The sequence below is a fragment of the Pezoporus wallicus genome, unplaced genomic scaffold (assembly GCF_028554395.1).
Source record: "Pezoporus wallicus isolate ANWC-B61680 ecotype Strahan unplaced genomic scaffold, APGP_CSIRO_Pwel_v1 contig_4131, whole genome shotgun sequence".
Lineage (NCBI taxonomy): Eukaryota > Metazoa > Chordata > Aves > Psittaciformes > Psittacidae > Pezoporus > Pezoporus wallicus.
In genome coordinates this window covers 1,969,432-2,238,500 of record NW_026641950.1, presented here as the reverse complement: position 1 = coordinate 2,238,500, position 269,069 = coordinate 1,969,432, and the positions used below count along the sequence as shown (strand labels likewise).

The following is a 269,069-nucleotide window of genomic DNA, read 5'->3' as shown; positions in this document are numbered from 1 at the left end:
TTGATATGGGCAAAAGGGGAATGTTTTGCATGCAATTTTTCTTTTGTGCATGTGCACACAATTTTACCACCACAACAGATAGACAGATACATCTGTGGACGGCATTAAATAGCTACAAAAAACATACACCTGTTTAGAAAGGTTCATTTACACAGTGGTCTCAGCCTGATTTCTAATTGTGCATATACTGTTATTTCAACATAAAATCCTGTAATTGTTCATGTGGTGGGAGCAGATTAGTGAACTCTGAATAGTCGATCTAAACTGAGAAAGCTGAAAGCTGAAAATATTTAGTATGGTTGTGTTATATTTTGTGTTATGAATGTACCACAAGCCTCTCAGATCATTATGTACTTGCATTACTATTTTAACAGCTGCTGCTACATCTGGGTGGTACATGGGTTCTGCTCCTACCTACCTGCAGCTCCACCAAAGTCGCAGAATGGAAGTCTGATAAGAGGAGATATATTGCTTTGTATGAGAAAAGGTACTTTCTTTGTCTGGCAAACCACTCCTTTTGTATGCACATCAACCAGATGGCCATTTCAGTTTGTCTCCGACTGTGAATCAGACAATATGGCAGAATTAAGGGAAAAGCAAAACCTTCCCCTCCACCCCTCCTCTCTGTACATAAAATTAGAAATCAACAACCTTAGGGAGATTTAATTTTAATACTTCATTCTTTTGGTAATTTAGAGACTTCTGACTTTCTCAGTCAGTTACCATGCATCACCGTCATTAAGGTTTGTGACTAGTTAAATGCTTAAGGACCATGAGACAGAAAAAAGGGGGTAAGAGATTCAATAAAAGAAGGAGGTGTGAAAGGCAGCAGTTATTAAAAAAAAAAAAAGAAAAAGAAAAAAAGAAGGGTACTTTTTGTGCTTTAATTTGGTACAAACTACGTTTTTCATGGTAAGTTTCTTGATGGTATGAGGCTGTGACTGCAGTTCTCTTTCATCTCATACCAAGAAGTCTGGGGTGTTGTTGTAGGAACACAGGAAGGTCTCTGCTGATGGTCTACCCTATTTTATCCTGCTTTGGAGATCCTTCTGCAAATTTTGGACAGCTACATCATTATCCTGCAAAATTTAGAGAGGATTTAGAAAACCAATTTGTTTCTGGACCAGGAGTTGAAGGGCAACTCCCACCCAGGTGGAAAAGGTTGCATACTCTTAATATGTAAATTTGATGGGTTCAACTGGAGAGTAAGAAACAAGGTGAAGAAAGAGGGCCAGCACAAACCTTGGTAAAACTAAACTTTAAAAAAAGACTGAAACCTGCAACAGGACCCCAAAGACCTTGGCTGTTGGACTTAAAGGGCAAAAAGGCCTTATAAGGTTTACAAGAGAACTACTGTACAGACCTACCTCATGTAGAGCCTCCTGATACTGTTCATTTGACTTATTTGACATAACTGTGTGGGATAATAGCTATAAAAAGACCCAAAGCCACTATACTAGAAAAAATAAACAAACAAACAGACAAAACCCCCAAATCCTAGTCCCTGGTAGGAGATGGCAAGTCTATATTAATTCCTGTATTTGACTGAGGTTAATTTTGCACTTTTCCAGATACCATAGAGAAATTTTCAAACATTTAGATACTGATTTCGGCACATGTCTCAACACAAAATGATCTCTCAGTACCAGCAACTTCTGCTATGTAATACAGTGATAGCCGCGTGCAGTTGTGAAAAGACACAGTCTTTGAAGCTTGTAGCCATATTTTAGTAACTGCTAAAATTAAATCCACAGGTTGACCCCTCAGTTTGCTTGCCATTTCCATCTACTAGTAACCAGCGTATCAGGAAATATGAAGGTGTTTCTCTAATATGCAAGTAACATAACATCCTCTTGGCTCATAGAAGATGTTGACGAATGACTGTGAAAGTCTATGTAAAATTAGGTCCTATGAAGTAATGAAACTGGGCCCTTTTAGGGTTCTTCCTACAGCTGGCAAGAATTTCTGTCAAATTCTGTTAAAACAGAGTTTCAACTCCTGTTTTAAACTTTTTGTTAGCAAACACTGTAGCTTCATTCACGTGACACTTCACATCAAGGACAATAAAGAGTACTTTCCAATGCAGCCCTTGTTGGACACTTTGAATTTATGTCACCCGTGACAACAAGCAATTGTCTCTCATGGTTTCCTCCATGTTATATATACCTAGCTTAAGTTCAGCTTTAACAACTCAGTATTCCATTTATACATACAAATTTTACCAGAAAGCATGGGAAGAAAAGAGCAGTAAAAAAATTTTGGAACATATAATTTATTAGTGAGTAACACTTTAAACAGAAATCAGGGTATAGGTTATAAATAATTATGTTTCAAGAGAATTTGGGATGTTCTACACCTTTAATCATTTATCTTAAGGCTTTAGAAATTGGATTTCCTGAGGCTGGCTGATGTTTTAGTAAAAGTAAACATAACAGGCAAAAAAACCCGAGACCTTCTGGAGTTTTGAAATTATTAATTTCAATTCCTGTGCATTAACTTGTGTTAAGAAAATGTGAGAGCCAGCAGACATTTTACTAAAGTTTGGTAGGACATAACCTTTACCCCAAAAGTTTAAGGGTCAACTTGCCAATACAGAGAATGGAGAAGATAGAAGAAGGAATCAATAATCACGATTTCAACCATAAGATATCTGCTTATAAAATCTCATAAGCTTGAAATATTATAGATTTTCTGTTAATGAAGCAAAAACCTAGGAAAAAAATTGCATGAGGGTTAGTTGAGTTATTTTAAAATGAATTTTCTAGGTGGGAAAAGTCAAAAGGTAGAAGAAGCAAATATTCACATAGCTTATGAGTTTTCTCTCTTTGTCTCAAGACTTGTACTCTGAGATATAAACACTCAGGCTAAACAGCCTTGATTTTCAATAGCATTTGATACTCATTTTCAGCTTTACATTAGATATCTTTCACTTTACAAGCTTAAGTTTTATCTCTTCTTTAATGTGCTTAGGTCAAGTAAGATATCCATTACAGTCTGAATGCTGACAGATCCTTGAAAAAACTGTAAAATTAAAACACCTCAGTGCAAATCTATGATCTATGGGAAATAACCAATTCTGATGAGGAGTTTCTTTGAACATCAGTGTTCCTGTCTGCAGAAATGAGATTGTAATATGCAATTCCTTTTCAAAGTACTTTGAGATCTGAAATGTCTGAACATACTATATAATAAGTAGGTTTTGTTATCAGTTACTTGCGCATTGTTTCTACCAGATGTATTAGAGAAAGAAGAGATCGTGTGATGTGCGGTCTGGAATAAACTCCCCAAGGGAAATTCCTTCTTTATCCATGACAATTTTACCTAAATGCAGAGGAAAAAAAGAATGGCATTCTGAAAAGTCTCTGGTCAAATTGCTTTTTTATCCAAGGAGTTGTAGAATTAACATGCTATCTGTTACACAATAACTGAGAGGAAGAATACATTTGCCAGCATATCTGCATTTTGATACTCCTGCCATATAAATCTGATGCACTAGATATCAAATGCAAGCACAAGGATCTGCATACTCATCTTTATCAATATTATAATACAAAGAAAGAAAACTGTTGGTTTGCTTGATGATTAAAAAAAATCCCTAACAGCCAGGAAATTTTTTGTTAAGGAATCTGCAAATCTCAGCACCATTCTTTTACTGGGTGATCTATAATCTTACTCTGAAGTCACTTCAAACCTATGGAGGAAAACCCCAAAGGTCAACAAAACAAGTAATTTTTCGTCTTTGAACGCATGCAATTTCTACATTAAATAAAATTTATACCCCTACATAAACAGACTGATCAAAATTAATGTCTTCCTATGTTTATCCAGTTATCTTCTCATGATTTGAAATAATCAGAAGTCATAACTTATGATATATGAAGACCTGAGTGTTTTATATGCTGTTATCATTCCTGAAGATGGCTTCAACAGATGTATGTATAGCCTGCAGTATGTGTGTATATATCGTCTCTCTCGTAACTACTAAGGCTCTGGAGACAAAGCCACCTCTTGTGCAGTTCTTAAGTACATGAATAACCTTAAGCACATGACTCGTTCTGTTGATTGGAATATCATCTCATGCATTTAAAATTATATACATGCCGAAGTGATTTGATGGATCACGGACAAAACAAGTAGGGACTGTAGCACTGTGGGGCTGATGATGCTCTTGTTGTAAGATTCATTATCCCTGGTTTTGCATGAATTTTAACAAAGCAGAGCATTTGTGATTAGTGGGAATTCTTTAAGGTTTATTTTAATTATTTAAGGTTGATTTTATTCCATTGTGCATGGCCCGTTTTTATGCTTGTGTTTCCAAGGAAACAGTTGTAAAGTGGAATTTGATATGATGTGTTATCAGGTTCCTTGTCAGCAAGTTTCAAGTGATGGTTATGAACTTGACAAATTAAGTTTGAAAAAATTATGATTTGAGTATTAAGATAGTGCTACTAGTATAATGTTTGTTGTCATGTGAATTATGATCTAATGCTGTAATTTGGGGCGGAACAGAGAAATTGTTCTGATCACTATAAGGAGGTCATAGTATTTATAGCACACATCTAATATACAGTGTGCACAACACTGGGAGCAATGTTTGAATGTGCTGCTGGTTTGATATAATCTCATGAGAAAGTACATTGAGTTAAATTAGATGGACTCCATATAAGAAGAACTTCATCTTTAATAGATGGCTAAAAGTGAAAGGAAAGTGAAATCTAACTGGGGGAACCTGTGTCTTATGTACCAAAATACAAGTGGGGGTTGAAAATACAATGTCTATGTGGATGCAGTACTTTGGATGATATTTACAATCTGTTAATTGCTGTGCAAGCAGAAACACAAATGTTTATTCCAAAATATTTGTACAAATGTATGTGTTTAAGAGAGCAACAGACAAACTGAAGTTCTGTTCCTCAGCTCCTCAGCTTCCTTATTATTATCATTGCAACAATGAAGACCCCTTGAGTAAATGCACCAAAAAAAAAGGCATTGTTAAAAAAAAAATCTTCATGAAAAATACTCTCACTCAGAAATGCTCTAGATCCAAGTTTGTGTCTGTGACATTTTTCACTGCTATTGACCTCAGGACAAAGTTGACTAGGAAACTCCAAACTCATACTGAAGACTGTGTTTCACATAATACTGTTTTTCAGTGGTCAGAGGTCTCTATCTTAATTAGAACCTGAGGAACAGGATTTCACAGGAAACTTAGTGCCAAGCAAGGAGTCAAACCTGGTTTTCCTCAGCTGTAGGCTATTGCCTTAATGCCTGAGCTGATCTCCATCCCCCAATTTACAAGTGATGTGAAAATGAAAACGAAAAAATCTAAATGGGGATTATTGAAATGTTTATGTCTTGACATCTTCAGAACACAGAATTTTGTCTTCTTTTTCTTGTTCCAGTTTCATAAATTTAGGGGTTAAGTCTTCCAAATCCTAGCTTTTTTACACATGAGAAAGTTGCTGCCTGCTCCTGATTTGGTGATCCTACATTGAGCCTTTAGCAAGTGCGATCCCAGGGAGGTGAATCTTAACACTTGAAAAGAATAAATGTTTTCCCTGTAGGCTAAAGTGATTGCAGTGGCCCAAAAGTGTGTAATTTTTAATGTTTTTTGGAAAGATTTCTGACCAAAGATAGGTGAGGTGTCATAGGTGAATTACTTTCAAGCATAACCCTGTGTGGAGAAAACACCACTATTTGTATAGTTGATTATGCAAGTGTACAAAATGTACATTTATTGTGGATTTTTTTATTTTTCATATATTAAGAGTAAAACCAGTTTATGGTTTTTTTTTTTGTGTTAACAATTTGAAGTGAGTTAATTTAAAATCAGCATAGCTAGACTTGGTGAGGCAAGGGTGAAGTGTACACTCAGTCACAGAAGTAAGTAATTTCGTTTAAAATATTGCATTATTGTAGTTATATTTGCCTTAGACTTTTCCCTTTAGTAACAGTTTAAAAGAAGGAAAAGGAAAACAATTCATCTTGAAGACAATTGAACCTGACACAAAAGACGGTAAAAGCTTGAAAGATGGTCTAATGTGGAAATACATATTTCAACAATTTGTAAATTGTGCATTGTATACTTAATGAATAATTGTGGTCTGCTTGCCATATATGAATGCAGACAATTGTTAATGTACTATCATGTCAGTCCATACGACAGAGACATTATATTGTTGATACAAAAATGCACATTGAAGAAACAGCACCAAAGAAAGAAATAACTTGCCACTGTTCAAGCATTAATAAAAGAGCTATTTTAATGTTGTTAGAGGTTGGAAGAAGTCTCATTTTGACACAACTGAAACTTTAAAGATCCCCTTCCTTAAATGTATATTACAAGAGTGCAAAATGCATCTACATATGATGTGTTGTTATCTTGTCTGTCTCTTTTTCTAATTCTGTCTTTTGATGTCATTTAAAAATGGCTAGGGGAGTGTTTTGAAGGCTTCTAAGACAAAAAAAAAAAAAAAAGCTGGTCTCATTTCCAAGACAAGTCTTGCTATGAAGTCTCAGGAATCAGTTTGGGTGAGTTACTGCAAATCCTTTAAGAAAATGGAAATACGCAGGCTATAACAGCTCTATTTAAAATAGAAAATCTACTTTGCGTATGTGTGTGAGTGTGTGTGTGTGTGTGTGTGTGTGTGTGCAGGCAAACATGGCATTCAGGAGAGTGAAATGAAATGAGCCAGAAACTTCTCACATTTTCCTGGCATCTGTGGCGTGTCGCCATATGAGAACCATATGACTGCTGGCAGATTGGCATGTCAGCTCAAGCATGTACAACTTGACCTCACGGAGCTCTGTGTTTATCAGTTTATAACAGGAATATTGATACAATTTTAGCTGCAGTCTTTCTGTGCAAGGACACTTCATCCTTTCACAGTCCTAATTCTCCTTTGCTAAAATGACAGCACCTTGTTTTTGAAGTTGCTTTTCCACTCAGAGAAGAAAAAAAGCAAAGGCGGCAGAAGACAGCAGAAAGCTGTTCTGTGTGCCAGAATGATGTTTCATTCATTGTTTTGTTAACTGTGAAGTTCTTAGTGGAGTTTGTCGTGGGATTGCCTGGCTGACTTGTGCTGTCTTTGTGGTTGAAAACTGCAGCAGTATTAAAGACAGAGGTGGAGACAAAAATCTGTATCGTGTTAAAGCTGAACACGAATGCTGAGGTATACCTTCACAGAGAAGATTATTGTCCTGGCCTTTATTCACTCAAAAGGATAAAAGGACAATACATAAAAATGTGGATGGGCAGATTTTCACCTCAAGTTGGCTTTAGTTGTTTTCATATCCAAATGAGTGGAATGCAAGCATATATTAATTGCCACAACTCATATATATGCAGTTAAATATCAGAATGGTGGATGTGGTATAGAATCTGAGACAAATAGCTCTCCATCAAGAATGAGATACTGGAGAGAAGTGTAATCATAAATCTGAGTTTGCCTAAAAAAATCAGATGTCATACAAACTTACCTGGCTGTCTATGGCCAGGTGAGAATTGGTATCAATGAAATGATGTGGATATAGCCTGACCGTGATCTGGATCGCAGACAGAAATAAAAAGTAGAGAGAGCACTTCTGACCATACAATTTCATTTAAACTGCGTTTGTCACCATAATTTCCTTCAAGATATAAAGTTTCTCTTTGATCCTTAAACACTTAAACATACAGTTACACGATGACTTGTTCCACTTAACAGTGTGGAAAGATGATGTAATGAACATGCATTGCTTCACATTAGTGGTTGCAACTATACTTACACTGTCTTTCAGAAATAACATTGTTCATACCTGCTCAAGCTTCCTTGAAGCTTAAGATTTAAACTCTTGTAATTTTTTTTATTTTCTCAGTACTTGCAATTTAATTAAAATTTCATCAGGGTAGATTTTAGGACTGAAGTTAAATCTTTCTCACCCACTGTCTTGACCAGAAACATCATAGAGATGGTGCTATAATGACTAGTTACTATGAAAAGACTGGCATGAAGGGTAGATGGAAAAGTAGTGAATAATACTAGCAGGAAATTTTAATTAGATGACATCCTGAAGACAAAAAAGAAAATTAGAACAATTTTGCTTGTTCTATTAAAAAAAAACCCCAAAACAAACACAACAAACCAAAACAAACCAAACCCAACGAACTAGGAACTGAAAGAGAAAACTCAGTTTCCTCAGAGGCAGGCTACGGGACACTATGGGATACAAAGCAACATCCTGTCACATGCAACTATAGAACTCAATATAACTCAGACGGGGAATCTGAGGTGATCAAAATTACCATTTACAATGTCTTTGAGAGAATATATCAGAAAACCTAAAATATTTTGATGTATTTTCCAGAATCTTATTCAACAGTCTTTTCATACTGATGGATTGGAAGAAAGCAAAAAAAAAAAAAGAAATAAAAAAGGGAGGGAAAATGGCTCTGTTCTGCTAAAAATGGAGAGCTATTTATTTCTAGTTTGTTTTGGCAGGTCATGTTTGGCCAGCAAATCTAATATTGTGGTAAGGCCAAACGTTTTTGAGTTTACCCATCTGTAACCTCTACACAACCTATGAAATTTAAAAAATTCAAATTTTCAGAATCTTTCATGCATGATGAACACTGATTTAGTTTTCATTATCATGCAGTCTGAATCTCTGCTGATAGCTTGAGAAAACTTGCCATATCAAATTACTGCAAAAGATGTCCAATCTCTGGAAAAGAGCAATGAGCAATATCTATTTGACAATTGTCTTTTTTGTTGGACGAGACATACTCTGTCAAAAGCACCACTATGGATTGATGATGACATCTAAAGGGGCAAAGTGCATACTCAGAAAGACCATTGAAAATCAAATATGGATACAAATTCTCATGGATGTGTCAGTTCATAAATTCACACACACATTTGCACTGTTGCACAGTCAGAACTGGGAACAAACTCTCCAAATTGCATATATGGTCTGTGATTTTTTTTTCCTCTACTAAGAAAATAAAAAACCCCAAGAGATTATTTGCAATTACAGTCACATTTTCTTATCACGTTAACTTTATATATAAAGTATTATCTTGAATGGTAGCAAGAATGTGTTGAGAGGTAGTAAGAATTGAAAGTGTACCTGTGGCTCATGGTGGTGGCATGCCTTTTTAAAGAAAGGTAAAGCCACTTCTGAGCTTTGAGTTCATCTCAAGACATGGGCACCAAATAATCAAATTGTAGTCATCTGGGGAGAGTGGCATAAATCTTCATAAAACAATATGAAAGGTCTTATAGTTGTTACAGTATAAACTTGACTGAATGGTAGATTCATACATGAATAAGCAAAGCCTCTCATCATTAAATAGCACTTAGTGTAAATGGACCAGTCAAGCTGTTTGTGCCTTTTTGTTCTTTTCATAGAAGTGTAGTGGGGGGTGCTTAAGAGTAGGATTCAGAAGGGAGGGAAAATCATTTACTGCAGCATGTGGACAGGTTTGAGTGAGAGCAGATTTCCATGCAGGAATGAAATATGAGCCAGGGAAAACACCCCTTTTTGAACACACTCACGAGTCATGACTATATTGCCCACAGCTGGAGTTAATCCAGATTCCTGTTTAATTAAATAGTAGCAGGCATTCTGCTGTACTACATCAAAATACACAGAGATGGAGGTGAAACGCAAAATGTGATACCCACTTCCTCTTCATTGTTACTGAGAAAAGGTAAGATTTATTTAAAATATTTCAATGAAAATCTATTAATTGCAGGGGATAAATTCCAACTGCATAAAGAAATGTACGTGATAAAGTGATGGCTTGGTACTAACAGAACAATGTTATTGAATAAACTGTGTATCAAATAACCTGTACTATAATTTGCTGTGAGAAAATCCATCCCATCCTGAGCCCACATTATCAACTCGTTTCTGAAAAAAAATAGTTCAAACTTTTTTTCTTCATAGCAATAAGAAGAAAAACTTCAGCTGAAGGATCTTTGTATTTAAAAAACACCCAAGGTATACAGTCTCATTTTAAAGCTGGGCACTTATTTATCCCATGGGCAGGACCTATCCTTCAGCATCTATCAAGCTCTACCGAAGTCTTTCACAGGTGGGAGTTGGAAATTTCCTCAGTCTTTGGGATTAGCAACTCATCTACAGTGGAAGTTGAGTGAGATGTGAAAGGCATCCTCCAAGGTTAAAGGGTATGACAGAAGTAACCAGGTGAGAACTTCCTTACAAAAAAATAAAGATGTATGCTCTTCTTCTCCCTAAAAGGAAGATCTTTTCTTTATTACAATTTCCACCATTGGCACAGGTATGCTGATTTCATTGCATGCCAGAGGCTGCCTGACTGAGAAGACATAACATAGATACTTGGGAAAACACAGACCATGAATATTTCCTTTATTTGAAAAAATCAGGTTTTCCAGCATATCTTATCATGCAGGAAACAGTACAGAGAGATATTATGGCATCGTTCATTTTTATAACATTGTATGGCAAACATGGCTAACATCCTTGGAGAAATAACAACCACACCACCACCATCTGGGTTTCATCCTGTCATGAAATATAAGGGTTGAGTTCTCTTTGCTATTTGGCTGAAGTCAACAGCAAAGAAAATTACTGACCATAGACAGTAAAGAGATTCTGGGTCCTTCAAGAGAAAGACTATTGAGTGGGTAAGCAAAAAGTGGATGTGAGAGGAGCAATATTTCCCTCACAACACATGTTGGCCCACTCCCAAAGGAAAATATTTCTTTCTATTCTTTTTGCTAAAAACACAAACTGAGAGGAATAAATGAACCTGAATTGCAGATGGTTTAACAGTGGTCAAAGCTAAATGTTGTCTTTATGTAACTTCTTTTCAACTGGCGTAAACCCTTTCACAGAGATTACTGAGCCAACGATCAGCAGGATTCAGCAAATATACAAAACCTTTCTGTGGTTACTGAGGGCATTCAGTCACATTAAATTGGAATACATTATTTCCCACCAGTATGAGTACTCCTAACTTAGAGTGAAACGTCCTGATTGCCTGCTCATCCTGGCTAAGACATTATTTCCAGTGCAGGCAGATGACTTCGTATGGATTTTTAAACCTTGATGTGACATATCAGAGGCCAATTAGATGGACTATTGGTCTGACCTGACATGGTTATTCTTATATCCCTTTTGATGTAGCTTGTCTTTTCGTCTGTTTTAGCATCATCCTTCTTATCACTTAGGCACACCTTTGAACATTTAACAATATATTATTTACATCACATACCTCAATTGCCCCTTTCCCACTGCCCTCCACTCCATCTCTGGTAGCCTGTGCACTCCGCTTCATCTCTGAACATGTCACCCCTTCCCAGAGTCCCTCTGTATGTTTTTCCTCAATCCTTGACACGTTTCAACTCTGTGGGAACATCCTTTAAAGACTCCCTTAAAGAGTAAAGTAGAATTCATTTCCGCCTTTCTCCACACATTCCTTCCACAGGCTTGCCACTGTAGGAGGCTTGCCAGAGATGGAAAGGATGGCAATAAATGCAATTGAGAAATGCTGACACCTAGAAGAAAGAGCAGTGTTTCAGAAGAAGAAAACATTTGCTCTAAATTTTGCTTAATATATCTGTAAAATCTTTCCAAAATACCTGTCTGGTTTCCAAATCCAGCCTCAATTGTCCCTTTTTCTTTTCTGGGTTTGAGACCCCATGTTTGCCTCCCTTCCCACACACCTGGAAGAGGGTCCTCAGAAGTAAAGCTTTGCTTCAGGTTTCCTCTCCCAGGCTACTCATGGAGGCCAGGGTGCAGCTGGCCTCAGCTCGCACTACCACACTGGTGCTGGCTCCCATTTCACACCCCTGATGTTCCTGGCAGTGGAGCTGCATTAGAAACATGCTTGTGGGCACCGTGCTCTGGGCACTGCCTGCTAGGATACAAACCACATGTAAATCATGTGCTCTACAAAATGAAGTATTTGGATCCAAGAATAGAGTGATATCATCTCCATTTTCTTGCCAGCCACATCGCAGTCTGTGCAATACTTTTACTTTATGACATCTAAAAAGTGCAAAGATTTTCCATCACAGCTGCTTCATCTATATGTGTTATATGTGTGCTCCATGCATATACAGTGTGTCTATGGCCAGCTTGAGACTCCCAAGAAGCCTTATAGGGTTCCCACACTAGTAGCACCTCCCATGAGAGACAGTGGGGTTTCCTGGTGTGCAGACGCAGATCACATTCCTACTGTAGGAAGGCAGGAGCAGGCAGGGATGCCCCAGACTGGTAAGGCTATTATTGCCCTATAGCTCAGTCCTGTCTCCTGGTGCTGCTGGGGGAAGCCTGGAGCACCCTATGTAGGTCATTTTCTCACTGCATAGTCATTGCTTTAGTTCTTTTTTCCTCTCTCTGCTTGTTTTTGCTTCTTCAGCCTATATTTGGTCACCTTGATTTCTTTCTCCATGCATTAGTCCTATTTATTTCCTTTTCTTGTAACAGCCTTATTTTTTCCACCTGTTTGTTTCTTTCTGCATGTCTACACCTCCTTCTCTACCTAAATCAGAGAACTTAATATCTTTAGGGAAAGAAGCCCTAGTTTGAAACCTAGGCTTTTACTTTGGCAGAATGGATTTTCCTCTCCTTATGGCAATTTCCTTCTTTCCCCCAAATACAGTTTTAAAAACAATTGGAAACATAAGCCAGACTGAACTAAAAAGAAACCCAGTTTTAATAAAATGTCAGTCAGGTTTGAATGACAGAGTGAGGCTGTGCATTTGATATACTATAAAAAGCCTTAAACACCAGCATATTATGAGAAAAAGTAACTGCTGTTCTTCATGAAGGTGCCATTTATCAGCATGTGAGGAGGTTATTCAAGTGAATAGATCAACAAACATGAACTAAAGTGTAATGTTTATCAGCTGTCCTGTTTAACTCTAAATAACATCACGGAAGATGGCTCGATGGCTCTTAAAAATGAAATGGCCATCAATCAATACACATTGCCATTTTACACGAGAAGCTATATATAGCCCTATGGAAACAATGCATATATGAGGTGTGCCACCGGGGGTCACTCCACCAGGCAAAGGAGAAAGGCTGAATCACACACCTTGGGAAGGCACAGGCAAACACTCTATCATTTTAATAACACTCTCATTGCAGAAAGTTTCACTAGTTATGGCTGTGATGCTTAATTGCTCTCATTTATCTCCCTAATAAATGATGTCATTGACTTAGAGCTATAGCACAAATACAACTGGCAAGTCTGTAAGTAAACTTGCTATCCACACCTACTGATGAGAGTGGGGGAATAAATGAGAATACGAAATGCAGTAAAGGCCTTAACAATGTAGATAGATGAAATTTAGGACAGCAAAACCAATATTTTTCTGCCTTCTTTCTCTATTTGTCTGAGACCATCTAAATTTATTGAGCAGCGATAAGCTAAAAATACATACAGAGAAACCCCAAATGCTCTGAGTGCAGAAGTAAACCTAGTTTGTAATGCTGGCTGGACGTTTGTCCTTTGGTCCTGCTGTATCTAAACACAGAGAAGCTGAGAGGCAGTGCAGTGGATCCCTCTCTCTGTGCATGGAAAAAAAAGCTTTCAGATCCCTATTTTCCTTTGTAGCGAAGTATTATTCTCTCATGAGGTAGAATAAGGAAAGTAATAAAGTGAAAAAAACAAACGAAGGAACTGAAGCAAAAAAAGCCCCCCAAATGGCTTTACTCAAGCTGAGTGAACAAACAGAAAAATAAAACAAACAACCCAACCAACAAAAAAATACATTTTTATCAATGACACTGCTTTATCTCCATGGGGTACAAATCACTGCCATTTCCAAGTCTTTACCTCCCTTGCGGAGGTTACCACCTGCTGCATTTCCAGCAGGTCTGGATGGCCTTGCTGTGGCCTGGCCAGGGGCCATCAGAACCACTGTGCCCAGGCAGGACTATCTGTGAGCATCCAGGAGATGTGTCCAAGGTGGCTGCATTTGTGTTTGCTTACTCGTTTGTTCTCCTATACTTCTCTTTCACCTATATCTCTAAAAGGAATCTGTTCTGACAGAGCTCAGCTTTCAGAGCCAGTCTGGACTTCTCATCTCAGCTCTGCCCCTTAATGGTGGGAAACATGAGAGGGCTGTTAATGTCCTTCTTCCTAGAAATCCTCCTTTCCCAATCTCAGGGATTAAATGGCTGGAGTTTGACAGTTAAGAAAAGTTGCCTGATCTCCATTGACCTTTGTGCCTACAAGGGCAGAAAGCAGCAGGACTTTAGAAGTCTGAGCACACTAAAAGTGGTCATGCAAGATGATGGGAGTCTTGGGGCATCCTGTGCTGCTTCATGCAGGAAATTATGTGATTATTTGAGATAAACTTCCTGGGAATTGCTAGGTTCCTCAACACAGGATGAAAAAAAACAGAAAGCTCCTTTAAGGAAAGCATAAAGGGAACGAGGGAGACAGAGCATGAACACAGAAAAGCCAAGGGGCTTCTGCAAGGCAGAATTAGGTAATCTACTTGAGCAAATGAGAGGTACAGCAGGGAAGGATCAGTGACCCTGCAGCAAAGCTAGGCTGCTCCTTTCTCAGAAGAGTTCATTTATCGTACCATTATTCTATTGCTTTTCAGGCGAGGGAAGATGATTTTTAAGATGCTCCCTGTTTATGGCATGGCTTTAGATTTATTTTTATTTTTTTTTAAGGTCTTGCACCTCTATCTGGAGCGCTCAAACTGCCGGTGGGCAGATAGCTTGCCACTGCAGCACCGAGAGACTTCCTCAGCAGAGTTCACAACTGTGGCTAACAGTTTGGGTGGTTCTACTAAAAATACATTACACCTGGAGATACTTGATGACTCTTTTCCCAGAGCTGATGAAAATTACTGTTACTTTTTTGAAGGGAATTTTCAGGAAGTGTTAAAAATATCTGTAATAAGAGGAGTTGGCTCTAAATGTAATATTCCCCACAGCTTTGAACTGTTGGCAAATCCAGTGTGCTTCCTACAATATCCCCACATTTCTTTATGGAAATAACTTCACACAGTTGGAATCTGTGAGAAAGAAGGTGATAAAGGTCATGAAATGATACCAGATTTTAATTTCTACTGTATGAAATTCATAGTGTGCAGGATCACAAACAGCAGCTAACAAGTTAGATTGTATTCTTTATATAGACCCTTTTGTGATTAGACCTTGACTTTTTTTTATGTGAAAGCGCAAGAGGTTGATATTGTGTGGGAAGTTCAAGGCACCCAGAATACAGGGTGTAAAAATAAGGAGAAAAAGGATTTCTTTCCCCATTTTAGACACCTTTTAAAATATTAGGAGAAAGTTCCAGGTCATTTCAAAAACAGTGGTTTTGAAATGTTGGTAGAATTTTAAAAATTTATGGAGTTAAACCTTTGTTTTTATAAATGTCTCTCACTGGTGTTAGAGAAAATTGTAAATGAAGAGGAATTAATTATTACTAAACTGCAAATTGAAATTTGCGGTTAAAAATACTGAAGAAAAAGATTTCAGTTTGTTCCACAGTCTCTTTAAAGCCTTTCAATTTTCCTGGGTGAACAACCTAGAAAAACAATGGAACTTTACAAAAAGATTCAGTTTTGTTGACACAGAATTGTAAACATTTCACTCGGGCATCTGTGGCAGCAACAGGCACTTGGTCTGTGAAGGGCTAGGGTTTTCCTAGGAACAGAAGACTGAATAAGTAGGGAATAGGGACAGGAAAGTCAAGAAACTACTGCACAAGTTATAGAGTGGTGGAAAATGGAAACACCAAGAAGAAAGACAGTAATATGAAAGGAGACTCAACAGCTGAGACAAAGCAGCTATTGAGAATATGAACTGTAGATGGAAGCCAATGAGTTGTATTGGCATCATGAGGGAAGCATTAAAAGGTTTTAGGAAAGACATTAACAAGCAAAAGATGCAGAAGAAAAGACCACAGTGGGGCACTGGTGACAGTTCTGAAAGTGGGACCGCTAAAGAAGAGAAATATGATGTAGAGATAGTAGAAAGAGTATGGAATGACAGCTGGAAATATGTGTGCAAGCCACTGTGAACTAGCCATGCATGTTCCACAATAACATATATTCATTTATTCACTCTGGGTGAAATCCTAGCTCAGTGGCAGACCGTGGGAGTTCTGCCATTGACTTCACTAGGGCCAGGATTTGCTGGTTTTGGTTTAGTTCCATGAACAGTGTCTGTCTCATTTTAAGTGCAGAAAGATGTTAAAAAATGAAAAAGTTAAGTTTGCAAATCAAAAAATGTCATTACTCGAAAGGTTGGACCACAACCACAGAAACCCCTTCTTCAGAAACCAGTTGGTGGGCAGCTTCTGCATTAATGGAATGGAATGGAATATTTATTTGGAAGGGACTTAACGTGATAACCCAGTCCAACTGCTTGACCAATTCAGGGCTGACCAAGTTAAAGCATGTTGTTAAGGGCATTGTCCAAATGCCTCTTAAACACTGACAGGCTTGGAGGATCAATCACCTGTCTATGGAGCCTGTTCCAGTGTTTGACCACCCTCTCAGTGAAGAAATGCTTCCTAATGTCAAGTCTAAACTGCCCCTGCTGCAGCTTTGAGCCATTCCCACATGTCCCATCACTAGATCCCAGAGAGACCTATCTGCGCCTCCCTCTCTGCTTCCCCTCCATAGAAAGCTGTGGAGAGCAATGAGGTCATTCACTCAGCCTCCTTCTCTCCAAACTAAGCAAGCCCAACTTCCTCAGCCACTTCTCATAGGACATGCCTTCCACTACTTTCACCAGCTTTTTTGCCCTCCTCTGGATGCATACAAGGACCTTCTTAAATTATGAGGCCCAAAACTGCACACAGTATTCAAGGTTTCTCATATCTCTGCCTAGAAATGGTGATAAATGCACTGGACACCAGCCATTTTTGTTGTGCTTATGTATGGCTGTACAATAGACAAAAGGCCTATTATTTCTTTCTTCTATTTTTGTGTTCTGCAAGCAAATTTCCACTAATGTGAAATTTCAATAAAAGTTGTAAAGAAGTATCAATGTGTAGATAATATACAGTAATAAATGAGTGAATTTTTAATAGCCTGTTACTTGAGTGCAGTTTTGTGATAACTAAAATATCAAGGTGTAATTTAAACTAAAAAAGTTAAATCCTGATCTTTGGGAAAGCAATAAGGATTTTTAGCTGTGTTTCAGTGAAGATGTTTTCGATGCCTAAATAAATATCACATGAGAATATTAGCATAACCAAGCAGGATATTGTTTGATTCAAAATACAGATATATTATATACCAACCGAATCATGCAAATAGAGCTGCTTTGGGTGTTATCAGGGTAATGATGTTGTAAAACATTATTCCTGACTGGTAACCTTATCTTTCACACCCTTTCCAAGATATCTAAAATGCCATATTAAGAGGGTTTTAAAAATAAATAATTTCTTCCACTTCCTGGAATGAAGTGCTTTTCATCAGAGCATACATTCAGTATAAAAAAAAAAAGGAAACCTTTGCAATTTTTCTGCAAAATTAAACACTGCTATCTGAATCACTGACAGAAATTATTTACATATCTCAGGCTAAAGATCTTTTGTAAATGTTTGGTTACCACATTCAAACCTTTCAACACTTCATCCAAAATCACATTATTCTTATGAAGATACAACAAGAAGTCAAAGAATAAAATGTAAAAATCTCCACTTCAATAATATGAAGGTTGTGAAATGAGCTGACAACATCCAGGAAGCTCAAAGTTGTGGCTGACGGTTTGTCCTTAACTCAAGCTGTGTGAAAAAAATTGAATAGCACTAACGCATGTTAGCTGAGCCCAAAATTTGAACCCCTCGGCCCACCCCTCTCTCTCTATTTGAGTTATGGGAGCTGTTGTTTTAAGGTCTCATTTTTGAACTTGGCATCGGTGTTGCTGTTAGGGGGCTTGTGTGGCACTTCCACATAAAATAAATCTTTGCTCCAAAAGCTCTGTTTTGTCCAGGCATGTGCCAGTGCAGCAGCCAGGACACAAGATGTTGGTTACAAACATCAGTGTCTTTCTGTAGGCTTCAGCAAACATGCAACAGCTTGCTGTACACCTATTGAGAAAACTTTTCCTGCTTTCTACCTTTCACCCTTGCTATAGTTTATTGGCCTTTTATGTATTTCTAACCTGTGATACTCACTAAGGCTAACACTTAACAAGCTAAGTACACCATATATGTTTAAAATCTCAGGGGAACTCAGAGATGACCTATAGGTGAAACCTATTCCTTTCTAGGAACAGAAGCCCATGACAGAAAAGTCAGCTCTAATGGTGCTTGGGGAAAATACCTTCATTTCAACACGATACGTAATCAGCTTAAGGGAAGCAGGACAGACTTCCACTTATGCCCTGGGAATTCTGAGTGTAGAAATAAGCTCCCTGAAAGCTGAGTAAAACAGCTTAAGGAATCTCTCTTGCACTTCTTAATATACTACCAAGAACACTGTTTCAGCTAAAAAGAAATACTGTCTCAAACTGTTCAAATCCTGCTATGCCTTTTAAAAATAGAGTTTAGGCTGGGCAGGATGTACAAAAGTCTGTGTCTATCTCGTAGCATTTTTTTTTCCAAACTGTGATTAAATATTCAATACCTGTATTTCAGTATAAGCAAGGTGTCTGCAGGATTTTGATGATTACTTTCTTTGAATCCTCCTTCCTCTAGCTCTGCTTCCCAAGTTACTGTGTACTTGTATTACAGATTAATCTGAGCAATTTCCATAAGAGTGAGCCTTGACAATGTTCACTGGTTCTCGTGGGATAACACTCCCGTGACCCCTATTTGTGAAACCTTCCTGCCCATTCCTGGCAATGTCTTCTTAATAAATCTGAGAGCAAACAACCAGCGGAAGGTGCTGGTAGCAGAATAATACTAATGTTTTGTAAAAAGAACCAACCAACCAACCCCCACACTAGAGAAGGTACTTAAAAAAATTAGAACATCTGAGATAAAAGGTGTAGAGAACATGACAGTCTGTCAGTAGAAGTCTGAGCTGATAAAGCCAGCAGTTTGTTGAAATGTAACGGCCTTCTACTAAAATGCTGGGAGAGTAACAAGGCACTCGTGCAAAAAAAGAGGAAGAAAAAGAGGCTGAATGGACATTTTAATTAACTCATGTGCAATTTTAATTAAAAACATAATGTGTCAGGAAAATGAATAATGCCTTGGGGCAATAAAATAGCTAGATTTTCTGTTCAGTCTTCTGCTTCATATATTTTATGGAAGTAGGATATTATTGTTAAAGGGTAAAAAACACCCCCTCCAACCTCCCACTCCCTCTCCATATACATCCAACTGAGAACACGTAATGTAATAAAAAACAAAGGTGTGAACAAAAGGAACAGGATCAAAACAAGATAACATACAAGATATTCTGTGTTGCCATTGTGTTGGCTGTGCCGCAGCTCTTCTGGATCTTAACACAAAAACTTCGACCTTCAACTTCAAAGTCAGTGTTTTGGTCCTAATATCTAAAAAAAAATGGGTGCCCCCATTTTTTTTTGAGTGAAAACTTGAGATGTCTGAGTATTATCAGGCCTTCATGAAGAAGTGATGGTCTCCATCCTTTACAGATTAAGCCATTCTAAACTGTTGGGATTCTGTATCTGTACCAGAAGTCACATGACTTTTTAAATAAGAAAACTAAAGCTTTCAAATATCAGAAAGCAAAAAAAGTAAAATAAACCAAGGGGAAAAAAAGTTGAGGAAAGTTAACTTTTCCCCAAATGGAAAATGTGGAATGTCTAAACCTATTTATTTCCTTTCTTTGCCCAGATACCACTCAGCCCTTACTGAAAGAGATTTGAAATTCTAGCAGCTATAGCATAGCCTGGGGCAAAGGCAGGGTCACAAGCACCATCATATAACACATTTTAAGGGCTGTCAGAGATGTTTCTTCAGTCTCTGTGTCCTCAGCAGTCCCAAAGTCACTGGCTTGCTGCAGGGACTTGCTACCTGGTCATACCTTTTCTGTGGCTCACATCACTTTGACCGTAAATCACATCTAAACTGTGAGAAGGCTGTTTTCCTTAATGCACTCTGAAAGCATATGAAGCTTTGTGTGCAAACAGTTCTGGGCCACATTCAGTCTGCATCAGTTTTTGCAGAGCTCTAGTTCAATGGGCTTCCATGTGAAGTCCTGACACCCAGGATTTCCTCTGAATGTCCCTATGTATGTTTAAGATCCTAAATTTAAGCTTCTAACTTTAAAAATCTGGTGCCAGTTATGAGCCGTTTCTAGGCTGAATTTTCTTTTTCTCTTCTGAAAGCAAGCAGGAAAAAAAGGTGCAATGCTGTGATGAGCTGGTGCCTATGAGTGTCCACGAGAAAATAGATAGGGCAGCATAGGCAGCAGCAATCCAAAAGCTGTCTGCTCCATGACTTTGAGCAAATTACTGATTTGGAAGTGAAGGTAACAATACTGAGTGTGGGCAAACACTCTGAGTGCAAATGTTGTTCCTCAGCATGAAACATCACTACTAGAAATGAAGTAAAAGTCCCTGTGGGATCTGCACATAACAAGTTGATCTCAGAGCTCTCAACGAGCAGCCCGTTCCTCAGCATTTGCATCAGTATTTGCCTGCACATTAGCAAGCACAGCAGAAGCCCTAATCCAAACCCTACAACTTTTGTTCATGAGTGACAAACCCTTTTATACCATGGCACTCCCAAAAACAGGTAGAGCATCAAGGCACTGATGTGTTGCTTTTGCTGGACGCTGCTGAAAGAGATAATGGTGAACAGTTGTACCACTCTTTCTGAACTTTTTTCACTTGAGTAGGATTTAGGTAGGCAAATTTTAGGCAATAGGAATTGAAATTTTGGATTCCAGGGTGGGATTTTTTGATCTGGTCCTGTAACAGGACCAAATGTGATTAATGGATTTGCTCTGGACTTGGGGAGAAATTTCTGCTAGCTGCAAACTCTCTGAAACCCTTTTCAGTACTTTTGTTCTCTCTGACTACCTCTATGGTGGTGAGCATAGCACTTCCCTAGCTCTGAGACTGCTGTGAGAATACATTGGCTATACAGTCCTCACACCCTAGCATCGTGGAATCACATAGATGCACACACAGGAGAGACCCAAGTGCTGTGGGGCCATACCTGCCAAAGTCCCCAGAAAACATACTTGTAAAATCTTCCTCGTCCATTTAATTTTCTCTTCCTGCTCCATTTAATTTCCTGTAATTCAGTCATCCCTCCAGCTTCCCCATATCAGGTTTGGGGTTTTCCCCAAGGAACTCCCCACATTTGCTGAAGGGTTATGGAACTGCACTGAAGCAACAGCACAGGAATCCCTCTCAGAGTAAATGTTCAAGGATAAACATTTGCAGTATTTCAGGGTTTGCTTCTTCCCCAGGGCAAGCAGTGGTGGAAGGCTCATTGCACAACGTGGTGCCGACCCTGAAGAAGCACCTCTGCCTCTGGAGTTGCAGTGGTGTCAGATGTACCCTCATCACCAGTGTTCACTGCCCAAACTTTAAGAGCCAAGACAAGCTGTGGTTTTTAGTCATCCAGCAAACAGTTGGAGGGCTTGATGCAGAAACATGCAGGGTTTAGACATATAATGAACAAATATGAGGTAAGGATCAGCCTACAAAAGCCTCTCCATCTGAGGTCACTGCATTTAGACTGTGTATATGTCTGCATCCACTTAAAACACTGAAATTCCTGAGAGCAAGGTTGAAAGGTCTGTTTTCCAGAGCCTGAGGGAAAAACCCAAATTGATTTTCACTGTACAGAAAGTTCTTTTGTTAGAAGGGCTTCTTTAATGCTTCCTCAGACCTGTTACTTGTCTTTTCCCCTTTTTGGTTCCCACCAAATTATAGGCTATAGCATGTGTAATAAATAAAAACTACAATTCCAGGTTGCATGCACTGTTGCTGAACAAATGTGTTCTAGCAATATGCCTGCCATTTATGTTTACTTCTCGTAAATGATCTAGCTTTTGGCAAGGCAGGAGTGGCCACAGTAAGAGTTAATTTTATGTAAATTCTGGAGAATATTCGGTTTAATTCTTTTTTCCTTTTTTTTCCCAGTCATTCACTTGATTCTAAGACTGTCATTCACTGAAGGAATAGTAACACACCATTTGATTTAGGAGAGCAATCACTGTTCATGTTTCAAATCCTGAATATTCACAATAAAATAATTGTTACAGAATTATTCATCAAATTGCTTTGAATAACAAATAAATATCGTGGAATTATGGTCTGAATGCAGATGCTTCACAAAGGGGCAAATACAGTAAAATGAACTAAATAAATTCCTAGCTGCTAATTGGGTGTTAGACTTCTACATTCTTCGATTGAGCAGGAATTTCCTTTGTAACCTATCCATTGATTTCAGTGGGATGATCTTCACTGGTATGATTTGCAGTATAAAAATTTTGCCATAGAAATATTGAGCAACAGAAAAGAAAAACAATTTGATACCTTGACCTAGTATCTTTATTTCTGGCCATAGACTAGAAGGATCTGAAAAGATGTATTTATTCGCAAGAGCTGTAAAGCAAATTTATTTGCTTGTGTCTCTGAGTCTATTTATAAATTTACACCAAATGTTAAGGAGTTGAAGCCTGTCCACTGAGTATTCCAGACCTCTCTCATAATTTCTCCCTGGCCAGCCTTAAAGGTTGCAAAAAATAGTGTCCCTAGGTCAGCTGGGATGCCTGATATGCATCTGTGTATGTTAAGGGCCATTCTGCCTCTGATGACAGCAGGGTTGTGTCCTCTAGCTGCATTTGTGCAGCCTGAACTGAGCAGTCAGAGACTGAGCAGAAGGCTAATTCTGGATACTGGCTGACAGTTATTTTCTCTCAATTCCTACTTAAATCACTTAAAAATAATACTGAAACCATTTATTTGTATTTTGCTTAGTAAAGATTTGTCTGCATCAAAGCTGAAGCCAGAATTCAGTTGGTCACATTTGTTTTGGTAGAAGTCCACATGGGGACACTGCTGCAATAAATGTGCCTGCTTTTGAAACAGATCAGGATTGAAGTGAAATAAAAGTACAGCTAGCTGCAAAATCAGAATTTTTCACAGACTTCTTCAAAAGGTACAGGTGTAGCTCCTATTCAAATCAACTAACTTGTTCTCAAGTTCCATATACACATGCTCTATACCACCTTCTAGCCTAAATATAAGTTCTCATTTCTAAAACCATTCCATAAGAAGTTTCCCACCTTTCAGAGTACGAAACAAAATACCTGCTTAAACATCTGCAGAATCACCTATGCTACTGAGGCCTGACATGCGGTTCAGTGGTTGTTAGCAGAGACTTTCCTCTTGTGTAACAGAGCTCTCCCTGGTGAAGCCTCTTTCTATACTGCTTGCCTACAAGTTAGGGATTGAACCGCCAGTGAAACTCAAGTCTGTCTTCTGGTTTAGAGGCCCAGAAATTTTTTTAATCACTCCTGTACCCCAAAAATTATTACAATAAGCTTTTCTCACCTGATCTCCCCCAAAATACTTTCATTACGGCCATGAAATGGGTTGCAGTCATTGTCTAAATATAAGAGCACTTGGGACTTTCAGGTTATGTGTTTATTAATATTTTGCAAAATGTTTCTGAACATGGTGACTGCAAACAGACCTATGCACAGGTGGAGGAGTTCCACATACCCTTTTTAAGGAAGTTTCACAGGTCTAGGAGAATCAAGATCACCTTGACTGTTCTATAGATCCATCAAATATTTTGTATGACAGTTTAAGTTTGTGAGCCCTAAAATTTTACTCATAAAGGAAGTGGACTAGATCATTTACACAGAAATAATTGCATACATCATCTAATTTGTGTATACAGTACAATCAGCACTGGAGGACCATAAATATTTATGTGCTTGTAAGGTAGATACATAAACACTATCTACCATTATTTAGACTAGTAGATGTAAATCAACTTCTTTGCATTGAGGTATTGACTAATCCTTACAGGATTTATCCCTTCTGCTCTGCACTCAACATTTCCATATTGTCCAGGTAAGTTGCATAGGTTGACACCATGGTGTCTCAAAGCTCCTTGGGAGAAGATGTCACACAATTAGTCTGGAACAAAACGAAAAACAGTGGCCTTGCAGGTTCCAGCAGCAAGCTCTGCCCATCCGTCTTCAGTTTCCCTGTATGGCAAATACATATTGTCAGAAAAAAGAGGTTTCGAAAATTCAGAGGAATGAGGTTTGTATCCACCATTAATGTTCTCTGTTGCAGATGCAAAGATAATTAATATAATCTAACACACCTTGAGGTAAACTAATGTGCATACAGATATAAACAACAATTTCAATCTTTTAAAGGGCACAAATCTGGTGCTTATTAGAACGGTTCATAATCACTCCTATTTCAAGTTCTGCATGAGAATATGCTGTAATGAGGAATTTAAAATCTTCTAATTAGACATGATTTTATAAAACAGACAGATAATAAAAATGGTGACAGCTGCACAGAGAAGGATGAGAAAACACTGTAGAATGGAAAGAAAGGAAGAAAAAGGGTATAAATGAAGAAAAAACAAACACGATGAGTTACTGTTGTAACAAATTTATCCTACAAAATTTGAAGCGTACTGCAGTTTTAAATTTCACAGTGTGAAAAGCTACTATTAGATATTTTTTTATAAAGTTGTGTTAGAATAGGTAGACTTATGCTGACTGACAATTTTATTTGATTAAAGGACGCTTACTAAGCATTGGCTTTTATTTACTAAAGTTTTAGCACTGCAGAACAGGAAATAGAGGTATCTAGACAAACTGTTAAAAGTGATCAAAGCACCTATTTAATAGTTCTTAACTATGGAGCCATTGCAAAGCTATTTACCCTGATTCGTATTCAATAAGATATTGGAACAAATAAAAAAAAATTTCTATATATTTTGGAGAAGAATGATGTTCTGCTAAAAGACAGGAAGGGGTAAGAAGTTGACTCTACAGTGAGCAATTCTTCCTCTTCTATCCCAGTGTAAGTACCAGGTGGGATGCTAAAGGCTGTTTATTCCCCAGCAATGCACAGAAAACACTGCAGAACAGTCTGTTTGAGAATGATGGTGACAGGTGACCCTTGTTAGGATAGATTGCACCTCAAGAGGAGGGTTATCATATTGCCTTCTTTTTAAGTTCATTTTGCCCTTGTAGTTTTAACAGAGACATTTTAAAAGGCTTGGAAATGACACTTTAACTGTGAGACTCATTTTGTTTTATGTTGTCACTGAACCAGCTGATTTTCCCCAACGGTTTAAGTTATTTCCAGATTGTCACAGGGGATGCCACACGCTAGCTAGATACTGAGCAAGTGCCTATCCAGAGAGTTGCTGCATTTCCAAATGCTCCATACCAGTGGGAGAAAATCAGGGAAGTACATATGTTGCATCTAGTTTCCACAATATTTTGGGTGTGACTGACTAGATTCATATGTTCCCATATTTCACCAGCAGATATGTATTGGACTCAGAAACAATTCTACACTATCAATATGAAAGTGATGTGCAAAGCCAAGAATGATATTACTTTAGATCTTGCCAACTAGTCTTGATCAATAGATGAAGGTCAACTCACTCAAACACATATATCTATTTCTGATCAACCAGTTATAGCTGCATAGCTGGGAAATTGTTTATCAGTTAAGAGCTAATCTGCATATATTAAAAGAGCAATGTTCCTCTTTACTGTTAAATAAATAGCAGTGTTGCAAACGGTAGTTTATTTTGTGAGGAATTGTTGTCTTGAATAAATCTATAAATGACAGAAAAGAGAAAGCAGTTCAAAACTCTTCCAGAAGTGAACTTGTTGAGTAAAAGTATCTGAGTATGATGTTTTGGTGCAATTGTTCAGCAAGAAATGACCAGTATGTCATAAAAAATAAAGTATGTTTTTCTCCTTCCACTTGCAAATAGAGATTAAAAAATTGCTTTCAGAGAGAAGTCTAAAATTTGACTAAAAAGAAAATAATAGATAAATCAGAACCCTTTGAGAGAAACTAAAATTATACTAGAGAAAGGCTCCTTTCTTTTTTCATACTGTAGCAGATAAAAAGTAGAGACATTTGACCCTGCAATAATTTTACTTTCGACAAGGGTATGGAATTTCGTGAGGCACAATCACTAGCAATCATTCCCTATTTGCAAGCTTGGACTGACTTGCCATTGTCTTTTATTTCTTCTCCTTTTGCCTATACACTGAAACGATGTCTATGGCTCCTGGCACTTTCATCTTAAGCTTCAGCAGGCACTGATGTAAAGGGATTCTTGCTCTGTCTCAGCAGGCTTTGATATGAAGTAACTTAAGGTGTAGCAGGGTGGTCTAACAATGCCATACTTCTCTCATAACAGGTGGGTTCTCGTTTGATTTCGTCACTGAAAAATTCTTTCTGCCTCAAAGTGCAGAACAGACTTGAATATCACGTATATCTACTTCCTCTCATTCTTACCAAGCTTTACCTAGAATGGCCTTTCTAGGAATACAGGCCACAGCTGCAGTGGCTTGCTATTCCAACATACCTTGTTCTAAAAGTAAGAGCCTAAGACAACCCTGAGAGCCATAGTTACCTGCTTTCAACATTAAAATTAAATATAGGTGATCTTAATCCCTAGAACTGAGAGATGCCTCACTTGAACAGAGGCCATCCAGCTTAACTTCTATGCGTATGTGTGCAGGGCTGGTGAATAATTAAATTGTCTCTCTATAGAGAGGCACAAAATATTTCTATGTCCAGTTGCTCAAAATTGATAATTGCCGCTACCTGTGTCTGCTCAGGGGTTTTTGACTTCTGAACCAAGGAAGAAAACTACATGAGATAGCAAATGGGACGTAGAGAACATAATAGATGGGTGATAAACTGCAGTTCACATAATTTTGTGGTTTATTACATTATGTAGTGTGGTTATACATGGTGTGGAGAGCAGAAAAGTATCACCCCTCAGTAAAGCATTGTTCTACAATAATTTACTTGAGAATTTCAGTAATGCTAATGAGCCCCAGTTAAAAACCAAGACACCAACAGCTCATTTGTGGCTTGCGCTGGAATGTTAAAGTAGCAAGAGCTTTTGATGGCTTTATTTTATTAAGCCAAAAGATGAGTGAATTCTTGATTCTTCTCATCCAAAATCCAAGTATTCACAAATCAAGCTTTGTTCAAGGTGTACAATAATTTTAAAAGGTTTAGATGGTTAAAAGGGTGATGTCACAGTCAGGGGTTTGGGTGCCTTGAACACGGGACCTGAGTTTGTAGGCCAGGTCTAGTGGGGGCTGGTGGAGCTGGTCTGATAAAGAAGGGGAAGAGCAGTTCTGGTAGGAGGCTTGCCAGACTGGTCAAGGAGGCTTTAAACTAGATGTGCTGGGGGAGAGGGGCATCATTCCATCCCAACACACCCAGTCAGTTGCCAGCACCTATAATAAATGCTCGGAGCAATGTAGAGATATCCCAGCCGCTCAAGCCAATGAGCCGGTTTCAGCTGGAGCTTGGCTCAGATGCCTCTATACAAATGCCCGTAGCATGGAGAACAAACAAGAGGAATTAGAGATGTGTGCACGTCTACAGGGGTATGATATAATAGGCATCGCAGAAACAGGGTGGGATGGCTCCTATGACTGGAATGTTGGAATGGAAGGTTACAGGCTCTTTAGAAAAGACAGGCCTGGCAGGCGGGGAGGGGGAGTTGCCCTTTATGTTAGAGATAGGCTGGAGAGTATGGAACTCTGTCTGGGGACAGGTGAGCAGTTAACAGAGAGTTTGTGGGTCAGGGTTAAAGGGAATATAGCTATGGGAGACACTACTGGGGGGATCTGTACAGACCGCCTGATCAAGGATAACCTGCAGATGAAGCACTCCATAGATAGATAGGAAAAGCCTCACGCTCGCAGGCCCTTGTTCTCGTGGGTGACTTCAACCACCCTGACATCTGTTGGAAGGACGGTACGGCCCGGCACAAGCAATCCAGGAGGTTCCTCGATTGTGTGGAAGACAACTTCCTTCTGCAAGTAATAGAGGAGCCAACAAGGAGAGGTGCCGTGCTTGACCTCATGCTCACCAACAGGGAAGGGCTCATTGGAAATGTGACACTCCAGGGCAGCCTCGGATGCAGAGATCATGAGATGGTTGAATTTGAGATCCTCAGGACAGTGAGAAGAACGTGCAGCAAGCTCATTGCCCTGGACTTCAAAAGAGCAGACTTTGGCCTCTGCAGGAACCTGCTTAGTAAGGTTCCATGGGATATAGCCCTAGAGGGCAGGGGGGCCCAAGACAGTTGGTTGATATTCAAGGATCACCTGCTATAGGCTCAGGAATGTTGCATCCCAACCAGAAGAAGTGCAGCAGGAGGGCCAGGAGACCTCCTTGGATGGATAAGGAGCTGCTGAGGAAAATTCAAATGAAAAAAGAGGCTTATAATAAGTGGAAGCAAGGACAGGCAGCCTGGGAAGAGTACAGGGATGTTGTCTGGGAAGCTAGGGACCAGGTTAGGAAAGCTAAGGCCCAGTTAGAATTAAAGTTAGCTAGAGGTATTAAAGGTAACAGGAAGGGATTTTACAAGAACATAGCAAATAAAAACCAGCCTAGGGAGAATGTAGGCCCCCTCAGGAAGCTCTCGGGAGAACTGGCTACACAGGATTTGGAGAAGGCTGAGGTTCTTAATGACTTCTTTGCCTCGGTCTTCACTAGCAAAGGCTCTGACTGCACCACCCAAGTCTTGGAAGGCAGATGCAGGGACTGTGAGAATGAAGACCTTGGGCCCACTGTAGGAGAGGAACTGGTTCGAGACCATCTTAAACATCTGAACGTGCACCAGTCCATGGGACCTGATGAGATCCATCTGCGGGTCCTGAAGGAGCTGGTGAATGAAGTTGCTAATCTGCTGGGCATCATATTTGAAAAATCATGGCAGTCAGGTGAAGTTCCCGATGACTGGAAAAAGGGAAATATAACCCCCATTTTCAAGAAGGGGAAAATGGGTGACCCGGGGAATTACAGACCAGTCAGTCTCACCTCTGAGCCTGGCAAAATCTTGGAGCAGATTCTCCTGGAAGGCATGCTAAGGCACATGAAAAACAACAAGGTGCTTGGTGACAGCCAGCATGGCTTCACTAAGGGGAAATCCTGCCTGACCAATTTGGTGGCCTTCTAGGATGGGGCTACAGAACTGATGGACAGGGATAGAGCAGTTGATGTCATCTACCTGGACTTGTGCAAAGTGTTCAACACTGTCCCACACGACATCCTTGTCTCTAAATTGGGGAGACATCAATTTGATAGGTGGACCACTCGGTGGATAAAAAACTGGCTGGATGTCTGCACACAAAGAGTTGCAGTCAATGGCTCAATGTCCAGCTGGAGACCAGTAAAGAGTGGTGTCCCTCAGGGATCGGTGTTGGGACCGGTCTTGTTTAACATCTTTGTCACTGACATGGACAGTGGGATTGAGTGTGCCCTCAGCAAGTTTGCTGATGACACCAAGCTGTGTGGTTCAGTTGATACCCTGGAGGGAAGGAATGCCATCCAGAGGGACCTTGACACACTTGTGAGGTGGGCTGATGCCAGCCTCATGAAGTTTAACTGTGCGAAGTGCAAGGTCCTACACCTGGGTCGGAGCAATCTCAGGCACAGCTACAGGTTGGGCAGAGAAGAGATTCAGAGCAACCCTGCAGAGAAGGACTTGGGGGTGCTGGTTGATGAGAAAATGAACATGGGCCAGCAGTGTATGCTTGCAGCCCAGAAAGCCAGCGTATCCTGGGCTGCATCAAAAGGAGCATGACCAGCAGGTTGAAGGAGGTGACTCTGCTCTTGTGAGACCTCACGTGGAGTGTTGTGTGCAGTTCTGGTGTCCTCAACATAAAAAGGACACGGAACTGTTGGAACAAGTCCAGAGAAGGGTCACGAGGATGATCAGGAGACTGGAGCACCTCCGGTATGAAGACAGGCTGAGAAAGTTGGGGCTGTTCAGCCTGGAGAAGAGAAGGCTGCATGGAGACCTCATAGCAGCCTTCCAGTATCTGAAGGGGGCCTCTAGGGATGCTGGAGAGGGACTCTTCATCAAGGACTGTAGTGATCGCACAAGGGGTAATGGGTTAAAACTTAAACAGGGGAAGTTTAGATTGGATATAAGGAGGAAATTCTTTACTGTTAGGGTGGTGAGGCACTGGAATAGGTTGCCCAGGGAGGTTGTGAATGCTCCATCCCTGGCGGTATTCAAGACCAGGTTGGACGAGGCCTTGGGTGATATGATTTAGCGTAAGCTGTCCCTGCCCATGGCAGGGGGGTTGGAACTAGATGATCTTAAGGTCCTTTCCAACCCTAATTATTCTATGATTCTATGATTCTAAGGATTTTTCTCCTTAATGAACATCTGATCTGTTTCTGGCAAAATGCATTTTTAAGCAGTCTTCCTGCTTTTTCTCAGTAGGTAACTCAAATTGGAGTATGCTGTAAAAGATTTTCACACCACAGGTGGGCTATTGGGAGCTTTAGAAGGTAAGACCTGATTATTGAATAGCCATGGAGAATATGTCAGTTTCATATGGAGAAGAGGAGCAAAATATATAGCAAAAGTCCTCTGATGGAAATAATTCTTAAGTAGAGAGTCTGGCAGGGATTATCCTAGAAAGAAAAATGTTTAGTCTTGGCTATTGAAAGTCAAAATTTCACACCGTAACCACAAAGGACTCTGGTTTTCAGCAGAACTGAGAAGCTGGCTTTCACCACTGCTGTTAAGTCCCCAGTTACAGAGGTGTGAAATGTTTACTTAGGAAGTGCAATTCTTCACAAGTGACAATGCAAAAACATTCATGCCTATGAGAAAATGCCATTTGCATACATGCCTGAATACATCTAAACCCCCCAGATTTTATTGACTGAGTCTCTTGCAGGAGGAAATATTTCTTGGTCTGACCTCTTCCCTTGTGTTTCATTGGAGACTTTGCCCCCAGGGGTAGAATTTTCCCTGTTGCTTCTGCTCCCATTGGGGACTGCACTGAAACCTGGTGACAGGAACTTCTGAGCCTGTGTATCATCACACCACGGCATGGTCCTTCTTCCCCATGCCATTTGCTTTGGGGCCATGCTGACTTTCTCCAGCCTTACTTCAAAGATATTTTAACTGCAGGCAAAGACATTATAAAAGGCAAAGACTGGTTCAAATTTCAGTAAGACCACTGTCCTACTCATCTGTTTGCTTGAGACCTGAGAGCAATGATAACCCAACTGGCCTTGGATTATCCATTCACAGCAACATTTTGGTTCGTAATTGAGTTAAACAACTAGTTATTCCTACAGCCAGAAAACATGAACGGGATGATAAGGGAAGACTGATTTATGGTCACTTGGTATCTGAAAGGTGTAGCATTCTATTTAACAAATAGTATTCCTCTAGATTGGAAAACATCATAAACACATTGGAAAACCTTCAGCCAGGGCCCATAAACCACATGTATTTTTTTAACATTTTAATTTAGCTATCTGTTTTGGATTACATAAATAAAAAAATGAATTTTGTTTTTTTTTTTCTGAAATAAATCAATTCTGCTACATTGGAATTGCCGATTAGATTGAGCATTAGGGAATGTATAAAACTGCATCTTTAACAGACATGACAACATTTCTCAATGAGAATCAAGCAGTCTGCAGTGACCTTCATGTTGATCAGTGGGGGGTCAGTACTGGCATTAAATCATTTTGATTCACAGATGAGATCAACATATTCATATTTGTTTGCCAAATGTGTATTTTAATTTAAGCTTCCTCTGATTGATGCATGTAATTTATGCTGCTTAGAACTAAGGCATCATATTTTTCTTTTTTCCTAACTAACCGGGGGAGACTTTCTTGGAAACAGATAAAGGAAAGAGTCCAGTAATTTGTAGCAATGTGACTACAGCCACACATGTTCTAGAATTAATGTTCTTCATTAGGGTGAGGAGTATCAGCTGTATATATACATCAGGATTTTAATTAACTTGGTCCCCACAACAGGACACATGATTCAAACTGTTTTTCCTTTATTCCTTATTAGATTAAAAAAAAAAAAAGTCCAAATCAACATGATGTAAAGTTAAAACAGAAAAAAAGCCCCCAACAAAACCCAACCCCAGGCACAAGCAACAAGAAACAAAATCCAAGGGTTGCAGTCGAGGTCAAGTATATTTCTATAAGTCAGAATTAATCATTGTTAGTTACTTGGCACTGATTGCTTACAGAGCTGTGCTCAGACTGAGAGGTTAGCAGTTCTACCTACCCTGCATAGCCCAGTCTGACACAAGGGTAGTGACCCATTCATGGGACAGTTTAAATTCTTTTCATGCATTTCGGGGATAGACACTATTGCATTTTCAAGCAACTTGCAATTGTCTACAGAAACTGCAACTACTGAAAAAGAAGAAAGATTTGGATTCTGAAATAAGGGCATATTTTGAGGAAAACATGACTAATCTTTCAAGGCCTGTGAACTTTACCCATCAGCCACCTTCCCCACATCTCCAAAATTTCCACAGGTATTTTGTCATGTAAAAAATGCTTCCAAGAAAAGGAAGCCTTTGTTTTTACAGTAATGTAGGCAAGAGCAGGACAGTGCTTTTCATGTAGTCTCAGGTATGACACACATGAGACCTCAAATCATTTTGTGCATTCAGGCAGAAGCACATGGAGCTGGGTATTGGGTTAGATAAAACTGGTACTGACACCATATAACTCCATGGCTGGAGAACAGAAAAAGGGACTTACACAAGTGGAGCCAAGAATGGTGATAAATAGTATGTACTACATGTCCTCCCTCTGTGCTTCAACATGGTATCTTGTTTAGTTCTAGGCATGTTCTCATGTGTGTGTATTCAAGAGAGAAAATATAATACCATCCAGACCTCCCCACAATACACTTCTTGTTAGTCAGAAGAAGTGCCTTGCTCTCTGAATGCAAGGAGTTGCATTTGATGCTCACTGGTTCTAGACCAGCTTCAGAGAATCCTATAATGGTGTGAGTTGGAAGTAACCTTAAAAGCCATCTAGTTCCAACCCGCTGCCACAGGGGTGGACACATCCCATTGGACCAGGTTGCTTTAAGCCCTGCCCAACCTGGCCTTGAACATAAAGATGGGGGAGCCACAGCTTCTCTGGGCAACCTGTGCCAGCACCTCATACCCCTTGTAGTGAAGAACTTCTTCCTAATCTCTAATCTAAATCTACCCTCCTTCAGTTTAAAAGCCATTCCCCCTTGTCCTATCACTGCATGCCTTTGTAAAAAGTCCCTCTCTGGCTCTCTTGTAGGCTCCATTTAGGTACTGGAAGGTTGTTACAAGGTCTCCCTGGAGAAGGTTCTCCCTTGTCTGTAAAGATGATCTTCACCTTTTCTATAGAAATTATTATTGTGCTAAAAGACTATTTATGCCCACTACTACCTTCGAATTTACCTAAGATACATAATTGTTGGCCGGGAGTCAAAGCAAGCTGAATTGTTGCACCTTATACAATCTGAACAAGAACTCATGTTTGAACAAAAATGTCTGTACTAGTGTGACTGAGATCCTCCCCTTTAGCAAGGAATGCATAGGAACAGTGAGATATAGTTTATTTAATTAAAAAAATTCAGAAGACATGAATAAAACCTGCATGAAGCTAAATCTTCTGGGGTTAGTCTTTGCATAATTTTTGTCTTCTGACACAAATTCAGGCTGGAGTCTGACTTGTTGTTACATACTTCCTACCCTATCTATTTTGAACATCCAAGATGTAATTCAGAGAGATTAATATCTTACATTCTTTATAAAATCAACAGAAGAGGTATACTGATGGAAAGATGCAGATTTGATGCTAAAGTTAGGACAGATTCCTATAGCTTTGAAATAGTGGAAAATAGATATGCTGCAGAGAAACATGAAGGATCCTAACATGCTGACAAAATATCCTGGCAATCTTGGCACAGACCCTTAAACAATATAATCTTGGTAAAATAACACTAGTCTTTGTTGCTTTCCCGTGAGCTTTTATTTGTTTCTAGTATCTTAAACTGTCCTGTTAATCAGAGTAATTGAAAAGATGCCTTTTATCAGTCTGGAGACACTGGAGCCAGCTGATTCCTTAAATTTTTGCATTTCCAATAAAATAAATTGCATATTTAAAGGACAATAAATGACACAAATTTATGTTTCACTGTGTCACAGTGATTTAAAAAAAAAATTGGCTTATAAACTGCTTTTTTTTTTTCAGGAATTAAGAATTTTGCTATCATACCATACATTTTCGGTTGGCAATAAACAACTAAAACCTATTTATTGTAGGCTTAATACAAACATGTTTGAAGCTCATCTAACAACAGGACACTGTCTTCATTTCACTCTAGGGGAATGAGGCTATCAAGTGTTTTGAGGTTAAGAAAAAATTTAGCTGGCTGGTTGTGTCTGTTTGTTATATAATAAATCAAGACTGTACATCTAGAGATCTATGCCTGGAAGTCTGCCTGGCAGTCAAAATCCAGGTTGCACACTCCCTTTGTTTATGAATATCACAGGTCATAAAAAAAAAAATTGCCTATTATCAAAGCTATTAATCAGCTGATTATTTCCATACCATTATGGCTTACACCATTCCAGCCACCAACAATATGGAAATATTGTCAAATATTTCCTAAAAAGAAAAAAATCCCAAAAGCTCACACTTTCTCTGCAGTTGATCGGATAAGCTCTCTGTCATACGTCGGAAAGCTGACTACTTTCCAACAACTTGATTTCACAAATGGAAAAACAGCATCTGTTTTCCTGCAGCTCCACATATGGCTCTCACTGTTGCTGCACGGAGCTGAAGCAGGTAGCCCCTGCGAGCGCAGCCCTCTGGAGCCCCGTGGCCCCCTGGGACCAGCCAGCATTGCCCGGCTGCGAGGTTCACCATCTCCCCAGGCACTTGGAAGCTCATACTTCATCAGCATATGCAAAGTATCCTTCCCAACGTCAACTTGTAGGGAAAAATGCTCAGACGTGTATTTAGGGCTCTTGCGCTTGTCTGTTTGGTGTGGCGATTTCAGTATATCTATTCCAAGGCATGATTGCTCAAGGACTTCAGAAAATGCCTAGCTGTCATCAGCGGAGCGTGAGGGGACCTCAAATAATTTTCAGGCAGAGCGGTGTGTGCATGTGAAGAAAAGAAACAGAGCATCTATGCTAGAATTAAGATAAAATGCATGCATTTTTTCTCCACGGCACATGATTATTTTTGGCTCTGTAATGTGTGCTATGTTATCCAGCAGCTCTTGCTGGTCCATTTGGAGGAGTTTGAAGCTGAAGTCAGATAAAAATATCCAGGTTGGTGGGTTTGGGTTTGTTGTTTTTATTTTTTTTCTTTTCTTATGTTTTGGTAAGCATGTGTGCTTGTGAAGGTCAGGGGACTGGCAGCATCAGAAATTGCATTTCTGAATGCATCCACAGTCCAGGTATATTTCAAACAGATGCTCTTATTCTTGGACTGCCCAGCCAATGACCTTAACCCCGATTTGGAAGGACAACTCAATCTACAATAAAGAGGAAAGGTGATTTAGTCTCCAGCCAGTCTTGAACCTCTCTGAACACAGTTTGTCACTTGTGCTGAAACATCAAATCATTTGGTAATGTGAACTATCTCCCACTAGCAATCAAATTGAGACTAATCATTAATCTTTCCCTTTAAAATCTGGCTCTGAATAATCGCAGTGATAAAATACTTGCTATTTTTCCTCTCCATAACAAAATGTAATGCATAACTCTCTATCTAACCACCCATCTATACAATAGTTTCAGGCTTCTTGAAGACCATACTCAGGAAAAAAAAAAACTATTTCCTGTGACCACTGCTGGAGACTGTTTATAGAAAGTTACTACTTGAAAAAAAAAAACAGATTGGTTCAAAAATACCATTCTTTTCCTCTAAGTTTTTATCCATATCTATAAACTGGGCCCCAAAATCCTAAAAGTTTGGATTAAATCTAACAACACTAACAGTAACTGCACATCCTCTGGTGAGACAGCATCTCAATTCACAACATCAAGAAAGCACCACGATCCAGGAGAAACTCTGGCATGTGGCTGCAGCAAGACATCTTTAACAGGGAATAACACAACCCCAAAAACTGGATGCAGCCTACATCTGGGGCAGGAGGAAGTAAACAAAACTCATGTCTGTATTTGCCACAGAAGAGGCAGCAACACCTCAGAGATTACTTCAGAGAGACAGGGACAGCAGGTGGGTCTGGAGAAAGTGTAGGTAAGAAATGAAGGAAAAGTGGGCATGAAGAGAATGTGGAAAGAAAAGTGAATACAGAAGATGGAAGGAAAAAGAGTGAAGGAATCAGAGGACTTAAAGCAGGTGAGAGGATGTATAAGGGGGGGGAAGAATAGTGCCAAATGTGATATTTAGGAAATCAGATGTCTCCCCTGATCTCTTACATATCAGCTGAAGGAAAACAAAGCTCAATATGATTTTGTTTGATGCAGGGAAAACAAACATCCCGTTACTGAAATCTGTGACAGTGTACAGCATCATTCCACTCACCTATGTCAGAAAGGAGCTGCTAGTGCTTAATCAGCCAGGGCAGGCATCAGACTGTGAGGGAGAGGCAGAAAGAGAAATGCCATCTTGGCAGCTGGTTTGCAGGATGGCAAAAATCTTCAGTTTCAGTAAAACGGGGAGCTGAATTAAACTAGGTATTAGGGCAAAAAGCCAGTCAGACTGCTTTGCTTGGCCTCTCATGGCTTTAGTTTTGCTCTAACTTAGTGAATTGTGTGTTGTGAAGCAAATGATCTCTGCATGCTCTGAAGACCTGGGCAAGATGAAAAGTCCACTGATGCCTGAACCCAGAGGGAGAGGCAGTTTGTGTTTTAGGGGGTTTAACCCTCTCATATTCAGGAGATGACAGAGTGCTCCTATCGCTCTCTAGATGTCTGGGTACCTCATCTGGAAAAATGCTGGGACCTACACTGAAACTGAAAGGCCAGGAGGGAAGCAGAGCTCCACATGCTCTGTGCCTGCCACAGTCAGTACTGTGGCAGCAAGCCTCAGGTGTCTGCTTTTCATGGCTGCTGAATATCTTCTCAATACTGAAAGACTGACACACTGGAAAATGATGTTGGAGTCATTTAATAGTTATCCTTGTCACTTGGAGAGTAAAAGTGTTGTAAGGTCAGTGCAGAAATCCAACACTTTCCAGGAAATTTGCACAATAGCACCAACAACCATTGTGCGGCTGCCCTCTAAGTGTCTCAGTTTCTAATGTATTAGTAAAGGTATGCTTTTATTTGCCTTGTAGTAAACATGGCAAATAGAGATCGTATTTTCTGTCAGGCTCATTTATCCACGGATAAAGTTCCTTGAAAAGAAAATATCTAAGCCCTAATATAACAGGTGCCTAGAGGAAAACTACCAAAAATGTAGTTGATATAAAAACAGGCATTGTGGTATATTAAAAAATTACGATTTCTCCTTTTAATATCAAGGTCTGTGTTTTTATGCTGAATCATGCTTCCATGTAACACTCCATTTCACTCAGTGAAATGCCATGGTTGTATTTGAAATGAAAAGCAAAATTCCTCCTTCACAGAGCAGTAAATTTTCCAAGTGTTTGTGGTTTGTTCTTTTCAGATGGATGAAAAAAGGAGGGAATCCACCTCAGAAATTATTAGAATACTGTCATAGTATCATTCATCTTGGCAAAAGTTGACTGAGCAGATGATGAAGATCCACTTAACTTGGACTCAATCAAAGGTTTCGCTATTTTCATTTCACAGGCCAGATGTAGCTCATCACCAGTTGGAGCCGATTTCAGAAGAGGTGTTGAGTTTGTTGGTCCAAGAGAGGATCTGATCCAGGCATCAAAGGGAGCCACGAGAGAAGCGTGTTCTCCCCCCTGCTCGCAATTGTCTGCAGTACTGGCTGCTCACTTCTGACAAACTGTTATTGTCCCAGAGCAAGGGTTCCTGTACTCCTCAACCCCCCCCTCCCTGTCCAAACCTACTGTCCTGCCAGCAGCCAGATAAGCAGCACAGACCTGGAGCCTGCACAAAAGTGAGGAGGAATTGCTAATAAATGCAAGCCTGTGCATTGGGAAAATTAGGAGCCAGCTTCCTGCTGTGTGTTCATTTGACTCATCCACGCCCATACACCAAGCAAGGAGGTAGCTATCTGTTAACCACTTTTCCTTTGTGATTCTTAAACTTTTTCACTGTTTTGTGGGAAACACATTCCAAGTTATCTGTGCAGCATCTGTTGCCTTCTCTTTCTGACCCATGGAAAAAGCTTTGCTGGTCTAAAATGACTGAAATGGCTTATTGATGATGTCCACAGCATTCAAGGTGCAAAAAGTTCAGCAATACCCCAGCAGGATGCAAAAAGTGTGTGAAAATTTTTCTTACCCTGTCTTATGTCCTTAAATACAAAGTGTGCCTGAAACATTACTGATGCCTATTTTCCCCTGTTTCTGTCATTGATTCTAATCAGAGTTCAGTACACCTCTTGAAAATGAAAGCCCTTGAAAGCAGTGGTAAATAGAAAATATCTATTATTGTTGTATTAATGTAGTACAGGTTTGTTTTGTTAGGGTATGATTCAGCCTTATACAGAGGGTCAGCCTGAAACCTAGGCGTGACATTGGGAGCTTCAGAACCTAACTAGACTTTCTCTGGGTTTCACACTTTTTTCCTGATGCTTCACCCGAGGTGACTTTTTTCTCTCTTGTAGATTTTGTATGAATGGGTCACAGGAATCTCTGATGCATTTACAAAATTTTGTCAGCATTAGTAGAATAAAGCTCTTTCTGATATTATTTCATCTATTTCCAGTCTCTGACTGGATAATCTTCAAATGACTGACCAGCAGAACAGGAAAACTTCATAAAGACGTTGCAATCAAACAAACTAGTGAAATATTAATTTGGCTTTTCCAACACAGATCTATGCTGGGGTCAAAAACTGTAGTCCAGTTACAGACTTTACAAGGTCAGATCTCTGCCTGGTCATAAAAACAGACTGCATGTTATTTGCTTGCAATATTCTGTTCCAACAAAAACTATTCAAATTCACCTTCTCCAAGTGTCTGAAAGGATGAACAAATTAAAATTCCCACAGTAACAATATATTATATTAGAACAGTAAATATATTTATCAATGTTGGAAAAGATGGGCTGTCAGTTTTGTGCTTCTCCTTTCACATTTCTTCATTTTCTTCATTACCATCATGTTAATGACAGCAACCAAAAAAACACTTAAAAAAACCTCAACAAACCCCCTTCCCCCATTGCCCCAGCAACCACCATTTGGAACATTTTCATAAATGTTCTTTTCAAGATGTGCCTTACTCAATGAAATAGATGCCTGAAATCATGCATACTTCAGCGTATTTCCTTTTCACATTCCTTCTGGACTTGTATTTATATGCCAACTCGTCTTCATAAATTTCATACCGGCCTTATAATAGCACAAATTAATGATGCTACTAGAAAAGAACTCAGCTGCTTTCAAAGGAGCAATAATCATGTCAGAGGTGCAGTTGGCATGAAGATGATTGAGTTGCACCTCTTCTCTGAGATATTTTCAGGGATGAATCATCCCTTACATAACATATAGCAATGGACAAATTTTCCATGTTACTCTGATACCTCATGCCATCACATTTAATTGTGTAACAGTCAATCACTCTCGCATAAATTTGCTTCCTCAATGATTTGTTGTAAGACCGTGGTAGATGTGTTTTCGGTAAGCTGATTCCAGACTTCAGAAGACACGTGTCTGACATTACACTGAATTGCAGGAACTGCAAGGTAGCAACACACCTTTCTGGACACAAACTCCCCTTCTGACTCTTTGATGTGAGCTAATTTGAACTCCTCTCTCTAATATTAACTCCTCCTTTGTGAACAATTACAAGTGAAAATGATAGACAATAAGAAGTCACTTTACTGTAAATAAAAGACCTTCTTACACATTTTGCTTAAAAGACTTTTTCATATCCCTGTATATCAAAGATTTGCTTTACTGCTTGTGTCATTTTTCAGGTTATGCCTTGCACCTCTCTTTGAGAGATGGTTAGATTAATCATTCTTCTAATACTGCAAGCTGAATATGCTGACCACAAGGCCTGTGCTCCTCCTATACCACAGCACACAGACAGTATTGCTGACGTGACACAGAGTATTATCACACTTTCAAGCCAGGCTTCTAAAGAATACTTTGGGTTACTGACTATTTTAATAAACCAGAGTTAATTTTAGAATACATTATTGAAGTTTTTCATTGTGGACTGTTTTAAACAATGAAATCACACAGAAGTAATTAAAAACAGTACTTTTGTATTAAATAGTTATTATACTGGTGAGTTCCAAACACAGAAAGTCCAGGAACATTGGCCTTAGAAAAATATTTTCAGTAGAAAACCATAGATCTGGCACAGTGTATCAGGCTGCTATTTCACACAGTGCTTCACAGAGTATGGAATATCTATAAACCACCCACTCTTCAGGACTGATAACATTTCACATCATCTTAGTGCATGACATCTCCGTATGCCAGAGAGTGGTGAAGTGGGTTTATATCTATGTTGACTTTAACCTGGCTGAGGGTGATTCATCTCATTTTACTTTAAACATGTAACTGAAGTGACTTAGTAATCTAGATGCCCTGCAGCTTAGGTTGATTCGATTTTGTGCTGGTGCATTAGGATTCACGCCCCTAACCTGCTTCTCTCCCTCCTTCCACTGAGCCTAGCTTACCTCAGTGAGGTGCCAAAAGATACATGGGATAAATGAAATGAAATTAAAATATTGGATGGAATTCTGAAAAAAAGTAAGACCACAATTATTAAAGGAGAATGTCTGCTAACAATAGAATTATCGGAACTTAGTTCCTCTGATGAGGAGAGTTGATTAGACTTTTATTAACATTGATATTTCAAAATCTTCAACAGGTATCAGATTCTTTTAACCAGAGGAGAGGGATGCACACATACATTACCTAACATATTCCACCCCAATGACACTTGCATGAAAGAGCTCCCAGCAGCCATTTATTCCCTGATGGTAATTTTAACATAAATCTTTACTATATAGTTTTTTCATAGATTTCAAAAGTGGGTTTATCTAAGCCATAGAAATGCTGAAGAAGGGAAAATCAACCTGTGTAACACTGAACACAGTAGACGAAGAGACCATAATTTTGGAAACAATATGTAAAATCTTCTCTCTCTTACACAAAAAAGAATTTTAAATCAGGAAAGGCTTTAAAGTTCACTGAAGACATAATATTGTGAATGGTATTTAAGATCTGAATTCTGCTAGAGTGTATTTTCCCTTCCACTGCAAAGTTTCAAACAGTGCAATAAATTTCCCTCCTCTCCAGTTATACTTTGTATGCACTCAACACAAACCTTAGCTACAACCTATGCGATCTATGCCTCCATACAAAAAGTCATACTTTTCTTAACTGGCTACTGTATATGAAAGACTACCATATACTAAACTTTTCCCTTGCTACATTCCCTTTTCCTGCCAGAAATTTTGTCTGGATAGAGCTTAAGGATTTTGAAAATCTGCCCAGAAATTCCAGATGTTTTCCAGCCTGGCTGGGGTAGCAACACTGCCTGGGACACTCTGGATATTCAGAAAACTTGATTGTGTCTGCAGTGGACATGCACATCAACCCTGAGAGATATGTAGGATATGGCTGGGGTTCTGGGAATGCATCTGTCAACAGTGCAGCTTGTGCTCAGGAGATAAGTTGGACAAACTGCATCCTACCTCAGTCTGCAGGATTGCTCTTGTACTTCACACTTAAGATGACTTGTGCAATAAACCTTGTCTTGCCAACCTTTCCTCAGCTTGGCTATTACATCATTGTTGAGGAGATGTAATTTGATTCCCATCAGTTTGAAGAACTCAGGTTACTCATTGCACAGAATATGTTCAAGGCTGCTGGCTTTTCTGTTTAATATCATCTCAAGTCGCTTTAGATCTAGGCCTTCCAGCAAGGACATCCAGAGCCTGACAGAAGCAAGAGAAAAGTCTTCTAGGAATGATACTGTTAGTGAAAAAAATGTATTTTATGTTCATATTTTCCGCAGTGGTCTTTCTGGGTCAATAAATTGTACCTTTGGACAAAGGGCCTGAAAAAGGTTCTGGCTCCACTTTATGCCTACTGTCAAATGCAGCCCTTATTTGATATCGTGGTGGGCTCATGAAAGTCAAAGTACTTTCTCATGTGTTAGGCAGAGTGAAATCCAGGATGTGGATGTTCATTTCAAGGGACTGTATACATGTTTTGACTGATTCAGTTCATAAGATTTTGGACTCATACAAAACATTTATTCTACCTTCATAAAGATACCAACATACACCTTTACTTGCCTTTTCCAGTGCCACTTTGCAGAACAGAACATCAGGCTTAATCTTGAATTGTTACAAAAGATCTTAGCAAACCTAAGTTGTTCAATGGATGTAGGGCCTTGTGTCAAATCTTTTATATACTTCTCTGAATAAACAGAGAGAAATGGTTTAAAAAAAAAGGCATCTGACAATAACTCGTATTCTGGGAAGTTACATAAAACAGGAAACATGCCAGAAAAGAGTTTCTTCCCTTTTAAGATGTGTCCAAATTAAAGGACAATTTCCTTGGTTGAACAGAGACAGATTTCTTTGGTAGCTTGCCCACAAAAACAATCCAAGAATAATGAGTGCAAGTAGCTGGACAATATTTTTCTAAAAACCATTGCTTGAAAAAACATCATGGTTCTACAAATGACCAACATGACTTTATGTTCTGTGTTTAAATAATCCAGTATTCATTTCCCTGCTTTCCTTCTTTCTGGGTGTCCTTCCATGGCAATCTCCCTGTGGTGGGAAGATCATGTATTTCAGTACCTCTGTGAAAAAAAAAACAAACTTATCTTTCTTTTTTATATAATAAATTAGTCCAGGATTCTTTATTTTCATTGTAGTGTTTTTGGCTCTGTGGTGATGCAGTGAAACTCAGTAACTTTCTATTTTTATGTCTTAGTGGATGTTTCTGCATGCAGAAAACTTCCTAACTTCTAAATATTATGGATTTGCTGGCTTTTAGTGCATTTCTTGACAATGTAATCAGTCTTTCCGCCAGCTTTATCAAGAAATGGCACCTTTTTAAAGGAAAAGAGAAAACAAAACCAAAACAACCTGACTTGAGATCTGGATTCACACACAGTTTCCTTTGCACTAAGGGTGAAGAAAGACATAGAACCTGAGTGACAGGTATGTTATCACTTGTATGAAATGGGCTACGCTTGCTAGACTCTCCCAACACAACTGTTAATAGCCTATAGCACAGGAACAGAACATTTGTATTTAAACAAATCATGGGTTACTTGTTTCATGTATCCTCTCTTGTTGGACACTCTATTCCTTTGCTTTTTATTTGCTTTTCCACTTTATAGTCTGTCATTTTAACCAATATATCTAAAGGAATTTGTAATAACCTCTTTGCATGCATATAAAAAACAAGTATTTTTTTCAGTTATTAAAAACTACTTTATGAAAAGAAAATTCATAATGCTCTTTGGCATTCCATCCTCCTTACATGGCTTGTGAGACATCAAGTATTTCTCTTGCTAGTCTGTGGAAGTCTGCAAAAACTGGGAAGCTGGCAATCAGGATCTGATATAAGGCACCCAGCATTTATAGTTTTAATCAAATTTTAAACAGTCCAAACTGATTTAGGGTCTTAAACCAGAAAGTATTGCTTCGGAAACCTACCAGCTACACTTAAGCAAAAGCATATACAACTTTTTTATTCAGAAACTGAAAAGAATTGTTTCTTTTTCTCTTTCTGAAGAAAATTTCCATTAAATCTCTAATGTGAATATTATTTTAAAAAATGGGTTTATTTCCTCAGAGAAACAAAATTTCCTATGAATATTTGTCACACAGTAGCTATTTTCCCCTCTGAGGTGTACTGACCCTGGCTGGGTGCCAGGTGTCCCCCAAAGACACTCCCCTCCTCAGCTGGATGGGGGGAGAGAAAATAAGATGTCTCATGTGTTGAGATAAGGACAGGGAGATCATTCAGCAATTACTGACATGGGCAAAACAGACTCAACCTAGGGAAATTAATTTAATTTATTACTAATCAAATCAGAGTAAGATTATGACAAAATAAAAGCTAAACCTTAAAACACTTCCATCTACCCCTCCCTTTTTCCCAGGCTTAACTCTACTCCCAAATGCTCTACTTCCTCCCTGCCACCCTGCCACTGGTGCAGGAATAGGAGTGCAGGGTCCTTTTCATAGACCTTTGTGTCTGCAGATTTGTTTCGGTACTCACTCCTCTTTCCTGATGAAGTTGCTGTTCAGTGGGGTTTTTTTTTCCCTTCTTAATTAGAGTTGCTACCACCACCATTAATGGGCTCTGCCTTGGCCAGTAACAAGATCCCTCTTTGGAGCTGGCTGGTGTTAGCCCCATCAGATATAGGGGAAGATTCTAGCAGTTTCTCACAGAAACCACCTCTGTAGCCCCCCACTACCAAAACCATGTCATGCAAACCCAATACCCGAATTCTAAAATAAAACTGCTGTTATTAAAAGCTCACTGAAGTCAAAAAGCATTCAGTTTTTTAGGTTTTTTAATTGAAGACTAGAACTTAGATAGTATGGCATGGAGTTTTTTGATTTAGGTTTTTGCCAAAGATTTGACTCTGACAGCTAAGGGCTGTGTAGTTAACTGCTTTTAATCATATTACTCTCACAACTTGTGTCAGCATTGCCTAGAGCTACAGAAAGCTGCTCAGTATTGTAGAGACTGAGATTCTAGTAAACAAAAATCAGTGTAAAATGTGAACAAAACTACACCAGTATGGATTTAGACAAAAGGAGATGGGCAAAGGTAAACTCTCACCCTCTACCCTCTAATCTGCAAATAAGAGGGGTGAATGGATCTAACACAGGCAACGCTAATGGGCAGCAGTGTGTATGATTTACAGAAGCAAAGGTGAATGGAGGTGGGGGGGATCGTGGTAATGCAGAAAACAAGGAAGCCAGAGCCCAGCTGCTGTGTAACCATGGGCAACTACACGGACTCACAGGGAATTTCAAAGGTGCCAGCACAACTGTCTTTGGGGTCTGCCAAACAGCCAGATGCTGGTGTGGAGTCAATGTTTTAGACCATTTGCCATACTGTTTTCAGAATTCTACCTGATCGTCTTCCCAGCTCCTTTGGAAAACCCAGTGGTGTGTTAATTACAAACTTCATAAAAGGAAGAAAAAGAAGTCCACAGTACGCTTAGTGTATTTACAGAACTTCTGCTGAAATGCAAGACAAACATGTACACTGTTGCAATCAGTATGTTAAAATTCGTGGGCAATGTATAACATTCATGGCCTCTTTGATTAAAAATGAAATTCCTTCTTTCTGTAATATCTAGGGATTTTCATTAAGCAAAATGAAGATCTTAAGGACAGCTACTAAAAGCAGCAGCTGACATTCCTGTTGGTAGAGCTATACAGTGGCCTGTGACTTATTTTTTCCCCACTTCTTATTCCTAGTGAGGCAACCCATATCTGCCCCATATACTCTTCTTCTGAAAACCCTCTGACCACTGGAGAAATATGAGAATACTGTAATAATTCGTGGTTAAGTAGGTCTGATGAGAAGGGTAAGCTGAAGCTATAGATTTCCCATTGGTAGATGCCTGTCTGTTGATTAGATATAACTGTGTTTATATTTCCATCTCTTCCAGATTAGAGGATATAAAAGCAGTCACCTGTCAACCCAATCCAGCAATGAAATTCAGCAGCCTATTGTCCCAATCACTGCTTTCAATCACTCTAAACGGTCTCCAGAGACAATCATTATTATAGGACATGTTCCTAAGAGTAGATAAATGGAGCTCAACCTGCCAGCCTGCATAGGGAAAGATGGACAGTCTTGGCCAAAAATATGAAAGGGCCTGGAGCTTTATTGACATTTACATCAAAAATAGTTAGCAATGAAAGCAGCTGTTGTGGAGAGCTTTCACCACAACGTGTTTGGAATATGCTGTGAATTGAAATACAGACCTCCTGACAAGCAATTTACCTTCTGTCATTCTCCATGTGCTTGCAGCATTACTGGGTACTTGCTGTGATAGCCCACTTAAAGCTGCACATGTGTACAGTTTGGATGAAAGATTAACTGCAATTTGAGGCAGGAAGTAACGAATTGTGGAGTGCCATTCATAATGGCCGACATTGTCATCTGCAGGGTGACACCACAGCAAGAAGGTGCCTCTGTTGTGACGAGCTTATAGATTCAGATGTCATTCATCCTAATGAAGATCTGCCTACAGTTCTAATAAGCAGAGTGTGAGACAGCTCAGGATTACAAGCATTAATCTGCCTTGTTTGTTGACATTAACATGATGACTAAAATGCCATTATGCAAGAAATTCTTTCTAAAGCTATTAAAAAGGGGCACTCTTAATGTGAGTATTACAGCCCAGAACAAAAGACGTGCCAGGAGTTAATTTCTGTGTTTACTCTTGTCATTTTCTACACCGTATTGATTTTTTTATTCCTCAAAATAACTTATGTTGCACAAAAGTTTCTGTTATTTCATGAATATAGTACCACTTATTGCAGCTGAAATACAACCCACATGCTGGCTTCCCCTAGCGCAAAACGTAATCCGTTAACCCCCAGTGCTCATAGCAGGTTGTGTTTAATGCAAATAACAATAGGATAAATATTTAGCTATCATTTTGTGAAAACAGCAAACCTAAATCATGCCAAGCTTACTTAAAAGGAAGACTTATGCTAATATTTAATTTAAATAATTGACCTAATATGTAGGTAGATTGGATTTTCTTTTCAGCCATACAAATAAGCCATTTTCAAGCTGATGCAGTGCTCTTGACTATGGGTGTCAATGGAGAACTGCCAAGGCTGATTTTTCCAAAGACATCAAGTCTCTTACAAGTCATTATCAACGGGAATTGAAATAAATCTGTGCGCAAATCTGTGTTTAAAGAGGGCTAGAAGAAGGATATTAAGGGGTTTGATCTTTATCCCTGCAGAAGTAGATGACATATATAAAAATGGATTTGTGTGCCTGCCTTTACAACTAAGCTTAAGTATCATTTGCTATCTAATTACTGTATTCACTAGCAAAATCCAGGCAGCAATCTAGTATCTCAGATAAGGGCTAAAATATTTTCACTGTAGATACACACCTAAGACACACAGGTTTTAAAGGACAGTGATGCAGACGGGAGATTTCTTTGCACTTGTACATGCTTCAGCATCTTGGTTTGTTTTTTGTTTTGCTGTTTGTTTTGGGGTGTTGGTTTTTTTTTTACACCTAGTTCTTAAAACCAACTTGAAAATTCTTAATTCTTAATTTATGTAAGACACATTTCACCAGAACATAGCTATTGCTATTTTTGCTGTCTGGATGTGGAACAAATTACACTCCGCAGTAAGAAATTTGGGTTGAGGGTAGGTTAGTAAAAGATCTTCTAAAAAAGTTAGTCAAAATCTAGTGGCAGCTGTTATCTTTGTGTCGGTGGAGGACGAGGTGAAAGATTTATCTTGACATATGTTTGCCTATACATCAATGGATAGAGGTGAAGAAATTTAAAACCGGGGAGGACCTAGGAGACATGCTGAGGGACAATTATTCACTGCGCCTTCTAAGTCTTTTATATCTCTGCAAATTGGACAACATTAAGTAGTCATATCTACCACAGTCCAGCAGGAAAAAGAGTGGGAAGAAAATCCATGCTATGTGTGGGACCATTGTAGGCTGCTTCTAATGAGAGCTGGGGAGTGGGATCCTTATTGTAATTCTGTGACTTAGTGACTGAAAACTGCATGCTACAGCAAAGCTAAGCATGGATTTTTGTTTTCCCTTCTACTAAGGAAGTTTTTACTACTAAGCCATGATACCTTTAGAAAGGTCCTTCTGTAACACTAATATAAGGATATCTAGAAGGGAAACTAAAATTGCCAAAGGGTGCATTTATTCCATGGGAGATCCAGGTTCCTCCTGGATCTGGACCTGGAGAATGTGGCACTTCCCTTCTCCCCTGGTCCTGGAGCAGAGTAGAACCTGACACGTGGGGGGCTCAGGTTCACTGCATTTCCTCTGTTTGATGGGGCCCTAATTCCACCCCCAGGCCTCTGTGAGGGGTCAGGATATTTGGTTTGATCTCCAAATCTCCCTGTGGATGAGTGGCTTTTTCTTAGAAGGTGAGAAGATGATTTCAAGTCTTCTTGAAGGGCAGTTGTGCTGAAAGGTTTGAGCTGCCAGGCACAAAGCTCAAGTGTGCTAGGGACTAGCAATAAGGCAATGAAGAAATCCCAAGGGGGTAGATGGAAGCTGGCCTCTGCCTTCCCCTCCTTGTCTAGGTGGGATATGCTCTGAGAGTCTGAAGCACAAGGTTGCACTCACACAGAGGCATCCCATATGGCTTATTGCCTTCTACATCCCTTTCATGGTATGACTCCCTTGGCACCACTGACAGGCAGTCCCTGTTGGCTGTTTCAGCTGGGTGGGACTTCTGGATCAGCTAGCACTGACTCCCTGATGTATTTCTGACTAGAGATATGCTCTGTCCCAAGGGGAATGTATCTCAAAGAGCAGCTCCTCGTCCTACCCCCTGCACCAGCTACACACCTCCGGAGCACCAGATGCATACAGCAGCTTTCACAATGTCTACACAGTGGGTTGGAACAACAGAGTACTGAACCATTTTTCTGCTCAGTTTGAACAAGGCTGCTATTCATTTCTTAAGCCTGCATCAGGTAGATGAGGACAGCAAAAAATTAAAATTTCAAGTCCTTCTGAGACAATTTTCCTCTTGCAAAATACTGTGGTCCTTCATGGTGGTAATCTGGATGTTTGTGGGAAGTGTCCTAAAGGTAAGAGTGAAATGCCACCTGCAAGCATGCTTCTAAAACTTCTAAAAACTATCTATCTCAATTACATAGCCATGAGAGTTATTCCAGGCCACAGAAACCCTGCTGCCATGGTTTAACCCCAGCTGCAACCATGCCACACACAGCCACTTGACCATTTTCCCACAGTCAGTTGGGGGAGAAAATGATAAAGGTAAAAGTGAGGAAACTCATGGGTAGAGATAAAGACAGTTTAACAGGTAAAGCAAAAGCCACACATGCAAGCAAAGCAAAACAAAGAATTAATTCACCACTTCCCACCACAGGAAGGTAGGTGTTTAGCCATTCACAGGAGAGCAAGACTTCACCACATGTAATGGTTACTCGGAAAGACACACACCATCACTTCCAACACCCCCCCTTCCTTCTTCTTCCCCTACCTTTACATGCTGAGTCTGACATCATATGATATGGCAAATCTCTTGGGTTAGATGGGGTCAGCTTTCCAGCTGTGTCACCTCCCAACTCCTTGTGCAGCCCCAGCCTGCTCGCTGGTGGGGTGATGTGAGGATCAGAAAAGGCCTTGACTCTGTGTAAGCACTGCTCAGCAGTAACTAAAACATCCCTCAGTTATCAACACTGTTTTCAGCCCAAATCTAAATGTAGCCCCACACCATCTACTATGAAGAAAATTAACTTTATCCCAGTCAAAACCTGCACATCTGCTTAGGGTTCGTGTAAACTGTGATATATGGATGTATGCCCACAGCAGGGTCCTGGTCCTCTGAACAGGGGAGGTGCTTGGAAGCACACCACGTATTTTGCCAGCCTCTGCACATAGGTAGCCTTCCTGTGGAAAAAAAGAGGATTTGAGATGGTGAGGTAGAGAAGATAAAACCCCTGAATCGCACTCAGACAGAGACAGCTCAGTCCTGGAAACCACCTGCAAGCCACAGGCTGGGCCAGCTCTGAGGGTCTACCTACATCACTCCACTGAATAGCAGGCCCAGCCCACACCCAGCAGATTCACAGGATATTGATTCAGCAGGAATAGTATCTGTAGATGCAAAAGCCACCTCTGTGAATATTTGTTGGAACTTTTTTTTTTTTTTTGTAATGAAAAAGACTTTTGAAGTGGTATATACTTACATTTGCTTGTTTGCTTGTTTCCGAGGAACAAAATGATGAATTCCAATAATCCAGATCCAGCTGAGATTTGGGATGAAATGGTTCTTTGCTGGGAAGTGCTTTTGCTTGTGGCATATATTTATTTTCTGGTAGAATCTAGCCATCCAGAAATGTCCACAAGGTCTAAGAAACGAGTCTGCAAGAACAGGCTTCTTACCACGCTTTTAATTCTGGACTCAGAGCAAAAACGTAGCTGATTTATTAGACATTGCTAGAAATGCAAATGAATTGTTTGAAGTTAACTACAGATTTTGGTGGCATAAGTGTCCCACAGATCCGACTGACTGAAGACGTGTGAACAGGTGAATAGCATCCGAATTACTGACTACTTTCCGTATTTAAAATGAGAGCGGAGTGGAATATTTCTCTAAGGCAAAGGAAAGTGGTAGCTGAAAGCATGAGGAGAATTTGAAGGAGAAATAAATTAAAAAAAAAGAGGGGGAAATTTTTGTTAAGATAAAAGTAGATAGAACCCAAAGTATATGTTGCTGAACAGACCCAAAGTATTTTTAACTAAGAGTTTCATCTGTTTTGAATTAATTCACTGAATAAAAACATTGCCTTTTCTAAGCAAAGTCTGATGCACAGTTTTCACAGAGCTTGGCAAAGCTTCCATCAAATCACTTGTGTCTTTAATTAGACCTTGTGCTGGGAAGAAGCTGACTGTGACTTTAGGGGTCAAGATGGAGCATCTTATTTTTAAGAGGGAATAATAATGGGTCATTGAACCACTAGGTAGAAGTTCAGAAAGCATGAGTATTTGACTGCCTATCAAGTTTCCATTTGGATCTAGGAGAAGATCAGAAAAATTCCCTCAGCCTGCATGAAGAATTGTCAAAACTTGCTGCAAGGCTAAGGGAAGTAAGACAGAGAGGGTCTCCTGGTGATCACACTGATCTGACTGAAAGCAAGGGCTTTTGATCTCTGCTTTGATATTTTCATATCAGAGAAAAATACTGGCCTTAATAATGGAAGGGAAGAAAGCCAAAACTAAAGGTCTGAAAATTGCTGGTTTTCCCACAAGTATTAGGAGAAGCAGTCAAATGAACACACTGGAGGATTATCTTTTCCTCTTTTCAGACTGCATTAACTTTCAGCCAGAGCTATGTAGGCATATTTCTAGCCCAGAAGCTGGACCTACTTTTGCCTCCTCTAACACTGTCATTAAACAGTAACACTATCTGGCAGCAACAAACAGTGCAAAATAAGTCTAAGATTATCCAACAGCACACACAGCTGAGAACATTCAAAACCAGCTGGCAAGTGTTTGGATTTACTCCAGATTCTCATAGTTGTCTTCCTTAATGCAGACAAAGGTAACAAATGTGAAAGAGGGGCCAAAGATTCCTGGTTTGTTCCCATGCTGTGCTTCCACCATCAAACTGATTATCTGGTGCTCTTCGCTAACAAGGACACACTGTGATTTTCCTTCCTTAAATCCGCTGAATTTTGTTGAACCTTGGCAAGTGATAGAGCAAAGAATAAAAAACCAACATCCATGAGGACAGCATGTGACTGAAAGGAAAAAATCTTCTGACATATCTTAGCGAAACCTTGCAAACTGATTATGTTGCATATGACTTTTCTTCATTGTGCTCAAAGGACCACACAAAATCAGCCCTCCAAAAGCTGAAGTCTTGGCTTATCGCCATCAGGAAAACCCAGACTCAGAGAACAAGTCCTTGAGCAAAGGACTTGTCTCTTTCATACAGCTCATGTAGAAGAAGGAAAGACTTCAGACAGGCATTGCCTGACACTAAAACCTGCTTGTCTGCCTGTGGTAAATCTGTGTTTGATACACTGATACAGATGTCCCCGTGCTTGCCTTTCATTTGAGACCTTTCATTGCTTGTAGCTGACATTCAAACCAGCAAATGGAATAAAAGCTTGATTGCCCCGACCACACCAAGCGTGAGCTCCAGTCTCCTTTCTGCAGTACGCCTGTGCTGCTGGCAGCAGTAGGCTCCTCCACATGACACTGGTAAAAGAAAAATTGTGAATGTTGTATTATTATCTACTTCTACTATTTCTATTTAAAAGGCATGCTTTTAACTTCAAGCACAACTGCTTCTCCCCAGTCTCCCCAGCCCCCCCCCCCCCCGTTCCTCTGACAGACTTGGGAGCTACATGAATCACATCCTTTGTGAAACACTGAGGTTATTTGATATCATGAGAAGACACTCCTGCCATTTAGCCAGACAGTATATTTTCTCTGTGAGTAGCTACATGTGAACATAATTTTCTAGCCAAGTTCAGCAATAAGATGTTGTTAGAAAGTGTAGGTGAATTCTTGCAGCTCTTGATCTCAGTGCTTTAAAGAGTAGAAGTTCCCTTGTCAGGGAAGTCTTACTGCTCTATCCTGTTCAGCATACCTGCAGGACCTTTGTGGAGACCATCTGTGCCCTTTCCTGAAGGCAATCTGGACCAAAACTGCCTCATTCCTGGGGGGAAGGGAGTAACACCCAACTACAAATGCTGAGGGAAAAAAAGCATACTTCTTATTGTGATGTGTGCCTTCTCTGGATTCTAGATATGATCTCTGAGAGGAGCTGTGTATCGTAAGACAGAGGAAAAACTAAGCTGATGCTTGATATTTGTAGTACGGCAGGACCCAGGAGCCCAAGTCAGTCTCAGGGCTCCCTTGCGCCAACTTTCCTTCAAACACTTTTTATACTTTATCCTATTTACCTGTTAATAGTGTTTTTCTCTCCTTTTTAGCTTCTTACAACTTTGGGGTTTGTTTTTTTTTCCTTTCTTTCTCAGGGGCTTATTCCCTCTGTCTTGTTTCTGAAAATCAGTAGGGAAAGCAAACAATTTAATTTAATTTAATTTAATGGGCTTCCCAGATTGCATTTGGTGACTAACTGACAAAGACACTCCTCTGCTAGGGAAAATTTCCTTTGAGGTCTTCTGTTCTCGTAATAGGAACAGTTTGAACAGGCAGTACTTGTTTCTTTTAAAAGCATTTTCTGAATAAACAACTTTAGTTGGAGTTCTTTTGCTTGACTTCCTTATGACTTTGGGAGTACTTGTTGCAAAAGTTACCCTCTAAGCTAATTAATAACTTAACTACTCTGTTTCGCAAACATCTTCATTCTCACCTTGCAAGTCAGCCACCCTCATAGACAGGTGAGGGCTGCTTCATAGCTGATATAAATTGCCCCAAATCTGAATGAGGAACTGGAGGAGACAGAAATGGGCAAGAAGAGAGGACTAGTTATAAATCTGGCCAAGACATTGAAGGGGACATCATTTCCAGGCTTTCATTCCACACTGCAGATGAACAGAGAGAAAAACCTGAATGCAGTGGAAGCAGTGAGCTCCACTGTGCTCCAGTCGGTTTGTAGCTATAAATCTACAAGCCCTTAGGAACAAAACTTTTTAAGGTAAGTACTGTTAGAGATGCAGCTAACAGTCTGTGATGTCTGTTAGACATCCATGGCTGTGGAGCTTCAGATCACCCTACTGAGATGGAGGTGAAACTGCAACGCCTTCCTCCAGACCTGTCCCCCTCATGTCCTGGGGTCAGTTTGCTGCTGTTTTATGAGTTGAACAAACAGATTGAGCAGCAGCTCTGGAAGGCAGGGGGCCAGCAGGGCCCAGTCTCTGCAAAAAGTGACCCAGTGTGTGCTGAAGGGATGGGAAAGACCTTGAGACATGTCATGGCCATATTGCTCCGCCTAGCAGTTGGCTTCTTCCCCCTCCGCTGTTTAATCTTGTCCTGTCACTCTGCCCATACATAAGCTCTGCTACCTGTGAACCTTATCCCTCTCCTGCATAGTCAGACAGAAGCATAAATAAATAATGATAGCAAAGGGTGGGGAGGGATCCGAGTTTCAACGTTTGAAGTAAAGCTCTGAGATAAGGGAAGTTGTGGTCGATTGAGCAAACCTTGGACGAGTAAGGAAAGTTCAGGGGAGAACAAATGAATGAATAAATAAACAGATAAAGTGCTTGTGTGACATTTTAAATGAAGAGTCAGCTGCTCCATAAAAACAGGAAGCCTTTAAAATATGAGGAGAAAGAGGCATTTGTTTTCTGTATGCAGAAAACCATAGCCTTGCCGAGGTGGAAGGAGCAGTGGTTAGAGTCTGGGTACTTTCATTTCCACTTACAGTGCATGCAATTATAGAGGCAGGCTTCTGCTCTAACGAGATGGGGAGACAGCGTTTAAGCTTGTAAGTTGAGTGAGTCCCTATGGACAAAGGGTAGAGCTGCATCTGGGCTAAGATGAAGCATGAATCAAGCCTTGTCACTACTGAGATCATTCCAGTTTCCCTTCTTGCTACTTGCTTCTTATTTTTTGTTAGTTAAATTTTCTTGAACTGAAAGGCTTTTTAGTTGCAGGACTGGTTATAAACAGCTCTCAGTGATCAGTCTGAAGGAGTATGAAAAAAGAAAGGTATCTGCATTTACCTAATTCTGCATTTCACTAGCCTGATTCTAGTTCAACATAATTTCCTTGTTTCTCATTCATACAAAAGGAGACTCCTCTCATGAAGATATTTCAAATATCTTGTTGATAAATATTTGATATAGACGTATTGATATGCAATTTCTGACCTAAAATGACATATTTGCTTTCTTATCTGTTCACAAGAAGAGCAAATAAAACTTAAATTGTAAAGTGTATTGCATTAAAAGAATGCAAAGAATCTCTTTAACAACATCCGCAAGTGCTTCCCTGTAAAGAAAAGCTTATGAAACACATTTAAATATTTATGGCATGTTAAAAATGAGGCATTAATTGGCAAATGACTTAATTAAAATTCTTTTTTGAGTAATTAGGAGCAAATACTTTTGTCTCTGTTTTGCATGCCATTTGTCTTGCTCTCTGTTTGATAAAGCCTGCCTGTCAGTCAAACTTTGCTGCAGGTAATTTTTTGTCTCTGTGGGGAAAATCTTCAAAAATTACATCTGAATTTAAAATATTTTGATTATCATTTTTGTCTAACAAATTCTCCTTTTTACTTCATCTTCTATATGTCCCAGTAAAGCAGCATCCTGGGAATTTAGGGCCTGAAGATGAAATTCTGCATCAAGGCATTACTGAGTTTCCAAAACACTCTCCTGAGAACAAACTGAATCAATCTAGAATCAACAAACAGTGCAGTTAATTAATGAGTACACCATAAGGGAGCTTTTTTAAACAATGTTGACTGCTGCTGCCTCAGGACCAATAGCACCAGAAGTTATTGCTGGTTTCAAAGAAGTGATTCTTAGGGCTCCCCCAAGGCACCTTTTGCTTACATTAGCTATTTACTACAACTTTTCCTCTTATTTGCACCCTAGGGAAAGTATACTTATTTGCTAAATTACTTTTTAAGTGATGCTTCTTCATGCCAGTAGCCTGAGGCATATGAAGGAAGATGCTATAGCATAAATAACAGTAGAAATTGAGCTGCTTTATAGCAAAGTGCACGGAAAACCTTCGAGCTGGACATCACTCAAGCAGTGCTTCCAAGCAAAGCTGAACCTGGAGGGCTGGGGAGAGCCTCAGGGGCCAACTGCACACCCAGCCAACTGCGTGCCACAGACCCACACAAGCAGACACAGACCCACACAAGTGCATGGCTCTTGTGTGCATGGCCCTGCAATGACTTCAGAGAATAAGGGCCGGATAATTGAGAAAAAAACCCAAACAAACCAGATGTCCAGCCACTATGAATTGGGGAAACCGTACTGATCTTAGGAGAGTGATGCAGGTTTGCACGAGGTGAGATCCTGGATAGCAGACTCTCTCCAACGAGCTGAATATTCAAACTACAGTCTTTAATGTAAAAAAAAACAACAAATCCAAACAAAATAATAATAAATATGTGACTGCATTTTCTTTAAGATCACAGTGCTACACAATGACAATGCAGTGATTATTTTTCTTGTGTAAGTTTGGAATTTCCCTTTCGGGACACTCTGTAGGAGGAGAAAAAATTATCTAAAGTAGGAGGCTGTGTTTACCAAACACCCTTCAAAAGATAAGCTGGGTAGATCATCATGTTCTTGCAAAATGATGTTTTCTTATTACAGCTATGCAGTAAGAGTTTAAAATTATTGTTAAGTAGGGTCAAGCTATCACTGGCCTGGGGTAAAGTTGTTTTTGTGGGTAACTAAATTCAGATGTTGGATAAACTGCGGAAATTCCTATTTTAAAGACCCTTGCTGGCAATTTTACTTACCTAAGGCATGCTTTGAGCTCTTTTAACTGTAACAGCATCTGTCATTCACCAATTTAAAGTGTCCCATGAAATGGAATTGTAGAAATATTAATCTAAATCTGAATGTCAGCATTATATATTGATAAGTCCAAGGCACTGTACAAGCATTGGAGATAGCAATAACCAGTTGACAGTATTGATTGGATCCTGCTGGAAGGTATTTCCAGTCTTCACATGCTTTAGTAGCATTTACCTACAAGTTACCTCTACCATAAATATTTCAGTGGGGATTTACTGATGAAATGTAATTCCTCAATGTTCCAGTTTGCTCGCGTTATAAAATTCTCTAGCATTTTAACCAGATTTTTGCAGGACCAAGGAAAGAGTGATGATTTGCAGGATGGGGGTGAAGCAAAACCTTTGTGTTTCTGGAGGACTTTTTCTGCAAAGGTTCAGGCAGACTGAAAATGAAAGAATCCTGAAAAATGCTGCCTTTGCTCCCAGAGAAGACAGACAGTGAAATCTGTTGCCAGGAGGGCAAGTGCTGGCTAAACCCAGGAAGTTAAACTCAGTCATTTAATTCTCTTATGCTTATGTCTGGTTTTGTTAATTTACTGTGAATTTGAATGGACTTTGCAGCACAGGCACCATGACAAGTTTTGACCCCAGCAACAACCATCTGCTGGGAGGGAAAGACCTCTTGCCACCAAGGCTTGAGCACACAGTGCATGAGCCTTGTGCAGCTGAGTGGGAGGATGCTGTTTCTTTGGAGCTCCTCCTGGCATTGCAACTATTTATTTATTTTGTGGGATCCAGTTTCCCCAAGTGAATGCTGTTGTGTGCTGCATACCAGAGCAGCTTCACTCAGGCACTGTGACCAGAGTTGGGGTGCTAGGTGGCCCCAGGTTCTAATCTCTGCAGGTCAGTGCTCAGCAGCAGTGCAGGTTTGGCTGCAGAGAAAGGTCCACAGAAGTTGCCATTTCCCTAGTGTTGTTTGGGGTCGATTCCATTTACTTCCGACTGCAGTCACTTTGGTCTTGACATCAAGGAGCATCTTCTAATTGTGCTTTGATGCTAATAAATTATACCTGACTAAAAAGATGAAACAAGGATTGCTTAAATAAAAAAAGAAAAATAGAATAAAAGTGAGGTGGAAAGCTGAAGTGCTTCCATTAAAAAAAGCATCAGATTTGTACTGCTACTAGTGCTGGTTCTGATTTCAGCCAGCTCTCAGAGCACCTTTATGAAGCAGCTTGTACATGCTGTTTTAAATGTCCCAGTAATAAATGTTGCTTCTCCCCTCCAAACCTCAAATAAGGTTCAGTATACTTAAAGGATATGACCAGATTGGAAGTGTTCATATCAAGCATTTCTATAGACAACATTTTTATATCAAATAGAAACAAAAGTAATTTACACTTGGCATTGATACACTGAATACGGCCTCAGTAGGAAAGTAAATGAGTCATCTCTATATCTATTTGTTCCTTAATATCAAGTTAAAATCTACCTTAGAGATATGCATCAGATTGTTGCATGTAAAAGCTGGAGATGTTTGCCTGCTTATCTTATGTAATATTCTAGTAACGCGAACCACCAAAATCCTGGGACAGAATTTCTGCCTTACAAAAATTATTGTCAGTATCTGCTTTTGTGTGTCATTCTTGTATCAGATGGATGTGAGGGAGTCAATTAGTAAATCAAATTACTCAAAATTTTTAGTATGTGAAGGAAACAGTGTGCAACATGCTTTGTGGCATCACCTGCTGTCCTGTCTAGTCTATTTATATCTCAGCAGTACCACCTCAACATCTCCAGTCTTCAACAATGAACTCGATCAACTCATGTTCCCAAATCCTTCCCTTTTCTCCACTGGATGTGGGACCCTTTCACCTCCCTTATAATGGCTATAATAGGTTGATTTGTTCCTAGTGCGGAGTGTTGCGTTTCTATACATCTGCCCAACTGTGTTCTTCGTTCTATGCTAATTGAAAAGCCTTAGGAGAGTATTTATTTTATGCACAACTTGGCCAGCTAATTCAAGTTGTTTTGTAGTGGCTCTTATTCTCAAAATCACCTGTCACTTTACAGGGATGTTTTCTCTCTCTGATGATCTTACCAGCAAACTGTCCATCTACTACCAGTAGACTTGGACTGCACCATCCACTCCAGAAACAAACTGCCTGTTCTCCCCTGTTCACAGTAACTCTGTTGGGCATGCAAGATTCATCTAATGTTTCCTGAGGGTTTGGACTTAGGTACTGCTATTAACCTGCACAGCTACAGGGAGTATAATCTGAAGTTTCTGAATATGCTTCAGTATGAACACTTGGTAGGGCCAAGTGATAGCTCTCTCTGGACTTCTCTACTTCCAAAACATTTAGAAAAGTGTGAAGCTCTCCATATTGTAATGGAGAAGATTCCAGGCAGAAAAGACAAAACTTCTGACTCTGCAGGTCAAGTACCCAAAAGTTAGGTATGATGCTGGATCCAGTGGCAGATCCTGTGTGGATTGACAGTGCTTCACAAATTTTAGAGTGCCTAAGGATTTAGTTCTTGACTGAACCCAAATTGTGGGTCCTCTACAACTTTAGAAATGCTGTACTAGTATGAACACATTCAACCAGTTCAAACTCTCTAAAAATGTTTCTGAGGAGTTGCCTTTGTACAACAGGTTTTAGTTCAAGTATTGTCTACGCATGCAGCTGTAATTGCTTTCTAACTCAGGCATCACCTAGCCTCCCCTTCTGACATGGAGCTTCATAAAAATATATAGACAAAATAAAATCTGTATTCTGACTAATTTCACAGACAATTGTGAATCCACACTTAACCTGGATGAAGCTTATATTAGCGGTTGATTCTATCGTGAATATGGCTGGTATGAAGGACAGCGAAACATAATCTCTGACTTGTTTATGGTGAAGTTTAGAAAACATTTTCACTTTTTCTAATGTCAGATCATCTGAATTAGTGGAAGATAATGTCTAGTTTAAGTTGTGAGCTGAAATAACATACTTTAATTACCAATGTAATAGGTAATAGAAGTGAATATGAATATCGACATACAGATAGTCTCTATTTAGGCCTTAAGAAATTCCCTCAAAAAACTGAGCTACCAAGTATCATGAGTTTTCTGGACCACATATAATCAGCACTGGGATTCTAGAAGGTGGGGTTTATAAAGCTGGGTCAGTTGGGGATAATGTTGCAACAGAGTTTTGGACCCCCAACTTCCATATAGTCCTTTGCTGCAATCGCTTGGCAAAGAGAGTTTGGGTGGTGCTTTTGATGTTTAACCACTTCTGGTTTTTGGGTTTGGGTTTGCTTTTTTTTTCTCCTGTACAACATCAGACTGCTTAAGCATTATAGCTTCAAGAGTTTGAAATGCAGTTTGCAAGTCAAACTGTTTCAAAGTAGCCCTGAGGGGAAGGAAAACAAATATTCCCTTAACCTTCATTCTAATTATAACAGTCATTAAAATACAAGGAACAAAGAACAGTGCTTATTAAAATTACCTTCTGCTGATAGCTCTTCTTTTTAGTGCGGTTCATACCGGCAGATGTTTAGTGGAAACATCTTTGTGGGAGGAAGAGAATGTTTATAAATCGAGATCAGTTAACCAAATATTTTTAAATATTCAGATACTCCCTACCGTATTTTATATTATTTGTAAGGAGATGAGTTATTTTTAAAATGCATTTCCATTATAGTTACCTCTGTGATTGTTCAACTTTGCACAGTCCACTTATATGTACAGTCCTGATGAAATGACAGGGTTTGATAGCTGACTCAGATACAGAACTAGCATTGTATGCTCCTCAGATAAGCAAACAGGAAGAGCAGAAATGGCTGTTTCCCACTGAAGACCTAATTTCCCTTTGCAATGAGAACTCTTGATTCTGTAATCATAAATTAATTAGGTTAATTTTGAGATTATTAGTATAACTGCCACCTACTTCAAACAACAAAGCCATCTGCTTTTATAAGGCATTGGAGAGGTGCAGACTTCTGCTCTAAATCATTTACCTTCTTCATCGGTCTGATTTCCTATGCTGCAATTTTCAGAGTGAGCTTCAGAGCAGGTGCAAATATCCTGAGCTTGTGACGGAGGTAACTATTGCACCGGATTCAAGATACTCACACTGTGCTTTGGAAAGATTGATTTCTGGCTGTCCAGTGATAAATAGAGGCTACCAGAATATGAGGAACACTCTCCTTTTTAGCCATAATTTGCACCTGAGTGGATAAGTCTCTGTAAATTAAGTGGCTTTTCATGATGATGTCTAGAACAGGCTGTTGATCTCTATTTCTCTATTATAGAAGTTAGATCTGGAAACCTCTACTTGATTCAGTTTTCAGTTTTCTTCCTAGCAGATAACTTTGCTATAATAAAGAGTTTTAAAAAATCCTAAAGGATTCCGTACTTAATCTAGAGGTGATCTCTTGTTTCCTTACACTTTTCATAGTCTACAGAAACTTGTAAAGTTTTAGAAAACTACTTCTTAAATATTTTTAAGCAGTACATACGTCTGGAAAAAATGGAAGTTTGGAGTGGTGAACCTACTAGTCTGATACAGACAGTAACAGTTTGTTTTTCTTTCTTGGTGCTCATGCCACAGGGCCTCCAACTGGCTTACAGGATTGTTCTGGCATAAGCAAAATGAAGCAGCCATAGCAATCAGCATGGGACTAAGGGGCTCTAGCTCTCAGACTGGTGCTGTGTTGCATGTCTACCTTTATAGGAAAATACATGCTGCTCTTGATGAACATGACGGTGATAGTATACACTACTGATTTAATCCTCGTAAGTTGGGGAATTGTAGCTTGTAAACCAGGTTAAGAAGGCTTGTATGAAATTCAGGTCACACCTGACACAAGAAAGACAAAGGAGATGACTTCTGGGAAGCTGCATATCCCAGCAGTAAAAGAGAGAGCAGAACAAGCTCTTTAAGTTGAGTTCTCGAAGCTCCATGGCATGCAAGTGTCAGCTGGTATCTTGAACTCTGTCATGTTTTGTGGCTGTGAGTATGAAGACCATTCAGAGTGAAAAGAGCACAACAAGAGCACCAAGCATAGGGCTGATTTTATGAAAACAAACTGCTCAGGGAGCAGGTGGGAAGCAACGGGGGCCAAGCACCTTAACCCCACTTCAAGCACGTCTACAGCTCCAGTAGCAGAAGGCAGCTGTAATTGGCATGGATCCTGAGGCAGCTCAGCTACTGCAGTGACATGTAGATCCCTTATCATTGGAGTCTAAGCTGAAACTGCCAAAGCATTTCTGTAGCATTTAAACATTTGTTTTCATTCAATGGATTATTTCTTCCGTTGTGCCTATGATATCAAAATAGGTAAGGAGTGGGCCTCTACAACAGCAGAAATTCTCCTGAGCTACTTGCTACAGAGGTATATTGAGACAGAAATGACCAGAAACTAGTTTCAGCATGCAACCATCCAGAGTTCTTCAGCAAATTTATCTCATCTCATTTAAGAGAATAGCATTGATTCATTCATTTTTAATTCATCTGTATCTGGTTTTCTTAGCTAAAAGAAAAACAGCATCTGAATATCTATTACAATTTTAAAAAATAAAACTAGCAGATCAGTTAATGTGAGTATTATTGGTATTTGTTGTGTATGCCCAGAGGGCTTGCTTCTGAAGAATCTTTTATTGCCTAGCAAGAGGTAATCCTTGATCCTCCGTGACTAATGCCACCAGGAAAATCTGATGATTTGTAGCAGCCTATTCCATGTTCTGTTGTGTCTTTTTACCTCTAAAATCTGTCCCTTGTCTTTTTCTGTGAAAAGAAAAGCAGAGGAAAAAATGTGGTTCTGACAGATTTTTATTTTACTGACATGCATGGTTATTATATAAGATATGGAATCATATATGTCCTGAAGACAAAATGCTTGAAGTTACCAATGTTACACAACTTGCTTTTAGAAATGAGTTTTCACCACTTGTTGAATCTCAGGTAAAGAATTGTTATTTTAAAAAAATATGTCTTAGATTCTCTTAGCATTGACACAGGCACTGGTACATTCAACTTGAGGTGGAGCAGAATAGCTAGCTTTCCTGTGCACTTAGCAATACAGGCTATAGAGTGACTTGGCCTTTCCAGATGAGGGGCCTAATTCCTTAGAGGTAGATTTCCATAGGGTTCTGGAACATACTTCCTTACTAAAGCCTAAACAGATCCTAAAAATAAAATAAAATAAAAACTAAAGGTGAATTTAAAAAATCTGAATATTTGGTTGCCTTACACAAGTTGTAATCAATGTTTTTTTTTCCCTTAAGGACGTCATGCAAATAAGCGGGGTCCTATTTTATGTGAAACTAAATGCATAACAAAAATCACCAGTTCAGATTCTGTTCTGTCATACTCCAAATACATTTAAATTAAGGATAATGCTTTCTACTTACACTTGTACCAGAAAAAACAACTGAGGGGGTTGCTTATTGCTAGATGTTATGGGAGCAACATGCAGTAAGTCATGTATACATCGCTTTTACTTCTGAAGTATCACAGGCACTATCTATCTGCTTCATTTTGTTTGGAGCCTTATGTTAAAAAAGAAAACAACCCAAAAGAGTTTGGCTTTGAAAAATCACAGCAAAACTCAAATAATCCAATATTATATGTATTTTGAAAAATAAATATGATCTCATTTAACATGTGACTATAGAGGTAAAAGCACCAGTTGCATTTGGTAATTGCTAGCAGTCAGTGTTATTGCACGCAGAAAATTGACTAGTATACCCAAAATAAATTATTGATGCACTCATATTGACTTATTCTGACTTTGATGGATAGAAAATGCGACACTATTGTAATATGCATCTTGTATTAATAACATAACTAATCAAAGATCATTTTTAACAAACTATGACATAAGGCCTTAAATAATTGATGGAGAACAGTTTAGGAATGGTTAGTGCATTAGTTGAATGTGTTCATTTCACTGACCATTTGGTCTGGTCCCATCTGCCACAAGTTAGCTTCCTCATCTCTCTAGTACCCATTCAGGTGCATTTGGAGCAGCTGGAATATTAGTTCTCTATGGAGAAATAAGATCTCACCATGACTCGCCAATGTTCCCTGCAGTTCCACGCTCCCCAGCAGCCTCTTCAACAATAGGACAAGGCCCTTATCAGTTCCAGGTCTAATAATTTAATCTCATAAAACAATGTAACTTAGTCCCTTGGAGAGCCTTGACTTATTAATAAAAAATGCAAGCATACAATTTACATTGTTACAGTGACATTCCTCATATTGCTTTTTTTTCATTCTGTCAAAAGCTTCTGGAAAAAACCTTAATAAAGAGAGACTTATTCAAGAAAACAATGCGGCTGTTTGAGCTAGGTGGCCTACAATTATAGCATGAAAATGAAGAAAAGGTGGAGACAGGGGTGGGAGAGATGTGAGACATGGGGGAGTTATTGCACTAAAGGAGATCTGGTTCTTTAATTCTTTAGTTTGGCAATGTTAAAAAAAAAGTATGGAGTACAAAACAAGAAGTGCTTGCTTTTGACCCATCTTTGCAGTTAAATGCTGTAATAACAAATAGACCATATTTGTTGAAGGACTCTTGTTAATACTAGTAGCACCATTTAGCAATCTGTTGGACAGTGAAGCAGGACAACACATAATGTAGAGCAAAGCACTAAAACAAACGGCTTCCCATGACTTTTATTTAAGTTTTGTGGTACAAATTTGCCATCTGTAGCATGCAGTGTCTGCAGGCTGTGTCTGTTTTCCACAGATGTTTTAAGTTAGAAGTTGTTCTTTGTTCTTAACCCTGAAATAGCATCTCAAGAAGAATGTCGAGGAGAAGCAAAAGGTTGGAAGCTTAAAGAAAACCTTACCTGATGGCAGAAATCTTTAGAAAGAAAATATTTTTCATTGCCAGCCTTCACTGGGGGTGGTGGGAAATGATGCTCATTAACTGACAGCTTAGCAGACCTTCCAGAACTCCCCCTCCACTCTGCTGATTTTCTGCTGGAGGATGACTACAGTCCTCTTTAGGCTGGAAGACTTGCCATACTCCCACATGGTCTCCTAGACTGGATCAGCTTGCCCACCTAAGCAGCACTTTGTATGCTTACACTGAGTCTCTGCCTTACTTAATACTTAGTGTGCTAAATGGGTTTCAGTAATTACCAGAAGCAATCAGAGCATGAGTCAGAGGATGAAGTCAGACTCTGAATGAACAAAAAGATATGTCAAAGAGCTCTTTGGTTAATCTTGCCAAAAAAGTCTTTATTTTTGGATTCCCATAGTCAGAGAGTATATGATTTTACTTGTTCTTCCTTTAGGTAGGCTGCAATTACTGTCCCCACTGAAACAGAATGAGGTCTGAAAAAAGCAGATGTATTTCAGGAAGCATTCACACACCAAGCCACCATTTACTGTAACAACATGGACCCAGGAGCCAATGGTGAAAATGTATCTGGATTTTCCATGTGGCTCCAGAGAATCAAGGCAGTGTTTCTATCTCCATCCTCAGCTTGCTTGCCACCTCACTGTCTAAAAACAAGCTGGAAAAGACTTCTCCCTTGCTAGGTTTTCTGTCCTAGTCACAGGTGAGAGGTATCAAGGGCAACACTGCAGTGTGATCTGTTTTATGTGACTAGCATATAACAAAGGAAGCTCTGGTATCATGCACTGAGGATGTCTGTGGTTCTCCAGCTCAGTCACTCACTGAGGGAATGCTTGGGAACTTCCAAAAGCCCAAGCTGGACTATTTCCCTTTTACTGACAAAACCACCACATTTGGCTTCCCCATCCTTGCCAGACATGACTAACTCTCAGGACTCATAAAAGCAGTTCTGTAGAAGTGTTTTCTCTGAAGTGTATCAGATGTATAAATGAGAAAAGCTTTCTTATTTTCTTTCTTTTTAAGTGTTGTGAGGAGACTGTGTCCCAGGAGACAGCAGAACCATCAAATTTTAACTCAATGTGCTGTTCATATCTCACAAGCTGAACACGGCTGTGATATCAGTATGTGATTTTAGGAAACATGGTGCAAAGTACAGACGGGACAAAAGAGTGTTTTGCTACTGCTGCTGGCAAAAGTACTTATTTTGGTATTCCAACTGCTAGGGAGCATATGATCTCCAACTGTTTCTTCCAGAAGAATTAAAAATTGTCAAGTGGCATTCTGTCTTCTTCCTGGATTTCACACAAACAGCTGGCTAAACTTCTGTGCTCCCTCACCCTTCTGCTGGAGCCCAGTCTTCAGTCACTGGCTCTCCTTTTTGCCCTTCTGTTTAAACGTTGTTTACGCCTTATTAGTCTAAGTGACGTAAGACATTCTGCAAGGTATTGAAATAAAGAACAAAAAATGTGTGGTAGATTTGTCAAAATGCACTTGAACAAGGACTGACTGAGGTCTGACACTCCCAGTGTAAGTCAAAGGCTTTATCCGTATTGGCAAAAATTATTAAATCCCTGTATGATTTCATACACAAAATGAACTGCCAATTAAACAAAAGAAACCATAAAAGAGCAATATTTTTCCTGAACTATATATTTTATAATTAAATTATTTGTTTCCATGCCAGAGAAAACTGTGTATCTTGACTGCCTATCTGCATGCTTTAATCCTCACTGTAATATGGCTTAGTGAAAAGATGGGGCTAGATGTATGCCCTGCTCACAATGCTTTCTTCAGTATACCAAACCCCTCAAAATTCTTGTTCCTGTTATTGGTGCCTGACTGCACTATTCATAGCATATGAATATGAATATTCATAGGATATGAATTTTTCTGATGGGAGCTAAAATGCTGTGTAGACCAGGTCTTGCAAAACAAAGTTGAGGTTAGTTTTAAAGGAGACTTTTTGAGATACTAAGATTTCTCCAAGCAAAGAAACCCTGTTTTACTTCTTCGAGCTTAGTGAATTCAGTAGTACATTCTATTTGCATTCAGATTGTGTCTCAGTACATGGACACAGCTTTTCTGTTGCTGATTTTCTTTGTGTATTATGGTTATGAAAGTGTGAATGACAGCCCAATTACTATTTCATATTCTAGGTGAAAGGCATGGTGCCATCTCTCTCTGAAGGTGGCTTGGAAACCTTTCACAGAGGACAGAAGGCAGAGGTTTAGGTTGTACATGCAACATCACAGAGGCTGCAGTGTCACAAGCCGTGTTGCAACATGAAAATACTGGTATAACTTAGGCAATGTCTGACCTATATTCTGTCTAAGCATACAATGGAGAGATGAAGATATTCCAGGGTGGAATTTATTTACCCATGCAGGCTGTCCAAACTAAAGCACCAGAACTTAATTAAAGACATTGGCTGAAGTGCTCTGCCCTGCCAGGATGGGCAAACATGGGATGTCCACATTTCACTGGAGGTCTGAACTGCCCTTCCCACTCACACATCTGTGACAAAATCGTCCTGCCCATCAGCACCCCATCTCTTAGGGATGGTACAGTAAAAGGGTACAAGAAAAATTCTGCTGTGGCTTTATGTGCAGATTTCTGAGCCTCTCTAACAGGTTTTTTTGGAGGGACTTGGATTTCATGGGCTATAGCTATGTCATAATGAGTCTGTGTTTAAGCCCAGAGCATATGGACCCAAGCCCAGGCTGTGGCATGGAGATTCAGTGAGCTCCATTCAGTGCTTGTGGAGAGAAAGCCTGATCCCACCTTCCCCCTTACAGAGAAGCCATGTCCCTTCTGCCTGCAGTGTGAAGTAGCTTTGTGCAGTTGTCCTAGTCACCAGCCTGTAAAACACAACACCTTACAGCGATGGCACCTTGCTGAACTCAGGCAGCAAAGTCAGATACAGATATTGGCAAGAGCCAATACCACACAGTAAGGACTGAAGGGGTGCAACAGGCAGCCTAGTGTGGATACGGGGAGGTGGAAGGGTGCTGTGCCCTCAGTGATGTTCTGGCCAGTGCTCGGCTGAGCAATGCAGCCCTTCCTTCCAGCTCCATCAGAGATGCAGCTCCTCACGCTAAGAGTATGAACACTTAGTGCCAGCTAGACATACAAACTAGAGCTCTAATATAATAGTAGGGGAAAATGTCCAGTTTCCTCCTTTTAAATTAATAAATATAGTGCTTTCTCCTGTTAAATCGCATCTATTATATATAATTCCATCTACTAAATTTGAAAATATGAAAGTGCTACCTGCTTTATTCGGTCAATGGAATTGCAAACTTAAAAAGAAGCCAAGATATTTTTTGTGTATTTTGATCAGTTTACTAATGTAACAAGGTGATGCTTAGCTATGGAGCATTCATTTGAGGAGTGGTTTCTTTTGCACTGCATCATGAAATATATGGGAACAAGATTATATCTACAGTTACTGCAATCTCAAATTACTAATTTGTTTAATGAAATTCAACTCCTCCCAAGATTGCCCCAGGACTATATAATGATTTGAAGTGTTAATGCTTGCATTGGGATCTTTACATTAGCAAATAAATCTGGGAAAATAAATGCATCCATTTGTCTGCCTTGCAGGGATATTTCTGAGGAGGCAGCTGCATGCTGTTTTGTTTCATTGTGTTGTTTTGTTTTTAACCAGTTTGGCTTTCTTTTCAGCCATGCTGCAGGATACGGAGGCTTCATTTCAGTGGTAAAAATGTTTCTTTTTCTCCAAAAACATAAATGTGTCAGCTCCACCATGGAAACTCTAAGGCTATACAATACAGCTCTATCTGCAGTAGGATGGACTATAAAAGACACCACAGAGGGAGTTGGTCTTCTTTACTACTTGACTTCCACCCCTGAAAGCAGCCTGTAAGGACCAGTCTTCAGACTTTAGTCAGGAAACCAGCAGAAAAATGTCGAAACTATCTTAATTGAAGTAAAAATATGAATTAATTTTTAAACTGAGAGAATGTCTTTGAAGTTCAGCAAATTTGGGCGTCAGCCTCAAGTAATCCCTCCTGTAGGAAAAGTTTCACATGAGACAGATAAAAAAAATAAATTTCTTTAGATATCAACTAAGGTGACTGAAATAACATTGGTTCACAAAAATGAGCTTCACAAAAAAGAGTTTAAAAATAAATCCTATTTTCAAATAATTGTTTGACCAGCTCCAGGTGAATGAAGACCTTGGGAAAGAGATTCCACAACTGCAAACACATGCATAACTGCTACGCATCCCATCTCTTGACTTTGGCAAGTAATATACATTTCTCTCCTCTTTCAATCTTCAGAAATTAAAAAAAAAGAAAAAAAAAACAGAACCAACTAAACTCTTATTTTTAACTTGGAAATCTGAGACTGCTCTTGTTCTTGCTTTCATTGCATCCACGGAAGATGCACCCATGTAAAAACTGTTGTATTTTCTTTAACGGATATCTAGGCTAGCAGATGGCTCACCTAATATTTATTTCAAATTTTAAGGTGTATTGAAGAGAGAGAGACACATACTCAACCGCTCCTGACATCACTGTCTCGGCTTCCTGGACAGTGAAAAGAAAGGAGCATTTCTGGATAGCTAGTTTAGATTTAGGCATCTAACTTTTGGTGGCTTAGGTTAAATGAGATGAATCCCACCCTCAGTGAAGCTATGCTGCCAATTGCAGGTAAATAAAAGCTGTCTAAAATCTCCAGTGTGAAAATAAACCGGTATTTGGAATATATAGACCTCTTTCCTGTTTTTTTCTGCTCACCGAAGTAACAGCTACGCCTGTCACCTGTCACCTTAGGAGATATATACAGCTAGCTAGCTAGCTAGATATTTCCCACTAACTGCCATTACTGGTAGTAGGAGATGTAAGTAGGCATTGAGAGCAGAATATAACCCACTTTCAAGTACCTGAATTATTTTTACTTTGCAAGGAAATATGATTAGTTGTAATGAGAATTCAGAACTCAATGAAGGTGAGGTAGCTTAATGGTAAGAATTTAGCGTACTTTTACAATCTGATTATCTTAAAATGTCTCAACTTATAGCTTTTTCAAGCAGACAAAATGGACCTTATTCAATAAGTTTGCTTAATCAAGTGTTACTTGCAGAGAAATATTACCATTCTTCTAAAAATAAAAGATTATATTTCCATGTGTTACTACTGGGCTTTTTCCTTTTCTTTCTCTGAAAGGAATTTCTGATATAGCCCTGAAATACTTTTATTAATGTCTTTATTTCACTGAATCCAAAATAGCCTGTAGAATGGTCTCCCCTGTGTTTAGGTTTTCTTATATATCTTATGATAGCAGTAACTTAAGAGGTATTTTAGCCTCCATAAAATTATTTGGCAAAAACCAACTTACTTAATTAACAAACCATGGCTTTGTAGGAACTAGGAAAGCCATGGCTTTCAGGACTTAGGCACTGAAGAATGGGCCTCCTAAACCTGGCTTTGTCACTAACTCATGGTGTTATTTCAAGAAGCTTGTCACATCCTCACCCTGCCTCAGGGTTTTCATCTGTAAAAAGGAGGCAGCAATACTTCCCATATCTCAGGAAAAGCCATGAGCATAGCCAGTGTTTTATTTGGTACTTGAACAAGCTGTATGAAAAAGCTTAGCCAGTATCAGCGTTATAGTGCATTGTCTGTGCCTTTTTCCCCACGAAGGCCACAGCCTCTTCATTTTGTGTTCAGAAATGAGTAATTTTGTGAAAATGGCCTTGGTATGCCTCCTTAAGGCCATAGACTGTGTCCACTTTCCTCTGCTTCTTTGGGACTGCTGCACTTAGTATAATAAGACACAGACTGAGTTGGGAACACTCCATTTGTGATTGCAATAATTCAGTGTTTTTCCTGATGTAGCTTTGGCTTATGACAGGATTAAGTGGTTTCAAGTAAAATATGTAGTTTTAGGAAAACCACAAAGTCAACTACGCATTGGTGGTTTTTTTTCACATTTAACATATATTGGAGAGGTATATATTTATGCATATATGAAGCACTTAACAAAGATAACATCTTTCACCCTTTCCATGTTTAAAGGTAAAGACAAATAAGAACTCAATACTTGCCATGTCACCAATGTAGGAGGGTATGAGGAACCAGGAGAGTGTCTTCCACGTGTTGTCTTGTGCTATGCTGTGTCGAGTCAGATATTTATCTCTCTGTGTTAACTCAAGCTGTCTAAACATTAATTTTCCAGGGTAAGCCATCAGAGCCTGAACACAGCACTTCTTCTTCTCTTAAAATTGGTCTTTAGGAAGGTGTAATATATTGTCTTTTGGAAGCTTGAATCTTTCCACTGAGTATATAGGGGTCCAGATGTCCATTTAGTCTAAAATTAAGAAATAATTTACATTAGCATCGAGAAAAAAGAAACCAGCCTTCAGATTACTTGAAAATGCTAAAAATCTAAAAAAGGTGTAAGAACTGTAAATATGCAGAATGGTTTTAAATATATTCATAATTCACTTTTATCCCAATAAAGAAAAAGGTTGTTAATGCTATGGAACATCTATGGATAATTTTGAATACTTGGTCTTCAATAGAAAATACATATATTGCTAATGAGGGCATGAACTGTATAGACTTTTGACTGATGACATATCATGTGAGAAACCCACTATCACTGACAGACTGATATTCTATGTAAAAATAGTAGGCCAAACAAATGACTAACATGTTAGGGATGGCAAAAATTTCTCATCTCACACTATCAGCACCACTCCATGTTTTTTCAATGCTGCTATTTAGTATCAAACAGCCTATGGGATCTAGGAGGTTAAACCAGAAGAAAACTTTTAAAATTTTGAAAGAATGTAATGATTCAGAAAAGATCAGGATAGGGCAAACTTCTGAAATTGAATACTGTAGCCCATATTCAAACATTCAAATTGATTAAAGTTTTGTCTGGGTAATACAAAAGTTCACATTTTGACAGCACTTGCCAGGTGGTACTTTTTACTGATGGATATAGGAGATCGGCTGTGCCATTTCAGTCTGTTGAATCTCAATTTATTTACCAGAAAGAAAAATAGTCTGGGACTGAAAATGAAATCCGAAGTAGATAGTAGAAGTTTGGAAAAAACTAAGAAGCAAGTATTGTGGTGACTTCTTTAAGGGTAGCAACAAAGTGCCAAATGGCAACATGACAGAAGTAGTTTAAAGATCATTCTATGACTCAGTGCTTGAACAAATTTGGGGCTATTTTGGATGGCAATGCAGAAGGTCATTCCTTATTCATGTCTAGAGAAGTCATTGGAGTTGCTCTGACCTCACTGATGATGCCACTGGGAGAACAGCATCACCCCCATCTTTTAATTTCCTTTACTTGCTGATCCAAGTTGCCCTTTGTCTCGTATACATATACTGAGAATTCACTTTTATTGCTGCAAATGGTTGTAATCTAAACCAACAGTTTGTGGAGCAGACCTTTTGGATGATATTCAGGGTACTGTTATGATATTGTCCATTTTGAAGTCTGCCATGTCCTGTTAACCTCCATTCTTGTTCAGAGAAAGTCACTTTCCTATTGCCTCTGCATCATATGCACATATAGAAAATGAATATGTTTCTGAAAACTAGAGCTTTCAGTGACTGGCTCAGCTACCACCATCCTTAACAAGCTTGTTTTAGTCTATTACTTCAAATTAATTTTTTAAGACTAGAGCATTAGAGACTATGTCTGCTGGGGCTACAGTTGGAAAGACAAGTCTGAGGGCTAGACTATGAAATAAAAACAGCACATAAGGGAAGAAAACTGCCTAAAGGAAACATACTGTTGTTTGAATAGCAGACGAGAGGTAGGAGGCAACCAGTTGAAATAACCCTCGTTTTTCAAAACTGGGAAAAAGGTCCAGATCCTCTTTAATATGCCAAACTCAAACTAAGGCTTTGCCAGTTTTATCCTATCCTACACATTTTTCTTATCACGGTGGTTGGCTTTTGAGAGATACTGGTAAAAAAAAAGTGGAAAATTGTAAATGCTTTAGGGATTGCAACATGCCCGCTGGCAGATATACACTGGGGAGGAGGGGGCAGAGAGTGCTATAGTTGCCTCTTTGGCATTCTCTGTTTGATATATCTCATATGCCACATGGCAGGGAAATATCATTTTGTGTACAACTTTGTGCACCCATTAAACTTTGCAAGTCAAATTCTGAGTTCCCAGAGTATTCATAAAAGGGGAGAAGCTTTATTTGTATGATCGATAGAAAAGAATAAAAAAGCAGATGTGACAACCAGGAGATTGTCATAAACACTCTGAGATTGTATGTGCTGACTTCTTCTGATTTCTGGACTTTGAGATCTCACTTTCTAGTTCATTTCTACAAAGTAAATAATTATTTGTTAACAAAAACTAAGATTTTTCTGTGCCTCCAAGATCTGGAGCTTAAAGAAAATGATGAGGCCCTTACTGCTACTGAGAGACAGCAAAACTGAGTCTAAAAGTCTGTCCAGAACCTGTAGCTCTGACAATACTAAAACCAAGAGTTCCTTTGAGGAGCACCCACTTATTAGTCAGGTGAAAGCAGAGCAGGTAGTACAGGACATTCCTGACCAAAGTCCTTCTAACAGAAATATTCATCTAGGTCAAAGGAGATGATGCTGTTGCCTCAGATGGCATTTGATGCCCATTCCAGTTCCCTCTGCTTCTTCTGTGAATATTTAATACTGGCAGCGTCAACAACCTCACCTGGCTGCTGAGGCACCTAGGAAAGCCAAGCCTGAATCCTAGTGCAATTTCAGGTACAAATAGGAAAGGCATATTAATGTGATTTGTGTGTATGCACCCAAAAATTGTGATCAACAGACTACCATGAGCTGTGAGTTTTGGACTTCTATGCAGCTAAAACGTTTGTCAATACAACTTCAGCCTTCATTTGGAAAAGGGTGCCTGCAATATTATGAGTTACACTCCCTGTTCTTTTTTTTCTCTGCTGAGCACATTGCGTGTAGTTCTCCAGGATTTGGTTAGATCTGAGATCCCCAACTGTCAAATTTATACCTGCATCCTTATGCTAAACTTGTTGTCTAATTGTAATAGATTTCCCATTAATTTAGCTAATACACATCATGCACGTAATTCTCACCAGGTAAAACACACTAATTAAGACTGAGCAGTAGTTAATATGTCCTGCCTAACTAACTCTCTTCCAGAGCAAAGAGGGGCAGTTTGAACTTGCATCTTCAAAAATTAAATACAAAATCAGGCACCACCAAAATGACCAGCAACTGATAAGATTCCTATTTTAATCTGACAAAGAAATCCTCCTACAAAAACAGAACCTCTGAAGCTGCATCCATCCTGCATCACATAATCCTTTGTGGGTGAATCAGAACTCCATACCAGCTGAGAGTAGGTATGTGCATACATGCATGTATGTAGAGTTACTTGAACAGCACACTACACTATTTCCCAAAGGTAAAATGTGCATCGATTGAATAGTTTGCTTTCAACTGAGTGGTCTTCACATTTACCTCCTTCTCAAAAAACTGACTGTGTTTAAATCAGGACAGAAATATTTTTTTCTTAAGTGGTTTAAGAAAAAAGTGCTGAAAATTGCTGCTACATCCATTTTTAAATTATGTTTAACAACATAATTGCTGCTAAACCCTCTCTTCTCCCCCACCCCCAAAAAAGAAGTGTATTTGAGGATGCAAAATGCATTGAAACACTGAGAAAAAATATTTCAAACTGCTCTATTGTTACCATAGTATGGCTATAGCAAAACATATACTAGTGAGTTGGAATCATATCATCCTGAGCATCTGCACTACTCCTCCTTGGAGAGTGCATACTAATCATCGCTCTTCATGGTCAGTAACCACATAAGGACAACACCAGACGATGCCAGTGGTTTTGGTCCTGTAGCATTTATACGCTTTCCTGCAAAGATAGTCATGCCAGATAATATTCGTCAACCTTGTCTTTGGTCTTCTCTCTTGATTGAGGCAGATGTTTATTTTCCATCTGCACTATATGTCAGTGCAACTGCAGCCTTCATCTGGCAAAGGGTGACTGTAATATTATGAGGCCATCGCATAAGCTGCTGGAAAGATTACTCTTGTGAATAAAATCAGTTTATGGCTAAAAACATTTATTCTTCATTTTGATAAGCCCTTAACAAATGAAAATTTGCTTCCTTACACTTTTGCCAAGCATAGGACCATGTTTATTTCTAGCTATATGGGTCACGAAGGATTCCCAGCTGTTAGATAGAGTCAGTTGTGCATTGCTGCACTCAACAACATCTGTTTCACAAAAACAGTATCCAGCTTTTAGCGCTCAAATGGAGGTTACACCATATGCCAGCAGACCACTTAGTTTTTACCTTGGGAACCAACTTTACACTAGTCAAGGTAACAGAGGAAGTACTGAGTATTTAAATGCTACCAGGCTTCAGTCACATCTTCATGTGCTCTTGTCATTTCCAACTATATATAGTAAAATTAGTTCCAAGCGTATACCGCAAGCTGTTCCTCTGTTTAATAATTAACTGAAAGAAAGTTTGTTTGCAAAACAGTTAAAATGTTTTTTGTGATAGACTCTGATGTTGAAAGTGGTGCCATAAGATGCTTCTGCAAATACAGAACCTTGTTAAAATGTCAAATAATATCAGCTATCAACAAAGGCAGATCAGGTTGAATACCCTTTAACTACTGAGCAGGATGTCAAAAAGCCATACTACCGTGGAACTCTTCAGAGCCTCTCAAGCCATTCAAAATGTCTGGCTGTGTTATACTACCAGGATGTTTTGATTATGATTTATGCTGTTCTACCAACTGTCTTCTTTCCTCTCATTTGATTTTAATCACTTAATGGCTCTCTAGAAATAAAGTTTTAAAAATACGTATCTTTGACAGCAACAGATAAATTGGATTAAAGGAGATGCCTCTGATAGGTGAATCATTCTCTAAGGAGAATACCAAAGAATTTTTATGCCCTTACTGGTACTAAGAGGACTGTTGTTGCTGTAATATTGCATGGTATTATATTGCACTTCGTGATGTAGTAAAGCGGATTTGTTTGATGATGATTCATTTCTATCATAAATGTTTTGTTGCAAAATACATTCCTTAATTCCCAGTAAGATGTTTTCAATAGCAAATGGATTAAATTGGGTGTGCTGTCCATAATAACTACAAGATTCACATTATACTTGATTCTACCAAATTGTACCAGTGAATACGTGGATTATGTCAGTGAAGTGAATGAGTTAGATTCTGTTAATACAGACAAATTTTACTTGTATGTAAGGCAACTGACTGCAGTGGAATTATTCTTCATTGAAATGATAAAAAAAGTATCATTGAAATGATACTATAGACCAGTTTGCTCCAAATACCATCCTTAAGTTTGTAAAACTGAAGAACAAGATGGAGTGGGAGACCTCATAGCAGCCTTCCAGTATCTGAAGGGGGCCTATAGGGATGCTGGGGAGGGACTCTTCGTTAGGGACTGTAGTGACAGGACAAGGGGTAACAGGTTAAAACTTAAACAGGGGAAATTTAGATTGGATATAAGGAGAAAATTCTTTACTGTAAGGGTGGTGAGGCACTGGAATGTGCTGCTGAGGGAGGTTGTGAACGCTCCATCCCTGGCAGTATTCAAGGCCAGGTGGGACAGAGCCTTGGGTGGTATGGTTTAGTGTGAGGTGTCCCTGCCCATGGCAGGGGTGTTGGAACTAGATGATCTTAAGGTCCTTTCCAACCCTAACTATTCTATGATTCTATGATTCTAAGATGAGTCCAGTTGTACTGTGTAATTTCTTATGTCTAGTTCCCTACCATTACATAACCAAGAAACTAACAGATTCATATCACCAAATATATTCTGTCCTGCCAACTTCAGGGGAGCAGCAATAAATTCACTTGTTCCACTGTAACCCTTCTGTGAGCAACACATAGTAGGAGTTGTATCTAACTTACAATGTCTCCTTAACTTACCTTCTGCTGTTTTCTAGGGGGATAGGGACTAGATCACCATGCCTTTTTCCTGGCTGCTCATATTTTAATTCTGGATGAAAATGATGCAGTGCAACATGCTGGTATGGAGCTCACATCCTGATATGGAGAAAGGTATAGTCAGAAAAGCATCCACCTCCAATAACAGATGCTCTCTGCTCCCTATTACAGACTTTGCCAGAGCATCATAAAGCCTTCCTTTGGGGAAATGTGTCAATAAATCTACAAAAGGCAAAACAAGATCCTAAGTAAGCCAAGTCATAAATTATATTTAGAATTCAGGGGATTTGTCCCCAAAAGGGATATTGACAAGAACAAGGACTGTAGGGCAGATCAGAACATTAGAGGCATGCTAAACAGGATGATGTGACCTTATGGTTCAGTTTATGTATCCTTTTGCAGAAAACAGATGTTGAAGTTTCAGATAAATAGGGATGGAAGAGAAATAAGATGGTCTAGTTTTTAAATACAGGTTAGGTACTTGATAGATAGAAAATCTTCCCAGATAGCTAGGTCCAAACTGGTTTAGCAAAATTAAGTCAAGGAAATTACATCCATTTACACTGTCTCAGGGCTTGGCCTCTATGGCTTCTTTGTTGTTTTTTCTTGATTTTGCTCACTGTAGTAAGGTATGTAACTGAGCTACATCTGCAACATTTACATAAATCATTGGTGGAAATTTGAGTTTTCAAACCTGTTTTCTGTTTCCAAGCCTTTAAGAAGTCATCCAGCTAAGAATGATCTGCTCAAAAAGGGCAATATGGAATACTTCATTAATTGTAAAAACCAAACTGAAATCCAGGAAATTATCAGTTCTATCTACTCATGATGGAAAAAACCCATATTTGCTTATATTTTGGATATATTTTTTCTATCTTTATTTATTTTAAGTTCTCTGGGACATTGATGCCTTTCTGTAAGCATCAATTCATGCCTGCGTTCGGCTAATTATTTTTATAAACAGTAACAGTTTAGTTTGTTCTTCCCTCAAGGGCTAAAATCACTGAAGTTTTGGGACTCCCATTTATTCACTAGCAATTGTCTGAAGAGTCACATCCTCCACAGACTAAAACAGGGATTTTATTTAAAAATAAAGTAACCTTTGCAAAAAATGAAAAGTACGATACAACTTTATGGCTTTCATCTTAGAGCACACATTATTTTCCAAAGAAGGTGGGAAGTGTTACTGTTTCTATTTTTCAGTCTTCAGAAATTTGTAAGTTCCTGGAAAATCTTCCCTTCTATTCACTGCTCTTTGGCATCCAGCTTTGTCTTAAAGTATTGGCCCTTGCTCCACTTGGGAAAAAAGGGGATTCACAGGAATGAAAATAAGATTGACTGACACAGCTAGGGTGCTGGGAATATTTACTGTTCCAAATCAAACAACAGCAAAAAAATGTTCCCTCCTCAATGCAGGACCTTATCATAGGATTTTTTTGCAATATTTTTGGCCAAGCATGCTAAACTTGTAACAGTAACTGCACATCCAGCACTCAGAGGTACTCCTACCACTGATTAGATAGGAGAGTAGGTAAGTACATTAGACTTATTCTGGACTTTGAAACTTTGCTCTTTCCTCCTAGTGAATCATTGACAAGAGCAAGGGACCTCTCAGTGCTCCCTTTCAGCCCCTTAATTTCTACCACATACCTGTACAATCTTCCTTCACGTAAGAAGAATTGCATGGGTACTTCAAAAGCCCATCTTTAGCCTCGAGTGTCTATGCTGCTGCAAAGCTGTGATGTCTCACAGCTGTCAGCTAAAAAGAGCCGCTCTTCATTTGTCAGCAGTAGCTGAAACATCAATATTGAATCTGTGACTCTCATTGAACACCTAGTCTCACACTGTCATTTTTCAGAGTCCAGCATACTTCTTCATGGAGCCCCATAGCCTCAGCACGATAACAGGAGGGTAGCGGGCAGGTGTCCTTTCCAGGTCAGAGGGGTCAGACAAATTCTTGTTCAACCCTTTGATGGTTTCACTGTCATATCTCCATACATTTCATCTACCAAATCAAGGATGATGACTGGCATCATCCACTTCTGACTTCCCACTGTCTGTCACCTAGATTTTTTATCATGGTTTTGTGTTTCTGCTTCATGTCCTTTTCCCTTCTCCCCCATTTAAAACTCTTCATTGGCTTTATTTAAGATTTCCCTAAGCTTACAAGTTTGGTGAGCTTTCCTGAACAAAATATATTCAAAAACAAGCTGGTTTTCCAGGTGGGTTTTCCCAAGCTCTCATAGCTCTCATTAGAATAAAGTTTTTACAGTTACATCTGTGCAAACACTGAAAGCAAATATAGTGTAATGGCACAGAGCTGAAAGAAGTTAAGTACACCTCTCCACCTGCCAAGGCCCAGATGTGGGAAATAACAAGGCACAAAGACCCCAAATATTGGGACACAGCACAATTATTGCTACAGAAGGCTTCGATACTATGTTAGTTTAATTTCTTGAAGCACAGTATTTTCTGAAATGATTGTTTTCCCATTTCTGCTGCAAGCAGTTTTGCAGCACTAAGCGTGAGGTAAGATTTATAATGTCGCTACAACCAGAAACGAGCAAAGTGTTTGTCTGCAATGAAGAATGCCCATCATTAAGGGAGGCTATAAAGAGAGATGTTTGTGTCTATTACCAGAGATAGATAGGTAAGACATGCAACTTACAGCAGGACTTATTGCCTTACAGAGTTTGGATGTGTATTAAGAGAGTACAAGAAAAGTCTGTTTTCTGGAATTTCTGAGTTTCCCTAACTTCCCTTCAACCCCACAAATGAGGGCAGTAACACTCACACTGAATCTTTTTCTCTTCAGAAATCCTATTTCGTCTTACCAAGTAATGCTATGTAGAATAGAAAGGCAGTGTTGTTTCTTAAAGCTGTTTCTTAAACAGATAAATCCTCTGTTAGGGCCAGATACTTGCGTCTACCAGACAGGCACAAACTGACTTTAACTAGTGATGGTGAAAGCCTGGAAAGCTTCTGAGATGTAGTGGACTCAGTACATCTTGTCATACTGGATCAGGCCGCAGCTCTGTTGTATCTGATCTTAATGACAAATATGACACTGCTAGAACATGTGCAGCACAACACTCTCTCAAATACACTTTCTCCCATTTTGTGCAGTCATATGGACTTGTATGGTCTTGCAGACTTCATGGGTTGGACATGCCAGCCACATCTTTTCCTTTAAATATTACCAACATCTGTAATAATTGGAATGAATGGAAAAGTGCAAATGAAAACATAAAAATGCCTTGTATTTACATTCTGACAAGACAGTCCACATCTGACATTAGGATTGGTAATAAAGCCAGGTACCCTTGGATTTCTGCAGGGAAAGCTTTGTTTTGGGTTTTTTGGCTGTTTGTTTTTTTTCCCCAAATATTTACTATATTTCAAGTATTCTCAAGGGGGATTTATTTACTGGTCTAGAAAGAGTGCAATCCCATGCTTAATATAAATTATTTAAAAGCCTAGATTCATCCTTCTTTTGTTAGCTTCTGGTAGTTGGAAGAATTGGACAAAAAGCATGTTTAGATTTCAAGTGTAAGGATTTGCTTTCTGTCGTGTTGCATCAGTCTTGGTATCTTTTTAAGAAGAGGTATTTATCAACCTGTAATGTAGGTTTCAATCATCTCTGTCAGCGCAGGATAGTGGAAACTGGTGAAATATGAACAGAAGTGTGGGGAAAATATAGAAAAGACCTTCACATAATCACTGGTGTATCCAAGTTACTTGACTCTTCAATTTGCCCAGATAGCTGATTTACTATAATATTTTTTTGTCTTTGTTCCTAACCTCACTTGTGAAGCTTTTGCGCTTTTCGTGTGACTAAAATTTCGTATATGATCAATTATATATCAAATAACCACATTAATCTCAGCAAGAGATTAATAGTCACACAGACTTGACTAATAAGGACCATATTGCACAAATAACTGACACAAGAAAGGTTACCCAGGGAATAGAATGCTACTAAATGTGCACTAAATGGTGGCCTTGCATTAGTAGGTAATGTAGTGGGTAGGTAATGTGCAACCAGTCAAGTGCTCTCCATTTGTATTTCACTCAGAAGTTATCCATCTCTGTTTGAAAAAGTAGAATTTTTTAGAGTTGAGAAATGGTTTGTATGCTTAAAAGCTTGTAGCTTTCTCAATGACTTCAGCTGTTCTGATGATACGTATTTTCTCTGAATCCAATCCAAGACTTGTGCGTGTCCTAAAACCTAATGGGTAGTGATCAGCAGTAATTCTGTCACTTGTTTTGATGAGAACTCAGAGGTTGTTGATCCTAACACTGCAGAAAGACTCAAGACTAATGATAGTTTATTTGCCTACACCTTCTCTGGAAAACTTGAGACTCAGTCTTCCTCTCAGTCCTGATACTGGATACAGAAATAGCTGTTGTCAGCTAAATGGACCTATAAAGACCCTATTTAGCTGGTGAAAACATTCTGTTTGAGTTTTGTTGCCTAGTGTTTTCCTGAATCCAGTTTTCCTGAACATTAGCATATTAAAAGTTTGGTGCTTGTTCAGATTTTTTCAGCATAGGCATAAGGGGGGTGTGATCTCAAAAAATTTGGATGTCTGCAGTGACAGATTGCTATACCTGAGATTGTTTTCTTTGGCTTCTGTGGTGGCCAGCAGAGAGAAGGAGAATTTATTTGATCTCTTTTATATATCTGCTTTATAGAATAATAATAGAATAATAGAAATTTTTAGGTTGGAAAAGACCTGGAAAATCATTGAGTCCAACTGCCAAGGCCACCACTAAACCATGTCCCCAAGTACCACATCTACATGTCTTTTAGATACCTCCAGGTATGGTGACTCCACCGCTTACCTGGACAGCCTGTTCTAATGCTTGACAACCATTTTGATGAAGAAATTGTTCCTAATACCCAGTCAAAATCTCCCCTTGTGCAGCTTGAGGCTGTTTCCTCCTGTTCTGTCACTTGTTATGATAGGGTAGATCACCATGGAAGAGTTTGTCTCTCCGCTGCTAACAGGTGAAAAAGAAAATAACTGATACATAGAGTCTCCTCTGTAAACACCTTTATGTGGTTTAATAAATCCCTCCCACCCAGAGTATGCTGTCACTTTTTCTGAGTTGTAAAATTTCATTAACAAAAACAGTTGGAGAACATACAGTACTTGAAAAATCTGTTCCTTTACCTCTAGCTCACTGGTCTGAATGAAGACTGAGAGTGCTCATGGTCTAAAAGCTGTTCAGTGACCTCTGTGACATGGGTCTTCAGATTTTGGGTTTGCAAAATCCAAAAAATAAACTTCTTCTTGCCATCCACCTACTCCATTGCCACTGCTTGCACGCTTGGAGTGTTCGCTTAGGCATGTTAAATGTAGGGGGTTTTGTTCCTCCTTGGAAACAAGCTCTTTAGGAATTATTATGCCAAATGAAAGAATAAAGGGAAGAATACAGATTTACCTGATCTTGTCAGCAAGCACTATTGTCTAGAGCTAGTACCAACCAGCACAGTACCAGACAGGATATCAGAAGAGAGGGACTCCCCTAACCACAGATTTGCACTCAAATTGTCTACTGACTTGATGTCATTTTCCAATGCCAAATAAGACCTTCGTCCTAATTTTGCAAACAATTCATAGTTTAATCCCCAGTTGCATCAAATTTGCATTATGAATTCTGCTGACAGCTAAGCTCTTCAGGGGCAACACTAATCACAAATCTAAGAGCAAAGCTGGGGACGCAGTGTTCTCTGTTCAGGGCATCTGGCTAAGGAACAATAGTCCAGAGGAAAACAGCTTTAGAAAATGTTGCAAAAGCTATGAGATATCCTCTCATCTCCATAATTTACAATGCACAATTTGAACACCTTTTCCTCTCTCCATCTCAAAATCTTATCTGAGGAAACCACACCACAACAGAGTTTTGGCCTTAAATGTACTGGAGATTCCCTGAATCCCTCTGCGCACTTTACTATTGCAATGCCTTCATTTAGTGCCAGGACTTCTGGCAGCAGTATAAAACCCTGAAATGTACAGAATAAATATTGTTGTGATTCCCAGGACTATTGAGAGGCCAGGTGGTGCAATTGCACAACAACCTGTTAGGTTGAAGCAGAGGTGAACGAAGATAGAGGCAAATGCCAGACAAGTTGGTCAGGACTTTTTTTTCCTTATGCCAAGGAACATGTTAGCCTCTGGTGCTTCAGGTTATTTGGGGAAGACAGTACTCTCATTGCCTATTGAAGAGATTTACATTATCCTGTGTTCTGTTTCCAGGGGAGGTTACTATGTGCCTGGCAAGGATAGAAGCTGGTAAAAGAATTAAAAATTCAACTTTCCTTAAAACATTCATGCAAAAATCTGTACCTACCTAGTTGAATGCCTAAATTACTTTGCCTTTCTAAGGATTACATAACTGTATGTTTTCCATATTCAACATTATTTCAAGGACTTTACCTGAAAAGGCTGGCTATCTAGAGCCCACCTCACAGAAGCATTAATATATTAATAGCACCTGTTGGTATAACTGGGAAACAAATCTGTAAAGAGTTATTCAGTCAAGTGATACTAGAAAAGTTAGAAAATGCTTATGGTATCATTTTGAAATGCTCTGAGTACCAGTGTTTGTAATGTAATGACAGTGCCATTAAATCCTTGGTACATGTTCATACCACTCTCACACAGATGCCCCAGGGACCCTATGAGGGTTCAAGAGCTGTTCTCTGTAGGCAGTGAGACTTCACAGGTACTCAGAATTAGATGGGGTTTGTTGTCTCAAGACTGCATCTAATTACTAAGGAGAAGAAAAAAGTCTCTTAAACCCCCCATTATTGGTGGTGTGCCATTCATCGAAAGGTTCCCAGCCCTTTTGTAAGCACAGAAGCAGACAAGCAGTGGACATGAAGTTTGTAACAGCTGTGGCAGTAGATCCCACAGAGCAAAGATAAGGAGGTGGCTGGTGAAAGAAACTCTGGAAACCTCTGTAATAAAAATGTTTCCAACCATAACCTTAAAATAATAACTATGCTGTTCATCAGGCATTCCAGCCAATAGCTCATGCTCTGTCCCATTGCATCATACACTTGCATCCCACTGGTAATGACTTGTTCTTTGAATTGCAATTAACCTATTTAAGACCAATTAAGAAACAGATATTGAATAGGCCTGCAGTATTACAGCTCAGTACTCACAGAAGATGACAATGATGTTTTAATTAAATATGGGAGCAAAAGGTCTCAAACTGAAGCTTACAGCTAACTAAGCAGCAGTCATTTGGTTACTGAACAGGCAAGGAGCTTTATGGTCTCCTTCCACATGGTTCAGCCTCCATAGCTCTCAAGTTTGCTTAAGGCTAAATAGCTTTCCTAATCTATTATTGCACAGAAGAAGTCCTTCCCGCCCCCATTTTCCAGATCGCAGTTTGGTATGTTTTAACAAACTATGAAATCCCTTGGTTTTTGCAGGGCAACAGTATAGCTGATAAAGTGATTTCATTTAGGCAAATTAACTCTGTTAGTTACATGAAAGATTGAACACTGTTATCTTATGCTGGTATGTGCGAAGTCTCATAAGTGCAAAATACACATCAAGGGACAATTTCATATGAAAAGCTCCTGATAGTATAAGAGCTGTTTAATATTTCTGAATTATTAAGTCTGACAGCATAATCATGCTTTTTTGTTGTTTAGGCTGTTGATACCAGATGTTTAATGCACAGTAAAATGTGACAATGTAATAGGAAGCATTTTAAGGAAGCGCAATTTTGGAAAATGAAGAAACTACTTAGGGTAATTTAAAGCATAAAAACAGATGCTGGAATGTGGCGCTGCTTTAGTTTCAAATAAATTGGAAGCCTTCCCTTAGAAACCTTTAGGTACTCACCACCATTAGCTTTTCTCTCCTGGATGTAGACCTGTGGCCAGGACAGCTGTGGCCAGCTGAGGGTGGGAAGTCAGGTCGAAGTGTCAAGTGTCACCATCACATGATGTTCAACACTGTGCCTTGGCTATGGTCACTGCAAATGTGAAGGAGGGATCACTCCCACTGCCTTAGGGCCGATCGTTCTGCCTCTGCTCATTATTTAGCAGGATGACCACAGGAATGAAGGAAAAACTTGACTGCAGTGCTCTTCCTGGTGTACTACTGGATTTAAGAAAGTTTTGCAGGTATTTCAGGGACATCAGGTTTACACTTGGATGTGTTACCAAGCTGGTTATAAAAGTTAGCTGAATTTAGACCATGGATGCTTTTGTTAGCTCTTATAAATTGAGATTATTAAAAACTACTGCACAGTGGGACAAAACACTATGATTATATATTTCTTTAAAATATATTTGACAAAATACATGTATTTAATAATGTGAGTTGCACATTAAAGACTAGCTTCCTATGGAAGCAACAGACAATAATGAGTGCTGATCAGTATTTTGGGACTGCTGAGTCTAACAACTAATCACGCTTCCCTTCTCCTTGCTGCTTCTTTTGGCACCAGATACTTAAAGCACAGTAAAATGGAACCTTAATGTTCTCTGTAATTAATGGATGAAAGCACAGAAGTATATACAGGCCAGTTGTGTTTCTATTAAGATGTCATATAATTTATGAGAGAAAACAGATGTTCCTTTAAAAAAATTTCACTTGGTGTGCCTGGAATTACCCTTGAGAAATGAGATGTTGTGGGAATTTTCCATGACAAAAAAGGAATGAATTTCATACTTAAAAAATAGCTGTTATCATACAGAAATGATACACGGCTGGAAACTTTGTCACAGCAAAAGCCATTCCAGTTTGATTATACGCCTCCTTGTGTGTTGCAAGAAGTCCAGTTTTTAGGCAAGAGAGCTCACAGAGCTCAACTGAAGGAGAGAGTTTATCTACAGGAGAAGATTAGGTCTCTCCTGATCTCTGACTATTTAACGTGTTGATTTGTGTTGGTTTTTTTTTCTTTTTGAAAGTCACTGCTTCTCCTTGCCCCAAGAAAGCTCTGTCAGATCCTCTTTGACACCCATCTGAACACAACTGGTATTTCAGCTTTCTTCAGTGACTCTGATTTGCAGAGAGCAGCTGCTGAGAGCTTTCTAATAAAGGGCTTTTTGAAGGTGTCACAATTCAACCACCCCAAAGAAAGCACCCAGATAGGCCTTAGTTCAAACGGGTTTTGCGTCATTAACTTAGTGGCACAGTGAATTACGTCTTCAAAGCACATTTCAAGTATTTTTTTAGCACAACACCCTTCGCAAATGAAGAAATTATTTTCAACCCATGAAAAAATGTGGCAGAAATGGAAGAATACAGTGAAAAGCTACACAGGTAGAAGCCAAGCTCAAATCAGAACTGAAAGCTCAAATATTCCATCAAATTCTTGCAGCTTTGCTATTTATCTCATATCATCAGAAGGGCAATAACTATCTGTGAATACACGTTTAGTTCATGGCAAAGGAAAGGTTAATTAGACTACCTCAGTCCATGGTGAAAAAGGTGTAGTGGCTTAGATTGTGCACACCAACATTCCTCATCACTGGTCTTCACATCCCACACTTAGGCCTCTCAAACATGATTTGAAAAATTCATAAATCTAATAAATGTATTTGCTTTAATTTTCTAAATTGTGAGAAATCTTCCATTGGGGTGCCCTCTGGTCACTGATTTATCCAGGCTTGAAAAATATATGACCAAAGGGTGCTGCCATGTGGACCAGATCCATAAGGCAGGACAGTAGGAAGATACTGAACTTTAGTTGCTCAGCGCTGTTTTCCAGAGTAAAACAAAGATTCAGGATCAGATCCTGGGTCTAAGATCATCCCATTATCTCATTTCAAATTAAAATAAGCTTCCCTAATCTTTCATTGCACAATCTGCTAATATTTTTTTGTAAACAGATGTGTAGTACACAGCTGTTTTGTTTAACAGCCAACTGAGAAAACCAGTCTCCTGAATGTAGTAAATAAACAGATGAAATGTTAGATTTAGAATTGCTTCTTTCAGAAATATCAGCCAGAAAATACTGGGGGGGGCATGTCTATTCAATGCCTCTTCTTCTTAGCAATTCACATACTCCTGGAAAACAGGGCAACTCCTCTGTTTCCAGCACACATGAATGAAACGCATAAGCTATCTACTCTCCAGTCTGTACATCATTAGTTTACCTTATACAAATACAATTAAGATAGAAATAAAATTCAAATTTGGGGAGCTTTGGTGCAAAACTGCATGAATGGGCTACTTATAATCATGGATTCGAGCAGAAAGTACAAATAATAGTATCAGCATATGAAGCAAGCACAGCCACCCCTCAAAATTCTACTGACTCACCAATAGATTGCAAGAGTCTTCCGTGCTTCCAGTCACTCAGCACAGTCTTGTCAGGGCTTCTGAGAATTGTAGTAATACATTTGGGAAGTTCTGTTTTCTGGAGGGGGAGACAAAAGAAAAATCTATTTCTGTGTGGTTTTGTGGCTTTGATAGTTTACAATACAGACTTCTTTCTCCTGGCAGTCTGGTCACTTGCTTATTGTTCTCATTAAGTCGTATGACTCCCAAAGTGTCAACGAATTATTTGAGATGCCCAGAACAGAGTAACTATTTCATAGGATAAAGATTCCTGTTTCGATGTTGAGGATTGCTGGGAATAATTCATACAGGGCTACTGTATTAAGGAAAACTCTTGAAAAACATTAAATTTTTTGCAAGTATGTTTCTCTCATTCTTCAAGGAAAAAAAAACCAACACCTTTATATCTCACAATAAGCTCCATGCAAATCAATGGGTTATGATAGAACCCAACTCAGGAGGAAGGAACATTAAAAATACCCTGAAACTAAAGCCATGATGATTCCTTTGCTGGGAGAAGCACATCAGTATAACAGAAGTATTCTCTGCAGCTTCCCTAACCCCAGCTGTACTTTTCAAGGTTACAGATGACTCTGATTATAAGGCTGGCTCTACAGAGCACTTTATTCACTCCCAAAAAGATCTTCTGCTCGAGGACTTGATGTCAAGATAACTTACCTTGCTTTGCTTGCTATGCACTGGGAGACTGAAAGAACTCCTGCTCTCAAGAGATTTCGTAAGAGATGTGTTTTTTTAAAGTCTGTTTAAAGTCAGGTATTTTTGTCTGTTTCCCTGCAAGACGACTGTTCCTGACAGTACTTGTTTATTTCCAGAAGGCTGAGGTCAATATGCCTACTGTATTGATTATAAGGGCAGATTCTGATCTCAGGCTGGAGTAAAGTAATCACTCCAGATTTAAACCAGCACAATGAAGCTCAGAATTAAGCCTACAGTTTTGTTGTATGGGAGCTAGTCTTCTCATGTTTGCTCAGGAAGATACATCTGGGGGAGCATGAGGGTTCTTCAGTGTCTTCACATTGCACACATGCTCTGCTCTTTGGTTGTTTTATTATTGTTCTGTTCATATAGACACAGTCACAAACTACTGTGGAGAAAACTATTCACAGAAATCAGGAGACAGGTTGTTTCTACAGCTTCCACTGATTTTAAAGACTTAAAAATTAGAATGCCTGAGGATCAGGCATGTTAAGGAGACTGTAGGCAGTATTTGTTTAGAAATGAATAGCTAAAACACTAATCACTCAAAATCACTGTTCTTTAACAGAGCCTAAATTTAATAATGAATTTCCCTCCCTCAGAAAAACAAACATATTTGTATGTTAAATATGAAACTGAGGTAAGAAGAAATATTATTGTGTCAAAATTAATGTCAGGAGGAGGGAGCCATGCTATCAGAACAGCAGTTATATCAGGTGTGAAAAAAGTTGTTGTTGAAGAGCAGGTTTTGACTATATTGCTCCAGAAAAAAATGATTAGATGAGACAACAAAACAAGGAATCAAACAAGACATGTAGGAGCAAGGGGTGCAGAAAAACAGCAGAAATCAAGAGGGAAAACCTGAGTGGGAATTCTTTGGAGAGTACAGCAATCAGTCAGGGTGGGATTCAGAGCCATATTAAGACACCTTAAACTTAGGGTTCTTTCGTAGGTGTTCACATCTGCTTTAGGTGTTCACATCTGTCCAATTCCCCTTGGTCCTCATTGGAGAGCTACGATGTGTGGAGCCAGAGCTAATGACGGTAATGCCTGTCCATTTGAAGGGAAATGTCTCCATTGACCATAAAGAGAGTTTAACTACTACCTTACTTGTAGACACCTATATGTTCATTTTTACACATTAAAACACATCTAAATGTCCTGATCTTGAACATAATAATCTATATTGAAATGGCAGGTAATGACATTACAGGAGTCAAGCTGAGAACCTGGCAGTGGAAGCCAGGCAAAACATGACATTAACCAGAGGAAAGTAGTGGATGGGGAAAGCAGCTGTAACCTTGAAACTGGCTGGAAGCATGTAAGAACCATACCTCCTTTTCTTCCTTCCCACCATTACAGTGAATAAATAGTGAGAAAAATCAGATGAGGTGTCCTATGCTAATAAAACAGAAAGTGATATCAAAATATTCATTTAATGTGGTTTTAATTTACAGCTATATTCTAGTTCATATCTATTGACAAGTTAACCCTTAGAAGTATTTGTGATGTTAAATAGTAGGACACTCCCTCTCCCCAAATCTAATATTATTAGATTGGAACAAAAATATAAGTGTGGTATGACTTTCAATTATTAGTGCTACTCCTACTTGTTATTTCTCATTTGCAGCAGTGCCTGTGAGAATGAGGGAATGGTACACATTCAGAGGTTGATGATAAAACAGACAGGATAGTCCTCAAGGTTCTTCATTAGTGAAGAATACATCACATTTCCAGATAGTACTTTTACTGAACATGCTAGGCCATCTGCTCATGAGGCTTTTGGTTTCATTTCAGACACAACTGGCTTCAGCCCATCTCTAGCAGTCAATAAAAAGAAAGTTTCTAAAAAATGAATTACCATCCCAAAACACAAATCACTTTTTGCAAATGTTACGATAAAGTTTCCAAGCAATGCAAAGTGGGCTACCATATGTGCAAACCTCTGTGGGCTCGTAAGAAGGGAGACATTCCCATTGTAGTTCTCTGAGGCCATGTATATTTTCATTTTAATATGCCAGTATTAAAATCTACAGTCATTCTCCTTCTTTCTTAGCCGCTACTGAAAAAAAAATAAATTTTGTTCCATTTAAATACCCAGGTTTAACAGTTGGTTTTCTTTTTCAAAGCAGACTGCTAATGTCAGTAATCATAAGGAGTCAGCAAAAAGGGCAAATATTTCACGCTGGTTGAAAGGAATTTATGGATATTTTCTAGTGAGTACTCTCACTTGCAACAGGACTATCATCAACTCAAGAACAGGTCAGGTGTGACTTTTTCCAGCCGGCTGCTGAAAATCTCCAAGGGTGGGCTAAACCCTGATTTCTCTGGGTAACCTCTACCACTGCTACATCACTGTCCTGGTGACAGATTGTTTCCTAATGACCAGCCTGTGCATCCCAAGCCACAGCTGGAGTTTACTGTTTGCTTCCAACAAAACAGTATAATGCAGAGGGCCAGCAATGGCTGCAAGAATGACTCAAATATTAGTCAGGTAGAATCTAAAGGGAAACAGATTCTGTCTGTACGTTGGCACTAAATGCTAAGTCTTCTACCTGCAGCACTTTATTAATATATATTATATAATTATATAAAATAATTATAATAAATATGTTATTAATAATCCTGTGCCCACAAGCATTTCAGTCCTGCAAGCACTGTCGGAAGGGATCATCAGAGGAAATCGCCTATTTGCTTTTAATCTAGTGTTAGTTACTACCATGCATCAGAAAGACAGGCTGACAGACAGCGGAGATGTTGGGGACCCTGTTTGTCACAAGAAGGACAGCAAGGATCTGCTGGATCTGTTCCTGCCTTGTTTTAAAAGGCAGGTTTCCTGCATGCTTTGGCAGACTAAGTATTTACTATTTTATAAGCTTACACCAAAAAATTAACATAGGTTATTTAAACTTCCCTTACAGTAATCTGTACATGATTAAAAATAGCATTTGCCTTTCATTAGTGGCCTCCTGACAGTGGAAGAGCAGGTGTTTTGTTGACATTTTAAGATTGGGATGGTCTTTGAATTTTAAATTCTCTCTTATTGCAATAACCTGCTGACTGCCGAGTTGCAGTGCTGGGAGCCTTTCTGCAAGGGAGGACCACAGTGCAGGCTGGGTATTGGAAAGACACTTGACTTGTTCTGATTGTTTGGGGTACTCTGGAATCTAGTGCCATGTTTTGTTGAACTTCTAATATCCCTCAGTCAAAATAAGCTGGGTAGCTGTTTATAGATGTAGAATGTCAACTAAATAGTGGACTTCTCAGCCTAAGCTGAAGAATTGAGGATCCCGACTCTTTGGATCAAGCTGAATGACTGAATGGTTGAAGCACCTTCTCAGGACTGACATAGCTCCTTCTGTGCAGCACTGTTTGCTAAGATGTGTGATAAATCTTGCACTGCAATTGCCTGTGTAGCTGCCATTTCATTAATGCACAGCAGACTTCAGCCTTGAGGGCTACTGGTCTGGCACCTTTCAAAAGCATGACGCTTAGAACTTGTCAAATGGACCAGACCCAAAGATTTGAGGTGAAGCTGAGGCACCCAGCCCCTAGGCTGGAGAAGCTCTATGCTAAGATGTAGGAGCCAGATATCGGTGCGCTTTGGACTCACATGCCCAAAGCTAAATACAAAACCTTTCAAGATGAAGGCTAAGGGTCAAGTGTTTAGCACAATCAGACATTTCTAAGATCATCAACACTTTAAACAAAATTCTTTATTTTTGCATCTGCAATAGCAAACACTAAATGAACAGTGAACGAGTGAGAGGTACTAGAGTTATTCATATCTTCTGGATGTGTACTTTCAGAGTGCCTTTTCTCCAGACCATTCCAGAAGACAAACAGCATGTTGCATATAAATCACAAACGGCATGTTGCCAATAAATCACAATGCAAAATACTTTTGTCTAATGACAGTTAAAATTATTTTAAAAATAAAAGTGAAAAGAAACATTTGAATTTTATGTAGTAGTTTGTCACTAATATCATTCCCTATGTTTTTGTTTAATAAAACACTCTGTGGGAAGATGGATATCATTGTAGTGGAGAAAATATTTCCCTAATATTTGACTTTCTGTAAACTTTTAAGGACAAAATTTTAAGATTAAAAAAATACACTTAGCAAGTACAGCACATATTTTACTGCTTTCAAAGTTGTGGAGACAGGAACTTGTAAACGTATCAATTTTATTGTAATAGGTAATAGAATAATATGCCATCTCCCAGCAAATGAATAATTACACTATTACACTTTTCTGCTTCATGAAGATTTCCTCTGACTTTGGTAGGAGTACTGAATGTAATACACTTATAGGCTGAAGTCCTTGGTGCTGTTTTCAGAGCTGAAATAATATCTGTTTCAAGTGCAAAATTTCCAGCAGATTCTCCTCACTGTCACTGAACTTAAGTAATGTCAGCTTCAGTTCAGTGAGACTGCTCAGGATTTTAGAGCTAATCATGTGCTTAAGTGATACACTGGATGAAGATCAACTTTTTTCTAAAACATATATATAATGAAAAATATAACTTAAAGTTTTATAGAATGAAATGATTGCTAGGGATACTTAACCAAGTAACCTGATATAAACAGATTCTTTAAGCAAAGTAATTTTTATTCTCCTCCAAAGTCCAAGCACTGGGTTAAAAATCTAAATGCAAAAAGAAGTAAACTTGAATTTTGAGAGAAGCTCAAGAAGCTCAATATTTATCAGGAATTTGGAACCACTAATTATTTCTTACACTGTTTTAGAAGTTACTTGGAATTTACGTAGAAAAAAAATGCATGGAATCCAGGGATAATTCCATTATAGTATCACAGAAATGTAATTAGGTGTAACAGAAATGAATACAAAATCCAACAGAAAAAGATCATGCTATCATTATGCTTTCAACCAGCCTATGCCATTTAATATAAAATTGTGTCTGAGGCAATAGAGAATTCTTTGAGTTATCGCAAAAAAGCAATAGGAAAGACTTGTTTTTCAATTAAATGGGACCTTTTCCAAAAAAAGGAAGGAAATATGATAATTTATATTCTGAATATATACAAGTTTGAAATTTACAGGGGCCTCTGAAATACATACATCACCATTTAGTGCTTGTGAATATAATACAAAAAGATAATGGATGTTGGGATGACACATCTCTGAAGCCTGTGCAACTGGTTACTCACCATAGGTTCTCCTCCTACAAATTAGGAGCAGCGATGCTTCCATCTGGAGTAAAGGGAAGGAAATGAACCCCCAGCCCAAAAACACAGCTCACCCAGAAACTGAAACTGGGGAAAAACTGGCTGGAGAGTATTGTTACATGGAAATACCTGTGTGTTTCTGGAGGCAGAAGAGACCTGTCATATGCAAAACACAAACAGTCAGAAGTGTCAGACAGCAAAAGCAAGAAGCAGGGGACCTGGCAGAAGCAAAAAAGTAATAGCTAGAGAAAGGCTTGGAAATGCAAACAAAGGAAACACCCCATTTCCTGAACTGGAAATCAGGCTTTTGCTCTCTGTAGAGAAACAGTGTAGCATCAAGAACGTTTTATCCCACTCACCACCAGTTTTTCCTTCTGTAAGGAAAAAAAATCACATGATGATAAGTGTTTTTCAAGGTAAACAATTATTTTCCTTTTTATTAAATATTTCTGTTTTGATTTAGGAGTTTTTTAATGTGTCCTCACTTGCTTATATTTGTGGTAGCCATTTGTTTGATTGGTGTTTGTGAACTCCATCATGGCCTACTTTTGCATGCTCATGTGTGATATGGCCAGGTCACTCTGCTGCTTTGGCTAAACCACTGACATCTGCATCTGATAATATATTACTTTGGCTCCTCCAGAACTATGAAGCAACCCAAACTATGAAGCAATCACTTGAATTAAAATACAGAGGACAAGTCCACAAGTTCAAATACATTCCCCCCGGGCACAACACTACACTTTTTTTTCAGGTTTTAACCAGCCCTTGACTATTAAGCCAGAACCATGTTTTTAGAGAAAACTTTTAAAGCCAAAACACTTTTCAAAGACAAGGCTTTCCAAGTGGAGCCATTTTTAACTGATTTTAGAAAGTCTGTGTTACCAAAGCAAAAGATGCATAGCAATAACCAGTGACATCTGTATAGCTCCAGCTCACAGCTCTGATAGAAACTGAATAGATCCAAGTAGTTCCCTGTCTTCATTTGTAACATTCCTTTTCCCTAGTATCAAGCATTGTCTTGGCTGTGCTTACAGACACAAAGCAGAATAACTTTCAAGTGTTCCTTCCATCACTTCAATGCCATAATCAGCTCAAAATCCACTGCTTAATTTCAGTTATGGCATGAGTTTCCACACACAAATGAACCAGTGAAAAGTGTTTCTGAATGGTTCTAAATACTCGAGGGTATAAATGTCTCCATCTATTGCTGCCTTCCCTTCATCAGCTACATATTGAGATGACCCATAGACTGCATTACCTGCTGATGCATGGAGGATTTTAAGAGGTTATGTGTTCAGCAGGTAGGTGACCAAAATGTTGTGCTGCTTTCATCATCTCTCATGTGTGTATATGCTAAGGCATAAATCCTATTCCAATTCAGTATTACCTTTCAGGAATTACAATATGTTCTCTCCTGTTTTTAAAGTCCAGTGCTTGAATTCATAGGGCTGCATCTACTTTTGTATTCCTCTTTTTATTCCTACATCTTAGTGACATCAGTTCTGCCTGTGGAGGTGACACTCAGGAAGTATCCTGTCCCTTCTCATATACTGCCCACTTATCGGAGGCCAACCTCAGTACGTGTGTAAAGGAGAGCTCCAGTGCCTTGTGAGTATGTCCTCGGTTTCAACTTAGCCTGTGACAAACCTGGAAGGTAACCGTGGGCATAAGCTGTCTGCACACATATTTCCGACTTCCCCTTTCACAGGATCTATGCTTGTGCCATTCTTTAGAGATAAAGTAACTTGTGAGGTCTGATTTTAGAGCTGCTTGAACTTAATCTTTATCCACCCACAGAAGATTTAATGGAGCAAATCTATTTAGGACAGAGTCAAGTACAGACTCTACCTCACCACCCACCAGTTCCTTTAATTAAAACTCCTCCTGTAGGTGTGCCCCAGCACAACGAGGCACACCTTTAGCAACCCTAATAGCTTTACTGGCCAACTTCAGGCTTTGACAGATTTGCAGCACAAGATTAAAATCAGCTGACTGACATAATGATGAGCCACTAGCATCTGCCCCAGCCTTGTCATGAAGCCTCTGGGTTAAGAACATACGTGCCCCAGTGAATGAGCCGAGTGTTGCTCACCAAATGACAAAGGACTAATTCAGATCTGGTTTAGTTTAACACCAGCAACTGAAAACTGACAACTGAAAAAAGGACAAGAAACAGTAAAGGTAATAAACCCAGAGACTAATAGAATAGAAAGATATCATTTTGAAGTAAATCTGATTCTGTTTTTTAAAGGTTCTGAGCAATCTCAAGTACCTTTGACATAACTGATTGCACATTAACTGAACAACTGGCTGCTAAGCCAATTTCTGGACTTTCCATACAGAATTTACTGTGCTATGATGTTTACTTTTTGTTCTTCACAGTTAGGCTTAATTCAAATTAGTAAGTACAATAAAATACGATAACAAAATATAAGCCCAAATCCTTTAATTGATATCTTAATCATGACAAGATTGATCAGCAAGACCATTAATAGAAAGCAATTATCAGATCAACAATCAATGCAGTAAGTTAGCAAAACCCAAAGAACACACATTTATCACATTTAAAGGCATGGTTTAAAAGATTTGTAGCACTAATGAATGTAATGAAAAACTGTGGTCTAGAAGTAGCTAATAAGAAAGAAAAACTGATTGTGCAGGAGTGCAGTTAGCACCTTGGGAATCATTGTCAGCTCTAGTCTGAGACATCAGGATTTAGAAATCCTGTGATTGAGTCATGCTATTCAAGTCACATTTCAGGTTTATATGAGCTTTTTCTCCTTGAAATCTTATTTGTTAACTGCATTTCTTTTCAGGGTGAATGTGAACACACAAGCACGCATTTGGAACTTGTATGTATGTCTACTTTTTGACACCAATGTGACTTTAGTTGATAATTACCCTGTGTTTTATTGCTAATTAACTTCCATAGACACAGTAACTCTTGGCATCGTTTTTTTGAAAGATTTTCTTCAATACTTTGATCCGTTCAGCACTGCTCTACCTTGTCTGCTCTTGCCAAGACAGCTCACAAGTTGTTCAGTGTATTTCAACTGATTTTATTTCAGTTCAGAAGACCAAGTCTCCTTTTTAAACATTTTCTTCCATTTGTTTTTTTCGGGTTTTTTATGTATCTGCCATATGCAATTTGCCCTGTTTTGCAATGGTTAGCATTCCTGACTTAACAGCTTAATTATTTTAACACAATACCCCAGCCAGTGATTTTCTTTTGTTAGTGATCATATATTTCCTTCATTTCCCTATAAGGGGATTCAGAAATGTCTGTGGGTGGATTCCTGGTTGCATTGAAGCCAGTAGTATCACCATCCTGGAAGACAAACCTGTCTGGATTTTACTGTCTCCCTTTCCTCTGCTTCTACTGACCAACCATGTGGCTCTTAAACTTGTTACATCACAGTCTATCAATAATACACTTGCTAATAGTTTTAGGATTTGTAATCTGCAATCTTCAATCATTTGTTCTTTTCACTTGGGTAATTGTGACTTTCTCTTGAACTGTTTATATTTGCAAGTCAGGACATTTCACCCTCTTGCTGATTCATCCTTATAACGGCCAGGACTGTGAGAGCCAATTTTTTTACGCTTCCTTCCCATCCAATCCTTTTTCTCCTCTCCTCTTTCTCTCCTCTGCCTCTCCTCTTCGTCTCCTCTCTTCCATTTTGTGCTATAGCTATGTTCAATACTAAAGAGAAATGAAAACTTTTCAGATGTTGTTTATATATATATACACCTGCCAGTTAATGAGTTAATATTTATAAATAATATTTATTTTTGTAGCAGTACAAACATTCTTTAGTTGCCCCAAATATTTGTTGCTAGCTAAGACTGCACTACTCCAAAGGCAAATAAAACTGAATTATAGTGAAGTAAAGAGTATATTTTGAAGGTTACAAAGTCAGCTATTAGAAACTTAGGAAATCCCAGAATTGTCGGCCTTTAATGAGTGAAAGTATGATATAGTTCCATTCATTTTTCATCAGAACTTTGCCAAATTCTGTCTATATAATCTATATAATCCTGGTCAGGGAATACAGCATTCTTCAAAATTTTGTGCTGTAACTCAGGGCATACACCTAAGTGCCTTACTGTACTGCAAATGTTAATTTTGGTTAGGGTGTATTAGCATTAATATTTTCATGCATACTTATCAGTAGGGAAGCTAAATGCTGGTTATTTTTAAGCCAAGAGTGCTATACATATTCAAAGTGCAAGTCCTGAATACTCTGCTGGTTTTTACACCTAGATACCTATAGATATGTGTCTCTTTTGATCGGCTTAGCACTTTGGCATATCAGACCCAAACTCTCAAGTTAAACCTGTGGAAAATGAGGGACTATCAGATATCACGCTACTAGCCTACGAGCGGTATGATGGTATACAACTTACCACAGACAAGGATGGAATGAACTTTCAAGGAGAATCTTTGGTTATCCAGAACAGCCACTGCTCTTGCAGTCACTCCCTTGCCTTACCAAGTTTCCAGCTACGACAAGAAAGAAGCAGGAAACCTCCACCCTCTTTTTCTACCTACTTTAGATTTATCTGTAAAATCATTCCTTAACCACACCCTTTTAGATATGTGTATATATTAACATTTTCTCATTAAAAAGTCAGAATGAAAATGTGAAAATTCTCCCAGATGACATCATACTTGCATGTCCCTAGCATCACCAGGGCTGAAAAACTTCATGCTGTAGCACAGCTCTTTTTCCTTTAACTCCCAGAATAGGAGTCTTATTTTCCCACAGTCCACATCTTAGACTGCCAGGCCATTTCACTGCATGGCTGTGGGGTGAGTTGAATCAATGGCATATCTGTTGGCATGCTATTCCTTCTTCTCCTTTAGTGACTGAGTCTTCTGCCAGATTAGGAAGTAAGTAGTTCTAACTGTGACCACATGATTGTTAGATATAACAGAAGGGAAATGACAGGATCACATGACTTGTGGCACAGATGGCAGTAAGGAGAAATGTCACCATGTCTTTTGAGACTCTTTGCAGTTGTACCATCTTACACAAAGTAAAACTACAGCCAAGAAGATGTAGCTTCATCTGTTGGTACCTTCTTCTCCTGATCCTCTTGCCCATCACTTTTATGCTTTCCCAGTGTCAGTTTTTGACCCAAATCTTCCCTCCTATTGAGACCCCTGCAAACTGTAGGAGTCATCTCACTGTTTCGACCTCAGTTCTCTTGGCTACTCCTCTCCCATACTGTCATTTCCACACATTTTCAGTTCCACCTCTCTTCTTTGATTTCACCTTTAAGTCATACACAAATTCCACACCTTCATCTCTACTCTGAGGCAATGTCAGTTCTGTCACACTCCTCCTCAAAATCTTTCCTATTATTACACTCCTTCTCTCACTTCATTTGGTTTCCAAATTTCATCTTGCTCATTCAACCCCAGTTTTTACTCATCTATTCCTAATCGTCTTTTTTACTTCCCTCCCTGGCTCCCATTCATGATCTTTTTGCGTAATCAGTCCTCCACCTCTATCAGCCAATGCCACTGCTTCTGCCCAGTAGACCACTCAGCTTCTTTTTTTATCCCTGACATGATACGAATCCATGTGTTGGTGCACATAACAGGTATGTCTTTGGCATGTCAGTCCACATGATAGTGGAAAGTGAGACTACGACATTTGAAGTGCAGGGGCAGAGGAATGGGACTTCTTGCTTCTTTCAGCACGGGGTCTTTTTCAGAGCTCAGGCAGATCCGCTTGACTGACACAGGAGGTCACGGGAGAGAGGCTACAGTGCTGCATTACAAAAGCATGAAATGCAGATTGAGCCATTCTTGAACGAGAGGACACAAAGTGAGAATCAAATGTATTAGTCTTAAATCTAGTGAGTGAGATGAGAGGTCTGTAGCCTTTTTGTACTGCACTTAAATCACTGCACTTCCCTTTGCGTGTATCCTAGCAGGAAGAGAGACAGAGAGCAGTGAACAAAAAGGCTTTTAGTACTGTTGCCCTGAATTCAGCCCGATCGCTATTAGCTCAGAGCTTCACTTTCAGAGAAAACAGCTGCTGAGCTAAGAGCTGGAAGCAGACCCAGTTCCAGTGGCATCTTCAAGGAACTAAGCCCCAAAGTTCCAGCAGGTCACAAGAGTATACAAAACCTCTCTTCTTGTGGGGCTTTTAACCTAAATAAATTTGGACAGATTATCTTTGACACAGAGCTTAATTTGTTGACCCCATTTCAAAGTCTGATGCCACTGCCATTTCTCAAAATCACTAAAAATGTTACCACAGGTATTTTTCCTTAGCATTGTTCACAAAAATACATAAATTGTTTTGATTGAAATATTTCACATGCATTTAAACTGAAGGCAAGAACTGACTTGCAGTTTTGCAACTGCAATGGTTACAGCAGAGTAAAGCTACAAGCTGTTGAAAATAGCCTTACATGAGTTGTGCTGGGCAAGTGGAAAAACAAGCTTTGCTCCTGCCATTGCTTGTAACACATATGTCACTGGTGTTTCAGTGACGCAGAATCTGCTTCTGTCTAAGCCTGGGAGTTTAAATCCTTGCGCACATGAAATCTACCCAGTAGAACAGGCATTTGTCCATGTGCTGCATATAGCAAAATCACACTGTGATGTGTAACATACAGTACAGATTGCAGCATATACTGTTCGAAGTTTATTTTGAGTCTTCTGCATTTTCATAAGACAAAAAAATATGATCTATATCATCTTACAACATTGGCAGTATGAAACATACACACAGTATGCATTTTGAACTGTAGCATATGTACAGAATGTTCACAATTTAAACAGGAGAAATGTAACCGAGCAGCTATCTATCTATCTATCTATCTATCTATCTATCTATCTATCTATCTATCTATCTATCTATCTACCTGGGCTATCACGGTATTAGGAACCTCTCCGAAATCTTGGTGGCTTCCAAGTGAAAAGCCCTTCAAGCTTATCTTACGAATTCTCTATCCCTCCCCCGACCCAGTATATATCTGCAAATGCCTTCACCTCTCTCCAGCCTGCAGTTGTTTCTATCAGATTTCTAAGCACACAAACTGCACTTGAAGAAATCTGCCAAGGAGCCAACACCAGAAACAACAGCAATTACACGCCACCAGTAAGGGTAAAAACTGGGTGTAGTTGTATCCATCTGGAGAGTAAAGTTATCATTTTCCAAACATAACAGCATTTGCATTCTTTCTCTTCACTTATGACCAGGCTTCAGCAAGAGCTCCATAAAGATCTCAGGACAGCTTGAAACTGAAGATCCCTCCAATTCTTAAAAAGCCGTTTTTCAACATGAGACCATATCACTGTAAGACTAGGTTTGCACCTCCTGAAAAGGAAATAAATTTCCTCTTTTCTGCTACAGCTGTGTTAAAGGGGACTGTTCAGCCTCAACTTCTTTCCCCAGGTAGCTGAGATGGCAATATGTACGGATACGTCTATTGTAATTTTAACTGTGTATGCTATGTGCAGATACTGTCCAGCTGGATCTGCATCAAGGTAGCTCATACTATAGATAACCTGACATCAAACTTCATCAGGTTTGGGCTTCTAAGTCTTTGAGATTCCTTTACTAGTTGAGGAGAAATTAATCTGTACTGTTCGGCTTTGTAAAGGATTGACACAGAAACATACACAGCACTCATAGGGTACTTAGGACCTTTTGGGTTGCGTTCCCTGCATTTTAAAATAACAGTGTCTTGCTCATGGTGTGGTGCTTTCTGGTGTGTGAGTTTTGGTTTTTTTCATCTACAGTTGATCTGAGATGATAACTTTTGACAAGTATGCGAAGTGCAAACTAGAAAGTGGTGTTGTAACCCTCTTCACATCTTCTGCCAGAACTACAGTGATCTTGATATTTTGAATCTGGATGAGGGCTTATTCCAATGTGTAATTGTATGTGGACAGTTGTTTCCCACTATACTGAAGTGAAACACTGGATTTTCACAGCAGAGGTCACTTGGAAAATGAGTAATATTTTACACTGGTTTATGTCTTACAGTGCAACGCTTTTCTGTCCTAAATTACTCCCTTTCTAAGAATTAATAGGACTAATAGCTAAGAAATCCCCTGGAATTCCCAAGCTGGGGATTTCAAACACATTTCCCTACAAAAAGCCCTACAGAGCTATAAGTAAAATGTTAGTTTCTCTTACAGTTTCCCTCCACGCATTGTATTGCACAATTGTGTCTGATTTTTTTCATCTCAAGAAGGTCAACTGATGGTTTTAAGCAGTAGTGACCAAATCCTGACACACTTTAATGTGAGACACACTGATTTGCTCTTATGGCATTTTACTGAAATCAGCAGGAGCGTTTGAGAAAGAAGACACACAGGGCTGCCCACTGCAAAACCTCAGATGTGAGACAGGCCTCTGAAAATGATGAGATCTGCTGAAGTCAGGAAGGTTTGTAGCTAACTGGCTATTTTATCCGCTAAGATGCATTTGGGTATCTGCAATTCAGAGAAAACTCAAAACAGGGCAATTCATAAAACTGAGTGTTGCAAAACTTTTGTCCACGGTGAAAAGATATAAACCACCAAATACTGAGAAACAATGTGTAATATATATGAAGCTGAGAATGAGTTAGGTACACAAACTTCTGTCAGCATCCAACCAATCCACAATTCTAGAAACTGAAGCATATTACTCTATCAAGAGTGAATTTGCCTTGAACGACACCTCCCATCACAGCAATGTTTTGAGTGCACCAAAAGGCGATAGAGCTGTAAAGTCCATCTTTGTTACGCCCCCCTGCCCTGTCATGCAACACCGAACTCCCTGGACTTCTGCCCCGTTCCACCCCATCGCTCTTCCTACAGCTGGGGATCCGTCTATTGCCTCTGGTTTTAGTTTCTCACTTCCTCCTCTCTTGTCCTCTATAACACACCACGGGGACTAGCATGGTGGAATAAAGGACTGGACCTGGCATCTTCTCAGGCAGCAAAAGCTCAAAACCAAACCTTTGCTATCTGTACTTCATTTCTCCTACCTCAGGTTAAATTTTACGAAGCTGGGAGGGAGTTGTTTTTAAGCATGAACACGCATCAGGTGTTTGTCCCAAAACCAAGAGGAGCCAAAGGCGGTACCTGCCCAAGCCGAGCACTGTTTGCGCTGGGGACAGGCCACCGCCTCTCGGTCGGGTCCGTGGGGGCCCCGATCCATTCCCGCGGTGCGTGGAGGGCTGAAGGGGATCTCAGGGCAGGAGCCGCTTCCCGGGACGGTGGGATGATCCCGCAACCCCCTCCCCCGTCTCCGTTCTGGGACCTTCCCGCCGCATCGGAGCCTTTCCCGCAAGCGAAGCCCAGGGCTTCCCCTCCGCCGCCGGGAGGCCGCGGGGGCGGACGGGCGCGACCCTCCCCGCGCCGGGCGCTCCCCGGGGAGGAGCCGGCCGGGTCGTACCGGGCCCGCTCGCCAAGGCCGGCTCCGAACAGCCAAACCCAGCCCCCTGGGCTCGGGGTGGGCGGGGAGGGGCGGCCGGCCTGGCGCCTCTGCTGCGGGGAGCAGGAGGACGGGCGAAACTTTCTTCCCCGGCGGCGGCAAGGTACCGGCGGCCGCCGAGGCGAGCGCTGCCGGCATGGGCCCCGACACGCTGCAGCTCGGCACCTATGGCGGAGCGGCTGCCGCCGCTCTGCTCCTCTGGGCCGTGTGCCTGCTCTGCAGGAGGAAAAGGTACCGGGGTGCCGGGGGGCGGCCGTCGCATTCCTCCACGGCCGCGCCAGGGTAGCGGGGGTGCGAGGCGGACGCCGTGCCGCCGAGCCACGCATTGGGCCGCGCTTCCCTTCGCCCGCCCCTCCTCGCCGGGAAGCCCTATCAGCGCCCGCCGCCGCCACCGCCGCCCCCAGCCCGGACGGGCGGCAGGGCCCGGGGGATGGCGGCCCATGGTCCCCCGCAGCGGCCGGGGCGAGCGTGGGGCCGCGGTAGGAGCGAGGGGCAGCCGGGGAGGCGCTGGGCTGCGGACGGCGGCGGCTGTAATCCTGGCCGGCGGGTGGGAGACGCCGCTCGTTCATGGGCGCCTTGGGGAAGCTGGTCTGGCCCTTCTAGGTGCTACAAGACAAGGGGTGCCCGAAGCGCGCACCCCGGCCCCTGGCAGTTCGGAGTGTGAAGATGGTTGACCCTTCGGTTTGCTCAAAACCTGGGGGTTAACTTGTGCGCTCTATGTAGCAAAAGAGATCCAGTGCGGCACTTGAGAGCCTTCCTGCGGAGTCCAGGGTGCACCGACCTGACCTGCAGAGGCAGGGTGGACAAATGCTGCGGCTGGGTTGCAACATCGGCCCTCGCTGCCTGTTTTTTTGGTGATGAGTAGCTAATGCGTAATAGCAAAGCCTCTAGAATTCAGGTCGTTTGAGTGACTTTTCTATGTGTCTCTTTAGTTGACAGTGTTGGGTTTAGTTTGTTTCAGCTAAAGTGTCACAGAGGGTACACACATATTGTGGGATGCTTTAAGTTGAAGTTGCAGGTTTTGGGGAGGAATTTTTTGGGGGGGAAGGAAGTGCTGCCTAGAACGACTCCTTCTGTTCCTGAGCAATGCATGTTTCTTTATATGCTAACCCCTTACCCCGTACTTTTCACTTGTGTTGCAATACTTCATGCTTTTCAGTGTCTCTACTGCAGCTGATGAATAAACGTGTGTAAAGGCTTGGGGGATGAAGAGTGAAGAAGGGGAGGGATCAGTATTCACTATATTGTTTGCTTATGATTTTAATTTGTGTAATGAAACACATAGCAAATACTAAATTTAATTCTTAATAGTAAACATTTGCTTTTCCTAATCATTAAAAGTTATTTTTGGAAAGTTTAGACATGCACAGATGTAGAAAAGAAATTGCAGTGCTAGCCTCTGAACAAGAGTCAGAGAGTCAGGTTTTAGACCAATAACCCAAACTTTGGGATCATTTATAGAATGAAGTAAATAACAGAGAAAAGTAGTGAAAATTCTTGGTTTGATTCCAGAAGGCATCTGTCACTGACTGTAAACAGAGATGGGCTATTTCCATGATGTCTGTTTTGGAACCATTATTAATGTGATTGGAGTTAGAGAGCCTAATCTTTCCTTTAAGTAGAAGACATCCATCCCAATGTTCCAGTGGGATCATCCTGTAAGACAAACTACTTGACAGAGTAGCTCAGGATGCAGCTTCATGTTTTTGAAGATGAGTGGATAGCTGATTACCAGATCATCCTCCCTGTTGCTTATCTGCCCCTGTGTGAACTGGTTCTGGGAGCTAAACCAGCAAAAAAATGCTACTTTTTTTGACAAGTTTAGTTTCCTGCAAGTTTAGCTCCCTGAAGGAGGTCAGCACAGAAAACAAAAACCATATAAAACTGTGCCTGTCATTAGTAGAAATTCCAGTATAATTATAAAAGACTGAATTTTTGAAACTGGAAACAGGAAAAGCTCTTGCTTGTAAAGTTTTCAGCCAGATGTAAGTGGTAGGGGAAAAGGGTCAAAGAACGCATTTTGAGTTATTTTCGTAACCCTTGTGGATGTAGAGGTTTTTAAGTGTGCTTTTAGAGTTTCTATAGCAAAATGGTTTGGACATTTGTGCTACCACAGAATGATGTTATACAGGAGGTCTCAGCAGGAAGGCATACTGTCTTGTCCAATAAAGGAAACTGCTGTTTGATTAATAAACTACTTCTTTAAATCCTGTGCTGTTTCTCAAAGAAGTGTGCAAAGTTCTAGCTTGCAAGCAACTGGAAATAAAAAGTGAAAAACCCCATCAACATCTGTGTAGCACAGGCCTCAGTATAAGGTGCTGGTGTTGAAATGCTATCCTGCTCCAGCAAAATGTGCAATTAATTTTTCTTAGTCACAAAAGAAATTGGGCATGGTCTTGAGAGATGCCTGGCAGCAGCTGCAGGAAGAAAAGCTGTACTATGGGCACAGTGTGTTTAAAAATGGGTATGAGGGTTAGTTCATGCTCCTGAGATTTGGTGCAAGTTTGTGATCTCCCCTTGCTTATCTGACCCTTACCTGTTTATCTGTCCCCATGTATCCTTCATGTGTCAAGTTTCTTCTTTCCTTGTATTCTATTTGGATCTAACAAGCCCAGTGGCAGGCAGGACTACCCCCCTCAGAAATCCACAAAAAACATTTGGGAACTTGTTGACATTGGAGCTGTTGGCATTACTGAATAAATGCCAAAGCGAAGGTTGTCATGCATAATACCTGTTAGGACAGAAACACAAACTTCTCTGATTTTGCAGAGATTGCCTATGCTAGATAAAATGTTGCTACTTGATCTGTGCATGTGTTTTTATAGAAATTACTATGTTGCCCTAATGTTGGTGTGCTTGTACCAGTGTGGAAACTCTGTATAAGGGTTATGTTTAAGGTACTAAGATAAACTTTACCAGGATAATCAAACTTAGCATCTTAACCACAGCCATACATGGATTCCATCAGGACAGCAACAGTAATCAAGTGCATATGTATAGAAGAGTTTAAGTAAATAAATATACACCACTAAGTGCTAACTTGCACTTCAGAGTTCTGTAAGTTTGTTTTGCCAGATGATGCTTCTGTCCTGCTGGACCAAGGTGAAGCACAGCCACCTACTCTGAGAGTTAGTGCATCCAGGAGTGTAATGAGGGTTTGTATGTCCCAGAAGAAAAAACTCTCCAAATCCATCACTGACGTTCCTTAAGCAGGTGTTGCGGGATTTTGTCTTACTTGGAGTGAGGTGCTTCTGCTTTGTTTCCTCTCAGGCTGAGTGCTCATTCCTGGAGAGAAGATTTTGTAAGGAGAGGTGTTCTATTAACTTAATCTGCCATTGCCTTTTCCTGTAGTGAGGTTAGTTTAATCTGGCATTAAGGGATTTCAGGGTGAGTTCAGTACTGGTGTTCTTAATTAAGTATTTAGATCTGTTCTTTGGAGACAGCAAAAAGGGGAAGTGGAATTTCTTTTTGTATTAATGTTTATCATATGAGTTCTGGTGGCAGTAATAACACAAAGGAAACTAATTGGAGTCTTTGCCAGATTTCGTATCACAGATGGTGAAGAAACAGAACAAAAGTTTCCTTAATCACAGAAAATTTTGAGTTAAACTTCAGTGTCAGATGAGGCTCAGTGCCTTCTGCATGCTACAGAAAGATCTTCCTTTTACTGGTTAATGAAGAAAAGCCTATCTAGACTGTTTGCTGGGGAATGTGTTTTCTCCAGAGAGAGCTTCCTTTGTGCTGTTTCATGAAAGCATTTCAGCTATGGCAAAACCTGATGACTTCCTAGCCTGGAGATTGTACAGATTGGTCTCTTTTGTCTTCATAAAATGTCTAAGTCAGCTCCAGCTTTATGCAGTCTTTGTTTTCAAACTGTTTTTCCACTAGCGATGCACAGTCTCACGGAGCAGGAGGTGAGACAGCAGGTGAGACCTGCTCCTGCTCATCTTCCAGTAGTAATGCTGTGCAAGTCAGGGAAGGTCCCTCAAAATCAGCAGGGGTTGGTTCCTAGTTACTTCTGTAGGTGTAGTACTGTTCCACTTCTTGTTGCTCAAACTGATGCTTATTTTTGACTGCTAGTGTCTATTGCATGTCTATGACTGAAAATGATCACAAATTGTAACCAACAGTTTGGGAATGAGGCTGGGATGCTCTCTGCATCCCTCCCTGTGGGGCAAACATTGCAAATTACCAGGAAGAGGAGGAGGGTCAGGCTTCAGTTAAAACCACTGGCTTTGGAGAAGAGGAGAGTAGAGAGAAGTGGAACAAAGATTGTTGTATCCGTATTTATCCCTTGAAATTGGATCCTGCTGTCCTTAGGTTTGTATCCCAAAGTTCATCAGACAAAAAAGATACAGACCCAACCTAGAAATACTCATCGTGGATGTATCTCTGCTTGGAAAGTTAAAACACATACTGCAAGAGCAACACCAGTGAATGAGTTTGTAAAAATTATTCCCTCTGGAACTCCACAGGTTGGTGGGGTTGGTATTAATTATCAGAAATGGGCTTCACAGTCAGGATTGCTTGCATGGAATGATACAATCGCTGTAGGGCACATGTAACCTATGTGGGTTTTACTGTACAGCAGTATACGTGCTAGGTTAGACAGAGCAAATATGTTCTAATATATTATTTCTGACCAGTTTCTAATACATCAGAATATAGTATGTAAAAAACTTAAACAGTGTAATTGTAGATTAAAAACATACAAAGAATTTGATACATTTCTGAGAAAGGATTTTGCTATGGCCTAAGTTTCGGATTTAAAGCCTTGTTGAATCAAAGTGTCTTTCATTTTTCTCTTTTATTCTATCCCCTAAAATACCCCCAATCTATACAATCTCATTCATTTAAGATACTTTTCCAAAAAATTGCTCTCTTGAACCTAGACAGATATTGTTGAAAAGAATATAGATTTTGTCTTTGCCTTCAAGAACATCTTATCCTTCTCTGTGACAAGCTGTGAGCTTGCTAACAGCTCTCTTACCAAGTGAATTGTAGTTCACAAGATGTCATCAGCCTGTCTTTTTTACCACTTTTGCTAATTTAGGCAATATGTTAAGGTAGTTTTCAGTTGGAGGGAACATCAGGAAGGACAGAGAGAAGGATACCAGAAAAATCTATCCTCTCCCTTCTTACCTTGTCTTTCTACAGAGGCCTTTTTCTCCATCCTTTTGGTTGGAGTTCTGGGGAGCGCATGTGTTTTCATGACCTCCTTTTGTTTAATGTCATTGTCCACTCTTCCTCTACTCTGAAAAGATAAGGACTGAAGACTGGAACTGTTTAAGGCAGAAAAGTAACAGTTCTGTTTCTTAAGTAGCCTGAAAAAACCTTTCTTTCTCACCATCACACTCGGGTTTTCTGTCAACTTTTCACTGCTCTGCCAAGATGCGGTGGAAGCTTATTTATCTGATTGCTGCTTCTGGTAAGAGCTTAGTGGAAGTCAAAAAAAACAAGAAAACCTATAGCCTTCTCAAGATGTACAAGACTCAGTTCACTGGCTTTTGGTTTTCTTATGACACTAATAGAGCTAGAGAGCCATTATGTTGAGGGTCCCAAGATGTTTTTTTCCTTTTTCATTTCTTTTTTTTCACTGCAGCTTCTCATCCTTCTGATATGTAGTCTGGGTATCATGTACATCTTGGGTTCTCTTACTACCAAGACTTTGAATATGATGCCTTTGTTAGCAGATAATTTACTTTTCCAATAATCTATGATTTACAGTATTCTTTGCTTAAGGTACACTGCCACCTAGCAACAGTTTCCCTTTCCTCCCAGTTTTCTTGACCTACTTTGTCAGGGGTTGTTCAGCTTTAGTTTGTGCCTAGTCTGGTCTTGATTAGCATCCAGAACCCATCAGTAGATGCCATCCTGGTAAATGCATATGTGTATGTGGTGCAGATATTTTTAGTGGCAATAAGAACTGCTAGCTTCAGGTTTCTCAATAAAATACAATGGTTTTTACTTTTACACTGGTTTTTCCTTTCAGTGTTTTTGTGGAAAATGCCTAGAATATTTTTATTTTATTTTATTTTTATTTTTTTCCTTAGAAGTGCTAGGTTTTCATTTCTTCTGTTCATTATTCTTTGGAGGCAATAAAATTAAAGTGCAAGAATTAAAGGGAATTGCTTTCTGCTCTTTTTATTATTCCATTGTAACAAGAAGCATGGATCATCCATCTAGAGTATTGTACACAAATGCACATAGCTTGCAGAAAGTACTGAACAATTAACCCTTCTGCTCCTCCTCTAAGTTGATAGTCCTAAAAGTATGAATGAGGAAAACCCAGGTAAACACAGGGTTCTTCAAAAATGAGATTCATGCTTACTATTCTCCTTAGAGGAGGAAAACACGCTCACTGGCAAATTTTAGCTGAAACGTTATATATAAAGGCTGGTGTAAAGGAAGACATAAACGGGGCAAATCTTAATCCTAGTATCCTCTTACAGGAGATATTAACTACTCCACCTTCAAGCATAATGGTGAAATTTGCCACCTGATGTGTTTTAATTGTTGGTGATGTAACTAGAGAAGTACATTGCCAGGCAACTGCAGGACAGACTGGAGTCCCAGCGCGTGAACCTACCTGGGCCTCTGACTCCAAGCAAGGAATGACTGAACTTGCAGTCTTGCCTGCGGACTCTGCCTCAATTCCTCCCCTGTAAATTGGAGGTCAATGTGACCTCTTCTTTATGTACCGATAGCACAGCTGAATGCTTCACAGCATATGCAGTTATCAATGAAGCTGAAAGAAATTCTCCCGTCCTATAACTACTCAACATGTGCTGAGGAACTGTTACCTGGCCATTCCCTTTCTCCTGTATGCTGAAGTACAAGTCCTAGTTAGTGTTTCAAGCCAGAAATGCCACATTTTCTCACAATATTCAGCTAAGCTGTTGGGTCATGTCAGCTGCTTTAGTATTTACCTCACTTATCAGAATTACAGTCCCAAATAAAATTGTGGGTTTTTTTTGTTTTGAGGGTTTCTTTTCAGTCAAGTATTTTGATTAAGAAGTTGGGCAGGGCTTGTTTTGGTAAAGTAATATAACTGTTCTCAGTACTCCATCTAGTCACTTATTTTGCTTAGTACATTGTAATGCCACGGAGTGGGGGAAATATAGAAGCTAAAAGAAACAGCATAAGTGCAATGTTAATACATAAGGAAAATCTCACAGCTAAATTGGCAGTCTTCTTCTCTTTTATCCAAGTTTTATAGAGCTACTTGGTAGTGGAGCCAGGGTTGGAATTCATTTTCCTGACTTCTAGTTTTGTGCTTTAGCTTGCTGCCTTTCCTTTCCAACACGCTTACCATATATGACATTATAGCTGTCTGGTAAACTAACTTTTTCAACCACGAGGCAGATTTTTACTTCGGATTCAAAACTTCAGTAGTGTTCCTTTTCTTTCCCAACCATTTACTGATCCTTCTACAAGATGCGTTTAGGTTTTTAGGCTAATATCCATTTGCACGCCGTCTGGGAGAATTTTGGCTGACTGAGAGTCCCATAAAACAAAAGTTTCCTCTTTACAAACCACATGGAGCTTGGCTGTAGATATTCAGTTCCTTTCTCCACAAACTGTTTTTAATGGTGCCAGATTCTTCTGTTTCTTCTCCTTGTTTGGCACATGTCAGGCAAAAAAATCTTGGCTCTCATATAGAACATATCTTGTTTCCTCTTAACTGCTCGTACTTTCTATTCGTAATTCAAATCAGCAGAAAAATGCTATGGTTGTGCTTCTCATGATTTAATCTTGTAGTTTCCTAAGCAATATTCTAATGTTCTTTAAAAAGTAGTATGCTCTCATACTGTAGGCCTGGTGGTAGGGGATTCTAGCTGAATGCAATGAGCATGTCCCTGTTGATTTGGGAAAATGTTGCATGGTGTCCTGAAGGGGTGGCTTGTTCAAGCCCTGTGGAGGCATATGAATGAAGCTAAAATGGGATGTTAGAGGAGTGTCCTGTCTGTCACACAGCTGACCCCTTCTTATGCTGCAGTGAAAACCCAGATTGAAACACTGCATGTTGCAGGCTTATGTCCATAGTGGGAAGTTGAAGAAATATCTCCTTCCTGGTCCATGGCATCCAGAGAGCCTGTGCATGTTTGTCACAAGGTACTCATGTTACTTGCTGACAGCCTCACTCTACATCCATGGGAGTTGATCTGCTACTGATGGCTAAAACAGAGTGTAGTACTGCTGAGTGTGGTTGCTTTATCTGATTTCTTGTGACTCCCTAGCAAAACGTTCTGCTCTTTCCTTACCCCGATTTCTGGCTTCTCAGAAGGCCCTTGCCCAGATTTTCCCTGAGTAGTCATTACAAATTCTTATGTCACTTGCCTTGCCTAAAAACATGGGGAAAAAAGTGAAATTTTTGAACAATATGTTGAAAAAAATGGAAAATTGCCAGATTTTTATTACTTTTTAAAGTGATGCAGTATTTAAAAAAAAATAATGGTCTCATTTCAACACTGTGTGAGAATGCAAAAGTTTTCCAATTATTAGCTCTGGCAGTAATTACTTTAAAAAAAAACAAACAAACCCCAAAGAAACCTGTATATTTCTTAAGAAGACAGACTACTGCTGCTGAAGCACATTAGACAGAATTAATGGAGAATTGGTGATTAAAATGAGGTTCCTGAGAAGCCAGTATTTCAGTCTTTTTGGACTCTTTTTTTCCCTTTGTATGCATGACAGCAGAAGGATGGATTTACCCCTTTGTCACAGTGTAATACTGTAGTCTTTGAAGGCTTTGGAGAGAGTGTCTCCAACTTTCTAATAGGGCCACAAGGAAAATCAAAGTATTTTCAGACATCCTCATTTAATCTGGTTAACAAAAGCAGGATGCTGAAAGAAGGACAATTGTTGATATCTGCTTGGAGAAAATGTGATCAACTTCCATTGCTGGTCTGCTCAACTGGTGCTACAGTAGAGTTTGGTCATCGCTTCCCCAGCTGGGAAGCACTGCTCCATGTTTTCCTCTTTAGTGCTGGCATGTTTTTTTTAGGTTACAGTAGCTCCACTTCAGAGCTTCTGGTGTATGCTAGATCATAGCCATTCTAATTCTGCCCAGCTGGTTTTTCATCATGATAAGCTTTGGGAGTCACATTTAGGAAGTTTCTCTGAAAATAGCTCAAACAGTGGATTGATGGCAAGGTATAATTCTTTCCTTCAGTTGTTCAGGAATCGCTCTGTGATACTTACTCATCTCAGACTTACACTTCATTAAGAAAGAAGAAGCCTCCTTGGAAGACTTTTTGTTTCGGTCATTACTGCATTTGTAAAATGTTTCCAGTGGAGTAGGCGTTTCTTCCTTCTTCCTTTCAAAAACTTCTGTTGTTCTATTGGATGGGAGTTTTTTCAATTTTTTAGAAGATTTCAGATGTCTGGGTTATTTTTCAGCACAATAACCATTTTGCTTAAATAGCAAATTCCCAAGCCCTACAGCTGAGGGCAAGGCATATTGCCAGAGCCCGCACTGCAATGTTTGTGTGTGATTCCCGTTTAAAAGGAGCAGCTGTGTATCTGTACAAGAAGTGAAAATGTCTCTCAATTCAGGAGTCATCCAAGAACCAATTTTAAAATGTGCTGAAAGCGCAGAATTGATATTGGGGCAAACAGGGAGGAAAAATGAAAGTACTCGGACAGCAGGCTTATATGTGGTGCTCCTTTTAACCCTAATACATGCCTGAAAGAGTCTAATTCAACAGCAATAAGAATTAGATGTGTGTGTCTGATGATGAAATTAAGCTTACAGTGCATGACAGTACACCAAACTGTTTGGGCTTTTCAGTAATAGCTGTCATCAGAGCATGCATGACTGATGGAGATTCATTTCCAGGCCCCGGAACAAGTGCAGCAAGCCAGATTCAGAGCCTGGGCTCCTTCTGAGTACCAAATGAGGGAAATTCGAAGTTTGTGTCCTAGAGGCTTGCATGTAGTATCCTTTAAAGCCAGGTTAAATTATCGGTCGCTGCTAAGGAGCAACACAGAATTGATCACAGCAGGACTGGAGAGGTTTCCCGTGTATGTCAGCATGCAGTGGCTTGGGAAACAGCTGCTTGCACAATGTCTGGTTTGTGGTTGAACAGAGAGCTGAATTTCTGGCATTGCTGCTTTAAGATCCAAAAATTATAATTAAATTTCAAAGAAATTTTGCATATGTGAATGAGTCAGAGTTATCTTTTTTTCTGTAAGCTGTTTAGTTTCTTGCATCCTGTGTAGTGAGAATGCTGCTAGATCCTATCTGATAATACCACATTAGGAGTGAAGGGATTTTTTTTTCATAACCTGTGGACTTCCTCAGATAGAACCATATCAGCTATAATAAATTTAGAGCCTTAAACTCCCGTTGTTATGAAGACTTTAAAATAAAACTGTGCATGCAACTCCTATTGGTGCTGCAGTGGTAAGAAGCTAAAATAGACAATGCTGAGATCTGCTGGGCTCAGAAGAAAGTTCAGGCTTCCTGGCTTCACAATCTCATTTGCAGAAGTAGGACATACCTACTGTTTTGCCCTCAGGACAGATGTCCAATAAAGCACAGTTGTTGTGACCCATCCAGTCTTATCTCCTGCATAGTTTAGGCCATTGCAGTGTCTCCTGCATCAGCTATGTTAAATTCTGCTTGAACACAATCCTGTTTGAAATGCAGAAAGATTTTCTGCCCTTGGTTTATTATTTCCTTTGAGTGATGAGTAGTCCAGTGCTTATCCTGCAGGTTGTTCTTACCATTCTGTCTTTGCTTTAAGAAAGGGGGTGAATTCAGTCTCATTAGTGGATGCATATGTCCTTTTAAACACTGACAAGATTTAATTAGAAGTGATGAAAGATAGCTAAGATGGCATCCAAAACTAACAAAGAAGGCCATCTCCTGTTCCAAGTATTGAATCCTGCTGAAAAACAAAAACAAAAAAAAAAAACCAAACCTGCTTAAAGGTGCAGACAAGATAGGGATGCTGGAGAGGGACTCTTCATTAGAGACTGTAGTGACAGGACAAGGGGTAACGGGTTAAAACTTAAACAGGGGAAGTTTAGGTTGGATATAAGAAGGAAATTCTTTCCTGTTAGGGTGGTGAGGCACTGGAATGGGTTGCCCAGGGAGGTTGTGAATGCTCCATCCCTGGCAGTGTTCAAGACCAGGTTGGATGAGGCCTTGGGTGATATGATTTAGCGTAAGCTGTCCCTGCCCACTGCAGAGGGGCTGGAACTTGATGATCTTAAGGTCCTTTCCAACCCTAACTATTCTATGATTCTGTAATTCTAAGATCATCTGACATGTCTTTGTGTCTCAATGGCAAGTTAGTAGGGACTGAAGCAACTTGCCATCTATCCTTTCTCCCCACTCCAGGAACATTTGGGAGGACCAATGTAAGTGTAGTGCCTGCTGCTTCTCTGTAGTCTTTACGTTGCATGCTTGCTTTGGGAAAAAAGAAGAGCAGCCAGGTTTTAACCAACACTATAAAAAACAGAGATAATTCAGCTGGGATCAGATGAACAAATGCTTCGTTTTTGGTTTTTTTTTTTTGCTTAGATATGAAAAAAAATAAATCTTGTTTGATTTGTTTTGTGCGTTATTTCAGTGTATATTCTTATTAATAATACCTCTGAGACTGTTGTTTAGGAGCCAGGCATATGTGTAAGCTCATGCCTTCAAATTGTGTTTTAACAGTTCCAGAGAAAAAAAGCACTATATAAAATAGAAATGTGAGAGATAAAGCAACTTAAACTGTAGTGATAAAGTTCATTTCATAAAAATGAAAGCCCAAGAAGATTTTTCAGCACAAATACAGTGTGCTGATTTGGAATGTCAGATGATTTGTGTCATCAGAACATGAGGAAAAAAAAAACAACAAACCAGGATGCTTATAGCTGTACCTTTGTAGGCAATTGATGGTGTTAGAAATGTCTGATAGAGATATGGTTTTGATTCCTCAGTCACTGAGCATGAAGATGTCACACTGGGCTCAGTTTTTGATGAAAGACTGCAGTGTTGAAGATGGAAGGAGATGGAAGTCCCCATGTGTCTATGATGATGGTGCCTTCCAAAATGAAGGCTGCCCTAGGATACCTTCACATGCAGGACATTGCCACACCCCATAGCTTTTCTCAGTGGGCAGGACCCAAGCCTCTGGGTGACAAAATCCCTGTTGTTACCGCCTATGACCATTTGTACCTCTGGTATTCTATTTAGTCCCAGGCGCACTGATCAGGTATAGCTATAGATTCAGCTCTGCTGTATCAGATGCTTCTTTTTACTTTTTGTGACAAATATCAATTTATCTCCTTAAAGGCAGCAAGTTACTGGGAAGTGTTTCCTGCTCATGGCAGTCAGTTAATTTCTCTTAAGATTGTGGAAGGGACAGGTCAGTTAATTGTCTTCAAAAGAATGAATTTTACTGGAAGCTAGTGCAGAACATGGGTATCTCTTTCATTTTCCAGTGTTGGGCTGGTGAAAGCAGCTTCAATAAGTATGATTTGGCATGCTAAATTTCTCTGCTCTGTATATGGAAAGCAACCAGCACATTTGGATTCTGTAATATAAATAAGGTCCTTGGGCCTTACTGAAATTCTGCTGATAATCATTATAACCTGTCTGCAGAGTTTAGCTAGTGGGTAATGCTAGATTTATGTCAATAAAGGATGAAGTCTGTATTTATCATTTTTTTCTCTTTCAGCTGGATTTATATTGTGTATGACCCCTTTTTTTCTGCTAGGTATTAGAGTGCTTTTTTTTTCCCTGATTTCTCAGTTTGCTTTATTGCTGTTCACAGAATTCACTGTGCTGTGTAGGAACTGTCCTCTTGAATTCCCATTGCTCTGCTCAGGGAGTAAGCTAGGCTAATGAGACCCCTCTTTGTTTCATTTGAGTGGGTTTTGCTAATTGCTTTTATCACATTGGAACCTGTAGGGGGATTTTCCATAGATAAAATGACAATAAAAAAATGAAACGCTTTTTGTTGGTAAGTCACCTGGCAATTCCGCCTGGTTTCTCAACATAGCTGTCAGCAGATGTGAGTGACTTCTTAACGCCCAGTGTCTCTAATTGCCCTTTATTTCCCCTCTGCTCTCCCTGGATGGGATTTATTTCTCACTTGGTGGGATGAAACACAAAAGCAGGTTGTGATGGAGTGCATCTCCAGTCAGCAGTAGGGAGGATGACAGGGTGAATTAGGGTGGTCAACATGTAGCAGGAAGAGAAATTTCATCCTGCTTCCTGCACTGTCCTGTGGTTGTGGCTGATCTGTCCCCATCCCACTTCATCCTTGTATCATCACTTCCTTACAGCCCAGCTCATGCTGAGAGCCTGCTGCTTCTGCAGATCAAAGGGGCAGGGACTTCAACACTTTAGCCTTCCCAAAGGCTCATGCTCCCCCAGTTACCCATTTGTACCCATCTTCTCCCTAAGTTGTGTTCAGTATACTTCAGTATACTGATCACCAACCCAAGCACTCACCTGCTCAGGACTGTACTGTTATTTTCATCTTGAGGACGGTATTAGGTTTTGTGAACATCCTAAGAAAAGATGATTGAATGTATTTCAAAAACCGAGAATGAGATGGCAGCGATTAGTCAAACATACCTAGGAGTGAACAGCATCTATGAGTCCCTGTGCTCTGGCCTTTGAAGAAAATTTATGCTGAATCCTAATGGAGTTTACTGAACCACTGGATTTGTAATTATTGCTGTCTATGAATTTTACTTGGTTTATGTTAAATCAAGGTATATTTGGGGTTGTTTTGTTGTTTTCTTTTTGTCTAGCTTGAAATTTTGCCCTTGAGCTATGCTGTAGTCCCTTCTTATATTCAACTGGGTCAAGAGTAGCCTGAAAGCTCCTTGCCTTTTCCTGCAACACTTCTTCAGGACTCCGTCCTCACCCAGAGAAGGGATTAGAGCCGTCACTATTCTCTTCATTTATATAATCCTGTCATTGCCCTGACACCAGCGTAATCTTCTTGACTGGCTGATCAAACTGATTTTCAACAGTTTTAGACAGAGTAAAAAATTAGTGCATTTAAATCTTCCTTGATTTTTCTGGCAGTTTTTCTGTCATTCAGTCTAGCATTTTCTTTATCTCAAGTCCCTTTTGTTATTTACTGTGCTTATCTTCCTCCCTGTAAAATATCTACTACAGCTGGTGTTTTTACTTTTTAGGCTCTAATTCTCCTAATCTTAGGTTAAAGGAGTTAACGGATGATAACAGACCCTTATCAGACTTTGTCTTATTGCAGTGTTTGACATGACTTTTTGGCCTTACTTTAGACATTTGAGGTTTTCCACTCATTTCAGCAAGCCCGGGATTTTACTTTAGATATTTACTCACAGCATAGAGCTTCTGTAGTGGCTGCAACGTTATCATATAGCCAAATGAAATAATCTCTTCCGTAAGTGGTGCATGTAGATTTAGCATTTTTGTGGTTTATAACACATCGGTAACAACTGAAATACTTCTGCAGTAAGAAAAACTGTTCAAAGCCATAGCAAATCTTGCCGCTGTGGGTCTTTGAAAAGGGGACAGAGGTCTGGTTTGTGATCCTGCTTCTACCAAGAAATGGCTTTGGATTTTATTAGCAGGGAGGTTTGAATTTTTACGGTGCAGGATGAAAAAACACAGTACTTGAGGGTGCTCTGGGGAGAGTCACAGTCACTGAATTTCTCAGTGACATTTTGAACCCCAACAAAGTTTTGCCTACCTGGCCGCACTAGACAGGGCTGTAATTTATCTGTTCTCACCCCACTGTTGCTGTGCCTGCAGAAGCCCTCTGGCAGCAATATCTTAGGGGGCAGAAGAGATTTCTGTAGCAGCTCTTTCTGGTTGAGGAACCAGCTTAGTGTGTCTGTTCGAGGTCTGTTTGCTCACGTAGCGTTTACTGACAAGTAGGGCAGACCAGGCCATATGGGCAGGTGTGGAAATCTTGATACTAAAGACATGCAGCCTGACACAAAATCTTTTCTTCTGCTGGACTTTGCCTTCAATGGTTCACTATCTCTACATGGTGACTACCATGTTAAGAATACTACTTGCAAAGTGAGTTGGAGTTAATGAGTCTAATGTTCTGATTCAGTGAATTGATGAAGCAATGCCTTCCTTTTAAGCCATTGAATAGTTTCTTATTTTAGTGGGATTTGAGCTTCTAAGTGGAGCAAAAGCTCAAGTTTTTTGACAGATCAGCACTTTCTTGCTGAGGCAAATGTGAATTTCTTATTTGATGGTATGATACAGAATATGCAGTAGCATTTCCTTGCCTTAGTTCTACTAATTCCCGGGGGAAAAAATGTGACACTAATTTTATGCTTTGAATAGAATTTCAAAGCTCAGTTTTCATACAGCTAAAATGTCTTGACTCATTGATTCTTGAAGAGTTTGCAATTCAATGTTTGGAATTTAATTTAAATTGCCTAGAAGTTTGCAGAGGATGAGACCACTTCTTGTTGGTAACTGAAGTTACTTAAAGATAGAACTTTCACTTCCATCTGCATACCCATGCTAGTCGACATCTTAAAAGGTTAGGGTTGATTCTAGATTTCATTTTATATGCAATATTGCATATATTTGAATTATATGGATTGCCTGGAATCATACTGGCCACATGGCCCTGATCACGAGTCAGTCTTTCTTTTCTCATTTCTAACACTGTGAAGCTGTGACTTGTCTCTTGAAACTCCTTTCTGGGTCTATAATGCTAGCAGCTGCCTGCGGCTAGCCACCATTGGCACACTCACTGTCCTCTGCTAAACCCACCCTTTATTTTTCTGTCCACAAACTGACACGCATGTGCTTGACCACATCTGCTGATGAGTCCAATCTGGTGTTTCCCAGTGGGATACTAGCTTTCTAAAAACAGTCTGAAGCTTATTCTCCTTTCATTAAAAAAGATGGGGAGGTGTAATTCTGTTGACTTAGAACAGAAGTGCTCCTCTGAAGAAGAAGGCTGAAGCCTTTAAAGCCTTTTTCATTTGAAAGCAGAGACTTCTGTGTTCCAGCTATGGACCACATCAGATGTGAATTTTCTATAGTCACATGACAAAACTAATCACATAGTTGCTAAGAGTGGCAAAGTGGCTTTTGAGCCACAAAGATTTTATGACATTGTAGCATTTTTTGTTTGCTTGGGTCATCTGGAAACTGATATGGTACTTCTTTAAGAAAATCCATCCTAAGTTTGTCTCATGAGTTGCTCCTTTGGTAGCCTTCAGCTGCACAGAGCTGGCCGCAGTTTGTTATCAGTGAATTTTGGGGAATTTCTTCTGATCACTCTGGGACGAGATAGTTCCTTCTAATATAAAAAAAAAAAAAAAAGAAAAAAGTGTATGTATGGTAAAAATAAGAACTGTAAGCAGCTGAGAAGGTAACTTCTGGGTGTACGATGGAAAAGGTGTAGGGTAGGTAGTTTAATTGGGGTATAATAGGTGGTAAATCTTCTGGAAATAAAGAGAGCTCATAAGATGAGAACGGTAGACTGAAACCCCAACCATCCTTTGATTACTACCAGATTTAAACATTCTTGCAATCTTAGCATACTAATTAACCACAACTGATACATAATGTATGCCTGTAAATAAGTAATTTTCCTTTAACTCTGGTTTAACCCTTGTAGATGCTATTTTAGGTGCTCATTTTGGTGTAAGCTTTACATTAATTTAGCTGTACTGTTTGGTGTCAAAAATTAAACTTAGTTAAATTGATAAATGTTTCATGATACATATCTTTTAAATAATATCAGTACATAGGTCTTGTCAGTCCATAGCTTTATGACAATCAGTAAGTTTTAAAAGAGAAAGGTATCTCTTTTTTTCTTCCTTAAAACTGGTTTATATAGGTTGCCCTTTTTTTAGTATCAATTACCATTTATCATCAATTCAGGCACTTGGAGATCTTTGTGTGAAACTGGAAGCAAAGCCCAACTCCTTATTAATGTGTTGAAATGAATGTGTTTTCTGAGTTCATGTATGATCATCTGAGCTTCTGTTTTTTCCCTTTCCCTTTCATTCTTTTCTGAAAAAAAAAAAAAAAAAATTGCAAAAAAAAGTTTTAGGGGAACCAAACTGTTAACCAGTCTTTGTGCTGCTGCAGCTATGGCAGTGCTGGAAGCCTGCTGTATGTGTGCTGCATTGATGATCTCTAATTCATGTCTTTAAATCACGCAGTCTGTGGTTAAGTGTGCTACTGCGTGGTACAAGTAGGTCATCTTCACTGTGCCTGCAGGGATGGAGCCACATTGGGGCTCAAATCACTGTTCCTTCAACAAGACCTCACTGAAATAAAAATACTGAGTGCTCACCACTAAAGTTATGGGGAAATTCAGTTTATTATTGCACATACAGTGTTGTCAGAAACTTGAAACTCTTTTTACAGCCTGATTAGTCAAGAGTTCAGTGAGGAGTTAGTCCACACTTTGGATTCCTGGTCTGTGTGATCTACTGTGTTTCTTTGCTTCATGTGTGAGAGCACCTGGCATACACCTCTCCTTAGAAACTATAGCTAGTTCCTCATTCTAGTGCTAGTGCCAATGCCATAAGGATCCAGCCTGGGTTTTATGTCCTTTGCAACATAACTGGTCCTTTTTGGACCAGTGGACCTTGCTGAATTTACTCAAGTCACCCAATTTACAGCAGGGATTCATTCAGATGATGCCCAGTATGTCTAGCTCCTGCAGATCAGGGAGTGCCTCCCTTGCTTAGCAGGGAGCATCCTCTTCTAAAAGGAGGCTCTGCCCATTTTTTCTGAGTGATCAGGAACTTACCTGGGTGGAACTCATGTACAGTTGTGTAGGTTCACTTGGATTTTCTCATGGATGAAAAGTAAAGGCTCTCTCATATGCAGGAGTAACAGAAGATGCAGTCAATGGTCGATGTAGTATTAAAAATAGTCATTTTATCTTGGCTTAGTAACAGTGGTGACTGCAGCAATTAATACAGTTTGAAAAGAAGAAAGAATATAGAACAAAGACATTTAGGCAACTTGTTTGTAATTCTCCTAAATGTACTCTGCTTCACAAAAATTACTGCAAGAAGTTGGTAAGTCTTTTTTGCTCCACAAAATCAAAACAAAATTGCTTTTCCATTTTTCAACCTGGTGCTTCTGCCAGCTTTGTTATGCTGGGAACGTGATGTGGTGTAAAAGGCATCTGTAACCTCAGGCTCTTAAGAAAAGGCCCATGTTTTATACCTTATTCTCTTCTATTCGATGGATACCTTCTAGGAAATGTCTTTGTTGTTCTTTTTTCCAGTGCAGAAATACTGCTTCAACATGTTCTGTGCTGAAATGTCAGCATTGTGCTGTTGTGTAGGTGGTAGTATGTATTATACACAGTTTTCAAAACCTGAATAATCAGTGATGTGCATGACTTTGCCAGGGAAAACAAATGGCTGTGTCATCTTGATTTCGGTATATCAAGAAAATGTAACCTATAAAAGTTAATTAGCATTCTTCCAGAAGGGAGTTGTTTAACTAACATCTTTGTTTCCATGTTTTCAGTTTTGTCAGAAGCTGAAGTGTTTTATTCTGTTGCTAATATATACCCATAGATTTGCAGAGTATTTCACAGAGCTTTAGCTACCATGCATCCATCCTTCATTTTGGCGAACAGCTAGGTTTACCACTCACTTGAACAACTGCTTAAATCCACTGAAAAGTTTTATCCTGTTTTTCATGTAATTTTTTTTTGCATGGCTTTTATAAATAAAATTTCTTGAGCCTGATGGTGTTCCTGTTATCAATCAAAATGAGGTTTCAGTGATTTTAATCTGAGGAACCCTGCCGTTGTCATTGAAATCTTGACTGTCTGCATCATCTTGACTGTCTGCATCACTGGTTACTGCTGGGAGTTGATGGATCTCTCTTTCCCCTGCTCTCTCTTTCTCTCTCATGGCTTTGGTTCTCTAATAGGCTCAGTTCTTCCCGTTCAACCTGGATATTACTGACATTTGGCTATATCAGATGCACAGAATGTCCTGGTCTGAAACAAGGCTGAAGTTTGAGCACTCATAACACTGAATTGAGTAATCTCACTTAGGGTTTTCTTATAACTCTGCAATTCATTAGCCTTCCTCCACCACTTTAGATTTAGATAGAATATTTAGGTGTTTGCACACCAGCACTACTTAACTATGTGCTAAGGTAAATTATAAAAATTAGGGAACAGGCTTCTCATGCATTAACTGGTTTTATACGTTCTGCCTAGACTGAGGTCTTCCCAAGGTTTAAAAATCAAAGATAAATGAAATTATACTTTCATAGTAAAATTATATCAGTAGTTTTACAAATATTCTAGAAGTGGAGATGAGGTTTTGTTCTGGGTATTACTTCTGGATGTTAATATTTACAGAAAGTGTTCAAGAAAAAGCAGTTAGTGAAGAAGTCTTATTTTAATATTAATGAGGCCCTTATAGAAAAGATAATCCTTAGAGGCCAGATTTTCAAGCCTGTTAAGCCTGCTGAGATGCACTTGCTGTGCACCAAATCCTTCCTTAAAATGCCAAAGTTAAGATGGTCTTATGGATAACAGCTTTGTTTCCACTGCTCTGTAAATGTATGCTTGGGACTTTGATTTGGGAGTCAGCTTTGATGTTGTTACTATGCTGTATATTAAAATGTTTGGTGTCCTTTAATGCAAACCCTGGATGGTGGCTAGAACCTGTGCCTAGACTTCAGCATCATAACTGACTCCTTACTTAACACAGTGAGGGAGAACTGAATGAATAGTGGTCTCCTTGGCAAAGTAATGGTGGAATCAGAGCAAAGTAATCTGAGAATTATTGGTATTTAGAGGGCTGTTTTTTCCGAGTTATGTTGTTAAGAAGTTTCTGTGCTGTCTCATTATTCTTGGGCTTGTTCTGAGCATGATCTGTTTGATTTTGTCATGTCTTTGATTGTGAGAGTATCTACTTTGACCCTTTGCTTGAAGCAGGCTTTAATATTTCACTTGCCAGTGCTGTGTCAACATACCTTTGGAGAGCATGTGTCTTCCACACCATCCCCCGGCTTTCTTAGTAGCCAGTTCATTTTGTTCCTCATCCTTGTCTTTAACTTACCGCGTTCAAAACCAGGGTTTACAGTTTCCTCGTCAGTGGTGGTTGCTATGTGCTTCTCTAAAATGAAAGCCTGCTAAGGCTTGATTTTTTCATTTAGGACTTAACTGAGGTTTTACAAATAATTAATTCCCTGCCCTCTTTAGAGATGGTGTCTTCATAAGAGGGGTTTTGGAATAAAACCCTGTATATGTCTGACAGCTGGATTTCAAGCCCCAGCACCTGGCTGATTACTAGTATCCTTGTCCGTGTCTCCAAGCAAATATGCTTTCTTTCAGAGTTCAGTTTTCTTTCTTTTCATGATTTTCACTGTATCTAATATGCTTGTTCTCTCATCTCTCACCTTTAGTCCTGCCAAGCACATCACCATATTTTGAATTTTTCCTGTGAGGACTCCAATTACCCTTACTCATTTGTAACAAACTGATTTACTTGGGGGTTGAGAGAGGCTGCTACAAAGAGTTATTAAATACAAAAAAGAATATCCATTAGTAGAGGGTGAAAAGTGTAATCTTTAAGGTAAGACAGGATATGTTCTTTTATATCCATAGTATATCCCTTTCTGTCTTTAGTTTTTATTAGTAACAGTTGTTTTCAGTTCTTTACTGACCCAAGTTGTATAGTTTTCCAACCTTTGGCTAATAAAAATCTAAGTCCTCTTGAAGAATTCTAACTCTTATTCACATTTTCAATTTCTAATTTTGCCCTCCCCAGTTAGCAATCGCTAGGGTTTCCTGTTGCATTTGGAAACTGTGCTCTTTAAAGCTGTTGACTTTGGAACTGTCCACATTGAACATAATCCAGGACATGATTACTGATTACTGCAACAGCAGCTTCCAGCCCAAAGATTTATTTCATCTATGTGTGTCTGCATAGTTACTGGCTTGAGCAGGGTATCTCTAGTGATGGTAAGATATGGAAACTCTAATGGTGTTTTCAAACTGCCTGCGTGGCATCCAAAGAGAAGCCCCTCACATCAAAATGATTTTATTTCACATACTGGATAGGTGCATGAGGACGAGTACATCCTTAAGTGTGTGAAGAGCTGTGATAATGACACACAGTTTCTTTATCACCGTCTCACCCCAAACCACTCAGGCACAGAGCTGTAGCTATGAAACTACAATGAAACTGGGAAGTAAGGTAGCTTTGTTGAGCCATGGGGTCTGCAAACCGTACACAGCCATGAGCCTCCACCCTCAGTGCTTCTGAGTAGCGTCCCAGCACAAATAGCTCTGAGGCCTGGGAACCCAGCTGGGTGGTCAGGTCATGGAGCAAGCACAGAGACAGCCTTCAGGAGCTCTCAGACACATTAGCATCTGCTCTGCCGATTGCCAGAGCCTGTTCTGAGCCCTGCAGTTCCTGTGGTCTGCACTGCTCTGCAGCCTCACTGATCTTAAATGGCCGGAGTGGGGACAGCTGTAGTTCTTGCAAATAAGACTCCTTTGCTACTGATACTGTGTTAATGTATGTATGTAATTTAACCATTTATTTCAAGTATTTTTTGAACTTTTAACTCTAAGGAGTAGGTAGCAGTGTAAAATTACTCAAAATAGATCACTAATAAATTTCTTTTTTCTTTCCTGTCTTCATACTGTGCTATGCTAATGTTAGACATACTATAATAGGGACAGTTATAAGGCAAACTCAGTAATTTCATTTAATATCTTAAATGATGTAGATATTTAGTGAAAGAAAAGAGTGAAAGGCTGTTTCCAAGGTCTGGAACTGGGAAAAGTTCTTCCTACCAAGAACAGTGAGAGCAGGTGGAAGGGTGGGGAGCAAGCCAGCGCCAGGACAAACAGGAGGAGGGTGCAGTGCAATTTGTGGGATGGGCTAGCTCCAATTCTTTCTGGACATTGATAGGTTAATAAACACTTGAAAGCTGTAAAGTGCTGTCTCATATGCAGAAGCATCTTGTGGAGGTGGGGTGGACTTCTGTGCATGGGCTTGGGAGAAGGTGGAAGATTTGGGGTTGGGAGGAAGATGAACACGCAGTCATTGGGGTAAGGCTTCCTAAAGGTTTGGGTTGTCCAAAAGTACTTTGGAAAAGCTGTAATATAGACAAACGTTTGTGTGATGAAGGCACACAGAATAGAGAAAAATATCTTCAAAGGCTTGAGATTTGTGTTCAGGTTAGTATCCTGTTCCTAAAATGGTGAATTGTGAAGGGAAAAATCACAGCAGAAGATAACTAAGAGGCGGTAGTGGACATTTGTTTGCTTTTGTATTGGTACAGAATGTGTTTAAACTTTCTGTTTCTCTAGACACATTTTCACATTCTGGGTTAATTATGTCAGAAGATAAAATGAGATCTTGCTGTATTTGAATCTGAACCAAGATATATCAAGGGGACTTCACAGAGGAAAAGAGGATTTTTAGTAAAATGGTGAATGCTTCTGAGCTAAATGTTCCATCTTACCCAGTTAGTGACCTCACCTACAAAAAGCCAGAAAGTTCACATTTCCTTTGCCAAATAGAAAAAAAAAAAAAAAGTGATCCCTACCTAAATAAATATTCAATACAGTATTTTGTACAAAGCATAATGTCACTGTATCTCAAATAATAATGAAAAATGAAGAGATAATGTATTGTATATTAAAGCCAAAAAACATGAGCTTCCATTTAAAGAGTTTTCTTGGAAAAACTGTCAGACTTCACCCCCTCCAGTACTGACAGAACTGGAGTTATTAGTCTATGTAAAAATTATAAGTGACTGTAAAATATGTCTATCTGAATTGACTGCAGGAAAGTAATTCCAAGAGAAAGGGTTAATATGTCATTATTACAATAATTACAAGTCTTGGAAAAAGAAGCATTACTAAGTGAGAAAATAAGTGTTGCATTCAGTTCAAGCTCCCTTTGAAGGGTTGCATTTCTTTTTATCAAACTATTTTACGCTTTACTTCTGTAGTTCTTACTTCTGTATTTCAGTGTGAGGACAAAAAGCATACCTTCCACAATGAGCCCCTACTGTAATAAGAATTACAGAAATGTGCAATAGTGTCTTTATACTTCTATAGAAGTGTAACATTTATTTTTATCTACCTATATATATATATAATATTTAAAACTAGTCCTTTCTCTCTTGTCAGTGTGCTGTGCCATATGGTGCCGAGCAACATGCCAGATGATAAAAATATTCCTAGAACATATGATATCATCAGTCAATTCAAGAGGGGTGAAACTTCTTGACCAAAGCATTTGTGGCTTTGATACATTTTCCTAGGTGTAAAGTGTATATTTTGAAATGATGAAGTCTGTCCAAGAGGTCTCCTTTTATGCAAATTCTAAAGTACCAGCTTAGAATATTTTGCCTGTTAAAAAATGTTAAAACTAAATAAATTTTGTTTTAACAAAGGAATTCATGGCAAACTAACAGCTCTTTTCATAGCAAGAAATGATTCACCTTCTTCTTTTCAATATGTATCGCTGATAGCTGCTCTGGTGTTGGAATCATGCCATGAAGAATGGCACCTCTTCATCTCCCTTCTTCATTTGCAGAGAAGATGAAATACAGTGTTCAGTCAGAGAATTTTCATGTTTGGTGCATACATCTATCTGTACACACTTGGGAAAAGACCATGTGTGCCCAGAAAAAAGAAAAGGAAAAAAAAAAAGGGACTATTAAGTATGATGGTTTCCATCATATGGTTTAGCTGGGTTTTTCTCACTTTATGTTGAGCTTGTTTCCTGTTTCTAACTGTTTGCACCAAACAAAAAGAAAAACAGAAAATGAAGTTTTTTTCTATTGGCAGAGTAACTATTGGTCAAGAGGTCTTCTGTGGGCAAACTGTGAGTGTTTCTTCAGAAAATATCATAAGGATGATACAAAGCAAATACAAAAGAAACATTAAAAACTGTAGGAACAATGCTGCAGGAAAAGTGGTCTTTGCAATAGTGTTAGCGATACACATGGTAAACAACCAACTCACATGCTAGAAGTGTGTGCACAGACGGTGTCTTTAGCTGCCTGCCAGTTCTCTGTTCATTTGTGTCTTTGTCATGGGAGGAATATTAAGGAGAAAAGCCATGACTTTGAGTTAGGATATAAAAATTGTGCTAGTTGATTAATCAGGATTATCTCTGTGTCACTGGACTCTTTCTTCCTGCTTGTCTTCCTTCATATATTTCCTTACAGTGTTTGTATTTTACCTGAGAGTCTCCTTAGTATCGGGCTCAGTTTCCTGGGTCAGTGTTTTTCAGATTCACCTTAAAACTCAAGTGTGTGTTGCAGCACTCTCATTCTGTATTCACTGTTTTCAGATTTACAGTCCTTAAGTTGCTTCACCTCCCATCAGATATCAGTTAAGGCTTTAACCTGTTTATTTTTGGTAAAAAACTGCTTTACAAGAATTCTTGAATATCCCAGGATAGAAACCTCTGTTATACAAGACATGGTTTAAAACATAGCGTCTGGTCCGGTTGTTATAATCTAGTGTATAGAATGAACGAATTAACTGGGCGTGAATGAAAAGTAACATTCAGAAGTGTGGTTAAAAAATCTGTTTTGCATATTGCTTAGGCTCAGACCTCTCATGTTACAGTCCCACTAATTCTCCAGTCATCCATTAAGTTCCCAAAGAGCTAGGATGTGTATTTATAATTAAAAACATGACAAAATGTGTGAGAGAAAAAAACAGTGTTTTTTTTTTTTTGTGCAATGTGAAGAAGGAAAAAAGGGGTTCAAAGTAAAATTTATAAAGCTGAGAACAAAGTGTAGATGCTGCCATAAATTGGTGTCAGTACGTATGCTGCTGATGTAATGGAAAAAAAAATGTAGTCCTAACTTCCAGTTTATACTTTCCACCTTTTCCTTTTGTGAGTACTCTTCTTCATGTTTAATGGTTCTCTATAACAATCTCTTTCAACCCATGAACTCATCAGCAATTTTTTTTTACAGGTTAATATACTTACAAATTATTTTTAATAGAATAGCCTCATTAGAGGGCAGATTTATTGACAATCCCCACCACCAACTCCTCAATTTTTTCTTTGCAACTCAACTATGTACCTGATTTAGTGTTTTTATGGTGACTGATTAGTTAGGCAAGGAGTGCTTTCCCTTGTGCTTGAAGTCTGAACCTTTTGAATGTCGCCAGAGGTACATCACACCACAGGCATTTCACTGAGACACTGTATCTTCCTTCAGGTTTTGTATGTTTAATGCAGAATTAAATGGGGTTAAGATCCAGAACCCTTCTGCTTGTGCTCATCATTTATGAAATGGGGCACATAACATTTTTGCATGTGTGTATTAACTAATTCAAATCTTGAAAATGCAACATCCATCTTGTAACCCTTCTTCTCCAAACCAAGATCAGATCTACGGATTCTGTGTAACCCTGTGGTTCAGGTATGGATCTGAACTTGTCCTTTGCCTGGAACTTGTGAGTAGCATTGCTGCTGTTTTCTAAGCCAAGGTGATCAAAATGTGCAGGGACAAACCATGTTGCAAATGGGATGCACTTCTTTCAGGAAGACCTAAGTAGCCAGCTGTATTTAAAAGCAAAAGACCTAAATTGATTTCTGTGGGGGGTTCTGGTGCCTAAAAGTGTTCATCACTAACTTGAGACTGAAATAGGCCACTATGTCAGAGCAAAAGACATGGATGTGATTAAAGGCTAAAATGATCTATGCTATGTCTACTTAAGAATAAAGCAGTACTTAATAATGACCTCATAGCAGCCTTCCGGTATCTGAAGTGGGCCTATGGGGATGCTGGGGAGGGACTCTTCATTAGGGACTGTAGTGATAGGACAAGGGGTAATGGGTTAAAACTTAAACAGGGGAAGTTTAGTTGAGCAATCTGGACATCCATAAATCCATGGGTCCAGATGGGATGCACCTGTGGGTGCTGAGGGAACTGGCAGAAGTCATTGCTAGACCACTCTCCATCATCTTTACCAAGTCTTGGGAAACGGGAGAGGTGCCTGAGGACTGGAGGAAAGCAAATGTCACTCCAGTCTTCAAAAAGGGCAAGAAGGAGGACCCGGGTAACTATAGACCGGTCAGCCTCACCTCCATCCCTGGGAAAGTGATGGAACACCTTATCCTTGGTGCCATCTTAAGGCATATCAAGGATAAGAGGGTTATGAGGGGCAGTCAGCACGGCTTCACCAAGGGGAAATCATGCTTGACCAATCTCTTAGCCTTTTATGAGGAAATAACACTGTGGATGGATGATGGCAGAGCGGTGGATGTGGTCTAGCTTGACTTCAGCAAAGCATTTGACACAGTCTCCCACAGCATCCTCACAGCTAAATTGAGGAAGTGTGGTCTGGATGATCAGGTAGTGAGGTGGACTGTGAACTGGCTGAAGGAGAGAAGCCAGAGAGTTGTAGTCTATGGGGTGGAGTCTAGTTGGAGGCCTGTAACTAGTGGAGTGCCTCAAGGGTCAGTACTGGGACCGGTATTATTTAATATATTCATCAATGATTTAGATGAGGGAATTGAGTGTACTATCAGCAAGTTTGCTGATGACACTAAGCTGGGAGGAGTGGCTGACACGCCAGAAGGCTGTGCTGCCATCCAGCAAGACCTGGACAGGCTGGAGAGTTGGGCAGGGAATAACTTGATGAAATATAACAAGGGAAAGTGTAGAGTCCTGCATCTGGGCAGGAACAACCCCAGGTTCCAGTATAGGTTGGGGAACGACCTGTTAGAGAGCAGTGTAGGGGAGAGGGACCTGGGGGTCCTAGTGGATGACAGGATGACCATGAGCCAACTCTGTGCCCTTGTGGCTAAGAAGGCCAATGGCATCCTAGGGTGTATTAGAAGGGGGTGGTTAGTAGGTCGAGAGAGGTCCTCCTTCCCCTCTACTCTGCCCTGGTGAGACCGCATCTGGAATATTGTGTCCAGTTCTGGGCCCCTCAGTTCAAGAAGGACAGGGAGCTGCTGGAGAGAGTCCAGCGCAGGGCAATGAAGATGATTAAGGGAGTGGAGCATCTCCCTTATGAGGAAAGACTGAGGGAGCTGGGTCTCTATAGTTTGGAGAAGAGGAGACTGAGGGGTGACCTTAATAGTGTATATAAATATATAAAGGGGGAGTGTCACGAGGATGGAGCCAGGCTCTACTCAGTGGCAAACAATGATAGGACAAGGGGTAATGGGTACAAACTGGAACACAAGAGGTTCCACTTAAACTTGAGAAGAAACTTCTTCTCAGTGAGGGTGACGGAACACTGGAACAGGCTGCCCAGGGAGGTTGTGGAGTTTCCTTCCCTGGAGACATTCAAAACTCGCCTGGACGCATTCCTGTGTAACATTATCTAGGTGCTCCTGCTCCGGCAGGGGGATTGGACTAAATGATCTTTTGAGGTCCCTTCCAATCTCTAGCATACTGTGATACTGTGATAAGGAGGAAATTCTTTCCTGTTAGGGTGGTGAGGTACTGGAATAGATTGCCCAGGGAGGTTGTGAATGCTCCATCCCTGGCAGTGTTCAAGGCCAGGTTGGACGAAGCCTTGGGTGATATGGTTTAGTGTGAGGTGTCCCTGCCCATGGCATGGGGGTTGGAACTAGATGATCTTAAGGTCCTTTCCAACCCTAACTATTCTATGATTCTATGTTACACAGTCACCTTTCACCTCCTGTCTGAGGATCTTGTCATTGCAGTAATTTAGCGCTAGAGAGCGTTATTTTCCTTAACCTATTGATGGGGGAACTGACAGACAGATACTTTAAAGATGCTGTTAAGAGTTAATGGGTTCTGGACCAGCATGGGGCTGGGCTATGCAGCTGGAGTTAGATGTCATGGAACCATGTCTGGTCTTGTGGCCAGGGCATCTCCCATGCATTGGATCAGATAATGGGTGCTGGCCATCATAACTGAACATTTCTTAGTTTGCTGTCTTGGTATTGTAACCTGCAGACCATCTCAATTAATTTGCAATCAAGAAGAAACAACATAGTGGGAACAGAAGCACTGGCTAAACAAATAGGAGCTAACGAGGCCGTCTGATGCTCCACACAGCTCTGTGGCAGTAACCTGCCAGTAAAGCATCTCAGCAGGTGTGTTACAGCACATGCTACTCTTGTGTAACCTCAGTTAGGCTGCTTCTGGGTTACAGCTTGCCTCTTTGCTACATAACATACCTAAGGAACGCAAATCAGATGCAGTTTGATTATTGTTCTTATTTTTTAATATTTATGAAGCAGTTCATAAGTTTTACCAGTCTTAGCTATCTACACTGTAAATATTTTCAATGGGGATCTATGCTCTCCTGAGTGGTGAAGACTAACTAAAGACAGCAAAGCTCAGAAGTTATAGGCAGTGCTGAAAGACATTTTTAGGCTCTTACAACCTTTAATATCCATTCTTATAAGATCACATTTTCAGAAGGCAGAGAAACACAATTATGAACACAAAAATATACATGCTTGTATGGGTTAGTGCAGTTGGTTCACTACACAAGCAAATGCATATTTCAGCACCTAATTACCCCTTCTGAAGTGTAGTTATGCAATGTATCCACCCACTTGCTATAAACCTGAATGAAGATATAAGCTGCATATAGGTTGTTTACATTGCAAATCTCTGCCTCTTTTAGAAAATCCAACTCTTACTCGCTTCATATGAGCAGCTCACAGGATTTTAAGAATTCATCTTAACAGAAAGCAGATGGTTTCAGAAAGCTGAAATGAAGAAGGAAAAGGAAGAAATTGAAGATCAGAGCTAAAATGTATAAAGTTAAATGAAACTACCGTGATAGTTTTTTTTCTTTTTTTAAAGACTGTGGATTACAATGATTAGTCTTGTGTCCTGGCATGCAGGAAAAATTTTAAAGATGTTTATAAAGCGGCAACTTTCTTTTTTAATCTGGGAAGTGTTCAACAGTACAGAGCACAGGTCAGCATGTCTTCTTTAATTGTCTGTCTGGTTAGGAGGTGGTGTCTGGTGGCAATATATAACTCTTCCCTAGGACCTCCACTTGTAAAATCCCGTATTTCCTTACCATGCAAAGCCCTAGGGACTCTTGCCGCTGTGCTTAAGTTGAAAGAGGGCATCACCTCTCAGATAAAGGAATGAAAACTTCTCCATGTCAGAAAGAGAAGTGTGTCTATCTGCTCTGCTTAGCCTCTATCTCCAGACAGGTCCTGCCTCTCCAAGGCTCTGTGGATTAGGGGAACCTCAAAGTGGGCTCTTAACAGTCCTACTGTGAAAATAAACAGCCGGTTTTAAATTAGCAGAAAGAGTAATTTCCTTTTGCAGTACCAATTTTTCCATATTAAAATCAGAGGACAAGATTTAAATATAGCATAAACTTCCAATACTGTGTAGTATTTCTTGGAGGACTGTGTTTGCTATGTTTATTTGCCTCAGGGGTAACACTTTTTTTATGTACATTGTGAGGCTCAATAGTCTGGCAGCAGCAGCACTCAGAACTGCTTTTCTTGATACTGTGCATCTGTCTCTGTTATGGTATCTATAGCAAAGTTGATAGGGAAGAAATAGATAGTGAAGATGTCTCTGGACTCAGTTTTTTAGTGATGCTGTTTTCCAAAAGATTGTGATTAATTCTAGTGTGAGATAATATGCTAACCTTTTTTGCCTGTGGCTATTCTTAAGGGAAGAGTGATGAAATTTTGATGTAAATACTGTACAGATTAATTAGTATCTGTTGTCTCCACATGGCTAAGTAATCCTTTTGGGCTTGTGTGAGAAGGATCATGTGTGCTTTATTAATGATCAGTATTCAATCAACATAACTTTTTTCATTATTTAAAACTTGTGTTCTGTCATGAACTCATAGGTCTTGTCAAGAGCCAGAAGTAATCAATATGAATATAAACTATATTGTTCATATTTAATAGTTTCTCTGTGTCACTACTGTTACTGTCAGGGTTTTTTATACTGAAAGTTCATCTTTAAATAGCTGATATAAGCATGGGTGGTCTATCTTCTCCTTTCCACTTTCATAACTATGGGACTGATTTCCAATGACTACATGATGCTGGTGTGCTGCCTGTGCTGCGTGGACTTAGAAAGCAGAGCCTCAGCTTCCCAGTAGAGAAATTTTTCAAAGCAGGGCTCTATAAATTGCACTGATGGGGGAGTATTCAAATACCCAGATGGGAGGAGAGTTGATTATAAAAGCTATTGCTCTTCAAACTTCACTCATGAGCAGGTGATTCCATTTTGAAAATACTCTATTCCAGAGTGTTTTCTTTTTATTCAGTCCCAAAAAGTTGCTGTTTGCAAACCATTTTTGGTTCTCAGTAGCAGACAAGCATTAGGCAGATGTCTAGCAGCAGTAGCAGAAGCACCATTATTGTACATCTCCATAAAGAAGTAGCTATTTATTATTCTTACTGGGGGAAAGTGTATATCTCTACATATTCTCTATATCTTTGTATACCATACATAGAGATATTCAGAAAAGGGCAAACTATCCACATGGCTTATTAAAACACATGGCTTCTGTACCTTTTCTTCCTCTCAGGTTATTTTCATAGCACAGTTTGAGATACACGTAGGAAAAGAAAATTATTTCCTCAATGGAATTTGTAGTTCAAATTCTCCACTAATCTATCCCTGTGCTATTCATACACCTGTTCAGAGGTTTGTGTGTAAATCCATTCTGCAGTTTCTGGAGATACCAACTGATTTTCAAAGCCTGATGGAAAGCCATAGCATTAATATAGAAAGTAAAGCATAGTATATGAGTCCTGCATTAGTACAGGACTACACCTAGTGAATAACTATGGGGTTTCAATGGCAAGAGCAATGGATGAATTTTATATCATTGGCTTTTAGTAGCACTTATGAGTTGGTCTGGGACAGTTCTTACTGAAATCACTGCTAAAACCAGTGTCAGGGTTGGAAAGCCCACCACTGAGGTCATGTCTGTGTTATCAGGTGGTTAACTTCACTCTGGATGCTTTCATACCCTTGACTGGCCCACATGGACAAGTAGTCAGGAGTAATTTGTTTGTTTTTCAGTATAAACAAGCCTAGTGTATTGGCTGTGCACAGGCAAGTTCTGAAAGCTTTTGAAAGCAGCAGCACTGTTTCATGCTAGAGGCAGTACTGGTCCTCCTGAGCTGAAAAGAAATGGTGGTGAGATCATGAGCTGGAATGCCATTCATCCCCAGAGTTCAGGGGTTAAGATCTCTCTGGACTGATTCTTCCTTCTTGTGCTTTGAAGGAGCTTATGTCCTAGATTCGCTAGGCGAGGAGCATTTCCTTTGTTCCTTTTATTCCTCAGTGTGGCTTGTGGTTAGCATAAAGATTGATGCAGAGTACCTTCCTGGAGGTTCATCAGACTGCATGTATATTTGGGGGAAGGGAGCATTTCTAAAGCATGGTTCATCTCATTTTAAATAAGTCTAAAACAGATTAGACAAATTGCAAGTTAAAAGGAGATCGCTCATCCAGATGTGTCCTTGTGTGCCTCTGCCAGAACTGGCCACATACATCAAGCCAGGACGTTGTTTTTCTTGTTACTCTTAAATAAAACTGGTCATTCTAATAACACATATGCACAGTATTTCAAACTGGATTAAAAACATCCTGGAAATTTGGTATCCAGTGAATTTTCCAAACACTTTTCTTTTTTCTTAAACTCTCCTGAGGTTAAGACTCATTCTGTGTGAATGTCCAAAGTACAATTGCTGCTTGATTTGTAACAGCTGCTGCAAGAAAGAAAGTCTTTTACATTAACAATCCTGGGCAGGCAGTCAGATTTTAAACTCTGGGCTACTCTATTCTCTCTCCCTGATTCTCTCAGGAGACCAGTGAATCCAGGAAAAAAAATATGGATACTTACATGTTGTGCAAAGTGACAGGCTTTGAGCTTTCTGGAAGGATGCAACAAGTATGTGAAGACTGAAAATCTAATTTGGAGACATGATGTTATGAGCCACTTCAGATGAGGAAAGAAATTAAATTTAAATTTTCATGAAAATTTTTACTGGTGCAAATATTGTTTAAAAAGGAAAAGTTTCTTAGATGGTCAGTAGAGGGCAGGCATATTTTATTTCTGAAGAACCTTTGCCCGCTACTGTGTGCAAAGAATATTTGTTCTATCTTCAGATTCGAGGAGTATAAGTCTACTTTGTCATATTACAGTGGTATAAATCGGCAGTAATAATTTAAAAAGACATTGTCAACTCCTTTGAGGAGCTAAATGTCCATTTTAAAGCAATTGGAGGATATGAGTTATGACTACAGGCATTTAATTTCTGTGTTTAGATTGTAAAAACCATGGCATAAAAAACCTGAAATACTGCCACTACCAAGTACTAGAGAAGAATCATTTCTCTGCTGAATTCTGTAAAATGCCGTACTTCTTTCTGATGTGAACTACTATATCACTAATGGGGTGGAAACACTCTTGAAAGTCACGATTGTTTAAATCTTCTGCTCGGTAACAGAGATTCTTGAAGATCTGACTAGCCAAGCGACTTTAAACCTAAAGGAGCAATGCCTCTTTTAATTTCTACCTGCCTTCTTCTGTAATTGAAACAGTGTTTGTATTTCAGCTGGACAGAATAGCTAACAGGTTCTGAATACAGGATAAAATCAGTGTCATATCTGATTAACTCAACAGAAAAAATTAAAGCCGATTTAAAGAAGCATTTATTCTGAATGAGCCCATTCTTCCCCAAATGCTTTCTAGCCCTGAAACAAAATGTAGACAGAGTCTTTTCAGGAAACACAGTGATATTAAACACATCTTTAATGTTATTATGGTATACAACTTTTAAAGTCTTTGAATGAGATTTAGTCTCAAAGAGAAATGAACGATAAAAATATGCATGCTGATGCTGTAAAAGACTGGAATTTTTTGTTAACCCTTATGAAAATCTGCACGATCAAACTTGCTGCAGTGAAGCTATACATGCAAGTAGCAGTAACATGAGACAAAGATTATCTCATCTACCATTTCTTTCTGTGGCTTGACAGTTCCATTTTTTTCTGGCAAGCCTGAAGTTCACATAGACACCTTTACTTAGGATCGAAAATGGTTTGAAGATTTGTCCCAAAATATGCACTTCTCATTCACTTTGTCCTCTCTGTAGCCATCAAGAGAAAGTCTTCATTACATTTCAGAACTATTTCAGATAGAAGAAGTGAATGCTCTGAAATATGTTGGCCATCAGCTCCATAGGATTTGGACTTATTTGTTTGGTTGCTGCTTTGCCTTCAGAACAACCAACGCTTAGACATGTGTGACTGAGGTAACAGAGGTCTTTGAATTGCACTTGTAACCAGAAATGAAACCAAGTTTGTGTGCTATTGCTTTCATTCTTTTTAAAGAACTGATGTGGCCTTACAGGCAAGGAGCTGAATTTTTATGCTACTCATGCTTTCCAGATGGTCTCGAGGATTAGTTTCAATTTTTCGTTCTAGAAATTAATGGGGGTCCATATTTTTTGTCCAATACAGCCAGATACTAAAATGATGGATCTGTGTAAGAAATGAAAGCTGATTGAAGAGATGCAAATGTTAGAACCTTCAAATGATTTCAATCAAAATTGGACTTGCTATCATGTGGGTACATGTTACTAAATTAACAACAATTTTATCTACTTGTATCTTTGTTGTAGTCATCTAGGCAGATGGAAGAGCTGTCCATATGCAGCCTATATCATATACAAATTTTACAGGATATACTTTATTCTAATCTTGTGCTTAACCCCTGAATGATCTAGTGTTATGTTTCCTATGAAATAATAAGTATAAAAACTGAACTTGCTGCTTAAGGCTTTTAGGTGACTGGATTTCACAGCACTTAGACTAGATACAAAATCTGAAACTTTACTGTATATTGTTCTGTTAATAACACTGCAGCAAAATATTTGTAGCCATATGGGTCTTAATAAGAAAAAATGTTATTTCTGTCAATAGTGCAATAATCATTATATCAAGCCAACATAGATAACTTTCAAAGTTTTAATGCCCAAGCTTTCAAAAAGAACTTTTTCCTTTAAAATCTGTGCCTTTGACTTGAGGTAGTGAAACTGCTGTAGTTTAAATTTCAAGATTACTTGCACTGACAACATCAACTTGAAACCTTGTCATTTCACAGGAAAAAAAAAAAGAGCTAGTGGTTAGTGGTTTCTATTTCTATGTTATCTTGCCAGTTTCTGTAATTCTGCAGTTATATTTTCCTCTTTAATGACTTCTTATCTCCTGTGTTGGACTGCAAGGCTCTCACAAAAGCAGGGGAAGATCCATTTATGCAGAGTAACAATGAAACAGACTTCAAACAAAATGGTACTTTTAAACACAAATTTTTATGTAATTTTTTTACACAAATTCTATTTTCACAAAGTAAACAGAGATTAGAGAATCTAATTATGTTATTAGTGTTGCTTATAAATGCAGACCTATTTATTATGATGTTAGTGGTGAGCGTGGTAAAAGCTGGAAATAATTTCTCTTTTAAGAAATTAAGACAGACAGATGGCTGTAGAGGAAACAGAGATGAATTGAAATGGCCTGCTCTATATAGTAGGTCAGAGATTTTCATCAAGAAGTACTGGAACAAGGTCTTACTGAATGCCTTCAGTACCACCTTAAAAAAAAAAAACAGAACTGCTGTTTTAGCTTCTCTGAGTTTTTTAAGATATAGGACAATTGTGCATGTAGGCAGCTATGTAGCGTGTATTAGCTGTCTACCATAGATCCTTAAAAATGGTATGTGGACCACTTATGGTCCCCAGCAGTTGCAAAACAACTCATCTGTATAAACCTGAAGAATACCCATGACCACAGTCAAGTGTGAGCTGTCCTTCAAGACTGTTTCTTTTTGGTGAAGCCACGTTGAGTGCTGTGGATTCTTGTGCCCAGTCTTCGTCATCTACAATCACTTGTCTTCAGAGGTGATGAAATAGCTATTTCCATGGCTGCTCTTCTGCTTTTTCTCTTTGATGCTTTCCCTGATGCGAAGGCTGAAATGTGTTGTAAGAGACATGAATGGAAATAACAGTATGGGAAGCTGAATTGAGGTAACCTAGATGTGACTGCATGATGATGTTCAACTCTTAATTCCATACCTGTATAAAAGTCTGTATGGTTGAAGTTTTGAAAGGGGAATAAGAAATAGTTCCTATGGAGTAGGATAGGAAAAAATGCATTACAGAGAGTGGGAGGGATGAGCCTGTGGTGGAAGATAAATGTGTTGGAGACTTAGAGGGGTAAAAAGAAAAGAGATGATAGAAATGAGGAAGAAAAGAATCTCTTGTTTGTTTCTTGCGTAAAAACTTCTGCCGGAGGAAGAGCTCACTTGAACATTAACAGATAAAAAGACTCAGGAAGGCTGACCAGGAAGGCATTAAACTGGAATCAAAATGGAGAGGAAAAGGGCATTTACGTATCTTTTCCAAGATACCAACCCCCTTTGGGGTTTTTGGCAATAGAATGCTCCCAGATTGCTCCCTCCTCACACATACACCCTTCACACTTTTTTATTTTTTATTTTTTTTTCCCCCTGGGTAAAAATCTCCTGATTTCCCAACTTCTTGTCATTCTGTAAACTGAGGTGGGACTTCTGACCCACCATCATATTTATTATCATTTTGCAATACCAAACTTGTGGTCAGGACCTTTCTGGGAGCAAGGCTGTGAAAATTAAGAAAAATGATAAATTTTTTGTGCTGAAGTCTGGTTCAGAGGCTGTTGAAGGCCGTGTGAAGACTCCCATTAATGTGAATTAGTGGTTAACATTTTAAATGTGCTGGAAAACTAAGTATGTGTCTACATACTGCAGTAACATGTCATTAGGAGATGTAGAACCAGGTCTCAACATCTGAGCAGTAGACACCTGAAATAATTCATCCCAAGATGCAGTCTGAAATCCTGGCCTTACTGAAGAAAATGGGAGTAGGATTTTAGCCCTGCAGCTTCTGTGACAGGAATTGGCTCGAGTCTTACATGGGTCTTACACAGTAGTGATGTAGTGCAGCTACAGTGGTTAAGTGCTAGATTGTCCTACAATAGAAGGTGGCCAGGTTTTGTTGGTTTGATCTTAAAGCATAAAACAGAAGCAGCCTGTCAGGACTGAATCAAGTCAGGCTTAGCCATAAATTCCATAAGTACTCCTTCTTCCAGTTGCCAAGCCCAGTTTGGCCCTGGTCTGCTCCCCCGGAGAGATGTTGGAACAATTCATATGCACCTAGAATACAATCAGGTGATAAAAACCAGCCAGCATGAATTTGTCAAGAGCAAATTGTGTCAAACCAATCTCATTTCCTTCTTTGACAGGGTAACTGGCCTAGTGGATAACAGAAGTAGGAGATGTGATGTACCTTGACTTAAATGAGGCTTTTGACACTGTCCGACATGACATTCTTATGAGCAAGCTTGAAAAATATGGCCTAGATGAAATTGCCATAAGTGGCTGCAAAGCAGTTAAAAAAAGTGTTCTCAAAGAGAAGTTATCAGGGGTACTCTTTCCAACTTCAGCAGAGGCAGCTCGCCTGGCATCACTCACAGGTCTCTTCCGTAGGACATTCTGCTCCCTAATCTATCATTCAAAATGCTAATGAGGAAATATGCTTTATTATTTTACAGGGACAATGGGTTGATGGGAGATTTTTGCAACACTTTGAAGGAATGAATCAGTTCAGAAGGATCTATATAAAAATCAACCAGGTGAAATTTGGTAAAGAAGTGCAAAATACTGCCCTTGGAAAAGATACGTAAATGCACAAAGACAAAAGGTGGAAGTAATTGGAAGGCAGAAGAGTGTCTGGGGTTTTAGGAGATCACAAGTGAAATATAACTCACAAAGGACATGCTATTGCAAATAAAGCACCTCTTTTTTTGGGATTCTTTAACAGGAGTGTCATGTGTAAGACATGGGAAGTAATTATTTTGCACCATATGGTGCTGGTGAGGCCTCAGCTGGAGTATTGAATCCAGTTTTGGGGACTGCATATAAAGAAAGATGTAGATAAATTGGAGAGTTTCCAAAAGAAATCATGAGGAAGTGAAGAATTTTCAAAGTATGATTTAAAAAGAAAGGTTGAAAGAATTAGGTTTGCCTAGAATATTTATTGCACTCACCTCTTTTATGATGCTGGAAGGTCTAGACAGTCTTCTGAGATCTGAGATACTCATATTTTCGTAGTCCTCACTGCAGTATCGGCTATCTGAATAATGTACTCATCTCAGTCATGATTAGTTAATGACCTAGTAGAGGCACCTTTAACGATGTCATAACAGAGTCATCAGAAAAGATCTGAAAGAATAGGCAGATACTTGGAGTGGCTTCTCAACTTTTCTCTGTGCAAGTACAGCAGTAAGGAATTCAAATTTATTGGTGAAATAGAGAAGCCAGTGTTCAAAGCTGACATCATTAGTAATGTAGAGAAAAACTACTTTATACATGATGATTATTTTTGTGCATGGCCACATGGATTTAAGTATCATCATTTTGACAAGTTGGTTTCCTTCTGTAAAATTTTCTTTGCTGGAGATTTCTGATTAGATACAGATTTTTATTTTTTTTTCTGAATTCAAATGCAGTAGAGTAAGAACAATGTATTTAGAAAGTAATTTTTTAAAAGAAATTAATAAGTCCACATTTACAGTATATGGTCAGATTTTTCTTTCTTTCTTTTTTATGCTTGTTTTTCAATTCCAAGATACATCTGCTGAAATATATCATTTAGACATTGAGGTATTGGTAAAATGATTGCTGGCCCTTGCTGTCTGTTATTCTGCTTTTTCTTTAGAGCTGTATGACATATATTTACCTATACCTACCAAAAAGTTCCCAGTGTTTGAAGGATTCAGTCCAGTGTGCTCTTCTGAAAGGCAGAGCTAGAGTAAAAAAGTCCAGATTAACTGTGGAGCAGCTCAGCTCAGCAGACTAATGCCATGCCAGGTATGGCATTTATCTTTGCTGCAGAAAGTTCATATGGTCCCTGACAAAATATTAATAGAACAGGAGATAACAAATCTTTGTAAGCTGTTAAGTAAGGAATAATATATATAATTACTTTTTTTCCTAAAACCCAAATCCTCCTATGCTGCCTCAAGAAGAGTTAGCTTTCCAGTGTGGTTTGAGGGAGTTTAAGCTTCCCCAAAGTTGCAGGGATTTCTGGATCAAGTGAAAGTTGTCTTGTATCCTGCAAAGGATAACACTGCACAGGCTTCCCAGAAGGATAAGACTGACCATTTGTCATGCCTAGGTGAAGATTTGTGGCCAGTGGAGCTGAGGAGCCATTGTTATGTCCCTGTTTCATCCTGTCCTTCACATCCTTCCAGACCAAGGTGTGGCATGGCTGTGTTCAAGGGAGCAGAGACCATTTGCTTTGTTGTAACACAGCTTCTCTGCCTTGAGGTTGCAAATACCTGTGATGTGAGTGGAAATGATGCAGTTGTCCACAGATATGAGCAGCATCTGTATTACAACTCAGCCCGTGCCTTCCCCAATACAATGCTTCAAAAGCATTTGTGTTTCCTGAAACAAAAAAAGGCAAAAAACATCTCTGTCTCTTATATACGCACAGACACACAAACAACAACAACAACAACAAAAAAGGAAGAAAAAATCAGGACCTAGTTTAATCTCTGTGAACTCCAGGCAGCTCAAACTTGAACTTCCTATTCAATTATTAATTCATTTATTTTGTTTGTGGGTATTGCAGTATATGGGGTCTGTGAGATTACCTGCTGTCATTTTTCATAGCGATGCGGCTAGCCCACTGAAGGGATTAAAAGTGAAGCTTCCTTTAGTGTTTGCGTTTTGCAGTGTTATGGGGCACGGGGAAGTTGTTTTGCGTGTCTGAGAGGGGAGCTGCACGTGGATGTGAATTAATAGAGTTTTTAAATGTATTTTTAATTTTTATCTGCAAGCAAGGCTCTATTATCAGCTAGATGATAAAATGTCTTGAATAGTTGACTCTAGGGCTTTCACTAAACTGCCCATGAATGCTGAAACCATCTGTTTTTCTGGACGTTTGTCAGGGTGAGTGTGGCAGAGGCAGCTGTTTGAAAAGGGACGCTTTGGATGATGAACCGGCCCATTGTTTCTGAGCGATTCGCTTGCATTCAGAGGCTCTACCCAAGCGTACTATAGAGCAATCAAAATCAAACTATTGTTTGTCCCAATCATATTGATCTGAAAAGAAGGTGGTGGGATGACCGCATTGTAGATGCAAATAGTTGTTTAGAGCAGCTGTATGCTGGCCAATATGTACCACAGTAGGAAACCCACATGGAAGCTAGAGGGCTCCCTGCACCCTACTGGGGAAAGAGAAAAGATGATGCCAGATTGAACTCCAGTCTACAGCAAAAAAGAAGGCTCTGGACTGTTGGTATTGCTAGTAATTTGCTTTTTACAGCAGTGGTTGACATTAACCCTGTAGTGCCTTAGTAATTAAAGTCAATTGTTTGGGAGGTTTTCCTGCAAGCATATTGCAAAGAGTTTATCAAGACAGTTACCTAAAGCCACTGCAATGAAATCCAGGAGCAATGGGATTGCTTGGATGTCAACTATCAATTTTCTCTTCTATAAAAATTAATTGCATTTTTGTTGTTGTTTTCTATGTGGAAACATTCATGCACTGTTTAAAGTTTTCATAATTTATTTATGATGATGAAAATATAGCAGCTGAATCGAAACATATTGTGGTGTTCGTTTCTGTGTTAAATATAGCTGTCTTATCTCTGCAGAAAGCAGGGGAAAAGATGATCTTTAGTGCATGTAATGAAGATTATAGCTTTTAGTTTAGAGTAACTGAGAAAGCTGCATTTCATCCATTAACATTTTAGGCTTTTTAGTTGTCCTTGTCACTTCATTGCATGCATGCTAATATCTCCTCATATAAAATTTAATCTGTCGAACTAAATGAAGGAATTAGTATCTGAAAGACATCTTTCATTAAGCAATTAACGAATCTTTCTAACAAATCTACAAAAGCATATGTGTTTATATTTAATAAGTATTTGTATGATCAGCCAATTACGATACATAGATACATCTCTTTATTTGCGATATTACAAAATCTAAACTTACAATTAAGTTGTAATTATGCTTTAGAAAACCTATTGCAATTGTCAACAACTGTGGTTAGGGGACTGCTGTCTTTCATAATTATCACAGTCACATAAAGCTTAATATCTATTTCTTCGTGTAAGAATCTTTTTTCCTGTCTCTTCATGATTTATGGGTGGAAATGATGAAGTAGTAAAGAATTTGCAGAGGGAATACATTTGAGGATGTGTCTTTTTAAAATTAACAATGAATGATGTATATGTGCATGTAGGAGGGAAGCAAACAAGAAGAGGATGCCAGCCTGGATGAAAAGATGATCACCTGCACCAGCTGCAACACGTTTCCTTTCACAGCTTTAGGGTAGCCTTTCAAATGTATTCTCTTTTCAGACTGCTTGCATAATTTTATGAAGCGACACCCCACTGTAACTTAAACTATCGCTAAACCAGTTTCTGCCTCTGTGTAAAAAGTGAAAAACAAGTAAAACCAGTGATACTGTCCCTTTGCCTTTGCGCTATTATTAACTTGTTTGGGAGTCACTTTCTTAGCAGTATATATGAATGCTTACTTCCCGGGCTTAGTTTTTGTCTGAATTACTTTAGTTTTCAGAATGCTTTATCTGATGCATAGGTGTGCAGATGCTGCAACAGAATGAATAGTCAATTGCCTAATAACTCTTTTAATACATATTAAAAAAAAAACCACAAAAGCCTGCTTGATTTTCTTGAATAAGGCAGTGTTCCTGTACTAGTTGCTGTCTGATTTGGCCTGCTTTTTAAAAAAATTTTTTTTTTTAAATTAAGTCTTTACTTGGATCGTGAAGTTGTTTGAAGCAAAAGACTACAGTAAAGCAGATGAGCCATAAATCATCCTAGCTTCAAGTAATGGCCATTTTCCTGGGCGCGGACCAGATTCTGCATTAAATGGTTCATTTTCAAGCACATACAGTGTATACAACAAATCTAAGTACTTCCTCCTACTAAATAATAAAGTTCTTCAAAAGTTTCTACCCTTCTGAGTGTGTGTAGGTCCATAGCAAGTGGCAGGAAAACTCCACAGGCAAGAACTGGAGGGTGGGTAGGATGAATAAACCACCAAGTACTTACAAAATAGTGCACCTGCATTCCTTCCCTGGGGATGAGAGTGAGTCCTAGGGAAGAGTTAATGATTACAGGAAGGTACTTGGGTGTTACAAAAATGAATTTGGCCAGTAGAAGACTTGTTTTACTTTCCAGACATACCATGCAGCATTGAGACAGACAGTGTAGCATACTTGATTTGACTCGTTTGCTTATCTTTTTCATTAGCAGTTTGCTACCTGACTGTTTCAGAGCCAGTTCCCCAAGTGTTAAAATAACTCACCAGCTTGACAGCTATCATATATGTCTGGCAGTATTAACAAAGTGCAATCCTTGCCATAAAGTTTGAAAAAAATGTATCAGACACCTACTCACTGGTTGCCAGAGGACCAAACCTCTGAGCATGAGAGAGACAGAGGGAGATGCTGTACCACCAGAGTTTGAGGATGACGAGGAGCCAAGCCACCTGCTATCTTCACCTCCTGGAAAGGGTGGTATTGAGGAATCCTGGGAATCTCTGTTCACTCTCGGGTACTGTGAAAGTCTGCTCAAAGTTTCACCCTTTGCGTTAGACTCAGAGATGTGTTTGTCTTGTGTTGTAGTGGAGGCCAAAGTCATCTGCCCGAGGATGCTTTCATCTGTGTGCAGTGTGCTGCACAAAATACTGGTAAGACCCATTCCCATCCTGAAAGAGCCCTGGTTTCTCTCAAGCATTAGCAGCTTCCTTCTTCTTTGAATCTTCTGTTTGTTCTCACATAGCTTCCTGGATGTGGGCTTTTATTATGCTTCTTTTTTATATGCCTTCAGCAATTGATTCCAGTGCCTACTTCCGATGTTACTCAGTTTCACTAAATATTGGTGTTGTGAAATTAAAGCTGGAGATTTTACCAAGTGCAATTCCTGGATCTGCTTTACCTCAAATGGAATTACACAAACAGGAGCTACAGAATATCAGCGTTTGTTTATAGTCCTGCTAGTGAAAAGCAGTATAAAGATGTAGATAGACAGAAATCAGTGCCTTGGAAAAATAATGCATCACTAGTGTGTTGCACTTTAACCTATTCCCATGTCCTGTTCTCATCAGAAGAATTGGGTATAGGTGTAGGGTTGTGGTTTCATACTGAGTAATGTGAAGGAATCATTTGTCTGTGTTTTTAAGCTACATTGGTCAACCCAGTGTCCCCATTTCCTGATACAAACCTGGACTGTAAGAGAGGTAGATGCAAACAGTAATGCAGAACTATTAGTGCTGCATGTCTGTGTGTTAACATTACTCAGCTAAGTCTTTTTGATAGGAAAAAAGAGGTGGCACTTTCTTTTTTACAGCAATGGAAGGCTCAGATCTTTAAATCCTGGTGGAGACAAGGAAATTCTAGTCTCACATAAATGTTTCTTTGGAGTGGACACACAGAAATAAAGCCTGTTTCGCTTTGTTTCCTTTAGGATTTTAGTCATCTTAGTATAAAAATGCATACATTTGATCCCACCTTTTTTCTTTCATTATTTGTTTGTTTTAACACATGCTGTTATAATACCCTAAAAAGATTTTTTTAAGCAGTCTCCTTTTCCTGGGGAAAATTTTCTTCAAAAAGAAACATTTTGACAAGGATACTGATTAACATCCTTTCACAAGGTGAATAATATGTTAGGCGAAAATGTAGTAGAGTTAGAGAATTTGGCACAAAATTGGAATAAGGACAAAATGTTGTCAGAATTGGGTGCTGGAAGCCATATGCTTCTTTTTTGAAGGTGGGTCACGTTTTTAGCTGTCAGATTGCTAAGAATCCTCACATCACCCGTGGACTTCAGGCAGAGACAGGTTTGTCACCATGGTGGAAAGGCAGGTCTGCCTGCTACACCCAGTTTGGCACATGAATTTGAAAGTTGTATGACAAGGCATCTGATTTATCAAGCCTAATTTGTGACGTGGAAGGGCTTCTCTTACTGAGATTTGATTTCCACTCTTCCTGTGGCAAACTGTCATTTTACTGCAAGTTTCAGAAAATAGGGAAAATTTGGTTTGTTGGTTTATCTTTCACCAAAGGATTCAGTTTATGAAGTGCTTGAATAGGAATTTAATTTTTATAAGAGCACAGTAAGTTTTCTGACTTGTGGTCCCAGGCATCATTCTCTGTTTGAGAGAACAAAGAAAGAGGTGAAAAACTGAAGACAAATAAATATTAGACTGCTTATCTCAACCCGGAATGAGCTCATAGGTAATTTGCGCCCAGACTTTTGTGCCCGCACTTTTCACTACCTCAAATAAATCTGCTGTTTTCACCTTCTGCTTCTTCCCAGTGTATTTTTGCTATGCTAAATAAGTGTATCTCCCTGTCCAAAGAACTGGTCTCACTCCTGTAGCATATAAATTTTTATTCTTCTTAATTGTCCAATAAATTTTATTTGAAATTCTGGATGAGCTTTAATCAGAGATTTTTTGGGGTGATACAAGTATTTCTGTTGACAATATGTGGCATGACAATACTATCATGGTTTTGCATCTTTTTACTGGGAGAAATGAATAGCTCTTCTTCCTTGGCCTCCTTTGTGTTTTCAGTTATGGAAGCAACCCAGCAGAAATTCTTGTTTCTGTCCTGAAGTGTGCAACCTCTCTGCTGAGGCTAACAGATCTTCCATTACTCATGTCCCACGTTTCTTTGTTGTGGTTTCTGGTCCTTTTTATCGCCAATGAATCCTGACTTCAAGTTCTTGTTAGCATCCTTATATTTAATATTTTATTGGGGAAAGTATTAAACATCATTAATCTTAAAGCCTGTCCTTAAAGTAACCTCTTTCCTGTATGAGTCAACCTTTTTTCTGTATAAACTACTGGTTTCTGCAGTCACTTCCAGTTCAACATTTGAACTGGTTGTGACCACTGGAGATGCTCTGCTGAGTTCCAGATAGATTATTATGAATTACTGGTTTTGTTGTATTTGTTTTTAACCCATAGTACTGCTAGAAAAGAAAGATTTCATGTCTAGCTGAGTCCTTTCAAAAATTGTTTCAAAACCTCAGTATCTCTACAGGCGTGTGGTACCCTAGGACAGTATAGCTGCTAGAAAGAAATGGACATATTTGTGATTTGTATGCAACTGCTGATTTCTATGAAGAATATATATATTTCCACAAAAATTAGCACAGTGATCTTTTCAAAACAGACTATTCTTGAGTTTTAATCTTTTTCAGTGTTTGGAAATGAAATTCAGTTGCACTTTATGTGTGTTGTATGTCACAAGGAGGAATTATATGCAGCAGTTTAACATGCAGAATTTCCATTTCTATATGTTTTTTAATCAAAAACTTATTAGTTCTGAAAGGTGTCTTTTTGGCTTTCCAAGTATAAGCTAACAGATATGGACCCATTTGCACTGAGAGAAAAATTATCCTACTTGCAAATGAGTTTCAAAAAAGGAGACTGCTTGTGACTATTAAGAGATCCTGTAGCGATCTTTGTTCTAGCATGCTCATCCATTCCTGCTTTAGATGCTTACCAAGTCATGTATCCCCATCATCTCAGAAAATACCTTCCCCTTACTAATATTTGCTTTAGGTTTGATTTGACACTTCATTATTTATTTTCTATCTTCAGCTCTCCATGGTTTAATTCCAAACCAGTGAATAGCAGTTTCTAAGTGTCTTCATTACCATAGTTCTCATGTAACTGGGTGGGGTTAGCCCTTAAAACAGAGCTGGTCACCAGCAAAAGGGAAGTTTTCCTGGCTGTTTTCCTCAAGCAAGGGTGTCTCTCAGGAAGCTTTCTCATGTTTCATTAGGAGGAATAGCTGACCTCTCAGTTCCTATGTGAATTTCACATTTGGGAAAGTAGGTGATGCAGCACTTCTAAGACATGGAGACTAATGTATTGATATATCAAGCAAATTTGATATTCAGTACTCACTGCAGACAAATACTGCACATTCAGTCTGTGATATGCATAATAGTAATCAGTATCAAATGAAGAATGCGTACTCAGCCTTCAACTTGAAGTAAAGGCTTTATTCTCAAATGATATATTGACTCATTCCAGCAATGAGTGAATCAAAGTTTAATGATAGTAATGAGGCTAAATAAAAGAGTTTATGCATAAAATAAATATAAATGGTCATAAATATCAATTTAGTTCCAGAACCTTAAAGATTAAAGATTTTACCGTCATTACCATTTAACTGAGGGATATTTACCTCCACTCCTGTTTTAAAGCCAGTTTCTCTTCTGCATCAAACACAGGAAATATAAAATATTGATGGAAAATGTTGTGTAATAACATAGCACAGTGGTGGTTCAAATACAGTCATAAACAATGGATGGCAGTTATAGCAAAATAAATATTTGGCATAACTAATACAAAAAAAAACCCACAATAGTTTTGTTTAGCCTCTTTCAAAAAGGCTTAGCAGTAAAATTTACTTTTTTCTGAAATTTATTAGAAATTTTACAAAGGGCTAATCGGGTTGATTTATATTGCCACTACAGGATAAAGATTTAGAGTTTAACTGTAGACTCCCCATGTCCAGCTGAACTGAGGTACACAAGGTACACGCTTTTTCATCAGTCTAGGTGATTTACCGTTAGGAGAATTACTGTGTTATAATGGTATTAATTATATTTATATATATAATAATACATATTATTATATCTATAAATATCAAAAAAAATGGTATTAAGGGAGAGTAAAAAGTGGTTGCCACAGTTGCAGTAACTTTTGCTCAAATAGATGTTGACATTGTTTAGATATTGTCAGAAAATGGATCAAAGCATTTACTTTATTAAAGGATAAAATCAATGCTGCCATGTGAGGAAGTGGGAGTGTTCTTCTGCTCCAGATAACCTGTATGTGATGTCCAGTTTTCAGCATGATTCCTACCCAGGGCTTGGTGGGATTCATGCAAAGACCCCTTATCTGAGTGTGGTGGTATTTGTACCTCAGTGTGTTGAACCCGTTTAGTCTCTGGCGTGTCCAAATAGGCATTCAGAGCAGTTCCAATGTGAGTTTGTACTCTGGTTTTGTTCTCTCCCTGGTCACCTCTCCTGAGATGCTGTTAATGGTTTTGTGGAAATCATTTATGATGCAGGGACATGCTGTAATGAAGACATAAAGGGCACCATTCATTCTCCTAAACAGAGATGTCTGTCCTGCATGGCCTCCAGCTGCGGGTCCAGAAGGATGTAATTCTCCCTCCATGGCAGTGTCAAACCTGCCAGCTCTGTGTGAATGTGGAATAAATACCATGGAGCATCTCACGGTACTAGATAGAACCCTGTCTTGAGGCAGCTGAATTGAGCCCTGCTTGTTTACTTCAGTTGATATAAATCAGTTCGAGCATCATTGACTGTACTGGTTGCTGTTGGGGGCAGGGAAAAGCAGAGACAGAGCATTTTAAATACATACATTCAGGTACCTGAATTTAATCTGAAACTGAATCCCATGTGTGCAGCAAAAAGCAGAGTACTTACTATCTTCTCTGGTACATGGGACACAGGCTGGAAATTGTTGGTATACCGCTCTCTACCAACCTAAAGCCATTGTGGTGCATACTCTTCTTTAAATAAAATGTGACGTTCTGGTAAAGGAAGTGTAAGATACATTCAACCTTACTAAGTTCATGCACCTGACCAGATTAAGTGGGGCCTGTAGCTGTCCCTCTGCAGTCAAGGGAGGTAAGACAGATAGCTCTATAGAAGAATTCAGATCTCAAGCACCTGAATTGGCGCGAGGAACTATACTTTCCATCAGCTATATAAGATATGCAGGTTGATTAGAATCCTTACTGATTGCTATAATTTAAGCAAAATGAATCTTGACCTAAATTGGTTTATGTTAGAGCTTTGGAGAATGTTCCTAGAACGTAAACCAGGTATAATAAACAGTCTGCGAGGAGTGTGGAGTGGTACCCCAGCAATGTTAGGGAGGCAGGCAAATAGCAAACAGATTTGGTGGCTGGCTGACTCAGGTGTTGGGCTGACTGCTAAATTTGAGTTAGGAATTATTTTCTTGCTCATCTTCTTTAAAAGCATGGCCTAGTGATTTTGTGTCAGGGATGTGATTAGGTAATGTAACCACGACCTCCAGTCGGTGTCTTCTCTGTGGTGAATTCATAAAAGAACAGGGGATTCCCAGGAATACATCCCTAGAATAAACTAATGTTCTTTGGGAGCAATGCCTGGTAATTCTTTTTGTCCTCCAACAATGATTTCTGTTTGTGGGATAAAGCTCTCTTCTTAATTTATCTTCTCTCTGGAAAACAGAAGAGCTCTTCTGGGAAATAAAACAAGGTGACTAAAAAAGAGAGAGACCTGAATCCCATACCCCCTGGAGAGCATCTCTGCTGGGCAGAAGTCCCTGGTGCAGAGACCCCTTCCCCAAAGTTTTGCCCAGCTGGAAGGAGCTGCATATTTGCTCTCACTTGGGTCTGCACAAGAGCTGAGCAAGAAGTAATAACTTGCAGGGATGTGACTCTTCTCATAGAGGGTCAGCTTCAGGCTTTAGGCCCTATTCTTCCACTGTATTTCTAACCCTGCCGCAGTGAGTTGTCCACTTAATTACAACAGTGCTGAGGTTTTTTTCAAGATTAAGAATCAATCTTGAAATGTATGGGGTGTGTTAGAATTGTCCAAATATGAAGTACAGGCAGGTGTACTACCCTGCATCTCCCCATGAGGGGTCATTACAATGCCTGAGGTTCTGCTGATGGTGACAGAAATGCTACACCTTCCTGTCTCCCAGCAGCAACCTCCTACCTCAGCAGCTCTGCTTAATACCAGTGATGATCTTGAGGGAAAGTCAGTGTAAAAATACTAGATTAACTTCTATCCATCTTTCAAGCAGAAGCATCCATTTTTTGAATGGGGTGATCTGGGCTGAATACCTGCAGGCAACTCAACGTCATGATTTAGGGCGTTTCTTCCAACCCTGTGTTCACTCATTGTTGTTTGAGTGGCTGTAACCTTAATTAAGGTTGCCATCTTACAGTATTTTTTAAAGCGTGTTCTTGGAAGCGTTGGACTGCTTATGAGTTTAAAGCAAATTAACAATACTTCTTTTTTTCTTTTTTCTTCCCTCTGTAAAAGCTGTTTTACAATATGTCTCTTGTAAACTTGCAGCTTTCAAAGTTTCTGTATCAGAATGTGAATTGATTATGGGATTTGGCGGATCGTATCCCATTAGCTCTTTGGCTTGTAGGAAACAGCCCTTGACCTATTTTTTTAAGCTTTATTTCATAAATGTTTTCAAAACTGTCTGAAGATCAAAAAAGCATGGTCATTCATTTAAATTTACTTGAAGACCAGCGGTTCATGGCTAATGAATGTATGGTTTATTAATCAAATGTATGTAGCTGAAAGAAGCCAACTACAATTCACTTACAATTGCGATTTTACCCTATTTTAACGTTATTTTAATGAGCTACAGATTTGAATGTGGGCTTTGTTCATCTGTTGCTTCCACTCAATTGCAGTTTCACCCTAAGAAGACACAAGACAGATTGATCAGGCTTCCAGTCATTGTGAGACTTAAATGAAGTGAACAGGGCCTTATGTTTCAAAACCAAATGAGAGGATTAAAGCCACAAAGAAAAAAAAAAAGTCTCCTATGTTATCTGTCTGCTGTTCTTAAATTTGATTAAGCTACTTGCCACTGAGCACTTTTGGTTTTACTGTAAATACAGCCTAGAAATAAATTTTCATGGCCGCAGGCACCAATCAGCAAGTGATACCATGAATAATTAGCACTTAGAAACACTTGTTCATGTTAGAATATTTCTTTGACTGCCATTTCCAAAAACACACTCAGATAATAGGACAGTACATCTCTTTAAGGTCTAATTGGATAGAGCTCTGTGCCAGCAGTTACAGTAGTAGTATAAGCAAAGTCTTCTGAATATTTTTTTTTGTGTGTGTGTAATACAAGTTTGTATTTTGTGAGAACAGGGGAAAAAAAGTAGTCTCTGGTTAAACTGTAATAATATAATGTATTCACATTTTCATTTTTTAACTACAGCATTCAGGTTTGGGCTATAAAAGGCACTTTTGAACCTGAATATGACAATATCTAATATTATCTTCATAAAATGTAAGCAGATTGCAATGACCTGTAAAATAATGAAATGACCTGCGAAGACAGTGTAAGCAAGAATTCTGTATCTTCTTTATTCTTATTCTGCTTTATTCTTAAAGGCACTCCAGTTAGCTTGAGAATGTCTGATAGAAGCAATCCCTGTGAGTTATACTGGACATAAACTCCAGGAACAGCAACGTAGGAGCATAGCTCAGTTTTATAGACTTTTGCTTTGGTTTGTATGTTTAACTTTTGACATAAGTGTGTTTGAACTGTGAAGTCCCTCAAGATACACTGTGAAAATATTTATCACACTCTAATAATGCTGTATTTTTCACATGTGTTTAATTTACCTATTTTATAATTTATTTTGATGCCAATTACACATTTCTGTATTTGATGTACACCTTTTTTGTTCTGAATTGCCTTTTGAATTTTGCATGAAAAAATGTTAACTAGCAAATCAATCTAACATATATGTTATTTCACCCTACTGTAGGGTGACTTTCTGTGCAGAAAATCCTGTCTGCAGATTCTGGTGGCCTGACTAATGTGGGGTACCTCCATGGAGCAGGCTAAATTTGCAGCTGGTAGAACTGAGGCAGAGAAAGAAAACCTAGACTTTCTGATGCATTTAAGCATATCTTAATGTCTCTATGCAGAAAATGAAATGCAGGCTGCCATAACTGTGCCACTTTTCACCTAGCCAGAGTAAGAGCAATGAAGGGTAGGGAAGCTGTGGCAGTGGTCAGCGAATGGACTTGGGGGCAGCCTAGGTGTATCTTCACTGACGCTGCCTGTAATACCAAGATGAAAGCTAACTGGAGATTGCCTTACTATACTGTGAACTGTGTCTTCATTCAACATCCTAAGGACAAATGCAATATAGAAATTGTAAGATTATGATCAGATTTAAGAGTCCCAGACTCCCAGATTTGCATGGTTTTCTCTTGAGCATTCAGACTCTCCTTGTCTTGTCTAAGTGTTAGACTAATGTCTATCAGTCTCAGGAATTAAATGTGTGAGAATGAACACATTGATAAGAAAAACTAATTTATAATCAACACTGAGTCTTTATGCAAAAATTTAGAATAATGCAGGTCTTAAATCTGTCTGATTCCCACACATTGTTTGTTTTTAAATAATGTGCTTCATGAAGTACATTTTTTGTGTTCTGGGGAGATGATCATTAATAGACCTTTGTGTTTTCTCAGCCTTTGTGTGGCCATATGTAAACTTGAGGAACTGAGTTCTGTTGTATACATCTGTGTCTAGCTGAAGTCAAAGGTGATTTGATTTTTTTTTTTCACTCCAAATCAGAATTTAAATTTAAGTGAAAAAAAATATTGGTGTGAATATGAAGCACAAATATTCAGCTTCTGTATGTTAGTCTTTATGCATATCTATGGTATTATGTAAGAAGAAAGCTTTAAGAAATATTTGCATGTATTTTTAAGAAGATTGAATTATTTTATCTTTCATGAAAGTACATATGAAGACAAAAGCACATAATGCAGTGAAATTTTATAAAGCATTTGTGGGCTCATTTTCTGCAGTGCAGGGTGTTGGCAGCATAGTCAGTGAATATTTCTGTATAGATTTACAGTGTAAAACAAATTTCTCTTGACATTCAGTATATGTAAGTAACTGAGAATATAGTTCATTTCATTTAGTGTTCAGTCATCTAAAATCAAAGCATTTGGGATATTATTACTTAGCTTTGATATAAATGAGTAATCTACCATGTATTAAGCTTGCTCTGTTTAAACTGAAGTTTCCAGATAGCACAGGTTACCATCTGTATTTTTTCATATTATTATTGCCCTCATAATAAGTTCAAGGTGAGATTTTCAGGCAGTAAGCTGCAAGTCAGTTTTCATATAAACACTTCAGAAAAGCTATCTTGACATCAGCAGCTTATTAAGTCTTCCATTTATTATTTAAATGACTACACCTGTGTTATTTTTATTTCTTCATTATTTTGTGGCCGCTCATTTAAAAATGTTTAAAGCATTAAAAACGTCTCTGCAAATATGTGTGAAAGGAGACAATTATTCTTGTAGTAAAGGCCAGGAAAACACACAAAAGATGCCACAGTGAGACGATAAACATAAAAGTCCAGGAGATATTATGAGGAGGGTCACAGATACTGTGTTCCAATCAAGCTCAATAAGTTCTGAATTCCTATTATGTTTCTCAAGCCTCCAAAAAGACATGGGAAGAAACTGAAAGTTTAAGTCAAATAAAAAGCACTTAAGCCAAGACCACATGAATGTATGGCTGGGTAATGGAGCTTTCATCTCTGAAATAAAAACAGTTCAATTCAATTGGAACTAAAGTTTCTTCCCCCTTTGAAAAAGTTTATTTTAATGAGTTTCCATTTTATGCGTGGGTTGTTCTTTAATCGATGCTGCTCCATTGAAGTTTTGCCCAATGAAGACACAAGACAGATTGTCCAAGCTTGCGGCTATTGTTGGGAGTTGATGAAGTGTATGGGCCCTTATGGTTGATAACAGAAGTAGATGGTCAGAGCCAATAAATAAAAGTTTAACTCTGACTGTTGGGTGCTTTATGCTGAAAAGCTTTCTATTACCATGAATCTTTGGTTTTGAAGGACTTGTGAACCCAAAGGCAGCTTGTAGCTCTGTCACACAGACTAAGTCGGTCAGACAAGCAGCAATCTGTCCTATCTGATAAACCCAGCTTTGTCTTTTTAAATCCTAGACTTCTCTTCAGGAATCAACATTGTTAATATCTTGACAGACCATTAACTTCATAATGCATGTATCTGCTGCCCTGTTGGTTTATCATAAAAAAATGTTGTTTGCAGAAGTTAAATTTTGCTGCCCTTGCTCATGTTTTTACCAAGCATATATTAGATAAAAACAATTTTAACAACTTTGAGGAAATTAGTAAAATATTTTTGTGACAGCACTGAGAGTCACAAGTGCAAAAGAACCATAAAAAGATTCATATTCAATATAGTAAGAAATCAGAATGTTAATCTAGGATTTTGAGGGGTTTTCAATAAGATAAGAGATTTATTTTGCAGGTAGAGCAGTCCCAGAGCCAGATTTGTTTGTTGCTTGATCTGAAAAGATCTCAGTGAACAGAAGAGCAAATACAAAGTCAATTAAAATATTCTGCATATTTACTGAAGAAATGTCATTCGTTTGAATTTTAAGGAGAAAAACTGTTTAATATTGGTATTATAATTGGTTTTGTTTGAGCAGCAATACTCAGAGTGTGGCATCTAGTGGCTGCCTCATTTTGGAGGTGTCACGCAGATACAGTGGAAGATGTTTGGCCTTAGGGTATCCTGGAGTTTCCTGATTCTTGAGGTAAAAGAAGAGTCAGGAGGTGAAGAATCCTGAACAGCTGGGAAAATGGAGGGAGTGCCAGTGTGGGTACACTTGGGATGGATGGCAGGAGGGAGAAGTTGTTTGTGAGGAAGCAGGAGAGATGATTCCTCTGGGAATGTCTGTTGTCTACTTACACGAAGGTCACTTAAGACCTTACAGTTTTCTGTGGTTCTTACCCTTCTTAGACATCTAGGTAAAGGAAGATATTTCAGTGGTGTGTGAAGTGGCTTGGTTAATATTTGTCACGTGGTTATTCTTTGTTATTCCTTACATCTGAACACAAGAAAACAGTTTTTTACTGTGGAAGGTGGTCAAAACATTGGAACAGGTTCCTTAGACAGGTTATGGGGTCTGCCATCTATCAAAACATGGCCCTAGGCATGGACCATGGGCAATATGAGTGTTAAATGAGCCTGCTTGACCACGTGGGTTGGACTGTATGATCTCAAAGGGTCCCTTGCAACCTAAATGCCAGAAGTTTTTATCCTGGTATACATGTTGTCTGGGTTCTAATACTGTATGTTGTTGGTGTGTGTTTCAGGAAAGAGAGAAAGGTGCAGCTTGCATATGGAATAGGAGGTCATTCTCAGATTGGCTGCCAAAAAAACTCCTTTACTGTAAGGATCAGCTTTTAATCTGCAATGGTAATTGGAGCAACATCAGCTTATATACAGTACCTGGGAAAGGTGGGCAAATCATTTTTATGTATGCAAGTTTGCCGATGACACCAAGCTGTTTGGTTCGGTTGATACGCTGGAGGGAAGGAATGCCATCCAGAGGGACCTTGACACACTTGTGAGGTGGGCTGATGCCAACCTCATGAAGTTTAACCATGCCAAGTGCAAGGTCCTACACCTGGGTCAGAGCAATCCCAGGGACACCTACAGGTTGGGCAGAGAAGAGATTCAGAGCAGCCCTGTGGAGAAGGACTTGGGGGTGCTGGTCGATGAGAAAATGAACATGAGCCGGCTTCAGTGTGCACTTGCAGCCCAGAAAGCCAACCGTATCCTGGGCTGCATCAAAAGGAGCATGACCAGCAGGTCGAAGGAGGTGATCCTGCCCCTCTACTCTGCTCCCGTGAGACCTCACCTGGAGTATTGTGTGCAGTTCTGGCGTCCTCAACTAAGAAGGACATGGAACTGTTGGAACAAGTCCAGAGGAGGGCCACGAGGATGATCAGGGCACTGGAGCACTTCCCGTATAAAGACAGGCTGAGGAAGTTGGGGCTGTTCAGCCTGGAGAAGAGAAGGCTGCATGGAGACCTCACAGCAACCTTCCAGTATCTGAAGGGGGCCTCTAGGGATGTTGGGGAGGGACTCTTCATTAGAGACTGTAGTGATAGGACAAGGGGTAATGGGTTAAAACTTAAACAGGGGAAGTTTAGATTGGATATAAGGAGGAAATTCTTTCCTGTTAGGGTGGTGAGGCACTGGAATGGGTTGCCCAGGGAAGCTGTGAATGCTCCATCCCTGGCAGTGTTCAAGACCAGGTTGGATGAAGCCTTGGGTGAGATGGTTTAGTGTGAGGTGTCCCTGCCCATGGCAAGGGGCTTGGAACTGGATGATCTTAAGGTCCTTTCTAACACTAACTATTCTATGATTCTATGATTCTATGCTTATTATGCCTAAAAAAAAAATCTCTATTTAGCCTTAATATTTGGCATAGTTGCTTTACTAACTGGTACTCTACTGAACAGTGTTGATCATTCTTCAGTCAGGTGTTTGATGGGGATGAAAATACTTGTTTTCTTAGCTAGAAGACCTGCATTTTATCCATTATAGAACAAGTTGGGCTTGTGAGAAGAAATGACACAGAAAGAGGAAATAATGTGCAAGATGTGGGAGGTCAAATGGATGCATTTAGTATATACCAGAGAATCCTGGACTGTAGCTATGGTGCCTCTAAACTGTGCATCAGTGTGTTTAAGGAATGACTTAGGATGAGGTATAGAAACCCTTTATTTTATGTGCAGTACACTAACTGCTCCTGCAATGCAATATGCCAACCCTAGCTAGTCTTCATAGCAATAAAGATTTTATGTGCTATACCATACTCTTGCAAACCATACTTTAACTCAGAGTGTGTTGCTAAAATGTGCGTACAACTCTGTTGGGATGTGGGTAGCTGGAAAGGCTGAACTTAAGTAAGAAGCTTTGAAATACTTGAGGGAAAGACAGCTGCTAAAATCTCTGTGAGGACTGGACACAGATGAAGCCAATTCCATGGCAAATTAAAGGTCAGGCTAATTTAGTGCTGACCAAAGTTATTTAGCACCCAAGATGAGCTCCTCAGGCACTTGTGAGCGAGTGAGCTAATTGCAGCCTCAATCCAAGTCACAAAGAACTTGTACTGTGCAGGTTGTCTTTTGGCTCTCTGAGTAGATAAGTCACTAACTGAAAGGATTTAAAGGTTTGATGTCAGCTTACTCGGACTGATCACTTCTGTCTTTACTACATTTTTCTGTCCATTGCTGTTGAAGAACACTGTGTTCTAGGAACTGGTGGTAGCATGGTCTGTTATTAAAGCAGTCATCATATATTTCCATGAAACAGGTCTTCTTACTGGTTCCTGCCTCTCTTTTGTAACATACTTGGAGATTTGAGCAGGAATAGTGATATGAAACTCTGGATATTACTGTATTATGTTATGCCGAGTGGCTTTGTGTGAGCAAATCTCCTTACTGAGGAATATGAAATGTGAGCTCTTGCAGATGAGATTCATTCTCTTGCCAATGCCCATTCTTGCACAAAAGCTTCACTTCCAGCTCTTTCCCAGAGAGGGCCTGTGGCTGTACAGACATCCTAAATAGCAGCAGACTGGACACCCCACAGAGCCCAGTGAGAGAGAGAGAGGCACAACCATGAAGCAGTGAATTAAAGACTCACTTTGCCACTCCCTGTAAGCACAAAGGCAATTCTCTGAGAAGACTCAGATTCTAGAGCTCTCTCTGAGCAGGGAGCAGTGCTCCTTCTGTTCCTAGGTATTACCTGGCACAGGGAGGCGTGCTTGCATTTTCCTCATGAGAAAATTATTCTTCTCCCTCTAATTACATGAGGTAGGAATTTATTCTTTTTACATTTAAATCAGTTTTATATCAAGCTTCTTTTACCTGGAAATATACCTCAGGTTATAGAGTTCCCTTAATTCCTCTACTAATGGAATTGGAGAATCTGCCTGTTGTTCCACAGCCCTGAAGGATGGTTATCTGTGCTTTGCATTGGATAGACTAGTTCATCAGGGGATTTCAGCAGTTTCAGCAATTACACGTCGGGCAGAATCATAGAATCATAGAATAGTTAGGATTGGAAAGGACCTTAAGATATTTAGTTCCACCCCCCCTGCCATGGGCAGGGATACCTCACACTAAACCATGTCACCCAAGGCTCATAGAAGAAGAATCATAGAATCACAGAATAGTTTGGGTTGCAAGGCACCTTCAAAGGAAAGAGTCCTAGGCAGTTAGAGTCTGCTGGCACCTTAACTTACTACCATCTTAAAAGCCATTCTCTTTTACGTACTATCAATAGAGCTTTGGTGGTGAGTTTACCTTAATAAAAGGGAAGGTTGTTGGAAGAGAGCAGTACATCATTTAAGATAATGAAATAAAATGTGCAGTTAAAATCCTGACTGTAGTTTGGATAAATTTGCAACCATAGGTCCTTTTCCATGCATCACCTGCAGTTGTGGCACCTGAGGACCATGGAACGCACTTTGGCTGTAGGAAAGGACTAGGATGTATGTAACTCCCTGCTGACACTGCATTGCAGGTCCCTGTCATACTCGGAGCTCAGGTTCCACCCAGGAGCTGCACAATTGCTCAATAACGGGCTTTGGCTTTTCTGGTCAAGCTGTAGTGGTTAATGACCCAAGTTCTGGAAATCCCTGTTGCATTAAGCATTGTTTCAGGTCAGCAGAGCACCGGCAGTCTGACTTCTAAGTCTTTGGAACATAAAGCAGCATCCAGTAGGAAAACTGTACTTGATAAAGTAAACTTATTTTGGCGGAAGATAAGGAGCGTTGGAATTTGATTTATATGGTAAAAGTACTGGCTAGAGGCTGTATCGCTTGCTGTCCTTTATTATAATCCCCCAGTTGCCAGATATGGGTCAAAAAGGTAAGATGTACTCTTTTGTACAAAAGCAGTGGAGTAATGAGGACATCTGTTTTCATATGGTACTTGACACACACTACCAGAAATTTGATGTCATGCTGTCCAAACTTGTACATCATTGCAGAATTGCATTAGCTTTTCTGATTGATTCTGACAAGTCACTGACAGTTTTTGAGGTGAAACAGACATGACAAAGGGCAAGCAGAGGCTGCATATGTCAGCTGGAACACTCCCTTGTTGACTTGAAAGGGTGAAAATCTTTCAGTCTTGTCTTTATCTGCCCCTTGCTTCTTTTTAACCTCCCTACCCCTGCCCCAGTGTGTGCAGCTTTAGACATTATTTGGTTATAGGAGAGGGTCCTTTTGAATTTTCTCTTCAAATACGTATAGTGCCAAGGAATCATTTTCTTTTCATGGGTTAATGCCTATAAGGAAAAAAAAAAAAAAAAAAAGTAGTTCAATAAATATATTCCTCCTGAATCATGAAAGGTTGATTTCATTTATCATATACAGCATAAACATAGTATTTTGTGGTTTGTATTTACACATGCATAAACTTAATTTACCCTTGCGGTGTCAAGCAAATCCTTATTTTCTTTCCAGAAAGTATCAATGTATACATACAAGCACATAGTGTTTTAAACTACCAGTGCTATGAAAAAAAAACAGTTGTTTTTTTGTTGTTTTTTTTTTAAGTTGTAAGGGGTTTGGGGTGGTTGTTTTTAAGAAAAATAAGTACAAATTGCATTCCAGTGATAATGTATATATATATACACACAGGTTTACCAACTCTGAAACAACACAGGATTCCCCCTGTGATACTGTCAGTAAGGTCAAATGCACCATTTGTTCTCAATATATGTTTCTAGGTATACTAGCAAAAGAGCAAGTGGTGTGATGTAGCATGGCAAGTTGGGGTTGCAGTTTATTTTAGCATTTTGCATGCTCTGTTCCGCTCCGGCCCTTCCCTATGAGATGGATGGTAATTTTTTTTGGCCATGCCTGATTTTGTTCATTTCTTGAGAAAAAGCTGATCAGCAAATGGAGATTGTTTGCATTGTAAGTATTTGCTGCTGAAACACTTGGTGTTCTTTAAAAGAAGAATGTAACACAAATGGAAGGTGATGCATTGTAGGTGAAATACTGAAGTTGGAATTTATTATTTTAATGAGAAGATAGCTTCAAACTATATTCTTCTTCGTAAAAGAAAGCTCACCTTTGACAAAGTTTATTAAGAATAGATCTTTTTACAAAGCAGTATTGTAGCTGTTTTAAAGAAGCATATTAATGAAAAAAGTGAATAATTAAGGAAAAATATAATTAACTGTAGAGTCTTAAAGTAGTATCCAAGTATTAAGCCACAGATTATATGAATGTTGCTTAGATCTGGGTTTTTCATAAGCTAAGAAATTTCATTTTGAAAGGGTTGTGGTCTCTCAGTTACATTAGTGAAAGGCACTTACAGTTGAATCACATTAGCAGCTCTTCCCAGAAAGAGGAATATGTGAAGCAAAGCATCAAAATTCCCCACCTTATCGTCATGTAAATTCCAAGAGACGGCCTTATCTTAGTGCCGTCACCCCACTGGACTCTATGAAATGGAGCAAGTTAGATGCTTTCAAAATACTCATCTGTGGTCACCTGCTTTCTTTTTCCTATGGAGATGCAGACCTCTCCTGGTTGCAAGAGACTTGCTTTTCTCAGTTAACCTTTGCAGACATCTGAGATCATTGTCTGAGATCTGGGGCTTACACTTTGAAAACTCCTGGCATTTGGAGAGTTGTGTCATCTCATTGTACATGCTGAGCTGCTAAAATTATGCACTGATCAAGCAGTAGTTGCAGTGGCTGTTACAGGTGTAGCTGATATTTCTGTAGCTGTAGAGAGCTATGGTAGTGTAGGCAGACCCACGAGAAGCTCAGTCATTGGACTGTCAGAGCTCATATGGGCAAAGCTGGCCCTAGGAAGCATATAAACACTACTTCTTCCATCTCGCACTTGGAGGAAGAAGCACAGTGTGATCATCTTCAGCTTTGATTGTTTCAGATTCCCAAGCTGAATCAGCCATATTCAGGAATGATTTTGTTCCATTTTGGACCCTGGAGAAAGTTGTGCGAGTAAGCTGCCATTTGGGAAGCCTTGTTGTCATCAGTTTGAGCTGCATACCCACAGAGGAGAGTGGTACAAACAGCAATACAAGAGCTCAGACACAAAACAACATTGACTTGTGGCTGCATTTGATCACCTTAGTGTATCCTTTTGTATTCTTTTTTGTATTTCCAATGCAAGTTTATATGCAAAACCATACATTATCAAACTCTTGCAACATTTAAGACAAATACAGGGAGCAAGGTGATTTTTCAGCAGATACCTTAAAGCACCTTTTTTTTTTTTTTTTTGCTTAAATGCCATTGACTTGAATTTCCATTGTATTTTGTGTGGTGAAACTTAGAGATATATGAAAAAGTATTCTCTGTTGGTTTTGCATACATAATTTGAGCTCACCAGCTGGAATCACATGTATATGTAAATGACAGCAGATTTGGGCTCATAATTGTTCAAATTGGCTATGGCATTTGTTATGTCAACCCTGTGTTCTCAGTGCTGCCACTTTGATTTCAATCAAAATTTTGTTAGGCAGGAGTCATGGAAAATCCATTCTTTTAAGTGTGTAACTTCCTCCTGGTGCAGTCTGGAGTCAGCATACACTTAAAGAATTATTTTAGCAAATGGCAGTCTTTTAATAATTTAGTCTGTAGCATAGTCTTAACAGGTTATATTCTTCAGAGACTTGCAAACTGCCCATCAAGATAGCTTCCAGTACTAATGGTGGATATTTTAATTTAATCTATGAGTGTAAATTAGAATGCCTTTTTTTTTCTCAAATCTGTGTGAATAATTTAATCTCCTCATCTACAAGGGCATGCTGTAGATATTACTTATCAGGGATAATTGCTAGCTGTCATGCCATTTATGAAATTAGGACCTATATTACATTACATGTATATAAAAGTACATATATTCCTTTACCTAAATGTGCTCTCTTCGGTGTAATTCAGATGGGTCCAGTTTAATCGTCATGTTTGAGTTGGGAGGAGGAGCCTGCTCAGCCCACAGCATACTCCTACTTTCTGGTTTTCAATGTTTCCAAATTGTTGGCTCTTTCACTAATATACCCTCTGATTTTTCTGACATGCCTAGAAAAATCCCTCTCCCTTCTCAAGCCATCTGATCTTGGGAGGATTATAGTATGAAAAGAAAATAACTATGGTTATTTTAACTCCTCAGAAGTTGTTACTTTACACAACACACTGAGTTGTGTACTCGGAACCTGTCATTACTTTTTTAACCTTTCCTTTACGTATTTGCTTTTATTGTTCCTTTGGGTTCTGAGCACAGTCACACAGATAAGCAAACCTGGACAGGCAGACCTGGACAGGCAAACAGCTGCACTCATGATATTTATAAAAGATAATGCCAAGAGTTTCTCAGTTCCTTATAGGCCTGACTCTTCATTAAAAAGAATTGAAAGTGCAGTGCCATCAGGCTGAAAATCAGGGAGTGACCAGCGCAGAAATATAAACTGATTTGTACTGTCACAAAGTACATTTTGGTGTCTTAGTTAGGTAAGGCTCAAGCAGAGTAGAAGTGCCTTAAGGCACAGGCCGATTCTGAGCTTTATGCACAGAAAGCATTTTACTGCCATGATAATGTGTCTCTGAAATTAAGCATCCTATCCAATGGCTGATAGTCTTTTAGTTAATTTATCACTATGCAGTATCTATACAGTCACTTACAATGACAAGCTGTAGTATGGACAGTAAACCTTTCCTGTGGCAGACTGTGTCTGCAGACTTTGTCTGAACCTGTGCTATAAATGTTCCCAATGGGCCTTTTTTTCCTAACAGATGAGGTTCATTATTGTCCCTGCTCATGGGTGTGTATGTGAGGAGAGCCACGCTGAGTAATGCTGGAGCTGCTCCAGGTCCTCCTCACCCACCCCAGTCTCCTCCTGTCCCTTGGTTTATCTCAGCAGAGGACATCTTACAGATGTGCCCACTGAAATTCATAGAATCATAGAATAGTTAGGTTTGGAAAGGACCTTAAGATCATCTAGTTCCAAACCCCCTGCCATGGGCAGGGACACTTCACACTAAACCATCTCACCCAAGGCTTCATCCAACCTGGCCTTGAACACAGCCAGGGATGGAGCATTCACAGCTTCCCTGGGCAACCCATTACAGTGCCTCACCACCCTAACAGGAAAGAACTTCTTCCTTATATCCAATCTAAATTTCCCCTGTTTAAGTTTTAATCCGTTACCCCTTGTCCTGTCACTACAGTCTCTAATGAAGAGTCCCTCCCCAGCATCCCTATAGGCCCCCTTCAGACACTGGAAGGCTGCCATGAGGTCTCCACGCAGCCTTCTCTTCTCCAGGCTGAACAGCCCCAACTTTCTCAGCCTATCTTCATACAGGAGATGCTCCAGTCCCCTGATCATCCTCATGGCCCTCCTCTGGACTTGTTTCAACAGTTCCGTGTCCATTTTATGTTGAGGACACCAGAACTGCACACAATACTCCAGGTGAGGTCTCACGGGAGCAGAGTAGAGGGGCAGGATCACCTCCTTCGACCTGCTGGTCATGCTCCTATTGATGCAGCCCAGGATATGGTTGGCTTTCTGGGCTGCGAGCACAGACTGAAGCTGGCTCATGTTCAGTTCCACATCAAACAACACCCCCAAGTCCTTCTCCACAGGGCTGCTCTGAATCTCTTCTCTGCCCAACCTGTAGGTGTCCCTGGGATTGCTCTGACCCAGGTGTAGGACCTTGCACTTGGCATGGTTAAACTTCATGAGGTTGGCATCAGCCCACCTCACAAGCGTGTCAAGGTCCCTCTGGATGGCATTCCTTCCCTCCAGGGTATCAACTGAACCACACAGCTTGGTGTCATCGACAAACTTGCTGAGGGTGCACTCATTCCCACTGTCCATGTCAGCGACGAAGATGTTAAACAGGATCGGTCCCAACACCGATCCCTGAGGGACACCACTCTTTACTGGTCTCCAGCCGGACATTGAGCCATTGACCACAACTCTTTGTGTGCGGCCATCCAGCCAGTTCTTTATCAACCGAGTGCTCCATCCATCAAATTGATGTCTCTCCAATTTAGAGACAAGGATGTTGTGTGGGACAGTGTTGAACGCTTTGCACAAGTCCAGGTAGATGACATCAACTGCTCTACCCCTGTCTATCAGTTCTGTATTTCCCTCATAGAAGGCCACCAAATTGGTCAGGCAGGATTTCCCCTTAGTGAAGCCATGCTGGCTGTCACCAAGCACCTTGTTGATTTTCATGTGCCTTAGCATGCCTTCCAGGAGAATCTGCTCCAAGATTTTGCCAGGCTCAGAGGTGAGACTGACTGCTCTGTAATTCCCCGGGTCATCCATTTTCCCCTTCTTGAAAATGGGGGTTATATTTCCCTTTTTCCAGTCATCAGGAACTTCACCTGACTGCCATGATTTTTCAAATATGATGGACAGCGGCTTTGCAACTTCATTTACCAGCTCCTTCAGGACCCACGGATGGATCAGGTCCCATGGACTTGTGTACATTCAGGTTCTTAAGATGGTCTCGAGCCAGATCCTCTCCTACAGTGGGCCTAGGGTCTTCATTTTCACAGTCCATGGATTCATAGAATGATTTGGGTTGGAAGGGACTTAAAGACCATCTAGTTCCAACCTCCTGCTGTGGGCAGGGACACCTTCCACTAGACCAGGTTTTTTAAAGGCCGATCCAACCTACCCTTGAGCACTTCCAGGGATGGGGCATCCACAGCTTCTCAGGTCAACCTGTGCCAGGGCCTCACTACCCTCAAAGTAAAGAATTTCTTCCTAATATCTAGTATGAATCTGCCCTCTTTCCTATCACTACTTGCTCTTATAAAATGTCCCTCTCCAGCATTCTTGCATTTTTGATGCATCAGCTCATGCACTAGCCATTCCTCTGTTAGACCCACAGACTAATCACTGACATTTTCAGGAAAAGTGCATTTTTGAGTTCTTCAGTGCTGTTGTATGTGCATTTCTAACTAGCTAGGTGCTTGGTTTTGCCATCAGCAAAGTCTGAATTTCATCCAGTTATTGTAGGTCTTATGCTTTGGCCTCATTTGTCAGCTTGGTTTCTGAGAATCACATTACCATGTAATGGGTGTATGTTTCAAATTGCCTTTATGATGATAATTGCTGATTTGTATGACTGTTTGAATTTGTATGGTGCCTGTTCATGAGACCAATGTGTGTTTACATCCTGAACTCCACATTTGTGTATTCCGTTCAGTCTGTTGATACTGGCTTGATGGATAGCCTGTTAAGATGGAGCACAGCTCCAGTGGCCACCAGTATACCGGGCTGCCCTATCCCTTCCCACCCAGCTATAATGTGTGTTTTTTAAAAACAATTTCTACTGTGGTCTGGATTTCATTGCAAACTATTGTAGAAACAAATACTCATACTCTATAACATTTAAAACCCATTACTGTACATTTGTCATGCTGGTTGAGTGTGGCAGCACCATTCCAGCATTAAATTAATTGTAAGAAAAGTGCTCCTGGGCACGGCAGTTTGGTTTCTATACTGAGATCCAGATTGTAAAAAACTTGCTGATTTATACCTCATCGGATCCAAATGTTTTTATGTTATTAAAAGATTTGTAAGTACACCTTTTATTTAGAATGCTTGTGAAGGTGTAATTTATAGTCAGTTCTATTGATGTACTGGGGAAAAATAGAAAAATACTTTCCTGGAAATAATAGCTTGGTGAATTTTTGCTTCAAAGCAACTCTTTGGGAGTCTGACAGGTCTAAGGGAGGAAAAGGTAGGTTACGCTTGAGGACAACAAAGACAGAAAAGGGGCATGAGATTAGGATAGGCAGACACATCCAGTGATTCTGCAGTTAAAAGGAGTTATTCCTCAAAGTTCAAGGTAAATCCCACCTCTCCCATGTTTTCTTTTTAGACGGAATGTCTCCTTAAAGCCCCTTAAAAGAAGGGCTTAGTTTCTCTATTAAAATTGTGGTTTACAGGCAGTACAACCTGCCTCACAAGTTTTCTTTCTGCAAAGTAAAACTGCTTTGATGAGGAAAAATAAAGCAACATCAGAAGGCATAACACTATGTTTGTCTTACGGAAATAAACAAGGCTGTTAACATTCTTTTAAGCCTTAATTTCGTCTAGGCGGTGGCTCATTTCAGAGACTGACAGGTAAAGTGATTGGCATCAGGAAGGCAGTTTTCTCCTGACAACCTTCCAGTTCTGTGACTCTTGCCCTAACACCGTGCAGCACCATTACAATTGTTTTGCAATGTTGTTGGTTTGGGGTTTTTTTTCTTGCAATAGAATTGCAGGCACACATATAGAGGTCTGGGCAGTGAAGCTTTAAGTAGAAGTGTAAGTGTATTTGTATGCAGAAGCATAACCATTCCTTATCAATTCAGATGCAAAAGCTGCATAGCTGGTATACAGGAGGACAAAGCTCAAAGGCACAGAGAAATTTCAAACAACAAGGTGTTCAAAATGTGACAGCAGCACTATTAAGACATATCAGCTTTTTTCTTGGACCCTCTGCTTTCAAGGTACTACACCTTTGGTTTTAAAAGGGGGTTAGTTTCCAAATTTAGTGTGCAAGACCTGAATCAGCTGAAATTGATTACACGGGTTTGGTTTTTTTTCTCCAATAGCAGCAAAACCACACATGTAAAAATAGGGGAGGGGGGATTAGCAGGTCTTCACTCATTATTGGGCAGATGTTTCCAGGGGTGTTGAAATAAATCCATTTGGTTGTAGGTAAGATAGTACTTAAAGTGCCAGCTCTCATTGTAACTGAATGTTTGTGGAGCCATTCTTTCCCCTGTTACAGCTCTTTCAGACTGTGGCAGGTTGGTCAGGAGTACTTCTGAATGGCTTCTGAGAGTTGTGGGAGCTCTTTCTTCAAGCTTTGGTATCCCTGCCATTTCACAACACTGCCTTCCCTCATTTTTCAGTGCACGTGTAAGAGTACTCAAGTGGGCTCAGCTCCTTAGTTACTGGGAGCTGGTACAAAACCAAAAAAGTCAGTGACAAGATTTCACTCCAGCAGACCTTATATTGTGAACTTTCAGTATGTACTGAAAAGAAGGTACCAGATCAAAGCAAGTTTTCTTTCAAAGAAGCCAAGATATCTTCCCACTGAGAGAAATTTTCTTGCCAAATGCTGGCTCTCCAACTGTGGCCATCTTGACTAGGGAGCTATTTAAAGCAAGCATGCAATGATTTTACTTTATTTTTTTTTTTCATTATGGCAAGACTTTTACTCCACTTCTTATGGATGGCTGAGCTGTTGATGCTCAAGCTTTCCTTAAAAAGTATGTTTAGACAGAAATAAAGATCAGGAAATTTCAGAGGGAAAGTGATAACTGGGAGGAACTGAAAGCGGAATTAAAACAGACATTGTTAGTATAAATATGTGGGTTGTTTCTGCTGCTGTAATCATAATCATTTATCTTTATTTGATATATTCTAACCTAACTTAAGTCAGAGCACACCTGACATGGTTGTTGCATCCACTTGGATGTGTATTGTCTCTTCTGCTCTCAGACATGGTTTATAGCTGCTAAAGAAAGGGCATCAGATGTCTGGTTCAGAAACTGAGGCCAGATATGCCAGTCTCAGTTAAGATAAATACTGTTGCCTTGGATGACAAACTGTCCTTTGTCTCACCCCTTGGACGCAAAACATGGATGTGGCATTATGTATATTAGGAAGCATCTTACAAAAAATTGTTGGATTTATATAGAATGTGTCCAAAGCTGTTTAATATGTGTTGAAAAAAGCCTGGGAAAAAAAAAATTTAATCTACTAAGAGCTAGAAACAAACAAGGTATCCAGCAGTTGCTCATCAACTGTAAAGCTATGTCAACTTATTCCAGGTTAGGAAGGAATAGTGAGTAGTGGAACAACCACTGAAGGGATTCAGTCATGACTGCAGGGCTTACTTCTCAGGGTGGACTGACCTGTACATTTTCTCCATAAAATTAATGAAGTCAAGACACACATATGCTTAGTCTGCCTAAGATCTGTACACAGATTTTTGACCCTTGATCAATGTAATATCTGGTTTATCTCTTTTAAGTTTTATTACTTGTAGATCTCCACTGGCCAAAGAATGAACAATTTGGGTATTAGCTGATGCTGAGTTACAGCTTGAACAGCTTTCTGAGGTGGATGAAAGGAACTCTTATGTCTACATTTATAAGAATTTGTCCTTAGAACTTGAGGAAACTATGGCTAATTCCTGACCTCAAGTCACTCACTTTTACAGGTCTAGCCTATGTGTAAATGAGCATTTTGAATAGCACTTTCATTATTTCCAAGATGATACTGGCTTCTGGAGAATATTTTTCTTCTCTGACTGATAGTTGCTATCCTTGATGAGGAAACCTTGGGTTTGGTTTTCTAAGTTCACTGCAAGTTTACATGCCATAGAATGAGTACTTAGGGTTCAACATTTATTATTTTTCTTATGATGAACAGCCAGTGTCTTTTTGATCTTTTCCAGAAACTTGCAGCAGTTTATCATCTAGGTCACGTAGGCAAATATAGCTTCTAACTGCCTAAACACCAGTAATAGAATTGAACTCGTTTATTTAAAGGCAGAAATATGCACATGCTTGATTTTAATTAGCATGCCTTATTTTCTTATTTCTGCCCTTGTTATAAGAAAGCTTTACATTCTTCCAGTCTTCATTCCAACCCCCACTGCTCTTGTTGCCCTTTTCTCCATTGCTGTGCCCCCTGCTACCAGTCTTCCTGTGAATCAGGCATGTGATACAGACGCCATTATCAGCTACTCATGGCTTCTAGTCAAACCATGCCAAATCTTACAGATTATTTTGCATAACATTTTTAAGAGACCACCTTTCTTGTCCGTTTGTATATCTCTCATGCTTGCTCAGTTCCCTCCTCTGTTATGCCTCAGTTATTGCACCTTAGCACATGACCACCAGCGATGGACCCATCAAATGCAACATGATTGGTCTCATTCTTGCAGTCTCTCATGGTCTCTCTTCTCACTGATTCAACTAACCTTTCATTTAGTATACAAGTATTTATGCACTCTTCCTCATTAGTCCAGAATGTCAGTTAATCTTTGAGGGTATTGAGGATATTGCCCTTGAGAATTGACTTTCAGAGTTTGCATTTCCTTGTGATGACACGAAAAACGGTTCATCTGCTTATGTGCCAAGATGACTGCTAATTGATGTTAACTGAATATTTTTTCTGTGCTATTTTATTCTGTCTTTAAACAGACATTTTCTATTGTCTAAAGTATGATCTTTCAGGAAGAAAACACCTTCTTCATCTGGTTTGGCTTTGTGCAATGCCTAATGCATTGGGTTTCTGATCCGTGATTCAGCTTATATAGTTCAAAAAATAATAAAGTACTACTAGATTGTTCTAGTGATTGCCTCTAATAGCATTATTTATGTCTAGTCATTTTTATAGTTTCACTTGCAAGCAGTAACTTGTAAATTCCTGTAAATTTCAAAGTCAGAAAAATTCATTCTGAGATGATGAAGTATGAGTAGATAAAACCTTCCTTAAACATGCAGGACTATTGAACACAAAAATAAAGGACGCCAGCAATTTAAGCTGCATTTATCTTATTATTCCAAGGCAGTTGTCTTGGGAAAAAAAAAAAATATTTTTTTTCTCCATTTGCTTCTATTTTATAGTACTTTGTTTATAAATTGCTACACTGTTTCCCTGAAGGAAATGGCGAGAATGAATCCAAAGCCTGTTGAAGCCAGTGGGGCATTAGTCACATTTGACATTTGTTTGTTTGTGCCTTTGATACAGAAGGAAGGTTGGGTTCAGGGTTTTTTAGCAAAAAATACGCAAATCTGATTGCAAACCTACAGAACTGGTAAACTGGCTTGAGGGCAGGTCTGGGCCCTGAAGCTTCTTTTAAATCATGCTCTTAATTGACTGCATTTAAAGTTGACGTCTGTTTGAACAACCTTGTATGGATAGGAAAGAGAAATCCCAAAATCTTTAATTGATGGTTAGGGTTCTTTTTTCTAATTTTTCTTCTGATTGATTCTCCACACTTTGTGTGAAGAGATAGGCATTGCCAAAATAGTTACCTAGAAAACGAGTAGTTTCTTACACACAGATTTTAGTTTTGACTCAAAAAAAAAATAGTGGCCTCTTTGCCAGAGGCAAATTGTAATCTGGCAGGCACACAAGGCCCTAAAGACTTCAGAGGAGCTGAGCAGAATGGCCCATATATCTCATTTTAAAGCTTCCTGCAATAGCCTTGAGTCCAATAAGTATGTTGGAAAGATCTGCCTCTTGACACAGCAACAGAGGAAGAAAGATTAGACAGGCACTGTATTCCCAGTGTGGAGGCCTAATTTCTTTCTTTATCAGAAGGACCTCAGCGACAGGCTGTTGGATATGATAAATGTGTTTTTTACCATTAGAATGATGATGATGATAGTCTTGTGTTGCCATGATTTTGTGCTGCAAGTGATGAAATCTGGGAAGAGGGGGATTTTCAACATAAGAAGAAAAAGAGAAGCTCCTTATTATCTACAAAGCTTTTGAATTTCCTAAATCTGATGAATGTGCCATGTGTTTTGAAACCACTAATGGCCACATTACTTTTTGGGGAGGCTTAGTAAGAGGAGCTTTAGCGTGTATCACCCTTCTGCTATTCTGTGTGTTTTGTGTAAGGTATGCACATTGAACAAATGTACCTGAGATTGCTTTAGACCCATTACATGGTCACATAGATATGCAGTTGAGATGAGTGTGCACAAAATTCAGGTGCAGAAAGCTTTTAGCTAAATGGGACAAGGGCCTCTGTTGCTGAAACTTATCAGAGCTCCATTGACATCGGGCACTGTAAATCAACAGAGCACCATTGGTAAATTAGCCCATCCCATCTTAACTCACAAATACCACTCTTTTCATTTCTGCTAACTGGGTGGCCCAGTGAAGAAGCTATCTGTTTCCTTCTGCACTTCTAGTGGGGGCTAGTCCCAGGCAGTGCCTGGGAGTCGCGGCTTCTCTCCAGGTTCAGCTGTTTAACAACAACCCCCTGGACTAAAATTGCCTTTCTTCAGCATTGTGGGCATTTGCTGGCTCAGAGGAGTAACTGTGCTGGATTAAACTGAAGGCCCGGAAGACTTCATCTGAGGTGCCTCTGGCCTTTGTTGCGATAACATCTCATGTGCAGTTTCCAGTGCCATTTGTCCTCAAAAGGACAAATGTCCTCGGAAGCCAAGAACTTGCATACTTTTTGAAGGCATTCCTTTTGACTTCAGTGTAATCATGATATCCCCAACTGAATTCAATCCTTATCTCTAACAACCCTAACCATTCTGTGATTCTATGTTTCTATTAAATAAAATCTGAAATCAAAATGGACCACGGATAGAAGTTTAGGGAAAAAAGTATACTGAAGGCAGACTGGATTAAATGTTTTCTATGATTTATATATACATGTATAGATAAATGTATATATTGTATATACATATATAGAGAGACATATACTTCTTTAAATAAAATAAATAAATAAAAATAAATCTATTTTTCATCTTAAGGAAAAATTACCCCCTGATAGTTCTCCATAAAGCAGAAGGCTCCACTTTATTTTTTTCCCTTAATGTGAATGCTCACAGGTTGCATGTTAGGCTTGTTTTGGAGGAAGCTGGGTATTGAAGGAGCCCTGATCTGAGAGCGCACAATTCATCCTTCAGGATTCAGAGTTCCTGAGGGGCAGAACTGTCAGGAGTGGTTGACATTTAGAGGAAAAGAGGCTGTCTTCTATGAATGCTGTGCAAGTGTTTCAAAGGTTTTGAAAACAGGGAGTAAATGCAAACTATACATAAATACTTGGAGGAAAGGTGCTCCTGGTAACCTGCAGATGTGAATTGCTGCGCCACACTAGATCCGAATACAGAGGATGAAATCTGGTGTTATCACGGGAATAGGGCTGATGTTGACATCTGTTCAGATTCATTTTGTTTACAGAGAAGAAAAGAAAGAACAAAAATCTTCAGTGTTAGTAAAAGTTGCTGTTGAATGTGTTTGAATGCAGGAGAAAAAACCTGCAAAGACAGATTTAAATTAATTTAGAGTCACTGAAGGGATTAGGAAGCATTTCAGTGATGTAGTAAATTAGTACTGAGGTCTTTCACCTTCAGCCACAAGTTCAAACTCATGCCAAGCTGCAAGCTGATAAAAACCAAGTGATTTAAACTATATCCTTACTAGGGCATGGTTTCTTGTGTGTGCCTCTCTTCAGTTGTAAACCAATTTCATTATTTTTTATTTCAGTGTGGGATTATTGCTTTGTAGATTTACAAAACTGATATATTTTCAACATTAATTATAATTTTTATAAGAAGAGCTTTGTCCTGATTGAATTAAAATGTTTCAGAACATAGCTATTGTAATGAATGGAACTGGTTTAGTATGGCTGTTCTTCTAGGGATATGGAAGCTCTTTATTCTCGTATTTATATAAGAAGAATTCATGTACATTTGTGTGTACAAATAGTCTTTTTTTATGATAAAAATACTAAGGAAGGGAATTGTATGTTTTTAAAAACCTTAAACCCTTAATCTTTTCATTTTACATAATAGCTAGACTTGGATATAACTAATGTCATTTGGATGTTCAGTATAACATATGCTCTAAAAGCTCAGCCAGCTACATTGATAAGATAACCCTACTTCTCCACATACTATGGGTGCAGATTTGAATTTAACACTGTTAAGCTGTGGATGTGAAATGAGAGATCATGTGAGGCCTTTTTCAGAGATCCAACCATAAACCATACATTCAAATGATACCAAGTCATAAATTCATAAAAGTGAAACAGCCCAATGTTTATGTTTCTCTCACGCTCCATAACTCAGACATTTTGTGTATGTTTGGTTGTGGCATACGGTCTTCTTCTATCAGAAAGTTACAAAGATCTGAATAATGTTACATAAAAAAATGGGACGAAAGCTCTGGTATTTTTCATTGTTGCGATTACGATCTGGTGGTACATGGTATAGGTGACACAACACCTATATCCTAGACAACATGAGATACAACTTTCAGTAGGTATCTCTATGTGAAATAAACGTAATTTTATGTATTTATTTTATGTTAGAAATGTATTATAATCTCTCATTGCTGAGGCAATATTTTATTAATCATTCTTTCCTGGAAGAAAAATAACATCTCACTAGTCAGTCAGGAATTTATACGGTTCTGGAAGCTGCATAAGACAGCCTTTATGGACAAGAAAAGGACCTTTTAGAGAATTAGAGAAGCATAAATGTTTGTAAATAAAAGCCCCAAATGTGCCACTCTTGCTCATTGGAGTAACTCAGTTTACTTCAGGAGAAGGAATTATTTCATATGTCAGTATGAAGCACCTAGTAAAAAAAACTACAGATTTGTAATTTCTTAAATAATTCATCTCTGGTGATGGATAAAGCATATTAGAACGTTTAAATTATAATGCATTATATTTTATTTTCAGACTAACAGGTAGGATATACAGCAGTTTTCGGGGTTATTGTGTAATGGGTAACATCTCTGATAGATTATTTTACATGTTGGGGGTTTTTATTTTTATTTATTTCATAGAAATACTTCACAAAATATCATAGGCTGGCATCTCTACAGTAGCTCGGAGCTGCTCTTTAAAATGTCCTTGACTTTAAATAAGTATATAGCCAGAATAGGCATATTCTTGGCCTCAATGTAATTTGCCTTAGTCCACTCTCTGACAAGGCTGTTTAGGAGGGAGTACGCCAGTGTTTTCCAACAGAAAAATTTATGCTGGGTGAAATTCAGTGTTTGACAGTAACACAAAAAGACATTAGAGGCAGGTATGAAGGCACCTACTACAGGGGATTCCAAATCTTAATTGGACTTCTTTTTGTTTCTGCAATACTAACAATTGGAGAATTTAATAATAATTAAATAAAACCAGTAGAATCCTTCTGTCATCATTAGGCTTGGGGGGAAGCTACTAATGTACTGCATTATAACCAAGTATTTTGTGCCTGGGCTGTGTATTGGGAAGAGCCTCAGTTTGGGAAGAGGAACAGCAAAGGACAGCAGGCTCCTTCTCTATTGCATTTTCTTGGGTTTTTTTCACATGTTGGGGTCGGGGAGTGGAACAGCTAAGGATATTTATTTTTAACAGGGAAAAACCCCACTGGAGTTTGAATATTCTATCTTAAATATAAAGAACCAGAATTGCCTAGCTCCTGGCATACCTTCTCTATAAGGATACAGGGCAGAGTACCTTTACAGCTTTACCTATCTGGGCTTTCAAGTTGTTACCTCTAAACTACACCTTCAGCTCATTCATGGTGCTTCGCCTTTTACGTCACGTTGAGCGCTTGTGGGACTCAACAGGGCTAACAGTTCTAAGGGCACCATGGGCCTCCCAAGGTCCTCCTGGCTCTCTTCAATTCCACACAGATAGTCTTGAGGGTTAGATTCAGTGTGATAAACAATAATGAGCTTTTTATTGCCACGTGATAGCCTTCAGATTTCTTATTCTTCAGGTAATTACTTGGTTTGTGATAGAGGAAGTGAGGATGGTGTAAGAACTTCTTGGAAATGTGCCTCACTGCATTAGCAACTGCAACAACCCAGACTTAGCTGGAATTTTTTCATACTTTTCAGTAGAATATTTTAGAGACCATTAAATGTGAATTTAATTAATCCTTACGATTCCTTTGGGAGATATAAGATTGTTATTAGTCCTATTTTACAGATGGGAAAACTGAGATTTTTCAGGCAACTCACTTCTATGTGGTGAACCACTGATGGAGCAAAGATGATAGCATAAGACCTCCTAAATAACTCCTAGTCCTCTGCCTCATCTCCAAGCCATGCTGTTTTACTGACAGACATACTGCATCTCCAAACCATTTTAAACCTATGCCAACTCTTAAGTGCTTCAAGCCTGCTTAAGTTCAGGCTTTATGATACACTGAGTCTCTGGAAGAGCATACACAAGCCTGCAGCTGGTGGTGTAACATGGCAAAAGGAAGAGAATGGTATCTTGTAATTAAGGGTGGCTTTAATTCTGATACTTCCTAACTTTATGATTGATAAAACAATGTACCTTTAATTTGAGATGTAAAGTGCCATTCTTTGTTTTCTTTGTATTCTCAGAAAGCCAAAAGGAATGTGCTGCTTGCCATTGTTGCAACAACTTCCTGCATAGGTGATGATCACCCATCCAACCCTGGGCCTTTAGGACTATGGTACAGGCTGTTAGGGGATTAAGCTGGAAGCTAATAAGCCTTTTATCCTTTAGGCACCAACTATCACAGGGGTATGCACATCACTTTTAAATGGTGCCCTATCTGGGGGGGGGGGGGGGGGGGGTTGAAAAAGAAACAAAGGAGGACTGAAGGATAATTGGAGGACAATCCCCAGCAGCCTGGGATGGGGTATATTGAGTCCCAGAAGTTTTTGCTTTCTGAATGATTTGGCTGTTTATGGGATTGATGCACAGTCTGCAGAGAGGAGGGATCTGCTGGGGCAGTGGCTCTTGGGGGCCCTGCCTCTTGCTGTCTTTAAGCACGCTGTATTTCCTTTTTATTGCACCTGCAAGCAGTGCTCAGGAGTAAGGCACTAAATTTTGTATACCATCTGGATGTCAGCAAGCATCGCGAAGAGGGGTTTTGTATTCCAGTTAGGATGCTGGTTTGCCTTAGCAGACTGATGCAAATGGGACAGAATAGCTCTGGGTTTGTTCTGCTCACTCCAGCATACTGAGCTGGGCTAAAAAAAATAATTTAAAAAAGTTATAATTTTCACCTCTTTCTCAGATAAGAAAGCTTCTTCCAAGAGGCTGATTTATTTTGTTGAAAACAGACAGAAAAGGCAAAGCCCTTTGTTTCTAAATTCTTCTTCCTCTAAGACTCATCCTGACTGCAAATCTGGGACTAGTGGCTTAATAGGTTTTTGGCCACACTTCTAATCCTGTAAAGTGGACACAGAAACCTGCCTTGGGCTTTTTTTTTTTCTGTTTTTTACCTCATAATAAATGTATAATAATTCTGTATAGGTAACGTTGTCAAATTTGTAAGGCAGATCACCAGCATGCTGCTTATGGGCTGAGTTCATGATATATTCTTGTTATGTCCATCCTTGGATCCAACTCTGACTTCATTAGAAAGTTTCACCCTCCTGACTTTCAGACGTAGGCATATGGAAAAAATACAACTGTCAGCAGCCAAAATGCTGCCCTGTGTCTGCTCATCCCCTGGGACATGGATAATTATTTGAAACACTATCATCTAAGGGCTTGTGTCAGAAAGCGGAGAGTGGGAAGGTCCTGGGACAGGGGTAAGGAGTGGCTGCAGCCATGCAGATGTCAACAAAGTGCAGAGCAATGCCACATGACAGAAAATACTGCACCTACCTCTTGCATTTTGTATAAGCAATTTTCCAGTCTGTTGTCTTCCGTCAAATGCAATGTTCTGAGACATTTAAATAAAATAAATATTGCTGTTGAGTTATATTTAGAGCCATGTGAAATTTCTCTAGTGAAACTCCTAGCTAGGCAAAACATGCCGGCTTTCAGGTTTCCATACCACTTGAAGCTTCGTCTGGGTTTGTCGGAGGGGTTGCTCATGAAATCTGTCTGCAAACGCGGGCTGCTTTCCAAAGGCGGCCGGCAGAAGCTCCGCCTGCAGCTATGGATGCTGCCAGGGAGATTTGGGCAAACCAGGGCTGAGTCCAGGTGAGCCTTGGGAGAAAGTTGAGTTTCTTGCAGATGAAAGGTCAAAACAGTTAATGATGAGACAGGCTGCTGATGGGTATTGAAATGAAGGTTTGCATAAACCTCCCACCCCTGCTCATTGTAATCACAGAGCTTTCACATTTCCCTATCTTCCCAGACATGTGTTGCTTATCTAATGAGGAAGGGTGTTGGTGTAATGCATCCGAGCATATGTGGGGCTGGCCAAGGTGAGTGTAGGTGCGTGGAAAACCTTTGAGATAGGGTGGGAGCCTGCTGAGATGGGGGCTGCAGTGCAGGCCTGAGCAGAGCAGGCTGTCCCTGACTTGCTTGGCCATCCATCTCCCTCCATCTCCTCCACCTAGCAAGGGCCAGCTCCCAGCACACTGCTTCTTCCCCAGGGAGTCACCCTAATCCCAAAGCGTTCCCAAGGGCACCACTTTTCCCCCTGAAGTGCAGTCAGGTGAAGCACTCCTGCTCAGCTGAAGTCCCATTTTGAGGCTTCTTGAGCACAAATACATTAGGTCTGTGCAACCCCCTTGCTCTGCAGAGGGCGGCCAGCAGCAGTGCAACAGTTTGTCAGGTGGGCGGCTGGTGCCACATAGGCTCCAGTGCATGTTTTACTGCGCTTTTCTCCCAACACTAAAATCCAGTCAAATGAATTTTGATAAAGCAGCAAGTGCTATTCTCTCTCCCTTTTCGTGGCAAGATGGGGAGGGGAGGCTGAGCATACCTTTAAATCACTGTCCTGCCTCTTCATAAACATTCCCAAAATAATTTCAAAATATACAAAGGCTTTATTGTAGAATATATATTAATGGGAAAGCAGGCAGATTTGTTCACCGCAGTGGTGGTCTAGCTGTGAAGGTTATGTAATAAAATGGAATTTTAAACATCTTTTAAAATAATAACCTACATTGTCTAAAAGCTTTTTTTAATTATCTTAACTTGGTAGGACCCTTCTTTTATTAATTTAAAAGTTAACCTTGTTTGATACAGTGCTAGGAAGGGGCACAGAAACCTTTATTCTTTCAGAGGGCTGAATTCTTTTGTGAGATATGATAGACAAAGCTGGCATCCCTTGTACAAGATATGTAAAGCCTGTCTCCAGACATTGTGACATTGCTACAGAGAGAGTTTGTCATCCATAAATTTACAGCTTATTTCAGTCTATTCATAAATTGACTAAATTTTTTTTTGAAAGAAAAAAATATATATAGGTGTATAAAATACCCAGTTACAGGTTGTGTTCTATTTAGCCCTTGATTGAAACGTATTGCTCCTCAGTATCTTTTAGCTATGAAAATTATAATATGGAACAGAGATTAGAATGAAATTATCATGGCTAGAAGGCATTTACTCAGTGGTGGCAGCCACATAAACCTGAGCCCTGAGAATGATGATAATGCATTAGGTTCTGCATGCCCGATATTATTGCTGTACATTATGTATGTTTCATTTATACTATTTCGCACACACCAGCAACGCTGACAGATAGGTAATTACTCTCTGCGCCAATGAACACTTATCAGCCCCGCTGCTGTTTATTGCTGGGATGAAGTGCGCTTGTCAGTCAAGGTCACTTGTTTGTGTGTCCTTTTTAATAGTTCTTTCACAGTTATTGAACTTTGCGGGCGGTTCTTATGGCAGGCTTTCGGCAGGTTGCTTTACTACATCACCTGCCTTATTAAAGTCATTTGTATTTATCACTTTAATTGATAAACAGTCTGAGTTGCAGGAAGCAGAACTGGAGAGAGGAAGGAGCATATTTTGTTGGTCAGTTGATCTGAGGAGGTGTTCGGTCATGGATGACCTCAAAAGCAATGTTTTGCAGAGATCCTCAGACCCTGCTGTGCCACCAGTGTAAGCTGGTGAAATCTCTTGTGATAAAGAGAAACATGAATTTAATGGTGATGGATACCAATGCAATCTTCAGACTGCTGTAGGGCTGCTGCTTGTGCTTTTTGGCAGGATATTTGCCATTTCTGAACAGGGCTCATATTGTTTACGCCCTTAGGACATGCAAGCAGTAGACCAAGCCTCTTTGCTTGCTTTCAAATCAGGGTTTCCTTTTCTGCAAGAAGCTTCACAGAAACTGTGTGTTGTTGCATAAAATATGTTTTCCAGGCGGTGTGTGTGGCTCTCAATTTATTTATATTTTTTCTGTTCTTCAAAGTAATAGTGTCAAAGGCATTATGGTAAGACTGTAATTTCTTTGGTTACAAAGTATAATTTCACAAGATTTTACTTTTTCTCTTTTTTTCTTTATTCCTTCCTTCCTTCCTTCCTTCCTTCCTTCCTTCCTTCCTTCCTTCCTTCCTTCCTTCCTTCCTTCCCCCCCCACTTCCTTCCTTCCTTCCCACCCTTTTCCTTCCTTCCTTGTTTCCTACCTTGTTTCCTTCCCTGTTTCCTTCCTTGTTTCCTCCCTTCCTTTTTTCCTTCTTTCATTGTTTCCCTCCTTGTTTCCTTCCTTCCCTGTTTCCTTCCTTCCCTGTTTGCTACTGAAGCTTTATTAGAAAAAAACAGAATAACCTCTAGGTTATTCTAATAATTTATCCAGTCAAGATAACTGTAGCTATTTCCTTAAGCCTGTAATCAGCCTGAGTTTGTATGTTGTGAGATTTATACGGCAGTTCCTTATTACCAAAGAAACAGTTAAAAAGGATTTATGTGGTGTGTGTGTCTGGAATTTCTCTGTGTTCCCAACTTCTGCAGTCTGGTGCCTCCTTGGTCCCTTTCATTGAGGGCAGTATTTTGAAGTGGAGACTGAACATTCAATTAAATGCAAATTTTATTCAGGCATTAAAGCGAATCACATTCATTCATTAAACTCAAATGATGCTTTTATTTAGAAAACTATATCAGCACATGGTAGCACCACATGCTGCTTATAAATAACTATGGTGATCCGGTTGTGCAAAAGTATATAATTTCATTATTAAAGGATTTAAACTCCTTACAAGGTGCATGGTGTCCATGAATGTTTCACTTAATTTGATTACATCCATAGAAAAAGCATTTCACTTACATGGAATGCAGTGGGTCTCCTGTCTTACAGCGCCGTTCTAATGCATTATGATCCCAATCTCATACTTGAAGGTGCTGACTTGGCTAGATCTGTTTAATATTTTGAGTGCGTAAATGCAGATTTAGGCGATTCGGTTCATTTCTGAATCTGGCCTGCCCAGCTTCCACATTTTCAAACCACTTCCTTCTCTTAGTTCTTAGTTACCAGAGTGTTACAAAGAAAGGGTTTTGATCTCATGTAGATAGCATAGCATTAATTACCCTGACACTAATTAAACTGCATCAAACAAATACCACCGTGTTCCTCAGGGGGACAACAGAAGGCAGTTTAAAATAATTACTGGAGCTTCATGCATGTGTGAAGTTTTCATTACTCTTAGGACACAAGCAGAAGAGATTTGGTATCATTAAAATCCCCCCCTTTAGTGTTTGCAAAAAATGACTAAAATTTCCTCGGAGCATATTGATGTCTAAATAGTAGTGATTTCAGTTCTTGCAAATAGTAACTTTTCTTTAAGAATTGTAAGCCTGTGAAGCAGGAACAGGTGTTCCAGTCCACATTCTGGTATGATTATGTATTAGCTTATGTTTGTCAGACCATTTCATTAACCACCCACTGCTATCACATATACATATACTTTGTTCTTTCTGAACCATGAAATGAAATGCATATATCTTCACTAATGCTTGCTATCAATGTAAATGAGAAAAGCAGGCTTATTACCAATCACTGCTGCTGTGAAGCACACACCTCTGTACAGTTACAGGTAATAAACATCTTTTTGTGAGTAGGAAGCAAGATATATTGAGTTCTACGTACAGTAAGAAGCAGGCATGCCTTCCAGTGTACTCCAGTATTAATAGACTGCAATTCTCAGCTGTGTGTACACATTCAACAGGACATCCTAAAGCACCTTTGTGAACCAGAAGATGCTACTCCTTTCCTTGCTCATTTATGTCTTGCAAATGTTTTGAAGCTAGCAAGACTTGCCTGGCCAACCGTTAATGGGCAGCTTCCCCAAGGAAAATTGGAGTGTTTTTGCGCCATTGAGCAAGTGCTGGTTTCTGGATCAGCGGTCGCTACTGTCACAGCCCGCAGCTTTACAGGCCCTTTGGAAAAGTGAGTGGAAGAGTGATGTCCCTGCTTGGGGCCAGGGGTTGGACCAGGTGGTCTTTGAAAGGTCCCTTTCACCCCAACCCATTCTATATGGTTCCACGTACCACATACTAGCAAGCAAAGATGACACCAGAGGCAGTAAATGTGGAAAATCTGGAGTTTCAAACTTGATGTAAATGCCGTGCTTTGCTAATGTTTACTTGACTATGCATGAAGCACCGCTTTCCCTTTTCCAAGCTTGTATATATTTCCCAGTATAATTCCCATATTTCCCAATACTCAAAAAAACACCAAAACCATTGTGCAGAGTCATTTAACCTCTTTATTTCTGGAGATGGGTATGGTGTTGGTAAACTTCTTTGAATTTAGTAGTAATGGCAAGTGTCTATGGTGAAAATCGTGTGAGACAGAAAGCCTTTCTCAATCTTCACTAGTCATAGTGTTCAGAGTATGTGATTCTGTCCTGGGTTCAGCAGTAGCAGTCATTTTTCTCCTTCTTAGTAGCTGGTGCAGTGCTATGTTTTTGACTTTCAGCCAGGGAACAGCGCTGATAACACCGATGTTTTTAGTGGCTGCTCGGTAATGTTTACTCTGACCAAGGACTTTCTGAGCCTCATGCTCTGCCAGGGAGGAGGGGAAGCTGGGAGAAAGCAGAGACAGGACCTGACCCAAACTAGCCAAAGAGGTATTCCATACCACAGCACATCATGCCCAGTATATACACTGGGGGCAGTTACCCGGAAGGGCTAGATCACTGCTCAGATCGGGCTGGGTATCGGTCAGCGAGTGGTGAGCAGTTGTATTCTCTTCCCTTGTTATTTCCCTTATCATTATTATTATTGGTGGTAGCAGTAGTTGTTTGTGTTATTCCTTGTTTACTGGACTGTTCTTATCTCAGCCCATGGGAGTTACATTCTTTCGATTCTCCTCCCCACCCCTCCAGGAGTGAGGGGAGGAAGAAGTGGTGGGGGAGTGAGTGAGCAGCTGCGTGGTTCTGAGTTACTCTCTGGACTTAAACCATGGCAGATTCTTTCTCAAAATTTGATTATGTATAATTGGAATGTATATAGTTATGTATCATAACCCATTTATTTTCTGTCTCCTTTGAGCAACTATTTAAAAGATTTATCTGTAATGGAAGATCCAGCAATTCTGGTGGTGCTTCTTTTTCTTTTTTAAATTAAAGTAATGCCTGGATATTACTAAATCTGCTGCCTGGAATATAACATTGCATTAGGGTTGTGCAATTGACAGACTAAGTAGAGATGATCAAAACTGATTGGAGAGGAAATACAAAATTAATCCAGTTGTAGGATTCTGCAAACCCAACAAACATGCACAGCAGAGTACTTTTATTTCTTTGGAGCCAGATGGTTTGTCCTATTTTAAGCTGATAGATTCTTCATGCATTTCTTTTGGATGTCATTGGTTTTAACTGCCAGACAGTATCTACTGTTAGAACTTTCCTTATTCCTGGATTATTTAAAGAGTATTTTTGGCACATTTGAATGATCATACTGTACACCAAGTTAATTTTTCCTTACACTTAGCTCATACGTGAAAAAAGTGTTTATATAATGAAAAAACCCTCTAAAATGAACAGTTCTTTTTTTCCTTCTTTTGACATGATGTTGACAGAAGTCGCTTTGATGTAGTTTAGAGTCATGAATTTTCTATCTGTTCTGTTTTTCCTGGGGCTCCATCTATTCAGACATCCTGATCTGTCATTTTGCAACACTTTGTGAAGTGCTTGACAGATAGCGGTTTTGACAAGTGCTGGACATCAGCAGCAATTCAGAATAAGCAGTGTATATTTCTCCAGGTAAAGTGACAAAATGTCTAAAAGCGTAAGAAGAACTGTACAGTCTTCAATCACATTTAATGTTACAAAGCAAGACTTTTTCTGCTTTCTCCATTTGTTCTAGTAGCACGCAGTGGCTCAGACTTGAGTATCTGCTGGAATTTTGGATTGAGAACTTTCTATTTTCTTTTTGTATTTCCTAACGCATGACTCATTTCTCCAATCTGATTAAAAAATGAAAGGGCTTGCTGAGACTGAGATCTGGAAAAGTGCAGCACAACTAACGTTTCATGTAATAATAATTTTCAGGGTCTTCCAGTATTTGACCTAAGCAATATGTATGTGATCAATCATCTCCAGTTTCTTTTATTTTATTTTTTTTTAATGCCATTTTGATTTTACAAGTAAGGTGTATAAATAAAATAATTCAGGAAAGTCACCATTATTGATTAGTCATCCCATTTCCTATTCCACTTCCCAACTCCATTCCTGAAGGTAGCTTATGTCATATTACCCATAGGTGCTCACAAATCCCTTATTTATATTATGTAGTATATTGAAAATGTAAAACATTTCATATAATTATTTTGCATCTGTATTCACTCAAGAAACAGCTGTTGAAAGTTGAGAGGGATGCAAAATGGCACAGCCTGAAGATGTTCTTGTTCATTCAGCTAACTCCTTTTTGATGTGATACCTACTGGCAGGGTTGTGTGGTGAATTCAACTTCTTTGACAGCCATCAGCCCCACTGACCAGTAGTTTCAGTTTTTGTAGTTAGGGGAAAGATGAGAAAAAATATTTCCATAATTTAGGGATTTTTTTTTCAGCTGCTGGATCGAAAGCCCCTGCCAACAGCTATCTAAATCAACACCATGCCAACATGTTCTGTAGTCCGAAGGTCACTCAAACATCTGGCCCTACAGTCTTGTTCTTTAAGGTTTGTCACTGGGCAGCATCTGTTTATAGATTCTTTCTCAACCTCTCTTTGATCACTTTGACAGCAAAAAGAAGCTTCTATCACCCTTGATGTGCTAAGATAAAAATATCAGGAACATTGGACTGTTGTAAAATTTGATGCAATTTCATATAATACTGTATCTACAATTTTATTTTCTCGAGTTTTGTTGTTTTGTTTTTTTTTTCTTGGCTGAGTTAGAGGGAATTATGTGGTACTTTCTGCTGTTGAGATTTAAAAAAAAAAATATTGTCAGAGCTGATATGTTCAGTGGGAATGTGAAAATTACTACGCTAAGCAGGTCTTGCCCAGCTGAGCTTGGTCAGCATTTAAAAAAAATAAAAAGTTTGTAAAGTGAGCAGAGCCGGCATATTTCACTTCAGTCTATTTTGAGTAACGTTATCTAACTCTCTCTGTACTCCTGTCCCATGTACTCCTGCAAAGAGTTACTTGTTTCATAAAGGTTTATATATGATCCTATGTCTTTAGATATTTCTCTTCTAAATAATAATTGGGAAAAAATGGAAATATCATTGCTTCCCTGTTTCACTTTACTAACTTATGACTAATTTTTAGATCTACCATTTGAAAACAATGCAGGAACTTCTTGCTTTATTCTAGACAGGAATAAACAGGCCGTCTTTACCTTGGTCTTTTGCTTTAAAAAAATATTTGGGAGTCTTTGACAGTGTTAGAATTATCCTATTTATGAATATTACTGAAATCTAGTTTGTACCATGATGGAAAAGATCTCAGATGACATGTTGTCTTAGGAGTCTTAGGTATTCTATCCTCAGCAAAGACACTTTGTTTGAAGATATATGACCCAGGGACAGACACGACCTGTGATATGAATGCAGAAAATCATGTATATGTGGAATTAATTTTTGTTTATGCACTTACAGAGTTTGTGGCAAACACTGCAGACAGCCCTAGAGTCCTTTCTTACTCCATGGAGTCAGTTATGCAGGCTTACTCATCTTCAGCAGAGTGATTTAGGGGACCTATAGGGATGCTGGGGAGGGACTCTTCATTAGCGACTGTAGTGACAGGACAAGGGGTAATGGGTTAAAACTTAAACAGGGGAAGTTTAGATTGGATATAAGGAAGAAATTCCTTCCTGTTAGGGTGGTGAGGCACTGGAATGGGTTGCCCAGGAAGGTTGTGAATACTCCATCCCTGGCAGTGTTCAAAGGCCAGGCTGGATGAAGCCTTGGGTGGTATGGTTTAGTGTGAGGTGTCCCTGCCCATGGCAGAGGGTTTGGAACTGGATGATCTTAAAGTCCTTTCCAACCCTAACTATTCTATGATTCTATGATCTCTGCATGAGAGCTTAATTAAATATACACCTAAAGTCCTGAGTCCTGTACATCTACCATGCACAGTCACCTCAGTTCTGTAGTGATGGTTTTACTGATATATATTCACCTCTTAGATGGAAATGAGCCATGAGCTTATTTCAGCTAGGCTATTGACAGCCAATAGATAGCTAAAATTTCTGTTATCAGCTGAGTGTGAGAAAATCACCGTATGTGAAAACCAGGAGCAGACACATCTTAGTTAGGCACCTTTTAGCTTTGTAAAAAGATATGGGAATGCCTACACCAAATGGCCCATGTGAGGGGACTGTGGCCCTGCTGTTCTGTCAGGTGCCGTTTTCCCGGGCATTGAGAGCATGAAGCTGTCTCTTCACAAATGCTAGTAGTATAATAAGAAAGGGGCACCTGGGGAGTGAGGGGTGGTACTGTTGGCATATTCGGGCTTTAGCTGTGTTGTGGTTTAAGCCCAGGCCATAAATCAGAACCATGCAGTCTACCCCACCCCACTTTCTTCTCCCTGCTCCCAGAGAGATGGGAAGGAGAATTGAAAGAATGTAACTCCAACGGGTTGAAATAAGAACAGTTTAGTAACTAAGGTATAATACAAATCACTACTGCTACCAGCAATAATAATAATGATAAGGGAAATAACAAGGGAAGAGAATACAACACCTCACCACCAGCCAACTGATAATACCCAGCCCAACTCCAGCAGTGAACTAGCCCTTTCGGGTAACTCTCCGTTTACATCCTGGGTATGACGTGCTGTGGTATGGAATACCTCTTTGGTCAGTTTGGGTCAGGTGTCCTGTCTCTGCTTCCTCCCGGCTTCCCCTCCTCCCTGGCAGAGCATGCGACTCACAAAGTCCTTGGTTAGAGTAAACAATTTAGGAACAACTGAAAACATCTGTGTTATCAGCGCTGTTCCCTGGCTGAAAGTCAAAACACAGCACTGCACCAGCTACTAAGAAGGAGAAAAATGACTGCTACTGCTGAACCTAGGACAAGTTGAAATTTCTTTTTTCCCCAAAACTACAGCTAAGCCATGAAGAGTATTAGCAGTACAGAAGGTAAGTTTGTACCCAAAAGAGGGGAGAGAAGAAAGGCAAGGGGCAGGTGTGACCTCCTTCCCCACCAGAACACCCTAATTCTGAGGGGCTCAGAGTGAAGAAGGAAGAATTTAATCCGTACTGAACCATGTCCCATAACTTTGAGGGGCAAGATGACATGGACACTTGAAGAGATTTCTAGTTGTATCAGAGAGGGGGAAGGTCAATCTTCAGAGATATTTTCAGAAAGAAGTGGTAACATTTTGTTATAATCTAATATGCAAAGAAGGCCAAGCCTAAGACTGTAGATCTGAAATATACAGAGGGTAGGCGCTTCCATAGTAACTGTGAAAGAGATGTAGGCTTTGAATTTAAATTCCAGCTAGCATATTTAATAGTGTATGAACTGTTTAAGATAGATTACTTTAGTGTAATTCTGCCCGGAATCTTGCTTTTTATTAGAGCAATATTGTGAAATGGGGTGATTGCACAATCCCGTATCTTCTCTGTTCTTCTATGTCTTACTTGGTGTCATGATGCTTTCTTTGCATTTTCTGTTTCTGTGTAATTTTTCAAGTCCACTTGAACATATGATCCATACTCCTTTTCCTGTGTCTTACTGCTTTTAACTGTATATTGATTAATCCCTGTCTTCTTGTCTTCCTCCCTTTAGCTCTCCTTTCCTTTGTAGCAATATTTTATCTCTTCTTTTTGTCTACTCTAATAAAATCTCATCACTGAAGGGCTGAATTAGTGACATGTCATAGTCCCGTCCATTCATTTACAGACAACTTTTGACTCAGGAAATACCTAGCTGAAGGAGACAATATAAGAAAGCAAAGACTGTTGGGTGGGATTTTCCCCCATAATGTTTTTGTAGAACAGTCAGTGTCACCTGCAAGAATCAGAAGATTTCATCCTATTATTAGTGCTAACATCAAAAAGACATGGGCACTTTCTGAGAAAAATGGACATCAGGATTTCTGATGTCCAACCCTGTCACCCTCTGAGGTGAGTTGTAGAGAGTCCTTCCTGGAGGTAGTACAGGCTTGAGAAGCAGGAAGGCCGCATGTTAGCCTTAATTGCACTGGAAGATCATACTAGGTAGAACTAATAGTCTCTATATAACTCACAAGCTGCTTACTTTTAAGTTTTAAGGTGAGCAAATAAATGTTCACACGGAAACTCTCCAGGAATACAAAGACCTGACAGAAAGAATCAGGTAAATCTTATTCCTTGTCTACAACTTATACATGGTTAAAACTTCAGTCAAAACTTTAGCTGATGAAGTAAAAAGCTAGATAGGAATGAGCTTATATGAAAAGCAGCTCTGAGAGCAGTGCAGTGAGCACGCACATTAAGCAGTACAGTTTCCAGCACTACGGCTGTGAGATGAGACCTCTGCTTCACGAACTGCAAAAAAGCATATATCAGCTTGTGTGTTTTTATCTAGTATATTTCTTTTGGAAGTAGATTTTTACGATGCATTACTAGAGAATGAGCAAGCTTTTGGCCTAGGGGTATATCTGAATGAAGACTACGTATTCTCTTGTGTCTGTTTATGGCTTCCTTCCTCCCCTCCCCAAGTCAGAAACCTGATTTATTAACATTTTGTCTTGGTTATGTTATGTTTAAAGGTAAGTGGTCAAGATGAAGCTAACAGCTTCCCTAGCTGAGTTTCACATTAACTCCAGGGCCAGCAGCAGATGTGTGCCAGGGAGTGCATGGCAGGAGAAGGTCGTGGAGGCACATGCCTTTTGCCTCATCTAGTTTCTGTGAATCTGTGACTCGGTTTATTTCGGGTCTGTGTGCAGTATTTTTCTAATTTTAGACTTTCCACACATGAATTTCACTAAATCTTTGATTAACACGTCAAACTTTTAGTTTCTACAGTATTTTCCACACAGACACCTTGCCAGACTCCAGATAAAGGACAGCCCTTTGAAACCTATGAGATCTGAACCAAGTTGATCAGGATTCTGCCTTCTTCTACCTCAGAGTTCAGCATTTTTACTTCTCTTGTTTTCTGCCTTCCTAGACCTTCGGTTGAGTCCCAGATATGTTCTATTTTTCTTTCAGCTTGATGTTCCCCACTGTTTTGTTCTTGATCCTGTTCTCCTTTCTCCCTCTTTCCTTTCCTTCTTCTCTCTCCTGGAACTTACTTCAGGCAGCTCTGCCCAGCTGGCTGTATGGCAAGGCGTCAGCTCTGTTCTCACACAATAGAGATGGGACCCAGAAGCCAAGTGCTGGATGTTGTGGGTACATCATGGATGGAGGCAGCACAACCACCTATACTGCCTGTCCTCAGCCACAGTGTTGAGCTTTGGAGGGAAGATGAGGATCCTACCAACACAGAAATGAGGGATGCCAGAAAACTGGCATTTTAGTGGGATTATTAGCTCCATTTTCAAATCAAGAAGGGCTTTTAATAAAGAATATGGGCCTTTAATATGTCAGAGATGTCTTTAAAATAAGGTGCTGGCCTTGCTCAGCATTGTCTAGGAGCACAACTGGCTTAAAGCCCCTAGGAAGACATCCCTGACTCACTGCCTGCAAGGCAGGGTCGAACTGATGGTTGGTGTTTGCTTTCTGTGATGAAACTTCCCAGAGATGATATTGAAAGCTGAAGAGCCTTTCCAAGGCAGACCGGAATAATTTGTGTAAACAAATAAGTAGCCTGAATGCTGTACAAAACAGCATATTACAGAGGCTGTAAGTATTTTTCCACATTTCTTGCACAAACAACCAGGCTTATAACTGTTTATGACACCTGTAATTAAAAATGAGATAATCCCAGCAATTTGAGAAAGTCTTATATTATTAATATCCATTTCCTTGTTGCTTGCTGCAGTGAAGAATAATTAATTGTAAAGACATTTTTATAAGCAATGCAATAATCTTCTCCAAGCAAAAGCTAATGTTTAAAAAGTAAGAAAATTGATAATGCAATTAATTATGTGGATATTACAATGATCTAACCTCCTTGGTAGAAAGTTGCTGCCTAGGGACAGTATTATCCACACATTAAATTGAAATGAACAATAACATTCTCTTTATCATTGCAGTCTAGGAAATGGCAGATGTAACATAGCTGCAGCCTTATGGAGTTGCTTAAGTTGAAATTTAGAGCAGTTATTGAAGAAGTGGATCTGTTTTCATCAGTAGATATTCACAGATCTGTCTCTAATATCCTAAAAGGATGTTCCAGCTAGAGATTTTGAGACTTACCCTAAATGAATTCGTAGGCTTTATATTGTAACAATGCTTCCAAATTTCACAGGTGGATTTGTATCTAGGTGACGGGTTAATGAGGCTGTGTCCACCTCCTCACCAGCTTTAACCTGTGTTGTAAATACATTTAACTCTGCAAGTAAACATTCATTGAGCATTATTATTAGTTGCAAACACTGTATTTCAGAATTAGCCATATTGTTTCCAAAACAAACCTTAATGAAGGAAACAATAAACATAAACAATTACTTTTTTTAAATGCTAATTTACAAGAAAATACAAGATATTGTTGATAGTAGATACAGAAAACAATACACAGTTATTTCAATCTATTGTGCTGAACGTTTTTGTGAAGGACTGTAAACTCTTAACCAATTTGGTATATTGTTATAATTTACCTACAATATTTTGCTAATATTACAGATGGCAGTAGAAGCTCAAGATTAAATTATCTGTTAGTCAATTAGGCTTCAACAGGTTGCTTATAATATAACAAGAAAATGAGCATTTAAAGTCTTGCGAGTTGTAACAGTAAAATGATAATGCACAAGTAGGTAAAATACAGCACTGATAGTAAGGAAAATGGCAGGAACTGAATTAGCTCTGTATAAGTGTCTGTGATAATGCATGTGTTTTATATGTAATGTGAACGTATACTTTGTTGTTCATTTTGAAGGAGAGAGATCAATATGAGCTTTATTAGTAAAAATGAAGAAAATATATCTGTTGTAATAAGTAGGAAAATGTTTGCATGAAATAGAGGGGTAAAAGGAAGTTTTTGTGTTTGATGTGTCAGTTGTTGATTTGTTTGTAGGTATATATACATAGACATATATTGCTCTAATCTTAAGTAGTCTTTACAGCAAACCCTGAAGTGTCTGCTGTGTGATTCTCTTTCCCATGGAGAATCAATATGCAGTTCAGAGGAAGAGTATGATGTGTCAGGCGGTGGCCTGTTGTTACGATGCAGAGAGGCAGAGATTTAGAAGGCAACATGAAGGAGTGGAGATTTATGACATAGTTACTCTCCAAGAACTTTGCTGTGTGAGTTTTGAACTTGATATCTTCCATCTATCTTCACAGTGTGGCACACACTCCAGGGCTCTGTCGCTTCCTAGGGGAAATCTGAACTTGCAGGAGTTTCTTGTGGGTTTCAGCAGGTATTTGTCAAGAGAACTTGTGATTCTTCTTGTTACATTTGAAATGGGGCCCAAACATTTGCTCTTACTTTCTTTCTATGGTCTGTATATGGCCTGGCCCTGGGCTTGCGTCAAGATGGCTTGAGCTAGCAAAGCTGTTAGCAAGACTTGGTACTGTGAGCGGTGTGCATGTTTCACTTAGTGCTGTCCATCAGTTCAATCCAGAGGTCATCACGTGCAGCAGGCAGTTTAGAGATAGCTACATTTCAATTCAATTCCCTTATAAACACACTTAGAGAATGAAGTCTTGAAGCTATCCAAGAATCAAAAAGCACATGAAAATAAAACAACCAAACAAAATATAAAATCCCCCAAACCAACAGGAAGAACATAAAAATTCCACCTTTGGACATTTAGATCCATAATTCATAAATAGCTGCATGCTTCATTCTGCAGTGTGGTTTGAATTAAGTGTTTGCTTACGTTCTGCAGGGTTTGGAGACATACATTGCAGAGTGTTTAAATTTGTTGCTGGCATGTTAAGATCACGATATTCTAATGTCCTGGATTATATAATACTACTGAGCACCCTTTGTAAATTTCTGATTGCTGTGAGTGATTTGGCTTCTGGGCATTAGTTAAGTTGTTACATAGATGATTTCACTCGTAATTGTAGACAGTTTTGCTGCCTCGTTTTTTTCTCTTTTTTCTTTGGCAAACAGGATTGTTTCACTAGTGGTAATAGTGTTGCCTGTTGCTATTGCAAGTTTAGCCAGCTGTGAAGCTGCACTTATGTTTGTTACTACCCTGCACTTAGTTATGAAATGCAGCCTATTAATTATTTCATTAAAATGTGAAATACTGGGCCCAGTCTTGGGGGATATTCCACTTTCTCCTGCTGCTTTACATTTCCATTCATCTTAATGACAGTTCAGGATGTTTCTTTACATTTATGTGTAATTTCCTTTGGCTGTCACTGCCTCTTCCTTCTAAATACTTCAGTCAAAATTTTCCACTATTGATGAAATTAAGGTTTCAGCTTGGGAACTGTCATCGCAACTTCTGATCTCTTATTTCCCCCTCAGTGCTATGGTTGAATGTTGAGATGTACAGGGTTGGAGGTCAGGAGTACACCACTTCTTATTCACCATGGACCAGATTTCCAGAATAATACCCATCTTCAAGCATTAAAACATTTGACCCGTAACCCACCTTGGTGGCTGCATTTGACATAATAGCTCCATTTTGATTTTTTTTTCCTTTGGCTCTGATTGGTATTGCAGTGAACTTGTTGGGAAGTTAATAGCTATCATGACAATTTTTATTTTCCAAATGAAACAATGCCCCCTGGTGCTCTAGGATTCGAGAGGTCTGATTTTACAGTCAAAATAAAAATAAAACCAAATAGAATCTTTTCAGACAGATACTTCTTGTCCCTAAATCTGCCAGCTACCACTCAAATGCTGTCACTGTCACTCACAGGAGATGGGGAAAAACACTGTCAACGCTGAGTAACAAAGAGAGTAACAGGGAATAAAAGCACACTTGAAAAGAGATACACATCAGGCAGGGTAAAAGCAAATTATAGAAGAAAAAAATAAAATGTAAGGGTCAAGACAAGAAAGAGTCTAATGAAAGGAATAGCCAGAGAAAAGTAAAACTAAAACTGTCTGCTTAATGAAATGTAAAATCTAGATAGTGATAGAGAAGAAGCTATAATATTAAAAATGGAAGTACTTTTTTTTGTAAAAAGATTGAATATAATAAAGGTATTACAGAAGAAGAGGACAAAGAGAGTAACTGAAAAATATGCAATCAAGAGCATTAAATTAAAATGGCAAATCTAAAATGGAAGAGAATATAGAAGATATATATTAAGTGCATGAATACTACAGAAATTAGTAGAATAAATGTAGTTTGATTTTTCTGTGCACTAACGAAATAGATTATCCATGCAGAAATTTAAACCTCAGAGTGGAAAGCTGGTATCAGTAAAGCTGATAAGCAGTGAAATGGAACAGTTGACCTCTCTTCAGTTTAGCCTGTCACTAGCATTTGCTTCTTTAAAAAATTAAGATGCAAAATTAAAAAATTACTCCTTATGGGCACAGCACACGTGAACTGTGAGAATATCACTTATCCTGTTTGCAGACAGCAAACTCCAGTGCAACATGCCTTCTCACAGCCACGCAGCTGATGGGAGTGTCAGCTTTTGAAGACCAGTCAATAGAGCAGACACTGCCATGAATCACCATCTCTGATGGAGCATGGGGCTATGAATGCTACCAGAGCTATCTGTAACACCAAAACAGACAGCAAAGAATAAAAAAACTGAGGCAGAAGAAAGGCAAAAGAATCCAGCCCATTGCTGCAGCTGCAATATGTGTAAACAACCATGCTCTGACAGTTTTTTCCAGTCGCAGGCAAGGATGAAATAGCACAGCTCAGAAGCAGGGATGTCTGAAAATGGCTTGAAGGTGGCGTTCTGTTCCCACAGTCCTGGAGCAGCAATGAGTCAGTCAAGTCCCTCACTGTAAGTTAGCATAGCCTGAAGGCTGCTGTAAATCATTCTGGCTGCCAGTGACCCTGCAACAGCAGAGAGGGGTTGCTGGGGCATACCAAAGTCTTGGCCGTACTTCTTTTCTTTTGGCCATGTCCTCTAGCCTGACCAGAGGAGTTCGAGGGGGTTGAAGGGGAATCGGGAGAGAAGAGAAGTGAAAGCATAGAAATAGCCGTGATGCCTGTTCAACTGGAAGACCCCCACTTCTGCTGTGGCTGGCAAAGGTCCAGCAGCTGACTGTGGTGGGAACCAATCCCAGCACAAGCAAGAGAAGTTCTGTGGCAGAACAATGGCCAGAGGCATTGGTAGGGTTTGTTTTCAATAATCTGCTTTTCAAAGGAATTTTTTTGAGAGTTCTTCAGATTGTATAGAGTTCCCTTTTCCCAGGAATCTCATCATGACAGTGATGTGTTTGTAGCTCCTGTTGACAGGAGTTCATGTTCTGTGACCACCATGATCACTTTTGTTTTTGTACCAATGTTAATCAGATATTATCCCATGCCCATTATCATTTGGCCTAGCAATAGCAATATTTAATGCTGCATTGTGGATTTATACCATTGAGTATAGGTCGTGATTTTAATTTGGCTTTTATTTACCTGCTCTTATAAAGTAAATGCATATAGCAGATCAGGAGAAAAGCATGAGACTGTGATTTGATTTTTTTCCTGTCTTCTTTGAAGAGCAAAATTCCAAAGAATATAAATACCAAAATTTCTGTTCAGTAATCCTAACTCCAAGTATTTACATTTTGGATTTGGATGCTGTTGTCAGTCACCTCTGAGGTGACCCTGTGTGTGATGGAAGCTGCAGTTAAGAGTGTGATATGTTTCCAAACTCTTCTCTAAGTGTCCCACTCTTGCTAATTCACTGCGAGCAAAATGTGTGCAGCTTAGAAGATCATGATGCTTTCCAAGCCAAAGGGCATACATTCTGAAACCTTCCCTTTCTCCCATTAAGCAGTGAACAGCCTAACCTTACTAGTGGGTAGCCATCAGAATTGTAATTCTATCGAACTGGTTAGTAATGACAAGTAATTGAACAGGCTGTTAGAGGAGATCCCGTGGCACAGGAAAAATTATTATCCTGTTTAATAATGCCTTAAAAGCAGTTCCAAAAATTTCATTTTCAGTCATCTGGGTATTCTGTCCTGCGCAACAAAAGTAGAGTGATTTTTGAAGTACTGAGCAGCACCATTGGTCTTACAAATAGTAGATATCTCCGATCTTGTGTATCTCTGCAGTTATGCAGACATATGCATAACCTGCACATCCAGTGCAAAGGATATAGTTTATACTTCCAGATCTATTTTAATGAAAGTGTAAGGAGGTATCTTCCCCACTTATTAAACCTCCATGAAGGCAGGTATAGAAGAACACAGATATTCAGTCATTCGCTGTCTCTACTTGCCTGTGGCAAGAGGATAAGATCCCTTGATACAATCCATGGTAAGGCAATGGTAGTTTGTAACCACAGGTCTTGTGAGGGAGCACATATACTGTAATCCATAATTAAATTTAGTGCTATTGATACTGTAGCTTGTATTGTCTTGACTTTTTCTGATCATTTAGAACAGAAGTTTTTAAAGGAAGGAAAAGATGTATGTGTTCATTGGATGTATGTCAATGCTGGTTGACACTGTCAGCAGCTGAGGACTTGATCTTCAGGGTGTAAATTCATTTGGCACAGATGATGCCAGGAGAGCTGTGTCAGTCTGCAGTACTTTAAGTTCTGTCTCAAGGACACCCAGTACCATCGGTAGGAACCTCTTATACAGGATAAGTAGTTCCTTGGAGAGGATTCAGGGCTTTCCTGACAGAAGCTTCAGCACCAGCAGTGGTCCTGTAGATCTGGAGCTGCTAGAAAAGATGCACAATCTCTGTCTGTTGCCTTTAATCACAACTGAGGGGAAAACTGTTTCATTCCATCTTCAAGTCTTAAAACTGCTAACATCCCAAAATATTGAAGTTCATCTGATTCTACAGGATTTGCCTGCTGCTTTCTTCTCCCTGGCCTTTTTAGATCACACAGATTGCAGCTATTAATGCTTGCATGTGGGAGATTGTTTTGGAGTCTTACCTGTGTCCATGCAAATACAAAGATCTTCCTGCAATGGTGAGCATTTCATCCCATCCACATTATGTAACTATTGGCTACCAGGTTGACCAGTCATTGCAGCTAGTTCTAGTTCACAAAATAGAGGAATGTTTATGGTAGCTTGGGGGAAGTGGCGAGAACTGGATATTGACTGCACTCACAATTAATGCATAAGGCAGTACTGGAGAATGCTTCCAGATGTAGTCCTTTGCATGGGAGAGTCCGCTGAGCAGCTATCTTTGATTTAGCAGCAGGATGGAGCTGAAATCATGTCTTGACATGCAAGCATTTTGGATTAATAGCTTAATTTTTCCTTGAGGATTGATGGCTTAGTCTGTCATTTATTTGTTTGAGATATTTTATGATCTGATGATTTCTCCTCACATATTTTAGTCAGGTATTTTATGTATCATTGTTGCTTTATGTTTTCTATTACTGGAAATTAATTTCTCACACAGTGTCTTCATTTCATTATATAATAAAACCACATGTGCGTTTTGCGTGAATAGGAAGAATCTGTTTTAATTTAGCCATTATATAGTTTGCTATCTTGGGTTTTCCTGTTAAAATTCCCAAGTTTTTGTTTTAGCATAACAATAGTCATATTCATTGCTTCTTACATTATAACAAAAGCACTCAGATGTCAGTTCATAGATTGACATAATCAGCTTTGTCTCTTAATTAGAAAAGAGAATAAAGCTGTTTAGGGTTGTCAGTAAAATGACAGTAGTATCATTAACAGAAGGCTACATTGGATGAGAACAGTGCAAATGCTTGGAATTGGAACGTTAAAATTTTTTACTGATAACCTTTCATTTATAATTTTCATTTCCTTATGATTTTTCTTTCTAATTGAAAAGTAATAAAGCCAAAGGTACATAATACAGCATATAAATGGAACAATTACTGGTGATGGAGAACATAAACTCCTTCTGTAAAGACTCAAGTTTATACCAAAGTAGACCTACAGCTAGGAGAAAGTGTTGTTCAGGATTCCTGCCTACTCTCAAAGCAAAATTCAATATGGCCAATGCACCTTTTGATGCACTCCTTGTCATTTGTATAATGTCACCAGTTGTTCATGAACAACGGGCAGCTTATGGATCTTAATATGGAATTCCAGACACAGCCCAGACCTGACATCTCACAGCAGCACATAACAGGAAATCTTTTCACAATTTGTCTGAATTAGGCTTAAAACATGACATCAGGCTACTAGCATTGACTTCAGTGAGTCCATATTTTGCACATTTCTCCATCAGTTTATGATGGTATTGATATCCACCCTTTGGTATAATAGAAGTCCACTATACTTGTAGGACACTGGCTTTCAGCTGGATCAAATAAAAATTCCTAAATCTGACTGAATTTAAAGTACTCAAATACTAGGAAAATGGGAAGTACATGCTTCAGGATTCAGACATACAGATGGAAATACCACTGCAAGCTGCATCTAGGAGTTATCTGAGGTGGCTTACCCCAACAGGGTCTAGGCATTCACAAGACTCAGAATTTCATCACCTTTACTGGCAACCTCAGTTAGTGGATTTTCAGACTTCCTACATATCCAACTGTCTTTTGGCAAGCAATATTAAGGTCCTTCTAGGAAGAAATCTGAGCTGCTTTGTCTCTTCAGCATTAGTCAAATGACAAAATTGAGGTGCAAATCAGCTAGCTGGCAGATCAAGTAGCCAGTCACCTGAGAGAGCACCCTTGAGTGTATTCTAAAACACCCCCACCTACAGCTTTCTGTATGAGATGAGTGGCTGTGCAGCCAGTCTCGGAGGCATTTCAGCAGGGAGAATGATGAATGGGTAAGCCACTTGGCCATAGTCCCAAGTTTGCATTCATTCCTATGCAGTAATATTAGCATGGATGAGGTGTCCTAAACCTTTATCTCTGTCAGGCTGCATCCACTTTCTTTTCATTAGAACCTGTAAAGCTCATTATCACCCCAATAGAAATGTTTTACACTTTTAAGATTTCATGAAGCTTTGATGCTTCCATGAACTTTATGTTCTGTGTATAGACAGCTGCCTCATCTACTGTTTGGGATTCACATTTGTTGGGCTTCAAAACCAAGTTTAATAGTGCTCAGTTGGAATAGCTGGTTGGAAAATCTTGAACATTTATTTAAGGAATTTCCTAATTTTCAAATTCAAGCCTTTTACTTGATGGAAAATGGAAATTACGTTTGCCAACACCAGGGAGTTTAGATCTGTCCTGTACCCTTGAACCAAAGTTGGAAATTACTCAGTTGCCGAGGTGAGTAGCTCCAGTGCAGGCACGACTGGCACTGGAGCACTCCAGTGCAGTGCACAGTGGGATTTCCTGAACGGGGGGAGTCCAGAGAGCTGGCAGTAGCCTGTGGTTCACATCACAGTGGCTGATGAGACCTGGGCAAGCAGATGGTATGGTGTGGCAGTCTGTGCAGAAGAGCCTGCAGGAGGGGTGCTGAAGCCTTGCCAGCTCAGCCAGGAAGCAGTGATATCCACGCAGCAGAAAGCCATGGGTTCTCTAAGATCTGCACCCACCATGGCTGACCCAGCTATCCAGATAGAGCTCTGGTGGGAGCATGCTGTCGCCCAGGAATCTGGCTGCGGGCTGTGCCTGGCTCTTACACCAGTATGGAGCAGTGAGCACCCCTGGGGAGGTGTGCCCAAGTGGAGGAACTCCTCTGCTTACTGACAGAGCACCTTGACGACAACCAGGTGATCACAGCTGATCAGCATGGCTTTATGAAAGGCAGGTCGCGCTTGAACAACCTGATGTCCTTCTATGACAAGGTCACCCGCTTAGCGGACAAGAGAAAGGCTGTGGAGGTTGACTACTTTAATGAAGCTTTTGACACCATTTCCCGCAGCATTCTCCTGGAGAAACTGACTGCTCATGGTTTGGATAGGTGCACTCTTTGCTTGGTAAAAAATTGGCTAGATGGCCAAGCCCAAAGTGTGGTGGTGGTCAGAGTTAAATCGAATTTGTTGCTGATGACAAGTGATGTTCCCCAGGGCTCAGTACGGTGGCCTGTTCTATTTAATACCTTTATCAATGATCTGGATGAGAGGAGCCCTCAGTAAGTTTACAAACAGCACCAAGTTGGGTGGAAGTATTTATCTGCTTGAGGGTAGGAAGGCTCTACAGAGGGATCTGGACAGGCTGGATCAATTGGCAGAAGCCAATTGTATGAGGTTCAGTGCTAGGTCCTGCATTTGGGTCACAACAACCCCAGGCAACATTACAGCTGGAAAGCTGCCTGGCTGAAAAGGACCTGGGCTGTTGGTCAACAGCTTGATGAATATGAGCCATCAGGGTGCCCAGGCAGCCAAGAAGGCCAACAGCATCCTGGCTTGTATCAGAAATAGTGTGGCCAGCAGGGCCAGGTGAGTGATCATGCCCCTGTACTTAGCACTCATGAGGCTGCATCTTGAATACTGTGTTCAGTTTTGAGTCCCTCACTGCTAGAGAGATATTGAGGTGCTGAAGCAGGTCCAGAGAAGGGCAACAAAGCTGGAGAAGGATCTGGAGCGCAAGTATTACAAGGAGCAGCTGAGGGAACTGGGGTTGTTTAGCCTGGAGAAAAGGAGACTCAGACCTTATTGCTCTCTACAACTACCTGAAAGGAGGCTGTAGCAAGGTAGTTGTTGGTCTCTTCTCCCAAATAACAAGTGACAGGAAAAGAGGAAATGGCCTCAAGCTGCACCAGAGGAGGTTTAGACTGGATATTAGGAAAAATTTCTTCACCGAAAGGGTTGTCAAGTGCAGGAACAGGCAGCCCAGGGAAGTGATTAAGACACCATCCTTAGAGGTATTTGAAAGACATGTAGATGTGGCACTTAGGAACATGGTTTAGTGGTGGACTTGGCAGTGCTAGGTTAACATTTGGGCATGATCTTTAAGGTCTTTTCCAACCTTAACAATTCTGTGATTCTATGAAATGATGCAATTGTGCAGTATCTGTTTTTTTTGGGAAAGAAAAAAGTCTATATTTCAATAGATCTAGGACAGGCAAGTCTTGGACTATTCAGAAATATGATTGTATCATAATCCAAGTATTCCTTTGTGAAGGAAACAGCTTAGGAAAATAATGAAACAAGTATTCATTTGCAATTGTAATATCTCTGATTACAGTCCCCAGGTTGACATTTACTCAATTTAATTGAAAAAAATTGAGAATTGTATTTATATTTTCTACTCCATCTTTCACAGCAGAGGGATTTAAAACATGTTCAGACCTACAATGTCCCAGTTACTGTTCCATCTTATGATCTTCAATTAATAATATTTTACTTTCCATGGCTGCAGAATGAAAATGTATTCTTGATTTACCTAAAAACTGGAATTAATTAGGTTGCCTAAAAGTGACAAGGATGTTGTACATTCCAGAGAACTCACACAAACAGAAGGCCAAGAGCCTCATTTAAGAGTTTAACCCTTATGCCCTTGAACACAATAGAGTTTACATAAATATTTTAAAAGGGCAGCTGCAGACCAATTAAAGGAATATATTTTCCAAGCATCAAACCATTGTTTTCAGGCAATACACTGAAGCTCTCATATTGATACATATTAAGTCTGTTAAGGGCTCAGCAGAGTTTCAGGCTCAGGAGAGGGAAAAGCAGATGAGAGCACCCCAGGGGGAGTTCGGGCAGAGATCGCCTGTGAGATGCATAGCCCAGCTCACAGGGTGTCCGCATGGGCTGCAGGTGGCTGCATACTGCTCTGTAAATCCATCCAGGGAGGAGACAGCACAACCATCCCTCTCGTTAGTCCTTTCCTAGGAAAAACTGTGGGCACACTGAGAAGGCTGCAACGGTCTTCATTCTGATATCTGCTAAATAAAATTGAGGAGCAGCTGTTTTGTGGGAAATATATTTGAGATTTTTTTTTTAATCTTTAAAAATAAGGCTGTTAAGATACTTCAGAGCTTCTCTCATAATGAGAGGTTTAGCTTTTGCTAGCCCTACCAAAGAATGCTTAGTAAAAAACTACATTTCATACGCACTTACTTCAGACTCTAATGGGCTGTCGTTACATAGCAGGAAGCATGAATTATAGAAGGGTGCTGCTCATACACATGGTGACATGAAAAGTGTCACTACCCACCCCTAAGAAAACAAGTTTGCAAGCAGTCAGAGTTTTTGCTCCCTAATTGTGGCAGCTTGATAAGGCAGGGATAGGACTTAGCCAACTGTGAGCTATAAGAAAGGTTGGCTTGAAAAAGACCCATGTGTGCTACTGGAAGCAGGGGCAGAGCCAGAACAGAGCTAGGGGAAGGAGAAGGAGGGAAAGGGTACAAGTGGAATGGAAAACAGAGTGGGGAAGTTTTCGAAGAGGAGATGTGAAAAGAAAGAGCACAGAAGTACATCTAGGAAGGAGGAAAGGAGAGACTTGTGAGGAGCAAATGATGAATAGCTGAGATTGCAACATGCTTTCTGCTGAAATAAGTCACCTATAGTTTCTCCTGAGAGAAGTGAAATCACATAGGAACTGAAATGTTAACCTAGGCTGGTGGCAGAAGCAGATGAAGCAGGAGAGAATGAATGTGTAGCGGAGAGTCCAGTTGCAAGACTGTTTCTCAGAACATGCGCAATAGACTTGCAGCACTGCAAGGAAAAGAGGGAAAATGAGGATCTAGGGAGGAAGTATGTGTAATAGTTTGAAAGGGAAGAAGATCTACGCATACTACGTACATCTTACAGACACTAAGGCTTTTGAACTATTCACCCAAGTACAGTATTCAGTTGCTGTTTTCCTGTGATATATGAATTAGTGACAGTGTCAGTTATCTTCCTTCAGTATATAAGATCAGCTTTGAGTGAACAACTTTAACCTGTCTGTATTGTTAATAAGGGCCAAAAAAAAAAGGAAAAATCCTTTTCGCGCCTTTTCTCTCTAGTGATGATAAAGAACCTAAAAAGATACCAAACTTTTGGACAGCTCAGTTACATGAAAATGAAGGGACTCTTTTCATTACCTTTTTTGTTCCAATGAATATCCTCATTATTTGGCATTCGTACAGTTTTTCAGGAAATAATATTTGATTTTTACATTTTCCTTTTTAAATTATATATTATAAACTCAAAGAAAACACAATTGCTGCACATAGAAGCAGCAATCTTTCCATCTAACATTCCCCTCTCTTGCCTTGTTACCAGGGTTTTTTAAACATGATAATGTCCCACCACTGTTTCTGAGATTTTCTGAATTTATTTGTTTGCTTATTACGTAAGGAATGATTGCTGCCTGTTTGAATATATTTCTGTGGGGAGTGCTGACATTCTTATCCACACTTCACTTGTCATTTCTAGGCCAGACGGTTAATATGATTTCCTACTATGAGCTACTTACTGTGTACAGTTTTAACATGTATTGCAGCAAGGCAGTATATGAAAGTGCAGAAATTGATTACAAAAGAGATGGATACTGGGGAGGAGTTCTTGGGTTCTCTTGAGTAAAACCAGTTGATGTGCAAGCATAAATAGTGGTAAAAGGAAATACCAGTGGACTTTATATTCTGATCTCATCCTTCTCACATGAATACAGGAAAATAAGTATTTATGTTTGTGGATAATACCAAAAGAGGAGCAGCTTCAATCCTGCAAAGGAGAGGTTAGCATTCCAAATGGCAAACTGGAAAACACAGAGGACTAACCAACAACAACTGGACAGGAGCACAGTCTTTTCTCTGGGAAAAGGCTGAGGGCTGTAATGGTTCCCAAGCTGGATTTTTGTCACAGTGGTGATTTTGCACAGAAAGCTGAGGTTGTGCTGGGAGGCAAAGCCAGGTGTGTCACCGTCGAGATGGGAGAGGTAATTTCTCTGCTGTACTCGGTACAGAGCACTGCCATAGAGCAGGGCGTGGGCTAACACAAGAAAATCGAATGGGGAGTGACATAAGTATATAGAGGTCTAGAAAATCGTTATGAGGAAATACTGGAAGAAATTGAGGTTATTTAACCTAAAGGAGACTTAAGGGAGAACATGATAAGTACCTTTCAATATATTAAGTGCTCCTGCAGAAGTGAGGGGAATCATTTATTCTCTTATTTTTTTGCAGGCAGAATGAGAAGGTGTGGGCTTAAGGTACAACAGGAAGATAAAGGTTAGATGTGAGGAGAAACTTTCTGATAATGACAGATTGCTTGAGGAGACTGTAGAAACTCCATTACTGAGCATCTTCCAGAACACCATAGACAAATATGAGCCAAGATATCAGTGCACAGCACCCTACCTGGGACATGAGGCATGGAATAAATAACCTCTCATCATCCCTTTCCCACCTATTTTTCTTTCATTAAATATAAATTAAGAAGGGGAAAGCCCTTGTCTTGGCAAATTATCTCAAATCTATGTTACTTAAATGTAATAGAATAACCTTGGGCTTGGTCAGGCAAAGCGTTGAGTAATTGTGGCTGCCCTCACTGACCTCACCCAGAGCAGAAGTAAGGTAGGATTTCAAGGATGGGGCCATAAGCACTTAATTTATATTAATTTTTGATATTGCTGAATTACTGTTGCATTGACCAAGTCTTGTCTTCCCGTGACTCTTATCTTGGGTGTTAAGAAACTTTACATTAAATTTTGTAAAGGACCTTTCTGGGAATTGTCAGCATTAGATACAGCTTGAGCCAAGAGGGTTTTTGCAGTGGGTTTCCATTTTAAAACTATTCAGATTACTTTCCCACAATGGTATTTCCTTTTAGACAATGTCCCAGCCAGTCACTACAAGTAGTGGTTGAATTTATGGATGTGTCGTTCAACACACAATTCTGAAGTACGAAGAGGTGTACATACAATGTCAACCTACAATTGTTGAGGTAATTTAGCCTAAAAAAATGCAAAGTAATATAATTTCCTAGAGAGCAATATTTCAGAGCTTTTGAATGAGTTGTCGAGTACTGGTATCTTTTGGATATTTGGGGATGACCTAAAGGAAATTACTGGAACAGAGAAAAGAGAAGAGCTCCTGTGAGGATGGCAACACAAGTTAGAGATCTCAGCAACAAAAAGCTTGTAATATTTTTATTTTAAAATAAGAAAGGATTTTCATTTTAAATCCCAGAGGTTCTTGACATGAAAAACTTTCAACTAAAGGATTGCATTTTTCTGTGGGGGAGAAAAAAAAAAAATCACTGCAAAAAATTCACTGTTTGGTTGGTTTGTTTTCATCAACATTTCTCCCAGTTTGTCTCACATTATCACTAGAGTCTGCCTTTGCTGTACTGCTCTTTTTGGGAGCGCAGATAAACTCCTTTTTCCTGGTGTGCTTAACAGTGTATTTGCAATTTTTTCCTGAGTCTTTCTCATTTTCTTTTACAAGTGACCTTTAGCCTAACGAAAAGAGGAAGTTATCAGTACTGCAGCACAAAATCACTTTACCTAGGCAAAAGTACAGGTGTCAACAGCAGTTTTTTCCATCCCAGGGCTCTTGTTTCTTCTTCACTGAGTCAATCCGTATCTGCATCTCTGTCAAGACTTGGCCTGATGCATCCATTTACTCCGCATAAGCTCACAAGTAGTGATCAGATAGGAGCAGTGTCCGGTCCTTACCTCTGCAAGAGGTATGTGAGCTGGGATTTCGAAGGTAGTAGACTGTGTATTGCTAAAACTCTCAACTGGCTTGTTCTGCAGGGAATAATTTTTCATAATGCATGTGTTCAGCCTGGAAAATTTGGAGTTCTTGATGTCACTGAGGCAGGTGATCTGGATGGGGCATTTATGGCTTGCATAATTTTATAAATATTGAAAAATTGTGTTGTGGACAAATATTTTGAAGTTTTTTTTATTTATATCCTCTTAGATACAAAACAACTAATGCTGTGAGCAGGTCTGGGGGAAACTGTAACTGCTGAATTAAAAGGACATAGGAAGATAGACTTACTGCCTTTCTCCTGTCCTAACTTTCTTGTGTTTGCTCTCTCGTAATACAAGAAGACACTCCAGACACCACATTCTGGGGATTTCCTTTGTTGGGGTTGAAGCCTTTGGCCTCATTCTTTTCCTCACAGTTAGAGGGTTCATAAGCCCCTGGAAAGACAGTGTCTGTCATGTCTTGTTGCTTAAATATTGTGGTCAGCCTGTGAATAATCTCAAACTGCTTTGACATGTTCATAATAGCTTTTGTTCTACTTCTGTACCCATCCATTTCCATTCCTTAAAGTCCCCCAGCGTGGAGTGTTCCAGCTTGGATGCAGTGTGTGATGATTTGGCCAGAGATGTTACGAGAAAATCGGACTGTTACCTTTAATTTTTGTGGAACGTAACAATGACTTGGCATTGAAAATGACCCCTCTGTGGCACATGATATTACTGTTAGACGTTTTTCTCCCTGGCTTGCAGGTGTTTTTCTCCCTTTGGTGAAAGTTTCTGAGGAGCGGTCAGCTGAACCGGCTGTACCCTGCAGAGTGACGTGTTAATGTGGGGCTTCTTCAGCTGCGCTGTGTGCAGTGAAGGCTGCGTTAACACCAGATGCCAATCATACACCACCAGTGGATTTGCAAGATTATAGGACAGGAAAAAAGATGAAGGTTAAGCACAGGGCACAATAGAGATTACTTATGGTAATGAATTGTATAATTTTTCTAGACAGATCTGGATTAATGTTTATCCCAGGAAAGAGATTACTGTATGTCTGATTCTAGTTGTAAACAGACATTATTAAACAGAAGGTTTATGTTCATGAAATGCGACTATGGGTGTTAAAGCACTTATGATTTATTATGTGCAAAAAGAAAAATTAACCTGTTCATCTGCTGTAGTACAAGATGCGCTGTGGATTTTTGCATAATTTGGAAGGCATCTGCTCCCTTGGAATACAAATAACCAGTGAAATGAGAAGGATTCTCCTCTCATTTACACTGATCCAGTGCCCTACACCGCAGTTATGTTGAATGGTTTAACCAACAAAAGAATAGTCTTAATTGCTTTTACAAAGCAATAATATTTCTATGAGAGATAATGTTGGCAAAGTCTGTTTGCTTGTAAATTTTTAGGGTATTTTCTTACAACTGCAAAAAAAAAAAAAACCCAAAAAAAAAGTATATGTGCAGAGAGCTTAACAAATGACCTTATTTGTGTTTCCCAAATAATTCCCTGTCAGTAATTGAAAGCACAATGTTTGGAGACTTTAATTTTTTTTTTAAATATATATTTTTTCAATCTATTTTTTCACATAATTGATGTTGTAGACCATTTTTCTCCTGCTTTATTGCATCACTGCTGCTATGAGCGAGATATAGGTACAACATCCACATTTTTTAATACCACCTTGCCTAAGGAGCTAAATAATCACACCTGAGTCAGTGTTCTGGGTGAGGTAAAAAAAACTCACCTTAAGGAAACTGCAAACTCCAAAACTTTGCTTATTTGGTAGAGAAGACATTGCAACTTTATTGCTCGCTAGCAAGAAAGTATCTTTTTACTGTGAAAGCAAAGAAAAATTAGGTATCAAAATCTGTTCATCCTATTTATGGGCTGTATTTGTAGCCAGCTGATTTTTGCATAATGCCATTTGAAATTATCCATTTAACAATGATGGATGATACAAATGTGTTTCTTTGCCTCCACTTTGTAACTGATCTGTCTACTTATAGATTGTATTGGACATGTTGCTGATGCTTTATTTGTAAAATTCACTTACATATGTGAGAAATTTGTCCATTAAGTCTTACTGACTTCACAGTGGCTTCTCAGATAACTAGACTTATTCCTGTATGCAAGCAAAACCAGCCCAAGCCATAAAAAGCATAGGAACATAGAGCAAAAAGATCTGGGAATATTATGAGGTGTGTTAAGTAAATTAAAATTTAAGCAGTTAAACAACTTCTGAATAAAAGGTAAGACGTTCTGAATGCTTTAGATTAAAAGAGTTATAATCTTAAATTGCCATCAAAACACTTGATTTTGCTCTTACGTATTTCTTAGCTCTATTTTACATTTGGTACAACATTATATGTTGTGTCATGAGAAATATGTAACTAACGTTTTCAATATTTTGCCTAATTATCAAATCTTCCAATGTCTGTGAAGTGTGAATCCAGAGTTAATGTTCACAAACATATTGATTAACCCATAATAGTTTCTGTGGGCTTTTCTAATGGTTCAGTGTAGCCTCTGAAGCTGATGAGAACTTCTGGAGGTACCAGGGATGCAGGTGAGAGTCCTTCAAGAAGCCAGGGTCAGCTGCTTAAGAGTTTGTGCAGTGAAGCATTGTATTTTGGGAGGCACGAAAATATATGAGGTGCTCTTTTCTTCACTTTGTATTAGCAGACATCAATAAGTCATAGAGATGACCTCCATCTTCCAAAGAGAAGGAAAGCTAGAAATGAAGACACATTTCTGTTATCAGTCTGCTGTGGGTCGTAAGTTGAACTGGTGGTATATTTTCCTCTGAAAGCTGCATAGCCTTGACGCGGTGTTTAACAGTATTAAGCTTATTGCTGCTGAGCTAAACATGTCTGAAGCAAACGATGACCCTCACGTCTTTGCAATAGCAAAATGTCTCCCTGATGTGATCCTGCAGACTTGGAGCATTAAGTTAATTTTCCCCTGGATTTCTGAGCTGCCTTCTTTTTACCCGGTGGAGAGCTTGTGAAGAATACAGCTTCTGACCGAATGACAGAACGTGGAGGGTGAAATTAGATGCATTCAATTAGAAGATGACAAAAAGACCATCTAAATATTTGTCAGGGTACTACTTACAGGGCGTAGTGTCCAGACTGGGAAGTGAAAGGCGGCTGCTCTCAGGATTTAGTAGTTTGGGGGGTGAAAAATATGGGTAAATCATCCAGATTCCTTATGGGGTTGGAAGGGATAATTGAGGGTATCAAGTTGGCTGTTATGCTTCCAGGGCTGGTCATCCTTCTCATGTAATCTCAGATTAGTTCTTTTCTTGTATTCACTATTACAGAATTAACCATCATAAAGTTTTTTGGACCACTTTTCGTTATCCATCCACCACTAGAGGATGGATAATGCAGTGGTTTATGGGAGGTATTGTAAAAAAGGGGCTGCACCTTCACAATTAAAAAAACCTATCACAAAACAAACAAAACCACAAAGCCATGAAACCCAAAGAAACAAAAAGCATGGACAAACTTGTCAACTGTGAGATTGTGAGGTTTGGACCAGAAGTTTTACTGGTTTTCCAGAGGGCAAAAAGATGCTCTTGAAAACTAACATTCAAAATAAGTGGTAAATTGAATTAAGAGATCAAGATACGCAGCTTGGTTTGGCCACGTCTGTTTGTCCGTATATTAAATTCATAACAACTTTTTAAAATCCGAGAGCAAATCTCAGGCTTTTAATTTCTTGTTCAGAAAATTTTAATAAGGAAAATATAAGATGCGAATACAGCCTATGATGTTTACCTTTTTTTTTTTTTTTCATTTCTGTTGCAGCAGTTCAAGGGAGAATATGACTATGATAGGGTTAATCCAGCTACATAAAAATCCATGCTGTGTATAATAGTAGTAAAGCTTGTGATCCCTTGATCTTTGATTAGATCCAAGCTAGTAAATATCTTGTATTTAATCAGAATGAGTTGTACTGCATGTAGTATAAGTCACCTTCACAGATGGGATGTAGCAGCAGAGTTGTTCGCGAATATTTGTTTTAATCCTTTCCAGAGCAAGCACGCTCTATGTTTCTTTGTTGTAAATCAGATTCAAGCAACTAAAGACCAGCATGAAGGAAAGACATTTACTTGCAGGCAGGAATAGGAAAGTGTGAGAACCTTTTTTTCCTTTTTAAAGAAAAATGTAACTTACTAGATTCTGGAAAGGTATTTTTCAGTATTCCATAAACATAACCAAGACACCATGGCTGCTTTTTTAGACTGGGATGCAAATATCATCACTAGAATTTAATCTTTAACTGTTCATGCACATTTCTACCTTAGAAGACTATGAATGTATGGAGACTAAGATTTATTATGGTAAATGTTTAGCCTCTATTATTATTCTATATTTTGAAGTTATTTAGTTAGAATGGTAGCTGTTCTGTGTGCTGGTAAACTGAAATTATTAAAACATTATCTGTAAGGCCAGTTTTGTGTGGTTTGTCAGCGTCCTATTTACCTAAATCTGTCATAATTGCCTTCTGATACATCTTCTTCTGACATGCCAAATATTGAAAATGAGATGACTCTTTACTGGGAGACTTTCTACCGAATATCATTTTTCTGTGTTCATAACTTGATGGTAATAACTGTACGACCTGTAGTTAAATGCATCTCAATTTCTCTCACTTATTTTTCCTAATCACCACACAGAGCCTTCTGTGCTCAGAGGTGTGATTAGATTTAACCTGCCATCATATCTGAAGAACTTTCTGTACAACATATTATACATTGCAAGAATTATATATGTAAATGGTGGCTCTAAGTGTAATATATAAATAGATAAAAAGATGAGTTGCTCTCATGCCAAAGTTAATTCCTGATCATTTTTTTTCTGTTTTTAACAGGAAGTCTGGAGAGCCCCCACTAATAAATGGCTGGATCCCTTACCTTGGGAAGGCTCTGATTTTTAGAAAAGATGCTTTCAAATTCTTACTGGATCAGCAAAAGAAACTTGGAGATATTTTCACTGTACATATTGCTGGTGAGAAATATTTTAGTATTTCTCTTTTTTTTTTTACATCGGTAAAGTTAAATACTAATTCGGATGCTTAGTTTAGAATCTTCTTTATCCAAAAACATTTTTGTGTAGCATAGACCAATAAAAATTACTTAAATTCACGTGTATTGTATAAATAATAATTATCCATAGGATATAATTATGAACATGTGGATTTATGTACAGCTATAGGTGTATATGCATATTGACAGAATTTGTAGGCATGTAATGTATGAGCATAGCTTTTGCCAGCACATTTAATTGTGTATTGTTTGGGGATTTTTTTCCTAAAGAAGGGAGAACTAACATCATCTTGACACTGCACAGAAAAATATCAGATTAAATTTAGAAAACAAGAAAAAAAGTGCAGAATATGTTCTCACACATTTTACAACTGGTTGACAGGAACACAAGGGAATGAATGACACATTGACTCAGTGATACAATCAGGACTGGAACATAGAAACTTCCCATTGCCAGCCTTTTACTCTGATCTTGCTTGCTGAAAATAACAATATAATAAAGTATGATATAACCTTGCTGCTTTCTGTATTTATAGCTGTATTACTACACTAGCTTGAATACAAACATTTGAGTGATTTCACGTAGACATTTAGCTGTAGAAAAAAACATAGAATGAAGCTGGAATCTTGAATGAAACCTTAATATCTAAATTTACATATATACACAGATATGCTTTTAACTAAAATCAATTTAAAACCCAGTTTTTTCTTCTATTCGGAAAAAGGCAAACTCTTATTAGTGTAGGTGCATGTAATGGAAATTTTTCCCCTTTACATGCTGATATACTTGTTCAAATGATCAACTTTAGAGTTAAGTCTATCTCGGTTTTAGCTGTTCCTGTATTTTTAGGGAGTTTCAAATAAAAATGTAAAGTGTAAAGTATAAAGTGTGCTTTGTAATTTCCTGCAATAGCTTGAAATTACATTCATATTAGCTTTATATTTCGATACAAGTAATACTTTGCAATAAAAATAATATTTTTCTTCAAAAGTCAATTAATTAAATTGCAAGCCATATGTTTAGTTAATAAAATTTTTCTTCCTCTTACCAAATCTGTTCATTTTTTTTTTATTTGGAAGAGCATTTTTACTTCTATTAAATGTGTGATATTTTTTATTCATTCAGGGCTTTTTCTTTGGAAACTGGTACACTTAGGGGTTTTTTCCTACTTGAAATTGAGTTTATTGAAATATAGTTTTTGTTGAAATATAGTCTTTTTTATTGTAAATGTATATTCACAGTATATACAGTTGTGGCTTCTTATGAATACAGATTAATAGTTGTAATTCAGAGACTACCTTAGTATATTCATAGAACCAGATGCAGTCATACTTCAGAATCCTTACTGTGTTTAATCAAATGCTTATTTCTTTATGCAAGGCTATGTTTAGAGTTTTGTGTGTTTAAGCAATCTATGAGTGTAATCTAGTTTAACAAATTTCTATTTGTGTGCTAGACAAAATTCCATTTCACCTAATCTCCCTGTGTTTGGGTATTTTGAGGAAGCCTTCCTTGATAAAGACTGAGTAAATAGAGTGAGTTCTGGATCATTTCAGCCTTATGCAGGAAGATCTTTGATTTTGTGAGTTTGTCATAACAGATATTCCCCTTTAAGTTCTCTTTCCTTGGTATGAAAATACTAGCCATCAAGAATTCACTGAGGAGAAACAGTTTGTCATTCACAAGTCAAGGAAGAAGCTGAAGCTAGTTAGTACCTCCTATCATGTCCCCATCTGAAGACGTACAGAATTTCTATATGTCTTACTGATTTGAGAAAGATGATGTTATATGTTCGGCAAACACAGCATAGCTTGCTGTATATGGACTATCATTACTTTGCTCCCCTGGTGGGTGTCTAAAGGTCCTGTCAAAAAATTCTATCAATATATATTGTTCTAATTATTGGTTCTCAAACTAGTTCATTTGGAAAATGTGGAACGATGCTTGGAGTTTCTGGCGTTGCCCCGTACCGGTAATGCGATTTTGCTGATTGTACTTTCCCATGAGATGAGCGAATGATTGTCATCCCTAAAAGTCGCAAGGGACATGGATGTCATCTTAATAAAGAAATTAAAAAGCACATCTTTCTATGAGAAACAATGTAAATTCCTGACCTGTCGCAGAAAATAGTTCTCTAATTGGTTTTGTGTGGTGGTGCAGCAGAATCGTTTTCCCCAAACGTCATGCCAGCGAAGCACCACTGTACATCATTGTCAGCAGTTCAGCAGAATCTCCCTAATAAGAGGACGATTACGTAAATGCAATAGTCTTCAAAAAAAGAAAAAAAAAAGAAAGAAAAGAAAAGGAGGGGGGAGAGAGAGGAGAGAGTCTGTGTGTTGAGATGATATACTTTCCAAGCCAACCTCTGCTTGTTAAGGGTCAGCAGGATAGGCAGACAGCTAGGTAAGAACTTGAAACAATTTTGTCATTGTTTCTTGGAATTAAACTTTGTCTCCTTTTCCTGGCATGTTATTAGGAATGATACTGAAATTTACAACACTGTCTCTGAGACTAACTCAACTTTTAATAAGATAATATAAGGGTTTTCCACTAAACACACTTGCTTTTTTCAAATGCTGCTGCTAAGTCATTCTTTTCTTTTAAATCATGATACAGCTACAGTAACATACCACATTTTTCTCTTAAGCAAAAGGTAATTTACATTAACTCCTTACCAAGCTGAAGCCCGCTGCAAGCATTACAGAAATAATATCCCGTCATTACATGCCATCTGAAATGCTTGTCTTTTATCATTAGCATTAGAAAGCTCCAGAATGCATTATTAGAGTAATTTCTTAACTATCATACAAATACTGGCTTCTGTGCTTGGATTTACCAAAGTTGACAATCTTCATATTTTCCACATCAATCTTCTATTTCTAGGAGACTGTAAAAACTAAATGGAGATAACCAAGCTATTTGCAGCATGGGTGTAACGCAGACTGAAGGATTGGATGGGGAAGTATGAATTCTCTGTAGCTATATTAAAAAATAAAATAAAATCAGAGGGCTTTTTACAGAAACAAGGATACATCTCATCTTCACTGGCTTTTATAGTACTAAATAAAACAGCTCAGTGACTTGAACTATTGGGAATTGGAGTGTGACATTTCTATATGGACATGTCTACTTAGTTTTTTGTGTTGAAGGATTTTTTTACAATCTAGCAAGGAAAGGCTTAGTCCCCAGTGGTTTTTATATAAATACCTTCAATATTCAAGTCTTCCTGATTTGTGGAGCATGTGGTGTGCCTCCACTTTTGGCTGATCTGGCATTTACCTTTACCACTACTTTGATGGAAATTCATGAGCATCTAGATTTTGGTTCATTTTCAGAAAAGGCTACTTGTCAGAGATAGTTCTTGGCATTAGCTGCAATAGAAAGGCATAGGAGGGGGGAAGCTGCATTTTAAAATACTAGATAATAACTGGAAACTTTAGGAAAGATTTACATTTGTTGGTCTCTGACACCGCCAGGGACAATCAGTGGGAAGAGACCTCATCGGGGGCGACAGAATTTAAAAAGCAAAATTAAGGACCATATTGACACATACAAAATTTAAAATCATAACTTGAGGTGAGAAAGTTTGTTCCAGTTCGGATGTTTGCTGCTCAGGGTAGAGGAGGTGTTGGGGCATGGTTTTGTAATTAGCAATCTGTTCCTGTGTGGAAGAGACTGGGGTAGCCGGTGTAGCCGTGTAGTGCATCTGTGTGCGAGTATGACTGTAATTGCTAAAGGCTCCCATACCCACTCTCACAACAACTTTCTAACTGCCGTTAATTAGCCGTAGATTTTAGGGTTTTTTTCTAATTAAGAGATCTAAAATTAGATTCTTGGTGAGGTACGCAAACAAGCTGCCTTTGTTACAAAGGGGTTCTAGTTTTCTGACTACGTAGACCTTTACTAACTGCAGTAACAAAAGTATTTGGGTTTATGTGTTTGTATGTATTGTTTATTTGACGTGATGTGGTCTGGAGCCTGAATTGATTCTACAAAATGAATTATATTTCAGTACATACTTACTTTTTGCTACCAGGAACCTGATGAGAATAATAAAAATCAGGATCTTTAATATTCTGTTTCTCAAAGGGTTTGTTGGTTGGTTTGTTTTTTTCTTTTAAAGTATATGCTCGTGTTGAGTGAGTTTTGATCTAAAATTATTGCTAAAATAGTTTGTTTGTCTGAAAACTCATTTGCTGAAAATCATTTTCTTACATAAAGATGATAAGAATTGATGTGCGTTTGCTAAGTGTCTGATTAAAGATCACAAAGAAACTCATATTTTGCATCAGAAATAAGCAGATGGTGGACAGATGGTTTAAATTAATATTAATTAAAAATCTTAACTTAAATTGTTTACCCTGTAAACGCAAAGTTAGGAAGCCAGCTTTCATCTTTAGGGTTAATAACACTCCAGATCTATTTATTAAAGATTGCTCCAATGGGCATTCTTTCCAAGCTTTGATTGCAAAGATGGTAGCCTCAATAAAAAGCATGAAAATGGGTGAAAGCTAGAAAGATAGAGCAATTCTAGGACTCTTAACAAAGATCCTGCAGAGGCTAAAAATTCCTACTGATGTCTGTGGTCTGGGAATGAAGAAATCGTCCGACAAGAGGACTGAGGATTCTGGATCTCTTTTTCATTCTGGTTTCTTGATATATCCATTTTTTTTAAAATTAGTTTCCATCTTTCTGATTGGTTATGTTACAGTAAAGCAAATTCTGCTCAAAAATCTTAAAAACCTTGACTTGCTTTTGACAAAAAAAATGAAATAAAATAAGGGTGTCAAATTCTTTCTCAATTCATCCCTTGTGTTTCCTTACTGGATCATTGGGATTGCAGTGGATGTAACTGGGATGGAAATTATGGCATCTGTTAATTGCAGAGGAAATCCAGAGTGGTGCAATCAGATTTACCATAGAGCACTGAGTATATGTAAAACAGAATACAGAATAACTATGATAATTCAAATATCAGTATATGGTAACCATGGATACTTGTTGACATTTTTAGTGGTAGTGACTACTTTATCTCAGGACATCTGTCACAGAGCCAAATTTGGTCCTCCGTTAAGCATGTAGTGTTCCCATTAAAATCAAAGGAGATTTGTCCCTTTAGTGAGACAGAATTAGACTGTAAGTCCTTGAAGCTTTGCTGTTTTCCTATTTTGTAACTGGGATATTTCACAGAGGATGTGTACATTTTAATGTACACATTAAAGAGGATGGGTACCCTTTTTCCCTAATTCATCTCTCTATTCAAGTTGAGAATCCAGAATTCTAAATTTAGGCTTAACATGGGAATAAAGGGTTAAGATTCATCTGAGCTTTTTGAGTGTTACCATTTTGATTCACGGTTGTTCACCAAAATGGTCTTCTTTAGTAGCTGACTTAAAGTTTAGGGAGAAATTGCAGGATTTTTCTGTCAGGGGCAACTTGAAAGTGTCAGATGATGCAATCCTGTCTGTCTGTACAAGCAGCCTAACGTATGGGTGTGTCACCTCACTAAGAACCTCAGGAAGGGTAGGAGGTTCTCGGTGCATTCTCAATGGATGATAGCACTAGGACAGTGTGTATCCCAGAATGGCGTCCATGTTAAAATGGTAGCCTGCTCCACTGTAATCCGTGGCTTCAAAATCAAGCCCTGAAGTAGTGATTTGACAGATACTAAGCACATTCTCAACAAAAAGTTAGCAAAACTTCAGGAAAAAACAAAACAGATGTACGAGAGGCTTTAATGTTGGGGGGGTTGCAGTTTGCATTTAAAGCTGTAACCAGCAGATATTGCGTTCCTGTGTGATCTGCTTGAAGAAAAGCTGCCTAAGTGGCATGTTTTCCACTCCAGCCCCCATTGTTCACTTTCCTCCAGGCAGGTGAATTGTGTGTGTCTCTCCCTTCCTGCTGGTAAAATACCCTGTAATTTTCTAATGCTGCTGCAACTACACATTGTATTTTCATGAATTACACCATAGTAGTAGATGATTTATTTCAGAATACCACAATGACAGAGATCACTTTTGGCAAAACCAGTGCATCAGTCTACATAGACATGGCTTCACACTGATTTTAAAAGAGCCATGAAATTATACACAGGTGGAATCTCCATCCTGACTAAGAGAATCTAAATGAAACTTGTTGTGTCTTACTTTTTTTGTTTGTTGGTTTGTTTTGGATTTTATTTGTTGTTGTTTTCTTCTTTGCAGATTTCTTTACAGATTCTTGCTTTGGGAAATTTCTGCATTCTTTTATTCCAGACATTGGCTTATTTTCAGTTATTACTTCTGAAAGTGTCATCAGATTTTAAAAGCACGTCTCAATTTTTTTTCTTTTCTTCAATTCAGGTAGATACATTACTTTTATCATGGACCCATTTCAATATGTCTATGTCATCCGAAATAGCAAGCAACTTGAATTTCATGAATTCGCTGATAAAATGGCTTCCAAAACTTTTGACTACCCAGCCTTGTCAAAAGGAAAATTCCCTGATCTCAAGGAAAACCTGCATAGAATCTACCAGTATCTACAAGGCAAGCCTTTGGATATCATTTCTGACCACATGATGAAAAATCTCCAGGATATATTTGAATGGAAATGCTCACAAGCAACAGATTGGGAAACAGAAAAAATGTACAAATTCTGCTGCTCTGTAATGTTTGAAGCCAGTTTTGTAACACTGTATGGAAGAGTTCCTGCTGCAGATGGCCACAAAGTTATTAGTGAAATCAGAGACAAATTTATCAAGTTTGATGCCAGCTTTCCCTATTTAGCTGCAAACATACCAATTGAGTTGCTAGGAGCTACCAAGAAGGTTCGGAAGGAGCTTATACATCATTTTTTACTTCAGAACATGACAAAATGGCTGGGAGGGTCAAAAGTGGTCCAAGCCAGACAAGATATATTTGAGAAATATGAGCTGCTTGGAGATTATGACAAAGCAGGTAGGAAACTTATGAATGATTGCTTGTCTAAAATAAAATAATTTACTATAGACCTTTGAAATAAAAAGGCAAAATGGCGACCTTGAAATTTTTTTATGTTCTTTCTAATTGGCTAATGATAAAATGTTTTACTCTGAAACAACCCTCTATGATAATTGATTTTTTTTTTGTGCTGAGGTGGTAAAACAAGATACTTAATGGTGATAATGAGAAAGATTATAACTGAGCTGCATTTCCTCCCCTTATTCTCCCCCCCCCCCCCCCCAACATTACATTTCAAACTATTCTCATTAAGCAGAAAATTAGACTTCAGAAGCCTATTGGTCCTCATTAGCATTCACTGATCCTTGGCTGGGTCTGTGTCCTAACATCTTTTAATTAGCACACTGCAAATCTAATCAGTGTAATAAATGCTATTAATCTTCCTTTTCACTTATTTTCTCCCAGCACATCATTTTGCCTTCCTGTGGGCCTCTGTGGGAAACACGATTCCAGCTACATTCTGGGCCATGTATTATCTTCTGCGGCACCCAGAAGCTCTTGCAGCGGTGCGTGACGAGATTGACCATTTGCTGCAGTCAACAGGTCAAAAGAGAGGGCCCACATATAACATCCACCTCACCAGAGAACAATTGGACAACCTGGTCTACCTAGGTAATTTATTTTTATCTGTTAGGAAGAAAAGAGGGGCTCTCCCAGCAAACTCAGTTTATCACTCATTTCTGCTTACTGAGAAGGTGGAGGACACAGCTGCCTAATTGACATAATAACACCCATTTACATCAATTATAAATTATGTAGTTTATAGCTGTAGATACTCTCATTGCATGTAAACATTAAAGCCTAGGTAATTAACTATGCAAGGTATGCAAAAGGCTAAATAGAAGCTTTGCAATTATTTGAAAAAAAGTTGATGCCTAATAAGTTGTTTGATTCTGAGCATCTGCCGAAGTGTTAATGCATTTCAAATACTTCTGTATGGTACTGCCAAGAACGACCCTTTTCTGAAATTAAAGTGGGATAATGTATTTAAACTGCAAATGTAATTTTATCACAAGCAGTTTCTTTCTTTCTCTCTGTAACAAAACAAAGGCTTCTAAAGCGGGTTTCAGTTGAGCGATGCCTCCAAACAAAATATACAAAGGTAAAGCTCTGCAGTGTAGAAACATTTTTTTTCAGTATTGGAAATGTTACTTTGATTCAAAATAGGGAGCTTTAAGGGAGATACAGGTCTTCCAATTCTAAATCAGGGGTTCAGAGGGAGACTCTTGCCAGTGGCTATTGGAACTTCTTTGATTCCGAAGCTGGGTAGGCCTTCAGAGCATCAGTTGATGGTTTCACTTTGTTTGCTAGTGCACAGGCATTGGTAAGATAAATGCTAAAATTAGGTCAAGAGAGGAGAGAGGGTGTATCAGGTCAGAACCTAACCTTTAAGCCTCTGAAAATCTCTATGGATAGCATTAATAGGGTAGACACCAGCTGAATAAAAGCTTAAAGGTTCAGTACTCCTCTCTTTTCAAATATCAAAACCAGTCCCTGTTAAAACTGACCTCATGGCTGTATGGTTTGGTATCTCATGGCTGTATGTCTTGGTGACTAATGGCCGGAACTGATGTTCCACTCTTAAATGAAACTGTGTCAAGAGAGTGTTGGAGCAGTGCAGTTTCTGTGCCTCGTTTGGATCTAAGTACTAACTGCTGTTCTTCAGGACCATTCAGTGTGGCATGTCTCAAGGATCTGTGTTCAAACTTGATTTGCTTCTCATAGTAAGAATATAAAATTGAGTTTGATTCAGTTACTTTTTGTTAGAGCATTAATGTTAATCTTACATAGTGTAATCTAGTAAGTTGGTTTCATCTGTACTCATGGCTGTTTTGGTGCAGATTTATCGCTAACTGATGAAGAATGCTTTTGAATTAGGGGAGATATGGATGACAAGAGCACTTCTGAAGAATAACACAGCATTCTAAGCATTTAATGTACTTTTAAGGAACATAGGTAAAACTGCTTAACATCAGACCTAGCATCCACCAAACAAGATAAAAGGAAAGTTATCAAGTTTCACTAAGATCAGGACAGAATTTACTTTGTATTTGGAAACTGATATGGGAATGGCAAGGAGATAAAAAAAAAAAAAGAGGCACCCCAGAAGTGTAGGAATAAGGAAAATAAAAGTGTGTATTTCACTAAAACCGTCTAGTGCAAAGTGGTATGAACAATTTCAAACATTAACTGTGTCATTCCTCTGCTTCGCCTTGAAATCTTGAAGTACCTTGGTAACGTTTGATTTATGTGTTGAGAGGAAAGTGCCACATCCTACTTTACTTTGTAGTATTCTTGTAACACTTTTGTTAAATTTTATAATCATGTTAAACATAATGTGATACGAACAGAAGCTAGATTTCAGTTATTCTGGCACTTAAGTCATAAAGGGCTGGATACTGCCCCATAAAATAATAATATAGAAAAAAAATCTGTACCATAAGAGAATTAAAATCATGCTTCATTGGAAAGAGGAAAGGGGTGTTTTGTTAATAAATGTGTAATAGGGACAAAGGTCCCCATTTGCATTGCTTGTGCACCAAAAATCCCCCACACTGAAGAAAGGCTATGGGCAAGAACTGCCTTTGCCCTTGCAGCTCACCTACCCCAACCTCCAAGGCCGAGCTTTTCCACTTCCCACTCTCCCTGTGCCAGCCCAGAGTGTAGGAAACTAAGATTTGTGTCCCTGCTCTTGAGTAAGGCAGACCAGGTGGGATTCTTGCATGTTCAGCGCCTTGTCATCTCATTCTCCTGTTTTAAGCGCTCTGATTCTCTGTCCTCTTTTTGGCCTACTATAACAAGAGCCTTTTTTTGGATTCCTCATGCTATGGAGAACAAGCAAAAATTGCTAAAAAGCCTTTCTGTGGAAGCAGAGTTGTTCTTATGGTCAGATTATTTGGGTCTAGGGAACAACATGCCCTTATTTACTTCTAAATTCAAAGCATAGGTATGTGATATTTTATTAAAAAAAAAAAAAAGAGGGCTTTCAACCCACAGCAGAACTAGCACATTTTCACCCTGATTATTTTTTTCTGTCTACGTAAGACTTTTCCCAAAACCCAAATGCACTTATTTGTGTGTGCAGAGGAACATACATTATTAGTCATTATGGCTCACAACGGAGCTCTAATATGGTAAACAACACATGAGAATGGTCTGTCAGTTTTTATGGTTATAATGGAAACGCAAAGGGTAAAGCAGAGATGTACTTAGTGCATGTTTAATGCTAGACATGTTTAGTCAGTTCGTTTGTTTAATATTAGTCCATTCATTTATATGGTGAAGTATTCTTGCCCCAGGTCATTGCTGAATCCCAGATATCTCCTGCGAAAAGAGCACAGCTTGAAAAATTGTTTTGTACACAAGAAAGGGTAGGAACCCAAAAACAGCTCATACAGAGTGTGTAGTCATAACATAAAAATGCTAAGCACTAAAATCGTTGGTTGGATTGAGAGAAATTAATATCTTTTCCTGGAATGGGCTGGGCAGTATCATTTAGTTCATAGTAAGATGCAAATGTACTTGTTTCAGATTGTTGTTTGTGTTGGCACACCGGGATGCCTGTGTGTAAATGACATCCCCCCCCCCCAAATATTTGCATACTCAATAGCTATTTTCCTACAATACACTCTAATAATTATAGTACCCTATTACCTGCTATGTGTTAGTGCAAAATTAACAATCCATTATGCACAATAAGTTTTATAAAACATTTATAGATAGAGATCATGTTTAATTAAAATTAACTTGCCCACGAAAGCCAAATGCACTTATGATTCCAATGACCTTTTATTACCTGCAGTCCCTTGTTTTGGCTGGATGATTGACAGCTTGCTGTTTGGCTACCATGTTGTATTTCAGCTGACAAGACTTTTCATTTTAACTCAATTTGCCTGCCTATCACAAGCTGGTGGCAGGCCAGGCTCAAGTCACCCAGCTTTGCCTCAGCAGCTTGCTCTATTTCTCATTAGTACGCATTTATTCAGTGGAAATTGGAAGACAAATGCTTGAAGGCATGTGAACTAAGTATAGCAAATTAGGGTTTAAAGACTGAATATTTATAAGTATATTGAAACAGTTTTTTAAAAAAATCTAGAATGAATTAGAAGCTGAGTGCTAGCTTTAGTATAAGAAACGAAGAGAGAAGTGGGAGGATTCTAAGAATAACAATACTATGAGAGAGATATCTCTCTCTTCCCCCCCCCCCCCCCCCCCCCCAGAAAATATGTAAAATCTCTCTGACAACACCTTATCAAACAACAGCCTGGCTTCTTTATGTAGCGCTTGCACAGTGACGTTTAGCATCTCATGTGTGTAAGAAGGGGGGGGGGCGAAATGAGGGTCATGTTCATTTGCTGCTTGGTTATCCCTTGGTATGCTTTAAATTGCCTTGTTTGTTCGGCACAAGCACAGAAACAGATGTTGCTCTACCGTGCTGGATAATTTACTGTACCTCACAGTTCAGAATGGAAGGCCTCCCAAGCTACCCAGCTGGTCTGTCAGCAGCGATGGCTGGTGTCTGCTGAACTATGACAACTGCAAGTAAAGGCTGCAGTTTTATTGTGCAGTTGTCATTCCTCTCAATGTATAGCCCCTGCATTTGTGGAAAGCTGACTGTCTATTTTTTTAATGTGAGCTTGCAAAGCCATATAAGCTCCATTCTCCTTTGTTGATCATAATGTGACTCATTACTTTTGTCATCTAATGATTATCGGCATGATCGCTCAGAGCAAGAGCCAAGCTCGCCTTCCACACATAACTGGTACTGGAAGGTAAAACAGATTTGTCATTTACGATCTGACCGCTAAGCCACACTTTGTGCTCCATTATTGTGATTAACTTCTACATAAGATATGCTGCCCAATTGTCATTTGGGATCCGGCAGCGGGCAGGGACTGCCGCGCTTTCTGGGAAGATGTCCATTGATGGGATGTGACCGCATCAGTTGGGTGGTTAAATGTAAACCTGCTATTTTGCAGCAGCAATTTAATAATTTTTTGTTGGTTGTTTTTTGTTTGTTGTTTTTTTTTCCCCATTTTCACTCTTCCTCATTTGATTTCTGCTGTTGCTACGTGTGTCACCACCATTTCCAAATAGTGGACCATCACAGAGTTACCAGCTTCATTTTCCACAGGTTGAAGACCATCTGGGAGCAGAGGCTGGACCCTTTCTTTGTACCACATAAAGTTTTGTTGCCAGAACGCTGCCAGTTGAAATCTATCGTGTCAGGTGCCTTGTGGCTATCCGCAGTAGAGGCCATCTTCTGGAACCAGGGTTCTTTTCTGGCTTCGTCACCAACAAGCCGATTTGACTCTGCCTGATTATAGTAACGAAGGCAGTCCAAAAGAATATGCACAGACTCACTGTACGTCACATTGAATCATGGTGCTGGCCACACAAAGCTGACCGCAGCCTCATTTCTTTAGACAAATGCATGCTTAAGGAAAAACCTCCTGCAAGAAAGCATCCAGGGCCACTTTATTTGCTATGCATGCTGCACCAGATTTAATTTTTAGTGAAAGAACGTTTGCTTTTTTTTTTTCAGAGGCATCTACACTGAGTAGCTACTATCTCTAATAAACTAACCTTTTGGGTGCAGCAGTCATAGTGCCTTGGTGAACACTTAAAGAAGGCTTATTTGATACCGCAGAACATAAATGCAGACACAAATGGATGATTATGTGCAAATGAAACCCTATTTTAGGCTATTTTTCACACTGATGATTAGAAGGAATCAAGTCACATATAACAGTGCCCATATACGCTGGTGGAAAAATAGTCAGTTTTGATTACAAAGTGAGAGATGCAGCCCTAGACAGGAGCTACATACTGATATACATGCTATCAGAATGATTTATGCAAATTATGCATATTATTCCCAAAGGAATTCCTCCTCAAACTGCCAGGATAAATTGCCGGAAATTAGCCATAAAATCTGTCGTGCTAGGAGCAAAAGGTGAAGGCCACTGGGAGAGCAAGGACATTCAGCTTCTGGAGCCTTCCAGGATGTGATGGTGGAGACAGAAATCTTGCTTTCCCTAAGCCTGAGAGGACTATGTTTCCTTTTCTCTTGGCTAATTAAAAGTGTCTTTCTCTCTTAAGATTACCAGGCAAATAATGTTGCTTTCATTCACTCTGACCATAACAGACACTATCATTTGGCAATGTAACACACTGGAAATAAAATAAAGAAATTTTAAAATCCTTAGATTTACTACGAAATTAACAAGCAAAATTATTTTTCTAACATGTAGTCCTGACATTCCATCCAACAGCTTTCAAAAGGCAAGCTAAACAGCTCCATGGATGCTTTCACTGGTATTTGCTAGCAACCTCCAAAATGCATGTAAATGCATAAAGCGTTCCTGTCTTTTGATTGTGTTGCTTTCAATGTGATGCCTGAATAATGACTTTCTACCCAAAACTCAGTGCTGCCTACAGCTGACAGGATTTCTCAGCACCATCAGTGAGAATCATATCGGGAGGTTCAGCATGGTGCCTCCCCCCCCCAGCCCTGTGGGGTTGTTTATTGCCTCCTCCTGGTCTCTGCTTTATGTTTGGTTTGGTTTGGTTTGTGGTTTTTTTTTTTTTCCTTTTTTCTTCTTTTCCTTTAGCCTGCCCTACTAAACCCATCAGGATTCAGCAGCTGTAGCCATGTGTAACTTCCAGTCATCTCCCATATTTCTGATGCTTCCCTCCCTCCACTTTTGTTTAATCGCAGAGAGTGCCTTAAACGAGAGTTTACGAATGTGCTCATCCTCCATGAACATTCGCATCAGCCAGGAGGATTTTGTTCTCAAGCTTGAAGGGAATCAAGAAGTCGGTTTGAGGAAAGGAGACTGGATAGCCCTTTATCCACAGATTTTGCACATGGACCCTGAGGTCTATGAAGATCCTAAGGTAAACATTCAGCTGGTGCTACTCTTCCTACTCCAGGCACATAGCAGCAGCCAAGCCTTTTGTGATCTCTGGGTTGTGGGGTTTTTTACTGCTGTTCCTTCTTGTGGAACAAATCTTGCTACTTTCAGATGTATTTTGTAGGGCCTGATAGGTCAAAGAATTCATGGCCTGAAGACAAAAATATGGTGATGAGACTGCTTTCAAAGGAATTGACAATTGCACATACACTACCATAAACATTAGGGTTTTGTTTGGCAGTGGATCATTTGATACCCAAGGAGGGCTGAAAAATAGAAGGTGGTTTAAATACCAAATAATGTGGGCCATTTAGCTAAGTGCCCGCAAAGCATCATTGGCTTTCTGAAGCCCTATAATAGCAGTGTCTTACTTGAGCCTTATGCTTTTTCACCTCCCTTCATAGGGATTCACCCCTTCTTGATCAATTAGTAGAGTGTTGTGAACTTGAGGCTGTAAAGATGTTGCTCTGCAGCAAAGCTCAGAGGGTAATTGTGTCATCTCCTTGTATTTTTCTCTGATGCTGGAGTTAATGAATATCAAAGACTCGAAATTAGTCCACCCTTCCTCAGCCTTAATACAGCTTCAGAAGTTCACCACCTGCATGCAAATTGGGTAGTCCTTGTCTTGGCTAGGTTGCTCCCACAGATTGTCCCATGCACAGGGTGCCATGAAGGAAGAGTAAGCTCCACACTGAGGCTCTTAAATGGCTCCTCTGCCTGAGAGGCAAGAGCTCATACCTGATCTGTTCCTCATCCCCATTTTCCTAAGCAAATGGCTGTCTCCCAACTATGCTGATTTCCATCCTTGGCATTTGAGCCAAAGAAGAAAGGAACTGGATTTTTTTACATATTTATAGAAAACTCATGTTAGAGGCATTTCTTGCTGGGGCTCTGCCTTTCAGGAATTTGGGGATATGAGGTTGCAGAGGAAAGATGAGATTCAGGTGCCTTGTTGGTGCATGTTAGCATCTCACTGTACAAGAACTCCACCAGCCTTCTTACCTTAACTTATTGAGTTAGCGTAAGTGAGGAATAGTCACGGGGATGAGCATTGGAGCCACAAAAATGTAAATTATGTTCAGGATGGTTCTGCTGGCTGTCCCCACCCAAAAATGAGGACAAAGCCCACTGAGAAAATTAGAATTTTAAAAAAGTATCCATATATTGGCAAATAGTCAATTAATATTTCTATCCTTAAAAAGTAACAGTTAACAAATGAGCTTTTTCTTATTTTATTCTTAACACCTTATTTTGGAGAACATTATTGATTTGTCAAAGTCCATCTGTTTGTTTAGGTCCTAGACCAAAAGCATCAGTGTAGAAACTGATCCCCTCCCTTATCCAATAATTGCCGGAATATATTACCATATTTCCATTGCTTGAATATATCTGCTTAGTATCAGCTCAGCTCAGCTTTCACAGTACAGCTTTAGTTCATATATTTTATCTTTTTGATAGTGAATGAGCAATCCACACATTGCGGTACATTGACTTCAGCACATGGGCCCTCTCGAAAAGTGGGGAAATCACTGTTCTGTTTAGTTCTTAAAATATGCAGTGTGCTTTCAACAATAACTACTGAGGATCAGATAGCGATGGAGAATGAATTTTTTGAAAGGTGCAGTCTTGAGCTTGTCATGTATTTAGGGAAAACTTTCCTGGGAAAACAGGCAGCTTGACGAGATAATTTTGTAGCAATGCTTTTCTCCTGAATACATAAATCTAAGTTCAAGCTATCTTCTGCTTTGGCACCACACTGTATAAGTGTAAGCATATATTATTGACCTCTTTCTCCACTCATCAAAACCTAATAAAAGAGTCACTTCTCTCTGAAGTGGATAAAGTGAACCCCTAAATCCTAACTCAGCTAGTTACAGAGCTCAGTAAATGAATTCTGCAAATCCCATAGAGTGAAATATCAGGAAACCGTACATGGTGGCTTCCCAAACAAAGCCAAATACAAGATGTGACAGAGGGAGACTTATATCGATCACAGGAGATTGCTCCATTTTCATAATATTCTTCACAGGCCGTCCACAAGGAACTTTATCACCTGCTCTTTCCCAGTGTCTTCACCCTTTCCTTGCCATCAATCACGCTGACTCTTCCCAGGAGGCCTTGTGCATGACTGAAAGCTCCTTTATTGTCAAAAATTAGTTGTTATTTAGCCAATGAACTGGCTTTTAAGGAAACAGTGTCCTACCCAAGGGGCTTCAGCAGCGCAAGCCTGAGTTTGATGTCACTGTCACTGGCTCAGTTCCTGTCTCGCACTTGCTTTCTGCTTTCCCAGTTCCTTAGACACCAATTTATTTTTCGTTAAAAGCAATTACAAGTCTCAGATGGCTCTTAAGAGGATAAAGAAAGCATAAGGTTTGACCCAGTCTGTCTATGTGTTCAATACCACCACTCATAACTGCTCCAGGTGCTAGGAGTGCACCTTGCGGAAATGTTCCAACAAAGTGAAGAGCTCTGGTTTGGGTTGTGTTGTTTTTGTAAGCTGTTGCAGTTCATATTTAGCAGTGGTGTTTTTAGACCAGTAGGATTTAGATTACAGGAAGTGAATCTTTTTTAAGGGAGAAGGGATATTCTGGGCTTTCATTTGTCATTGTGCTTCTTCAAAGGAAGTGATAACTTATGAAGGAAAAAAAAAATGCCATGCTTCCTTTTGTCTGGAAAGTTCAAAGAGACTGAAAAGAATTACTTGGCAGTGGACACACACACCTTTGTGGAAAATCCAGACCTCTGCAATTTAGAAAAACAAGATCCTGTTCTTCAACCCAAAGTTACATCCCCTTCAATGCACCTTGTATTTGTTCCCCTTCTCATAGACCACCTCCCCCACCTCTGTTTTTTTTCTTGACAGCAAGACCTGCAGTGCATGTTTTACAAAGCCTTTAATCTAATGGATAGATCAGTATCACTGTGTTTTTCATTGTAGTGTGTTTCTTTTTTAATCAGTAGAGGTTGGTTTCTGTCTGACTGACTTGTTCCCAGCCAGCTCCAAATGGCTGCTGCTATAGCAGATGTATGCAAAGCAGGACAAATGCTAATGAGTGACCATAAGCAAGAAGTGTCTGTCATTTTTATTCAAAGCATGCAGGAGGATTTTGTAAGTGGTTAATTTGCCATTGACTGAGTGAGGATGCCAGATCTCCTTCATTCAAAAACATGAATTATCTCTGAACAGGGATCCTGCTACTGGAAAATAGTCAGAAAGATGTACAATTTATGGGACATAGGTTACAAGTGCAGCCTCAAGCTTTATTTGAAAGCACTTGCCTTAAAATGGTCAGTCACTACTACTGCTTTGCACACAGCTTCTGGAGCAAAACATTTGAAGGTAAGATGTGGCAAATTAAGCAGCAACCATCTCCAACTGAAGGGAAAATTGACTGCAAAGCATCAGGTCTGGTTTTCAAATAACCTGCACCACTGGGTGCAAAAGAAGGATGGATTTTGCTCTAGCTTGCAAGAGCAAGATCGGTGCAATGCATTAATTTATTCATAGGCGTTTGCAGAATTTGGCAGATTATCCTTATTCATGATGTATGTACCACACTGAGCGTGTATGATGCTTTACAAGAAAATTGTCCTTCCACTAAGGTTCATTGTCCCTGCTACAAAGTGGTCAAAATCTAATTACAATCAATATAGGTGAGACAGTCGATGAGACACGGAAGTTGAAGGAGCTTGATGTAAAAGGGCTAAGCTAAGTAAATGGATTTGAGGAGTGTTCTTTGCAAGGAAGATAATGTGAGTCAATGAAACCTGAGGGAACCAACTAAAAAGGAGAAGCTGTCAGCTCCTTGTCTTTATCTTATTTTCTGAGTTTCAGAAGCATTACTGTTGTGCAAACAAAGCCACTCATGTAACTGCCTTGTTAGATACCACGCTCTCTTTTATTTTCAGGAGTATAAGTTTGATCGATACATAGAGAATGGCAAGAAGAAAACCACCTTCTACAAGGCAGGAAGAAAACTGAAGTATTTCCTAATGCCCTTTGGCTCTGGGATCAGCATGTGTCCAGGGAGGTTCCTTGCAATGAATGAGATGAAGATGTTTCTTTTCTTACTGTTGGCTCATTTTGATGTAGAACTAGTGGAAAACAAAGCTGTAAGACTTGATAACAGCCGTATGGGCCTTGGTATCCTCCTGCCAGACGTCGATATTGACTTCCGTTACAAGCTAAGGTCCTTAAGAAAGTGAGTGGCTGCCTATATGCCTTCTACTAATCTCTGTGTTTGCTCTGTTTTATCACTCAGCTTTGTATTTTTGGAAGCATTTGCTTTTCCCTCTCTGCTTTTACCTCCTTCCTATTTGTTTCTAAGGAGAAAAGCCCTTTGGCTGGAAGTAGATACCAGATGCAGGGACATGCAACCTCATTTTGTCCTGCCTGAGTCATGAGTAGTAACCTGAGATGACAAGAGCTTGGCCAAGTAAATGGTCCAGTGTCCCTACAAGACGGACCCCCCAACTCTTGGCCATGAATTGGGTAGGATTTACAGGGAGGATGACATCAAGCTGAATCCAGGCCATTTATATGGCAAATGGGCTTAGCAACCCTTTGTCACAGGGATTAGATTGGAAGGTCCCATACACTCACCATCTGGAGGCATCTCTGCATCTGGTCATAGAAGAATAATAGCAAGAAAGGGGGGACTTCATTCTAGGGGGTGAAAGACTTTTTAGTGATTATTATTCTGACTTTCTATTTACTCTGTTCCCTTCATGGTCTTCTGTGTCTTAGCCCTTATTTGGGAGATGTAATGGAAGCTGTGTCGGGTGGTGGGGAATGATTTGCAAGACTGTCTTACTGGCAACACATTTCTGACTTCAGTTTGATGTACTGAGGGTGAATGCTTTGCTTCTCTTTTTTTTTCTCTTTTTTTTTTTCTGCAGTGCAAAGAAATTAAAATCTGTGATTTTTTCCTGCAGTCATTTTCAGTCAGAAGGGAGGTTCTGTTGATTTTAATAGGATCTGGATCAAGCCTAAACTATCTATTTCAGCTTTTGAGCCAAAAAAAGTATATTCTTCAGGAGAGAATATATGAGCCTGTTTGAAATATTCTAGCATCTCAAAAATGACCTTCTGTTCCTCTCACTGATTTCCTAGTACATGTCCATGTGTTTATTTTGACCATTTCTTGTGTTTGTTCTTTTCTCCAAGAAGGCAAAAGAAGAAGAGGGCTTCCAGAGCAAGTGTGGTATCTAAACCTAGTTTTTAATAGTGTTTTACTGTGCCTAAGTTATGCGTAGTGTGACCTGTGTTTGGAAACGTATTTGTCCATCTACAAATTGGAAAACAGGCTCTTCCCTGCGGCCAAAATTTGGCCAAGTGAAAACCCTGGGCAGCCACAGAAGTTACCTGTATCCTGACTGCCCAACCTGCTTCACTGGGTGACCAGCTTTTGTTCCAAAATTAATTAATTTTAATTAGCAAGATGTTTAGTCGCTGTCTCTTCCCAGCCATCACTTCAAAGACTGATGAGGATTCTTGTGGCTGTCCCGTCTCAATTTGCCAAGAGGATAATTGTGATGGGAGAGTAGCCATGTCTGTAGGCCTTGTCTTGTTTTCCCAAAAAACATCTCTCTCTCTCTGGGATGTGCCAGTGTAAGTCTTTTAAAGTCATAAATTTTACTCAGCTCTAAAGCATTTGATGGCCTATGGATGGAAACTTCTGCGTACATAGTAAGGGTGAGAATTATTTATTGTTATTTGTGTAGGAGCCTGTGTAGTTATTCATGTAAAGCACATACCCTAAATAAGCATCAGCATCAGTAGAAATGCTTTCAGAGATTGGCATAGCCACACTCTAAATCCTCCGAGGAGAAAATTGTAGTTTTGTGAGATATATTGGATAAACATTTTATCTTCATATATATTATCAATAATGTCTGCAGTGTTGGAGTGCGCTTACATTAAATGGGCTTTGCAGTTGATTAAATGTTTTAACTTTGCTTCAACATTTAATCAACAGCAAAAGCTGATTATTGCTTTGTGCTACAGAATAAAATTTGTTTCTGTGGAAAGATTCTTGTACTCAAGTTACTTGCTCCTGTAGTTACTCCGTAGGAGCTGTTCTGTACTCAGCCATAGCTCACAATGCAGTCTGGACATTAGAGAGAGGAGATGTTGGTATCATTGCACTGCTGACTGTATTCCATTATTGCTTGAGTGTAAGCTGTAAAATGTCTCATGCCACAGTTTTGATAAATCTTTCTTTGGCACTTTGAAACAAACCTGAAGCAACTGCAAAAATAACCATAGGTATTAGTTTTAAATGGAAGACTTTTTATATATATAATTGTATTCTATTTGGGGGATTTTCAATTAGGATATCACAGGCTGCTTCATAATTTGGTAGGACATAATAGGACTGTGCCAAAAGTATGTGCAAATCACTAGTAATTTTGGATTAATTGCTGATCAGTTTGTATAGTATCTATTTTGAAATTAAAAGAGTTAGATTGTCTCCGAAATAGTCAATTAAATCTGTAGGGCATGCATCCATTTAAAAAAGAATAAAAGGATCAGAGTCTTTCCCAGGAGCTGCAGGAAACCTCTGTGAAGGCACTTGAAGGGCTTGCATGGGGTTGGAGAGCACTCCTTGCACTACACAAAAGGCCAGCATTTCACTGGGTAAGAGTGAGTTAGTCTTTTTGCTTAGGGACCAAATAATCAAAGATAAAGCAGGGCCTACCCAGTTTGTCCTGGAACTGTGTCCCTGGTAACTCGTACTCCTGGTAGATTAGTTTTACTGGTAAGTAACGTATCACTACCTTAGCATACCCCAGCTGCAGAGGAGGTAGTCCTCACCCCCATATACAGTCATGAGAGCTAGAACAGGACAGAGGAAAAGCCCTTCTGGTCCATGTACTCCTTAGCTGAGGAGGTGACTTACTGAGTCAGCAGCTCCTCTGACCAGGACTGACTTGGTCTCCATGGAGCAGGGAGTGAAAGGCCCATGATGTCAATAAACCACAGCAGTGCAAGAGGATGAGGGTACACCATTCCTGGAGGTCCCAGCTGGAGCCATGACAACAGCATGTTTTATGACATAGGACACAATGCAGTTTTTGATGATCTCTGCTGCCACAGAACCCAGGAGTGACCAGCTCTTAGTGTCTGTCAGAGGGCCACAAAGACAGCAGTCATTGACGCAGAAACAGCAGTGCTGTTTACAGGCATTCAGGTGCCAGTGGTGCTGCAGGAGTGAGTGGTGAGAGACAGTCGGACCTTGCGCCTCCTTTGTCCATGTCCCTCCGCTCCCCTTCAGCAGGAGGGTCTGCCCTGCAAGCCCAGCAGTGCTTGCTCATCTCACCAGCCAGGTGTAGGGTCAGCTAGGAGGAGTGCACGGGTGCTCCTGGAATCTCTCTGCTGTTTCTCTAGTGAAACAGTGCACTTGTCAGTCTGAGATATGACTTGTCTGGTCAGTACGAGCCTCCAACTGTAAGTTGTCTCTGCCTATGGTTATATTGATTATATTGATAGTATATTCTGTTATTAAAAAAAAAAATCAACTTTTTCTCATTTAAAATAGATTTAAGTCAGTATGGCCCTTTACAGCACCTGAGAAAACTGAATTCATTGTGAACTAATGTGAATGCTAAAATGTGACTTTTTATTACCATTTCAATTTACAGATCGTATGTTTTCTATTTTCATCCTGGCAGTCAGTACTGCTATAAGCTATTGTAAAATTTTTAAACTGTTACATTGCTTAAAAGACCATGTTAGTCTACATGTACCTGTTTGCAAATTAATCTCTCCCAATATGTCCTAATGTGCTAATACAAAACTGTGTAATAGTTGTTCTTGAGTTTATGCTTCTAAGCCAGTTGCATGTCGGTGGGTGTTGCTGTTTTTATGAATAATTACTGTGAATTTCTCTTGTAGAATTATAAATGATCTTTTATTTCCTCATTGTTGAACTATCTGACATTCAAAAGATTGTGAATTGCTCTTAATTGTGCAAACTGACATTCTGTATATAGATGAACAATGGTTAGGTTCTACTTTAATAGTTAATATCCACCATTAAGGCTCTTAGATCGCATAAGGTCTATTGTGAATTTCTGAGCAAGAAAATTAAAATTTCATTATTTTAGTAATCTAACATCTTAAATGAATTTTGTATTTTAAGGACACAATAAAAATGAATATATATATTTTAATATTGAATGACTGCCTATGGTATTTTTTCCCTCACATTTACGCTTTTCTCACAGATTCACAACTATTGCTTTAATTTTTAAAGTATTTATTCAGCATACCACATTTTTCTGTAACTTGATCTTGAAAGGTATTTCAACAAATAAAAAAAAACAAAAAAACAAACCAAACTCTAATTCAGCACTGGCATGGAGGAACTTCCTTGAATTTAGGAAATTATTAAATCTGTTTTACTCTCCCATCAAACTTAGGCCACTTCTTACCAGATAAGAAAAAGGAGTGGTACTGCTGGCATTCCTAGGACATTATTTAAAATTAGTATAAAGATCTGCAATCCACTAGTGATTCCCAAATACAGCTCCTAGGCTTTTCCTTTTGCAAACCTCTGCATAGTACAAGATGTACTACCTGGTGTAAAACATTCTGTCCTCTCAGATCATTCATTTTAAAAGGGGAAATGAATGAAAATTGTTACAATACACAGCACTGTGCCAGCAAAGCACAGCTTTTCTAAGTATCACTGTAGCTACGGAGTTCTACAAGTAGGTATTTAATATGAAGGTTGTGCCCCAAAGACATCAGTGTTTCTTCATTAGCTCATGCAGAAATGCTTGTCAGGTATGGCTGTGAGGGTTGAAGGTGTGTCCCTAGAGAAGGTAGACCTTGCAGCAGTTTTCTGGGTTTGATGAATGTGTTTGTAACTATGCAATTGCTTTAACTCCAGATTATAGTAGAAGTTAGTGAAGTTTACAAACCAAAAGTGGCATTTTTTGAGATTTCTTGAAGGGCACATTTCTGACTGAGCTTTCTGTGATGGTCTGAAAGATGGCTTGGGCAGGGGGGATTAATAAGACCTCCTAACACTGTATAATACTTGGGTTCATACAAAGTTCTTTCTTGATGTTACTTATATCGCATTGTATTTTAAAATTACTCAGACATCAATTTATGCATGACATATGATTAATTCATATGAATAGTTATTTTAACTGTCACACCATAGGAAGTGTTTTCCCTCCTATTGCCTAAACAAGCCTTTGTACCCTAGCTAGCCACGTCCTGATACCCACAACATAGCAGAAAAATTATCTCATTACAAAAACACCCTTTAAAACTACGTGTGTGAAAGTATTGTTATCCTTAAGTTCTTTTATATGTTTATAAACAGTAATAAGTATGAAGAAATAATTGCTGCATATATAGAAGCACAAAAAAAAAAAAAAACAAGAAAAGAAAATGCAGCATTTTCATTTGAAAGCAAAGAATTAAACTGTAGTGGGATCTTTATCCTCATATAAACCAGTACTGTGTCTGTGTAGCCTGTCCTGTGCATCAGGCGCTGATTCTGTGTGAATACATCATTTGTAATAGCAGAAATGTGCTTGTTTTCAAAACTGTTTACACCAAAACAAGTAACGAAAAAGAAGCCTAAGCTTCAGCTGCTCCTGCTAGGAGCCTTGCAGGATTCTATCTTGCAAGACTTTGTTAAACCGATTTTGACACTGATGTGTTGGTTTGTATTTGTTTCCCCCTAAGCAGCAGCTATGAGTACAGCGAAGTTGAATAAGAGTCGAGGTTCTGGCTACAGGGAGAGTGAAAGACAGTAAGTAAACACCACGGGATGACTTTTGACAGTGACTTCTTTCCTACCAGCTCATCCTTCCAACTACCTCTTTCTTCCAAACATTTTAGCCGCAAACTCCTACAAGCAGCAAGGCTTTCCCTGTCTGATTTCCACCCCGTGAGCCAGTACATCGGCTTTCTGCTCAATGTGATTTTCAGATGACTTCTAAACATGAAATCTTTACAGCAGCCCCTCGCAAAATCGGCATCGCAGGTAGCTACAGCTGGGAGTAGTGCCGCTAAAGCTTTGAACCTGAAAACTGGACGGGTATTAGTTGGGCTGGGGACTGCTGAGGACCGGATTGAAGCACGGCATACCGCAGCTTCTGGAGGGCTCCGCTCCGGGATCTCGTCTAGGAGTGTCACTGGCCCGAGGCGGGACCGCGACCCCCCCGATCGCTCCGTCAACCCGCCGGGCTCCGGTTCTCCGACCCCCTGCAGGGGTGAGGAGATACTCCTGCCGCCCCTTCCTAAAAGCAACCCCTTCTTCGAGGAATGCTGGAGTGGGGAAAAGCGTAAGAGGACTCCCGGGGAGGTTCCTAGGGAAGAGGTCTGGGTGTTATGGGAGTTTGGAGGGCTTCGGCTGGTGGAGAGGAGGTTTACTCCGGAAAGGCGATTGTTTGCCCTTAATCCTCAATTACGAGGATTTCAAAATAGTATTAGAAGAGCAATCTGTTCTGCAACTTCTCGGAAAAAATAATTGTTGATTTAGATAAGCACTGATCCCTTCAGCGTTTGATGAAGACGTTAATTTATGGCTGTCTAGCAGTTTATGGCTGTCATTAGATTTTCAGCTTTGTCTCTGTTCGAAATGTATCTTTTTATTTTAATCTGAGACAATTATGTAAGAAAACGGCTATGTTTGATCTAAAATGCATCGTTTTCCTATAGCGTTTCAAATTATTCACAGATCATAGTTCTTATATGTGCATATATGAATTTAAAAATACAGCAGTAAAGTGCTTGAAACAGACCATAAATTTGCTTCATATTTTATTACACGTCTCTGAATCAGATTGAGAGGACAAGGGCAACTAGGGGCTTAGGGGAGGATTTAACCCTTCCCGAGGTGGAGAGCCGACCAGAGCAGCGCAAACTCCCTCCGGAGCTCTTGGGGAGGGGTCTGACACCGATCTGATGAGTGACCACGGGGAAATGAGGCTGGCTCCCTCTCTTTGCTCATTTAGCAGCTGTTCCTTCCGTGGCATAGCCGGCTGCCGGGGCTCCCCGAGTCAGGCCGGGGCGCCGGGGCCGCCGCGCTGGGCCCTGCTCCCTGCCGTGGCTCTTGCCTTCACCCCCGCCAGGACCGGGAGGGCACCTGGCCGGCGTGCAGGACCGGCTTAACCCCTGCTGCGCCGCCTGAGCCAAGCGTGGTACTTCTCAGGGAGCCAGCACTAACCCTTCGACGGTAGTCCACCGGGCGGGGGCCCAGCCTCGTCGAGCAGCCCCGCGGAGTGGGTGGCTGTGACAGGGACCGGGGCCCACAACCAGTTCCCCAAAGTTTTGTCCCGCCCAGCCAAGGAGCTGTTCCACCCTTACTGAAGCCTTAGGATCCCTCTGGCCTGTTGGCAGCGGGTGCGATCAAAGTTGCAAATGATCCCGGAGAAAAGTGGCCGAGATCTGACTCCTTTATTTTAGCCCCCAACTTACCCCCCTCCGGCACTACCACCACCAAAAAAGAAGGTGTTAATTGCTGTAAAGTTTCCGAACACGTGGATAATTTACTTTGTCTGCTGCGTTTTAATTAAAAGCAAACTTATTTATGTTTCTGATGTTTATATTACACGATTTAATTACGTTTAGAGGCAGAGTCGCACTTCCCCCCCTCCCCCCCTTCCACTCTAAATCACATTTTCATTAAAGGTTTTAATAAGAAAACTCACTTGACCACTATTCATTATCTAGTCCCCTCCATGCACACAAGTTCACTTACCCATTCATTTATTCACTTACTCATTCCAGCAGATCCGCTGCAACTGCTGCTAGCAGGGATGTGAACACTCATAATTATTTGTCAAAGTCTGGAAAGTGTATTATCCCTTCTTCTAGTGGTAATTAGTTACCATAGCATCTAATACGTAAATGTGCCCAGAGCACACCATTAACAGTTAAGCGGAGGATTCAATTTAACACATGATTATATCTTTCATAAGTCATTACATTAGGAAAGCCAATGTCACTCATGCTGGGACAATTTCAGGCTCCGAGACCGGGTACGGGGCCGAGAAGGAGCCGGGCTGAGCGGCGGGGGGCAGAGGGAGCCCTCGGAGGAGGCTGGGGGCGAGACAGCGGCTGTGGGGCTCTGGGAAACGGGGAAGAAGCTCCTTGGAAGGGGGGGGACACGTTCTGTTCCGGCTAAGCGATCCATCAAGCGTTAAGAGGGGCGGGGGGGCCTCTCTCCTCCCCCCACCCCCGGCACACACACGGCGCTCACGTTGGCCAGACCTGCCCAGGGACTGGTCCCGCGGCTTCTCGTCGCTCCCCGGCGAGCCTGTTGATTGCAGAGGGATGGGGGTACAGGCAGCACCCCTCCCTGCCAGACACCCCTTCCCCCCTCTGCAGCGTGAAAGGAGGAAGCGAGAGAGCCCGAAGTCGGGCGGCAGCAGGGAATGAAGAGCGTTTCATTCCGCTTTCCCGCTCCAAAGCAGTGACAGGCGAGGGAGAGGGGAGTAGAGGAGCCGTTACATGTGTCACAGGCGGCCCCGCAGCCCACGCTCTGCCCGGCCTACACCTAGGCCCTTCATCAGTGACCAGGAGGCAGAGCCGCCCCGCGCCCCGGGCCCTCTCACCCTCCTTTCCAGCCCGGGTCCTGGCCTCTCCAGGAGTTTGCTGGGACTTTGCCTGCTTCTCCCGTCCCACGCCTTCCCGGGGAGCCCCTCCGGGAAGCCCGCTCGGTAGGCGGTAATATTAAGCGGTAAATATCGCAGCAAACGTGTCCCTCGATGTTAGATGCACGAACACACACTCACACAGACACACACACAGGCACGCACCACGCCAAGCTGGTGGCGGTGGTTAATTCCTAATCAGAATGATGGACAGCAGAGACAGAACAATACAAACTAATGGCTGTGTTGCTGATCACTTTACCCCTTGATTAAAGACACCCAATTATGGCGCAGAACAGTGTCGTAATTATGTTCCTTAATCACATCCAGGAGGTTTAATTGCCTTAACGATGTGTTTCATTAAATGAATTTAGGTATTATAGTCGACAGTTTTCATACACAGTTGTTTTCAAATTAACATAATATTAGACATCGTCATGGAAATTGTTTTAATAATCATAATTAGACGCACCCAGCCTTTGTCTAGTAAATGCTGAGAGACGCTTCTCCTTGCGCCTGGAGGCTGATCTGCCCACCCTCTCTGGGCTGCCTTCCCACAGCTCCGTGGCACTTTACAGTTATGTTTCCTGAAAAGTTACAGGTTCTGATTAATCTTTTTTGATGGGAAGTGGAGCAGAAAAGATTTATCCCCTTCCTCCACTTCTGGTGCTGCCGTTAGGAGAGGCGGCTCCGTGGACCCCCGCCGCCGACCTGGGCCTCCCGAGGGGAGGGGGGACCCCTGCGGGATCGGGGCCCCTGGGCCGGGCCCAGCGCAGGGCTGGCAGCTCTGGTAAGCTGCCTGCTCCTCTGACCTCGGATCTGCGGCAGGTCGGAGGCGACACGAGGGGACGGGTGGCTCCAAAATTTGAGGGTAGGGAGGAGACGGGGGAGGGGAGTCCTGTAGCTCACCCGGGAGCACACCCAGCATCACGGTAGAAACGCACCACAGAGAAGACCTTTCTCCCCTCCCCTCTTTGGGATACCCTGAGCTGGGAGTGGGGTGCCGAGGGGGTACCGTGGCGCCCTCAGAGCAGGGTAAAGGAAACTATCCCCCCACCCACCTCCTTAAATCTGGAGACACACGCTTAACAAAGCACAACACAACAAAAGCGTTTGTTCAAAATATTTTAATAAAGATTCTTTCCGACATAGATACACATACAAACGATCATACATTGCTGTCATAATCTGACCTATTTAATATATATCACTCTTTACACATCCGTGACCTGCCAACAGATCCATCATGGCTCCTATTTTGCCATCCAACCTGACAGTCCGAATTTGTATTATCTGCAAGTAGTGGAAAACAGCAGGACTCGTTTTTGAAAAGGGAAAAAAAAAAAAAGAAAAAAAAGAAAAAAAAAAATCTTGATTTACAAATGGCAGAGAGACAGCCACCCAGCCATGCAAACTCAAACTGAAGGCTCACTTTGGGTGAACAGCTACTTCTTGCTTTTCATCTCTCATTTTCCTTCCCCCAAAATCCACCCCCCCCCCCCCCCCCCCCCCAGGCCCCATAAATAAAAGAGAAGAATTCCACGCGTTCCGTAAATCAGCCGAAAGTATTTTAAAGTATTTAAACTTAAATAATCATCCACAGTCAGAATAATTTACATACACATTAAAAGCGGTTTAAATGATACCTTTGAAAACACAGCGCCTGGGAAAACACCGGCTTGGCAAGTGCTCTTGTAGCAGCTATTGGTCTGATGCCTTGTAAAAGTAAATAGCTATTACCTGCTCTAATGCAAAGAATACCCTCTCAAAATTAGTTGCTTGAGCAATTAAGAATACACCTTTCCTGTAATTTTTGGACTGAAGCAATTTATTAAAGCTCAATTTAAATACAGGGATGATGCAACTTAAAATCCAGATGACCTTTCATAAGCCTAAGCAGCTCGGATACATCAACATTTCTGGTTATACGTTGTTGGCAAATAAACGTTTTAAACACTTGGCACACAGTTTAAGTTAATCCATAAACAGAATTTCAGAAGCATTTAAAGTAACTGCACATAAGACCCGTGACCTTAACACATGATAAACATTGTTGGTGTGGAAGGGTCATTTAAAGAATAACAAATAAATAGCATGTCTTGTTTATACATCATTGCAAAGTGGAAAGAAACAAGGTGCACATAAATATTTCTTTTAAAAATGCGATACTTTCAGCCACACGGAGTAGGCTTTTGATTTTTTTTTAACTCTCTTAATTTATTTTTTTTTAAATCACTCTCACCAAACTTTGCGCATTTTCACAGGATCAAAGTTCAGAAACGATAAAAAATACAAAGTCTTCCATAGCAATGGTCTTTGTTTCTGCGAGTCGCTTAAATAAGTTTACATTTCAAGTTTGTTTGTTTCCTGGCTTAGAATAATAATAATACTGCTAATAATAATAATAATTAAAAAAAAAAAAATCTATGTTCAAGTGCCCTCTCTGATTTGTCCCATCCACCTCCGCGCCCGGGCCGTCGCGACTCCTTCCCCTCCCAGGGGCCGCCAGACCGGGATGAGGGATGCTCTCCAGCCCTCTCCCCGGTGCTACTCCGGCTCCCGGCACAGACTGACGCTTCTTCCCGGCCTTTCTTTTGTCCGGCCGCTCAGCGGGCTCTCCGACGGAGCGAACACCCCATCCCCCGCGCCCCCCAGGCCGGGGCACCCCCGGCCCCCCGCCCCACGGCCACACGCACGCTGGCTCCCGGGGACGTCCCGTTCCGGCAAGACCGAAAGAGAAGAGCGAGGCGAAGAGAGGCCGGGCGGAGGGCGGGGGGGACCGAGCGGCGGTCAGTCCCTCCGCAGCCCCCGCGACCTCCAGCCCGGGACCGGGGCCGAGACACCGGCTGTCGCCGCTCCCCGGGGCTGTGGCGGGGGGCGGCAACGACAGCGGCCCTTAAGGCTTCTCCGTGCACTGTTTGCAGAGGCTGGAGGAGACGCTGTTGAAAATGGCACATTTCTCCGGGCAGGAGGTAGCGGGGGGCAGCCCGGCGCTGAAGGGATACCCGGCCGCCTGCTCGTAGGCGCCGAGGGCGGGGTGCAGCGCCGCCGCCGCCGCAGCAGCCGCCGCAGCGGAGCTGGGCAGGGAGGCGGCCGAGATGGCCTGGCCCTGGTTGAGATAAGCCACCAGGCGCCGCATCTCCTCCAGGGCCTGCGCCTGCATCAGGATGTAGTTCTTGGCCAGGAGGAGCGTGGCGATCTTGGAGAGCTTCCGCACAGAGGGGCTGTGCGCGTAGGGGATGACCGCCCGCAGCTCGTCCAGAGCGTCGTTCAGGTCGTGCATCCGCCGCCGCTCCCGCGCGTTGATGTTGAGGCGCAGCGCCTTCTGCTCCTTGGACTTCTTGCTGCCGCCGTGCCCGTGGCTGTTGGAGCAGCCGCCCTCGGCCGCCTTCAGCCCCCCGCCCCCCCCGCCGCCACCGCCGCCGCCTGCCGCCGGCGAGGCGACGCGCGGGTCCCCCCCGGCGCCGCGCAGCACCAGCTCGCAGCGGCCGTCGCTGTCGTCGTCGGGGCTCTGCTCGCCGCCGCTGCTCTCGGCCACCGAGCTGCGGCTGGCGCTCTCGCCGTACTTGACGCAGACGGAGCCCGGCGGCAGCGCCAGCGGGTCGCCGCCGACGCCGGGTTGCAGCAGCGCCTCGGGCTCCGCCGCCTCGTAGCAGGCGAGCGGCGAGGGCTGGCGGTCGCGGGGGTGAGAGAGGTCGAGCCCTGGGGGCGAGCGGAAAGCAGACTCCATGCGCTTGGCCGAGGCAGCGAGGCTCTTGTGGAAGAGGTCCTCTTCTGCGGGCAGCCCCAGCGCCCGCTCCATCGGCGCCCCGCTCGCCTCCGCCTCCTCCGCCCCCCTCAGCTCCCGGCCCGCTCCTCCAAGGCTCCGCGCCGCGGCGGGCGGCTCCCCGGCGTCCCGCTGGCAGAAATCGCTTCCCGGCTCCCGCCGGGGCTGCGCTGTGCCTGTCGCCGCTGCTGCCCCTGCTCCGGCGGCGGCTCGGGCTGTGGCTCTGGCGATTCCGGCTCTGGCGGCGGCTGTGGCTGTGCCTTTGGCTGTGGCTCCTGCTCCGGCTGCAGCTCCGGCTCCGGCTCGCCCTCAGCAGGCGCCGCGCTGGGGCATTGTGCGCTGGCAGTGGAGCCGCTTCCACCGTTTATCTTGCTTGGATTCACCTTCAAGAGATTTCCGGACCCATCAACCAGCAGCCGCCGCAGACGGGGGAGTCTTTTACATCATTATCTCTGAGAGTAGGTTATTATGAAGAAGACTCGCCTGTTGGGACAGAGCTTTCTACCCAATCAGGTTAACGTTTTAATTAATAGGATTAAAACGGTAACAAACAATCCCAGGCGCTATCTGGCCCTGAGTCTGAATAGTTGCTTTTCCCAGGTCTGAAGACAGGCAGCAGCTAGAGCTTTATAAGAGGCGCCTGCTCCATTATTCTCCCTGCCATCTGTATACACAGCTTAACGCATATGTTTGCAAGACGTTGTGTCCTGTTAGTAACCCAACAACTGCCTTTAGCTTGACATGTGTGGCGACTTTCACTCATCAATGAGCACACTAAAAGCCCTACTTAGATCGAAGGATGTTCTTTGCCTCCTTCAGCAAATTACAACCCTGCACTGCAGAAAAGCCCGCTTCAACGCTCCCCTTCCGAGTGCTGCCAGCAGACTTCTGCTAACTTAGCTGTGGAGTCAGGAGTGACACCCTCTCCCCCCACCCTAGCCCACCCACCCCCTGCATTTACATTAACTTAGAGCTCCCCTCCAACCCCCACCGGTCTTCCCGAAAAGCGTCGCCGGGGAAAGAGAAAAAGATCCTAAAATAATAACTAAAAGAAGCGGAGCGACCCCAGCAGCCGTGTCCGCTCCTGCCCCCCGCCAAAGTCTAACTGCCTTTCCTGGGAGCCGGATGGCCCCTAGCCCCCGCTTCCCCCCTCTCCAGCAAGCGGAGACCAAATTACAGGGAGGCTCCCCTCCTCCTCCTCCTCCTCCCTCCCTGAGCCCTTTCCAAGCAGCAGATTGCCGCTTTAGAGTGATGATCCCCAGTGTCCCTATAAAAAATATAAAGCCCCATCAGTTACTTTGCAAATGAACCTATCTGGGGAGGAGGGAGGGCGGGGTGAGAAAGGGCAAACCCCACCAAACTTTTTTATTATTATTTATTTACTGTGATTGACCAACTCTTTGCAGCTCCTTCCCTCCCCGCCTCCTTCGGCAGGAGAGATCCGCTCCACTCCCCAGCGCCTAGATGCCGCCACCGGTGCCGGGAAGATACCCTGCTCTCCTCCCGGGGCTTTTCCCCCTTTTTTTTTTTGCCGGGCACAGGCTCTTCTGCGCTCTCTCAGAGACTGAAGCTGCAACCCCAGGGCTGGTCTAAATTTTGTCCCGCTGCTCCTCTACTGCTGGAGGCGAGCAGCTCGCTCTCGCTCTACTGTTAGCGCTCAGGGTATTTAGTGGCAGGTTTTCATCCTTCTGACATCAGTAAAAACAATATTTCCCAACACTTCCAGTAAATCATTCTTACGTGGCAGAATTACTGAAGGCTATGAAATTTTTTAGTTTCTCTGGTTTCATTAAAAACCTTTTAATTGTGTCTTTCAGAGTTGGCCCCAGGTGTTGGACTCTTTTCATTACATTTTGCTCTAATGTGATGAAATTCTAATTCTCTCCTTACCATATGGTTAAATTTCCCCACTGAGAATTAGTTGAAAAAGGAGAAATAATCTATTAATCTCTGTAATAGATTCACAAATGAGGTTTGCCACAGAACCTGTTTTTGAATGGTAATATCAGAACAGTTGGGTGCCTTGTTTCAGGAAAGAAAGGACCAGGCGACAACAGAAAACGTTTGAATTTTCACCTGGAAAGAATGAAAAGAAGCCAAGCTGCAGATTTCAAAGTAATTGACTGAGATTTCATCTAGCGAGGACATGACTACAATACAGACCTTCCTCACCTCGTGTCTCCAGATCAGAGCCGAACACACAAGCCGAGACCTCCGAAGAGAAGGGGGGGGGGGTCCTCCCCCACGTCCTCTTCCCCCGTCCTCCTCCCTCCCAGCCCCGTTTGGCTGCTGCGCTTGTCCCTCGTCGCCGTCCAAGCGCATAGGCACAGAGCGCCTCGTTCCCCTCCCCCTTTCCAAGGGATGCCACCCTTAACCTCTATCATTATTAATCCAAAGGCATTTTCGGTTTATTGTTTTCTAATTAGCAATTTCATTTTTCCTTGGGATCATAAACAAAGGATTTTATAATAGCAATAGTTTATTTAAAAAAAATAATTATTTTATCTGTTCAATACCAAACTTGTAAAACTCATGTGGTCACTTAGGGATGACAGATACTGTTGTTATAGTATGATGGTTAGGGGAAACATTTAATTCCTCGCAATTTATTTTTTGTAAGATGGATTTCCCTGGCTCGATCTCTTCAGCTAATCTGTCGGTTCACTAGTGCTACCTCACTTCTTTTTCCCTGCACCTCTGGGGAAGGCATGCCGTCCCGCTCCGCAGGCGACGGGGCCAGTGCTCCGAGGGGCGGCGAGAGCTGCCGGGCCGCGCCGTCGGGGCAGGCTGACGGGGACACTGCGGCGATCTCCAGGAGGTCTCCCCTTGGCCTCGGCTGCCTTCGCTCAGGTTTGCGCCCTGTGACTGAAATTTGCCTCTTTCCTTCTAAGCTTTCTGCTCGTCCCCGTACACCCGTCAGCCTGCCTGATGCTGATCTGCCTGAGAATATAGCTACGTGCTTGTCCCCGCTTCTGCCCGTCCTTTCATCCATCTCTCTTTTGCTTTTACTTCTCTCCATCCTTTCCTTTCCCTTTCTTTCTGGGTCTGACCCTGTTCTTGATGTATCCCAGTCCTCTTGCCTATGCTTTCACCTGTCACTTGCCGTGCTATAACTTTCTCTCAAACTTTAGCTTGGAGAGGGGGAGGTAGGGAGAAGAAAGTGGAGGGCATAAGGAGACAAAAAGAGACACCAACTCACCTCTCCCGGACCCGCCTGTTACGGTCTATCTCTACCCCCTCCCGAAGAAGTGGCTGTTTAATAGTCTACGGGAACTTTAGTTTGGAGCAGGCAGAAGAATTTATAGAAGCTTTAAATGCGGGGCTTATAAAAATACCGAGGAATGGTCTTTGAGGTTTATGCACTCGTAAACTTTTGCTGATTGCTTCTGGGAAGTTGTCAGGCATTTAACACTGCGTTTATCTTACAGCGCAATGAAAACACATCTGCCCAGCGTCTCGTTATCTGGCTTAATTGTACCGCAGCCCTCCGTCACCGGTTCCGCTCCACTTGGGCACTATTTCGGGCAAGGAGCAGCTCGGACCCGGGCTGCAGAGAGGGCTGCTCCGGCCGTCCTGGAGCATCACCTGCGTCCCCCGGGCACCGGCCGTCCCGGCGGGGCTGCGGGGAGTCGGGAGGGTCCCGGAATACAGATGAGAGCGGGCAGCCACAGCGGCTGCTGATTTTCCACGGTGTCTTTCGCAAAATCTGCTCGAGAGCCACTTTGTTCTGCTCCCTACCCTGGGGAGAAGTTAAACCCCCCCTTCCCTCTCCCCAGGGCTGGGCTTTCCGTTTCATGAAAAGCCTCCTGGAGGAAAGACGGTCTCCAGATTTTCCCTAAAGGCGTCCAGCAGCTGAATGCTGGTGAAGCAGATTTTAGGCAGCCGAAGGCAGCCTCTCCCTGCCTGCTCGGGGCAGAGAACGGCGTGCACTCCGCGGCAGCAGGCTTAGGTCTTGGGATCACCCAAGTTCCCGGTCCCCTTCTAGAGGCTCGGCCCCAAGCCCCTCAGCCTCCGGCAAGCCGAGCCTGGGGGAGCAGGGCCGGGAGTCGAGCTCCGAGGGCAGCGGGGACATCCTCAGCCATCCGCCTGGCTCTTTCAGCGCCAAGTGCTAGAGAGCGATTTTCGTTCTCCTCAGCTGGTTCTGTGCGGTCTTCACTCTTAGACAAACTTTCTTTAACTTCAGGGTGAAGAAAAGACAGTGAAAAGAAAGAAAACAACACCCTCCTTGCATTCTCTCCTACTGCAAACCTCCCCAGAGGTGCCTATCCGGAGGCCAGTGAATTCCCAGCCTGGGAAGTGTTTCCAGCAGCAGACTGGGACCGGCAGCCCACCCGGTTCTCAGGGACGCGTGTAAGGGAGGAGAAGGGGCGACGGGTAGTGGAGAAAAAGGCGATGCTCTTAGCCCCCAGGACGCCTGGGGCAGCGTCCTGCTCACCGAGGGATCGGGGATGGGACAAGGTGGCGGGACCTGGAGGGTGTAGTCGAGCTTGAGAGTATTTGTGAGGCGAGAGGCTGAGAAATGGAAGAAAACATCCTCCCAGCTCCATCCCAGGTCCTTCAGGAGGAGAAAAAATACGTTGATGGACTTGACCCGACACCTTAGCAGAGTTGAGGCCCCTTAAGGTGAGGGATGCCACCTGGTATCCCTGCCCTGCCCTCGGAAGGGAACCGCTGGAGATTGCAAGGAAAGCCTGAAGAGCTCCAATGGGATCAAAGGCACCTGAGAGTCTCTGCTGAGACCCGCAGGTGGCCAGTAAGTCTTCCTCGGGCTCTACCGCGACCTACCGGCCCCCCAGTCCCGGCCCTGGTGGCTGCGCTCCAGATCCAAAATCCACAGCACCATCTCCTGGTCAGCGGGAGAAATGCATGGCCAGCCTCTAGAAGCGGAGTTTATGCCCGCGATGGAAGGAAGGACAGGCGTGGGGCTGGAGACAGAAAATTACACGACAAAAAAAAAACCAAAACACCATAAAAAAAAAAGCAACAAAACAAAAACCACAAGCAAACCATGGAAACTTAAAATAACCCTGTAAAGTGTGTTGGCACAGCGAGCTAAATAATCATTCCTCAGGTCTCCCTGTTGAAGCTGAAGTCTAATAGGCTGAGGGCTGTGCTTGGACAGGAGGAGTCAAAAGGGTCTCAGCAGGTATTGCATGTATATTCATTTACATAGGTGCACACCAGGAAATATATGTACTTGAAACAGATTATGGCTGGAAAAGCCTGCTGGTGTCCCATTTTCAGGGACAACACTGGGTGTATATGCAGTGACAAACCCACTGGGGCACTACAATCAGTTTTGTGGAGAAAGACTGGAAGATCCAGTGTGCTCTGTTTTCGCTTTGGAAGGTTTAGGGTTATTATTAGTATGTATTTCGTTCTTCCTTTTTTTCTTTCCCCTCTCAATCTTTCCCTCCTTCTTCTTCTCCCTCTTCCTCTCCCTCTCCCTCTGCTTCTTCCTCTCCATCTTTTTCTCCCTCTCCTTCTTCCTTTTCACCTTTCCTTCTCCTTCTCCTCTTTTGCCTTCTCCTTCTTATCTCTCCTTCCTTTCTCTTCTAGGTCCTCTAAGCCATTCCCCTCCTCATGCACGTGATTTCCCACATGTGTGCACTTTTGCTTTGGCCAAAACAGGGTTACTGGTGTAGCTTCCCATAGCAAACCACTCCCTGGATTGTCAGAGCTACCTGTTATGCTTGTTTATCTATTTCAGCCTGAATTCTGCCTCATGCAGTTCTCCCTAAATGCTCTCCTCCTGTTTCCAGCTCTCAGAGTAAGTGCTTACTCTCTCTGCTCCTTTCAAACACTCCCCAGCAAATGTCTGAGTGGGTCTCATCAGAAGAGAGGCCAGAGCTCTGACCATGTACAAGGAACACTTACTCCCTGTCCAGCTTTCACTCTTACACCTGACCCTATTTTGTTTATATTGGAAACTTTCCACTGTGAGGAATATGGCACTGATCTTACTTTTCCCACCCTTGTTTGGCCAGGCTATAGATATCTATTTTCAGTTAACATTTAATCACCAAACAGTTTCTATAGGTGTTTCTTTTCCCTTCCAAGCTTCTTGAACTCCTTCCAGTTCCTCTTTATTGGTACTGAACGTACTTAAATCTGAAAGCAGTAGTCGAGGTGCTATCTCATCAGTGCTGTATACTGAGAGAGACATCTATCACTTCCCAGGAACATGACACAATGCCTCTGTGTTAGAAGCCCAAAAATTACATTGGATTTTTTTTTTTTTTGTGGTCACACTGCTAGATCCTATTTAATTTACTGAAGCTCATACATCCAAATCTATATGTTAGTAGGCACGTATATTACACCTACTGTATTCCCTTCAGTCGCCACTTTGCAATTATAGGAAGAAAAAAAGTGCTTGTGTGTGGCTTTCTTCCATTCCTTATAAATCCATGCTGTTTACTGGTTGTGGATCCATTCTCCCCTAAGTACTTAGGATTTTTACCTTTTAATATTTTTTCCACTATATTACTGCAGACTGAATTTAGGCTTACCAGATGGTAGATGACAGGTTCACTCTTTCTCTTCCTCTTCCCCAGCCGCTTTTAAAGACCAGTAACATGCTCCTCTTTCTTTTCAGTTGTCTTAGGGATCACTAATTCTCCAGGAGCACTTGAAAATAATTGTCAGTAGTTTGAATAAGTTCGTTAGTTAATTCCCTTTACTCCCCATGCTGCATATTACAGGAATTTGTGCAGCTTCACATCCTTAGTTTTCTCCCCCTCAACCTTCCTTATGACCTTCTCTCACCAATCCTAACCACAAGCTGCTCTTTCTGATTGCACTTTAATTTTTATAAGAATTGCAATTCAGTAATTTTGCTAATTTAGAATCATCCCTCCTTTTGTCCCCTTCTTTGTAGAATGAGAAACCTCTTTTATTTCTAGCAATTTCCTTCTTCCCCTTGTAATTAAAAGATCATCTAGAATCTATACATATCTAAGTAGTTGCTACCTTGAAAAATGGGGGCATTATCACTAGCAATGCTGTTATACTCTATAAATAAGGCAATTTTATATGTTTAATAACTTATCATGGGCATAAAATAAAAAAAACGTGTTGAAATACAGTTCAGGAAGAGTCAAAATCCATATATTTAACAGTGAAAAATAATTTTGTTCTCAAACTCTTCCTATATTTCATCTATTTTTGAATTAAAGTGTAAATTCATTTCCCATTACATCACTTCAGTTGCCATGATAAGTAACAAGCAAGAACAAAGAATTTCCTTCCTGGATTACTTTGCTAAATTCATACTTTAGTCTTTTGGTAGATGATGTTTTTCAAATGCACTCAGATGTCTGATTGTCAGCTTTATGCCTCAGGAAGTATTCCTAGCAATTCAGGTACAGTAAAGTATCTACCTCTAGCAAGTCCCTGTGTACTATATAACTTTTATAGTCATTATAAAAAATAATTTATTGAAAAAACTTAAACCTTTTCCAACTCAACTGACTTTTGATTTAAAGGTGTGTGCTCCTGGTTATGGTAATCTGGTGTGGTAGGTGCTTTTTTCTGAATTAGGTTTGCTGTTTATGTCACGAAGTTTAGAAGCTCTGAGAGTAACATCCTCTAAAACATAGCATGTTCACGGAAACAGAGATATCAGCTCATGTTTCACTGTTACAGTGCCTGGAATTGCACATAATACGAGCCAGGAGAACTTTTCCCTTTTTTTAGATTACATTTTTTCTTCTCGGTATTATTTCTATTTGCCATCACTGGAATACAGTACAGAGATTCTGGCTTTATTGCTTTCCTTTCCTTGTTTTCTTTCTTTTTCTTCCTTTTCTTTCTTTCTTTCCTTCCTTCCTTTCTTTCCTTCTGCCTGCCTGCTTGCCTTCCTGTCTTGCTTCCTTTCCATCTTTCTCTGTCTCTCCTTTTCTTTTTTACCTCTTTCTCTTTCTTTCTTTTGCTAGCTTACTTTTGCTTTCTTTCTTGCTTTGTTGCTTGCTTCGTATACCATATGGTCTTACTTAATTTTAAAAGTTACAGGACCCTTTAATGACAGCAGAAATCATGACCAAGAATAAAGCTCCTTGTAACAGTGCCTAACTCTGATTAGTGCTGTGACGCAATATTTTTGAGCCAGACCATTGCAATGGCTTTTGAACTTGCTTTTCAATCCAGAGAGGAGGATGCTGCCAGCTATAGTCCCATCCTGTCATTGATACTGTGTGGTCAGAGGTTCTGCTGGTGCAAACCGAAGGACTTCTCCTCACTGCAGCCACGAGGGCAAGAGAAAGAAAAGCCAGAAGGTATGAGCAGGTGAGGCAGTGACCCTGCTGTGCTCCTGAGAGGTCCAGCTGCTGAGCTCTGACATCCGGAGTTACCTAAAGCAGCCTTGGTGTTGCTCTGCATTGTGCCGGTAGCTCAGTTAGTCCTTCATTCAAACCCAGGGTTAGCACACCCACTGCCAGAGGTCAGACACAAACCAAACTGGGGTAAGGACAGAGGGCAAATGCTATCCTTGGAGGGGGGAAAATAATTGTGCAGGTCAGTTTTGTGAGGAACTTTGGCTTTCAGAGTATTTTGCAACACAGCCTCAGTTACCAAGAGCAGTCCAGGTACCACAAAGCTTACACACAACTTCCTTTCTGAGGATAAGACTGAGTGACCAGAGAATGCTTGAGGGCTGACAAAAGCTTTTACTATCCTTAGTCCTGTCTGAGCCTGTCACAGAGACTTACTGATGTTTCCCCTGTGGAGTTATTTGATTATTCCAGGAGAGGACTGCTGAAGGCAAGGGGCTCCATGCACCTGCAGGCTGAATCCACCAAGGTGACAGTCATCTTTGAAGAGGCAAGTTTGCGCAGACATCTGAACATATTTCAAACTTATTTACTTCATTATCGTTCCATTTCTCTCACTGGCCATCCACTTGGACTACAGTTTGGTTTATTAAATGGGCATGAAAACAGTGTAGTTTGGGGCAAAGCTAGGTTCATCTGATCTACAAAACATGTGGTTGCATGTGGAGACTTGTGAGCTGAGACATTGTCAGGGAAATGGTATAGGCAGCCTTTTCATCTCTCTGGTGTTATACACGTCTACATACAGCATCAGACAGGAAAGAAGCCCTGTTTAGTCTAAGTGTTGGTTATCTTCTTGCCAACAACCCTCAATTAAGAGCTTAGTGACTAATGACATGCAGTTTTTTTGAGAGGTGAGTTCTAAGGTTAACGTTATACTTGTCTGATCAGTCATCAGGCTTGGAGGGGTGCTTGCTTGAACTGCCAAAGTATCCCCAAGACACATAATTTTAGACTTCCCAAACAGGGCATGGAATTTTCCCTGCCTCCCTCTCTTGACTCTGACCATAGGAAATGATGCAGGAATTTCAGTTTAATGGCAGAAGGATGGGAGATGGAGGTTCCAACACTATTTGCTTTGATAAACCCAAGTCACCCTGGAGACGTATGTTCTACATCCCATGATACGTATCAGATTTGATCTTTGGGCATCTGATTATCTAGCCACTTTGTCCATGTTTTGCTTTTCTAAATTTGGTCTCCCTTCTTTGCATCATGCCATATGATTTCCTTCACGATTCCCTTGCTTATTAGGGCAGATTCTCTGTAGTCCTCACCTGAAGTAAAACCAAAACAACTCCCCTCAAAGATAAAACAGACTTAAATGCTTTCAACAGTGATAATTACTCCTGTGTATCAAATGAAGCCCATGGTGCAGAGGAGTGTAGTTTCAGCGTGCTTGCTAACATTCTGCTCATTCATGGGATGAATCTGGATCAAGTGCTTGCACATCACAAGATTTGGGCACCAGTTTTTAGCAATAGCTTCAGAACTATGGCAGCAGTGTGAGATCAGGCACAGTGAGAAGCATGGAGCTTGCAACACACCGTTATCATATTCACACTGTTGATTCTGATTCTCTGATAAAGTTAATTGACTGAGTCAGGGCAAATTTGCTCCACACCTGCTCTGGACAGAGCAAGCTCAACCAGCTCTAATCAATCACTCCCACCAGGAAACTGGCACAAACAGTGCTTGTTCAGCTGGTGCCAGCGGCCAATCTCTGTGGTGCTGGTGCAATCCCAGGATAAAGCTGTGGGATGTGCAAACGGCCCTGAGGGAGCCACATCAGAATCTATCCCTCAGCTGCTTAAAATAATATGCTTCCTGAGCCTTTCTAATAGGCTGCACTGGTCTCGGTGCCATTCAGTTAAGGCTCTGGCAGCATTTCCTTCAGAAAAAAGTGTACTTTATTGCATTTATGACCTGTCCAGTATCAAATTGGTTCCAGGATGGACCAAGGGAATATCTTCTCCTCTGCTGCCCACAGTCAAGATCCTTATCTGAGAGCTTTCAGCAAGGAGGGATTGCTGCACTTTGCTCTGTGGGTAGGGCATGTAGGCCTGGAGTCTGGAAACTGCCCTGCATTTCCTAGATTTATTCATCAAGAGATTCACCCCAGTTAGTGCTTGTTTAGAAATGCCTGTTAGACACACCCAGAACCTGCTTCATCCTTTGTTCCTGAATATTTCTGAGCTCTTTTCATTGTTTTGCCCTGCCCTGCTGCCTGCACACAAAACACTCCATCCAAAATCTGTGACTCTTCTCAGAGGGAACATGCGTCTAAAGGCTCTGTCATTAGCCCTTGGGAGCCTGTGGCTGTCCTGCACAGTGGTTCCTGATGTAGTACATGGAGCAGTTGGACCTAGGCCCCGAGAGGAGTGGAGCTCTGCCAGCCCTGACAATGTGGTTATAACATAGGATGCAGTAGCTATGGCAAACTCAGGACCTTAAGTCAGAGAGAAGACTAATTAAAACCACCAGTAGAGCTGAACTTCTTCCCAAGACAGTTGCAGAATGTTAAAGTCTGTGTTTACAGACAGTGGGTGGCAGAAGAACGGAAGGCAGACAGCAGTCAGCCATATAAATGACAATGCTTGCTTTTGAAACACTTTAATGTATTACTTGTTTTTAGTTGGCAGAAAGAGGAGCCTGAGTAGGACCCTTTCTTTGAGGTTAAGTCAGACTACACCACAGCAGGAGACAAACAGACTTCAAAGGTAACAACATAAGACTAAATTATAGAAAGGACCACGTACACATTTCAATCCTGCCAGCTCTCTTTTCACATGCTGTGGTTACAGACCCTCATCCTATGTTACATGTGGGTTTGGGTAAATTACTCCTTATGCATTGTGGGGTCAGGAGCTTCAAACAGGGACAAGTGGGCACTGAAAGAGTTGTTGTGGTTTGTGCTCTGCCTCATGATAACTTGCTTGTGTGTCCAGAGGGTCAATCAGAAAGCAAGGGGACCGTTTAAGAGTTCAGATTGGATGCTAACAAATCAGCCAGAGGATGGGCAGAAACAGTGCTATTAGTTCTCACCCCAGCTTTGATGGACACAGTGGTGGTGTTCTTCTCCCTGTGCTGGGCTCTGGAATCACGAGGAGTTCAGCTGTCCTGGTGAATTTAATTCCTTGAACATCTGGTCCCTATCTGCTACAGAAAGGATGGAGGGCCAGACGGGAACATCCTGGTGGCTGCAGGCAGCCTGGGGGCACCTACTACATCATACTTGAAGATATTTTGAAAATGATGGATCACAGGACCTGAATAGCTCTCACAGAAAAGATCAAACACTACTGTAAAGTGAAATAAAGTGCAATTTTTTTTTTTTAATTTTGTAAGGGAAAAATGCTAATACAATAAGAGGTGAAAGTAAGAGGTATATCCACTGGAGATTCAGCAGGTAGGCCACACTTCTACGAAAAGGAAAATAAAAGGCAGAGAGTGAGCCCGAGCACAGCTGTGTACTCTGTTTAGCTGCTGGTACCCACTCTGCCTCTGCTTTCAACCATTTCAGCCAGCCACTTCCAAAGCAGAGTTTGGGAAGAGACAGGCTTGCAAACTGGGCACATATGAACCTCAGGAAGTTCAACAAGGCCAAATGCAAGTTCCTTCACCTGGGCTGGGGCAACTCCCAGTATCAATACAGGCTGGGAGATTAATAGGTTGAGAGCAGACTCCTATGGAGAAGGGCTTGGGGATCCTGGTAGATGAAAAGCTGGATGTGAGTTGGCAAAGTGTGTTCATAGCCCAGAAAGCCAACTGTATCCTGGGCTGCATCCAAAGGAGCATGGCCAGCAGTTCAAGAGAGGTGATTCTCCCCCTCTACTCTGCTCTGGTGAGACCCCACCTGGAGTTCTGCATCAAGCTCTGAGGCCCCCAGCATAGGAAAGACATGGACCTGTTGGAGTGAGTCTAGAGGAGGGCCGTGAGTATGGTCAGATGGATGGATCACCTCTTCTATGAAGACAAGCTGAAAGAGTGTGCATAGTTCGGCCTGCATAAGAGAAGGCTCTGAGGAGACGTTATTGCAGGCTTTCAACACTTAGTGGCTTAATGATGACTTATAAGAAAGCTGGAGAGGGACTTCTTATCAAGGCCTGTTGTGACAGGACAAGGAGCCATGATTTTAAACTGAAAGAGGGTAGATTGAGATTGGACATAAGAAAGGCATTTTTTATGATGAGGGTGGTGAGGCACTGGAACAGGTTGGCCAGAGCAGTTGTGAATGCCCCAGACCTGGAAGTGATCAAAATCACACTGGGCAGGGCTTTGAGCAATCTGATGTAGTGAAAGATGTCCCTGTGCATGGTAGGGTTGTTGGACTACATGATCTTTAAAGGTCCCTTCTGACCCAAGCCATTCTGTGATTCTAAGAGTCTGAAAGGAGTTCATGTCAGTTCCTGTCCAAGGGGCAATAAGGACTGCATTAAGTTTGACTCCTTTCATGCTACATAGTCCTCTTAGTCCATCCTGGAAGGCTTGTGTTTGCAGATGCCAAATCTGTCAGCATGCTCTGTTTTTTGTTAGTTTGATGTTGCACACACTATGTGGCTGCCTATATCACATCTCTCATATTATTTCAGGTATTGTAAACTGACAAAAGAAACACAAACTAATAATGACATCTTAGGGCCACCAGGGGCTTGAGGAGACACGCACTCTAGGCTCTGCGTGAAGCCAGAGGAGTCTGGCCTTAATGATGCTGGTATCCATCAGTATGTGCCGCTTCACCTTGGAGACTGGTGACTCCCTAGTCTGCTTCCCACCCCCTTGGTTTAGGAGTGCAGATACAGCTTAAAAGCTTGAATCTTCGTCACTGGGACCATTTCAGCTGACAAGTGAAGGTTGCATGATTTCCCCAAGATGTCAAAGGGTGAAGGAAAGTTTGTCATGCTTAACTGGACAAACCAGGCAGTGCAGAGTCTCAGCAAATTATAGGGACAAACTGAGACTCAATGTCATTCATTTCAGCCCTTGGATTTAGTTTTATTTTACCTTACCGGTCAATGGGAAAGACATTTATGGTCAGAGACTGACCATACATCACTTACTGCCATCACTAAGGAGGGCCTGGCAGCTTCTACCTTGGGATTATAGACATTTTTAAGTTCCATATCAGTGATGCTGCAGGTTGAATACAAACCTGACTGAGGTGTTGTAGTTAACAGAAATGCAGTATAACAAAGTCTAGTATATCAAATGCTAGATCATGTTTATACTATGTTGTGAGAAAAACAGAAATCCATCCAACTTCAAAAGAAAGGTGGACAACAGCTGCCAGAACTGCTGCTGCTGGAATGAAAGCCTGGAAGAAAAAAAGATGGGCATTAGCACAGGGTAGACACAACAGCTTATTTCCAAAAATTATTGTCAGTTGAAGGAAGGGACCAGAGCAGTCAGGATTTTATTTCACGATATTCACAGTATTTATTTCACAATTTCACAGGATTTTATTTCAGCCTGTATTGTGATTCTTAAGCACTTATAGAAAAAGGTTTATTGTAAAATAAAACCAACAAACCCCCCTGGAAAATCCAAGAGAAATGTGAAAGGGATGTTACAATGGCTGCAAAGAAATTGTGAGTGTTCAAATGCTTTCAAGGATTATAATTTATACAAAATATACAGATCAATTAAAGCAAAAGGACATAAAGACTAACTAACCTCAGAGGTGGCACAGTTTCTATAGGGAAGGTTTACTCCTTTTGGTCAAACTTGACATAGATTATTCACTGATGTGTTTGAAAAACCTCACAGATCTTCCTGTTCTTACACCCTGAGACAGCCTTGGTACAACTAAACAGGAGATTTTGGTATTTCAGGTAATTTTTCCTGCCTGTCTGAAACAGCAGGCACAGTTTAGAGTCATACAGTCTCAGCTATACGGACATGGGTTTAGCACTTTGCAATAGAGTGCAGGTTTAGGTGAGCAGCCTTTAGTTCCCATTTTCGTCAGTCCGTTTGTTGGAAACTATCGCTGAAATAACATACCTTCTGACTATGTTTAGTACTTCTATTACAGAATGGTAGCAATGAAACAGGGTTAACATAACCTCAGATTTTGCTTGTGAGAACAACACAAAAAATCTGTTATAAACTGAGAGAGACTGATACTTGCAAAAATAAAATAGGGAGATAAGGCAAAACAAGAACACTCTATGAGCTGCCACCATTTGATAAAAACAGTCTGCATATCTGTGAGGATATTGGTTGTGTCATCAGAGGTAGCTTGGTGGTCATAGGAGGTTGTAACTCCAGATGGACACATGCTCTGCCAAGAGGGGAGCAGACAAGAGGCATTAAGTCAATTGTTTTGCACAAGACATTTCCAGGCAACAACCAGCAGGTAGAGTTGACTGAGTCCCAAAATACAGCATTGACAGGAAAAGGCAGTCTCAGGGTACGCTCAGAGGTCCAAATGACAAATATACAACTCTAATTCAAAATCAATTCTGTTAATAGTTCATTTACAAGTATTTGAAGGTCTTTGCTATGTTAACTGCAGGAAAGTGATGAAGATGGTGATGGTGTGTGCCTGCTAAAGGAAGGTGTGGGGAAGCATGTTGTGAGATGATGCTGGCACATGTTTTTTAGAAACAACTGTTGGGTTGTGCTCCTGTAGTGCCATACCAATCCTCTTGTGCACAGACAATGCATGGAACAGACCTCTGTCAGGCTCCTTGGCTCTTAATGAGTCTAAACAACAGCTGTTCTCCCTTTCTTTGGGCCAAAGTCAAATGCTGAAGCATTAAACATGTGGGCTACAGTGCCATGGAGGGAGTGCACAATTCATCCTTTTGTAACTGTTACACGCATGTGCACTTGTGTGAGCAGTGTTTACATGTACATGCAGTCTAGAGGATGTTGGGAGCATCATAAAGTGCAGATTACAGTTTAAAAGCCTGAAGGAACCACTGCAAGATTAGATAATCAGGCTCCTCGTGCAATGGGTAAGACTGCACTGAATTAATTTGTTCCAAATAGATCATGTCTATGAAAAGAAAATCTTAATGTTCCAGTTTCCTATGTTAATGCCCCATGACCGCAGAGAAATTGTTCCAATGATACCTGTTCTTACCGTTTAAAACATGCAACTTCTTCCTGGCCTGAATCTGGCTAGTTTCAGGCTCTTGGCATTGCACAAGATGTCTTCAGTTACACTGAAGACCACTTTTACTAACGTAACTGAGCCATCTACTTTATACTTGTTAACATTCATAGTTTTTACGTTTATAATGATACAACCTCATTGTGACTCTTTGTGGCGCATTTCTGAGCCCTTTCCATACTGTTAGCTGTCTTCCTGAGGAGTGGGCCACAGAACTGGGCATTGTGCTCCAGCTGCACTCAGGGGTCAGTGCCTGACTGGCTGCTTGAATGCCGATCTGGAATATCAGGCTCTTTTCAACTACTTGATATTCCCTGTTTATGTATCCAAAGATTTCAGTAGCCCTGGAATTGTGTTTGGAACCATGTTCAGCTCACTGGCCCCTTTTTTCCTTAATAAAACCAGCCTTCTTTCTTTGTCAAACTGACTGATTTAGAATCAACTCAGTAATTTTGTTTAAGATGTGGGCATGATATTACCTTACAGAATCATCAAATCATAGAATAGCTAGGGTTGGAAATAACCTTAAGATCATGTAGTTCCAACCCCCCTGCCATGGACAGGAATGTCGCACATTAAACCACGTCACAGAATCACAGAATCACAGAATCACAGAATCACAGAATGGTTTGGGTTGGAAAGGGCCTTAAAGATCATCTCGATCCAACCCCCCTGCCACAAGCAGGGACACCTCCACTAAACCAGATCACACAGACCTTTTGTACTCTTAAAATCCTTCCCCAATATCTCAGTCTAAGTATCCTTTACATTTTCAATCTGTGATGCTATTTATCACGCAGAAAAGTATTTTTGTCCAGCAAGTAAGGAAAACTTGGGCTAGAAGGGGGAAAAAGACAATTTTGCACTTCAGTACAAATTTGAGTTTTTGCTTTGGGTAAGTCCTTGATGCTACATGCCTTAGTTTTCCTGCTTATAGCTACACTATGTAGCAACATTTGCTCCTTCTACACCCTTCTCTCACCAACCAAAGGCTCTGTTATCACTCCACAACTTTTTTCCAGCTAGCTCTCCACCCTGAAGAGAAGCAGAAAGAAGGCTGTCACCCAAGACTCCATCCAACCTGGCCTTGAACACCACCAGGAGTGGAGCATTCACAGCTTTCTTGAGCAACCCATTCCAGTGCCTCATCACCCTAACAAGAAAGAACTTTTTCCTTATATCCAATCTAAACTTCCCCTGTTTAAATTTTATCCCGTTACCCCTTGTCCTGTCACTACAGTCCCTAATGAAGAGTCCCTCCCCAGCATCCCTTTAGGGCCCCTTCAGATACTGAAAGGCTGCTATGAGGTCTCCACTCAGCCTTCTCTTTTCCAGGCTGAACAGCCCCAACTTTCTCAGCCTATCTTCATACGGGAGGTGCTCCAGCCCCCTGATCATTCTCGTGGCCCTGCTCTGGACTTACTCCAACAGCCCCATATCCTTTTGTCAGTACTTTATAGATTATTGAAAATAGTGAGTTTCTTTGTCAACTCTTCCGAAATTCTTGTATACAAAATTTCTTACAACATAACCCTCAGATACATTTTGATAGGGAAATCACATTCATCTAAATGCACCTGCTATAGCTACAGGAATGTCTAATTCCTGCATTAGCTGGAGCAGCTTTTTCAAGCAGGTATTTTATCTTGATTTGGAGTCGTCAGCTGACAGGAAGCCATCAGAATGACTGAAAAACTTCACTGAAGTCTAAATACCCTCACCATTAATATTTTACACAAGTTCTAAATGCAGTGTATTCAGTGTCAGTTGCCAGCTATTCACAGAATCACAGAGTGGTTGAGTTTGAAAGGGACCTCTGGAGGTCATTGATTTGAAACCCTCTGCTCAAGCAGTCTATTATAGCAGGTTATAGGAAGTCCACTGTATTTTGTACGTTTAAGTCCTTCTGTGGAAAGAAGTTATGAGATACAAATTCAAGGGGCTGCCATGTTTTCTGTCCACCCCACAAGAATAATTTTGACCTGCACATAAAATTTAATAAAAATGAATTATGGCTACATCTTAAATCACTATTGATGCCAAAACAGAATCAGAATAATTCAGATTTGCAGTCCAAACTCCAGCTGAAGCTTTGAAGTCACACACATATGTAAAGCCCTGGATCCCTCATCTTGAGAACCCCCTTGTAGGTATTGGAAGGCTGCTATGCACTGCCCTCTTCTCCAGGCTCAACATGCACAGTTCTTTTGGCTTATCTTCACAGGATAATTGCTCTACCTGTTGACCATGTTTCTGGCCGCCTGCTGAACTCGGTCGATTTCATCAATGTCTTCCTTGCACCAGGAGAGGCAAAACTGAAGACAGTACTCTACATGCCATCTAAGGAGTGCTGAGCAAAGTGCAATGTTGATACAGTCTTGCATGCTGTTGGCCTTTTTGTCTGCCAGGGCGCATTGCAAGTTCATGTTCAGCCTATTTACCAAAACCCCAGTGTCCTTTCCAGCAGAGCTGCTCCACAGCCAGTGCATCTCCAGCCTGCATCAATGCAATGAGTTCTTCCTTCCCAGGTGCAGGACTTGGCATTTGTCCTTATTAAATGCCCTTAAGTTCTTGTTGGCTGTTCTTCCAGACTAAGCCCTTTTGGATGTTGGCCTTTCTTTCAGGTGTATGGACAGGCACCAGTTTGATATAATCTGCAAACAATACGAAACTGCATTACATTGCCATTGATAAAGTGTTAAATAGGACAGGTCTTGGTATAGATCCTGCAGTATTCAATTTGTAACTGGCCTCTAGGTGGAGTTCAATTCATTAACCAGTCTAAACATTGACTACATTTTCACCCATCTACTTGTCTTCTGTCCAGACCAAAACATCCTAGCTTGGATATAAGAATAGAATACTGCAGAATGCCCTTTCAAAATCCTTCAAAACAGAGGTAAATGACATTCGCTGCTCTCACATTGATCACCACACCAGTCATTTCATCATAAAAGATGATCAGGTCGTTTGGCATAAGGACTTTAGTAAATCTATGCTGACTGTTCCAAAACATCATCATCTTCTTCATGCGCCCAGAAATGTCTTCCAAGATGATTTGCTCCACGATTTCACCAGGGACCAAAGTGCAGATAGCTGGCCTGTAGTTTCCTCGATGGCCATTTTTTCCTTTTCTGAAGATGCATGCAACACTTACCTTTCTCCATGAGTCATGGATCAATTTAATTCTCCACAACTTTAGAAAAAAATGATAGTCACTTTGCAAGAACATTGGCCAGATCTCTAAGCACTCTTGGATTCAGCTTGATCAGTCCCATGAACTTGTATGGGTCAAGTAGTTTTAGTTAATTTTGGAGTACTTTGTTTTGAGGACTGCATCCTCAACCATTACTGGTAGTTCTTCTCAAACTTTCTAAGCAAAGAGCCTTGAAAGTGCTTTTTAGTTGGGGGAAGATGAAACAGAAAAAGCATGGAACACCTTAGTGTTCTATGTGTCCACTGTCACTAGATCACCAGCTCCATTCAGACATGGGCTCACATTTGTTTTGCTCAGCATTTTACTACTAGTAACACAGTGTTGCCCTTGACATCCCTTGTGAAGGTGAGCTTTAGGTGAGCTTTGGCTTTTCCTAACCACTGTGGATGGTGGTGGAAAGGATACTCACTTACTTGAATAACATGGGACAATGGAAGGACCATATTGCTGCAGAGATCCTTCTCATGTTGAGGTCGCTAGATGGGACATGTAATTTCTTGCAGAGAATGTCTAGCATATTTTGGTAGGCAGCAAGGACTCTCAATAGGTGTGGATGAGCCGCCTAACTTTAGATAGAGAAGAGTTCGGGCACATAGATACAAACTGTGCTATTCCATTTGCTCTCAGGGTCATCAAATGCCCATGATTTATTTTATTTACTGGCACAGATGTAGCACATCTGATGCTAGTAAAATTTATTATTGCATAGCTCTGTGTTATTATTATTATTATTGTTGTTGTTGTCAAGCTGTGTATAGGTCTCTAAAGGAGGTCATCCAATGTCTTTTAGATTAAATAGAGGCCTTTACACACATTTTTGTCACTATCTATAATTGTTACTTTTTGTCCTGGTGACTCTGGCATTGGCTCTGCATAGGGCTAAATTTAATTTCAACTTGTAGAGAAGGCACTAAGCAGGGGTCATTCCTGTGCCTCAGAGAGATCTGAATTTTACCACCACGCATAAATAATTGCAAATTGCACTATGATTAAGAGAAATACTCCAAATGAGTCAAAAGTTCTGTTAAACTGGAAAAAACCTGTGAAATTCAAACCAGATATAAATCTTATTCTGACCATTGTTCTTGCTTTGAAAACTTGAGGTTCCTAGGGTTTGTAGGTTTAATTTTTATGTCACTTATTTCCTTTTTTGGAAGTGAACAGTTGACAGTCTGCTTTATATGCAGCATGCATAGCACATAAATAGCATTCAAATTAAATTCTACACCAGCTGTACATACCCTATACATGTGGTTCGCGAATGTTGCTGACTGCAAATGGTGCATATTTTGATTTTCAGTTGATATCTAAAACTGTGAATTATCTACTGAATATGTAGTGTTTTGCTTTCAATCCCTAGATTACATTTATATCAGGCAAAATAAATACAACTGTCTGATAATCACAACCTGGTTTTCTTCAACTTAGGTAAAGATTAGTTTTTGGCACAGTGACCCCAAATCTCATCTTCTTCAAGTCAATAGTCCCATTTCAGATCTGAAAGGGAAGTTTGAAATGAAAAGTAGCCACAGAGGAAAAAACCTAGTGTTGTTCTACACACCGCACCCTGTTAAATTGTCTTGAATGTGGGGCTGCTTTTACTCCTGCAAAGACCCAGTGTACCTTTAGTGTGGTAAGATTTGGTACTCACCTATTTTATCTGTCTCAGGCATGTTCATACTGCATGATATTTATATAACATTGACTGCCAGAAACATGTTTCAGCATCCATTGAGTCCAGTATAAAAACCTGTGAGGATTTTTTTTGGATGTGGCTTGTATCTGGTTCTTCCAATATCCTGGTCAGGAACATGGCAGGGAGCCATTGGAAGGAGGAGAAGTAGCCAGATGGCACCAGTACACTGTTGCTTTGGCATTTTTTTCTGGCCAGCTGACTGGCACAATCTCTAAGGAGGATTTTTGTTTGTTTGTTCATTTGTTTTGTATCTTTTCTTCGAGGTAGCCTGTGGACTTGAGTTAAGCTCACTGGTAGCTTGATCATCTTACAGATTTTCCACCTTTTCTTTTCGCTTTTTATCTGTTGTACATAGTGCTGGAGGAAATTTACTTTGCTATACTAAAATCTTGCCCTGATTTCATATTCATTTTTCATACAAAAGCCTTGTTGGCTCTAAGGAGAGCCATATGCTTGAAAGACATGCAACACTGGTATTTTTTTTTTCTATCAGCATATCTTTGAACATTGTAAAAATTCAAAACAAACCTCAAAGGGAGATAAAGATCTATATAGATATTTACGCCCATAAACTTCAGAGGCAATAAGACCAGTATAGATATTTATTCCCATAGCAAAGTCTTTATTTTTAATTCTGTCTGAGTCTGAAAACACCCCCTCTCACTGACTGTATCTCAGATCTTGGTATCTTCCTTAACAAGTTGGGGAAGTTCAGGGGAATTTTTGGGTGCACCTTCCTGAGGGTGGATGTAGGTGTGAAATTTGTCTCCTCATCCTCCGAGCTGGCCAGACACGAGCCATTTCTGGTCTATATAACTGTGTTAGCATTGCACTATGTTCAAGTCAATAAGGCCTGGTGACAGGCTGTGTATATTACCGGTTTGTGTCTAAACAGCTTTGAGACTAGAGCTGGCTTGTATCCAGCCATCTGAGAGCACTGACCAAGCAGCCTGCATGTATCTGCACCTGTCCACATGGATGTATTATAAATGTGTATGATGCAATATAATTCACTGTTTATAAATGACATATTGTGACACCTTTTCTCTGAAACACTTTTTTTTTTTTCCACCAAAGCCTTTCAGCAATAATCCAACACAGAAACAACACAGCTAAGAGAATAAGTGCATCACTGGGAGTTACCACTTCTCCTTTGTGTTTGAACCTTATGATCTGCCTAATTGAGAGATTGATCTTGATTAGTTGCGAGCACCCACAGTTCCTTCTGATGGGAGCATATGGTATTGCACTGTATGCGCTTTGAGCCAGGGAACAGATCTCTCACTACCCCCTTTACACATAGGGCTGACATTACTACAAAGACAGGCGGCAGTAATATAATGCCTTCCAGCAACTGTGAAAAATGTCTGTGTGATTCAGATGCTTTTCTACTTACTGATAATTTATTTCTAATATGCCTTAAAAAGTGGTTCATCAACCTCCCAAAAGCACAGCACTCTTGGGTCATCTGTCTGCCTGCATCTTTACAGGTGAAGAGGTTCCTTCTGGGTTAGCTTATCAACTGTGAATGAGTAACTTCAGTATAAAATGTAAACGTCAAAACTTTCAATTTAGAATTTAAAAGCTGGTTTTGGCCAGTATCTTTCTAACACACAGATTACTGAGTCTTAGAAAAACTGTTCAGACTAAGGTGGTAGATGCTACACACGTTTTGATGACCAATTTTTACATGAGACAGCAGCAACAGCAGCTTGATTGTTCTAAGGGAGTGAGAAGATATGAAGCAGCTGCATTTGTGGTCTGCAGATGTTCAAGACAACACCAGTCAGGTGTTAACTATCTTTAATTGATCAGCACACCAAAGTGGGGAAGTGAGCATTTACATCTGTGGCCCGTTCTTACAACATGTTTCCTTCTCGCTAATTTTTGCTACTGTCTGGAAGCTTTCCAGGCTGCTGCTAGTAAGACAGTTCTTCCGTAAAGAAGCAGGCATTTCCAGCTCTTGCAAGGCTTTGAACAACTAATCAGAGGTGTTTTCAATTAATAATTTGTTAAACTAAAAAATCTGTACTTAGAGAAGATTTTAGCTTTGTTTTAAGGTGTGCTACTCCTATAGGATGGCTAGGCCTTGGTGCTTTGCTAGCTATGCTGAAAATCGAGTGAGGTTAAAAGGTTTGCAAAAAAAATTAAGTAACAGACCATCATAAAGTCGCAGGCAAGAAGCAGCAAAATGAGTCATGTTTGGCCTGCAAGGTCAAATACAAAAGATCTTTCTCCATTTCTTTATTCAGCATTGAAGCTGTGGATGCTTTCCTAAACCCATGTGGTACTGTGCACACCTCTACCTCCAGGTAGCCCTGACTTGGGAAAGTAAGTCTGGTTTCAGATGCTACCCCCTCCTTAGGGCTTCCATGGGTCCCATTCAGATTTAAATCTGCTCTCTTTGTCTTCCCCTGGGGCTTCCTAATCCTTAGCTCTACCAGAGAGGAGTGCTGAGCTTCCTCCCAGAAGACTAGGGCTGCCTCTGCCTTCAAAATGCTAATGTCCCCTGGGCATGGCCTGGAGGTGATTAGGACTAGCCTGCCCTCTAAACTGGAAATTGGCTAGATTGTCAGGCTGAGCATGGTTCAAATCCCAGACTCATCCCATATTCTGAATCTCTAAACATTCTTTAAACCGTCATAGTTTGGGAGGGTGAACATAAAACATGACTGCCTTTGGGGTAATAATGTTCCCAACCTTGATACTGACAGTTTCCATGCTAAATGTGGTGACAATCAGTTTAGGAAGGTACAGATGGATTTAGAAACCATGGTCTATTCTGTGGATCCAAAAGGTAAAATGTTCAATAGTAAAAAAAGGTAACAGATGGTAGAATTCCTCATAATGGTATCTTGTTGAGACTAGGAATTTAACTAGGACGGGGTGTTTATAGAAGTAACAACATCCAGACTTCTAAGCAGTTAAAAATACAAAACGTGGAGGGAAGATGAGTATTTTTCTTTAGACTTTAGATTTTGTGAAGTTAAACTTACTCTGTTCCTTTATATTGCATACACACCTGGAAACAAAATTTTATCCGTATCTGAAATTTAGCAGCCTTGCAAGATTTCTGACCAGTCTAAATGCATCAAAGAGCATTGACTGGAATCAGCATGGGAAAAGTTTCCTGTTGTGTTATTTCTATATGTTTGTTTTCTTTATCTGAATGTCAAGATAATGAACCAAGTGTACAACACAGAAAAAGCTTACCTGAGATAGGTAAAAAAAAATAAAGCCATATAATCTGTGACATAAAGCGTAAGTCTTGTTTATATCAAATATGAGTATTTTTAATTTTGAAGCACAAGCTTCTATATAATTTTGAATTACCATAAAAAGAGGAAATACTGTATTCCTTGTTTTCTATGAGAAGTCTAGAAGCTATGAAACTAGCCCTTGAACCAGAAAAGAAAGAAGAATTTCTTGCATTAAAAATGTGAAACTGCTATGTGTGAAATTACTATGTATGAAATTCAGGTCTAAATTCCTACCTATCTGAGAGGAGTAAATGAGAAACTTCTAGAAATATCTGTTGCAACTTGAGGATAAAAATTCTACTGGGGCTCCAGATTAGGCACAAAGAAGTCTCAGGGGGGGTACAGCTCACTTGTCACTGCACATACAGCTGCTGCAGAGCGTGGGTGTTCACCCCAATTTGACATGCAAAGACAAACAAAAGGGTATGGAAAAAAAAACAACTATCTTTTGGCAAAAGCTTGACTAAGCCAAACCTTGCTACTACTGAAAAATAGTCCAGGACAGGCTTCTGGCAGTAAGCCTGAGAGAGCTAAGCAATGTGTTCAGTGCATTCACTCTCATCACATGAACATAAATTGTGCTGTGGACATTTGTGGGGGCCTCCACACTGAAACATTGGACAGGAGTGGCTGTATCCAACCCACCACCTGGTCATGTGTCCTGGCATGTTCTACACTCTGAGCCATACCCATGCAGTGCAGGCTGCTGCTGTTATTATGCCACTTCAGTAAAAATACAGGGCAAATTCTGTAGAATCTGCCCAGCTAATCAACTAACAATGCCATCTGCTGAGAAACATCTTAGAATTCAGATATTCTGAATGCTCTGCATATTTCTATACTCTGAATTATTCTATTTTGAGGTAATTATTCATTCCTTTTGTTATTACTGATGTGTACTGCAAATATTTCCCGTGCATATGATAAGTTATGTTCATGAGAAAATGCCTTTTCCTTGAGTGCCTAAATGCACTGCCAGAGTAAACTGCATACATTGAGGAGCAAATGAAAACTCAAAAAATTTCTTGCAGCACATGACACTTTTGTGTTGTGTTTTCTTTTTTTTTCCTTCTGAAAGCAGAGGACTTCACATGTGTGGTTCCTCTTCTGAATAGTCCTGTCTCATTATTTCTCGGTTTGAAATATCCAGATTGACTGCCCACTGCCTGCAACTGCATATTCCATAGGATCATCTGGCTTTAGAACTCTAAGATGCAGGGTTGATCTATGAATCTGGCCAAGACGTCTCCAGAAGGCCATCATGGAATAAATATCAACAATGTAATGTTCTCCCTTTGTTTCATTATTAGTAGATGGCCTGATTCTGCACTTCCAGTGAGATTAATTCTTCATTGACATAATTCAGAAGTAGATCAGTTTTTACAGACTGGTGATAAAGCTGGACTGATGCCAATGGCAGACTGACATCACAGGATATAAGAGGCATAAACTAAGAGTTATATACCATTTGTGGTTTACCCCGTAAGGTCTATCTATATGTGACCTCACTCTGCCCTTGATCACAGTCAACTGTAATCCACGGAACTGAATTAGCTAGAGCCTATATATTATCTGGCTTGGTAACTGGGGCTCAGTATTGTGTCTTCTACAGTCACAAGGTTTGTCATCACCTTGCAGAAGAGAGGGAAAAAGATGTGCTTTTTCTTGTGCCTGCAAGGCACCACCCCAGTGGCACTGGGCTACTTCAGCCAGGAGTGGTTCTATGCAGCTGGAAACTGCAGTCACTAAAAATAGTCAGGAAGGTTAAAAAAAGCAAGAGTGGGGAAAAACATTTAATATGTGATAAAGTAAGTGATTTTATAACTGATTTTATTACTTAAAGTTCAAACATTATTTTCACTAGTCTTTGTCAAGTGTAAATGAAGATGAAACAAGTTGGACAAGGGGAGACTTGAGTACTGCAGGATGCTTCAGGGATCACATCTTTAAGGGTTATTAAACACAATTTGTTTTTGTCAGATTCCAATTTGTCTGTGTTTTAGCAAATTCTAGAAACTTGAGTACTGACATTTTGTATATCCCTATTAATTATTCATTCCTGAGAATCTGTACTTGTTTGACCTTAAGAATTACTGTGTGTTTACATTGAAGAAGACCCAGTAAGACTTGTCATACATTGTCCTTCACAAAAAATAAAAAAGGTACCACAGTCTTTCTTTCTGGCTAAATGAGGAAATAAAACAACCTGGGCTGGGTCAATGGTTTTAATACTGGTGGGAAACTCTTAACGTGCTGCAGAGGCAGCACCTAAGGAATCTGCTGAGACAGCTGGATCTGCAGTTTGAGGTTAAACTTAGGGATACAGATCCACACTTTACCAATGTTTTGTGGGATGAACTGACCCTTATGCAGAGTGCCATCAGAGGACTTATACATCACAAAGCCTCTTAGGTGGGACTTTGGTGGTGCATGAACCTAATGTGGGTACTTTTTACAAGAGCTAAGTTTTAACCATTATGAGTAAGGTTAACGCAATCTCTGTCTTTGCATACACTTAATTTTTATTGAGACAAGTTCAACAAGGTCAAGGGAAGATCTTGCAACCTGTGTTGGGGCAACCTCCAGCATCTATACAGGCTGGGGGATGACAGGATTGAGAGCAGCCCAGTGGAGAAGGACTTAGGGATCCTGGTGGATGAAGAACTTGACATGAGCAGGCAGTGTGTGCTTGCAGCCCAGAAAGCCAACCATATCCTGGGCTGTATCAAAAAAGCACGAACAGCAGCTTGAGAGAGGTGATTCTGCCCCTCTACGCCACCCTTTGAGGGCTTCAGGTACTAAGGCTGATCCTGATTTTCATTGTTCTAAGTGAATTGGGAAAGATTTCCAGACAGAAAGTTGATGACAAAAAGCTACAGCCTGTATGTAAAGAACTCAGTTCCTATAGGTACCTCTATACTGGTAAATAAAGAAGATTCTCATTTAGAGAGTGCTGGTGCAGTGAAAGAGTCACAAGGGAGGAAACCTGGATTCCTGTGGGGTAATTTGGGAGGGTGTCCTCTGCTTTAAATGGGTTTTTGAATTGAGTACAAAGAGGGCATGACTTCTATATAGGAAAAGATCCCTGTTACTGAAGATAGCTACAACCTGAGTATGGATATTCTATGACTTCAGGTGGTGAGCAGGGAAAAGGGTAGTAAGAAATACTCTGAGCCTGGAGACAGAGCTGTTAGCTGTGGAGAGGTTCAGAAGTAAAGCAAGTGTTTCCCAATAGAAAAGATGGGTCTGTGGGTTTGTACCTGAGCTAGGGGCTGTGGTTGTTAGAGGGGTCAAGATAAAACAAGCTAGACTGATTAGATTATGAAACTAGGAGGCAGCAAGTCTAATTGTTGTTTCCAACTTGCTGTATGATTGATGTACGATTAATGCCAACTCATCTAATTTCTCAGGGCATCAGTTTTTCCATCTGTGAAACGTGGATGATGTGGCCACCCTCAATAAACTGCACAGTGTAAGTGCAACGTGATACCTACTCTTAGTGCCTCATGGACAGATTTTTATTCAGATACTCTGCCACTTTTGAAATCACATTGAATAGGTGATTTAAAAGCTTTGTCGTAAATCTGAATATCACTGACACATTAAGAAGAATGAGGTGATCAGAGAAAGAACTGCATTAGCAGAAGAAGTATATTTAAATCTGATATAAATGAGTTTGAACTGTGGTGGTATGAAGGTATTTTTATTTAGGCATTCTGCCAAAATATGAGGCGTTCACATTTTTATCCCCTTTATGGATTTTCTTGGAACATAAACAACATATATTTTATTGTTACAACTTTGCAAAAGTGACTCAAATACAATTTGACTATTGTTGATGAATTGTGTAGATAAGATTTGTCGTAGAAGAAGTAATTTTTGTGAACGTAAAATGAAAAAAAAAAGAGAGATGTATGAGGCATCCATCATGGGCTACATTTTTTGCTTTCTCAACAATGAAAAGATCTAAGGGGAAGAATTTATTTTGCAGAAGTCTATGCCCTGATTTGAGGATAGTCTTTCCACGAGCAATAGGTGTCACCAGAATTTCCCAAACTTGTCTAGCAACTTCATAATTTCAGGAGCTGAGTTTGTCTTTGTAACACAGTGTAAAAAAGATTCAGGGAAGTGTAGCTGAACCTTTTCCAAATAATCTGTTCATGAGTTTGTGGGGAAAAGGCTATGGGACCGACCCTAAAAGAGAGCTGAATTGCAACTTCAGTTTCAGTGCTGTAATATAAACCGTGCATTTTAATGTCTACATCATGCTTGCAGCAGTACGATAATACAGAGGCATAACAATTACATCAGTAGAATGAACACATTTCTAATGGTATTTGTGTTATATGGATATATGGCTGTTGGCCTGTATACTGATATTTTCATTGCTGCCATATACATGCAATCTACTTATGGTTAAGGTTGCCAGGCAAGTAATTACCAGAATGGAGTGCTAAGCAAGCAGTCCTGGTGTCAAAGAATCTGACCTTGTAAAGATAATGAGACAAGGAGAATTCAGAACAGATGAAAGCCAAGAGCACCTACTTTATCTACTGACAGCCAGAGAACACCTTCATGCTCAATCAGTTCCTGCTAATGAGACAAGATGGGGCAAGATGGTAAAACAGCAGTAATGGGCAAACTTTTTTTCAGCTTAATGATCTATAACTTAGTCAGATAAAATTGTCTTTTAAACCAGGCAGTAACATAAGTACGAACAAAGAAATACAAAGAATGAGTTTAATACCTTTTGATTTTGTTTACATTATAATGAGGAATGATTAATGAGTGGGGAAATATACCCTGTAGTGTGGCTGGGGGAAGCTTAATCCATTTAACTTATCAAAGAGAAGGCAAAAGGGCAATGTGAGCACTCTCTCAGAGTCCACATCAGGAGAGGAGCACTGTAATGAAGGAGTTTTCAGCCTAACTGGCAAAGAGACACAGCATACACTGTCTGGAAGCTGAAACCAGAGTAATTCAGGTGAGAAATGGTGAGCTTTTATCCATGAGCATAATTTATTACTCAGCATTGAGGGGGAATCCTTCATCCTCAGTTTAAAAATTGAATTTATTTAAAATAGACTGGCTGTTTTTTGAAAGGTATATGTGCTTTTTTGTGTGTGTTTGTGAATACCTGGTGGTCTAGGGGTCACTTGTCACTCTGAAGGAATCTAAAAAAGGTAACTAAGGAGAGCAAGTTGGTTGTCAGTGGGCCTGGGATCCCTATGCAGCATCTTCAAACCTATTGGAAAGTTTAAGGGTATGCAAATTGTAAAAGGTTGAAAACTAATGGACTAGCTAAATTGACTCTTGGCCTTGGATCAAGAATTAATGTAGGGGAATGTTAAAGCCTCTCTTACACAAAATATCAGACTAAACAATCACTCTGTTCTATTCTCATTTTGCAGTCTATAAATACAACTAATATTACAGAGGCAGACCGAGATTGGGAAATTCAGGCATATGCTGTAGATTACCTCTTCCAGTGCATGTTGGTTAGGCAGCCTTATGAGGTGTTTGCAGGATAGCTAGCTGATTTTCTAAATGATCCTCTTGCACTCCTTTTCCTGCCCTTTTAAAGCTACATGGGAGTTGCACAGTATTCCTGATGCTTACAAAAAGCAGTAGCCTCATTCTGACCATTCTTTGTTGAAAACCTCTGCATTTATTTTCTAAAGACTGTGGCTTGGTGAGAAGGTGGCATGGAGAGGGAATGGACTTTTGCTTCTGGTCTCAAACTTACTTGAAACTCCAGCCAAAATCATAATTAACAAAGGTCTTTGGCAGGTTGATGGCAGAGAAGAAATACAAGCTTGATAGCCCAGTGGCTGTTTGAAATCCTTCTCCTTTTCTCTTTATAGCAAAGAATTTAAGCCACCCAGCATGAAGCAAACCACATGAAAAACACAGATCAGACTTTCAGAGAGTCATTTCCTGTCCTAGTCCTCTGGGAGCAAAGAGAAGGGCACAGTCCTCTTCTGCAGCTCTGGTGGGGAGGGTACTGGTTGGTTACAGAGCCACACTTTTCCCGTCGTTTCCCTTCAAAGCTGATTCTACTCCATATAGAAAGGCCTTTCAGTGACCAGTGCTGAAGTTCAGAACTATCTCTTCAGCTGGGTGCTTGCTCTGGAAGCTGCTGGAGAGAAGTCCTGCTCTTTCTGTACTGGGAGAGAGGAGGAGTGTAAATCCAGAGGCCAAGGTCAGGAGAGAGAGGACCAAGGCATCTTTGGGATCAATTTCTCTAGCCAGCCCAGAATTTCACTAGGCACTTTCTGTGCTGACCTGCAACAAAGCTGGTTGGCCTTTTAAAAAAACCCACCTAGTCTTGATTCAGTGTCTCAGAGCAACCAGACCACTCCAGGGACTTAGTTTGCTTTTAATTGAGGCAAAAAACACATGGTAGTTCCCAAATGCAAGTCACTCCTGGAGGCTGAATGTACTGTCACTCCTATTGTAATGCTCCTCTAGTTTTCTTACCTCCTATAATAAGCAATGAGAGTCCTAGCAAAGTTGAGTCCTCTCCCTTTTTCTGTTCTGACTGGTTCTGCTGCAGATGCATGCAGCACAGCTGCTGTGGGCACCACTACCTCAGAGCTTCAGAGGGTTTTTTTACTGTTTTAAACTGTTCGGAGTGGAAAAGTGAGCTGCAAGGGCCCAGGTTAGCATAGCTAGAAAAAAACAGGTAAGTGATCTGGTCTCACAAGCCTGTCTGCACATGAGCAAACCAGACTCTGTTCATGTAAGGTGTTGCTAAATATTTGCCATTCCTATTACTTTTTTCCAAACCTTCTGTCTTTTCTGTTCCCCCCCCCCCCCCCCCCCCCCCCAGTTCTTACCAACATCTCTGTTATTGTGGTGCACAGATGCTTTGGGAACAGATACCTCTGCACAGACACCCTGACTCGGCCACAGGAAAACTACCATTGGAAGAAAAAGGGTGCTCTGTGTTGCCTATTGTGCACTGGCTTTTGGTCCTTTAGATTCACCCAGCCAGGAGTATCTCAGTAGTATCATGGCCTAGCAGACTAAGCAGAGTGTTATACTTGCATGGTGGTGTTTCTTCCCATTTTGCACATCAGGTTGATCATAGCTATCTTGTGCCTCCACTTCTCATCTCCCTTCCCCTG

The 269,069-nt window shown here is 40.2% G+C and overlaps 3 protein-coding genes and 1 long non-coding RNA gene across 4 annotated transcripts; 2 read left to right on the top strand and 2 right to left on the bottom strand.

Moving 5' to 3' along the window:
• Positions 1 to 101,625: 101,625 nt before the first annotated feature.
• Positions 101,626 to 227,348, top strand: LOC130608258 (cytochrome P450 7B1). The gene is made up of 6 exons (XM_057426058.1): positions 101,626 to 101,920; positions 207,857 to 207,993; positions 214,374 to 214,970; positions 215,418 to 215,624; positions 221,734 to 221,912; positions 225,839 to 227,348. Exons 1-6 carry the CDS (start codon positions 101,826 to 101,828, stop codon positions 226,133 to 226,135), a joined length of 1,512 nt encoding a protein of 503 aa, XP_057282041.1. The 5' UTR covers positions 101,626 to 101,825; the 3' UTR covers positions 226,136 to 227,348.
• LOC130608259 (uncharacterized) lies at positions 208,963 to 234,012 on the bottom strand. The gene is made up of 3 exons (XR_008974489.1): positions 233,659 to 234,012; positions 210,147 to 210,267; positions 208,963 to 210,060 (listed from the first exon to the last, which is right to left on the bottom strand). It is a non-coding gene; the product is annotated as an uncharacterized LOC130608259 (long non-coding RNA).
• Positions 234,013 to 237,317: 3,305 nt separating this feature from the next.
• BHLHE22 (basic helix-loop-helix family member e22) lies at positions 237,318 to 238,499 on the bottom strand. Its single transcript, XM_057426223.1, has one exon. The coding sequence runs from the start codon at positions 238,353 to 238,355 to the stop codon at positions 237,450 to 237,452; it is 906 nt and encodes a 301-aa protein (XP_057282206.1). The 5' UTR covers positions 238,356 to 238,499; the 3' UTR covers positions 237,318 to 237,449.
• A 945-nt stretch (positions 238,500 to 239,444) lies between these two features.
• On the top strand, positions 239,445 to 242,873 carry LOC130608367 (uncharacterized). The gene is made up of 3 exons (XM_057426232.1): positions 239,445 to 239,567; positions 241,047 to 241,169; positions 241,748 to 242,873. The coding sequence occupies exons 1-3, from the start codon at positions 239,445 to 239,447 to the stop codon at positions 242,156 to 242,158; spliced, it is 657 nt and encodes a 218-aa protein (XP_057282215.1). The 3' UTR covers positions 242,159 to 242,873.
• Positions 242,874 to 269,069: the final 26,196 nt, after the last annotated feature.

Bases quoted from the DNA above. Each gene is read 5' to 3' on its own strand.
- LOC130608258 (XM_057426058.1), top strand. From the start codon at position 101,826: ATGGGCCCCGACACGCTGCAGCTCGGCACCTATGGCGGAGCGGCTGCC. The intron at 101,921-207,856 runs GTACCGGGGTGC...TGTTTTTAACAG, and splicing joins CTGCTCTGCAGGAGGAAAAG to GAAGTCTGGAGAGCCCCCAC. The intron at 207,994-214,373 runs GTGAGAAATATT...TCTTCAATTCAG, and splicing joins TTTCACTGTACATATTGCTG to GTAGATACATTACTTTTATC.
- BHLHE22 (XM_057426223.1), bottom strand. From the start codon at position 238,355: ATGGAGCGGGCGCTGGGGCTGCCCGCAGAAGAGGACCTCTTCCACAAG.
- LOC130608367 (XM_057426232.1), top strand. From the start codon at position 239,445: ATGGCCCCTAGCCCCCGCTTCCCCCCTCTCCAGCAAGCGGAGACCAAA. The intron at 239,568-241,046 runs GTGATGATCCCC...CCCGCTCCGCAG, and splicing joins CAGCAGATTGCCGCTTTAGA to GCGACGGGGCCAGTGCTCCG. The intron at 241,170-241,747 runs GTTTGCGCCCTG...TTTATCTTACAG, and splicing joins CCTCGGCTGCCTTCGCTCAG to CGCAATGAAAACACATCTGC.